General features: G+C 39.1%; 9 protein-coding genes across 14 annotated transcripts in view; 4 read left to right on the top strand and 5 right to left on the bottom strand.

Moving 5' to 3' along the window:
- Window positions 1-10146, bottom strand: part of MMACHC (metabolism of cobalamin associated C) — a 14996-nt gene extending 4850 nt beyond the window's left edge. Inside the window, exons 1-2 of the mRNA XM_063297819.1 lie at window positions 10024-10146; window positions 1529-1723 (exon numbers count right to left, since the gene is read on the bottom strand). Of these exons, the coding sequence (XP_063153889.1) occupies window positions 1529-1723; window positions 10024-10104 (276 nt within the window). The 5' untranslated portion in view covers window positions 10105-10146. The remainder of the gene's footprint in view (window positions 1-1528; window positions 1724-10023) is intronic.
- Window positions 10147-32405: 22259 nt separating this feature from the next.
- On the bottom strand, window positions 32406-52185 carry LOC134493356 (uncharacterized). Of its 3 annotated transcripts, none has more exons than XM_063297827.1 (6): window positions 51760-52185; window positions 38674-39001; window positions 34928-34978; window positions 34532-34834; window positions 33957-34123; window positions 32406-32983 (listed from the first exon to the last, which is right to left on the bottom strand). In XM_063297827.1, the coding sequence occupies exons 1-6, from the start codon at window positions 51913-51915 to the stop codon at window positions 32939-32941; spliced, it is 1050 nt and encodes a 349-aa protein (XP_063153897.1). In that variant the 5' UTR covers window positions 51916-52185; the 3' UTR covers window positions 32406-32938. The 3 variants fall into 3 exon arrangements, with proteins under 3 accessions (XP_063153897.1, XP_063153895.1, XP_063153896.1); XM_063297825.1 differs by having other exon boundaries at window positions 38674-39069; window positions 51720-52183; XM_063297826.1 differs by lacking the exon at window positions 34928-34978 and having other exon boundaries at window positions 38674-39069; window positions 51720-52179.
- Window positions 52186-52209: 24 nt separating this feature from the next.
- TESK2 (testis associated actin remodelling kinase 2) lies at window positions 52210-110940 on the top strand. 2 transcript variants are annotated; one of them, XM_063297824.1, is made up of 11 exons: window positions 52210-52394; window positions 62137-62436; window positions 72457-72578; window positions 82382-82430; window positions 95956-96102; window positions 99430-99512; window positions 101015-101090; window positions 101795-101878; window positions 103058-103144; window positions 103591-103738; window positions 108035-110940. In XM_063297824.1, the coding sequence occupies exons 2-11, from the start codon at window positions 62215-62217 to the stop codon at window positions 109048-109050; spliced, it is 2034 nt and encodes a 677-aa protein (XP_063153894.1). In that variant the 5' UTR covers window positions 52210-52394; window positions 62137-62214; the 3' UTR covers window positions 109051-110940. The 2 variants fall into 2 exon arrangements, with proteins under 2 accessions (XP_063153894.1, XP_063153893.1); XM_063297823.1 differs by lacking the exon at window positions 52210-52394 and adding an exon at window positions 57630-57958.
- Window positions 110941-115306: 4366 nt separating this feature from the next.
- Window positions 115307-122015, bottom strand: TOE1 (target of EGR1, exonuclease). 2 transcript variants are annotated; one of them, XM_063297816.1, is made up of 8 exons: window positions 121865-122015; window positions 120648-120768; window positions 120467-120507; window positions 119563-119659; window positions 118369-118527; window positions 117581-117840; window positions 116527-116701; window positions 115307-116080 (listed from the first exon to the last, which is right to left on the bottom strand). In XM_063297816.1, exons 1-8 carry the CDS (start codon window positions 121879-121881, stop codon window positions 115313-115315), a joined length of 1638 nt encoding a protein of 545 aa, XP_063153886.1. In that variant the 5' UTR covers window positions 121882-122015; the 3' UTR covers window positions 115307-115312. The 2 variants fall into 2 exon arrangements, with proteins under 2 accessions (XP_063153886.1, XP_063153887.1); XM_063297817.1 differs by lacking the exon at window positions 121865-122015 and adding an exon at window positions 121289-121312.
- A 296-nt stretch (window positions 122016-122311) lies between these two features.
- MUTYH (mutY DNA glycosylase) lies at window positions 122312-135051 on the top strand. Its single transcript, XM_063297818.1, is given in 16 exon segments — window positions 122312-122392; window positions 123178-123275; window positions 123539-123660; window positions 123762-123801; window positions 124537-124610; window positions 124744-124785; window positions 124916-124987; window positions 125583-125696; window positions 127276-127373; window positions 128969-129113; window positions 130211-130298; window positions 131657-131848; window positions 132434-132576; window positions 133271-133432; window positions 134139-134186; window positions 134417-135051. Coding segments are annotated over 15 exon segments (1539 nt in total). The 5' UTR covers window positions 122312-122392; window positions 123178-123199; the 3' UTR covers window positions 134540-135051.
- Window positions 135052-136561: 1510 nt separating this feature from the next.
- HPDL (4-hydroxyphenylpyruvate dioxygenase like) lies at window positions 136562-138893 on the bottom strand. Its single transcript, XM_063300115.1, has one exon. The coding sequence runs from the start codon at window positions 138846-138848 to the stop codon at window positions 137649-137651; it is 1200 nt and encodes a 399-aa protein (XP_063156185.1). The 5' UTR covers window positions 138849-138893; the 3' UTR covers window positions 136562-137648.
- Window positions 138894-145171: 6278 nt separating this feature from the next.
- Window positions 145172-152582, top strand: LOC134493348 (selenoprotein Pb-like). Its single transcript, XM_063297815.1, is given in 6 exon segments — window positions 145172-145536; window positions 147236-147476; window positions 148337-148549; window positions 148878-149016; window positions 150187-150244; window positions 150247-152582. Coding segments are annotated over 5 exon segments (789 nt in total). The 5' UTR covers window positions 145172-145536; window positions 147236-147255; the 3' UTR covers window positions 150405-152582.
- Window positions 152583-167708: 15126 nt separating this feature from the next.
- Window positions 167709-174924, bottom strand: PRDX1 (peroxiredoxin 1). The gene is made up of 5 exons (XM_063297833.1): window positions 174772-174924; window positions 172310-172463; window positions 171430-171552; window positions 169191-169321; window positions 167709-168143 (listed from the first exon to the last, which is right to left on the bottom strand). Exons 1-5 carry the CDS (start codon window positions 174917-174919, stop codon window positions 168058-168060), a joined length of 642 nt encoding a protein of 213 aa, XP_063153903.1. The 5' UTR covers window positions 174920-174924; the 3' UTR covers window positions 167709-168057.
- A 12145-nt stretch (window positions 174925-187069) lies between these two features.
- Window positions 187070-217603, top strand: AKR1A1 (aldo-keto reductase family 1 member A1). 2 transcript variants are annotated; one of them, XM_063297830.1, is made up of 9 exons: window positions 187070-187073; window positions 200648-200743; window positions 204634-204753; window positions 205909-206060; window positions 206455-206650; window positions 210315-210514; window positions 211385-211457; window positions 214457-214543; window positions 217341-217603. In XM_063297830.1, the coding sequence occupies exons 1-9, from the start codon at window positions 187071-187073 to the stop codon at window positions 217404-217406; spliced, it is 993 nt and encodes a 330-aa protein (XP_063153900.1). In that variant the 5' UTR covers window position 187070; the 3' UTR covers window positions 217407-217603. The 2 variants fall into 2 exon arrangements, with proteins under 2 accessions (XP_063153900.1, XP_063153902.1); XM_063297832.1 differs by lacking the exon at window positions 187070-187073 and adding an exon at window positions 187271-187343.
- Window positions 217604-220618: the final 3015 nt, after the last annotated feature.

The following is a 220618-nucleotide window of genomic DNA, read 5'->3' as shown; positions in this document are numbered from 1 at the left end:
TCCCTTAATCTCTTGCCAGGTTACCCAGATTGTAGAAGGCTACTGTAAAGAATAGCCAATAGGACTTTCATCACTATAACAAAACAAACATTGTAAAATGCTTCAAGGTCCTTTGCTGACTAATTCTATTCATCCACCTATTTTACTTCCCCAACTCACTTTACAATATGATTGTTTTAAATTAGGACCACATCTAATAGAAGCACAATTAAACAATTAAATAAAGGACAAGAGATGAATAGCATCTAAATAGAAAATTAAAAATAAATAACTGCATTTCACTGGCATGTACATAGTAATACTGTTAACCTTCTATGAAAACAAGCAACTTGGCACTAAAACTGGCCTTCTATAGAATGACTGGAAAGTAGTAAAAGAAATATTTTTGAAAAGAGGCAAAACTTTCAGACCTGTTAACCTAATGTCTATCTTGCCTAGATTTGTGGAAAGCATTACAGTACTAAAACTAGATTATTAAACTAACAAGAAGAAGTTTCCTGAGGAAGAGTCAGGTAATCCCTGCTTTATTAGCTCTTAAAACTATCAACAAATATATATAACAGAATTGGTAAGCTAAGCATAATACTGCATTCCAAAAACTTTGTAATGAAGCAATTGAATTAAAGATTCCATTGCTAAATTTAGCAGTCATGTTATTTGGGTCTCTAGTGGATCAGAAACATTTTTTTCTTCAACATTAGAACCTGAACTCAACTAACCATGACAACATTTTTAGGACAAATATAAACAAGAAAATGTTGGCATGTAAGGACAAGAATTGTATTCATTTATTAGATTTATATTACTCTTCATCCAGGAGTTTTGGTGGCATATATCATGTTCCTCATTTCTAGTTTTTCTCATAGCAGCAACCATATGTGGTAGAGAGGGCTGAGAGAAATGAGTGGCCCAAAGTCACCTAGTGAGATTATGTGGCTAGGAATGGACTTGAACCTTGGTCTTTCTACTCTACACCATCATACCCCACTAGCTCTCAGAAGAGTTGGCAGTAGCTGCTGGCTTACAATAGATATGGATACAACTCATAAATGTGTTCATCTGTTGATATTAGCAATACTGGTTAAATGAAATTTTAATCATATTAGCTGACATACAAAACTATGGTATCCTTGGCCACAGTTTCATGAATAAGCCACAATTGGCCAGACTCATACATAATGTTAAGCCATGCACTAGAGATCAGCAACATAGCTCCTATAGGAGTGGAATAGAATAAAAGTCCGTAAGATTGCTTTTGTTATTTATTGGGGCAGAACATTATGGTTTGGGTCAGAAAAGGTGTTGCCAAACTATGCCAACATTATGTTTATATGCCAAAACCATGAGTTTGCCTTTGAATAAATGCAAATAATAGGCCTTATTTGTGTGCATCCTGGAAGCAAATGGCTATCTACTGTTAGAAATAGGATACTGGATTATGATGGAGTCTTACCATAATCCATCAGGTCTGTTTTTGTATTTGTAACAGAGAAGTGACAAAAGGGAGCAATGTATTAAAATGTCTTACCTCCCTAACCAGCAAGAGGTGATAAGAAATGCATTGATCCACTGGATCATGAATCTTCTTCAGCAGCTGTTTCTTCAGGAAGGGTTTGAATGCCTTGTCAAACATGGCAGGAATGCTAAGTACTACAAACGCCAGAGTATTATCAGAGTACTGCAAATGCAAACCTGGAGGAAGGACCTCATTGTACCATCCTACCTTCAGGAGAGAAAAAAAAGGCTATTAGAATAGGAAAACTGGCCTCTAAGAATAGATGGGACAGCTGAGTCTGAATGCAGGAAATTTCATAGAAAAAAGTAGCAGTAACATTATTATTTTTTTTACAATTGAAAGATTCAGATGTCTTCATTCCATAATCTGGTGCTTTGGGATGTGTTGAAAAAAAAAAGGCCAGACAAGCACACAGAAAGTTAACAACAGCTGCATACTTTTCCCAAGTTTCAGCTTTCTATCTTTCAAGGTCTGAACAGGCAGAAAGGGTAGAAACAGAAATGGGAAGCTGGTTTGTATATCAGATTTATTTGTTAGGCTAGTATTAGGACAAGTTATGCAAAATAAAGTAGGGGGGGAAATCCAAGTAAAACAGTAATCATCTCTCAACTTAATAAGCCAAGATAAGATTTTAGCAGGATCACTGCAACTCCTTCTGATGCATCTGTATGAATGAACCAAACAGCTTACTTTTTTTCAGCCTGGGAAACTATGGTTGTCAGTTTTAGGAAAAGTGAGTTTAAATCAACTTTATATCATGATTTCACAATGCAACTGAAAACACAAATACAAGAAATGAAATTGAAGATGTTTAAACTTTGATTTCTAGTACTAATTGATTTGCTGCAAAACTGGAATTAATTTAGAGTTCACAACCCACCCTCTGATTTGAGTTAATGACATAGCATCTCTGCTCCTTGTGATGTCATAAGGGATGTGAACAGCAGCAAGCAAGAATCTTGGGACCTTCACTAAACCATGTGTTTCACACTGAAAAATGAGGAACTAAAAGGCAGACCAAGCACTTGGGGTCATGAGCAGGGGATCACAAGACGAGTTTTAAGTGCTACTTGGAGGCAGGTAATAGTGTTCTAAATCAGATGGCAACCTGACACTTATTTACTCAAATAGGTCTGACTGCAATTTTGCGTGCATTTTGGCATAAAATGTTTAAAATATGCAGATTTCCTATAATGTCTAATTTGAACACAGTATATTGTAGCTTAGTTGGTGAGAAATGAGTTGGGAAGAGAAACTGGAAATGGTTCTGCTTGCTTCATTCACACGCACCTTTTTTGTTGTGAAAATTCTTATCACCTACAACCTCTTTTTACATGACTGGGTTCATTCACATAGTTCTAACATATCTAATTTGACTCCAAGTCATAGTATATCATTCAAGCACAGAAAAGTGGGCTAATTGGGTAACCCATGAATAGAGAGATCACTAGTCAGTGATGGTATCTTGCTTTTGTTCTCCCTTCTCTAAATCTAAATGAGGATTAACTGATTTAATGGCCTTTGTAACACTGAACGTACAAGCCTATCTTTAAATTGTGCTGTCCTAGAAACTCTAGGATGAGCCACTTATCCTAGTAGCTGTTGAAACTTTGCCAACATAAGCAATTTTATTCAGGCAAAATGTCAGAGGTATGCTGACATAAGATAGGCTGAATTCACACAACACTCTAAATTACAATGTGGTTGGCTAGTTTGTGGTTAAGTGTTTGTGTAAACACCCAGTGGGATTGGCTAGTTTACAGTGTATTAATTAACCATGGGTAAGCATGTTAAGTAAACCAAACTATAAACTAACTACATGGGCTGGGTTCACACAAGACACTAGGCTAGTGTGTGTTCACTGAGTCATGCAAAGCCAGGGGATTGGACTAATTCAGCACAAATTGTGTGAATGTAACTTGAACATTCCCTCCTTCTGTGCCTACACTGTCAGAATAAAACATAGGATTTGGGCTAATTTTAATCAAATCATACGAGGACATAAACTTTTGCTATGAAACTCCTTGCTTAACTGACAGATCATACTGAATAGGGTTTTATCTCTTTTCTCTTGTTCTACACGCTTAAAACAAACAAGTTCAGACTTAGAAAAAAGGTACTTCATATGCTGATTTTGTTTGCACGACTTAGCTGCAAAACAGCTAATGACATTTTAGCTTGACAAGTTTTATGTACCCAAGCTTGAGCTACTACCTTATAGCTGAATGTCATGCAAACCTAGCAATTGGGCAGAGTAAATTATTATTAATTATGGGTAAGCATGTTGTGAAAATACAGCTCAAAGTGGAAGACCCTGTACAACACTCTGACCAAGAGAATAGAGCAGACTGCTAATGCTTCTTTTTCCAGAAACCATACTCTACCACTGATTCCTTGCATCAGGATTCCACAAACAAATGAACAGGATTCTTCAGTTGAAGATACAAGGAGAAAACACGCTACACAAGTAACTTAGACTAGAGAAAACCCATCTTTCAGAATTTGTTTCAGATGTCCCTCTCATTTCCCCCCAGGCCTTGCACTCAATGGAAACTGTAGGTTGAGTAAACCCTCAAGGGCAACTAGCAGTGTTTCCCAGAATGGACGACAGAATGGCATAATTCACATATGCTAAGCCTTAGTTTGCTTGACAATGGTTTATTTACTAAACCTCATTTGCCTAAATTTGTACAGCACACTAAATCATAAACTCTGACTTAGAAGCCATAGCAGCAAGATTCACACAACATGCTAAAGCAAAGTGAAACAAATCTCATTATAGATTAGTGTAATGTGTGAATTCAGCCAATAAATATGCATGTAGTTAGTATGGGGATACCAAGTCATCTTGTATGCCTCCCGAAGAATCTGTATAACAACCAAGTAGCAACAGTAAGAACAGACCACGGAACAACGAACTGGTTTAAGATTGGGAAAGGAGTACGGCGGGGTTGTATACTCTCACCCTACCTATTCAACTTGTACGCAGAACACATCATGCAACATGCTGGGCTTGAGGAATCCAAGGCTGGAGTTAAAATCGCTGGAGGAAACATTAACAATCTCAGATATGCAGATGATACCACTTTGATGGCTGAAAGCAAAGAGGAACTGAGGAGCCTTATGATGAAGGTGCAAGAAGAAAGTGCAAAAGCTGGCTTGCAGCTAAACCTCAAAAAAACCAAGATTATGGCAACCAGCCTGATTGATAACTACAAATAGAGGGAGAAAATGTAGAAGCAGTGAAAGACTTCGTATTTCTAGGTGCAAAGATTACTGCAGATGCTGACTGCAGTCAGGAAATCAGAAGACGCTTAATCCTTGGAAGAAGAGCAATGACAAATCTCGATGAAATAGTTAAGAGCAGAGACATCACACTGACAACAAAGGTCTGCATTGTTAAAGCAATGGTGTTCCCCGTAGTAACATATGGCTGCGAGAGCTGGACCATAAGGAAGGCTGAGAGAAGGAAGATCGATGCTTTGGAACTGTGGTGTTGGAGGAAAATTCTGAGAGTGCCTTGGACTGCAAGAAGATCAAACCAGTCCATCCTCCAGGAAATAAAGCCAGACTGTTCACTTGAGGGAATGATATTAAAGGCAAAACTGAAATACTTTGGCCACATAATGAGAAGACAGGACACCCTGGAGAAGATGCTGATGCTAGGGAGAGTGGAGGGCAAAAGGAAGAGGGGCCGACCAAGGGCAAGGTGGATGGATGATATTCTAGAGGTGACGGACTCGTCCCTGGGGGATCTGGGGGTGTTGACAACCAACAGGAAGCTCTGGCGTGGGCTGGTCCATGAAGTCATGAAGAGTCGGAAGCGACTGAACAAATAAACAACAAAGAGAAGTAGGGCTGCAAATGGTGCTACTGCTAGCCAAACATGCATGCCTTTTTGATTTCCAGGATCACAGATGGATACATGGAACATTACAAATAGCTACTACCCACAGAGATCATCACAAAGCCCTAGAGTGGAGGGGTAAGTACCTTTTTTGTGATTATACTATACACTACTATATATTAATCACTTGTTCATAAACATCTCCTGTGCATCTAGGCCTTGGGAAACAAACTTCCTGTAGTTTGGTGCTGTATTTTTTCTTTTTCTGGCCTATAATGGAAAACAAATTTTTCTGAGTGGGTGGAGGCTCATCCTTCAGAGGTAGTTCAAGAGTACAGTGCTAGGAGACAGAGGCATAATGAAGTCATTTCCCTCCCTATTTTAGCTAAAGCAATGGAGAAAATAATGCTACCCAGAATAGGTATTCTGCTGCTAATTTTCAGTGGCATGATTTGTGGAAACTCTGGGGATCACAACCTGAATGCCAGGGGCAACATGCAGCCCAAGGGCTACCCAGCCCTGATCAAATGCTAGGGTCCATATATTGCTATCGCTGAACTAAATGTTAGTTACTGCTTTGTCTTTCTTGGCTGTCTAATAGGTGCTGAGGTGAGGTTATTCCTCATGCCCTGTGTGCAATACGTATGGACTACAGTTCAAGCTGAAACCCTGACCATTATGATTCCAGCTATTCTTCGATGGGGTTGCCACCCTTCTTGGCCCATCAGGACTCCTGCAATTTTGCAAAGTCCTCCACAAATAATTACATAAACAGGGGAAACTGTATCTAACAAGAGAGTTCAGCAATTGGATTCAGCATCCCATTATTCTGTTGTAATACTTTCAAATGCACAGAAATTGTTTGGGGACATAGAGGTTGGCAAGCCTATTAATGTGTGCTGGTTCCACAAACTGATCTCTGATACTGTTCAATAAAAGCTTGGGTATAGCAATTGATTCATTGTTAATCTGTGTTAGTTGATGGGGTCCTACCTACCATCATATGATTCTGGCTTATTCGAGTCTTGAACTCTAAATGGAATCTCAAAAGACTTCCCATTACAAGGACTCATCATCATGTCACTTGAGCTCCAGTGAGAGTAATGATGCTCATTCCTGTTACCACTTCTGTGATGGACCATGCAATCTGGTGTCAGAAAAACTGCATAAAGGTACTATGGTCTGCTGAGGCAAGAACTGGTAGGCCCAGGAAACCAAGGAGATTGAGCATGCATTTGAGTAAATAAAAGCTCTAAGAGATTATTTAAGTGATGCAAGAGGGCATGGTTGAGTTTATAAATTGCACTAAGCCATAATATAATTTATTTAGTTTTGACTTAGCATGTTGTATTAAGTTTACAAATCACTGATTTAGGATAATGTGAATCCAGCTATTGTGGCTTATTTAACAAACCACAGTATAGTACACTATGTGAACCATAATAGATGAATGTTAAGTATTCTGTGTGGGAGAGATGGGCAGTGATAAAAATATAATAAATAAAAAATTCTCTTGTTTGGTGAGAAATCACCACTTCATACAATCATACTGGGTTTGGCATCTATGGCTGGTATGATGTGCCCATCATGTATTTTCCTTTCTACAGCCTTCCTCCATCATACTGTATGTGCAGGATGGATCTTTATTCTGCCTTTTTTCTTTTGTCTCTAATATAACTATTTCTGTCCAGGTTTGACTTTAGGCAAGTTTGTTGAATTTGACTTTTCTGACAGTTTCCATACTCAAGCTACCATTGCCTATTTCTTTCCTAGTGGACCATCCAATAAAATAATTAGCACTGGTTCCTGGAAGAGTGTTATATATTTTTATGACTAGCTCATGGTTCAATGGGAAGCCAGCTTCTGTAAAAGAATTTAAATGTATGTTTACAGGGATCACTGCAGCCTCTCATTTTGGTGGCCTCTGCCTCATAAAAAACATTGTTACATAGAGACTATGACTATATGCGTACTTGATGTACTGTACATTAGTTGCATAGTGGGGCCTAGTAATATGAAGACAATTCTCCACTGCCATGCACCTATTGGTGTCACTCATGCCTGATTCATGTGGGTATGTCAGGATACTACTCAGGTTTGATGGGAGTCAGCCACAGGCATAAGGGTAGAAGTGGTGGGGTTTCTATACTCTGTGCCCTGGCATTTGCACTGCTATTTATTGTTTCTGTTCAGCTAAGCCAAAATGTCATATAATTACTTCATATTGGCACTGGCTGACAACTGCTGTGGCAAGATAATAGGGTTGCCTTGCTGACTTTGAAACAGTAAAGTTCTACAGAACTAACATCACATTCCTATTGTTTGCAATACTTAAAATACTTGGCACAATTTGCTGTTAGCAGAACTTGTCTGAAACGTTGGATCCCCTAAATAATGAGGGAAAGATTTCTCATATTTGGTAGTTTATAAATTAATTTGGTTGGAAAAATATATATTTGGCATGTTAGAAAATGCAAATGAAATACCTTCCCTTTAAACCAGAAATAGGAAACATCTCTAATTCAGTATATGTCTTTCAGCTCTTCAAACGTTAGAAGACAGCTAGAGACAGCAATCTGTTATACTGAGGTTACTGTGTATGCAATTTTCCTTTGAGTGCCCAGATTAGAATCCTTTCATAATCTCCAGCACTGCTGGTACCTCAGCAGACCATGAGGGGATTGTGTCCTATATCTTTCTCTCACCTCTATACTATTCCTTCTGCAAGAGCTATATTTTAATAGGGTGGCTTGCATAAAGACTTTAAAAAAGCATGGAAATCTAGGCACTAAGATGGGACTTTTTCCTCCTGTAAGTTAATGTTTAAATTATGGGTAGGACCCACCCCACCTATTTGCAAGTGATTTACCTCCTTAGCATCAGTGTTTAACTTTCAAGTCGATGGTACTTGACATTCATTTCCATATAATTTATTGTTGCCCATATTCCCAAGTTTATAACAATTTGTATTTCCTTTTAACACCACAATTTTGATAGTTCTTCAGAAAGCTGCTTCTATCAGCTGTTCATACTATCACTTCACACATCATATTGAGCAATGGTTGGCTTAATCATATTTATGTTAGGTTATTTTGAGTTCACATTCTACACTACACCATAAACCAGAAGTCCACAACCTGGGGCCTCAGAGCAACCTAAGGCCCTGCAAAGACTTTGTTGCAGTCCCCAGTTATCTCCAGAAGTTGTTACTAAATTATCATTGTTAATGTGACAGGAAGGAAAAATGATTAACCACATGACTGGATGCAATATGCCACCCCAAAGCCCTTGGGTTCATCCCTATCATAGATCCTGTATTAAAGCTTATTTGACACAACACACTAGATCAAAACCAGACAAACTACATTGGGGCTTAGTGTCTTTTATGAACCTGATCTATATAATATTCAGAATAAGTGATGTTTTCTTCAGAGCATTATAAAATTTTATGTGCATCCTAAGGAAAAAAAAACTGATTTACAAATCACAGCAGATGGCCTGGACAGCCCTGATCAAGCCACATTGTGGTTCAGCATGATGTGTAAACCAGAATGCTACTGACAAATGCAATCCAAAGAGACAGTAACAACAGTAAGCAATTGAGATTTTTGTGCACAACCTAAGCAACAGGATTCCTTTACATATAAAAAGGATGCTGGATTGCCAAGGAGCACTTGAAATCAACAGTTCACTGGTTTTCACAAGTTACTCTGTATCTTGCTCAGTGGATCTTTCAATGGAACAAAAAATTTGTAAAAAAAACATAGTTGAGCTATTGATTCAGAAGAATAAAGAAGTGACATAAAGTTGGTGATATTACAGGAAAGATCAGAAAAAGTAAGACTGAAAAATGTAAGTAGCAGCAATTAAAATTAATTACATCTTTGTAATGAACTGGAGAAAAATTGACACAGGAATCATTTGTTCACAGATGAAGCAGTAACTTAACAATTCGATCTATTTATCTATTATTTCCACCATTCTCACACAACAGCATTAATTTCTACAATTCCCTAATATCTCACCTAAAAATAACAAAATTATGCTACAGCAAAATGTTTTGGTACAGCATATATTGTTTCTACAAATAATATTAAAAAGCGTGCTTGAGTCTTGCCTATATGACATATGAATGCCAATATGTGTAATTTAAATATATCCAACATGTAGAAAAGTACAAAAAATAAACAGTAATAAATTAGTAATAATTAAAAAATGATTTTATATAGGGAACAGCAGCCCCACCAAAAGCATAGTAATATTGCATTACAGCATAAAGTAAACAAAATGCTCCTATTCAGTGTGGGACCAGCACATGAACTAATCAGATAAAACAGCCCCACCCCCTCTTTATATATATATATATCATACAAGGATAGTTATCCCATAACATTATAATCACTGTATTACATCAGGGAAAGGAAACCCTCTAGATAGTATAGGAGGAGAGCTGCGTTGGGCTATAGTGGCAAAAAAATCAGAACAGAAGTCTGGTAGCACTTTTTCCGACTAATACATGTTCGTGAGCTACAACTTACGCCTTTCTGCGTGAGAATTGCCCACGCTACAACTATAGAGCTGACCAGCTGCGTACAATAAAAAGTATATATTTATATTCCTCCTTAACTAAGCGCTCTACTCCCCGAGATGCATGCGGTACCTTAAATGGATAAATCTCAAAGCCCAGATTTTCCAGGTGATCTCGGATCCTCTTTTCCAGATGGACCACCAGTAACTCCATGATGCTCGAACGCGAAGTACTATGGGAAATGTAGTTTTCGCGGAAAGCCCTCGCCCACATGCCCGGCGTGGCAAGAGGTGTAAAGCGCTCGGGGACAACTGCCGGCGATGCCTTCGTTGGCCTTCCTACGAGTATCCCGCGACTGGCTACAAGAGAATTCTTGGGTGTCCGCCTGGATATCCACGATTGCGGCCCCGCCAGCAACGTTCCCGCTCAGTGTAATCAACAGGACACACAGACTTTCCAGTCCAGAAGCCTCCGCGGCTTAGCGGAAGGCGGAATCGGCCGGCCTCGAGCTCTTAGCGGTCTACGGAGGACGCGCTCGAACTCCCGCCGAGGCCAGGGCTCCGCGGAGGGCGCGGGCGAGGACTTTACGGCTTTCTTTCGCTCTTCGGTTGCGGGCAGTTCTCTAAGCGAATATGAGCAGAACGCCGTGAGCCTTGGCGGGGCGGAGCGGACCGGCCGCTGCCTCTTGCCTGGGTCACTGCCTAAAGTCTCCTAGGACGGTCCCAAGCCTCCCCGGATCGCTCAGGTGACCGCCTACTTTCTTCCGTTGGCTTGGTGAAACGGCCGCCGAGGGTGAGCGCGGCTGCTGGTGAGGGTGCCTTCCCCAAGCGCTTTCGGAAGCGAGGCTGGCCTGGATCACTGACTGGGCCTCAGTCGGCCTAGCTGAGTGGTTTTTAACGGGGAGTCGGTGGGTGCAATCCCCCCAAAGGCGGCCGGCGTTGAAGTAATTGGGGGATGGGGTGGGGAATGTGCCACTCGTCATCCATTAGGTTTAGTTATTGGTACAACGGCTGCCGTTCTCTGCACTCCTTCCTTGCCGCTATTGGCTTAGAGGGGAAAAGCAGGTGGAGTCAGCCCGATGGCGGGAAGGGCAGACAAAGGATGGCTGCTGCTTCTGTGTGTATTCTCAGCTTGCCCTCCCTGTCTGGTACCCCCTCCCCAGGTAAGAGGATTCCTCGGACCAGCAGGAGGGGGAAAGAGAGAAATGACTATTTCCTGCGGTCCTCGTTTCTTTTGGCAATCTTTCCCATCTCGTCTTTTGACGACTGTCTCTTCCACCCCTTCCAATTGACATGGGGAAGATAAGGTTTCTTCTTTTAGGGTTTCACTTATCAGAAAAATACTCATTTGAAAAATCTCTGCATGCAAGCCTGCTGGCAAGGCACCAATGCAGAGCAGTTCCAGAAGTGGCTCTGTGAACCCAACAAACCAGAAGCATTAGTGAAAGTCGGATTCTGCTCTTCCCTGTCATAAGAACATCTTTATTCTATCTTGTAGAGTACTCAAAGATGTAATTGTTCCCCACTAACTAACACCACAATTTTTCCTGCATATAAAAAGAGGTAGCTTCACCCAGTTGCTCTTTGAAAAGGAACCTACTTGGATGGTTTTATCTTCTGAAGCATGCAGTTTAAAATCTGATTCTGTGGTTAAAGAATGCTTATGAGTCCCTTCTCCAACATGGAAGTGTCACCATAGTATTTCAGTCTACTTTATTGAAATGGATCATCCTTACTAACATTTTCTTGATACTTAGTTGTGCTGCTCAGGCTGTGCATCAGTATCAATCAATAAGTTTTCATCCATTGAACATTAAAGAGATACTTGTCTAATACATGTTCTAATACATGTTTGTGAGCTACAGCTTATGCCTTTCTGCGTGAGACGCTACAACTATAGAGCTGACCAGCTGTGTACAATAAAAAGTATATATTTTGCATGGTTCCCATTCTCCACCTAATTTGGGACTTTGAAGAAAGAGGATTCCGGAAAGTATGCATTTGCACTCCTTTAATGGCATTTTCTATACTGAGTGCTTTTAAGCTGCTTTGCAGAAAATTTGCAGCAAATTTTATATGGAATTACATGCAATTTCAAGTCCCTACCTTGTGGTGGTTTTGTTTTTTCTGCTGTAATACATTTTACTGCAGATAACAGAGGAAAATAGACATTTTCTCTGACTGCTTTTGCAGGTATTCTTTTTCTAGCCAAAGATTTCCTCAAGGTTACACACTGGTAACCAGTGGATTCCTAAAAAGCATCTTTTCCTCAACAGCATGGATTGGGACACACGGCTCAGTTCTATACTGATTGAAACAGACAGCAACATGGCCAAAATTAAGGCAAGTTAAGCTGCAGAGCAATATATTGTTTTTCTACTCTTGGTGAAAAGTATTTAGTGCTTTGGTATTCTGTGTGTGTATGCACACACGTATGCTACTAAATATTATATTGATACATAAATACCTCAAGAGATGTATTCTGTTAAGTGAAAAGATGTTGGTAGTTAAAAAAAAATCTTCAATAGCTTTTGCTTACCAAGCTTTTCGGTGTTAAACAGCAGCTACCAGGCAGGTGAACATGTTATAATAAATGATAAAATAAAAAAGGATAAAGTGCCATTTAACTAAAGCTTGACTCTGGTGGCTTTGTGTGGACATGTATATACAGTTTCTTGACAACAGTACGTAAGTGGTTTTTTATTGCTTCTTGGGTGTTTTTTCAACTTCCCAGACTAATCCACAGCATGTATCCCCTGATAGTTTCCCATCCAAGTACTTGGCAGCACTGACCCTGCTTGTTCAGCCAGGTGCTGCCATTTGCATAGAGGTCATATTTAAATATTTCAATATTGACTAAAGGTGCCAGTATTTTAGAGCTCAGTTCAAACAGTAGAGTGACATTATGGCAACATTTTGGACAAAGCACTGAACTCTGCATTGGGAATGGAAAATGTAACAGGTGCTGAATGCCTCTCCCTGACTTGTGGTTCCCATTAGATTTGTATTGAATTAATTATGTAGGCTCCTAGAGATGTATCAAGATTTAACTTAAAATGCAGGCTTTGTTCAATAAAACAGATTGGGAACATACAGCCCTCCAGATGTTGCTGAATTGCATCTGTCGTCAATGGTATGACAAATTGTGGTGGTGCTGATCGTGTAGTTTATCGATATCTGGTCTGGATTATCTCAGAAAGCTTCTCCCCTTATACATGTTTGTATAGTTGGGGATTTTACCAGCCCTACATCAACTTACATCTAATCTCCAGAAAACAATACTCTAGGCAGAATTTTAGAATTATAAAACATCTTGTCCCTGAGGTACAGAGAGAGACTACCTTGTTTTTTTTTTGCAAAGCGGTTATTCTAAAAAACATAAGATGTGGGCAATGGACCTGGGCTGCTATTGTTGTAATGTTTTTTTTTTTTCTTGTATTGGTAGCGTTGCACATTTTGCATTAAACATAGTATAAAGCACCTTGAGTCTTTGGAAGTATGGTGAAGTAAGAAATGATTATATAATAGTGCTGTTTATTGATCTTTTCATTGGTGTGGATAAATGAAACATTGATTTTGTTCAGATTGGCCCTTCTGTGTATTTTCCTACTATTAAAATATTTAGTTCCTAGGCTTGCATTAACTAATTATGTTTAACCTACAATTTGATATATTCTGCATTAATTATTTTATAACTACATTGGGATGGCAGCTATGAAGCAATTTTGAATTCTTTTTGTAAATAAAGAATGTTCCTTTGAACCTGTAAATGAATGAATGTTGTTTTGGCGTATGTTCTGTGGAGTCCTTGCCAGACTTTCATTTGCAAACCCCACTCCCCTTTTTTCACTGAAGATGTTGCCTAGTCTGGCAATGAAACGTCTGCAAGAAAACCACAAGGCTCAGAAAGCACCAAGGACTCCACAGTTCAACCCTGGGCTACAAATATTCTCTTCGATCGGCTTATGTTCTACTGATTGCATTTTCTCTTCCATTTCCATTTGTTTATATTATTGTTGCATGCCAATTAAAGCAATATAAAATGAAATGAAAACTTTCTATCTTACACTTCTTGTTCAAGAGTTTTTACAAAACCTGTTAGTTCAGATTTGATACAGACTTGAAGCTGTATTTGCTTCATAACTGTTTCCTAATTGTGTTTTGAAATATGTGATAACTTTCTATATTATTTTGTTTCTTTTTCTCTTACAGCAACGTCTAAACACAGCCAGCATCTCTTCTGAAGGTAAGAATGGTTGACATGTTTTGTGTATTTTCAGAACACCTCTTAGAAAATAGAGATCTATATAATTCCTTGAATTGCAAAAAGTTTCCAGCGGCGGGGGGGAGCTCTCTTGCTAGAATTCTAGTGGTAGCTCTCTGTGAGTGTACATTCTCAAGCAAACAATAGATGGCTATGGTTTCAGTGCCCTGCTTTAGCAGCTTTACATGGCTGGTGTTGGAAGCTGAATACTTTGCAGGGCAGCCATGCAAGAAAAGTATTGAAGTACAGCATCATCTGGAAAGCTATAGTTTCCCCATTCCTCAGACAGAACTTGGTCTGATTTAGTCAGACAATTCTTAATGTTCACTAAATCTGATCAGTGGCAGTGCCATTTACCGCATTTTGCTTTTCTTCCTTTTTCAATTTGAGGCTTTGCTTCTAAAAACTGAAATTTAATCCAATTTCCAGGTTATTAATTACTAACAATGTTAGAACAAATCCTTTGCCATAGGTTTGCAGTCTTAAAAAAAAAGAGCATAAGACGAAAGGAGCTAGCTAGAAAGGAATTAAAGAAGAATAATCAATTAAGTTACTATAATTAATCTACAAGCAGGAAAGAGTAACTGTAAAATGGATACTGGTGGTAGGGGAAGAATGAGAGAAAATATGAGTTGTTTTTTTAGATGAATCAGAGACCAACTGAAAAGGAAATGTTTCCACATATAAGCAGCCATGAGAGAGAGAGTACAAGCATGGATAAGGAAAAGTACAAATAATGGGCTGAACTGAGAGACTTAAATCCAGGGAGAATGAGTTGAATATATATAACAAAAGGATAACCATCAAGACAGTTGGCAGATAAAGACAGAAGGGCCTGAATAAAGATCTTACTGAACTCAGTAGATAAAAAGGTTTTTTTTTTAATAATAGAGAACTGAGAAACACTTACTAAAACACTACAGGTAGTCCTCGCTTAACAACCACAATTGGGACTGGTATTTTGGTTGCTAAGCAAAGCAGTCATTGAGTGAATCTGAGCTGATTTTATGACCTTTTCTGCGGCAGTCGTTAAGCAAACCATGTGGTTGTTAAGCAAATCACACAGTTCCCTATTGATTTTGCTTGCCAGAAGCTGGTTGGGAAGGTCAAAAATGGCGATCATATGACTATGGAACTCTGTGACGGTCATAAGTGTGAACCAGTTGCCAATCTCCCAAACCATGGTCACCTGACCATAGGGATGCTGCAACAGTCATAAGTGTGAGGACTGGTTGTAAGTTGGGTTTTTTAGCATTTTCATAAGCCTGAACCATCACTAAACAAATGGTTGTTAAGTGAGGACTACCTGTAACATGAATCTTGAGAAAGATAATGAAGAATAAAAAACGATTTCTGTGCCTAAATTGACTGCAGGTTTTGAATGTGTGAAGCTGACTGAAATAGAAAAGTTTAGAAGAAAATATAAACATTCTGACTTCCATGCATTACTTTTTAGATAATGATCAATATCTGAATAGATGTCGTTGTGGAATAGTTGTTAAAACAACTAGGACTATGGAATAGTTGTTAAAACAAAGGAGGGATGGAAGAAACAAAAAGATTTGTCATTAGTGCAACTGGAGTTTATATTCAACAATTAAAACAAATAAAAATATCACTAATGCTAGAATGCTTCCATGCTTGCAAGATTGGTCTAGTTCATTATTTTCCATCCCTGCAGCTGATTTGTTAGTGGACAGAATAAATATTGGGAATACTGTTCTGACTCAGCCACAGACTGGACCACCACCCTTGCATTTCACATGTGGAACTCACCCATGCTGTAGAATGGCCAGTGAGGAGCTTTCAACAATCAGCCAGCAACTACATTCACAAGCCCAGGTAACTTATACTGCATAGACACATAATTCTTTTTGTTAGGGTGGACATAAATAGGTACAGTAGATGCATACACATTCTTTCCTTTTTGTTAAGTTTTTTGTGAAACTTGTCTATGTTTTGGTTGATCTCAAAGTAATCAATTACAGTTAAAAACAACAATTCACCAAAACATGAAGTGTCCCATGCTTTAAAAAAGTTGAGCAATTGTGCTTAAGAAGGTTAAATTCCAAGCTACTGTTTAGCTATTCCTAGCCTGATTCATACATAATGCTAAGTTATAACATGGTTTTTGTTTTGGGCTTGGTGCTGAATGCAAAAAGTATGGTGTATACAATCCATCAACACTACTTTTGTGGCATCTAGAAATCCTTCAGAGTAGGCAGGGTAATAAATCCAAGCCATTTTTGAGAGTGGATGGGGAAATTTTATGATGCAGATGGATGCTTTAAGCTTTGTAGAGATGCACCTATTTGCAGCATAAAAATCTCTACCTCTTCCAGAATTGGTTCTCTTTGAGTTACAGACTGGCCTAGTTTGCAGATGTTGCCATTCATATGCCTCACAAACCTAATGTAGCCTTCAGGCCAGGTAAATTTGCATCCATATTGTTTGGATGCAATGTGTGAGTCCAGCTATCATAGCTTAGGAATCTGTTGGGCCAAAATATTATGACTTATTAATAGACCATGCTTTGGAAAAACTGACTTAATACTATGTGCAAACCAGGCCATTGTTCATAGATTGGTCCAGTTGTTGTCTTAGTTTAGCCCACCAAATAAGGCCCTATTTAGGAGAGGATAGAGGGAAAGCCCATGAATGATAGCCATGGAAGGAAGAATTAAATTCAAAGCGGGAAAGGGATGCCCCAGAGGGAAATTATAAATATCCTAATCCTTTAGTTGATTTTTTAGGCCTTTTTCATTTTGGGAAGTTTTGAGAAGTTGTGATTAGGAGAAGTTTATTTACACTGTGGCTCTGGTTCTCCTTTCTGACCCTCTAGGTTATAGAGTCGCTCACCCAAGCAGTATGTCGGCTCAGACAGGAGAAGGAACTGCAACAGCAGAGTATCAGTCACCTAGAAGGTATGAAAAATTAGCGGTTCTTTTTCCAAATCCATTCCCCTCCCTTTCCTGTCTGGCCTATCTTTGAGACAAAGCTTGCCTTCAGTATATTAAAGGAACATGATTTTTCATTTATTTCCCTCCCTTTTCTACTTAAATGTTCAGGATGATTAAGAATGACAGTTTAAGAAGTTCATAAAATAAAACTAAGAGAGTGGATTAAAAACTTGAATAACAAGTTTTTTAATAGCAATTTAAAATATTGGTGATTTGGCAGGCAAAATATTTACCAGAAGAGAGGTCGTGCAAGCTAGGAGAAAGCCCTTAAGGACAAAGGAAGGCTTCTTGCAAAATGGAATTCCATAGCCTAGGATATGTGGCCTTCTTCAATTGGTCGATTGAGTGGTATACTGGGGACCGAACTCCTCAGGGTGGGCAGGGCCTAGGCTAACCTGGATTTAAATTAAATTTATATTAAATAGGTGAATATACTTCTTCCCAGTATGTTTAAGAATTTCCCATTTGATCACATTAAAAAGCACAGTTCAAGGATTAGAGATTAGAGATTAGAGACTTTGGTCTTGATACATTCCGCCCACACTTATTTCAGCTCTTGGGAAAACACAAAAAAGAAGCTTTGCAGTGGATATTGAAGCAGTTTCTAAAAGGAAGACATCTACACAGCCTGGTCCTAATTCACTTGAGCCTATATTGTAAATAATTAGCAATAATGCAGTGATTTGAAAGTTCTCCAATCCTCAGATGTAAACTTGGCTGATGAGAACAAAGCTGACATGTTTCTTTGAATTTTCCAAATAATTTCTCTATACCAGGCCTAATTCCAGAAAACCTGTGAGGTGATTGTGCCCCCACCACCTGGTAATTTAGTATTTACTGTTTATGGTATCTTTGTTGAAATATCAGGGATCTGCCATAATGGGCAGAATATTTCGATCCATGAAGGGGGGAAAAATGCCTCAGTTTCTACTCCCTGAATTCAGAAACACATGATGGATTTGGTACCATTTCTGTTGGTATTCTGCCCATTATTAGAAGAAATGAAATGCTAGGAGATTCAAAAAAATGAATATTGAGTAGGAGAGTTTTAGCAGAATCAGAATGATCAGTATTTATTCCATTTATGTCCCACACTTCATAAAAAATTCACCTTCAGTTAGTACTAAAAAAAAAAAAGCAAAGTGGCTCTTAGAATAGAATGATTTGAGCAGTACAGCCTTTCTCGGGATTAGTTCTTTCTGCTCATGTGTATAAGCACCGCACTGGCAAGGGATTGATGTTCTTAAAGCCTGACATTTCTGAGAAATCTCTGATGAACTGTAAGTTCAATGAGACCATCGTTTTCTTGAACAGTTTAAAACTACATCCAGGTTACCTAAGCTTAACATTGATATTCCATAAAAGGGTAAATGACTTTTCTTTTGGGTGATTATATCCAATATCCTGAGATTTTTGTGTGGAAATACAGTACAGTATATTCTGATTTCTAGAATTAATAGAATCAGTATATATACTTGTTAAGGCTGCTTATAAATGCAAATGCTCAGGATTTAAGACTCTTTTGTCTTTTTTTAATACAAATTTTATTAAGTTTCAAGCAAAGATAAAAACTACAGAAAAACAAAAACCTACAAAGAAAAAAAACTAAAAGAAGTGTAGAAACACAAGAGAAATTTTTTTTAAATTATAAAAAGAGGTGACTTCTGACTTTTAACAGCAAGGATATAAACAATTTTCCATAATCAATCCCTTACTCTATATTAAACCAAAATCATGTTATTTCTATAAATCATTTCATTGGCACATTATAAAGATCACCAAATACAGTTGCTCCCTCCCCTTATATTAAAAGAATACAGACACACACACACACAAACACAAAGACACAGAGTGTGTGTGTGTGTGTACACACCTCCTAATCAATTCCCCCCCAAAGATAACATTCATTTAATTATTTACTTCCTACTACTATTCTTTACATTCACGTCTATCATAATAAAGATCAAACTAAAAAACATACAAATTGTCTGCCATTGTACTTGATAATACAATAATTTTAATAATCATAATCATATTAAACCCCAAACCAGACATTTTCTATTTTTTATTATATCTTAATCTTAATCCAAGTCATTAAAGATAAATGAAATCAGCCAGACCCTAAAAGCAATGCAGATAAATATTCTTAAACCCTTATCCCACTTCAGAATAAACCAGAGCATTTTCATATCCCCACAATGTGCACAGAGCTTTTTTCTTAAAAAAATGAAACAGCCCAACTGCCCCCTGCAAAAACTCCAACCTCTTCAGAAGACATCCCATACATAATAACCCCTTCTTATCCATGGCGTTCCATCAGAAGATCAGTTTCACTTATGGCTTGCAACTCGATCTCTCCCTTTAATTTCTTCAACTCGAGTATCCGATCTACATCCAGCATTTCAACAAAAGTCCCAGTCTCACTCTTAGAAGACGTTTCTGTCACTGTTAAATTCCTCAGTTTCATGCACAACACCCCCAACCAGATGACACATTTTAGACCTTATATTTTCCACAATGTCCTGAATGCCTTGCATAAAACTTGGTAGGAATCAGAAAGAATGTTTAAAATCTTGTTGGAAGTCAGAGAAAGTCTATTTAAAATCCTCCATGTCTCAAGCAGTAGATTATGGCGCCCCCTAGGAGCTTAACCAGCGAAAGTCGAAGATATGAAAGAATTCCGAAATGTGTTTATATAAGCGAAGGTGAGATATGCAGACAGTTACCCAGGGAAAGTAGAAGCAGAAAACTGAACGTTCAAAATAGCCAATTCAACATGTAGGAAAATGTTAATATCTTCAAATTTAGTACAAAAATAATAACAGGGAGACAATTCTTTACTCTCAATCCTCCTTAATATTTGGAGGGAAAACAACTCAAAACTTAAAAAGAATTTTTTAAAAAATTGATCCCAAAAATAACGATAAGCACCAGGAGAACCCGCTTCTCCTGCTGTAGAAAGCCTCTCTTAGTGTACGTGCACTTAAAAGAAATATAAATTGGGTGATTTAGAAATGGGGTGGCCGGTCTTAGTGTCCTTTTAAAGCTACAGTGCGGCTTGGAAATGGTGACATCCCAGCCTCCTGGCTAGCTCTTACCAGTCGAGTGCGAACACTGTTTGCGATCTTCTGGCTGCAAGCAGCCGTCCGGAGGACAGATGGGGTGATTCCAGGTGTTTTCCTTTTTCCAGAAAAACATTCCTGGGCTTCAGGAAAAAGCTGCCTGAGCCTAAAAAAACTGCTGCATTGTTAGTTCTGCCTGCTGAGCCTGTGGGCACAGCTGTTCAGTCTGCCATGTCTCCACTGGAAGTCAAGACTCTTTTGTCTTAAATACTGCTTTTGTACTGATCGTAATAATTTGTTATGTTTTTTTATACTTGCATTGGTAATTCCTTAGATGTTGATGAGCTATTCATGTATGCAAAATCTTCTGCAACTCAGACAGGAGAGTGATCTAGGAAACAAAGGGATAGGGAATTCGGAAGCAAGGGGTCTCAAGGAAGTGTAGAGAGTACATAATGGACTGAGGAAGGAGAATCTGAAGGTAAAACTAGTGAATAATAAAATATAAGGAAATTACAGAGGAGGCAAGGACCTGAGGCAAAGAGGGGGGTTAAAAAAAGACGCCTTGGGCAGCATGTGAAATTAAATGGGAATAACAGTTGTGGTGAGAGATATGGTGCAATAAAATAAGTGGTCGCCTGGACTTCTGAGAGAATGTGAATGGAAGAGCCACCCAAGGCAAATGTAGAACTGAGGTGAAACTGCATATGAGGCTGCTTCTCCCAGGCAGAAGATTGTGAGCCAAAAACCCTAAGAAGCCAGAGTTTGCTGGGTCTGGAGGCTAGATCTTGTGGAGAAGGTCCTGATGCTGTTCACCATCATTACAGTATCATACATTAACAACTTTAACAGGACAGGTTGTCTTAAAAAAACAGCATGACAAAGGAATGTCAAATTTCCTTCATGGATTGAAGTATATAGGCTTCTGTTTGTGTTATTTTCTTTTGTAAATCCAAATACTTTGTGACGGTGAGACCTGTATAGATATAGATATAGGTATAAATACATACCATCTTCCAAGGTGAAAATCAGTGGCTATGGAGAATGGTACCTAAATCCTGAGCTATGGAATTTCTTTTTGCCTTATAATTTTTACTAGCCTATTTGTTTCTCTTACAAATAGATTCTGGAGATTTCTTCAATTTGTTATTGAAATTGGGATAAATCTGTCTCCAGTGGAGTACTTTACACTAATAATAAATTGACATTAAAGCCAAGTATAGCAGCTAGAATGAGTGGCATGGGCTAATTTTATTTTTCCTGTCCTGGTTATTTATGCAGATGAGATGAATCGCCTACAGCACAATTCCCATGGTGGCTTTGAATCAGTGCTGGGATGCAGGATGGAAGGACTGAAGACTGAGCTCCGCAGCCTTCGGCAACAGGTGCTTCAGCAGTCAGATGGTGATTGTACTCCTGATCTGTTTTCCTGTCCTGGCATCATGCAAGATATGCTGGAGAGGTCAGCCATGTGAATTAACAAGCATAAACAACTTGGCAGGATAATATGGTGGGGAACGAAGAGCTATACTTTTGTAGTGCCATCCAGAAGACATGCTTACTGGGATAAACTTGGGTTTTTATATGTTGTTAAGATTTTAAGAGCAAGAAGCTTGAATATACTATGAAACTGTTGGATTAGAAAGAATACATTTTTCTCCTAACAGTGATTTGCTTATAATAAATAATATTAGTGAGATGGCTTCCTGTAATCAGAAATGAGTGAGCTTGTCTGTCCCAAACATTTCTTGCCCGTGAAAAGCAGCTGGGTAATTTACCATCTCTCAGTGCATTGGAATTGTAGAGAGCCTATTTGCTAGTTTTCAAATTCTGTTAATAATTAAAACATGAGTTCATTTTCTAAGGGAGCTTGTAATTAGTTCAGAGAACTAGTCCTTGTCTTGTTGCTGATGCTCCTGCTTTTTTTCTTATTCCAGTAAGAAAGTCCTGTGGCAAGAATATGAGTGCATCAGAAGAGAGATAGAGCAGCTGAAACATAAACTTGGCAAGTAATGCTTGAGGTTCCTGCCTCTGTATTGCAATAGTATCAGGCAAAGGATCACTTTTTGGTGGCCCTGCTGAAGAAGAGGGAAAGAGGTATGCAGTTTTAAAAAATTGTGTTGCTTGTTGCATCCTTTAGATCGCCAAGAAGAGGATCTATTCAATCAAGTTTCTGCAACCCATGAGATTAAGAGAACCCAAAACCGGTACTGTAAGGTACAACTATAAGAACTCTGTTGCTACTTGATGATTTAGTGCTAGCAGTGCTACCCCAACATAAAAAATAAAAGGATTTCAGTCTTTGTCTAATGGAGCTGATAATCTATATTAGACAAAAGAGTTGAAAGTGACTTGACTACTGAAGATCACAGTGCAGTTCCTAGCTAAAAGTCTAAGAAATAAATGAAAAAATTAGTTACCCATCCACTGCTTCATTTGCGCAAGTATTCTTTCTTCCTTAAAATAGTTTTTATAATTCAGGTAGGAGGGCTGCACAAAGCTGCTGCTAGTTTGGTTTTTTTTTCTTCTTCTTCTAGCGTCATCAGGAATGTCTGTGCGCAGAAATAGGGATAGGATAAGGGGAAAACGCACTACGCCTGCTGGGAATGAACATATACGCAGCCATCAATACATTGTATTTCTCCAACTACATAAGCATAATGTAGTGTCATGGCAGCTGCCCTTTTAGCTTCCTCTTAGGGCTGGAATTTAGTCAAAATGTTGTGCTACAAGAGTGTGAATATAAACAGTGTTGTGCTACAAGGGTGAATATAAACATTTGCCAGTTCATTTTCTGTGCAGCTATATGTTTACTAATTGTCACAGAAAAGTAAATGAATGGGAAACTGTCTTACCTATAAGAAAAAAATACCCTTTTAATTCTTTCTTACTCATCTTGAAAACTAGATAAAACAAAAGCCTATATTTAAAACTACACTTCCATGTTCTTCTTCCCAGATGCTGGAAGATTTAATAAACACTCATAAAGCTCAGGTTCAGGATTTTGACAAAACAAGGAATGAAACTCAGAGCACCCAGCAGGACCTCAGTGATGTTAGGTAAGCCAACCTGTGCTGTGCTTTGTATGCTTCATTGGAGATGTGTTCATGCAGGACTCCATGAAGGATTGGAAGGAACGTGGTTGTTAAATTCTGGTGCTGATTCCTCTCATTCAGAAAACGTGGTGAAGGGGGGAAATGTCAAACTAGGGACTAGTAGGCAATTGTCCACCAGGGGGCTCCCTGTCTACACAATTAGGTTGACAACAGAAGTGCTACTTTTGCTGTGAGCCTAGCCACTCCAGGAATTTGATGCATCCAGAAAAAGATGATTAGTGAGATGAATTGCATTCTGTAGTTCCTTAGAGATAAGTCACTTTAAACTCCACTCTTGTTCACTTTTATCATTCTGTTCCCTATTACAATTTTGAGCCGTTTGCCTTTAACAGCAGCATCTGTCAAATAGGTTATGTTTCTGTCTACAAGCACTATAGAATACTTTTTTTTACTTTTTATACTGCAACTCTTTGAATTCTTTAAAACTGCCCTGAATTTAAATTTGATTGAAGTTCCATGTATTTCTTATTTATTTATTTATATTTCAAATTTCCATCACCGCCCATCTCCCCCGAAAAGGGGACTCTGGGCAGTTTACAATCAAAGTTAAAACACATAAATTACAATAGAAATACTCTATAAAATAAAATAAATATACAGTAGAAAATATAAAATCCAGCAGCGTAGATCTTGTTTGTTGGGGAGAGATCTATAAAATGTATTCCTTTGGAACCATTACTACCATGGATTTTATTTGTTTTAATCAGATCTACAGTGACTGATCTGAAAGAACAGGTGAAATGTCTCAGCTTAGAAGACAAGTATGCTATGCCACTTGAGGATAGCATTGATCTGAGTAAGTGCTGGCTCATACAATATTACATGAAGGTAATATCTGGTTAGAGGAAGAGATGCACATGATCATATGTAAAATGTGTCATAATCTATAATTTTTCTACCGAGGAAAGTGGTCTGGGACAAGGTGGACACACTAGAATACTTGAGATTATATTATATTTACTACCTTAAATATAACCTGAACTTTTACCAGTAAACAATCTGCTTGTCTCCTACAAAGCAGGGGACCAGGAAAGTCAGGTTTCCCTCTCCACCATTAGCTGTTGGTAAAGAATGCATCATACTTGCCACTTGGCTATTAATTTATTTGATGTATAGCTCACTTTTCTATTCTGGGAAGTACTCCTCAAAGCGGCTAACAAATGTTTTGAAAAGTAACAGCATAATATAAAAAGTTTAAAACATAGATTAAAATTAATGCCAAAACCAATTAATAGCCCGATGTAAGAGATGTGCCTGTGCAGATTTTCTAAATAGTGAGAAAGTGGGAGCAAAATGCAACTTCTGAGGACTGCGTTCAGTAGTCTGGAAATAATGCAGGAGGAAGCCTTTTGCATGCCAGAAAGGAGTACCTCTGACAGTGGGGACAAATATTCAAAGGTCCTCTCTATGAAGGTCCTCACCTATTTTATTTAAAAATTAAATTAAACTAAATTACAGATCTTAACAATCAGACACATTTGTAATGGGATAATCAGATCCAAAGCCATTTAAGACTTTAAGAACCCATACTAGCTGCTTAAATTGTGCCTGGTAAGCAGCTGGCAATCAGTGCAAATCTCTTGGTACAGGCATGATATGTTCCTTGTGTCTTAAACCAGTGAGCAACCTAGTTGACTCCTTTTGCTAATGAATACAAGTTCCAAAGAGGCCTATGCTTCTGCCTGGACAGCAGCTCTTTCAACAGCTCTAAGTGTAAGGGTCTTCCTGACAGTAATTGTAAGGCAGATTAGAGTGGATAGTCCTCTTACTTTCATCAGACATAGTACATTCCTTTCTTCTGTTTTTCTGGTGATGGAGAGCTGAGTTGGAATTACTATGACATAGCCCTTTGGTCACTGGAGGTTGGACATGGTAACTCTTTGCTCAGTGGGGGATTAGCAAGGGGTAGGGACACTTTCCTAATATCCCCAGTGAATTGAAGACAGAAAATAACTTAGTTTTGACCCTGCCTTCTAGAATTATCTGCTGACATATCATATTCCTCTTCTAGTAATGAGACAGATACTTCACAATTGGTCCGACTTCTAATTTGCTTTTATACTGAAAAGCAAGCTATAAATCTATTACTTATTTAAAATGGCCTTCAGTCTACAAATGGTAATTCAGTATAATCTTTTAACTAATGTTCTTTAATATAATCTGAAAAATATCATGCCTCTGACTTCCCTTTCCATTCATCTTTGAATATTAATGTTTATATAACATATAGTCAGAAGCATTTCCCATTATTACTCCATGTTGCAAATTACAGTATGCAGCCAACACAAATGGCAGAGACTGAACAAGGTGCACTATTTTATGTCTTTTTAATAGGTTTTTATTTCTTTGCTAAATAACATTATTAAAGTAAATATTTATGCAATATGTAATAATGGATCAGGAATACTCATACAATAACAGGCAGCTTTTCACCTAGTTATTAATTTCCCAAATATTGCTTTGGAAAATTGAGCCTGTAGTTCATGTTGCTGCTGAATCCCTGATCTCCTTCACTGTTTGGCCTGCTAGAAAAGAGTGAAGAGTTACTGCATGAAGAGGACTTGTCCTTCTCCTTTACTAGTGATGATTCCTCTGAGTTCAGTCTCACAGATGTCAGCTCAGATGAACTTTTCAGTGAACCAGAAATTGTACAATTAGCTGGTAAGCACTATACCTCATTTTGAAATACTGAATTATGATGTTGCTGGGTGGAAAAACCAGTACTGAAAAGACATCTCTTTGCTTTTTTCCTCACTTCTTGAAACTTCAGGGCCTGTTTATTTCATCAGACTGAAAGAACATTTTGGGAAAATAAAAGGATGAACATTCTCTTCTAAGAAATTAATACCATTTCATTAAGCTGCTCAATGTTCTCGTGAGCAGGATCTGGAAAAATGGGTTTCTTAAATTTATTTGGATTTTGCTTTGTTCTAATAACTGCTAATTTAGTCTTTTTTTTTAAAGAAGCTGGGCAATTCCCAGCTTCTGTAGATCTGCTCTCACCCCTCCATGCATGAAGCTTTCATCACTTTGCATCGAGCTGTATCTTTTTGCAACTTTACCAGCTCATTTTGCCCTATGATGTCAGCTAAAAACACCCAGTTTTTGGTAAAGAGATATTAATTACTTAACAGGCTCTTCTGCAGCTCTTTTCAAATGGATCTGCTTGCATTACTTGAGAAAAACATTAAATATTGTACACCACCCAGAGCCCATTGAAGTTGGGTGGCTAATAAATTCAAATAAACAAATAAAGTTTATCTTGGAAGCAAATTAACTTATTTAACGGTGCATAGTGATAATGCTAATTACACTGTGTTGTATCTTTTAGATGACAAGGTTTCTTTACCAAGCTTGGAACTGGAGAGCACCCCTGGAGGGGCAATTGGTGGCATGTCGGAGAAGGCAGAAATCAGCAGTGAGCTATCCACCAGTTTGCCTGAGCTCAACTTGAGTGACCTTTAAAGCCTCACCTAAGGACTGCCTCATTCTTTTTAATGAGGAAACAAATTAAAGAGAGGAGAAACATAAGGAATGGTTTTCAACATGCTGAGCTGCTTTTGTACAGATACTGCATGAGGTAGGAGGAAGAGGGATCTTAGCCCATGTCCTGTGTCGTGTCGGAACATCAGGGTTTGGTGGGTAGGCCTGGAACCATTTCAAGGACACCGTGCATCTTGTTGATAGCTTCCAATGTCTCTTTCTGGAAATGAACAATGGTATTACTTACCCCAGTGTGCATGGAATATAGCATCTCTCTCTCTAATACTTAAATAGTCTGTAAACTAACACTGAGACCCAGCTGCAAGGAAAAATGTTCTGGAAATTTATTCATCTTAAACTACAAAGCCTGTTAATTTGGTCAATATCTGTATCCACGCAGGAGCATCTGGCTTTCCTGATTCAGCACCACTAAGGCAAAGCCAGACACGAAAGAAGCAATCTGCTAAAGGACAGAAGAGCCTATACTATATTACATGTATGAAGCCATTAATCTGCCATGTGCACCAGCAGGTGATTAAGGCAAGGCTTGCACTGTCTGGATGCATGTTACAGCTTTGTGGTGGTGGTAGAGAAATGTTCAGGGCAACAGGGCTCATCATGTCCTGTTTGGGAGCAGGTGGAACTATTGGACAATTCTACATGCATCCACCTTGTTCTCTTGGCCACTGAACTGCTGCACTGTAATCTTTGGAGTCATAAGTGAACTAACTTGTCTAAGTGACAGTGTGCCCAAGGTTACTGTGTTTTGGATTAGGTGGGGAAGAAATCATAGTGTAATTTCTTAATTGTCTTGCCTTGAGTCATTTTCAGTGAATAGCAAATGTAGGAATAAAATCTAAGAGTCAGGCTTTAGCTCTTACCTAAGCTAAAACAAAGTCTATACTATTTACAAGCCAAATCAGTGAGGAAATATAATACCAAAGTACATTACAGATTTATCTTGTAATGAAGTCCTCCTTACCTTGCAATGTGTCACTACACTTTTGAATAGAAGAATGTTGAAATAAAGGCTACTTAACTCTTTCCTTGACAGATTTATGGTTAAAATCATGCACACATGTGCACACAGGCACACCTGCAGCTTTTAAAACCAGAGATTTCCAATTGTAGGAATTATTCTCAGAAAACTCATGAACATATGAAAAATAAAACTACAGTATGAGAATGCAGTATATTAGGCATCTATATTATATCTCCTCTCAAATGTGTAATCTTTGCATTTTTTGTTAGTCTGGGTTTAATTTATGCAGAGATGCATACTTTTCATTGACTGGACTAACTGCAGACTTAAAAACACAACATAATGAGAATATAACAAGGTGCATCTTCCTCCCCAGTATTTCAACTTGTTTTTCTCAATATGTGGGATTCTCATTTTACTCCATGACAGTGGAAAAGTACAATGAGCAAATAAACTTTCTGAGAAAGCCATTATTGTCTGAAATGCAACCCCATAATTCTTAATCATAGAAGGTCCCAGACTTGAACATCTTTATACTGATAAATAACTAATTAGAATAGTTTAATGCAAAAGCTGTTTCTGTATTTTTTCTGAAACATCCAGTTTTGAAGATTAAACTGATATTGAATTGCAGCTTTTACAGTTGCATCTTCTCTTTGCAAGGCCTAGATGAAGGATTAGAGGCCTGTTAAAATTGTCATGAAGTCCTCCATCTTATTCTGATTAACAGAACGCCTGGAATTCCTGTGGGTGTGACATATCAGCATACTGGATAATGCTGCATCTCTCACACATCCTAAGAGCCTTTGTTGAAGAAGAGCCTTGAGTAGGAACATCCCCAATCTCAGGGTAAAAATAATTTCAGAAGAGGAAAAGGATTAAAGGCAAGGAAGAGGAGTAGGAGAACAGGTGAGCAGTTAGCTGACGGGATTTAATCAGTGGACATTCCAATAATTCAGAGAGTAATGGCAAGAAACAATGGTTGCTCCCACATTTTTCATTCCATGCTGTACATAACATGCTTGTTTCAGATTTGGGGAAGCATAGGCAGAGAAGTCTAATTCAGTGATATCTGGACAGAACAGTTTGTCACAATGACTATAGCTGACTGTATTAATGCAATAAAGCTTGCATGTATTCATCAAGAAAGTGGACTTTGTGGTACATTGCTTAGTCTTTGATCAGAGGGAGGAACGTTCTTCTTTTTTGAAGTTTAGCTTTTGATCAATGGGAAGGGGCTTGGAAGAGAACAACCAGTCTTCAACACTTTAGGGAACACCAACAGGGTGGGATTCACAGAGATTTCTGGGAGATCTCATTCCAAAGGGCAGGTGCCATGACAGGGTAGGCACACTTCCTAGGTCCCAATATTGTAGATGACACTGCTTAATTAAAGAGACCGAAAGTGTGCCAAATCTACTGGCACATACCAGCCAGGCAGAAACCATGGGAGATAGTAAATTGCCCCTATGCCATGTAGAGCATTATAGGTAATAGCTAGCACCTTGAATTGCACTCAGAAGCAGACTGGCAACCAATGCAGCTGCGAGCAGAGATGTGACATGGCATACCAAAGCATGTCCGTCACTGCCCACACTGCTGCATTCTCGACCAGGTGAAGGTTCTGAGTGGTTTTCAAGGGCAGCCCCATGTAGAGAGCATTGCAGTAGCTGAGCCTTAAGGTGACATGGGCATAGATGGGTGATCATCTGAAGGGGCGCAACTTGTGCACCAAGTTGAACTGAGCAAAGCCCCCCTCCCCCGATCGCACATGACTCAAGTGGAGAAGTGTTACCCATCCCAGAGTATGGATGGAAGGTCCTTGGATCTGGGGGGCCCTAATATCTATAGCCATTCAGTCTTGGTAGGATTGAGTCAGAGTCAGTTACTCCCTATCTAGGCACTCAGCTAGGACCTCAACAGCATCACTTGGCCAGCCTGAAGTTGAAAAATATAATTGGGTATTGATATTATATAAAGACTAGTTCCACTTGCAGTGCTGTAGATGGTTCAGAATAAGATTCTACTTAAGTAGGATTTTCTTCCTCATCCTTGAATATAACTTATGTTTAAGCAAAGCTCTCCAATAAACTTTTAAGGCCATGAATTTTCTGCTTGCAGAACGCAAGCCCTGTTATTCTGTACTGATTCTTTATCATGAATACATGAATGTACACTAGGGCTACTAGAACTAGTATGAAATGACCCCTAAATGGCAGCAAAAAGTTAATATTCTGTATCTCTGCTGTGGCTGTCTATTGTAGCTCAGATCTGATAGCTATAATGCACACTGCCATGGGGAAGTGGATTGGTTGAGCATTTTATTTTGATTAGCGTCCCACCCTTTTTTAGCTTCAAAGGTAACCACTGAGACTGATTTCTGGTTTCTTGCTAAAGAACACAATTATGCCTGACCCTGGAATTAATAAAAATCCAAAGAAGCGAACAAAGCCTTCTGCCGCCTTCAAAAGTATATGTAAGGAGTTGGCACATTGCCTGCTGTAGTGCTGTCAAACCTCTTGTGAAATGAAACCTTGCGTACTGCCTTGTACTAGCTACAATGCTGAAGGAGACAGCTTAGTTTAAAGAACAAGTAGAAAACCCTCCTCTGCATATCTGCCTAGGAATTCCTAGATACATTTGAAGCCCATCCTCGCTGAAGACCTTCTAAGAAATAGCCTAGCCCAGGGACCGGCTTTTTGCTGCTGAGGACTGCTTTTAATTTACTAATTTTTGGTGCTGAAGACCATCAAAAGCATGGTGGTAAAGTAATAAAATTTCTGTTGGACAAAATTGTTGGTCTTGTTTCCAGAGGAGAGCTGTTGGGCTTTTAAAAACCCAAGTTTATTAACATTTGAGAGCTAATACTGCTATTACATTTCTGACATAAGAATATTGCATTGTTATTTGGTGACTTGCTGCTTCATTGAGTGGGGGGCACGACAGGTTCCAGGAGCTTCATGCAGTTTCAAGTTGTCTACCCTTCTCTAGGTTCTTTATTGCCTGCAATTGAATTGACTTCCCATGCTATTGTCACTTGGAGATCAAGGCTGTCATAATTCCTATCAGAGTGAGCCTCACTGGTTTTAGTAGAACCTCAGAATAAATTTACATGAACAAGTTGCAAGATTTTGCTATTAGCATCTTCCAGACTTGTTTGTATCTACTCTGGATTGGTATGATTATTCTCCTGAGCTCAAGAAGTTTATGACTGAACAAGTGAATTCCTAAGGGCTTCACCTGTAGTGCTTGACAGTTTCTGTGGGCATGTAGGTCATGAAGTGGAGAATCTTTTTTCCTATGATGAGCCATGACTCACAGGAATAATGAATGTGGGGTCATTGCTGATGCTGAGTAGAATAAACCATTTTCTTATTATCTGCATTAATAGGTAGGGTATTTTCCTGCTTTAATGCTGTAACTTTGAAAGGCCACATGATGCTGTGGGAAAAAAACATCCCTGCCACCACTCTCCAACCAAGAGCTACTGGGGGAACATTGGCTTCTTTGCTGTCCGTCCTCTCTGTAGCTCTGTTAGGTGGCATCACCACCAGTTTTCGTATTTTTTCTCCCTCCAGCGCTCATTTGATTTTCTTCTATGTTTACTTCTCACACGTGCAGAACTGCATTTCCTTTTTGTATAGAAAGGAGAAGAGGCGATCTTGAAATGAAACAGCAGACCTCTGATAATCAACTGGTTGAAAATTGGCCCAGGGTGGTTTTATCCTTTAGAAAGTTCCACTTGTGAAACCTAGGGATTCTAGTATAGAGATCCTCAAGTATCACTATCAGGCTTCTCCATTTAAGCTACCCCAATCCCAGAGTAAGTTGCTAGGCTCACAAATCACACTGCATCCATTTTTTAAAAACATGATTTCTTGACTAAGCCACAAATAGCAGAGTTCACACCATGCTAAGCCATAAACCTTGGGTTAAAAACCTCAATTGCTGGGTTCACCCATATTGTTAAATCCAAACCAAATAAACAACATAAAGGCTTATTTTAGTGTATGAACCGAGCTTATACAAGAAAACAGCAAGGTGAAAATGATGAATGAAATGAATTGTTTGAACTTTGAAAAAAGGTGAAGAGGAAGAGAAGGAGATAAAGGCTGCATGTGTGAACAGGCAACTTCCAGGTGTTCATACCAAGGACCTTCCAAGTGCCAAGACCATTCAAATGCTGAGCTTGCTAAATAGTAGCACAGAAAGCTAGATATGGCTTCCAAACAGTAGCACCAATTAAAGTTATCATAGTCTTATTGTTCCAGGCGTTTGTCAACAATCCCTGCAGGACTTGGCTAAAATACTTAACAATGACAGAAAAACATCTTGTGTGCCATCCCTTAATATTGAACAAAGGAGTACAATTTCCTTTGTAAACTGAGGTTAAATGGTGTGCTGAAAACTGTGTTATCCAAACCACAGCTGCTTTTATTCCCTGTAAAATCAGTGTAAAGTGGTAAGGGAAAAGGTGTTCCAGGAGTAGTAAGACTATGCAATGTGAATACTGAATACCATTAACCTGAGTAGAAGATGACTGCTTTTTAGCTTTGTCTCAACTTGCTAGAGAGATTTGGATAGCCCCATAAGGAAAATGAAAGCTGGACTTTTTTTTTTTTAATATAATCCAAAAGGGCTTTTCTAAAAAAAGGATAAAATCACTACTTCCTTCTGGAACATTTTTTAATTTTGATAGAAACTTGAAGTGTAATTCAAAGAAAATAAGGGAGCCAACTTGATCTCCCAATCACAGTTTGGTTGCATTTCCATTCACAAGTAACGCGTCATATTCCATAGGCTTAATTAATACTTTTTACTTTTTGTGGGAAAAGAACGCACACACACACCCTGTACAGTATAATTCTTCAATCCAACAAAACTTTCCTTGATATGAAGCCTGCAATTGAAAAGCTGGTTGAAATTTTTCCTCCAGTACTTCATGTATCCAGTCACAGAAAATGCAGATGTACTGAGGAAAAGGTCTTGGTCAGGCTGATTCCAATCTCAAAAATAAGGAAAAAAGAAGGCATATTAAAGTAAGTCATTTGATTTGCAACTTTATAGTTATTTCAAAGTTGTGCAGCAGCTCCAAAATTTTACAGTTGCTTCCCAATTGGGATCCTTTACAGGTTTTGTAACCTTTAACAGGTTCTGTTTTTTAAAAAGTCTTTTGATTGCTTAATAGCTGTAGAGAGAAAGAGGTGTGTCTTCCATCATGTCATCCTGTGACAAAGAGAAAAACTTCTATTAATTTTGTGCTGGCCCAGGCATTAGTGAAAGAAACCTTAAGTTATGTAGTATATATACTCTTAGTGACTTCTGAGCCATCCCTTAATGAACCTGAGCCTTTGCCATCTCAAAGAATCACCCTTTGGAACAGATAGACCAGGTGACTAATATTATGGTACTGTGGCAGTGAGGCTATGTTCCAGACCAGATTCTGATCCTTCCTGATGAGAAAGTACCTCTAGATAGCTCAATAAACTTGAAATGGGAAACTAATTTAGACAGCTGCCATGGTGCCAACTTCTAGATCAGCCTTTCTCAACCTTTTGACTCTGGAGAAACCCCTGAAATATTTTTCAGTCCTCAGGGAACCCCTGCACATTCAGGTTCGAATATAGGCCAGAAGTTACAAAATTATTGTATCTGTTTTATGTGTAGGCCTGTATATATGCATTAACAGTGTTCTTAAACACTTAATGCATATATACTAAAAATAATGAAACTTAACCCTTTAATGTGAAATTGCCCAAATTTGAAATAATTTTTTAAATAAATCATGATCTTCCAGGGAACCTCTAGTGACCTCTCATGGAACCCTAGGGTTCCACAGAACCCTGGTTGAGAAACCCTGTTCTAGACTATTCAAAATAAGGCTACTCTATTGATCTGGAAGAGCTCGGACCTAGCTGCAGCCATTGCAATCTCTTTTCCTTTGTATGTCCATGGATATAACAACACTCACTGAATATGTTTGCTGCTCTCACTGTATAATCCTTCACTAGTTATATCTGAATGCTGCTTAGTTAGGATTGGTTATCAACATTATCCTTTCTACATACATGTTTGGATTGTGACCTTTGGCTGCTGTGATTAAGAAAGTTCCCTTCAAAATTCTAGAGCTCCCCAGCAAGAGGAAAAATAACAGAATGGGTAAAGGCCCAACTAATTATGGTTAAATATAGATGCTCACCATAGGCAAGTCCTGGAGACGTCTAAACTGTAGTCTACTGCTGCGTTGTCGATATCTCAAGAAACCCAGGAGAGTCAGAATCCCTACTGTCACAACAAAAATGGCAATGACAGCAATCACCAGGGGATCCTTTCCTATTGGACTGGCTACTGGTATACTGTGCAGATCTGAAAGCAAGAAATTAGGTAGTAAAATGTAGTTGATCACTCAAAGCTACAAAGGTGCATTCACACAGCCACCTATTTTAACAATCAAACTTGAGTATATTCAGCTGCTTAATACCAAATCAAGCATTGTGTTTAGTATTACAGTATTTATTCAAACTTGCAGTGCCTCCCCTGAAAGATCTTTTCCCCAAAACTATTTTCAGACACAAGTAATTTCCAGCCTAATTTGGAAATGCCAGGGACTAAGTACGTGACCTCTGCCTTCTGCTTGCAGAGCATATGCTTTGTCACTGTGCTATAGCTCTTCCCTAGTTTTATCCCAAAATTGTGTTTAACAACTAACCAGTTCTCGCCAACCCACTCTAAATCTGCTGTTCCCTAGAAGAAACAAGATTGCTAAATGTGTACCTTGGTTGTTTCCCACATCAAATACAGATGTGTTCTGTTCATGGTTAGCTGGTTGCTCTGTCCCTGCTGATAGAATTTTGTGGGGTAAGAGAGTAGAGGAGGCAACTTCAGATGTTATTGATCTAGAAGTATTGGATGTATCTATTGTGATCACTTGTTCACCAACAGCAGTCCTTGGAGCTGATGTGGAGTCAACAGTGTTCTCTTCTGTGAAAGCCTTATGGTCCGTGATTGGGATGGTATTTTTTGCAGGCCCCATGGTAGTGAATGTAGTAGATTTTGGCTGGGGAGCAGCTGATGTTCCTGCAGAGAAACATGTAACTGTCAATTAAAAGGCGGGGGGCGGAATCCTGACTCTTCTTGATTCAGGAATAAACAGAGTCCCTTTGGCCAGACCTTTTCTTAATATTACTACAGTTCTAACATAAATCTTGGTAGTCAACAAGTCTAATAAAAACAAATAAATAAAAAGCACATGAATAAAGCAGGTCCACAGTTAGACTCCAGCCTTGAAGCAGGTAATGTGGAGATGACTGGGGCACTGTCTTGCTCAGTTATCTGGAAGGAGTTTGATCCTGTTGGACCTGAGGAAGCAGACAGGGTCCTCATGACTGTGAGCTCAGCCACCTGTATTTTAGATCCATTTTCATCCTGACTGGCTAAGACTACCCAGGATGTAACATGTGTTTGGTGCTGGCAGTAGTGAATTCTTCCTTGAGTGAGGGGTTTGTTCCACTTCCTCCTAAAGAGTCAACTGTTCTGGACAATTTTTGTTGCTGAGAAAGAAGAGAAGGCCACACAGCAGCTTCAGAGGCTCCTGGATGAAGCAGATTATCTGGAGCCCTTTCAGTATGGATTCAGGCCTAGGTATGAGATCAAAACGGTATTAGTCACACTTTTGGATGATCTCTGGCAGGAGCAGGATGGGGATAGTGTGTTCATCCTTGCTCTTCTTGACCTGTCAATGGCTTTCAATACCATTGACCATGGTATCCTTCTGAATCACCTCTGGGGGTTGGGTGTACATGCCACCGCATTGTGCTGGTTCTCTCTCTGGCCCTGGTTCCAGTTGGTGTTGATCAGGGTGGAGAGGTCCCGCCCTTGGCCTCTGCTTTGCAGGGTGGCACAGGATTCAGTAAATCTACATGAAGCCGCTGGGTGAGGTTATCCAATGGCACTGCTTTATATCTCCACCCCAGGCCAACTAAGTGATGCTGTAGAGGTCCTGTCTCAATACCTGGAGGCTGTGGGGGCTTGTATGGGGAACAACAGGCTTCAGCTCAACCGAAGCAAGACTGAGTGGGCCCCCCTGAGTGGGCCCCCTCATTCTAGGGACTTTCCATCTCTTGTTTTGGATGGGGTTGCATTGCCCCAAACAGGACCTGTGCACAATCTGGGAGTCCTTCCAAAACTCATGACTCCTGTTCAAAGAACAGGTAGCAGCCATGGCCAGGAGAGCCCTTGCACAACTATATGTTGTGTACCAGTTGTGCCCATTCCTGGACCAGGAGGCCCAGCTCACAGCTACTCATGCTCTCATATGGATTAACGCAATGCGCTTTACATGGGGCTGCCCTTAAAGTGTATTTGGAAACTTCAACCTGTTTAAAGATGGCTGCATGGGCAGTTATGTGTGCTCCACTATCTGCGCACATTATAACTCTGCTCCGTGAGCTGCATTGGCTGCCAGTTTGCTCCCAGGTTAAATGCAAGGTGCTGGTAATGACCTATAAAGCCCTACATGGCACGGGACTGGGTTACCTGAGGGACCACCTCTCCCCAATTACATCTATCTGTCCCATCAGATTCAGCAGGAGGGGCATGTTGTGAGTCCCATCAGCCAGGGAGTATCATCTGGTGGGATCCAGAAAGAGCCTTTTCTGCCATGGCACCCACCCTGTGGAACATCATCCCCATGATCATATTGGCCCTGACCCTGCCAGCTTTATGCAAGGCCTTGAAGGCATGGTTTTCCCAATGGGCATAGGAACCCTGGAGTGTAATGGTGCAGTAGCTGTACTGTTTTAATGAATGGGATTACCTCAGCTGTGAGTTTTATGTATTTTCTGATGGTTTTTAATATGCTTTTATATTGTATTTTTTCCTTGCTTTTAAATTGTTGTATTCTTCTTTTTCGTTGTTTTGATATTGGTTTTAATTGTTTGTGAGCCACCCATACATATTTATTCATTTATTCATTCATTCATTCATTCATTCTTCAAACTTCTATTACCGCCCATCTCCCCCAAGAAAGGGGGACTCTGGGCGGTTTACAATAAAATATACATATGAGATTAGTGGCTATATAAATTTGGAAAATAAATAAATAGTATATCTTCAGTAAATACACGAATAGCATTGTCACAGACATATTAATGGGTGTTTGCCAATCGTTGCCATTGTTTGTACTTTGATATGATAGAGCTGTCTTCTCTATAGAGTAGAGCTTAGCTTGTAAAATCTGAGGTTTATGACTTGAGAAATTGGAAAACTTATATTGAAAAGTTCTAAACATTCTTTAGGAATCAGGTATCAGTTTTACTGACTCTTGCTCTGAAACAAAATATCCTGTATAGGCCAAGTAGGTTCATAGGCAAATCCAGCAGCTGGATGCATAGATGTCCCGCTTGGAACACTTCAGCATCAACACATGGTTCCTTGCCCAACCCATCAGAGGTGGGTACCATGAAGAGCAATATGGGTTTTACATTATCAGTCTGATTCATGCCCTTTTCCTCTTCCATTGTCACCAATGGATGTCCTCAGAGCATTCTGAAATGATAGGACAGCAAAAGCAACAACAAAAAGCTCTCAAAGATCAATCACCAGTTCTGCTATTTTGGACAAATGATGTCCTTAATGTAATGTCTGCTGATAACAGGCAATCCTGCAACATGATTTGCTGTGGTATTCTAAATTTTTTATGGTATTTGAACATGACTTCTAGTTTTTCTGAATTCTACATGTTAGAGAATGGCTGTATTATAGTGGAACAGATAACTTCGTTACACATTGATTTAAAAATGGTGAGATATAATCCTACCATTTCCTATGTAGAAGCTGCTGTTGTGGTTTTATCCTCAAATTGTCCTTCTGATCTAATATTTACTGTATATCCTGTAGAAAAAGATTTTGGCTTTTTTATACCAAAGCAGGTTTTGTATGTTCACTCCCATTCATGGATTGGAGGTAGTAACAGCCACAGCAAACATTCTCTTTTGTTGAAATATGCATGCTATTAGTATCTTAATCTCAAGGGCAATTAATGTAAACAGAAAGGTTCCTATATAGCAGTTCTCTTTTTAGATGGAACAATATCAACAACAAAGAAGTCTAATGGTTAAGGCACCAGGCTAGAAACCAGGAGACGGTGAGTTCTAGTCCCGCCTTAGGCATGAAAGCTGGCTGGGTGACCTTGGGCCAGTCACTCTCTCTCAGCCCAACTCACCTCACAGGGTTGTTGTTGTGGGGAAAATAGGAGGAGGAAGGAGTATTAGGTATGCTTCCTGCCTTGAGTTATTTATAAGAATAATAAAGGAGGGATTATAACAATCTAAAAAAGATACTTCTTGAAAATGTCAGGTTCTCCAACTCTCTTTTACCAGCTTTGTCTTGAGCCTCACAAAAAAGTTACATTTTATAAGTGTTTTGAAAGACTGCAGAAGTTTAGAAAAGCAATCTGGCAAGAAAGGTCAGCTAAAAATTTAAGTTTAAAGCTTAGTAAGCAGAATATATAATTAATTATTCAACACTGAACTACAGCAGTATTAAAGTTCCTTCTGGTAGTTGGGCAGCCATATAACTTTGATTGATAAACAAACAGAACAGTGCAAAAGCTGAGGTTCCCAATTTTAAAACCATTTTTGAGGATGTACTACTTCATGACTCGCCATTTCTATGCTGTATGCAGTAACATTTTTTTTAGAATGCTGAACCATAGAAATATTTAACTAATTCTGCAGACTTAGGTTTTTAACTCAGATGGTGTTCTCTTTGTTTTTTGTTTTTTCCATTTTTAGCAAGTATAGAATTAAGTGCTTAATGTTTTTAGGTGTCCGTGAAACAGAATTAGTTGAGGCATCTTGGCCATATTTATTTAAACCATCTGCCATGAGAAATTATGGATAACTGTGCAGTCTTACCTTGTGTCTCCTTTGACTGAGAAATTTCTGTAGCCAGGATCTCAGAGCTGGAAGTAAGCCAGGATGTGGTATTGTCGTATTTTCTATCATCCAGACCAAATGTATTAGTTTCCAATAAGTTTGTAGTTGGGGTAAGAAACAAAGAAGGATCAGTGTTACTACTAGAGGCATTATTTGCCGTCTGTGTTTGTACCCTTGCTGTGGTGTTCAAATAGCCAAGTGTAGTAGTGGTCAGATAATCCGGTTGACCAATGCTGCTGACATTTACTTGTGGGGTACTTGGGATAATGTCATCCATTCTGGTGGTTGTTGCCTGGAAACTTCCAGCCTCAGTGTGAGGAAGCATGAACTGAGAAACCGTGCTGGATGAAGCTGATGACCCATTCTGTCCATCTCCTAGCACAGGAAAAGCAAACAGGAAAACAAAATTTGGCAGCATCCCTACAACACATGTCCTTCCCTAGGTCAGCTGGGAAATAAGTAGGAAAGGGAAGGAGCAGATCCATATAAAAAACCATTTCTGTAAAAGGGACACTGGGTTGGGGAGTGAGTTCTTTCCTAACTAAACTCTTTTCAGAAGATAGTACAGCTAACCTGTTTTCTACCAAATGGAAATTTATTTCCTCCCTCTAATATAGAAAGTTTAATAAATGGAAGTATTAGGGTAAGATTTTGTACTTCAGTAAAGAAGTTCAAACTATGCATGATCATTGACTGTCATTTCTATGCACAGAATCCAGGAGATATCATCAGAATTACCACGTCATGAATCCAAAGGAATGTTATTTCCCCTGAGTTATGCTTGCAGTTTTGCAGATTTAACTACGTTCTGGGCTGTTCTAGTTCCCTTAGCAAAATTCAAAATAAAAGAGGCAGTACATGAGTATGCTAGTAAAAAGTTGAAATTCAAATAAGTGCTGAAAGCTCCAAAGCAGTGGTGTAGGATTTAATGATCTAAAACAGTTTTATCTATTATAGTCAACCTGGTACAATCCAGATGCCTTGGAATGCCTCAGCAGATGACGGGGGTGACAGAATTCAGCATACTTTGGGGTGGGGAGAATCCTAAAGAGATGAAATAGTAACTGTCCAGTCATGCTCAGAAGGGATGGTGGGTGAGGTTGGTGGAAAGAAAGAAACATGGAGCATCTTGAAAGAAGTCTGACTGGTTCATGTATGGTTGCAACATTGTTCTATTTAATACTAAGTATCATACAGAAAAAAATCCAGATATGATGCCAGCCATCCCCCCATATCAACCCACTGATCAATAAGCACCCATATAAGAAGCAAGCAAGCAAAAAAAGAGCACAAGTGGGTGGTGGCACAGTATAGGCCTGTAGAACAAAAAAATAAGGTGTGAATCAGAGGTAGAACAGGGAATTCACAAAAGGGACCTGATACAATGAACTGGAATCAAGCCTGAAGATAAGAGAGCTAAACATGTATAGTGCTATAACATTTATTCCTTTTAGTGAGATGCTTTGTTCTGCATGATAGAGCAAAGCAAACAGCAGCTTGCTAGGCCTCATAGCCACAGTTCCCATTTCATTTCCACCAAAGGTGTACTCCATACAAAGTGTTGATACAGTAGCTGCTTTCTTCACGTTGCCCATGAATTTTATCCTAATACAGAGGTCATTATCATCATTATCACTACAACATAACGTATGTGTCCCAAGTGGAATAGAGATGGTACAACAAAATAAAAGCTAATTCAAAGTGAAAAGTGAAGAATAGACAAATTGAGCCATCTCTCCCCCTTTTGTTCTTTCTAACCCAACAGAATATTGGAAATAAATGATATAAAGGAGCTCAGAACTCTGTCTCTCAGCAGGATAACTCTGAAAACAAAATGGCAAATTTGGCACTGTGGAAGGAGGTGTCAAAATAAGTTGAGAGTTCGAAAATGGGCCAGATCTAGCTTAGGGCTGCAGAAAAAAGCACTCTAGAAAAACGTTCCCCAGTGCACCTTATGGAACGGGGGTGGTTGGACAATGGGTCAGGATGCTTCTGACTCTTCCATTCTTAACTTCTCTTCCTTCTGATCATACGACCAAGAACACAGGATATGCAGCTTGTTCTGTGCATTCCAGTGCACACATACACAGATGCAACATATGGTAAAGCAGATACACACACAGGGATAGAGAAGCTTCCTATGGCATGCTAGTAAAGAGGTTGGAAAGAATTCAAGTCATGCTTTACGTGCTTTCCCCTCTAACTTTTAAAAACTTCCTACAGGGCCCTCTCTGACCATATTTGCTGAAAAATCATCAGTCCAAGTTCACAACTTTTCAAGGCAGAAAACTCAGAAATACTATAAGCCCATAATTTTTAAAAAATACCATGATGAAAATCCCCAACTCAAAAGCAACCAAGAGAGGAAAAGGGAATTCCTGTCCATATACACAACACAATGTAATCCAGGTGATGTCATTACCCCAACCAAAGTGGCCCTCAATCAACCCACCCACCTACTGGACCATCGAAACATCCAGCCCCCCCCCCATTCACTCAGTGAATTGAACACCTGATTGCACTTGCCACCTATGAGCAGATTGCCTATAGACACAGACTTCGTATGGACAAGTATAATGAAATATGGGACTAGTTTATACAAAATACAGAAGATTAAAAACAGTATGATAGTTATGTAAGTGTATGAGAAATAAATATACTTGCATAATATTTGCATTAGATAAGTGTATATATAGAATTGAAACTTTATTGTTATAACAGTATATTATAGTTTCTTTTTTCTTTTTCCTGTTGCTTTTTTCACTTTTTTTAAAGCACTTGTTATGTGTTTTTTTCTTTGACAATGTATGTATTTCTATCATGATTATCTTTGTGTTCTGTTCCTTTTTTTCTTTTTCTGTCATTATTTTAAAAGCAACAAAAATAATTTTAAAAAACATACAGCCTGAGAGAAGGAAACAACAACTTTTGGGCATTATCATGTGGACCAGATTTTTTTCCTAGAGCCAAGGAATACCAGGGTCACAATTTTTAATGCCTTATTTTCCCCAAAGACAGAAAGATAGTTCTACGGTGACTAAGAGGATAGTGAGAATAGAGAATAGTGGCATGTGGCTACTAAGGGTTGATGGTTGTAGTTACTGAGAGACTTCCATAATGTACTCTCACCATAGGATCATCTCTAAGTGGTTAGCAAAGGATACTCAACTTTACAACTTTATTACTTTCCAGTGAGGTTGATATCTCTAAAGTTTCAACATGAACATTTTCAATACTTTCAATTTAGTTATACTGGTTTTATTCTTAGTTATATCCAGTACATTTTTAATAATTCTGCCTAGCTCTTCTTTTTCATTGTTAATTACCCAGAGACCTGTCCTTATTAAGTAGCATATAAAACCAGTTAAAAAAGGAAAAATAAATTCTGCCCATATATCATTTTAGAATGATGATGATGATTGTGCCATCAAGTCATTTTCAACTCCTAGTGACTACATAGATTTTCTCTATGACAATCTATTCCTAACCTGTTCTTTCAGGTCTTCCAACTGCGCACTCATCGCCACTGTAACTGAGTCCATCCACCTTGCTGCTTGTTATCCTCTTCTTTCTCCTTTCACCTTTCCCAGAATTAGATCCTCTTCCAGAGAGCTAGATCTTCACATAATGTGTCCAAAGTAGGATAATTTGAGCCTGGTCATTTGTGCTTTGAGTGAGAAATCTGGGTTATCTGTTCAATAATCCTTTGGTTTATTTTCTTGGCTGTCCATGGTTTTCTCAGGAGTCGTCTCCAACATTGAAGTTCAAAGGCATCAATCTCTTCCTATCCTGCTTCTTCAAAGTCCAACTTTTGCTTCCATAGAGTGCCACAGGGATACCATGGCTTGCACAATTCTGATCTTTGTAGGTATAGACACATCACAGCATTTGAAAAGATATTCAAATGCCCTACCGACTGCTAGTCTGCATTGTATTTCTTGACTGCTTGTTCCTTTACTGTTGATGGTTGATCCTAAAAGGCAGAAGCTATCCACCACTTCAATATCTTCATCGCCAATTCTAAGGCTTATTGATAGGTCTATCTATTGTCATTAGTTTGTTCTTCTTTATATTTAATTTTAGGGTTTTTGACCATGCTTTTTGACTTTTAGTACTAGGGCTTGCAGATCCTTTGCATTTTCAGCTATCAGGGTAGTGTCATCAGCATAGTGCAGGTTATTGATGTATCTTCCTCCAGTTTTAAAACCATGCTCATCTTCCTCCAATCCAGCTTCCCTTAATATATATTCAGTGTATAGGTTGAATAAATAAGGAGAGCATATACAGCTTTGTCGCACTCCTTTGCCAACCTGGAGCCAGTCTGTTTCACCACATTCTGTCCAGACTGTGGCTTCTTGACCTGTATATAAGTTTCTCATGAGGACAATGAGAAGTCCGGGGCGGGGCTTCTTATTTTTCTGAGCACTTTCCACAGCTTGATGTGATCAACACAATCAAAGGCCTTTCTATAATCAATGAAGCACATACTAAGTTCTTTTTAGTATTCTTTGGCTTTTTCAATTATCCAGTGTGCATCAGCAATAATGTCTTGTATTCGGCCTTTTCTAAAGCCAGCTTGAACATCTGACATCTCTTTTTCCATGTAGGACTCTAATCTGCATTGGATGATCCTAAGCATTATTTTGCTAGCATGTGAAATTAAGGATATTGTATGATAGTTTGGACACTCTGTTAAGTCTCCTTTTTTGGTATTGGAATGTAGATAGACCTCTTCCAATTGGTTCGTCACTGTGTCGTTCTCCAGATTTGCTGGAATAGTTTGGTTAGAACCTTGACTGATTCTTCTTCTGCTGCTTGCCATCTTTCAGTGGGTATTCTATCAGTTCCTGTAGCCTTCCGACCTGGTAATGACCAGAGTGCTGATCTAACTTCATCTTCTATTAGAGGTTCTTGTAAATCGGGAAAAATCTTCTAAGGTATCTTGGATGTTGACATCTCTACTATACAGTGTTTCAGTATACACTTTCCATCTTCCTTTGATCTCCTCTGAATCATTTTAGGAACCCAGGCATAAACCTCTGGTTCACTTAGCAAAGTATCACTGAATTAGAACAGATTTCCCCAACATGGTGCCCTACAAACTAAAGCTATAGTCTAACCCATCTTTGGGGCATTAGGTTAGGAAAGATTGAATTTGTCCCTGAAAAAACATATTTTTAATTATATGGCAAGTAATCTAGTTGGCTCATTCTAACTAATAAGATGTATCTAACCTATCCATGTTGAGGGGTTTCAGTTATAGAAAACTATCTGAACAGATTTCATTTTACTGTCATGAAGGATCTTGCATAGGAGTGAGGGGTGGGCATCACTTTCAGACTTTTTGACCATCTGATCCAGATTTCATAAGACAGACTAGCAGTGCTTTCAGAGACATAGACTAGAGTTTGATTTGAGGTTGCGGGGAGTGGGGGGGGAGGAAGGGATTACATGTATCTTATGTTGATAAAGTGGTAGATAGCACCAGGTCAGTTTTGGTTGGGCTTCGAAACTAAGCAGGACTGGACTTAGTACTTATATGAGAAAGCACTAGGAAATGCCAGAATGTTTTGATTAGGCAGCCAGAAAGCAAAACACACACAAAACCCGTGTGTACCTGTTTCATTCCAGATTAGAATGTGCAGGATTTTAGATTAAGAATTCACTCATACTTCCTCTGTGGCTTGAAAATAGTATTTTGTATTGCTGTTTGCCCACCTTAACTTTTCTAGATTGACAAACTTGGGAATCTGAACATCATGGTGATCATGAACATAAAAACTGGGACACAGCAATCTTATATAATATGCTTCAGAGCATAGTCTTTACAAAAAAGTCCTCTCTTCCTGCAAAGTGTAACTAATAATTACAAGATAAAGTAAACCTGGCAGTAGTAATAAACCACTCACAGCAGCAGCACCTTAGGGACCACACACAGTAAACTTGTTTCTTACCATTCCTACATTTACATCTTCAAAAAGTTCTCATTCCAGTGCTCAATATTTCCTTTCCCATTTACTATTCTGGAGTTTGAAATGCTTCTAGTGAGGATATCTAGAGTCAAAAGGTGGGTGGAACTTAACTAATAGTAAAAAAACTACCTCCATGTCAAATCCCAAACTGCTGTAGGTAATATTTATTTAAGAGTTTTTGTACTTCTAATATTAATTTCATCACAGAAAAAACATCCTAGTGCCCATTTAGTATTAATTTATTATCTGAATAAACACTTTTCCCCAAACTTCCTGCAGTATACTTTGGTACTATTCTTAAGCCAGTTCAAGTGATCTTCTGGCCCAATTTGTAAGTCTTTAAATCATCACAAGATGTTGTTTTCTACAGTAAACTAGCACAACTGTTCTCTGGAGCACTGTAAGTTTAAATTCTAATATGCAAATTTAATCTACTAATTGTTATCCTTACTTAAAAGTAATGTTCTGCAGAATTGTGACTTGAATCCCAGGATGATATGAAAGCATTATATTTATTTCAATGTTTTTAGTCCACTTGTTATACAGACCTGCATTAAATATATTTAATACTTACTATGTCTGTTTCAAATTCTTCATATTCTATCCTAGAATCATTTGACCAATCACTAACTGGGTTCATATATCCTGATAAGTGATAATATGTTTTGTTTTGTTTTGTTTTGGCTTAACATAATGGGTGGCTCAAGTCATTATGGGGTCCAAAATTCAGGAGTCTGGTAGCATTTGCAGGTCTGAAAAGGTGTTACCAGACTCCTGATTTTTGGCTATCATGGACTAACATGGTTAATCTCCTACATAATCATTACGATGTGTAAGTGATGGCTTCTGACTTAGCATAGTATGTGAATCCAATCAAATGCAGTGTGTGGTTCATTCTAATCTACTTTACAAGTTTGAGATAAGAAAGAAAGAAGAATTACATATAGTAGTTTGAGGCCTTTGGAAGACAAGTAGGATATAAGTAAGTGCAACACATAGAATAAAATATCAAATGTTTTATAAACTAAATTGATAAAAAATTAAAATAAAATGTTTATAATGTAGTAGATTAATGTCATCATAGCTACAGTATATGGCAGGTGATAGGTCCGAGACAGAAATTGAATATTAAGATTTGACCAATATACTTGTGCCAATATACACTAACATTTCCCTCCCAATGTTAACATGTAGCTCACTTACATGGCACATGATCTACTTCTCAATCTTTTCTTCTGTTGTGATTTCTCCCCAATATTCCATTTTCCAGCAAACAGTGACTACATTTTCCTTGAACCTGAATTGCATTCTCCAGTCTATTGACATTATAACTCTTATTGGTATGAATGGTTTTAAAGCAGTAGAACTACACTGTCCACATTTTCTCTGTCTTTCCTCTCTGACCTCAGAGAGAAAGAAAAGAATTTGCAGGCAGGAAATCTTGATTGTTGTTCAATCTGAAAGGCTATTTTACTGTATAATGTACAACAGTGCTGTTGTGAATAACTACATGATGTTTATTTTTAAACCTGCATCCATATATAGCTGTGGTATTGTAACCAGACTTTTAAAAAATAAAAAGCAATGTAAAGCTGTACCAGAGCCTCTTGCTTCTCTCATAACTGCAGTGTTATGCTACAATTTGCGGCACGTGCCTATGCTATAAACACACATAATCTTTCAAATTCTGTGCACTCTTCCTACAATTACAACATTATGCATTGTATGGCTATGAATTGGTACAATGAATACTACACTGTATTCATCAACACGTACATCAACCTAAATCAACAACTGTATTTTTAAGAAAATCTGGCAGGTAGTGCCTCAGAATAAATACGGGCTCTAGAGGTTGTTTGCTCAATAATAAAGTGACTCTCATATAGTACTTGCATGACACTCTTCTTCAAAAGAGCTCAAAACTGCATAACTATCTTCCCCAACCTGGCATTCTCCAGATGTGTTAGGTCTGCAATTCCTATGTTGACTGGGAATTTTGGGAACTGCAGTCCCATTGAAGTTGAGGTTGAGAAAGGCTGTTGTACATGGTGAGTCCATTCTGACCAGATTAAATTAATATTTTAATGTATACGTTACATTTGTACAGAACATCTAACTCAAAGAATAATGTGTCTAACAACTTTAAGGGGAAAAAAGGCATGTTTGCTTGCCAAAATCTTTCCGGACACTGAATACTCTCTTTCATCCCAGTGCTTATATTAATATAAAAATTCAAAGTGCATACATCCAACACATTTATTGTAAGCCAAGGGTAGAAGATTTGAAGCCCAAGAACTAGTACATTACCTGAACACAAAATATCTAAAAACTGTTAACAGCAACTAAAAGAAATTTATCAGGGTTTGCCTAAAAGCTTTATAAAGAGAATAAGCCATTTCAATAGGACCGTCAGTTAAGGAGGATTCCCTTTCATCATCAGTAGTACACAGATTGCATTCCACAAACCTGTTTCTATGTATAGTATGTTCTCTGCACAAGGCCTCTTGGACTGAACAGGTCCCATTTAATTTTCAAATGTGGCAAACCCACATTGGTTATGTGTTACACACTTTTCCCAGTATATTTATGACTTGAACAACAGAGCAGTGCCTGGAACAATGTGTGACAATCTAGGCTTGATGTCCCCTTCAAATCACAGCTCCATTGCAAGTGTGTATGAATGGAGGACAAGCAAACATCTCACCACTTCTTCAGACAATACCACAGGAATTAAGGAGAGACAGCTAACATTTAGAAACAAACAAACAAACATACTCTGGAGCTAATACTTTTGAAAGCCATCACATCATGTGTGCTTCAGCAGCCAGCTGAGAAAAAGATGTTTTAAATAAGAAAAATACATGTTTAATCAGTGGGCAGGTAGGTTCGCTTTCCTGGCACAGGGGCTTCAAGCAATTCCATAATTATTTTCCTTAGTGGATTTAGAGGTATTTAAAATAAGCATATAAACCATAGTATGGCTGAATACCCTTTCAAAGAGTATCTAGTTAACTGGATCTCCATATGAGCCTTAAAAAGAAATCACTGCTTATCTGGACCATTTCTTGTTTTTACCTCAAAGGAAGCATTATATAAACAGTAGTGAGTTCAGCAAGTTTTTAATAAGCATAGACTTTCTTCTAGCATAATTAGCACAGGAGGAAAAGTTGAAATAATCTGATAATTGATTAATCCATAACAGTGACTACAATTTAGTAAACTGTGGGAGAAGACATAGTGGAAAAAAGGAGGAAGACTGCAGTATACAATGTTTCATACATACTGAACTATTTACTGTTCCAACCTCATTTTACTTTACACGTCTATATTATTTGCAGTACATACAATCTGAAAAAAACCCCGACTTTTTAAATAAAAAGATGATCCTAAATTTAGACCTAATCCCAAAGATTAGATAGAAAAACCTAATCTTCCATCTTTCTCATATTCTCAGGTAATTTAAGATAGTCCTTCCATTTAAAAAAAGTAATCATTTGAAGAAATCTTGAGAGAAAATATGACATTGAACTAAACCTTATTTTGGCATCAGCATAACTTTTGATGCCCAGCACAATTTTGGACAACAATTAATATTTTTAGGAAGATATGAGAGACCTGTCTGAAGAATCCTTATCTGGGACAGTGGATGACAGAACAAAATGTTCCATCTTCTCCTTCCCAAATGAGAACTGGAACTGAGCAAAGTCAAATGAATTTGAAAGCATATACAGTATATACAATGTGAAGATAATCACACTGGACTTTCTTGCATAACGTTATAAAGATTACTGCAATTAAAAACTGAAAGTGCTATAAACATTAACTTGCTAACCGACACTGGAGAATTTCCATAGAACCTTTATACTGAGAGGAAACCCAAAGCACCTCCCCTTGGCTCAGACAGAGTCAGTATTTTCACTTTAAACTGTAAACACAATTGTTCTCCCTCACTGCACCCGACAACCAGCAAAAGGAACTTTAACATCTGAACATTTATTTACATTTTAAAAACTACAATGGGGATTAAATAGAAAGACGTATCACTTGAAATTTAACTAAAAGCATCAGGTTTTGCATGAGTGTGTTTGCAAGGGAAATTACATTCATATATTTAGGGTGCTACTGCCTTTTCACTTTTCCCCTAATCCAAATAAAAATCAAAATGCTGATTTCAAGCTGATTCAAGCTGATTAATTATCCTTTCCTACAATCTTAAATTTGTTCAAAAGAAAATCCCACTATGTTTAATGTAATTTGCTTTTTGGGAGAGTAAACCTAGGGGCATTTGCCTGAGAGTTAGCCTTAGTGATCTTAGTAAAACTTCTATGTAAACAGCATCAGATAGGAAATCATGTTTTATATCAGGAATGTAAAAAGCATGGCTCAGAGATCCCATGCGGCCCACCATGATGACTAGTACACCTTTATCCTCCCTGATGTCGCCAACCAACTCCACTCTACACCATCTAATACTACAACTTCTAATGATTTTAAAACTGATTTAGATCTTGTCATCCCTCAAATAAAGAATTTGGCAAGATAGCAGAAGTGTAGTCATATGTAAATATTTTTAACCTTTATCAACAAACATCTGTGATGGATATACAATTGCAAAAGAAAACAAAGTAGTCTTTCCATTAATGTTTTTATCTATATTAGCTAACAAACAGTCAGCTTCATAACTATGTTATTAACCCTTCTTCACCTCACTATAAGGGGTGGATATAACAAAGCAAATACTGTGCTATACAAATCTAAAATCTCAGCTTATAAATTATGTAAATCAACCAAAGTAATAAAAGTCACACAAAATATCTATACTCTATTGACAAGAATGAAATAAAATTAAGTTAAGCAACTCTATAAATGCACTCATCTATTTGAGAATATAATTTCATGTAAAATGTTTGTATCCTGCTTCTTTATTAGAAAAAGCACTTAAAATGGCTAATTTCCAGCTATTTTTGAGGCCTTATTAGAGAGGGGCATGTCAGAGTCTATGTCATGAGTAAGGATGGCGAGTAGGGGGCTCCCATCCAGGCTGTAAAGCACATGTGTAGCACTGAGGAATTAGGTAGCCATTCCAAGAGACACAGATCGGGCCTGCCTTAACCTTTGGGGTTTATATGTCTGGATTTTTCCCACGCTTCTTCAATTTGTTAGGATTTTCCTGTTATGTAGCAGCAATAAAACACTAGAGACCTGTTCCTTGTCTCAGCGTGGTTCCTGGCTGTTAGGACAGTCTGCTCTTTATGAAATGAGACCTTGAAAGCTTGCATAAAGTTCTAAGCCTTATCAAACATTCTGGAGTTAAATTAGAGACTGAAGTGGCATACAAGTCTGAGTAAATAAATCAATAAAACTAAACTTACAAGACTTTTTTTAACATCCTCTCTATATCTACCTGGGTAGACATGCTGATTTAATTGACACTGTCAAAGTATGCATGAAGTGCAGCACTGTGCTTTTCAGGGCAACCAGTTTGGCTCTAAGAAGATTATTTTGAAGCATTCTAAAAATCTCTAGCTTCTGTAGATTTCTCTCATTTTGTAGACTCAGATATTAAATAAATGTTATATTAGGCTGCTAACTGGTTAATACAGGATATGTAAATACCACTATCAAAATGCTATGGTCTTCTGAATGGCCTGAAAGTATGAGAAAAAACTGCTTTATAACGAACAGAGCCTTGAGCCACAAAACTATGAGGAGATAAGATAGGGAACACAATTCATCTGTCTTCACCCATGCAGTCCTTTTGCTTTTCAAGTCAGTGATAGGCAGCTTGGGGTTAAACAATTTCTGCTGCAGTGGTTGTTACTCTGAACCCCAAGAGAAAGAATCCATGGAACAGAAATGCTTCATGCCTGAATTCACTCAACATGCTTAACTTGTTTACTGGGTTCTCCTTATACATTGAATTATAAGCCAATCAAACCAGTTTGCATAACATGCTAAAACACATACATATGCACAAAACCAAGGTTAAGGATGGTGTGTGAGTACAGCTGCTAGGTCTGTGACTGGCATGTGAGTACAGCTGCCGGATGGTATGTGAGTACAGTTGCTAGATCTATAACTGACCCAGTTAGGTGCATTGTGCAAACACCCCTATCTGAGCAGAAGAAGGCTAGTAACATCTCACCCTCCCCCCACCCGTCTTATTAAGAGGCTCTGAACCCCCAAACCTCAAATTATCTGCAACCAGTAAACACACTGAAGAAAACCTTATGATTCTGCAGCAAACACACTGAAAAAAGAAAAGACTCCCAAGGTAGCAGAAATAAAGAGATCTAGCAGACAAGGAAAGGCAACGAGTTTCTGCTTACTGTTTCTCAACCTTGACAAATTCAAGCTGTGTGGACTTCAACTCCCAGAATTCCCCAGTCAGCCATGCTTGAGAAACATTGTGCTAAGTACTGTAGCTAAACCCTAAGCTGAGTGAAAAAGAAAGCCAGGTTTTGAACCCGGGTTCCGACCCAACCCGTTCTGAATGCCAGCAGCCTATTTGTAAAATATACAAAGATAAGGCAAGAGCATCTCTGAGCGTATTTCAGAGTGCGTTTTCCAAACTACTGTTCTGATCAAGCCTTATTTGAGTTCCCAAATGCCATGGTGGTGGACGTGGCAGCTTCTGCTCTGACGCCACTCATTCGGTAAGACAACATGCCCAACGGGGCCCGCGTCAGACCTTGGAGCTTCAACCCTGGGGAGATGAACTGGGCGCCCACCACGCGGCGAGCTAAGGAAAGCCCCAACGCTCTAGCTGGCCAACGAGCCCCTCCTGGAAGTTTAGGCTGGAAACGAAAGGCGTAAGGCAGGCAGAGCAATGCCTTCTTAGGTGGCAGAAAATCGGGCGCACCCAACCCCCAACGAGGACAGCAGACTCGCCATGAAAGCCAGGGGGAGGGTTGCCAGGGACTTTTGCTTTTGCAATGGCTTCTAGAGGCTCCGGCGCGCCCTGTCTGGAGGAAGGCTCCTCTGAGGTTTGGGATACTGCTTGCACCCGAGGTCCGACCTGTTCTGGAGGGATGGAGCGAGTGGTCCACGTACCTGGCAGAGACAGGAGGCTTCCAGCGAGGACGCAACACACGGCCGTGAGGTTGTATAGGGAGCGACGAATTCCCACCATGGTGGGCCGGCCCTGGTGGCGATCGGTCAGGGAAAGAGGGCGAAAAGAGAACCGGCGTCCCCGGCAGCGCCTGTGAAGAACTGGTCCTGGAGAGTGAGTCAGTGCCACGTGGTTCATTCACAAACACATGGGACTAGTCGGGGCGTGTCGCGGCCTCTTTTCGCTTCTCCAACTCCTACAAAACTGCCAGTGTTCGCCAGTTGTCCCGCATCATTCGCAGGTCTCTCGCGCCCCCTGGAAAAAAATCTACCCCACTGAAGGGGCCGCCCGCCGTCACAGCTGAAACTCAAAGGCTGATGCTTTCTCCGCAATTGGCCCGAGTTTTTCTAGAAGATAAACAAGAGCAGCCAATAAGAAGCGTTTCCCGCGTCGGTAGCGCAAAACTCTGCCCCACTGACACAACCTTAGAAGTGACCGGCGCTGCGAGAGCAGCTCCGCCCCTTCACCGTCGGCGCCGGGGGACCAAAGCAGACCTTCCTCTCCGCGATAGGTGACGCGACGGGCTTTGAGGATTCCCTCTCGCTTGAGAGGGATGCGCGCGTTTGTTCAACGTTTATCCGTGCTGGCCGAACAATCTGGTTGCCCTGAATCGAGAGGTAATACATGAAGGAGAATCAGGAAATACTGCCCGCACATCTGAAAAAGTTTCAGAATGTATGTTACTTTTTAAAGCTGCCACGCCTAGAACAAATACAATGCTTCATTATAAGTAGCATCTGAGAAGTGTGCCCAACTAGGTGGCAGCACCTAGCCCATCTTAGAGGATGTTGGAAAGGTAAGCTGCATGTATCTGATTAGTACTTGAAAGGCAGATCACCACCAGGGTATCCCAGGGTAGTTTGATATTTTGTGAATTTAAAAAAAAAATCCTGGAAGAAAGCAATGGCAAAACATTTCCAAGAAAGTTACACTGACTGTCTATAAAGTTACCAGGCAGGAAAGCTCAAAGGAGTCCAGGCTTTGGGCATTTTTCAGGCACTTAAATGCACAGCAAATATACTTTGGCAGCTACATTGTTAATGTGTGAAGGCAGGCAGTTGGGTAAACCCTGGTTAAATAAATCAGAAGTAAGCATGTTGTGTGATTGCATCTAATGAATTCACACATTAATAATGTAGTTGGCATGTCTGTTTTTGTGAATCCATCAACAATAGACCAGAATTAATTATTTAGTGTGTCTTCATGTAGTCTATGATGGTTTATTCAATAAACTATAGTTAAAGTTTCATAACTTTAGAGCTGTGTTTTTCAAGCTTGGCAAGGCAACTTTAAGATGTGTGGTCTTCAACTCCCAGAATTCCCCAGCCAGCATGGAATTCTGAGAGTTGGTCCACACATCTTAAAGTTGCTAAGGTTGAGAAACACGCTTTAGAGGGAAGCAACAATGTTAATGCCTCACAATAGCCCCAGTATATTTTTATTCTTTATCTACATTCAGGAAGTCCCAATGGCATCCTGAAAACCACACTTCAGGAAGCTTTATTAATTCCTGGGTATCCTGCTTTCCCTTCATCAACCAGTTATGCTGCTCTGACTCTAAATATGCCTTCAAACGGATCATCAGTTCTTTGTTTATATCGCACCATACACAATATGCTACTAAACTGGGATGGAAGGGAAGACATTAGTTTTCTAATATAATTTATCCCTTTATCATTCTGATTTGCATTACCATACATTTAGTTTGTGGAAGATTTTCTTCTCTGGATAAGCCAGTGTTTTGACATTCCATACATGGTGCAAAGTAGATTGTGAATTTCTAATTTTCAAACAGTTACTAATGATAGAAAAAAATGTGGCATTCTATTTTTAAAGCCTTCTATGAAATGTACTTTGTAAAACAGTGTACTTCTGAGTGAAACATACCACAATTGTGTATATTTTTACAGAAATTCTGCTAAATGCAATGGAAGAATGATAAAAAAAATGCACTGCAGAAGAGGCCCACTGTGTGGTAGTGTGCTACTTGATAACAGCTATAATAAATAATAAAGATCCTAGACTACAATATGTATCATTTTAATGGATAAATTTGGTGGCTGAGAGAGGAGGCCTAGTTTTCTAAAACAGTGTTATGTGCACATACTGTGGTGTGCCCATAACTACCTGTGCTGCTCCATTCTGGACCAGTTGCAGTTTCTGAGTGGTCTACAAGGGCAGTTTCATGTACAGCTCATTGCAGTAATCGTACAGGAGGTAACCAAGGTGTGAGTGACTATGAGCAGAGCCTCCCATCATGGAATGGGCTAAGTTGGCGCACAATATGGATTTGTGTAAGAACTCTCTTAGCCATGGCTGCCACCTACTCTTTAAGGAGCCAAGAAACCCCAAATTAGACACCACTTCTGTTTGGGGAAATCCAACCCAATCCACTGGGACAGGCCTTAAAATTATAGCCATTCAGGCTTGGGTGGGGAGAAAGAGGCTTAGGCTCAACCTTAGCAAGGTCCCCAGCTGGCAATCTATGAACTGTAACAGCAGGAAAATAGTTGTGTTTTGCTGCTCTTATCACCACAAGGTAATCCTTATCCCTCCTACCCATGTTTAATTGGATTTGGTCTTCATCTTTCTCCAGTGGCACTCTAGGCACCTCTTCGGTCCTGCCAGTTTATCTCCCAGAGTTCCTTTGAAAACTAGGGGCTTCCCCAGAACCAGAGAGGTGGCACCAGGGAGGTGGCACAGGTGCAATGTGAGTGAAGGCTATTGTCACCCTTCATGCCAAGTATCAGCTAAAGCCTCAGCTGAACTTTGCATTAGAGCTGAAACCCAACAAGGTCCAGCTGAAAGACATTCATGCAGTAAAAGACTGAAAAGTGGTTCCACTGCCAGTGTTCTCCTGCTAACACCACTGCTTTGAAAGGCTGAGATTTTTCAGACCTAGCATGGATTGTGAATCCTTATTTCAGTCATGCTGCACATTTCATTCCTTCCCACCAGCTTTGTGTTTGCCCCCTGCTTGTTTCCACTTAAAATGCTGTTTTGCTTTTTTTCAAATTTCTAAAGAACTGCTACACAAAATGTTAGGGATTTTAATTTCACATGTTTGTAATCCTTGAAACTGTTCACTAATTTGAACACAAGATGTCACTCTTATTTTAACTTTTAATGAACCACAGACTGATATATGTACCTATAATGTTAATCTATAGCTCAATTTCCTGGATAAAAGTTACCAGCCCCCCCCCCCCCACAACATGCTGACATGGAGAAATTTTACAATTTAATTAGAATATATTAGTTTCCCCAAACATCATAAAAAGATTGGGAACCACTGCTCAATACTATTTCTGCCACGTATTTTCCTATACAACAAAGTTTTTGAAGAATGCTTTTGGTTTTTAAGAGTGCCTTAGAGAATTCAGCAGAGCTGTGGATTCCAGGTGACTATGAATAAGCTATGATTTTAGAGCTTCTAGTTCCATTTATTTTCTCTCATCTGTCAAGTATTATTCCAAATAATACCTGTCAGGTATTATTCCAAGAGAAAAATACCATTCTAAAAGTGCATTTGTGCCAAGCATCCACTTGGAAAATTATACTAGAAGACCTAGATAATTGAAAGTAATGTCCATATTTCCAAAATCTTTGACAGTTTGTGCCAAATGCTCATCTGCTGGCTTTTTTCCCTCTTCCATTTTATTTTGTCTAGACAATATTTCTTTCCACATATCAGTTTATCAAATAATTCTGTTTCACTGATTTTGCAGTTACAAAGCAGAAACAGCTCTACCTTAGCAGGTTTAGACCTGATTAGTATTTGGGTAGGAGACCTCCAGGGAATACTAGGGCTGTACTGTAGATGAAAAATACACCCCAGAAGGCAATGGTAAACCACTTTTGTACTATAGCCAGGAAAACCTGATGGGTGTGTGTGTTTCAGTAAGTCACCAGGAGGAGATTGTTCTACCTGTTTACGGTCTATCAAGGCCCATATGAATGTCTGCAGCTCATTGAACAGTACCCTCATCTTTCTTTTTTTATTTAAGCAACTTGGACATATTTCTGGATCTGGCTTTCTCTTTAAGAAAAGCCTTGACCTGCAGCTCCATGAAGCACATGAATCTCTTTTGACCATCTTTTCTTTCAGGTCTCCCTGTTTCATGACGTCTATCACACGGGTATTTTGTTTTCTATACAGTAACCAGTATTGTACTGTTGAACAGCGAACTGATTGTGCAGAATCCAGAGCCAGATTTCACCAAGAGTCATTAGAATATGAGAATAAGATTTGAAAGCTGAAAGGGTTTGTTTGCACTGAGAAGCTGCTAATATTCTAAGTCAACAAAAGCACACAGTTTCTTCCAGTATGTAGTTCTAATGGCATAAATATGGAAGTACTGTACATGTAAACTTTGGTCAGATGGCTCAGTGTCAAGAGGTATTTTCTTAGCAGCAATTGTACTGTATTATGGAAAATATGGGCTGCCTACCCTCTCCATTTAAAGGGTTTTCAAGGATTGCTTCTTTCAGTCTGCAGAAAATGTTGGTTTCTTTCCCCCCAGCTTTTAGTTTACTATCAGAATTAGTAAACTAAATTTCTCATAAAATAGGGAAGCTTTGCACTCCACCCTTAAGGCTGGAGAAACCGACTTAAAAATCAAGTTTTATTCTAAATTACTTTGAATAAATAAATAAATTGAGAAGCAGTATAAAAATGATGCAAATGAAAGCAATTCAAGAAACAAAGCATTAAACTGAGAGGGCAATTATTGGGAGAGAAATGGCTCCCGCAGAGGCTGGGACAGCCAGAGGAATGAACATGCCCACACTTGTCATCATGCCAAAAACATACCTATAGCTTCACCTAGAACAGGTCCCCTGACCTCACCTTCAGACAGAGAAGTCCACTGGGTAGTAAAGGGAGGGATACAAATGGTGAAACAAGCATTATGACATTGCTGCATAAGCTCCATACCTTTTATACACGTGCTGTGATGTACGTATTTATAGAAGGGGTTGAGCTTGCCTTGTGATGGTATGACACAGTTATTTTGACAAAGCATCAGATCCTGTGCTGACCATATAATTCAGTGTTCAAGTCCACCACTATTACAAGAAATCATTTTTCATGAGAGACCGTGCAATCCTATGCGTACTTACTCAGAAGAAAGTCCCATGAATGAAATGAGTTGTGCTCCTCAATAAGCCTAAATGCAAAAGTCACTCACAGTTTAAAGACATTGAGGAAGGTAAAGCATATTGTACCCTATTAACAGCATTTCTCCAGTAACGAAGTGTTCAGTAAAAAGGAAGCTGTCCTGTCGTTAATGTTGCTTTATTGCTGTCCACGGGACGCAGAGGACTTTCATGAACTATTATCATTTCCAAAAATGATTAGTAGTTGTTGGTCGTGTGTGTGTGTAACACTGTAGCCTGTTACAAAATCTGTAGCCTGTAGCTCCGTGCAGCAAATTTAGGAAGTACTGCCCTGTGCAGCAAGCAATTAACTCTGGCTCAGTTGACAGCTGCATTTCTCCCCTCCTTGTGCAAACAATTTGGAATTGGCTCTCATCCTTCGCTTTCACTGGCAAACTTACTCCCATTGGCTTGACATTCTACAGTATTTCTCATCCACCTTCAATCGATATCCAATATCCCCAGCTCTTTCTTCGTCCCGCCCTTTCGTTGCGCTCGCTCGGCATTGTTGTGCTGAAGTCAATCTGATCTGCCACTCAAGCTCCTTTCCTCTCTAACCAAACAGGAGACACAGACCGCGGCTGTGTGTCAATCTTCAATACGATTAGCCACATTCGCTGCCCATCCAACAGGAAGCTCTTTCGATTGGTGGAAACCCCCAGAGCAGGCAGGTTCCGCCCTTCTTCGCCCTGGTGGCCTCCAGCCAGCTCTGGAGATTTACTTTGGGCGGTGGGGTCCGCGGATCTCGGCTGGGTGCGCGCCCGCTCTTTCTTTTCTCTGTGCTGCGGAGAAGGTTGGGGGAAGGGCCCGAGGCCGCTGCGGCCCAGGCTTGCGTAGCTTTTTCTTCTGCAAAGTGACCAGGTTGCTCCCTTCCGTGTCCCATTACCCTGCCTGGGTATCCACCGCGGAGAATTAGACCGTTTCCCCCGGTGTACCGCGCTTCCAGAGTCCTGAGAAGCCTGTGAATATGAGCTGTCCCTTTTCGTGCGGGACGCGCCGCCCCTCTTCCTCCTCTTCGGGGCAGGTAAAGGCAACAGACCGGTGTGGCAAATTAGAGTGCCGACTGTCGAGGCGGAGGGGGAAAAATGGTCTTTCCCAAGGTGTTCAGGGAAAGGAGGGAAGGGAAGCAGGGCAGGGTGGAGTTCTGAGCCGAGCAGGAGTGTGTGTGCGTGCCTCCCTCCATGTTGCATGCCGAGGTTACAGAACGTGAAGATCTGGGTGACTTCCTGGTGCACCAAGAATAAGACACACACCCATCTGATAAGTTTCTAAAGATGTATGTGTGTCATGGTGCTCTGAAGGAAATGTGTATGGAGGTAGTACGTTATAGTTTAGCAGAACTTAGTGTAACTTAATTGTCTTCGGAACCTATGTTGTGCCCTAAAAAGGTGATACCAGGCAACTGCTGGGTCAAAGATGGAGAAGTATCTGACCACCTGGATGAGGCTGTGGGGCAAAGGCAGAAGAATGACTTCATTATCTTTATCTCTTTCCTTCTGTATCTGTTGCACAATAATACTTTGCCTGGCTACCTTCTCATTTAGGAACCACAAAATCTTACTGTGCATTATTAAATAGGGCTTGTTTCCATAGGTGTTTTGAAATTATAGAGTTGAGACTAGTGTCACTGAATCTTTAGGTGGTGTGCTTCTGCTTAGCTTTCTCATTAAAAATAAAAGTCCTGAATGGAAAAGCTGAATGTCCATTGTAAAGAGTTTTCCTTTGTCCCCCTTTATGTTGCATATGGATTTGTTATTTGTGCATCTATTTTGAAGTCCTTTGACATCACTGCAATCTACTGCATCTATGTTTTCCAAGTACAGCAAGATATAGTACTTTTCTTGTATATAATTGGTGGAATTATCTCTTGTATATAAAAAACTGCCCTTCATATGGATACAAACCTGATTTCAGGAGGGAAACAGCTTTCACAGAGAAGCGCTCGTCTATTTGATGCTTTTCAGTACTGTTAGACTACAGATGCCATTATTTCCAGAGAAGGCTACGCAGAAGATTGGTAAATATGAATTTCTGATAGTCTGACTTCAGGCATCTCTGATTTACTTTTTATAGATAACCCTCATGGTCTATTGCTGTCTTTAAATTTATAAAATAAGGGGGAATATTTGGACTACTTTCATAGTTGAAGCTTAACTGATCAGTACTAAAACATTTTTCCAACCTGATGCTTTTCATAATTATTGGTCCAAAAGCTGTTTTCAGGTTAATCATATACAGCTAATCCCAGTTTAGCACCAAGACTGCGATTTCTTTTTCCCATGTTGAAAAGAATACGTAGTGCAGACAAGTGGGGGAAGCATACAGCACATTTTAATAGACTGTGCTAACTATGCTAATGCTCCCAAATTTACAAAAGAAAATGGTATGAACAGTTCTGGAAAAGTATATGGATGGCTAAGACGTTTAGTAAATATTTTATAAATTACAGTAAAGGTATTAAAATGGTGCTGGCATAAGAAAAGGAATATGTCAGGCATTAATGATGCCATGAGCTTTGTACACTACTCTTTATCATGAAAAATATGGTTGTTATAAATTTGCTAAAATAAAAATTAAGAGAGCTAATTTGGTGTAGTGGTTAAGGCATTAGGCTAGAAATGGGGAGACTGTAATTTCTAGTCCTGCCTTAGGCATGAGTCAGCTGGGTGACCTTGAGCCAGTCACTCTCAGCCCTAGGAAGCAGGCAATGGCAAATCACTTCCAAAAAAATCTTGCCAAGAAAACTGCAGGGACTAGTCCAGACAATCACCAGGAGTCAAAAACTAACACACACACACACACACACACATACACTGGACCTTTGGGAAAGCTTTTTAAATATTTTTTATCAAACATTAAAGAAGATAAATATAAAACAAAGAATAAAAAGTAAAATACAAATGAATGAACAAGGGATTTAGAAAGGTCATGAGTATTATAATTTTTCAGAATGTTATAGTTAGTTGTAAATAACTGAAAATATATCCCTCTACCAAACTAAAACATAATTTTCTAGTGTTGCAACACTTTGCTGAGTAAACATTATTTTCTTGTAATGGAAATCGTACATTTTTTATGAAGCTCAAGCTAATAGTGAGAGAAATTAGCTTAACATAGGGGTCAGAAGATCAAATAGGTTTAATTTATCACTTAATCATAGTCAAGAATGTATGAAGTATAGAAAACCACTAACTTGCATTTGCTATCAAGTGGTGCTGTGATACAGCATCAAGGTCACACATGGTGTATCCTCTACAATGCACTCTAGACATTACTTTGTCTTTTATTTAGACCGTATGGTCTAGTGCTTTTCTTCAAGTCTGATACCAACTCTGATGCTAGCCAGGAAGATCATAGTACATGAGATATTATACTAAGTTAACCTCCTGATTATACTCTGCAAGAAATACAGGATGAGTCTGTGATTCATCTGTGGTAAAGGAATTCCCATCTGAATCAATTGGTTATTTCTCTAGGGTTTAGTATTTGTTGCAAGAAGAGGAGAACTTGAGAAGTGCACTAATTATTTGCAGCTGACCTTTGGGTGGAGTTCTTTAAAACTCTTTGTTAAGAGCTGGTAGCTGTTGAAATAGTAATTTCTTCAGTTCTTAGCTTTGAACTCTAGCTCCCCTGGTCTTGCCTTACTTTTAACCTGTTTCAGTCATCTAAATCCCACTACAGACTTTGCTTCCAAATTATATCATCATGCTTTGATCTAACTATCTCTGCAACTGCTTCTTGGGCTAATTAACTCCAATCGGGTACCCTTTTTGCTTTTGATGCCTTGGTAATCTCATTGTATTGAACACATCTAGATGTACTGTTAGCTGGTGTTGTAAGTATGGAGGCATATTTGAATAGGCTGATGGAGCAACAGTATAATTGTTTTGCTTGTTATATTTTGGTATCCTATCCTTCTTCCAGAGAATTTAGGGATCATGTAGGCAGAACAGTGATAGTTCTTCTTTCCAATAACTTTGTGACAAATGAAGGCCTACACCCTGTTCAGCACATTGCTGTCTGAATGGGGAAGTGACTTCACATCTAACAGTTCAAATCCAACTTATCTAATATAGTGACAACTATATCAGTGGAAAACAATTTAAAGTCAATATGAATACAGGCTACTGGTAATTTTGAACAAGACATTGCTGTCAATTCAGTTTGGTGGTATCCTTCAATTTAGATGTATTGAAGCTACAGCTCCCTAAAATCCCAGCCAGCGTATGCAACTCTGAGAATATAATTCAAATGCCATTTCTGTTTTAGTAGTACAAGGGAAAGGACAAACTTTGTTTCTTTAGAGAAACTCACAAACCTCTAAGAAGAAAGAACTAGTGAAAAGCTATAGAGAAATATTGGCAATTTAACTACATTCCTCTGAAATGCTTCTAGATTATAGTAATTGAAACCAGAGAGAAGTCCTTCAAGAATGAATGAATGAATTAGTGTGTATATATGTGTGTATATTATCTCATTTTATTGCACTATTAAACAGGTTCTTATTTAAAACTATTACTCTGGCTGGTGGAAAGCACACATCTGAGCTCCATCTAAAGAGGGAATGCCTGGACAAATTACTAGGTTCTGACTTTCCGTTGGTAACTGAGATGAAATATTTGTATCAGTTTCTTTTATGATGAAAATGAATTTCCACTAAGCTACTATGCAATATAGCTGACAGCCAATTGACAGGACGGTTCAGATGGAAAACACTCTTAGGATGCACTAAAATATTGTGGAGTAAAACCAGTCACTATTTTCAGTTGTTAAATTATCTCTTTGGATTACTAGTGCTTGACAGAGGTCTTACATTTACAAATGTTTAGGAAAGACTGTCTTTAACATATTGTACAAATGCTAGTTCTGGGTGAAAATTATACCTCATTTTACGAAGAAAATGAGGGAGACATACTGTCTCTACTAGCCACAACAGTTTACTAAACCATTTACTGCATACAAGTATATTGTCATCTAAAATAAATTATCTAAAAATATACTGGAAAAATAATTTTGTGGAACCTCCTCCTCTGGTCACCTGGACTGAAATCTTACCATTATCTGGTTAAAAGCCTTGAATGACAAATTTTGCCCTTTTCTCCTCCTAATTTGTCCCATGTAAATTACACAAGTTTATTTTTTATTTTTCTAATAAGAGAAGTTTGGAAAAAAACCATACAATGATGTATCCTTCATTTTTAGTATTCAGCCAGAGAGAAGAAACAGAGATTGACCACTTAAGATGTGAAAGTTCCTCTTCTAAAGGATTGTTTTTGCAAGATGGATCGGAGTAAGAGAAATTCAATAGCAGGATTTCCACCACGTTTGGAGCGCATTGAAGACTTTGATGGGGGTGGCGGAAGTGATGGGACCATGTCCCAGATGGGCAGAGTTTGGACTTCTTCATATAAGGCCTTGATAAGTGCCTTTTCAAGACTTACAAGACTTGATGACTTCTCCTGTGAGAAAATAGGATCTGGTTTCTTCTCTGAAGTGTTCAAGGTGAGTATTAATTATTCCCTTTTCTTGTCTTTGGAGTAAGATATAATGAATGCTCTGTTCTGGATGACATGTAGGGTTACTATATCTGGGCTGCAGAAGTACAAATGACCATTAATGGTGGCAAACTCTTTGCTGTTATCTGGACTTTTACAGCCCAGATATGGTAGGCTTTCCTTGAAAAGTGTTAAATATGCAAAATTCATTGTGTGACAGTCTAAACGTTTTGACATAAAACACTTCGTTGAATAATTTGTTTACATTAAATATTTTCAGAAACATATGCATTTTATTTACATGTTTAGCCTTCCTTTTTCCAAATAGAACCAGTGATCTGAATCACAAAACATAGCAACTATACACACACACACACACAGATACAGAACAGAAAATGAAATGTTAAAATGTAAATGAAGAATACAGTATTCTTTGTATTTTAAAAAAATCCATAAAGGAGTTTTTAGATGAATGTAGCAATCAGGTAAGCTTCCTTCAAGACAGAATTCCACCAAAAAGGAGTTGTCAGAGTGATTGCTCATATGCCCAGGTTTGCTATGTATTGTAACTGCAAATGAGGTTAGGACTTAAAAATACTTATCTCTGGTTTACTACAGAGAACCAAATAATAGACAGTAGTACCGGGTATCTGCATTTATTTCCTTAATGCATGATTTACCAGGAAACTAGAAAAAGTTAAGGTATACAATCAATACACTCGTTTTTAAATGTGTGGATTCATGCTTAATTGCTACATTAGTCTTCAAAGACATTCTACATGGTCAAAATTCAAAGTGTAAATCCAGGTTTAAGAAGTTACCATTGAATTTTGACTTTAAGTCTGGTTTTTTTATGCTCCATAGTGCAGTTTAATAAGATAACCATTGTAGGACAACTCCATGAGGCGGTCAATTAAACTCTGCTTACCTAAGGATAATTTGCAAATGAAAGCCACATTTACTCTTCATTTTCTAGATGATGACTGTGTGTTTGTACAACATGCCTATCCATATTTTGAATTAACTAAGAGTAAGAGACCTACTCATGGAAAGCTCATTCCTTCTCCTTCTGGTATCCTAGGCACCCCAATGGTCACTAGGTAAACTTTTCAGGCTTGATTTAAAAAAAAAAACTCTTCTCCATCCCCAGGGCTGGATTTAGACATGGTGAGGCCCTAAGCTATGGGAAGCTGTATTTGACCAGTACTAACAGAGAATAAGGCTGTGTAACAATTCAACTTAGTAAGAATTCTGCCAAGATGCATAACAAATTTGTGATGGGGTGAAGAAGACCCAGAACAGAAGGTGTGAATGTGAAGAATATCTTAATTAATGAGGGTCATGTGAGCCATACAAGAGGGCTTAATTTAGGAGACTTTCAGATATGAAATTAGAATAAAACTAAAATGTGAAAAAATTCTGAAATTTTGTGAGACCCCTTCAGACTTTGAGGACCTAAGATACATGGACAGACCCTTCTCGCCAGTAATCAACACCCAGATATGCAAAGATTAACACTAGGATTAACACCAGATGAACAATCAAACAGTACATTATACCTTAATCAAGGAACTATTAATTCAGTCAATCAACCAAGCAGCAAACAACAGCCCACTCAAGGAACTCCCAAGGAGAGAACAACACCTCCACCAACACAAGCAGGACAAACCTCTGTTATAAACTGAGAGCAAGGCCCACTCCCTCTTTGCACTGAAGATGTTGCCTAGTCTGGCAATGAAATGTCTGCAAGAAAACAGCAAGGCTCAGAGAGGACTCCACAGTTCAACCCTGAACTACAAATATTCTCTTCAATTGGTACCTAAGATATAGTTTGCTTAATTTATATCTAAATCTGTCCCTGCCCATCCCAAATGGTATGTGGTGGCCATGTCAGGGATGGAACCACCTTGCGCAGAATGGTGGAACACTGCTTTTACTTTTTTTTTTTTTTTTTAAATCTTATTTAAATTCAGTTAAACTAAAAGCAATGGAGACTATTGCAGGAAGAATTAAAATTATAACTACTCTTACTGGTTCAAACTGTGTTTGGAAGCTGGAAAGAGGAGTGGTTATTGCTTAACTCTCCTGTCTGGGTTTGAATAGCATATAAGACACGGCACAGATGAGCTAAACTTACTATAAGCATTATTCCAGCTTCTAATGAAGGCTCCCTTTAGTAACCCCAGCCATGGATCTGGAGTGAGTTTGGGTGACATGCTATGGTTTGAGTTACCATGTGAACAAGCCCATTGAATAAGATGTCATAGGATGAGAAGTAGATGAACATTCTCTAATAATTGGCTAATATTATATTCTTTCCTTTTAGCTGTCTATTTTAGATACTTAAGAGCATGTATTTATTTTCTAAGGGGCCAGATCCTGGATAGGGAGGTTTTGTGGTCTGGAAAATTAGTTTCTTTGTGGCTAATTCACAGAAGCATCCTCTGTGTGGTCTAACTTACAAAGAGAGATCTGCTAGAAGCAAAAAAAAGTAAATTTGTTAGATGTCCTGCTGTCAAAATGTGTTGCAGTTAATTAAAGCTTGCTATATTAGGACTGTACAAGAATATCTGGGGTTTATATTTAAATATTTAGGATAGCTAGGTTTAAGCCTAAATGATTTTTATCACAGCTTGATCTGTATCTAATTCTAGTAATGTCATTAGTCATATTAAATTTCAAGTTGGGCCTTTAATTATTCTATGTATGCTAAGATTGTCAGGACTTGTTGGCCAGTTTTATATCTGTTTTATTTTAAGGATTTTTAATTTTTTAAAGCCATAATATTTTGGGATGCCCATATTAACTTGTTTCAGAGAATGTTGCAGTTTAGAATAATAATTCAATCTTCCTTTCTTAAAAACATATTTTAATAGGTTTTATCATAATCATGTGCCTTCTTTCTGTATTCTGTTGTGCTGATACATCTAATGGAGGAAAAATAATTTTGGAGCAACCTAATTATAAATATGAGACCATAAGTATTTCATCTTCTTATGTTCTGTGGTATTTAGGATGAACCACAGCCTGATCTGTGGAAAGGGAAGAGGAAGAATATATTAGCAGAAGGCTGTGGCAAATAAAGATATGAGAAAGGAAACAAATGAAAAGGAAGGATAAAGTAGCAGCTGCTGAATAATCATATGGTATAGAAAACCTAAGATAAGCAATACATTCCCCAGATCCAAAGAGTTTCATTATATGCGTTAGTGTTTCTTAACCTGACTCCTTAAGGCTGCTTTTTAAAATGTGAGATAAAAGTAAGTAAAATCTTAAGTATTTAGCAAGGCCATAGAAAAGTTGATCTTATCTGAATATAATGCATGACATCTTGAGAAAATGGTATACAATGTTAACTACATAAATAAGTAATTCCTAAAACTGAATCATCTTACAGTAATGGTGAACAATATATGTGTATTACTGAGGGGATATTATGCTGACTTAAATGACTGTGAAAACTATTATCTAATAGTATGTTTGCCAAGAAAAACACCCTCCCTAACCCAACCACTGTTATAAAAACTTGTGAACTTAAATCTCATAAAATAATAATCCAAATTTGATACGGTGATTAATTGTAGACCTATTGTTTAAACTTCAGTTTGTTCACTTTCAATTGATTCTAGGAAACAATTCTAGGAAATAAATGCCTTGCATTTCTTACTGAACTTAATTTTGTATCATAGCTGCTAATGGGGGATGGTGTGAGGAGATTTCATTTTGGCAGTTAGAACATGAGGTTTATTCATGTAAACATTGTGTGGCCACAGTTCCTTGCTGTTTTTGCAAATTCATATGAATTAGCTTTTAAAACTGGAAGTATATACTTCCTCTTACTGTATACTTAACTTGCCAAAAAGGAGACAGATTTTTCAGAATTCTATGTGTTGTATTAGTGTAGACAAATTAATTGAAGTTGGGTTCTGTTGCAATTCAGTATCTCAATATTTTCAGTGAAACTTAAATTACATCAACTTATTCTGGATCTGAACCTAATATGTGCACCATCAGTTATAATTACATGCAGCATTGTACTTAACAGAATGTACAGGATTATTTTAAAAGCTAGTATTTCCATCTCTTCATTGATTGCAATGTATGCTTCTGCTGGCAAGGTTCAATGCTTATTTTTAGTTCTCACTATTAGATAAATATTTATACCTCAGTTTGATTTAGTGTGAAAAAATGTCCCTTTTCCTACCTATAGAACAGATGACTGTTCTATAACATCCAGGATAACTTCTTTTCACAGGCATTGATCTTGGTATTTTCTCTCAAGGGAGTGGCTCAGTAGTTATATGTTTGTATTGTACATCATCATTTAGAATTGTATACAACACTGTGTCCTTAAAAAATGTACTGGAAAATCAAGTGGAAACTTACAGTAGAATTGATTTAATGATAATGTAATCTGTGGTTTCATGGTTAAAAAAAACATTTAAATATAGTGAGATCAATAAAACATCCAAAACAAAAAAAAGTCCCAACAACTAAGAATCAAAAGTTAAAAAAAAAAACCCTAACCCAAATGCAAAAAAATCCCAACCAATGAAACAAAAAAGCCCAATATAAAAAACCTCAAAACACAATCCTCTGTAGTTCAGGAATATTTATTTATTTATTTTCTGTGAGTGAAAGGTCCCCTGTGCAAGCACTGAGTCATGTCTGACCCTTTGTGGGGATGCGGCTTTCACGACATTTTCTTGGCAGACTATAGTGGGGTGGTTTGCCATTGCCTTCCCCAGTTGTCACCTTCCCCAGCAAGCTGGGTACTCATTTTACCGACCTCGGAAGGATGGAAGGTTGAGTCAACCTGAGCCGCCTACCCAAGACTCCAGCTTCTGCTGGGATCAAACTTGGGTCGTGGGGAGAGTTTCAGTTGTAATACTGCCACCTACCACTCTGAACCACACGAGGCTTACTTATTTTCTATCCCGCCTTTATTATTTTTATAAGTAACTCAAGGCGGCAAACATACCTAATAATCCTTCCTCCTCCTATTTTCCCCACAACAACAACCCTGTGAGGTGAGTTGGGCTGAGAGTGAGCAACTGGCAAAGTCACCCAGCCGGCTTTCATGCCTAAGGCAGGACTAGAACTCACAGACTCCTGGTTTCTAGCCTGTTGCCTTAACCACTAGACCAAACTGGCTCTTACTGTATGTACATTTTTTCTTCTATTTCATGAAATGAGTTATGCTGTCTCATGTTTAAATGTCCCATAAAACTCAAAGATTTATACTAGTTGTATTCTAACATACCATACGGTATCATTCTGGACCACCCTGGTGAGTTGGGAATAGGGGAACTATTTTGTAGCAGTTCTCTTTCTCAGGAAACAGTTCCATTTGGTGGGGTGAAGATGTTGAATCTTAAGCCTTCTGTTGCGGAGTGCCACTGAGCTTGCTCCTCTTGCTGCTCCTGTTCAACATCTGAAGCTCTTAAGAGAAGTCATCTACTGATGATACCCAGGTGTACATTTTGACCCCCAGCCAAACTGGAGATGTGATCAAGGTTCTGTCCTGGGGTCTAGATGGGGAAGAACAGTCTTAGGCTCAGTCCTAATGGAGTGAAATTTGGAAGACATCCATGGCCACTGAATTTCCATGGTTAGTTTGTATGGGGTCACACTCCCCCTTGCTGAACTGGTTCGCAACTTAGGGTGAGCTCTGCTACTGCTCAAAGGGGATTTTGCACGGCTAAGCCTTGGCACCAGTTGTGACCATTGCTGGGCCAGGGGCCTTTCTCACAATCTCTCATTCTTTTGATCACTTCTTAATTGAAGCATTTCAATTCACTCTATGTGAGGATATCCTTGAAGACCACTTTGAAGCAATAGTTGGTCTAGAATGCAGCTGTTTAACAAGAGGTATATAGTATGTGTTCTGGCTAGGAAAATCATGTCCTTAATAGCTTTCTATTTGATTTCATTGATAATCTTTATTCAACTGTAACTCTGATGCAGTAATCTTGTTGGTACTGGTAGTGAGTAGCATAACATGAAAATAAATAAAAAGGGGTTATACATTTAGGAGAGTCATTCTCTTCCAGTCTTCTCAACCTGACATCTATAAACCAGAACTATCAAACTACAAGTAGTCCTCACTTAACAATGGTAATTGGGACTGGAATTTCTGTCGCTGAGTGATGTGGTTGTAAAGTGCAACTGTGTTGCTTAGCAACAGCAGTTCCAGCAGTCTCCAGTTACTCTCGTTAAGCAAATCACAGGTTGCTAAGTAAGGACCTCATGTGACTGCGACTTCTGACTTCCTGCCTGCTTCCCCATTGACTTTGCTTGTGGGAAGCCAGCAGGGTAGGTTGCAAATCACGATCGTGTGACCACAGGATGCTGCGACGCTCAGAAATGTGGTCCAGTTGCCAAGCGCCTGGATCATGGTCACATGACTGCAGGGTGCTGTGACAGCGGGAACTTTGAGGACCAGTTGTAAGTACCGCTTGTTCAATACTGTCGTAAGTTCAAACGGTCGCTGAACAAGTGGTAGTTAACCAAGGACCACCTGCGCTTACATGTCATTGTGTACAATATTTATTAAATATTTTGGGATGTTTAGAGAAGAATAGATTTTACTCTTGTGGCATAAATCTAAATTGGAACAAATTCTTCATTAAACGTCTCTATTTAGGGGAGAATTCTTAAATAGTCCCTCCAGTGGGAGGAGATGGGCGGTGACAAATTTGATAAATAAATAAAATAGGTAAGAGTAATTCATAACTTGGTTTGTACTTTGAATCAATCTTCTTTTTAAATTGGAACTTCCAAAATGTATTTATTTATTCTTTCAATGTGTATAGCCACCCATCTCAAACAAGTGACTGACTCTGGGTGGCGAATAATCATATAATCAATTAAACCAATTAAAAACACAATTCAAAAATAAAAAATAACTTACAGCAGCCGAGAAATATTATAATCCATAGGTGTTAGTATTACATTCTGAATTTTTCACACTGTCATGCGCTGCCTGCCTCTGAATAATGCTCAGACACTGGTTCGATGGATCAGGCTCTGGTTTATTCACAGCGCAGTTACAGCGTCGGAAGAAAAAAGCTGAGAGTGACAGGAGCGCGCCGGTGCGGGGTTTAAATACCCCGCGCCGGTCAGCGCCCCCTCACTCGCGGTCACGTCACCCCCCTTTGTCCAATACGTTGCCCTGCCGGTGGGTGAGGGGTTGTGAGGCCCCGCTGGCGTTCCGGGATCGCCCATCATCGGGTTTTCTATTCATCCGGTGATTGCTGTCAGCTGGGCGATCTCCGTTGTATTGGCGCTGATGGCTCGGGTGTGCTCCGTGATCCGTTTAGTTATTGTTTGTTGGCCGTTAGTCGTTGTGAGTTGATGGCTACTTATCTTGAGCCCCTTCTCCTATTTCCTTGCTATTGTCATGTGTGCCATTGCGCTGATGACTTCAGCTCAACGGCACTCATGACACACACTCTAAACTTGCCAGCTGAATTCTTTAGGGCTCTGGCTCTTGTAAGAGTTTGTTCAGCATTAAGTAGCAGCATATTTCATTTTAGTTGTAACATTTTAACCAATGGACAACTTATTTAAAGCAATGTAACATCACGTAACAATATAATACTAGTGGGCAGGGAAATCAATCATTTATTTATTTAAGATACCACTTCCCAGACAGGGACACTAAAGGCACTTTACCATAAAATTACTAAATTGAAATAGTAAAAATCATATAATGAAATATTTATTTAAAAGTTTGGGGAAAAAAGACAAAGCAAAACAATCCAACATTGATACAGGGAGAAGAGCAAGGTCTTCAACCTACGAAATATAGTGGAAGATGCCTCATGAATTTCACGGCGCAGGCTCTGTCTCAGAAATTCTTAGTCCATTCTGACAGGACTTATCAATTAAAGGCAGGATGGTAGTTCAGTAAAAGAATGTACATATACAATTGGACTTTCACACAGTTCCTAAGTCTTGATGTCTTTAGCAGACATTCAGTTACTTGAGAGGTATACCTGAAAATAGTTTTTGATTAATAGATAGTACCAGGCCAACTATATTTTCTCTTAAGTAATATGCAAGATCAAAACAAAAATAATAGACAAATATGATTAAAGCTTTCTCCAGATCAAACTATGCTTAGTATCAAATTAAAATGCCAGTTGTAAATATTGAGTAGTTTTACAAGTTATATGTGGCATCTTGTTCAACAGGTTCTTTCTTGGATCATGGGATACACAGAGACCTACTAATACTTTTCCTCTTCCATCATTTGTGGTTTAATGCAGTTGTGTTGGAGTGTGGAAAGGGTTTAAGTTTTTGTATGCATGAGTTTTATTTAGTAGTCAGTAGTGTACGGTGTTGTATTTTTTTGTGTTTCTCCTGAGTTCTGTGAACTACCCAGAGAAATTTTGTGCAGAATTACTTATGAATAACCAACAAAAATTAATAGTTGGTTTATGAGATCTTATTCCACCCCAATCACAGCCAACCCTAAGTAGTTCATAATCCAATTATATGCATGATAAAATCAGTCATATAAAACAATACAATAATAATATCACAATCTTATTAATTATGATAATACCATAATATCCTTCATCCACATTTATTTGTGGTGCTTCATCACTCTAAACTGGGGGGGCAGGGGGCAGTGACTAAGAGCCTTCCAGAATAGTCACGCCTTGATAAGCTTCTGTAATACTGTGAAGGGAAGGCTGCTGTTCCCTCTGGGGCAAACTGTTCCATATACAGTAACGGAATGCTTGATTCCACACCTCCTCTTATTGGACACCACAGTATATTGGGATCCTCAGCGAGCATTCTCTGTCTGCATGCATTCCGTCCTGTAAAACTGTGTGCAGCTGCATTTTGTACCAGCTGAAGTTTTAGGGTGATCTTTTAAGGGCAGTACCATATAGAGCAAATTACAATAATCTGGCCAAAAGGCAAGAAGGATGGGAGTGACTGTCCTTAGTGCCCCCTGCTCCAGGAAAGACCACAGCTGTCACACCAGCTAAAGTTGGACGAAGGACATCCTGGTCACAGCCTCTACTTGGACCTCAATCAAAAGCCATGAGCCCAGGAGGACCCCCAAGTTGCAAGATTGCTCTTTCAAAGGGAGTACAGCCCAATCCAGAGATAAAGCCTTTCCAATGGTTTTCAGTTAATAACTGCAATAGAAAGAAATGTGCTCAACTGCAAACACTGGACAATCAGAATGCTCATCTGTAGAACATCAGCATTTAAACAGGATGTCAAATGGTTGAAATTCATTACTTTTGTTGGCATTATGATGTACATATAACAGTGGCTGTCTGTTGTGGAAGTATCATAAAAGACTTCATGGCTTGTGAAACAGTACTAATGTGTAGATCAGCCCTTTAAACAGACCTAATTTGCCAGTGAAACTATAAAAAGGAAAATGTACAAACTACTTTATGGCTTCAGATTTTACTAATTGCATAAGTTAATATACATAGATTAATGAGAGAGAATGAGATTACATAAGATCTAAAGTTGTGGGAATTTTTAATTAATTTGTAGAGGGTGATTTAAATAACTTCAGCCAAATTGCATGTTACAGATATGTTGAATCAATGTGTTTGTCATGTTCGCCGTTTCAATGTCTTTGATACATCGTAACGTTTCGCATGTCATTCATGGGATGCGTGTTTCATCTCTCTGGGGAGGATGGGAACAGTTATCTTTTAACTTTGCTTTGGAATGTATTTGTCTTATCTACTGCGCTCAAGGTTACTTTCCCAGGCTAGCAACTCTGACGATTGCTAGCACCTGTGCCGGGCGGGGCTGTTACGAGGGAGGCGGGATACGTTTGCAGCAAGGGTTTAAGTTTGTATTTGGCGCGCTTTTGCTCATTCTCAGCTTTCTTTGTACTTGTCTTTAGTTCTCTAATAAATCAGATTTCATTTAGCAGCCTCTTGTGAGTCTGAGTATTTGGGCTAGGGCAATCATTACAGTGTTTTTCTTCTGTTCCATTGAGCTGATGAACTAATCCCTTTTCCTCTTTGGATTTGTTTAGGTGCGACACAGAGTATCGGATCAAGTAATGGCCCTGAAAATGAATACACTAAGCAGCAATCGTGCAAACATGTTGAAAGAAGTCCAGCTCATGAACAGGCTTTCACACCCAAACATATTAAAGTAAGAAAAGGTGTGTGTGTGTGTGCACATGTATGTGTGATTGTGTGCTCGTGTGTGCATCTATTTGTCTGGATGCAAATAAATTTTAATTTTACTATATACTGCATATGGTCCTTCATGTTTTGAATATTCAGGCAGTGTTCTTTGGAAGCTCAGAAGCTTATGTATATTCTTAGTTCCTTGTCTGTTTCTATTATTCTTAATCCTTTCTATTTGTCTATGCTATATTTCTGGGTCTCCTTTCCACTCCCTTGATGCCTTGATCAAATACATTTAGGAAAATATTAGGACTGCACAAAGCATTCAAAGGATCGTTTCACAAAGCATGTTGGCACAAACAAAGCTCTCGTTTTCAGAGTGTTAAAGCATGGGAGTCATGTTGTGACTGGTTGAAGACCTTACCAGGTAGCCTATATGCATGTAGGCACAGTAATTCCCCTGGGATTGGTAGGAGTGAAGTGGATATATGTCCATGTGTATGCAGAGATGATCTGGGAAAGCTGTTGAATCAGCTACCCTGAGCCTTATGGAGGACATTCAGCACTTTAATGCTTCCTTTGCTTCAGTGACTTTTTCAAAGAGCCCCTTTGAATGGTTTGCACAGTCCTACAGAACATAAAATGTAGACCCTGGATCTAACCTGCACAGAAAGGAGGTTGGATTATGCTCACATCTGTTTAGGCACCTGTTTGAAATATAAGGACCAAAAGTTTTGGAGTAGGATGTATGAATATCCAGTCCTAAATATCCATGTACATATAGGCTCCATTCCTTTGTACACTGAACACATTGAAAATTGGTACATAGAAAAGGGTTTGGAAGTACATTTGGATGAATATGGTCATTATAATTAAGGACCTTTATTACCCATGAGGATTTAAATGTGTTCCGTTGAAGATGTCTAAAAATTATTTTCAGACCTTTGTACTCACTGTACAAAGGCCTAAAGAAGATGTAAATTTGGAGTATGGCTTGCATGAATTGCTTTCCCAATTACTTTTAGCTCTCAGATGCATGTCTAGGCTAATTAGGAAAATATATTAACGCGTGGGGAACCTTGCATTAATGTGGTATGAATGCCATTAACTTCTATAAATGATTACTGATTTGATTTTTAGCTTGCACTGAACCTGTGTGTGGAAATTTCTGGAGTATAACTGGACAGAATTCATAAAACGTTAGGGAACATAAGCGATGGCAACTTGACCAACTTTAAAGAGTAGTAGCAAGAATAAACAAAAACTCAACATTTACAGCTGTAAACATTTATGAAGAATTGGATCCCAATGGGGTATCTATTAAAAAAAATCCTGAAGTGAATTCCATTCACATTTTATGCTTTGTAGAATACATATTCCTATTTCTGAAATCTTTTAAAATAATGAATTAAAGATAGAAAAAATTAAGTACTACAGTGGATAGCGGAGAGATCTCTTCCTCTCTTATGAGACTTGCTGAATCATGGAAATAAAACACTCGATATAACTTCATATTGCCTTAAAATATAAGGCAGAGTAATCTGTATGCAGGCCATATCTGACCACCAACCTGCATTTTTCTCCAGATCACGTAGCTTAAATTCAGTGGTCAAATGGATTATCTTTGGCTGTGCTATGTTCTGCTTTTAGCAAAAATAAGCGTAGAAATTGATACATTAAGCTTCTGCAGGGGAAAATGAATCTTCATTCCTACTCCTTTGAGTTAATATTTTTGACCTTGCTTTTCTGTCCTGATGATATCACCAAGTACTTTCCCTGCAATTTTCAGTGGCCAAAATAGTTTTTAAAAAATTATTGGCTGCTATGCCAAAAATGATTGCCTATTGCTTTGTTACATCCAGATTGTAGCTATATACATTCTTGTTTTGAAAGAGAGGTACAAAGCAGGGAATGTACATCTGTTCTTCAAAACAAGGAATATATATTGTAGCTCTAGATCAGCTTTCTTTAACTGTGGTTCTTTCAGCTGTTTTGGACAAATTCCAACATCTTTGACTGTCGTCCGTATCAACTCCAATATGAGTTGTAATTCAAATCATTTGGAGGCCAGCAGTTTGGGAAAACTGCTCAAAATAAATTATTTCAGCTTTCCCAGAAAGTTTGATACAAGTAGAGACTATGTCGTATGAGGGCAGGATGAAAGAACTTAGGATGTTTCATCTACAGAAAGGAAGATGGAGGGGAGGCATGCTATTGCATTCAGGTTCATAGGAAGATGATCCGGAACGCTTTTCCATTGCCACAAAAACTAAGACCAGAAATAATTGGTGTAAGTTGCAGCTGCCTTGATTTCATTTATGTATAAAGAAAAGCTTCCTTACGGTAAGATCTGTACAACAGTGGAAGAGTCTGCCTATGGAGATTGTGGGTTCTTTACCTCTGGAAGTTTTAAAGAAGAGACTGGACAGCCACCTCCCACGGAAGGTTTAATAGGTTTTCCTGTACATTGCAGAGGATTGATGATCCTTGTGGTCTCTTCCAACTCAATTATTTTATGATTGACATTAATATTAAAAAATGTGAGCACAAAATCTCAAGATAAAAAATATGAAAACAAGAATTCTAGTACATAATAAACCAAGTCATGCATGATTTGTATGCCCTTTTTCTCTAAATGAATCAGCTTAGTTGGAAAAAGATGAAGTTACATAAGCAATCAGAATAAATACTTATGCTTCCAAAACAAGCAAGTTTAATTTTGTATCTAACTTAGAATGTATTGTTAGTCATTCTCTTAACCCTTTATTGTCAGACTTAAATTATTGAAGCTTCTTGATATGACATACATTTATTCAAAGACTTTAAATTATTTTAAATTCAGTTACATTAATTTTTATTGTAGTTTCTTTGATTGTTGTGAGCTGCCCAGAGATATTGAGAGTTGGATGGCATACAAGTTTAAATAATAATAATAATAATAATAATAATAATAGCAGCTTTGCCAAAGTTCTTCTGTACCTACATATTACAGAATGTTCAGAATTAACATTGGTAAAGTTTATGAATTACTATTTTTACTGATATTTGTTTATTTTTTTGTAAGCTTTCTAAATAAATGGTTAAGTTAGTACTTGTGTTATGCCTCCATAGTTGAACATGGCTGGTGTAGTTTTCTCTTAGAAATGAGTTGTTGCTACATGTGTTTTACAGAAATGGCTTTAGCCCATTTCTTTGTGTCCTGGTTTAAAGTATCTGGCTTGTTTTGTTTTGTTTTGTTTTGTTTTGTTTTGTTTTGTTTTGTTTTGTTTTGTTTTGTTTTGTTTTGTTTTGTTTTGTTTTGTTTTGTTTTGTTTTGTTTTGTTTTGTTTTATAGCTGTGCTAAGGAAAATGTTGTAATTTGCTTTGTATTTGAAAGATTTCAGCTTCAATTCCTGGCATTTTTCAGTTAGCAGCAATATTGGTTATCAGTGCTGGGAAAGTTCTCTATTAAAAACTTTGGAAAATTGCTATCAGAATAGATAGCATTGAGCTGAATCAGCGTTTTTCAACCTTGGCAACTTTAAGATGTGTGGACTTCGACTCCCAGAACTCCCCAGCCATGCTGGCTGGTGGGTTCTGGGAGTCAAAGTCCACACATCTTAAAGTTGCCACTGTTGAGAAACACCGAGCTAGAAGGGCCAGTAATCAGACTCTGTATGCAATTTGATATGGCAACATTACAGATATATTTGTTGATATATATATATAGTCATCAATTATTGTCATGGATGAACCATCTGTAAAGGGGCATCACTATGCTTGATATTTTTCAGAATAAAAAATGGTTTTCTGAGGACCAGATATGTGCTGTTTTTCTACTTGTAATGCCTTTAATTCTGCAGTTACTTCATTATTTTTCTTTGTCTTTGTAGAAAATGTGGCTATTACTAAAACTGCTTCAAACATTCAAGTTCACAAAAATAAGAGATGCGTACAAATAGTTTCTTTTCATGGAAGTTAATATTTTATGTATAGTTATAATGAATTGATGCCCAATTTAAATCATATTTATCAGTATACTTTATAGTACCACTTTATTTTGCATGCATTTACACATTGTACTAATTTAACTTGAAAGAAACCACCATAATGAATTTAGAATATTCCTTAGAATTCATCATAGATAGATAGATAGATAATCCTATGTGCAGTATATATTCCATATGCTGTATATATACATATATATATATTCCCTATGTCACTAATTAGTTATCATCTTTACACACAATTGCAAATGAGACTCCTCTTTTTTACTTATATTCTAATTTCAAAATAGTATTTAGTTACTGAGCTTGTCTTAGGTTTTTTATTTCATCTCTCAAACGCAAATATACAGTATTTTGATCTAAAACTTACATCTTGAATATTTAAGGTTTCTGCTTCACAAAAAAAAATAATGTATTGCTCAGGGACTGTTTTTTAGATTGTTTGGGATTAGTATATCTTGAATGTCCTCAGGGAAACACTTGAAAATGTGGCTTTATTTTTATACAAATCTAACAATTCATTTACTAATTAAACCCATCCTGAGAAAATTAAACAAAGCAGAAATGAGTCATTCCAAGTGTTCCTTTTTATATTTCATCTGTTTTTGTTTATTGCAAGAGAATGATCTATATTTCTGAGGAGTATTACTGTATGTTAGTGTTGTGGGGAATAGAAACAATACAATTCTTTCAGCAAGTTCTACTGAAGAACAGTTTGGACTGGAAAAGAACCTGGATCAGATAATGTACTTCTTAATCCATTATGTTAGGATTTTTAAAATTAAGGTGCTGAAGATGAAATGAGGAAGTAAAATTCAGACATATTAAGTAGACCTTGCCAAGCAATATTATCCTGCAATCAGAGGGATCTTGCGAAAGAGCTTTACATGGACATAGAAATCTGATATACTGCCAGCTCTTCTATTTGCTAATTATTCCAACACATTTTAAAGCGCTCCCCCCATTTTTTACACTATTGTTACCATTTACAAATGTAGTATTGTTTCAGCATAGTATTGTTTATATGCTTGTGAGTCTGGAACTCTCAAAAAGCATCTAAAGATAGCTAAATCCAGAGGACGTCAGTCCCTTTGTGCTCGCTTTTTTCTGCTTCAAAGGCCCATTACTGCATTTATTGCCCTTAGAGCTTTCAGTCCGCTATGAATTAATAGCCTTTTCCTTTTCCAACACACAGCAGATAGGTTTCTAGAGTTCCCTTCCAATACATGCCCAGTTCATGCATTCATCACGTGTAGTTTTATATATGTTTCTAGTGAGATGCAAAACTTCTTCATAGATGCTATGGAGGTGATTATAAGGGAAGGTTCATTTTTAAATTAATTAGTGGATCAAGTTTCAAAAGCCTTCTCTTCATCATGTGCCAGATCAGCACTGCAGAGTGAACCCTAGGAAGGCAGCATTAAAAAAAACTGTGAGCTCTTATCCCAGCAAATTCAGAATTTTTCAGTGGTGATTAAGAGTTGGAATTTAGGGAAATTTTATCCCATTGCCTCTGATTTGCAATCAATATATGCAAGGTAGGAAAAGTCATATTTGGAAGTGCGGATAATCTGGTTTCTACAGTTCTTCTCATTCTTTATGTAAACAAATGTGTAACTTGCTTTTTCACCTTAGTAGCCAGCCTTCTCTCTCCCCAAAGATGACTAGCAACAAAAGGCTAAAACAGTTGCAATTAAATTAAAACACTGAGGTAGTATTTTGATTAAGATCTCAGTAAACAGGTTTGCTCATAAGTAATAAGTGGTCCTTTAATACTGCAATCTTAGATGATTTATAATTTTATAGATCAAAACTATCACTGATTTATGTTTGGAAGCCATTTCTTAACAGTGAGATGTTTCATTTGGTAGATTCTGTTAAGAAACTACACTGCTGTCTTGAACCAGCTGCATTTTCTAAAAGTTCTTCAGTGATAGTATAAAAACACACTGCAGTAATCCATTCTGATTGGGTTATTTCACTAAAGAATATAAATAACTAGCGCTACCTGAAAAGTTTACATGTTGTCAAATGTCTAATACCACTAAATAGAATATTTCCTGTGATGGATTAAGTAGCAGGAGATTAAATCTCTTCTTCCCAGAAATACAGAAAGTGAGACCCCTGGTAACATTGCTAAAATTTGCTCATACTTGCTTCTACCATAATGTACACATTGGGTTATGGGAGCTAGTTAAGTCACCATCAAAGGTTTTACAAAGTTGTATAAAACCAGGATACATTGCCGCAGGTCCCAGATGGGATAACATTGGGAAGTATTCTGCAGGCTTCTTTTCTTCTCTTACATGGGCATCTTTGCCTTACTTTCAGTTCAAATGTAGCCCTTGGCTGCTGTAAGATTGCCTACCCCTCTCTTCTGAAATAGATGAATTGCTGTTTGTTCTGTTTGGACATTTATGGGAGGTTGGGAAAACAATGCAGGTGTTGTTTACCAGTATTTTCCCCCTTCTGTACAGGACAAATTGCAGTCTTGGAATAGGTAATTGAAATTTCTAAATGGATTAAAATCCACCTCCCCCGGTATAGTCTTCCTGATCCAAATTGTGAAAGGGGCAATTCTGCAGCTGTTTAGCACTAAGGCAGCCAACCTGTTGTCTTTTCCAAGTGCATCATTCGTAGGTAGCATCATCACAGATCATACTCGTTTTAGTACAATGAATCTGGAGGACATCAGATTGGGAAAAGCTGATCTAAACTGTTGCAAGTGTTGTACACGTATCTCCTGCATTACATCTAAATAAATTCTCACTAAAGTTTCATGTATAATTTGAAATTACAGATCGATATTTCCTGTGTATTCTTATTTCTGTCTCCAAAATTGCTTTCTTAACTATATGAAACTGGTGGAAGTCTTACCTAGTAACTACGGTATGCATGGTCTCTGCTTAAACTAGTAATGTTTTGAGACTTAATTTCTACAATAAAGTTGGTTTTCCAGTGCATGTTATATGTTTGTTTCTGGAAAGCTGACATAGGAAAATAAAAATTTCATAACTTTGATGTTCAGTCAGCACTTTCTATTTTTACAAAGAGGTTGTTAAAGGAAGTTTTGAAAAACAAAAATGGTTTTTAGCTTTATGTTCCATAACTTAATGGCATTTCCTCTGAAACTCAGTATACCAGAATATAATTATATAAACCACAATATAATAGCACAACCACTTGAAAATAAAGTTTTCATCAGAAAATTCATGTGCTACACTGATCCACATGGATTCATTCTCCGTCTCTGTTTCCACTTTAAGGCTTAATTTAACTGCAGGATGAAGAAGCATTATTTCTTTTTTTTCCCCTGTAGATATAAACTGATTTTCAAAACAGTTGACTGCTTATTTCCTTATTTTTCCTGGACTCTAATTTTGATTAATTTGGGATGAGTTTGATCCTATGAATTCTGAGGAAGTGAACAGCAGTACTAGCTCAACCATTTACAGTTTGGACTCCTGCCCTTCCTGGTTGGTGAAATACTACAGGGAGGTGACAGAAGCTAGGCTGAGGCGATGGTGAATGCATCTTTGAGAGGGGAGGTATTACCACCCACTTGGAAACCATCCGCCTCAAGAAACCATCATTCAGCCTGGATATACTGGACAATTTTTGCGGGAAGGTGGTGGAGAAAGTGGATGGACTGCACACTTACAGATGATCTTTGGTGGGACAGAGATAGAGGTAGGGTGATCTTCATGGTCCTGTCTGATCTGTCAGTGGCTTTTGATATTATCTTTCATGGTACCCTTCTGAGCCATCTGTGAGGGTTAGGAGTGGGAGGCACTGTTTTGCAGTAGTTCTCTTCCTTTCTGAAGGGACAGTTTCATTTAGTGTTGGTGGAAAGAGATTGAGCCCTCTGCCCCTCAATTGTGAGATGCCACAAGGCTCACTGTTCTCCTACTCCTATTTAGTATTTACATGAAACCACTGGGCAAGATCATCTGCTGGTACAAGGCTAGGTTTCATTAGTATGTGGATGATACCCAACCTGACCCCTCCTGCTAATAGGCAACTATATGCTGAGAATTAATTGCTATTCAAGACAGATTTTCACTAATATTAACTTTTTAAAAAAACATTGGTATTTGAGAATATAAAATAAAGAGTCGCTTGGTGAGATAGGCGGTGGCAAGATGGGCGGTGAAGAAATGTGAAAAATAAATTAAATAAAAATAAAATAGTTTTTTTGTAAGTTAGTTTTTCAGAATTATTTCCTACTTTTATTATGATCTTTTTATTTTTGAAATGTACTTTCGTTTTCCTTCAATTAAAAGTTCCAGAATTTGCTATTGCCCTGAACTAAATGATAAATGTATACTTCCAGTGATCTAAGATGACATATTTCAAAGGTACTTTTCCAATAGTAATATATAATATTAAGAATTCATTTGCACTTATGAGATAACTTACCAGCAATTCAGACATTCAGGTTTTATGGTGTTGAGTCTGGGTCTCCATTAATTTTCAAATTTAATTTGTAAAATTCTTTGAAAATGGCATAGGCTCTGTTAGAAAATGGCTAGCTAGCATAGGGATTGGCAGTTAATAAAATGGCAAAATACCAAACAAGCATTTGACAGAGGTACTTGTCTGATGTTAAAAGAAAAATAATGCATTTGCCCAAGAACTGAATATATACTGGATGTGATGTCTAAACCATAAAGTACAAAACCAGTTCATGGTTAGTTCTCCTTCAGGATCATACTCCATTCTCTATTCTTCCTCCTGCGCCTGGGATGCACGATTCTGTTTCACTCATCATGGCCTCTCCAGTCCCATCACTTGATCCTCACTGCAGGAACTGTTTCTTCTCCTTCTCCCTCTTTTATGTTTAAAAAAAAGTTTTGGCAAGTGATTAGGAAACAGCTGAGCTCAGGCTTCTTTTCCCTTTGAATAATGCTTTGAGTACATGTGAGACCCAGAGGTGTATTGCGGATGGAGGCCAGAGTTCAGCTGCTTTCTAGCCAGAAAAAAGGTGATTTTAGAAAATAAATAATTAACTCTCCCCTCTCCAATTTTTTCTAAAAGATAGCAGAGGGAGGGTTGGTGAGCAACTAGGAAGGTGTGCTCATATCCAGTAAGGCCTGTACAGTAAATGCCATATTATTAGACCCTAGTATATAAAACCCATACTTTCATTTAATATACGTAAAATTTTACAGTAAGTAGGTTGTGTTTTTTTTCTAATTTTGCTATGATGATTACACTGCATGTAGAATTATGTGTATTGTTTTGGCTGTAAGTCTTTGAAATTGTTTATCACCATTTAACAAATAGTCCTAATCATTTGGTACTCTGCTTAAAATGAGGGGTGGGTGTACTTATCTATATCCATTTATTTCAGTACTAGTGTGTTAAGTTTGTACCATATTTGTAATAATCATGGCCTCATATTTCATACAGGCAGAACAAATTGCACAGGCTTACCAAACTCTCACTTCGTAGATTACTATTTTCAGTATAAAAACAAGAAGACTTCTCTACCTCATGCTTTAAACTTTCTTTTTATGAAAATATGAACAATTATATACATTCTCAAACTCCTTATATGTATCTAAGAATAGGACAATTGGGATTTATTTCCTATTCTCAAATACACTAGTTTATTTATACTTGAGCTAAAGGGAGAGTGTTACTGTCTTTCTTACAAAGCAGGATTATATTTTGCCTGTATATTTGAATGCAAAACAGTTGTGTAATGTTTTGGAACTGGTGTCATCCAAAATTCCAAAATTTCTGTAAAACTGCAGTTGTACTATAATGATTCAAAGGTAATGAACCCCTACTAAATCCACTGTTTCTGACTTAAGATTTTACTCCTGTTTTGTAGGTTTATGGGTGTCTGTGTACATCAAGGACAATTGCATGCCCTTACTGAGGTAAGCTTTGATTACCTCTCCTCCCCTTGGCTTTGCAAATTTTCTTATGGTCCTGCTAAGCAACATGTTTAATGAAGTAGACTAGCATAGCTCTGACATAGGTACCACTGCAAAACAGTACCTTGCCAGTACTCCCAACCCTTGGAGACGGTCTAAAACGATACCATGACCTATGGTATCAAAGGCTGCTAAGCAATCAAAGAATACTAGGAGGGTTGCATGCTCACTTTCCCAGTCTCACCAAGGGTCATCTAAGGGTATGCAGTGTAGTTTTGGTGCTATATTCATTTCTGAAAACAGACTGAATTGGTCCAGATAATATTTCTTCAAGGTCTTTCTGCAACTGCAGTCTCACCACCCTTCTCAGCAGCCATCCCCAGAAAGAGAAAGTTGAAGACTGGTTGATAACTCTTCTGGATTGGGGGTCAAATGACCCTTGAGGAGAGACTGTACCAGCACTACCACCTTCAAGTCAGGCAGCATCACCCCTTTTCCCAAGGATGCATTTACTGCCACCCTGAACCAGCTACCAGCTACCTCCCTAGAGATTTTCATCAACCAGGAAGAGCCAAGATCCAGACCACATGTGGCAGAGTTGTTTTCAGAAAGAACCTGTCCACTTCCTGAGGATTCAAAGGCTCATCCCAGAAAACCTTGCAAGAAGTAGTCTTTGTTATCGCATTAGGACTTGTCTAGCTAATGTCCAGTTCTGAGTAGATCAGAGCAATTTTATCATCTAGATGCATAGAAAATTCCTCACAACAGCTCTGCAAATATTTTTTTAACCCATCCTTCTCCAGTAGGGTCCATGTCTCTCTCTCTCTCACACACACACATACCACATGCATTTGTGTGCGTGTGTTTGTGTGTAAATATCAGTCAGTGATTAGGGCAGATCAAGCTTTATAGCATGATTGCAGCTGCTGTATTTAATCTAGCACAAGCACATTTTTAAGTCTCTTATCAAAACAGAAAATTGCCAACATTGTGGTTGAATCATTTTTACCGCTTCCGATTATGCCATACAGCATTGAACTGAAATATCTCTTAATGGCAACACAATTTCTAGAACATCAGGAGGGATATTAACATTTGATAGCTATATAGCATTTCTATAAATGACTGTATACCATCACTTCCAATAAGTAGTATCAGTAGTCCTCACTTAACGGCTATTTGTTTAACAATGGTTTGGAGATACGATGGGGCTAAAAAGTTACTTATGACCTGTCCTTGAAGTTATGACCATTGCACCACCCCTGCGGTCACATGATCACGATTTGGGTGCTTGGCAACTGACTCGCATTTACGACTGTGCAGGTCCCGCGGTCATGTGATCACAATTTGTGACCTCCCCAGCTGGCTTTCTACCTGAAAAATCAATTGGAAACAATTGATTTGCTTTATGACCATCACAGTTCGCTTTATGGCCCCAGTGACTCGCTTTACAGCCGCCACAAAAATGGTTGTAAAATTGGGTCTGGTCATATGGTGCCTCACTTAACAACTGCATCACTTAATAACTGAAATTCTGGTCCCTATTGTGGTCATTAAGCGAGGACTACCTTTATTAAGATACAATTGCAATGCATTTTGTGTCATCATTCTGTATAGATTCTGTTCTTCTGCTTGGCCATTCCTTTAATGGATATTTTTATTTATGATGCTATGCAAAAATACGAATGGCTTCCTCTGTTCTCCATTCCTTACATTCATGTTCTGTCAGAAGACTGGCAACCCATAGGGTAAAATATTTAATTTAGGCATGTATGCTTGAAACATTAGGAAGATGCTCTCAAAATTTCTGATAAGGATCTTTATGTTCAGAAGAGATCTTGGATTTGTGAATGTTCACATAATCTTAATTGGTTAATGTTTATTCAGCTATTTAATACTCACCTCGTCTTACTGTTGCATACCCTTCTTGTTGTAGAGGTCTTTTCCTGTATTATTTATATGTTCTGCTGCCACCACTAAACCTCCTTTCTAGTTTAGAAACTTCTAAAAATTTATAAGATAACAGTACTGGGTGGAATATGGAAAAAGATATAGGTTGGAACAGGTACTTGGTTAACATAGAAAGTTGACTTGTATTAAGTAATTTAAACAAGGTTTTAAAATGGGCTGACATTTACAAAATATCTCTAGCGTCTCAATACTAGCCTACCCTGATGCTACAATTATTCGGAATCCTGTCTTCCTTAGACAAATCAGTTATTCCACCTCCCAAATCCACCTCCACTTCCAGCCTCCTCATCCTGGAATATAACCTGGGAGGAGGTGTCCTGCATTGCCATCCCTTGATTGGCTGTTCTCCCCCCTTGTCCCTCCAATCATCACACTCACCTACCCACTTTTTTGCACAATGGAAATATCTCTGGACACGCTTTTCCCTTGGCAAACTCATTGTTTCTGAAATACTGTAATGGTAAAGTAAAATGGCTCTTTGATTAAGAAACAGTCCCTTTACTAATCAATTGTAGGTTATTCTTTTGAAATATTTGCACATACTGTTTGTGAGTATAAATTGTAGTTTGGGATTTAGTGAGTGAAAATGAGATGTCAGATTTTTGTTAACCAAATATTTTTCAGTCAGTGTTACGGATTACCATATTTCATGTATCAACAACATTAAGATAATGTTTTTGGGGTCCCAGGTAGCCTTTCATCCAGACAGTGACTGGTTCATTTTAGCAAGATTGCTAAAATATAATGTACCTACAGACATGGAAAATCTTGTTTGATAGGTAACCTGAAGACATTTGAACTTCAATTCTCAGCAGTCCCTACTAACAAAGACAAAATATTGTGGGAGTTGCAAATATCAGGAGTTCACCAGGTTGCTTCACCTGGTCAAAGATCTCTGAGTTCTTTTCATGGTTTTGAGTGTGATTTTTGCTTTTCAATGTAATTTGTTTCTAGCTGCTTATATATTGTGGAACTAGTAGGTTCCTTGTTGACTTCTGCTTTGGTTTCCAATTGCAATGTGTAAAAGTAGTAGCTATGTGCCTATTTTCTTTTTAAAATATGGTTTCCCTGCATGTTAATTATAGTACATTCTCTGTGCATCTGTTCATTAACTGTAAGTAGTCTTACTTGTGATATTGTCTGTAATAGGCATTTCACATCTTATAACTGTAAAATGAAACTTCAGCTTGTGTAAAGTGGGATTCTTGTGTAGAATGTGCTTATATGTGTATTAGTTAATGCTCTAAGTCAAATATGCTGTACTTCACAAATATTAGGGTATTTCTAATAGGACTCTGAATGTCTTCTGCTCTTCTGTGCTCTTCATTAGTTTCATCAGAGTGGATCTATTGGTAAAAGCTTATGTCTCCTTTTCTAATCCTTTATGTAGGACTGCATTTTGAATAAATGAACACAGGATTTTGATTTTAAAATGTTTGAAAGCTTGTGAAAGAAGAGATCAAAACCATCATGGAAGGCTCATCTCACAATTAGAATGTATTTTTACACTCTCTCTCCCCAACTGAAGCAGGTTCCTCACCTCTATTACTGCAATAATTGACTGGCACAGTGTTTCTGCCTATTCCATTTTACTATTTTTATTTTCCTTATTCTTTTAAAGAGTGGCATTTCATTCAGTGGAAAGATTTTTGTTGTGCAGAATTAGTGCTGGAGAACCTATCCTCATTCTTTGACAAAATAAGCACCAGTGAGAAACAAGATTATCTTTCTTTCCTCTATCCAATATTATTCTAATGTTATTGCAACACACTTTTGAACATGTTGAAAGTGCCACTATAGAAGAGGTTATCCTATAAAAATGAATGACAGATACATGTACTAGCTGTAGTTGTTTATGAACTCCAAACAGATGCTACAGAACCTTGTGCTGGGGTAAGATTATTATCCTTAGTTACTTCTGTAGAATTTACCTGAAGAATGCTTCAATTCTTAGCTGATTATTATATAAAAGATCTGAAACCCTTGTAATGTAGGCTTAGTGTTCTGTCTATAACAAGATAAAGTTATTGCAAGTAATTAAAAGTTGCAGCAGTTAATATACTTCATTAAAAATTATTCTATGGGACAGAAACCCAAATAAAAGCTTAGTTCTAGAAATGAACTGGTGGTTTTGGTGGTGGTGTTATTGTTTGTAACACTTCTTTTCTTAGTTACTTGGCTGCTCCTCTGCCATGACCTTTTCCTGATTTTTATTTGCTATGAAGTTCCTAAGAGCTAGATTCAGCCTGAAACTGTAGCAAAAGGATGGCAGTCTATAAATAATCATAATATTGCATATAACCCTCAGCTTATTTTCAGAAGCTCCACAAGGAAATCAGTTTAGACTCCTGGCCAGAGAGAGAAAAGAGGTAGTACTCATTAGTACTTTCTCTCCACCTATGATTGTCATGCAGTTGTGACATGTGGCATTGTGGCCTCTCATTGAGCATGGCCCTTGACAGGGAAGTTTCTGTACTACAGCAAACTGATGTGGGGATAGAGGGAGAATGCTGTCAATTTCATTTTGGGGGGAAAATGTGTAGTACATGTAGTTTTACTATGGCCCAGGTCAGCACATGCTGCTTCCGATAGGGGAGATTAAAGAGGCTTTTCTCTCTTTACCTAAATGTTTTCTCGTATGGCTTAAAGGCAAAAATATTTGATTTTATTATACTTATTTTAATCTTTGTAGCACCACTGCAATGAATATGGGAATTGTGCAGCGAAAGAAGTTGGCAGAGTTTTCCTGAAGTAACGGATATAGAATCAGCAGGAGTAGTGGCAATGAGAGATCCTGTTTAACAGAAACATTCTGAGTGCTGGTGACAGTTGCTTTGATAGAGCTGGGAGGTGTGGATAGGCGCGTGTCTTTAACACAGACATCCCTTCTGAATCAAGTGATTTGGTGGAAGAAACATACTACTTAGTTTGCACTGCACCAGGGTAAAATCTGTATACTTCACCAATACTAAATGGAATATTTGTTGTTGCATGAGAGCACATTTGTTTGATACAGAGAAGTCATGTTGTAGCTCAAAAAAAACCTTCCACATTATTATTTTTGGCTTGGATACTGTCTTCAAATGATTCAGATACTTAGTAGTGAAGCCTCTTGAGATCTTAATGCATATTTCATGAAATTATTTTTAGTAACTGTCATGGCCTTTGAAAAATTTGAACAGAGATTGCCAGTTGTTCTGCACAAGTAGAAAATATTTTATTACTGATGTGTGATGGCCTTTTTCTTATTCAGGATTTATCTGTTGAATGTATATGTGGATGCTTGATTTAAGAAAAAAACTAAATGAAATAATTCTCACAAAATCACTGTTGAAGCATTTGTCATTTTTCTCATAATAAACCGTTAAGCTCTGATCCTCTGATTCCTGGTGAAGGCATCAAGAGCTTTGAATGTCAAAGATCTTCCTATCCTCAGGCATCCAAGTTCTTGGATGAGGGTGAGAGGTTGTGGGGAGGCTGGAAAAGAAAGGGAAGAGAGATTAGACATAAACAATCAAGAAACAGGAGATTATTGGTAGTTTATTTTCTCAATGACAGCTCTGCCAGGGGGCAAGAAGTATTTCAAATTATTCAAAGAGATTCTGCCTTAAAAAAACCTCTGTAAATGGGGGTTGGAAATTTCTCTTGCAGTTTCCAAGATTGTGTATTTACCGCAAGACTACCACTAAAGATACCTCACTGAAGTCTGTATACTTCTGCCTTCCTTTGTCTTGCTCAGCTGCATGGAACTTGATAGTGAGGGCACATCATTTTGCTGCTGTGGTTGCCCCTTTGGAAGTGTTTTATTAGCAATATGGCCAGAAATAGAGTAGACGAGACATGCAAAATGTTTTAAATTTCAGTTGTCTCAAACAGTTGTTTTGAATATGAAACAGTGTATGTCTTGCATTTGAAAGAGGGTGTCTTGATCATTGTGGAAGTGTTTTAATTTTGAAACAGCTCAGAGCACTCAAAATGATAGACACAACTAGTTTGCATGTATATTTGAAACACATTGAAAAGATTCAAATTTGAAATGTTTTGCACAACTCTGGTATAGTCTAGGGATATGTCAGAAGCATGGTGAAAATGCCTGAGACTGTAGTACCTTTGTCCACCTCATATTCTTAACATGTCCAAAGTACAACAGGCCAGCACAGGAACTAATTTAGATGAATCCATAAGCCTGTAGTAGTCAATGGATTTTTTAGATTTGTTTCAAGAATGGACTGCTGTGCTATATTATAAGTTGAAAGTTTGAAATTGTTTCTGTCCAGGAGATATTTGCTATGTTGATGAATGGACCTGCTCAATCAATGAGTCCAGCTGAATAGCTTCTTGGCCTAATTTAATTTTCCAGTATAAAATTATTTGCTTTTAGAGGAATTATTCAGGAACTTGTACGTACACTTGAAACACTGCACTAAAAAACTATATACTGAATGTTTTATTTAATTACTTCACAAAGTTAGCAAGAGGCATATCCTACCTAACCTTTAGAGATGGTTTCATGTTTAGCAAGAGCTTCAAAGTTACCTGTGGTGTACTGTAGTTCCTATAGATTAGTCTAGCAGCAATCATTTCAAAAACAAGAGCCCCCAGTTCATTCCATACATTGCTGCAAAGAGGAATAGCCATGGTGGTGGTCTTTCCTGCTCCCTTTTTAAAAAGCTGGGAAGATGTCAGTCACCAAAGATTGCTTCGCTATAATGAGAATTTTTTAGGGAAATTTAAACTAATGAGAGTCAAGGGACTGTGAATTCTACCATATCTATAAAGTACTCTTATGTAGGTGGACCAGGTATCCCCATTTTTTGCATGATATAAGACTCTAGTCTGTCAGTGGCCTGTCACACACTTGCTAGTCACCCATGCAAAATGTAGTAATTCTTGTTGTTCCTTGCCTCTGTAAAGTAGCAAGTTGCATACAAATGGGTACATTTCGGAGCCATCCATGTAGTTTCTTATTGGATAGAATGCTTACCACACACACCCATCTCCCTGCTCTGTTTTGATCATCCCTAGTCATGGAAAAATCCAGGAATGCTGCTTTGCCAGCATAAAACTCTCAGCTATGTGAAACACACTCCATCAACAAAGCTGATTTGGCAGAAGCAGAGGGGAAGCTTTTCTAGCTTTTTAGTGTTGGTAATTGGTTCACAATGAATTCTTCCCTTGAAAGAGTCCAGTGACCGCCCAATGCCTGCACAACACCTCTACACAATACCTGCCATTGCAGGCTGAGGGGGAGTGTTTAATAAGGCACCATATAGGTATATAAATAGAGGTAGATAAATGCCTGTTAGGGGGAGGGGATGATAACTCCAGAAACGTCTTCTGTATATACAACAGCGTGAGGAAAGGCTGGTTTCACTGTGAAAGGGAATGGGGGCTTTTACACATTGATTGGCTGCCTTGTATTTTTGCATTCCGCTGTTGGCTAATTTAGGCTGAGCAGTGATTGGATGAAAGTATTGCCCATGAGCTGCAGTGCCACAGAAAATAGGGAAGTGTGACCCATAGTTGATGGGGATTGCAAGAGGCAAAATACAGATTGAGTGTACAGTGGTGTTGGAAGTAATAGCAGATCAAATGGGTTGCAGTATGCTAGAGCTCCTTGCAGAGCAAGCTTTTTTGTAGCTTCACCTCTGTTATGACTCATTTCAAGTGCAATATTAAACTATTATTTGTGGAAGAGTATCCCACCAAGCTGCCTCTTCTCCTCCCATCTTTTACATGATGTTTTCCCTCAAATTCCAGTTTTCACTAATCTGTTTCAAGCCACAGTTTGAGAACATGGATTGAAATGGATTTCTGAATCATAATTCAGAAATGAGTACTAAGTATCATATGTAATAACACACCATAGTTAATAAATAGCAAATTGAAGAGGGAAATTGCACGAAAAGCATGCAAGATCATAAGAGTCTCAGTTGCCAACTGCGATTAGTTAATACTTCTTAACTGAGTCATAGACTATTCAGATTCTCCCTTGATTGCACAAAAGATGGATTTATCTTCTTTCAGTAATATGGTGGACAACAATAGTTTCTTCTAAAAATCCAGTCTTTAATCTGCCTACTGCTTTAATTTATGTACTTTTCTTTCAAATAACGTAGCGTCTTTGGACAATTTAGCGACCCAGTCTCATTGGTGAATGGATGGCCTTAGACATTGAAATTATAAATAAACACATAAATACATATGTATGTTCCAACTACAATCTAATTTTCTTCTATGTAAGTAGTTAGGGGTTTTTTTTTAAGGAAAAAGTCTACAAGACTTAGATGGTGCTGCTTTTGAGGACTTGATACTGTTCCCTACCCTGCAACTTTGAACATCCACTGTGTTTTAATACTTATGAGTAACTGAGCCCATACAGTGAATCCACCCATATTGTTTTAGCACTGTTTTTATCTTGAAAGTTTGCATGTTTCTTAGAGTTCTGGTAATATAGGCTGTCACATGATTAGTATCGGGGATACGCTATCATAGGATACTCTCAAAACACTAGTCTTAATAAAGATAAATTTTAACTTTGTAAAACCATTAATGTCAATTTTGATAGGAGTCTGTCCATTTTTTCTAGCATGTATTAGATAGTTGATGCTTGAAGGATTGATACATAACGAAATCTCATAAGAATGTATGAGTGCTCAAAGGCATAACACTTAAAATGTGAACTCATAATTCTATGCATCTTTATTGGTTAAATAAATGATGCCTGAAAGAAGTCTGTATTTCACACAGTTGGACTTTTTGATTCCAGTTACAGAACTGCATATATCATCCTTAATATTAACTAGGTGCCATGCATCCAAATGTTCATGGTTCATGGCAACTGTATGTATAGTTGCAAAAAAGTGTAATTATTCCTTTCTTGACTTCTTTCCTGACATACTGATTTATGAATAATCTGATTCACACAATGTTTCCTTTATATAATGCCATACATAATAGGAATCTTGTGGAGAAAATTAAATGGCCAAGCCATTTAATGTACATAAGAGTCAGTCCATGGTATCTGTTATACCTCATTTTGTTCCTATTCATTCAAGTTGTATGTTGTTGCATATGGAGAGGTGTGAAAGTCTACTAGAACTTCCAACATATCACAAAAAATAGTGGCCTATCTATCAGTTTATATGCTGCCTCAATCTTAGTATGATAATAAAATAGTTACAAGCCTAATGCATTTCAACTAAAAATTGCCTTTTGCACTGTTACTGTTTAAGACCGTGTTTTTTTCCTAAAAAATCATCAAGCCAGGGTACTGCAACTCTTTATGCATAAACAGTAGAACACTAAAATAATTTTAAAAGTAAAATTAAAGAGATGTATCTGGGTACTCTTCTAAAAGAGTAAAGCCTTGTGTGAGTTTGATAGTGATTTTGAATAGGCAATCATTACACAAGGGTTTTGATTAGGGACAATTATGAATGGTAAAATAAATTGTAGACTTTGTGAGTACTAGATCTGATATGAAAAAATTCAAACACCACTCTATGATAGCAAGGAGGTGCAGGATGGAAAGTCTTGCAGCACAGATCTGTAGAAAAGAGATGTAGCTGTAGAAAAGAGAAATGGGCTTACCGTTTCTGTGGAGGATTTTTTTCCTGCCAGTCATGTATTATGTTCTCTGTGCAAGTGTCTTTTTCACATGCTAATTGCACTGATACCAGATTAAGTTGCAGTTATAAGGAACAAAGTTCATGCAACTAAGAGACCAATTATTACGAAATTGGGTATAGTTGCACTATTAAAAGTCTTTGAATTTTCCTACCTACCTCTGAACTGTAATTTAGTTGGGTAACTAAATAGCCGTGAGTTACATATTTTATTTATTTACTTATTATTCACATTTCTATCACCGCGCATCTCCCCTTAAAAGGAGATATTCATGTGCACTCTTTCCTCCCTCCACAACATGGTTTCAGGTCGTCAGCATCTACATTTAAAATAGGAGTCCCTATTATTTTCCAAGTGGAATGGGGAGGTTATTCTGCTTAGATGAACAGTGGTAGTTCAAACTGCAGTTCAGTTAACCAGATTTTCCCTCAGTTTGGACATAATAAAGGAATTGAGGTGGTTTGGAAATTACATCCTGTTCTAAATCTTTATTTCCTGTAACAGTTGAGAATATGATCATGAAAACCACTGTATATATCTTGCATTATGAAATGTTCCAAGATAACCAAAAATTGTATGATCACAGGTGCCATATGAAGGAATAGGCACATTAAACCCCAACACTATAAACAGTCTCTCTCAGAAGTTACGTTTATGTGGAACAAGGAACACCATAGTCATGGTATTAAAAAGGTATCTCATAGTGCAAATAATCTGAAAATGTCCCTCCAAAAAGGACCAGAACCACTGGATAGTGTACCTTCTAGTCCCATTTTAGATAAGTGGTCAAGATATGTGTAAGGCTGAACGTATCGAAAGCTGTAGAGATTCTGCAAAACCAATGGAGTAACATTCCTTAACACCAGTTCAGGGCATATATTGGGCCATCTGAAGCCTGTACCATAACCATATCTAAAGCTAGATTGAAATGGACAATCTATTTTACCCAGAAATATTTGGAGCTGAAATATCACTTCATATAGAACCTTGGAGGCTATTTATTTATTCAAACAATTTATAGGCTGCCCAACTCCCAACAACTCTGGGCAGTTTACAATTAAAAGTTTAAAAAATGTACAAAATACAAAATGAAACAGCCCCAGAAACAACATAAAACCAAACAAAGTCCATCCAGCAGGGGCTCAACCTTTGCTCTGCTCCAGTATCTGGGAGAATAACCAGTTCTTTAATAGGTTCTTAAACATCATCAGGGTGGGAGCCATCCAGATCTCTAAACAGATTCATCTTCCTCGTGCCCTCCAAATATATTGGATTTCAATTTCAATATATTTTATTTGTCCTACAGAGGCTGAGGTAGGTATTTTGAAACTCATTTTGATTAATATAAAACTCTCATGCACTTTTAGGTGTCATGCAATCAAGCTGCATGCTAAAGCCATGTTCACCACTTTCATTCATCATTTGATTGCTCTCCCTGACTTTATAAGGAAGGAAAGGCAAGGGTCAAGTCCATATGAAGTTGGCTATAATTCTCCAAGGAGCCTGATCCCATTTATGGGTTGTATAAACTGAAAAGTTCCCTTATTATTAGATAAATACAGATTGTAGTTACATTAGTTGGCCATTTAATAACTATGGCATCCTGATTGATTGACTGGACTTGTACCCTGCCACAATCAAATAACTCTTAGTGACTTACAGAGCGTACAGTATAACAATTAAAACATCCACAGTGGATTCTAATCAGTACAGCATAAAACACCAATGGAGACAAGAATCAACAACTAAATTTTTAAAAAATAACATGATACAATACATTAATATATTAGCTTACCATAGTTTATATTGTATTCTACATTGTGAAAAGATGCTCAAGAACATTCCTACTCATGTCATTTCTGCATTTTGGGAAATGAAATCAAACAGGAATTTAAAATAATTCCTTGCTAAAATGATAGAAAAATTCATAAGGAGCATTGGGAAGTTATTGAGATACATAGATCTTTTAGAATGGAACACCTTAATTACTCTCTTCCACATCCACAGAGTCTCCAAGTATCAATCATGAAGTTGAAGCATTCTCACAAGATAACCTCAGGATGTCCTTCATCAAAACAAGTTGGGGAAAACTTCAGCATCGGTTGTTTGCCTGGCCCAGATAGCTCAGAACTGGAGAGCCTATTATGTCTAGAATGCCACCTTCAGATACCCACATTCAAAATAAGAACAGGGCACCTGGTGTGTATTATAAAATCATAGTAGACCACTGAAGTTCTGTGTCTTTGCCTGCTGCTATGTAGAGAATCCAGGTAGAGAAACTGGTCTTCCAATCTGGTCTGTGATAAAATAGCTTGGCCAACTGTTTTCCTACTCATTGACTAGGTGTTCAGCAGCAGAACTTTCAATCCGTTGACTGTTATCAAAATCTCACAGGCTTTCTGAACTGAGAAACAGTTTGCGAGCACTCAACTTTATCCTGTTGCGTGTTCTGAAAGCCGTTTTGGAAAGCCGTAAGTAGGCCATCTGGCCAGTAGCAGATGGTAAAACTCACCTGAGCAATAGGATTTGTTTCCATCCCTCTCTTTAGTTTGAACTTGAGAAATACAGTAATTGAAATAATTGCAATTATAGTTATTGTCCTCAGTTGCTCATCTGTTTTGCTTCATTTAACATTAATAAACAAATAACTTCCCATGTTAGTGTAGCTCTTCCATGAGTTGTCCCAGTTCATAAATTCACTTTGCAAATACATAATTACTAGCTACTGGTCTTCTCATAAAATTTGTTTAGTTTCATTGATTTAAAAAGTATCAATTTCTGGTGGAAGATTTTCCAGTTCAAACAACTTAACATTTCCATCACAAACAAAGGTCATCTTGCTGAAAACTTGCTGCACTGAATGTGATGCAGGCCTCACTGAACAATACCTGTATTTATCTGGGGCCCAACAAGCTGTTATCTACAAAGGGTAATCCAGACAGTAAGATGATCTTCATAAGATACAGAATTATTTGCCCCAGCAGAAATATATTACGGGCCTATTAAAAAAAATGGTATGCCATCATACTCTCTGTGACAGTCTAAAATGCTTCTGGCATAAGATGCTGAGGTACTAAGATCTGTGCTAATCTCCATGCAAATAAAATGTTTTGATCTTCTTTAGATTCTTGGGTACTTTAACTAGAAATTAACAGCTCTTTCATTTGTTGCCCAGTAGACAGTACCAGGATACTGTTTTATGTTAATACTAAGCTGTCAGATATAAAATGTATGAAGAATTCATGTTCATTTCTTTGCATATTGTTAATTTTTTTCTTTATAACATATGTGATTTATCATTTGATAATACTACTGTGCAGTCTTGAAATTTGAACTGGCTTGTAGAAGAATTTCGCCACAGTTTGCAAAGTTGTATAATCCTTAATCATAAGATTCATAAGTGAGCTAGAGAAAAACTCATTATTGTAAAAATATAGGGGAGAAGAGAGCTTTAAATATGTGCCACCCTCTGCTGGTAAATAGTAACTATGATTATGAAAATCCAGGATACTGTGTTATAAATATCTACTGCATTTGCCTGTTCTTAAACTTGTGTTACTAACTTTTATGAGCACTTTAAGGAATTGGGCATAGTAAGAATCAAAATTATCAAAATTACTGCATCTTCTTTCAGTGCTTATTCTCATCTTTATAATATGGAATCAAAAAGGAAATTTTTGCTCAGCTAGAGGATCCAGGGAAGAGCTCTAAGAAGTCACCGTGTATTAATTCAGTAACTATATACTGGTTTATAATAGGATATTTAAATATAGTTAGATTAATGTGTTATCCTACTAAGACAAGGAAGAGCTCTTCACTAAATCCAACTCCATGTTTAAATCCACCATCTTTTCTCATTAGTGTTTGTTTTTTTGTTTGCTTTGAACTACATTCTTAACTATAGCTTTGTTTTTTGTTTTTTTTACAGTATATCAACTATGGTAACCTGGAGCAGTTGTTAGATAGTAATCAGCACTTGCCCTGGACTGTGCGAGTAAAGCTGGCATTGGATATTGCTCTTGGACTCAGTTATCTTCACTATAAAGGAATTTTCCACCGAGATTTGACTTCCAAGGTACTGTTCTCCTATTTGATTATATTTTGTGGACAGCAAAATTTTTGGAATTGTTTTGTTCTCTTCAGCCCTTCTCATGTGTTCAGTTGTAAAACAATTGTATAAAAAACCACATTGTCTTACTATCAGAAGAAAGTACTCCACAATGGTAAATGAGTTAGAATTATATTTCTAGGAAAATGGATGTGCAATTAAACTCGTTTAATTTGTTTGGTACAATGCTCCTGTAGCTTTCTAGCTTTCTGTAATACTCTAAGGCTAATCTATTGGAGTAAAACATAATACTTTATTAAAAATGAGTAGTGATGCTGCTTTCAAAATGTGCTTCAAATATGTACCTTTAAAATGTATCTGATTCTTAAAGAAGCTGGTCATTTTGCAAACATGTGAGAACTGTAAGTGGGCATCTGGAATATACCTTAATAATTTGCCAGTGCTGTAGGGATGGGACAGAGTGGAATTGAGGGATATTCTCTGATTTTGGAAAGAAAAGTGTCCAAAGTGCCCGTTCTCACATTTGTATGAATCATTACAGATTTCAGAATACTGATTTGGAGTCATATATTTGTGGTTGAAGAGTGATCTTGGCCAAGATCCTTTTAGATGATTTCTGGAATATTAAAATAAAGCATTATGGCTGAAATGTATTTCAGTGGCAGTGCTATCACAAGAATTTAAACTAATTTTACTGTGTTAATTATTGTTGTGAGCAAAATATAATTATTTTCACTAATGATGTCTTATCATGCCTGTAGCATACTTCACTGCATGAATTTTTCTTATTGATCAGCAGGCATCTTTAGCATTCCTGTAGTAAAATTGCCAACAGTGTCATGTGACCACAACAGGAATATACTGTTGAGCAGCAGCATTTGTGTCTGCTTTGTCCATTTCTACCTGTAAAATCTATCATAAATACAGTAAATTGTTTGGAATTGAAGCTTATAACTTTGATTTATCAACTTCATCATTGTAGGAAAGGTCAGATATTATTGCAGTTGATAATTCCAATTCATTGCTGAATTTTTAGCAAAAATGAATGAAATTGTGGTAATATATCTTAATATTAAGAAGACTCTCTTAGAGGAATTTAGTTACTATAGCTCACTGAAAGTGAATGGAGATTTTTCTCAGCCAGTGTGAGTTACTGCAAGTGGCTTTATTTTTTGTGAGAGGAAAAAATAAATGTTGCACTTCCTTAGCAGGATTACACAGTGCAAAGCAGTTGTTAAATTTACCAAACACACAAAAGAAGTTTTCCACATCTGTTTATGTATAAATATTTGTTAACTATTTAGAGTTCAACTTTAGAGTGTTTTTTTTTTGGCATAGCTTTGATTACTGTATATAAACTTCCAAAAAGAGATATATGTCTTGAGTGGTGAGGTCTATAAGCCATGCAACAATATCTTCTGTAGAATTTGAATCTGCATAAGCAGGAGCCCAAAATTATGTGGCAGGTTGCACAATTTGCATACATGTTCAATCTTCACTTATTTTTGAGATATTCTCATCCTACACTGGGATTTCTTTACAATCTTTTTGTGCTGGTAAGCACATTGTAGTGCACAGCCTTGTGGAATAAAATTACATGAGTGCACTTGTGCATGTTAGAGTAACTTTCCAATGGTACCTAACAAGAGAAAGTAAACACAGTTTCCTGTAACCCCAAGGACTTTGGGCTAAACTAACCAAGAGTTTAAGAAATCAGTATACCATTTATGATAACTAGAAATATTTATTGAATGTAAAAATATTGGCTTTTCACAGCAAAGAGATTTCCTCATACCTTGTACAGGTACTGTGGTAAAGTCATAATAGACAGGTGAAATATCAGCACAAACAGTGCTCTCTCTTAATACTAGCTAGTTGTGGAGCTAAGATTTAATGTTGTTTCCCTTTTCTTCTTGCAGTCTTTTTCACACTCTTAAAATTGTTTGGGGTGGGTGGGTGGTGCTCTTCAGAGTAAACTTTGGAAAGCTTGGAAAATTGTCAAAAGGAAAAGAAAGTGCCATCCACCTGATTTCAGTTTATTGTTGAGATTTGATATACATCTGTTTCAAAGGAAACAGATCTGTCTTGAATACCAGGAAATTAAGGGGGTGCAAAATTGACTTTTTAAAAATGATTCTGAAAAATATCCTGTTCACAAAATCTAAATATGCTTCTTTACTGAACCTTAATAAAAATAGTACTTTAAAGAGTTCCTCTGTGAAATTTACGAAACAAACAATGGTCTTATGTGCTAATAGAGGAAAGGAAACAAATGACTGTCATTGAATCACTACAAGATAGGTAATTTCAAGTGTGGATTTTTACCATATTTTTAACACTGCAGTATGATTAAATTTATTCCTTTAGGACTTCAGTATATTTTGGAGTGAACAAATATTCAGTGACAAGCAAACAATGAATGCATTCTTTGATTAGAAATAACAATAGCTGTAGTTGAAAAGATTCAATATACATTGGGTAAGCACAGTTCAGAGGGTTTTATGTACAGTTAGAAATCCCAAAATGAGCTGTGTATTCTAAAATTCATTTAGGTAAGAACCATTAATATTTAGGACTAAAATCAACCATCTCTGTGCATGAAAAAACACGAAGGTTTGATACTATCATGTTTTTTCCCCAACTTCATTAGCTGTTCTTTATATTGTTCATTATTAATATTGTTGTTGATATCACAAGATGCCTTCAACGTATTCTGATATTCACTCTTGCTTACTCTTAACAGATATGCAGTTATGTGCTGTACTCAATATTCAGAATAGTTGGAGCAGAAATTATTTAACTGAGGAAAAAAGAACAGCACCACAATGTAGAAAGGTCCTCAACCTTTTTGGTCCAGGGAGCACATTTGATATTTTGAGAGCACATTGCAGGCACTTGGTGAAATATTTGCCACATGAAGGTTGCCATCACCAAATGGCTACTGTAGAAGGAATGGTCAAACCATAGGTTTACTTTTTATTGCCCCCTCAAAGACACTTGCTTTCAATCCTTTGCTTACCATTGTTGCATTTACAAACGAAGCACTAGGCTATTCCCACTCACCATTTTTTTTTTTTAAGAATACCCATTGGGCCTATGTGGAATAAAGTTTAGGATAGCACTTAGCTTTGCAGCATGCCAGTTTTTTAAAAAAAATATGTTTAGAATTAAATAATCTTTTAAACATTTAAAAGGCAAAATGGGCTAAGAGGCTGGCAGATACTGGCGTGTCCATGGGTGATGAAATCAAAATTAAATTGTTTATTATAGCCGTAAGGCCATTATGTATTATACTTACATAAGACTCGTTACTGCTTCTTTGCTTTTATTCAGAACTGTTTAATAAAGAATGATGAGAACAGATACTCTGCTATAGTGGGTGATTTTGGCTTGGCAGAGAAAATTCCTGACTATAGGTAAGCATTATTTCCAAATCTAATTGGAGTTTAAGATACTCTATAAGTACTATAATGTTAAGCTAAATAATTGTGAATCATTGAACATTGCCTTCTAAGATTCAGCATTTAACTTAAAAGGCCTTTGGATTATTTACTGAACTGATTACATTTTAGCCTTTGAATATAATCTTTCTGTATTGGCATGAGCAGGAGAAGATTTGTGAACTTTAAAGACTAGCATACTTATTATAACATACGTACGCGGTGGCGCTGCGGGTTAAACCGCTGAGCTGTTGATCGGAAGGTCGGCGGTTCGAAACCGCGCAGCGGGGTGAGCTCCCGTTGTTAATCCCAGCTCCTGCCCACCTAGCAGTTCGAAAACATGCAAATGTGAGTAGATTAATAGGTACCGCTTCGGCGGGAAGGTAACAGCGTTCCGAGTCGTCATGCTGGCCACATGACCCGGAAGTGTCTATGACAACGCCGGCTCCAAGGCTTAGAAACGGAGATGAGCACCGCCCCCTAGAGTCGGACTCGACTGGACTTTACGTCAAGGGAAACCTTTACCTTTACCTTTACCTTATTTGTGTTTAGTAGGTTACTTCATTAGATAAGGAGTTGACATTTTCTGCTTCCTTAAATTTTGTGAACCAACCTTTAAACCTAGCACCTTTGTAGTAGTATATGAACACAAATAGAATCAGACTTTATCATTTGCTCTAAACCAACTATTTCATGCTAGAATCTCCTTTAGAAATCCCTTTGCCATAATAGATGGGTTAATTTTTAAGATGCCATAAGCTTTTTTGTTGAGTTGGCTGCAATATATTTATATAGGTATCTCTGTGATAGTTGTTACCATGAATTAGTAATAGGAATGAAAGGGATCTTTAAAAAAAAAAAGAACTTGCTATCTCTGTACACTATAGCATTACAGCACCTTCCAGCCCATAGTATTTGTCAGTAGCTCAAGTTACACTGAATATAGTCAACTCTTCCTTCATGTGGTCCATAACTGAATTTTAGCACTGAATCCTGGAAATGCTGGTGGATTCCAGGATTTTTTCCTGAAAAGCATTTCTTTCAGAAATCATTCTGTTCCCTCTCTGCACCCTTCTGCAAATCAGTATTGTTACGATGTGCTTTTTATCCATAGTTATTATTTATAATAGGTCACTGATGCATTAAAATGTATTTAAGAACAATTTTGCAGCTTAAAAAAACCTTTAAAACATCTATGTAGATTTAGATTTGATTGCTGTGTATAAATTATTTGCACACATGGATTCAGTTTTGCTTAAAGTTTTCACTGTGGCACATGAAAATTTTCGACTTTCAGGAGGCTTTGTAATATACCTCCTAGGTAGAATATCTTTCAGGATTGTGAAATACGTGAAATAATGACAAAATTGTCCTATATACTTTGCTTGGGATGGAACGGGAGTCATTCCCATAGTGAAACTAAACATAAAGTTTATGAGAGAGCAGTTCTAACATTTGCCTTTCTAAATTTGTGGAAGTGAGAAGTTGCCAGTGGTAGGTTCTCCTTACTGGATGGCACCTGAAGTGCTGCGAGATGAGCCATATAATGAAAAGGTATGCTTGAAATGAATTACTGTTTAAATAAAGTGTTGTCCTGGGGTGTTTAGGCAAGAACTCTCATTGCACTGAGCATATTTTCTTTTACATCAGCTACATTTTCTATTTCTGAGTCTTATGGTTTCACAGCTAGATTATCTCATGAAAATTCTGATGTCTGTGAAAAACATGACATACTGTGGGGCAATATTTGTTTTCTGAATTGAGATAGAAGCATTTTAGGTGCTTATTTTTAGCTAACATTGGGAACGATATTATAGGTCCTTATCCATCTTTCGTGAAATAGTGATTTATAAAGCTGTAAATCAGAAGTACACAACTTACCAAGGGACAATGCCACTTTTCCCTTCATGTTTGATTTTTGTTTTGTTAATAACAATATTCTTTCTCCCAATGAGCTGTAGCTTTTTAAAAACTCAGTGGAAGCTGATAACAATTTTTCAAGTTTTATAGCTCCCTCTAATGATAAAGAAACAGCACTGCAGTCTTTTTTTAGCTGGCTGAATTTTTGGGGCTTGGATACTTTATAAGTGGTGCAGTGGGTATTTTAAGCTTCTACAATGTGTTAGGCACCCATTTTACATGTGTTAGATGATGGGAACAAAGGATGGCTCTTGTAGGATGGGGGGGGGACCTGTGATGGAAGGGAAGAGAAAGAGTATACCTGTATAATAAATCTGGGATCATTTTCTCTTTCTTAGGCAGATGTGTTCTCATATGGGATCATTCTTTGTGAGATTATAGCAAGGATCCAGGCAGACCCAGACTATCTCCCACGAACAGAGGTGAGCAAAGTGCACTGATAAGGACTGTCAGGAAAAAAAATAGCGAGTTTCACAAGTCATTAATTTCCATACAGTTGTTAAATGTGCTATAAAAGTTGCAATAAAACATTAAACCTTTGTTACATTTATATGCCAAGCTTGGCACAGAATGCTGTTATCTCTCTCTCTCTCCCCTCCCCATTTAAAGTACATAATTATCCTTGCAAATGAATGTTGTACTAATTAGCCATTTTTCAAGAGATTAACTGTTGTAGTACCGAACAAATTTCTGTTGCTGCTTCAGTCATGGGAAGAGGACAGTCTGACAAGGAAGTTTTCCTCTTTTGATTAGATCTCACTCACATCACTTTTGCCTTTTCATAGACCATAATGAAAGGGCAGCTATTTTGTTTACACTATATCATTTATTTGCTTTATATCAGTACTATTTTTATAATGATTTTTCTCTTAATTTTTTTTTTACAGGCAGCATATTGATGTGGTGTTAGGTCATGTTTGAGAAATGCATGCATTAAGAATCTTGAAAAACTGTTAAAGTGAAAAGGACTCTAGCTCAGTGACAGAGTACTGCTTTTGTGTATGCAAATTTCAGTCCCAATAAAAAGAATTAGGTAGCAGTTGACATAAAAGGTCTGTCTTAATATTCTTGAGAGCTACTGCCAAAATAAATGGACAAAACTGGTTAATATAAGACAGATTTCTGTGAAATATTATGTAGCTGAAATTTGGAGAGATGTTCGTAAGGATCATCTTTAAGGGAACTGGCAAAGTTATAAGTAGTCTGTACTAGAGTTATTACAAAACTATTTTCATAAGTAGTTTAGGATGAAAGTCAGAAGCTTCCTATTGCATCACAAACTGGCTATGCAGATTGTTTCTACATTCTAATATGATATTGGCCAAGTACTCATACTAGAATAGACTAGTTAACATAACTGGCAAACAGAATTATGTTGGATTCAGAAAGTAATTTTAGGCAAATGAAGGAGGAGAAAATGGCAGATACATCAGTATCGCTTTGTCCAGTCAACAGAAGTACTGACCCAGAGTTCAGGGGGAGAATTCAATTCTCTATCTTTTATGTTTTGTCTTTTAACTCTTAAAATTTCCCCACTGCTTTCTTTAATACATGTTCGTTTTATTCGTGTATTAACAGAGTATTTCCCTTTTTTCATGCAGAATTTTGGACTGGATTATGATGCCTTTCAGCACATGGTGGGAGACTGTCCCCCCAACTTTCTCCAGTTAGCCTTCAACTGCTGCAATGTCAGTATATATTTTTTTAAAAATAACTAAATTAGAGTCTTTATCAAATCTCGGTTTATATTAAATTAAAAAATGCAATGTTCAATGCATTGGGAGCTTTTGTAGCGCAGATAAATTATTCATTGAGTGTTTTGAAGGCAAAATATCTTTATGAATTAGTTTAGATGTGTAGATTTGGCATAAAAGGGACAAAGGATATAAAAGATACAAAGTAAGGATATAAAAAGCTATCACTATTCTTCTTTTCTATATTATGTTAGACAAAGTATTATGAAAATGAAACATCCAGTATATTTTCTTTTATATAGTGTTTCTACAACTCTATATAGAAGTTCTACAACTACACTTACATAGTGTACAAAATGTGAATGGTAAAACATTTTTATATTGTTAGAATAGCATGCAGGCATAGATTTTGTGTTACGTTTTTAATTTATCATTCATAGATGGACCCAAAGTTACGTCCTTCATTTGCTGATATTGTCAAAACACTGGAGGAAATTCTAAGCAATTTGAAAAGAGAAGACGACGAAAGAGAACGGAAACTTCTAAATCTGGACACTACAGATCGAAAACCCATCTCTGTTTCCAAAGGTAGGATCAAAGAATATAGTCATAAAATTGCCCAGCTTGCTAAGCAAACATTAAATATTTTATGTTAATTAAATGTGTCTTTATGTCTAAACAGGAAATATTGTATTTACCAATATTCTAACAAAGTCCAATTAAATATAACTGTATATTGAATAAGAGTCAATTTACTTAAAAGTTTAATTGGAAGTACAGTGCGATGTCACAGCACATCTAATATCTATTTACTTTCTATTTTCCTTGAAGAATCAAATTTAGTCCACAGGCATATTTGCCAGGCATGTAGTTTCTTAAGTCACTCTCATAGGTTGGAATTTGCTGTATTTGAGTTTTTGTTGTTGTTGTTGTTCATGTTAACTTGAGGGAGCTGTATAAACAACATTAGTCTAATCTTACCTGAAAAAGTTGATATATGGAATACTGAGTCACATTGCACAATTGTTTCTAACCTTGCCAGGAAAACTGCAGGAACTTGTCCAGGCAGTCTCTGAGAATCAGACACGATTAAACAGATTTTTTTAAAAAAGGGGGATAAAGCAATCCAATCACATCTGTGTGGCTGTCTGACTGACAGTTATTTCAATATCTTCTGTATATGTCTCTGTGTTGTCTTACATAATTTCTGTTGTACTTCAGTCATGAGATTCTGGGTGGATCACACAACAGTAACCACAAGACAGAAAATCATAAAAACAGTCACTGCAGTAGATAGACATAGACATAGACATAGACATACACATACACATACACATACACATACACATACACATAATAAGTAGGTACAACCAGTAACAAAAATAGCCACCCCCATAAATGCACTAAAAGGCTCAACAAAATATGATTTTTTTCACCTCCCTCCTAAATGTTAACCAAGAGGGTGCCATTGAGATCATGGAGGGCAAGATGGGGCAGCCACAGAAAAAGCTGGGTTTCTAGTTCTTTCTTCTGCAGACCTCATAATGAAGGGCAAGTATCTGTAATGTTCCTTCCAAACTCAGATACTGTATATAGGATGGGCAGATTTGGAGAAGATGGCCCAAATCAGATTTCTGAACTGATAGACTTGGAGTTCACTGGTTTTTTCTCATGAAAGAGAGGCCTTCCACTTCAGAGACAGTCCAATCTCAGGACTTTTCTCTTTGGCCCTGAAAAATTGTCACCTCTCACCAATGGGAAACATGTGAAAGGGACTCAGTTGCCATGCATGATATGAAGCAGTGGGATCTCAAGCTTCCCAGTTTATCACATCCCCAACAGTGGAAGAACAGCCCCTGAACATCTTGAGCAATGGTTGCTATGATCAAAAATGGTGAGAAGAATAGTGACACCACTCCTCCCTGATCTCCTCTCTGCTAGTCTGCTGCCAGTATGACAGTGAATGTCACATAGATTTAACAGATAGAATTGCTCTACCTGTATTATGAAGGAACATCTTGATTGTTGTATTGGAATAACCATGGGCTTGGTGTGTTAATCAGAGGATTAACAGAGGAAGAGAGAAAAAGTCACTTTGTAGTGTTAGTGATTACTGGTTAGTATCTTGCCTGAGGTATCCATGTTTTATTAATGACTTCTGTGACAGAGAATGATGTAAAAGACAACTGTGTTGCTTGGTGTGGTTACCCTGTTTGTCAAAATAACTCATATTTCAGTAGGACTTAAACCTTTGATAATGGTCATTTTTATTTTTTCTTGCAAAACTAGATGCTTTGGCACCCAAATTCTAACTCTATGGCTAAAACAGTTATATAAGTCATTATTAGCTGTAGCTTTTTATGTTCTGTGCATTTCTTACAATGCATAATTTTAGAAAATGTTCAAGGCTTTTGTGTCTTCTGTGTCCTTGGGAAACATATCTTGGAGTTTAGTCCAAATTAAGTTCTTTCTTGATGGCTTGGGATATCTGATTTTGAATCACATATAGGACTTGTCACTTTTTTGTGAGATGGGCGGCCATATAAATTTAATAAATAAATATCAGCTTGAAATGTTGCAACTTTTAAAAAGGAAAAATAAAGACTGAGGCTGATTAATGAATATTAAAATTGGGGCAATCCCAGGAGTATGACATATGCTGGCTTTTGGCGGGGGGGTTGGGTGAGTGCTATCACCACAGTATGGACATTCAATATTGTGTTTTAAAGTACTTTCATTCAGATGGGAAAATTGAATTAGCTAACTACAGAATTCCATAGCTGGGCTAGTTTACACCTTGACTTTGTCACTCATTTCAGTCATAAGGACAGGATATAAAATCATAGTCCACCAGCATATGCTTTTTGTGGTCCCAAAAGATGAGTGGGACAACGATTGGGCCCTGTTTTATTTGGAGGCTTTCTGGGACTTTTAAGGAGCAAAACAGCGCCCTTAAGCTGTGCATAATAGGCAAAATGGATGCTTAAGCATCCATCTCATTCCTTTGAACTCCTAAAATCCCTCCCAAAAGAGGTCCAGCTTTTCAAAGGCAGCCCTCAATATGCCATGGAAAGTCTGGTGTAGCTTTCAGGCCAAAAGATGCATATGCATTTGCTTACAGGAACCCATATAAGGAAGCCCTTAAACACAAGGAAATCCATGAAGACATTGGGTTTTGTACAACAGGTTTCTGAACCAGCACCAGATACTCTATTTTTAACAGTGGTAACATAATAATAGTACAAACAAAACATACAACCATTAAATTAAAATGTCAACATTAAACAAAAACTGACAAGCCATACAGCTGTACATAACAACACATGACTTTTATAAGCAGCTGCATTTGAAAAAAAAATCAGGAAAAATATAAAATTCATTATAATACATCTAGATACACCAGTGTGGAAAATCCAGCAAAACTGATAAAACTTCCAAGTGTTTGGGATTATACTTTCTTCTGAAATGGGACAAGGCAATTTCTAAAGCATCAAGGATTGCAGCTCAGCCTCCTAACCTTTGGACTGCTGATAGAAGCATTCTGGTAATGGGATGTTGCTGGAAGTAGTGTGACTATAAATGTTGGTCTTTTGGGTAGACCTTTAAAGGTGGGAAATAGAGAAGGAGACCTCTAGGGGACAAGCTACTACCATTCCCATCCTTACATTTCCCCTATTCAGGTAGTCCTCATTTAATGACTACAGCTGAGATTGGCAACTTAATTGTTAAACGAAGAGGTCACTAAGTGAAACCGCAACTGTGCTTATGATCTTACTTCAGCTTTCCTTTGCATTACAGACCTGCAAATGTTGTAAACATGAGGATTGATCACAAAGTTACTTTTTCATCACTGTCATAAGTGCAAATGGTCACTGTATGAGGCAGTTGCTAAATGAGGACTATCTGTACCATAAAAACTGCCTGGTTTTAGCTTTCAGAGGGATTAAGGATGGAATAGGAGTATGAGGTTTCCAAGAGGCAAAATGGTACCATTCCCACCCTTAAATTCACCCAAACCTGAAAAATGTCCCAAATTGTACCACCAAAATACTGCCATTTTGATGGCATGATCTTGAGATCCTGGAGGCTGTACAGAGACCATGGGTTGTCCACTCCTGGTTTCAAGTATCACTGTGGCATGTGTTAGGGAAATTTAAATATAAACCCAAGTATCTTAAAGGAAATGTTTTTTTTTTTTTTTTTTGCAATATAGCTAAACTCTTTCCATCTGACCTTAATATTTATAGCTGCTCTGTTTAGTGACTTCTTATTTAAATGTATTTAACAGATTTTTCCCCCAAGCTCAAGTGCTGTGTATCCTAGTTTCTACATTGGACAATGTGCTGTTTCAAGGCTGATGTGGAATATAACCACTTCCACAGGGAAGTATTATTGTTTGCCTGCACTTTTCACAGCATAGGGGTGTCTTTTGCTCCAGGGAAACTTCACTTCTTGAAAATATTGCCTTTAATAGTATGGAATTGTGCTATACTTTATTAAAAGGGGAGTGTCCTCTTCAACCTCCACTCTTGGGAAGATGTCTAGGGTAGACACATGTGAATAATTGGAAGAATATATTACTTGTCATATTAGCTATTTGGAAATATCTCCATGCATTAGAGGGATAGAAGACTTGTAGACGAGTGTAAAGACAGAATATAACGATATGTGGTAGACTGTATTATCTGCCTGTAGAAATGGCTTATACAAAATTAGTTTGAAATGATGAAGAGATTTATGAGAATTTGTAAACTTTCTAAGGGTGTGTGGTTGTGGAGGATATGAGAATATCACATATGTACTGGTGATCTCTCCCTGTGTGTGTATGAGTCCAGATTTATCACTGGGGTAATGTGTGGATTTAAATCTGATTTTATTTTTTAGGATTGCTAGAGAGAGGACAAGGTATCAAAAGACTCAGTTCATTGGATGACAAGATTCCACCGAAATCACCCCGACCACGGCGCAACATCTGGCTATCACGTAGTCAGTCAGACATCTTCTCTCGGAAACCTTCCCGCAAGATAAATGTTCAGGACCCATATTATACGCCAAGCAAAGGGGCAAGTCGAAAAGTCAACCCCTTCAATTCTAGGGAAGACTTGAAAGGGGGAAAGATAAAATTTTTTGACTTGCCTAGCAAATCTGTGATATCACTTGTATTTGACTTGCACTCTCCAGAAGCAAGAGGAAGTCTAAAGATGAGTCAGCCGCTGTTCAAGCAGACCTATGCCTGTGATTGGCAAGACTCCTCTTTCCTTCCTGGGAGGCGAAGCAGATCACTTCCAGTTTCTCCTGAATTTGTCCATAAAGATTATAGTACATTTGGAGATCTCTCTTCAACAGTTAGTAGGTGTGATCCCACCCAGCTAGGGGCTGAGGTGCGACAGAGGCTACTAAGCAGTAGTAAATATGGTGTGTCTGAGATCCCTCCCTTTCAGGTTAAACAACGTAGGCAGGACTCTCATCCTCCACTTCTGCAAGAGGAGGAAATGGATTGTTCTGATGAACTGGAGCTTCAAAACAAAAATGGGTATTCTTCTGTAAAATGTTCAGCTGAAGAGCCAGAACTTGGAAAGCCTGAGGGACAAGTGCTGCAAGATTCTGGCCATGTGGCTGATATCTTGGTACACAATTTAGACTATCCGGAAAATCGATTCTCAGAGATGTTCGTGAGCTGCACCACCTCTGAAGAAATGGAGGTGGAAGATGAAACTCAAAGCAATATGCCTTCCACTAAGTTGGAATCTTCTAAACAGTTGTTCAGTGTTAATCCTTCCTCACCGCCAGGCAGAGAATCCACCTTCCTTGAAGTCGTGGATAGTGACGCTTCAAATGTTTCTCTGCTGCCTTCAGACACACCAGCATCAGTAAGTGGACAGTCAAAATGTGACATTTAAAAGCCAACCATTGGATTATGATGATACACACCTTCCAGCTTACTCTGGTTTTAACTTCCTATGTCAAATGTCTCTAAAACAGTGTAGCAATGTAACCAGTCCATTTGAAAGTTCTAAAAGGTATTTTGAGAGATTGTAGGCATGCAAGAATGTGTGAGAAGAGCTCTTGGCTTACCTCAGAAAGAAGTTAATATAGGAATAAGGGGGTTGTTGTTGAATGCGTGATTCATGCAAGGTCACAGTTATAGAAGTAATGAGATTATGGGCATCTCTCTTTTTCTATTTGTGTTACACATACTGTTTAGGTTCTGTTAAATATTTTTTAAGAACTTAGTATCTCTTTGAACCTAAAATCAGTAAAAATGCTGAGCAGCAATAAATGTTTACTTAAGTGGAATATAATATATTTAAAATTACAAGTACCCTGAGTTAGGGGCAGGCTGTCCTGGACCAGTCTTACTCACCCTGGGAAGCCTTCAGATGTGTGAATTTTAAATCCTGGTGTTCTGAACAATAGCCAATGCTGGAATATTCTGGGAATTGAAGTTTATACTTTTGGAGGTTGCTTAAGGTTAGAGCAGCTGATTTAGACATTACTGGACTACAGCCACAATCATTCTGACCATTAACAAGGGTTAATGGAGCCGGAGTCCAATATCACCACAGGTTACCCACAGACATGTGCAAGACTTTCTATCATGGGAATTCCAGTCTCAAAACCAGCCACTCTGGAAGTGGTGAGCCTGCCCAACCATTTCTATAATGCTTGAAATAGCTTGCCCCATGATTGGAAGAAACCATTTTGGAATTGGTTCACTTCCAGAACACTTGGAACATCCTGTTGTGGATCACAATGTTCCAAAGTAGAATGTTTTGCACGTGCTAGTTCCCCACTCCTGCTGTAAATGAACAGGAAGAATATGGCTCTGAATTCTCTTGAATTTATTAAACAAGATGAGGTTTGGCTACAATAAGTTTCCCTTTTTCCAGTCCAGTCGCAAACAATGGAGGCATTGAATATATTCCTACTTCAGGCATTCCTTGTTAAATTATTATTTGCTTGTTCCGTTTCTATTTGCTGGTAAGGAAATTTTCTATCAACACTTCTACTGAAGGAATAGCAGAGTTCCTTTGTTGAATAAATTGTTCATAAAACAAAAAGAATGAGGTGAATATTTTCAACTCTTCAATATCCTCATTCCCTTTGTTATGGAAGGCATGAAACATATGACCATCAAATGTTTGGCATGGAAGAATTAACTATTCAACATCTTTTAAAAATCCAGCTTTGCATGCATCTCTTCAGTCTGTCCATGTGGCTCACTCACATGGAGACATGGCCTGTATGTACAATTTATATAACTTCTGTAGATAAGTTGCTTGAGATTTCTCAAATGGAAGGTGGGTCTTCAAGTGTAGCTGCAGAAAAGCATATCCACTCTATACTAGCCTCTCTTTGCACATCCAGGCCAGCATTACGTGTTCAGAGCTTAATAGAGGTTAATATAGACTATGTAAAAAGGATTAAACTCCCAAATCTTGCCTCTAGTTAGATTACACTTGAGCTCCCCTGTGTAGGGGAAATTAATTCTGGTGAACATAAATTTCCTCATATTCATTCCTCAAAATTATAGAAAGGGCAAATCCTCACAAAATATGAAGCAATAAAAATAGTGTCACAAATATTGAGCAGATACAAAATGTTATTGGTTGAAATATGACAACAGTCAACATTTTTGCAAGAACAAAACACGATTGTTATCTTCTCGATCACTCATTCAAAAATTTCTAAAGTAGCACCACATTCAAGTTTAGTTGTTTCTTCTTTCAGGATTAGTGATGAAGAATCCCCAAATAGTTATTATCAAGCTGCTTAATTTAAACAGTAAATATATATATATAATCACTTAAAACAGATGCTGCACTTTTGAATTTGGTACTATTTCCCCCTACCCCATCCAAGGCAAAATAATTTAATGTAAACTGTGCTTGGCTAAGGAAAGCACCAAGCATGTGATCTGTTTCAGAAGCCGTTTCAGTTACAGAAAGCATCCCACTTCTTTGCCCACATTAGTTTAAGGCTTGCGCTGCAGATTCCACTCTTGTAGCCTTTGGATGTCTTGCTTTTACTGCTTGTGAAGGCTAGATGTGATAAATTACTTCTGCTTTGGTCACAATCCCCCCTACCCCCTTTGTGTATTTTCCTGTTTTCTTACAGGTTCTAAGTAGTGGTACCTTCTCCTGTTGTTAGGGTGATAGAATTATTCCTGCAGTTGCTTTGCTTTCTTAGCAGAGTGTTAGTGATAACTTAGGTCCCTCATCCTGATGCAAAAGTAAAAGTCTTGCTAGACTATAATTTAATAAAAGGGGTTGGCTTAGGAGCTTGGGAAAGCAAATCGCAGTTATTGGATGGTTAAACGTAATGGTAACCTGTCCTCTTGTACAACATGTAAACACTGTTGGTATATCCTTTGAGTACACCACAGAAAGCCAGCATTGTAGAGCAGCTGTTGGCCATCATCTGTGCTCTATACAGAACGTGGCCAAATAAATGCATAATTTGTACAAACACAATGCTACATAGTTTTGCTTTTCAGTATGTTTGATTTGTTAACAAAGATGCATATTGCTTTTGATAAGCCACCTGTGAAAACACTTCTGAGATCCTCAGTCTATTTTTAATTCATTAATCTTCTCTAAATTACATTTAATAAGCATATTAGAGGATATTCATGTGACCGACTGATGAAAGATTATGTGAATACATATGTGTAAATTGATGCCCAAGTAGAAAAGAGATGTACGATGGATTCTTGGTTACTAAATCTTGTCCAAGAACACTGGTATTTTTTGCCAGTTTAACTAGACACTTGAATAATTCCTCTTTGCACTTAATGCTGCTGTTTATACTGCATGTCACTACATTTCTATGCAAAAATAACCTTTGAGGTAGCCAAATATTTGATTTAAGGTTTATAGATCTTTATAAGATCTATTTTCATATTTATGAAGGAATTTTATGTCTTAATATTTGCAGTCTGTAAATAGCTAAACTTTGTCATTAAAGCTTAGGAAGAAAATTTATAGCACGTGTATAATTTAACACTGCCAATTGAAAAACATTTTTCTAATACTTCAGATATTTATGAATGTTTAAAGAAAACAAATCTTGATTTGTATGTGTTGATTCATATTGTCTGATTTTTCCAGCAGTATGTTTTGCTGGAACTGAAAAAAGTAACCAAAGATAAATGTAGTTTAAAATATCTACAAGTTTTCTTTGTCAGTTTTTGTAAACCATTCCCCAGTTCACCTTCAGAATAAAAGTATGTTTTTGTGGTTGAAAAGAGAAAATTAATGATCCAAAAAAGGAGGAATGTAAAACGGTTTTAAACTATTTCTGGGAAACACCCATTCTAATTTAATATTCACACTTTTCAGTATTTGTTGTTAAAGTGGTAAATTTTATTCTGTTACACAGTGAGATTCCAGAAGTTTGTCTCACTCCACAAGGAATTCTTTATGCTTTCACTTGTTTCAGATTTCTAACTCTGTATTCACTAACAATTAATACTAAGTGGTGGTAGATTATCCTACATTTAAGTGTTAATTGTGGATTCCTTTATGCTACAGACCAGGGCTCTATTAATTTGGTTATTTCCACCTTCAAAGTAATCTATATATCCATCTTGAAATCTTCACGTTAATTGCATGTGAAGGACAGAATTACCAGTCACTTTCACTAAATGATTCAAGGTTCTATTTTGAGGGGAAAATTCTCCCTGCTCTTTTAACCCACCACCCCATTTCTACACCACCTTAAAGAAAAGACAGTAGAAAGATCTGAATGCTTTCATTTTTTTTCTTATACCGAAAGCAGTTCTTGATTGTTTTGGTTGCTTTTTCTTCCCTTCCAGATTACACATTTAAGAGTTATCCTTGGAATATCAAATATATTTGCAGTAGAGTTGAATACAAAATTATAGTTTTATTCAATTCCTTCTAAAGTCATTCCTAGAATAAAATTTATAAGTATTAACATTTATCTAAAATTTATTTCTATGTCATTGTTGTATCACTTTACATTTATTTCAAATGTTCTTTACCATTTTGGTGTCCATTCCCACTTGTTGATACAATCTGGCTAGAGCTATCCAGTTAGCTTGAGCTTTCTTTTTCCTGATTAATTTAGTATTAATGACAAACTTTAACTACTTCATTGCTCTTCCCAACTCAGCATTTTAAAAAGTTGAACATCACTGGCCCTGCTAAAGTTGTTATCAAATAATGCTTTCCAGCAATGTATCTAGAACAGATAGACTAATAAATCAATCATTTTCTAGTTTCCAGGAGATCTCATTACTCTTTGTTTTGTTGTATGTAACTGGAATACATAGCTATGCAATCTATATTGCAAGAAGCCTTGCAACAGTAGATTAACAGGTAAAAAGCCTCTAGTCTGTCAAATAATACTTTGAGATACAAAAAGCTAAACATTATTTGATTAGTGAAACACCAATACTTTATTTCAATAAAGACTGGTGATGGCTGAGTATAATACAGATATTTATATCCCTTTTATATCCCTAGAATAGGGCTGGGAGTCTATGGCCTTCCATATGTTGATTTTTAACTCTCCATCTCCATCCCACATTAATGTTTTTTCTCAACAGGTAATTAGCTTAATTTGCATTTGAAAACTAAGCAATAGAACTGTGAAAAAGATATCAAGCAATTTGGCTTCAGTTCCTTATCTCTTCCTTAACATTTTGTTATCCCAACTTCAGGATATTTTAAAAAATAATTAAAATCAAAACTCTGTAATGTAAACACATGTAAGGACAATCTAGAAAGCATCTTTCCAAAAGGACACCCAGAAAAGAGAGACTATCAGCTGTTTGGTAATGACAATCTGTAATACAAGAAAATACCACTAGATGTATTAGATTAGATTTAGAATTTGTTAACAAAGATGCATATTGCTTTTGATAAGCCACCTGTGAAAGACTAGATTTAGAATTAGATTTCTCAAGCCTTGAGAGATCTGTAGTTGATTTAGATGGCTGCAATCTCCCTTTGGGCTGCTGTAAAAATAGATGAATTAATATTTGGTACACCACATTTGCATTCCCATTCCCCAACACAAAAGGCCTCACAAAATTTCACAAGCTTTGGATAGTGATTTCAGGAATGCATTCCACATCTTTCAGACAAACATGTTGGAAAGAACTCATCCTTGCCAGTGAATATGAGGAAAGAATATGACTCAGATAGGTGTTGGTGGGCTGTTTTCAGTGCAGATTCTCAAACAAGTGTGGATGGTGCTTTAATAGGTCACTTGTTCCACATTCCACTGTTAGTGAAAGACAAGCTTGTCTCCTTTGTTAGTCTAAGGCTAAGTGATTCCTTATAGTGGTAATCTACAAGTCATTTGTAAAACATGAACATGTTTGTGGTAGTGAGCTGGGGCTTAAATCTTCAAGCTGAATGAAGAACAAGTTAAGCAGGAATTGGGAAAATAGTGCACAAGAGCTTAAAAAGGCGGGTGAAGAACAAGACCAGCCATGCAGTTCTTACCTACTCTGGTCAGGCTCTATACAGCTGAGCGGTCTGAAGAGGAGCTATACTTGCATTTGCTGAAACACAAGTACTGCTCTCTGAACAGTCTGAAAGCTTAATAAAGCAGGCATCTAGATTGCATGGAGAGCTGTAATGACTCCTTCACAACCCCTGCTGACTACGTGGAAGTTGGAGAGCAGGGGATGGATCCAGCTACCTGACCTTACAAAGGAACTTTAGGATGGAGGATGTTATGAGGCATCTGAAAAGGCATTTCTACATCACAAACAAAGCATCTCTCTCAATTGGTTAAGGCAGCAGCTGATTCTTTGGGAAAGTTTACACGGCTGCTTTGAAAGCTGGCCCCAGCTGTCTCATGCACGTACAGCACAGCCACTCCACAAGAGGCATTGTGTGCATGCACACACAAACAATGGGGAACAACTTCCAAAGTGGTGCACAAGCCTTGTAAGAGACAGCTTTCTTAAATATTTGAAAAGAGATGCTTCATTTGCAATATAAAGGTTCTATCTTTAATGGGAAAATTCAAAACACAATTTTGCAAACATTTAAAAATAAATCCACATAGCAGCTGCTGCATTTATTCTATCAATTCTTAAAATGTCTGTACAGCAACTCTGGTTTGAGGATTGTGGCTTCCAAGAAAACAACTGCTGGTAATAGCATTATCTGGCATCTGCTTCTAACTACTGTCCCATACCAACTTCATCTTTTGATTGTGGGCTTTGGAGGATTTAGAAAACAAACTTTTCACAATCTGAAGAGGCATAGACTTCCCACTAAGGTACAGTTTGTTGTGGCAGTCTGGCAACCAAGGCCCTTCACTTGAGTTTCTCTGTTTATCATTCTTGAGCATCTGGACATATGCAATAATGTAACCTGTCATGAAGGCATCAAAGCCAGCCCGGTGAATACTTCCTCGTGAACCGTTAGGTGGTGCTACATTATCTGTGGCAGGCAAAGCGGTCACTGCAGAATCACTTTGTAACTGGGCTTTTGGCTCTGCGCCTTCACTTCCAGGTGCCTTTTCCTGCTGGCGGTCTTTGAATGGCGAGGAAACGACGCGGTCATTGTCTGTGGCAACGGCAGCATTCCCATCAACACTGGCATCAGCTGCACTGTTGGAAACTAGTTCTTGTTCCACATCCATTGAATTCTCCTCATTACCAGATACTTTACCTGCATCTGCACTATCTACAATAGGAGCAATGAAATTACTAGGACAAGGCTGTTTGGAAGGGGACCCTTTTTCCTTATTCCAAGCCAACTTTATATCCTTCGTGGGGCTGCTCAATTCAACTTCTCTTGTTGACTCTGCTAAGTTCTTCCGCCGTTTCCATTTCTGCTTTCTTGTCTTCTGCTTCTCTTTCTGATTCTCATCCTCATTAATTATCAGATCAATATTGTGAGACTGTGCACATTTCAGCCCATCTGGGCACCAACCATAAGCCTGCGAAGGAGAGAGGGAACTATTAGCATAGATTAAAAAAATTCCTAAAGCAACTTCAAATTCTGGAAATTTTGCAACGACTGGAATCACACCAACACTTCCCTAGAAAACAGCAGCACTACATAATAATCTTAATTTCTAAACCTCCTTACTTGCATCCCCAAGTTAGCACTTTCCTGAATGAAGCAAGAACTCCGGAAGTTTTGTTTTTCTTTCAAAAAATCTATTTAATCAAGAAAGATCTGCCTTCCCTGCAGTTTATTTTCACAGCCAGAATAAGATCTAGAAGGCTGATCAAACAAAATAGACTTCTTTCATTCTGAATAGCTTGTCCTCGCGGTCTGTATCTCACAACATTTGAGGCACTGTAAGTTTTATTTCCAATTTGGTTTTACAGATGTTTTTAAGATCCTATAATGTAGAAGAAAGAGCCAACAATACTTAACCGAAAATGGCTGGCAGATGACAGTTTTGTTACCAATGTCAGTTTGAGCCTGGCTGACATCAGACAGAGAGCAGAATCGGTATTCAACATAGGCATCTATGCTGGCAGGATAGTTGCAGAATTCTATGCTGAGATACGGTTTCTTGGAGTCTTTCAACCTGAAGTTTTCTCGTTTGCTGAAATTCAAAAGCCATATTATAATGGAAGATGTGTGGGGAAAATCAGCTGTTTTCAGGGCTTTTCTTTTATACATTCATACGAAAGGTTTAGAGAATGTAGATAGAGAGCTATGGCAGGAAAAGGAAAAAATTCAAAACAAACACACAATTGTCAATGAGAGGAAAAACAATACATTAGTGTTGTAAAACTCCAGCAGTAGAAAAACAATGCAGTTACCCAAATGCATTAACTGTCACTAGTATTTTTCCTGATGTCTACCTTGCTGACTCCTGCCTATAGTTAGTCAACCAAAAATAAAAGGTCCTATAATTCCTATTCCATTCTACCGTATTTATCCCTGTCTCTCTCTCTCTCATTTTCTGGGACACATGGAGAACATAGAATGCAGAAGATTGACATGCACTTCGGAAACTTAACTTTGAGAGTCATCAGAGCACATAGTGAAAGAAGACATTCAAATTCACTTCAGAAGTAAGAGTAATAAAGCGAGTGGTAACCATAAATAATGGCTAGTTAGTAAAAATTGGTGTAAGTTATTTTTGATGTTTTCAGTTATTTTTCATGTTTTCAGTTAATTTTCACAAAAGAAGAAAAGCAGTTAAAAAAAGAAGAAAATTTGAAACCACCACTTTGGAGCTACATTCAATTTACATATTATTTGCCCCAACATATATATAAAGGGAATTATCTATAAGGAGATTGAAAATTGCCTCCTGTCCAGTCAGCATAAGGATAATTGTCTTCTTAACCTTCACCCTACTTGGTCATGTGGAAATCAGAATCTCTTTGTATGTAAACAACAAATGGGAGAGGGGCAATACAACCACACTGTCTGTCAGGGTGCTTACAGCATATATTTGTTAAGTGATACCTACCACTTCTTATAGGCGTACTCAAGGTAAGAAGCTACAAAGCGTGCCTCAAATTCTGAGGCGTATTTTGTGTCATAGATGCCAGCTGGGAACATCTCTGAAAGATCAGCAGTGAAAGTGCCCAGATTGTCAGGTAAATGGGCATAGAAGCACTGGTAGAGGAAGACTAAATCAATTAGGCCATTGTGCAGAACGATAGGTTTTCTTGCTCTAATTATTTCCAGGAAAAAGGTACGGATTGTCTGGTTCTGCTTTTCATCTCCCTGTGAGTGAACAAAGTGGAAACAATGTTATTTAGACATCCTACTATGCAAAGTCCTCCTCTGACAGTCCCGTTGATTTGGATAGGCAAATGGGATACCAGGAGAGATCTTCCCCAGACCTATTATCTAAAGTAAATACAATCTAACCTAAAGTATGATAAAGGCAATAAAGTTTTGCTTACCATTTGTTAGCTACCAACTAAACCATTCAATGAACACAGAGCAACTGAATCCTCTAATCACGGCTTATCAGTAAGGTCTCCAATCTCTCAAAAAAATGCTACTGGTAACTGTCCTTTCAATAGCCTGAAATCAAATTTTCATATAAATCATATGGGACCTTTCTGTCAAAAAGGTTGGACCTGAGTTGGTTTCTAAAGCTGATGTTGAGAGTAAACTTTCACCTGCCAAGTTTTGGAACAAAATATTACGGGAAGGTATTTACTAGGTAAGAAGTCCAAACTCATTCCCCAGTTTCCTTCTTATATTTCCATCAAACGTAGTCCTCGAATTAAGGAATCCTTGTACCTTATCATTGCCCCTATGATATGGAATGCCCTGAGAATATTGCTTGTTGAAGTCAAAGCCATGTTGCACCAGGAATTGAACTGACTGTGGTTCAATTATATAATCATCCATACAGAGCAGGGTCAGGTTGTAGATCTGGGAAAGGTATGTGTTCTCCGTCTGCAAAATAAAAACCAACCCAATGAAACTGAGGACCATAATTACTATTTTGCTGGAGTATGATCTGTCTCATACGTACATTCATATACATGTATTCACATGTACACATTTATTGGGTAGAGAAAATCTCCAGCACTCATTTCAGCTACAGTTAGCAACCTTAGTTGAGAAAGAACAGAGCATAGGATACAGGTAGTCCTCAACTTACGACGATTGGTACCAGAATTGCCATCACTAAGCAATGAGATCATAAAGCACGACCACATCGCTTAGCAATGGCAATCCCTGCAGTCCTGGTTGCCATCATTAACTGAATCCCACAGTCATTAGGCAAGGCAACTTCCTGCTGGCTTCCCACAACCAAAGTCAGTGGGGAAGCCACCAGGAAGTTGCAAGTTCCAGGCCAGGAGACAGGTAAGTGGCTGCTGCTGGGTCAGGGAGGGTGCATGAGAGGCACCACACGGGTTGGGGAGGGTGCATGAAAGGTGCCATGGAGATTGGGGAAGGTGCAGGGAGGCGTGCAAGTGGCTGGCGCAGCATGAGCACAGAGGAGCTGGGGAGTGTGTGGGGGTGGGGGAGACTTACCCCAGTGACTTGCAACCTTCCCTGCTGGCTTCCTCATTGACTTTCTGGGGAAGCCAAAAGGGAAGGTTGCAATGGCGACCATGTGATCGTAGGGTGCTTGGCAACTGGTTGTAAGTGCGAACGGGTTGCCAAGCACCCAGATTGCAATTGTGTGACCGTGGGAATGCTGGGATGACCGCAACTCCAAGGACCAGTCATCACCACCATTCATTCAGCGCCATCATAACTTTGAACGAATGAATGGTTGTAGGTCGAGGACTAACTGTATTTGTTAGTGTTTCTAGCAATGTTTCTGTCTACTCTAAACGACTGCTAGTTACACCATGAATCATATTCATAGGTTCAGTTTCTAAGGTTTGCCTTCAACATTACTATTCTCCATCATAAGTAGAACTCTCTTGTCCTCACAAAATTATCAACAGAGACCTGGACACCAGATGAGCATCATACCTTGTCAGGGAGGTGTTTGAAACAAGCAATTCCAAGAGACAAAATAGAGCGTGTTCTAGCAGCACTGCAAACCGCTTTATATCGTTCTTCAATACACCTTGAGAAACATTACGCAATTTAGTAAGAAGCAAAGACAGTTACAGAGAATTTAATCTGCAGAGCGCATGCTTCGCATTCATAAGAACCTAGATTCGTAAGAACCTAGAAACCCAGCATTGAAAAACTCTACCTGAAAGTAGTAGTATTTGTCCTAACAGTCAGAAATCACGCTGAGACGAGGAGTAGGTCTCTAGTGTTTATTACTGCTACATTAAACAGAATCCTAACAAACTGAAGAAGCGTGGGAAAAACCCAGACAGATAAACCCCGAAAGTTAAGGCGGGCCTGATCTGTGTCTCTTTGAATGGCTGCTTAATTCCTCAGTACTACGCATGCGTTTTCCCCCCTGGATAGAGGCCCCCTCCTGCTCGCCATCAGTACTCATGACAGTATTATTGTCCATATTGGGCTAGATGGACTAATAGTCTGACCATAAAGTAGCTGCCAATGTTCATTTCATGATTTCTGATCTGATGACAAGATCTTGTCAGTAACCTGAATGCATTCCCTGGCTTTAAAGATGACAAAGATCCTTCCCAATTCCAAAAGAGTATTAGACACATGTAATGCTGATGCCTAGTTAGCACAGTCCCTGCTTTCAGAAGGGCCAGTTGCTCAAATAATCACATCTTAATCAAGCCATCAGTTCCTTCTAAATGCTTCTATCTAGAAATATGACAGAAGTATGCTCAGTTAGTATTGTGAATAAAATATTTTGCTCAACATAAGGAAACAATCATTCAGAATTTGATGTCACTTTGACCATAGTGCTTCAGAAGGGAAAGAGTGGTAGCACAGTACTTACTGATTCAACAAACTCTTCCTTGTTCCAAGCCCACTAAGTTCCTATGGATAAGGATAACAGAAGATGCAACTATGTAAAATAATTAGGAATAAGCTGTTACCCAAGTCTCAAGAACCTTATTGCACAGTTTCCCTTTTCTCTTGTTCCAAAGTTAAAAACAATAATGAGCAATTCTACCCACCGTGTCAACAGCAATAAAGCTAGAAGTTTTGATAGCCAAGAGCATGGATGGCCAGAGCTCCTTGAAATTCTCATCCTGGACATCAATGACCGGCACCCTTAAAGAGGCCATTCTCACACAGCTGTTGGGAACAAGTCAGATATGATCTGTTATTTTAATAATCCAGTTATTAGCTTTGTTTTGGGGAAACCATAGTGAAAAAGTAAAACAAGCAACAGGTTGCCAACTAGTCAACTTAAAGAACCGCTACATTTTCAGGTACATTAGCTGTACCTACAGCCCTCCCTTCCATCAAAGCTCAAAAAAAGTAGAGCTATCATATTTGAGCTGCAACCATAGTGCTTGGTGGATGACGGCAGAGATACGGAAACTTTCTTTGCTGCCATCTACCGGGCGTCCGGATTTGTGCAGTGCAGATATGGTAGCTATAAAAAAAACCAGACTGCGACAATAAGGAAGCAACGACACTGGCCAATGTCTAAACGGGAGCAGGCTTTGCGCTCGGCAGAGCTATCTTTTCTGCGTCCCTGGGTACCAATCCGCCTGGGCAAAACCACATAGGAGAAAAAGATCAAATAAACAGAACCCCGGAACCTCACATTCGGCTATAGCAATGACTAAGTTTTCAGATTTTCTATTACCTTTAAAAGCTTGTTAGAACTCGTCACCCACTGATACCCTCTTGAACTTCCGGCGCGTTATGAACTCAGGGGTCCTTTCCCTGCTGATCGCGCACAGAATTAGGTGTCTATTTAAGTGCCTTTCGTTGGATGCTAGCGCAGTTATATTTTTAGCAACTGTGTGGTTCTGTACAGATTTTTTAAAATTAAACCCAACTTTCGAGGTCATCAGAAATTTTCGTTTTGCGGCGTATTAAGCTAAATGCTGCACCCACCTGTCTGTAAGGAGATCCCCGCAAGCCGAGCATAAAAGATACAAGTATGCATTTGAAAACAATTTTTAAAATATATTCAGACTTGGTAGCGGGCAGACATTTCAGTTCAGTCTTTCACAGAAAATGTCGAGTGGGAGGAGAGATTTTCCCCTGCAGACTTATCAACAACTCATTTATTTTTAAAAAAATAAGCGTTGTACCTTTGCATTTTGTAATTGGCTGCGGGATAGTAGCTAATAAAGTTTTAAGAAAAAGTTAAAATATATTAAAATAACATCAAAGAGCAGTCACACTGTGAATATGCATAAACAGACATGCTCACATTTGGTTGTTTTTCATCAAAGGAGCGGCGCTAGCGCAATGAGGATTAATTCTTTTCCTAACAGGCTTTTTGCTACTAAGATCTTACAGTTTTTCAGTCAATCGCTGGAGAGAAAAGAAAAGTGACTTCCACGTAAGGCGATGAGATTTACGAAAACGACCTAGAGAAAGGGTTAGTCCCTGCTCCTCCCCAACGCTTCCGCTCAGTTAAAAGTTCGCGCCCCCAAATCGCAAAACCTACAGAACAACAAAGACTAAGTCTCGGGTCCATTTGTAGCTTGAAACACAGTTGATTTAACTACAGTTGACTGACCGCGGGTCGGCTTGCAATGGACACCGTCCCCTCTCGCCATTAGCAACACATCTTTCTGCACACGGAATAAGAATTACGTTAGAAAGTGTATAGACCCCAGTCATTGGAAGAAATACGTGAGTACGCTAAAATCTTTAATTTCTCCTTTATTTTCACTTCCGTCCAAAGAGGGAAATCTAGCGATAAAAGAAAGGAAGTAGCCGATGGAAAGCCTAGGTTTTCGCGCTTTCCACGGTAGCGGTGTGGTTGGTGGGCGTTGTATATCCCGTTTCCTTTTCAATCTGCTGCTGGTGTAGTTCGTGGTTTGTTCCGGCGGTGTGCACGATCAGCCGGTAGCGTTTCTGTGATGGCTCTGGGGCCACAAAGAGTCGTACAGATGAGAGGGAGGGAGAAAAAAGAAACGCTGTGTGCCTTCTTTGAAAGGACGTCTGTTTTCTAATAATTGTTCCATTTTTTGAGCGTGTAAGAACAGAACGGTCCTGCTACACGGATATTATTTGCACGAGGTGAGGAGAGCCGACGGCTTTGTTAGGCTTGGAAAGGAAGAAAGCTAGAACAGTCGGCATTAATTTAGGTTATTGAACGGAAATCACACTTTTCCTACAAGTAGGAGATTGTTACCGTAAGGAAAGATTGCTGTCCCATTCTCCCTGATGTAATTTTTATTTTGTACTCGCATAGAGTTTTTACATAGCACCGGGGGAAAAGTTATTCTTCTTTTGCATTGTGAAGTCACTGTACACGCTTTGGAAATGTTCACCACTCTTATTGGAGTAGGTGAGTCCCTTTCAAGAATAGTAAGAGACTCCTTTTGTAATACCTGATTTCTCCTTTATAGCATATTTCTTCAGATTGCCCACATTTGTAATTAGGGATCATTTGTTTGTTGGTTCGTTTTGCATACAATTCAGGGTATTTATATAGAGAGTTGCACAAACTTATATTTGGATTTGGAAAGAGTTTGATCTCATCAAATGATAACATATTTATGCTCTTCCTAGCTTGGCAATAAGTAAACTCTGAATGGCAACGTGCAGCAATCTGGGAAATACCAAAAATCATCAAAGAAATGTGAAAAAAAGGCGTGTACTTTACAAAGGTACTGGAGTTACACAAAGATTTTGCTCAAAAAACGGAAGAATAACAAGTGTAGTATTGAGTAAAATTAAATATAATTTGGGAGGTTTATTATCATTTTGGGATAATCACTAACTTAATCTCAATCTTTTATTTGATTATACATTCTAGTAATAAACTAGAGAGTGAAATTTTAAAAATTTAAACGATTCCAGATTGATACGACTCCTCAGTGTAGCCCAAAGAAATGCCAACTGTAAAAATGTTAATTCCTCTTTACTACAGAAGTGCCCAGTTCCCAGTCTTCATTTCACACATTCAGTGATGCAGCTGAAATCAAAGACTTCCAGGAGAGACTGCTGTCTTGGTTCAATAAATGTAAACGGGATCTGCCATGGAGGAAACTGGTATGGAAAAACAACAAGAACTTAGGTTGTTCAGCTCTGTTTCCTTTAATATAGAGAGCTAATTGTGTTGGGTCTTCATTCTTGCTGTTCCTCTGTTACAGGCTGCAACTGAAGCCGATGATGACAGACGAGCATATGCTGGTGAGAACAATAACTCATCTGCCTATTTTTGGGTGTCTCAAACTATATTATATGGGAAGCCCTAAAATGGTAAAAAATGTTGTGGCCCATCCTCATCCAGAAAACAAATGATTTGGTTGGAGTTTGGGTTGGCCAAGAATAAATTTATTTGATTATATATTATTTTTACTAATATAATTAAAGGACATACCCCTTTCATCATGCTTCCTTGATTTAGGCTTCCTTTAATCAGCACTACTGGTAGATTGGCCATGTTTTGCTTTTCTCTTTCCACATAGCAAATTTTTTCCATTTTAAAAAGCTAGAAAATAATAGATACAAATACTGACTTAACATGTATACTTCTTCAGACCCTCTATAATCTACAGATACGCTGTTACATATGTACTACACTCAAAGTCATCATCTGGCAGGAAAACTTGGTGGAAACCAACCCCCCAGTTGCTTGTCATCCCTGGAGGGTTATGATCTACAGTTTAAGAAGTGGCAAAACAAGCTATGAATCCTATCTGCCTGATTGGTGGTAGTGCAGCACTCAGAGGGAGCAGGGGAATTGTAAAGCAGAATTAGTTTTCTGCAGTTACATGCTCCTGCTGAAATAGGAGGCTGCTACTTCTTAAAAACTGTATTTTCCCTTGCAGCCACTTCTCCAGCCCAATTTGCCCAAGCTGTACTGGGCAAGCTCTGGGTTGATTGAGACTCTCTAATGCTGCTGTTTTCCCTTTGTGCTTGCAGTGTGGGTATCGGAGATCATGCTCCAGCAAACCCAAGTGGCTTCAGTGATTAGTTACTACAATTGTTGGATGCAGGTGATGCTGAGTTCCTTTCCTCTGTGGCAGATTACCGTTTACATTGACCAGTATTCTGGTTTCTGGATTATTTGTACATCTGTTCTGCTTTGCAGAGCCAGTAAACAAACACCTGTTTTTCTTTGTGATGTAGAAATGGCCAACCTTGCAGGAGTTAGCTAAAGCTTCATTAGAGGTAAAAAGATTTTAAATATGTTTATGAATCTGCACACGTTCACTTAACTGTAAAGGGGAAGGGAAATTTACATGTATGACCTTATCCTTCTTGGGTTAATTTGTTTTTTCTCGTTTCTGTTTGAGAATAGGAGGTGAATGAACTATGGGCAGGTCTTGGCTACTATTCTCGGGGGAAAAGGCTCCACGAAGGTGCACATAAGGTACTCTAGACAGTGTTAATGAGATAGTTACTGGGTGATTGGGTTGGTGGTGCTTAACTTTGGCAAGAAGATAGTTCTGTTTATTTGGTTTATAGCCAGCTCACAAATTGAGACTCTGGACAGCTAACATAGAATTAAATCCAAGAACAAACCAGCCAAAAGCAAAAGGAAAAAACAAAACCCATGAGCTCCACTGGAGTTGGGCGGCCAATAAATTTAAATATATAAGCAAACAACCAGGGCCAAACATCAATCACATTCCAACCATTATAAATGGGTTCACCTAACGCATTGCCCAAGGCCAGGGGGAACAGCCAGGTGTTCAAGACCTTATGTAAGGCCAACATGGATGAGGACATCTTAAAGAACTGTTAGTCTTTAGCAGCATGTCTCAGTCTCTCAGAGATGGTGTTTTGGATCAAAATGTCCTTGTGTTGAGAAATACTATGGATACAGCACAGCACTGTGGTTCAGGGAGCATAGTTAGACATTCAACAACTAGTGCTGTCTGTTTGGCAAGTTTGCTTGCTACAAGATTTCCCAGCTTCTTTCTTTCCCTTTGCTTTGAATTGCTTTATTCACTGGTCTTTTACAGGTGATCTCGCAACTGGGAGGTCATATACCCAGGACAGCTGAAGAGCTGCAGAAGCTGCTGCCAGGAGTAGGGAGGTACACTGCAGGAGCTATTGCATCCATAGCATTTGGCCAGGTAATCAGGCCACATCATTCTGGGTGTTTAACCTTGCTTTAGGATGCATATGGACAGGTAGCATTGGGCATCCATGCCTCCAGTTCTGCAAAAATGATAATCCCCAGCTCTCCAAACATTCTCCTGTCTAATCCTGTGCAGCTTCAGGCTTCTCCTATTTTGATCCTGCTTCAGTGTTTAGAGACAGCAAAAAAGGTGTCTCCCCTTGCTGGAAGGGCTCAGTGAGAAGATACAATGTTTTTCCAGTAGAATGGAGGCTACTCTTCCTGCTTTTACTTTTAGAAAGAATGGCTCTATTCATATATTTTTAATGGTATACATTAAGTATACAATTAGTATGTGTTTTTATTTCTGTGCCATCCAGTAACTGAAGTTCTTTGGACCCGATCATAAAATTACCAAAAAATTAAAAGAATGCAAACAATAAAATGTAATAAATAGCACAGGAAAGGTGTATCATACATGTGCATGCACACACACACAAATAAATCTTGATTCTAGCTTGGCTTTTTATGTCTACATAGACCAGCCTTTCTCAACTTTTTGACCCTGGAGGAACCCTTGCAATATTTTTCAGGCCTTGGGGAATCCCTGCACATTCAGGCTCAAATATAGGCCAGAGGTTACAAAACTATTATATTCATTTCATGTGTAGGCCTGTATATATTAACAGTATTCTTAACTAAAAATAAAGAATGAAACACCTCTTTAATGTGAAGTTGCCTGAATTTGAAATAATTTTTTAAATAAATTGTGATCTCACAGGGAACCCCTAGTGACCTCTCGCAGAACTCTAGGGTTCCATGGAACCCTGGTTGAGAAACCCTGACATAGACTATAAAATGGTAGGAAGAGTAGACAGCCTAGCACTGAAAATACATCAGTTGGGCAATAGGTATATTTCTCTGGGAATGACATTCCATAAACTGGGTGCCCAACTGAAAATGCCCTCTCCCTTGTAACAACCTGCCTCCCTTCATGGCGGTGGGGGACGGGATCTGAAGAGACATCTTTGAAGATGACCAGGCAAATCTATACACAGCCTGTTGTGGTCATGAGTATGACTAGAAGACTCAGTTGACTCTGTCTCAAGCATAAAAGCTCATTGGTTGACTCTGGGCCAGACGTGATCTCTCAGCCCATTCTGCCTCATGGTGGGGAATCATTGAAAGAGGGAGTGTTATATATGTTGAAGAAAGAGTGAGATATCAATTTATCAAATCAAGGAGAGGCATTTCTTTGACATGTTTTTTTTCTAGCTCTAATCCTGTACAGCAACCCTGTAAGGAAAGTCAGTATTATTATCATCCCTTGTTTTGTAAATAGAGGTCCCAAAGCTGAACAATAATAGTTTATTTAGGACTATCTAGTAATTTCATGAGAGAGGGAGGATTTGAACTGCTTTTTAGTCTGACTTTTAGTCACTGCGCTACACTCTCCACAAATTCATAGAGTTGATTCAAACAGGTTGTAGGTGCCTTTTGTTATCATTCAGCATCTGGTTTTCTCTTTCATTCACTCCTGAACACAAGTTTTCTCAAGTATATTAACAGGTAGGTTTTTTGTTCAACATACACAGGTGACAGGAGTGGTAGATGGGAATGTGACTCGAGTTTTGTGTCGCACAAGAGCCATTGGTGCTGACCCTGCCAATTCAGCTGTTGCAGACACGCTCTGGTAAGGAAATACTTTGATTCCTGCAAGGCACTAAGATCTATAAAGCAGTAACTAAGACAAGAAAGAATGCAGTCCTTTACATTAAGAAGTCTCTCTTAAGTTAAGAGGACTTAAAGGTCTCTCAATCCAATCTACCTCACTGGATTGTTGTTGGATGAAATGAAGCTGCCTTGAGCTCCTGCAGAAAAGGCAAGATATAAATCTCACAACAACAAGGATCATTTAAGATTAGACCAAGTTATGCTGAGGAAGGAATATAGGTTATAAAGAATGATGGCAGAGTACTTTAAAAATACTACTTACACTGATAGCTGAATTTCCAGGATACTGTTCGCATGTTTTTAAAATTTGTCCACAATGATGATGTCTCAAAATCCTTATTTAAATAATGAAATGAAAGATCATTAAAAGTATGTATTTATGCCATCAGATTCTATAGAGAAAGAGTGTATTTCACACTGATTTCTAGACAACTTTTTAAATTTGGGGTCAATGCAGATATTCCTTTGTCAGATTTTCCTGTGACTTACAGTGAATAGTACCAGGATTGTTTCTAAAAATAGGTTTTTCTCAATTCTTTACTTAACAGAGGTGCTTATTTGCACATCTTTCCCCATAGCTGTGCTTGTAACCAGAGGTTGCAGTCTCTTTATTTGTTGCCTTGGAAGCATAGTAAATTAAAATTTTTATATTCACAAGATACATATGTGGGGTCATAACTATAATATTTTAGGCAAGCATCAGGACATTAACTTCTTAGTGATAGGTTTTGTCTCTCATGCCATGTTAACATGTTAGACTTTCACAGAATGGAAGGAAAAAGACAAGATACTTGCTAAGCAGTTAGCATTCATGCCAAGTTTTTCTTCTAGTCTACCCTTGAGTTGCCAAAATCAAAAGTGTGAAGTTATATAGAATCAGATTAATAGCTTAGGTTCAGAGTACTCTAAAATAATCTAATGCTGGACTTCAAAGGCAGGATGTGTAGAGGTTTTACATGTGATGGGTAATGTTAATACCTGTAAAGACTTAGTAATACTGTAGTTAATGAATGAAAACACAGGTAGTAATGAATAACAGTGGGAGGTCAGGTCCTAGAAAGCAGGTTACAATGTAGCAATTGTAAGCAATGAAGTAGTCCACTTCATAGATGGTATAAATCTTGGTATACATCCTGGAGAAAGGAGATGTACTTTAGTCTGGTGTTTTTTTGATTTGGAGAAGTTGTGGGGAAATCTTGGTTATAATGGGAAAAGCGTGGGTTTTGGTGTACCTGAGAATATGTATGCATAACAAAACACTGTATATAATGTTCTTAGCTTGAAGAAAAGAAAATTAAACATAATTTTTGTATGTGGTACTCGTTACTCCACATTTCTTACTGGTTTAGCTTCTAGTTCATAAAAAAATATTTTAATTTAATTGTGTCTCACCCATTCCATATTTTGGAGGGTTGTGTTATTTTGGACCAAATTGTATGGAATGCAATTTGTGGAATAGTGGGAGGCTCTTTTGGACAGGTGAATCATACCTTTTTCTAACTTGAATTCCTCTCCTACAGTATAGCATTAACAGATAACTGCTATTGTTCTTAGGACTTTAGCCCACACGCTGGTTGACCAGACCCATCCAGGTGACTTTAACCAAGCAATGATGGAATTGGGTGCAACTGTGTGTACTCCCAAGACCCCACTATGTGTGGAATGTCCAGTGAAACAGCATTGCAGAGCTCTCCATAAAGTAAGGAGATACTGTTCTGTTGATGCTCTACCCCAGACTCTGCAAGAATGGTATGAGGGAGGCTTTGCTGTTTATGGGGTGTGGTGCGCTGACTTTGTATCTTAAACTAAAATACCATCATTTACACATACATGTGTGGAGCAGAGGAAGATTCCAGGAAGACAAAAAAATAGCATCACTTGTGAATCTTGAGGTTGAGGGGGGCTCAGCCTTCCTGTGTTGGCTGAGAATTTCGGGAGTTGTAGTCTCAATATATTTGGACAGCATCAGGTTGCCTTAGTATGATTAGAGTATTAGTCTTATGCATATATACTCGGAAATAAGTCCCACTGCAAGATCTTAGATTTACTTTTGAGTGCACTTGGATAGGCTTGCACTGTTAGCCTAAAAATGTTGCCCTAGTGAGGCTTTATGTCATGAGCACTGATGGTGAGCAGGAAGGGACCCTATCCAGGGGGGAAAACGCATGCGTAGTAGCGAGAATTTGAGCTGTCATTCAAAGAGACACAGAACAGACCCGCCTTGACTTTTGGGGTTTATCTGTCTGGGTTTTCCCACGCTTCTTCAGTTTGTTAGGATTTTCTGTTTACTGTAGCAGTAATAAAACACTAGAGACCTATTCCTGATCTCAGCGTGGTTCCTACTTGTCAGGACACTTTATTATATTTGCATTTGTCAGAATGTAAATTATTTTTCACAGTCTCTTCCACATAGCAATTCCAGTACACCCCCCCTTTTTTTTTTTAAGTGTCGACTGTCTTCCCCAGTTTGGGCACACTCTAGCTGTGTGGAATTCAACTCCCAGAATTCATAGTAATGGCCATGCAAACTGAGAGATTCTGAGAATTGTAGTCTGCACATTTGGAGAGTGCATGGGTTTTATTATTTATTTACTACAGAGATTTGTATGAGAAAGGCTTCTACATAACAGATATTGCAGTTTCATTTCTCACTTGCCTTAATCTCCACTTGGAATCATGATTAGTTGAACCCTAAGTAGGCAGGTCCTGGTATTCTACCAGATGCCTCTCGCCCTGTTGTCACCTGCATCCCCTTCCTATACTTTCACCAGTACTGAAACCCTTTATCTTTTGCAGGTAGAAAAGGGTCTGTTAAATTCCAGCAAGAGACTGTTAGGAAAAACTGCTTCTAAATGCTCCCCTGTGCTAGATATGGAGGAATGTGGTAAGTGCTAATAAGAATTGATACTACCAGGATGACTGTTTACAGTGAGAATGAGAATTAAGGTTTTATAAAGGTGAAGGAAACTCTCAGAACTTCATTTCCAACTAACCTCTTTCCGCAGATGTTGCTTCTTTGTCCTGATAATTGCATTGGAAGGAGGGACAGAATTGTAGTCCTGCTCTCAAGTCAGCCAGTTTAATCACTCAAAAGAAATTGTATTTTTGTCTTTATATTACCTTCAAGTTTTAACAATGTCCTTCTGTAAAAAAGTGGATTGAACATGTGACGAGCATGAGATGTGAAGTTCCGGGGGGGGGGGCGGAATGTTGCATCTTAAATTGGAGTTCAGTATTCTGTGGTTGAGGTTTTGTTTTTGTTTTGTTTTAAATTGGGAAAACTGGTTTTGAATTATTTTGTAATAATTTTCTTTTTAAATGATATATAAAAATTAATATGTGAAAGAAATTATACTATGTTTGGAAAGAAATTATATTATGTTTTGATACATAAATCACAGCTATTTTCCTGGAAATTATTGTAGGTTCCCTCTAAAGTAATTCTGCCTTCGCTGTTCTCCATTCCTGTTGTCCTTTCTCTGCTCTATAGCTTTTTCTAAAATATAATAATTTCTCATTGCCATATCTGTATATCTGATTACATGGACAATTACATGTGGATTACATCCACAAAAGCTTATATGATTAATAACATTAGTCTTGAAGGTTTCACTGCTACTCTTTTGGAAATTTTGCATCTTTAAACTGAGGTGTCTTTGCTGCAGATGACATTCAACTTTCATTCTTTAATAATCCATGGGATCTGGAGGTCATGGCAAATGGATAAAAAAATAACATCCTCATGTAATGTTTATCTTATACTTTTTATTACTGCTCTATATATGTTATACTTTATTGTTTGTCCTTAGTTTTTTGCATTTAATATTTTGAATCAGTTTGAATAGTTTTTAAATTGAGGCTTTAGTTCAGGAGGCAGCATATTTTTTTAAAAAAAATGTCTACACCCCAAATTTATAGGAAGAAGCATGTGGTCTTACTTGAGCAAACATTTTGATCATGAGCTATTATTTATGTTCCAGTGTATAAAGCAGTGAGATTAGATTGCTTCAAAAATTAATTTAGATTTAGTCTTTCAAGGCTTCATTGGGAAGGAAGGGTTGGAGGTTGCTTGAGCTTTGTCACCATGGGATGGGCAGAGTCAGAGAAACTGTGATTCATGTTGCCAAGCCAAGCCGTCCTGTCCTAGATGTCCACAAAGATAGATTGAAATGAAGCACTACTACTGCTATTGTCAGTGCTTCAGAGCATAGCTGATCACCTGCTGTTCCTTCTCATTTTCAGCTGCTGTCCCAGGGAGCTGTTCACTCTGCCTGTCTCCTTCAGTACCATGGGAGCCCAGCCTTGGTGTGGCTAATTTCCCAAGGAAAACTACCAAGAAGCAGCCCAGAATAGAGCACACGGCCACGTGTGTGCTATAGAGGAGACACCGTGATGGGAATCCAGAGTACCTTCTTGTGAGGAGGCCCAGCTCAGGTAACCAGCTCAAGAAGAGATCAGGGAAGGCTAACCATTGTCAATTAATGTTACCTCTCCAGCTCTAGTTCTCTAGCAGTTATAAAATTTGGATCTTGGTCATGAAGTATCTTTTTGTCTTAATCCTTCCTTGTAATTTCTTCTTTTTAAAAAATTATCTCTGTGAAGGTCTTTATGGGCTTTTCTTAGGATAAGGAAGCCAGTTTTATCTTGGTAACTTTGAACAAGAGACTGCAAAAATGTGAGCATCTACTGTTCTGAACTTAGAGCCAATTTATTTGTGGGTCTACTCCAGAGTGGTGTGGGCCCAAGCATCCTTTTGATCAATGCCGTGTTTTTTCCTTTCTCACTGAGAAGACCGTGTACATCTGAAATAACAGTCTATTGAATTGCTTGTCCTGTGTGAGGGAAAGACTGCCTTAAGCAGAAAGTACTCATTCCTTACATAGTTACTGTAGAAATAACGTTTTTAGCTGAAAGTGTCAATAGCTTTTTTTTTTTTTTTTTGAAGCAGAGAGTTCAAGTTCACTCTTGTAACCATTGTGCTACATTAAACTGCACTGATGATTAGACATTTTCTTGTAGGTCTGCTAGCAGGACTGTGGGAATTTCCTAGTATCCTCCTTGAGCAAGGGCAGGAAAAGCAACAGAAAGTGATTCTGGCAGATCATCTCCAAGCCTGGGTTGGCAATGACTTGGCAGTGAGGCAACTACAATATGTTGGAGAGGTAAACTGGATCCTAGATAAGAATTGGTAATGCTTTTACAAACAGCCATTGTTAGCCAGTCTTCTAACAAGTTTCTCCAATGTTTTTGCTGTGCCTTGGATCTTCCAGCCCAGTTCACTCTGGGGTAGCATTAGCATTAGAAGCTCTATTGCTGTTTACCATTATAATAAAAGTTTTAGAGTAGATGCAGGGAGCCAAATTGAATATGCTACATTTGGGAAATGGTTGTTTGGTGTTGAATTGGCCAAGGTTGCAAGTAGATAACTAGCCATGAAATTAGTTCCCCCAGAAATGTGTGCATCAGAAATAACCAGGGATTAAGCCCTTAAAAACTTGCAATGTTACAAAAGTATTGACTGTAATTTCCATTTTAGCCATTATCCAAACTGTTATAAAGCATGGTTCCATGCAGCAGCATATCATTTTTTTTTTCTTTCATATCTTTGCTCCTAAATCCAGGCTGGTCATATCCCTGCAGCTCCTTGTCTCAAAGCAGTAAAGAGTAAAGGTTAGAAAGGAGAACGCCAAAGATCCCTTTCTGTCAAAAGTGGGGCATTTAGCTTCTCTTAGTACTGTTCAGTATCTTCCGGCCCAAGGGACTATTTCTTCCTTCTGCCCAAGGGTCATGATGATATTGAGTTACAGCATCCATCCATCCATCCATCCATCCACATATCCACCACTTCCTCCCCAGGTTCTCCATATCTTCTCCCACATCCGCCAAACATATGTGATCTTTTTTTTGAATCTGGACAAAGATGAGGAACATTGGAATAGGAATGTGGAGCTTCCAGCATCCCAATGGGTGACCAAAACAGAATTCCAGATCTCAGCCATCTCTACTGCTATGAAAAAGGTAATGAAATCTGAGGCTCAAACTCTTTTACAGTGGATTCTTTGCATTTCTCTAAAAAGTTATATTTGAGGAATCAATATGTAGATAAATTTGTTATATTTGTATCTTGCCTTTCCTCTAGGAATACATAACAGCTTACATAGCAATCGGTTGTCCATTTTTTTCCATCCCAACATCCTCCCTTGAGATATTGATTGGCTCAGAGACACCCAATGAGATTCCATGGCAGAGGGTAGATTTGGAAATTGCAACTGTTTCACTTCACATGAATGCCATTTGCTTCATTGTTCAGACAATGTGCTTTCAGGGAATGTTGAGTTACAAACTTCAGTGTACAGAAACAGAAGCCATCCTGTCTGTCTACCCCTCAGTGGAATTAGAACCAGCTCTGTGCAGACACTCAGCCTGTCAGTATAACTGGGCGCCACATAGGCATCTCTTAAGTCCTGCAGTGGATTTGATAACTATTGTGTCAAGGTTTCTAATCATGGATACATTTGCAAACATTTAACTGATTTCTCAACATATTCATGTGTGAGCATCTACAAAATAGACCCAGATGTACAGGATTGCTGGGGACAGAACTTGCTCTTAGCCCCCATCACCTTTTTAGTCCTGCTATATGTAAGCTGAGCATTGCCATACACTATCCACGTTAAAAATGATCCTAGAACTATGTGAGTATATAGTTTGTGTTCTTTTTCAGGTCTTCAAAGCTTATGAAAAATGGAGCTGTAGAATCAGTGATGTCCAGGTGAGTTTATCTTTTGATAGAACCAAGCATCTTTTCCTAATGCCTTTTTAGCTTCATAAATATTCTTAGCCTCAGTAAGTCCCCAAATTGGTCAGAAGTGATTGACTTGCGGTTGGCCAGTTTTATAACCTAATCACGATAGTGTTACAGGGTCAGGTGGGAGAGGATGAAATATGTGACTGTTTGCAGGGTCTTCTCTGTTGTATCTGTACCTGTGTATCATTGTACAGGTTGTGAAGAAGAAGAAACGGGGCTCTCTGGGCACCAGCCATTTAAAGTCTAAAGAACAGAATAGCTCTTCCCAGAAGCTGCTTTCTTTGCATTCATTTCTTAGAGCTGGTCTCAACAACTGACTGCAAGTTCAAACAGAGTATAGAAAAAACATGGGGGAAAGTACACATCTCTGCACTCCCAATAATCTTGTACAGTATGTTGTACAAATATATCATCTTTTGAAGGGCCTGGGAGCCATGCAGTGAGGTGTGTCTGCCCAGTATGGGTAGCATGAGGTACTGGAGCATAATGCTGTGGAACATATCCTGCTGTCACCTGATTTCCTACCCATTTGCTAAATGTCTTATTAAATAGGCACTGCTCTTAACATGGCATGCATGACCACAATCTGAATTGTGGCTACAGTTCTACCAATGAGGCAGATATTAACTAGCAGTTCTTTTGTGATATGGCATGTTGAAAGAAATGTGGCAAAGGCGGGATAAGGGATTTTTTAAAGCCAGTTTCCTTTGGGAACAGGTAACTGAATAATCATTGCTCGCCTACATGTTACTACTGTACTGTGTACCAGTTATCCTGTACGATCAACTATTTTAATGCTTAAAATGTCCAGTTTTAACTGTGGCTTCACTAATAAATGGATGTTTATTTAAAAAGTACTAGTGATAATCCATTTTTAGTTGTTTCCTCAAAACTGACTGAGTTAATGAGAGTGAGGTGTTGAAAAGTGAATTCATCCCCCGATTCTTAAATCACAATACAATGTACTGGCATTAGCACAAAAAAAATCTTAGTGCTTTCTATAATAAAAGTTCCATTAAAATCTGAAGCCATCCAGAAACAATTTTTTTATTCAAAGGTGGAATATTTTGGAGGTCTTCATTCTTTTTTCACTATTGGTAGTATCATTTCATACAAAATGAATTTCTGTTCTCTATCCCACTCCTAGAATGAAAGAGGGTGGCTTATAATGTGTGTCAAACTATTCCATTTAAAGCAGTTTCCAAAGCATGATATAGGAATGCTAGATTTCACATTCTAGTCCTGTTTGTAAATCCATACCATTAAATCCCCAAATAGGACATTCAGAAAGGTCACTTTCATAGCAAAGAGACAAAGTCTTTTCATTGTATGATGCCTAATGCAAGACCTTTATTCCCAACTCAGTTTGAGGGATTTTGGAAAGAGTAACAGCTCTATATGCAATGATTTCCAGTCAACATTTGTAATATATTATAAAGTTCAACTGAAAGAGAGGAAAGTATTTAGCTTGAAAATATGTTCTAGATTCAAGGTTACTATAGTTACAGCAATTGCGAAAGTTCACTGAAACTGTTCTTTTGAACTAACATAGCTAGTGCTAAAAGAGCAGTGTGTCTAAATGTATTGATTATGTTTTGTAAGCACAACTGCAGTTCAACAAGCCCTTGGGGTCCCTAGAAGGTATTTTTGAAGATGAAGAAAAGTTTAACCACCTAAATGCTAACTGTTCACATAAATGTTTGAAAAGGCTGGAGAGCCAGGCATAGTTTTGCCTAAAAATCATGAAAGCCTTTTTTGTTTTCAAATCCAAATTAAGAGTTATAAGCCCTTTTCTGTGTTTTAAGGTGATTTGTCTCACTTGTTCTAGCAAGGAGAAGCATGATTGTGCTACCCAAGGCAATATATTCAAGAAGCATCCAACAAATACTTGGACAAGAAACAGCTATGGTAGATATTTGTGAGCAGGAAAACATGCAGGAAGAGCAGTTGCCACTTCACCATCACTATTCCACCTGTAGCAACAAGTAGATGTGATGCTTCATTAATAGAAATAACTATTAAATAAATTAAAACATGAATACTTTTCAGTAACATCCAAAGCAGGGTTTCTCAACCAGGGATCCGTGGAACCCTAGGGTTCCACAAGAGGTCACTAGGGGTTCCCTGGGAGATCACGATTTATTAAAAAAAATTATTTCATATTTGGGCAACTTCACATTAAAGAGGTAAGTTTTATTATTTTTAGTTTAAGAACACTGTTAATACATATATTGAGTTATTTATAAAAATAATAAAGGCGGGATATTAAAAATAAATAAATGTATACAGGCCCACACATGAGACAAATATAATAATTTTGTGACTTCTGGCCTATATTTAAGCTTGAATGTGTAGGGGTTCCCTGAGGCATGAAAAATATTTCACGGGTTCCTCCAGGGTCAAAAAGTTGAGAAAGGCTTATATAAAGAGATGAACTAAGTGAATATCTTCATATTCAATGGACTCACAAGTAAAGGCCCTTCTACAGGCAACTATTGAGCCAAATTTTGAACATATCTTAAGATATTGATTAGCAATATGTTTTAAGAATCACAACATTTATTTACGCTTCTTCATATTGGATAAAGATCAAGTCAGGTTCTTCCATGTTAGAGGAGTGTAAGCTTTCACATAGCCTAATAGCTGCTTGGATCCATACAACCAAAAGATTCCCTGTGGTTTCTTGTTCTGCTAGTTAAAAAGCTGCCATGATTCAAGTGGAAGTGGCTAACAAATACCCCTGCCTCCTGTTTGTCCAGTTAACATTAAATTTGGTGGAGTGCAAGTAGGTAAAAAGAGGGAGAACCAATTTTTCTCCAATAGTATGGAGCTCAGGGATTTGCTCTTGGATTTTTGGTGTCCTCAGAGCTTGGTTGGTTTCATTCAGATGTTTCATTACCTGGCTTGGTAACTTCCTGCACTTACAGTACTGTAGCTGAGCAACAGGGATCATGTACCTTTTCAGATTTGCACTCCCTAGACCCCAAAGAATGTGGGTGTTCTGCAGATAACAGTCACTCTACTATAGAGAGTATTTCTCTCTCCCTAGGGAAGATATACCAGCCATACCCTCAGGCCTTTGTGTTTCATTAAAGAAAAATCAATTACCAGTTCAGTAGTTCAGCTAGCAAGGCAAAAGCCTGCAGGCTTTCAGGTGTGGTTGCTGTTACAACATTGCTATGCTAGTCAGGTTTCCATGCATGGGTTCTAATTAGATGGCCTCCCCCTCACTTGGATACTTTTTAATACAAGCCAGCATGGACAGTGCAAAGTCAATTTTGAAAGTACATATTTGAACCAGATCAATCACATGCTTTGTTCAGCATGGGCACTAATCTTGTGTTAACAATTTGAAACAGCACCGATATCATTTAGCTATAATGTACATTTTGCCATGCTTCATTCTTCAGTAAGTAGAGTGGGTCTCTACTGCTGATCCATATAATTCTGTACAGACTTCCAAAGAGCACGGACATTTCCCTCACCAAAACCTGTGGCTCCATATCGCTCAATGAGCTCTATGAAGAAGGTCTCTTCTGTAAAAAGAGGTTTAGTGAAGATCTGCATCAGGTATTGCTTCTCAAGCATGCCAGGGCTATTGTTCTGTCCTTTGTCACCTATTTTCGTATCTAGAAGGATGCCATAGGCTTTCAGGAGCTGATGATCTTGCCCAACTTGCTGGATCTCCTCCTGTTTGCATTTCTCACTGTAATATGATGATGGTGGTTTGAAAAAGTTTACTCCTGACTTTGCCATGGCTGCAGCAGTGCCTACAATGTCTGTGGTATAAAGGGCCACATGCTGGATACCAGCTCCATCATGCTTCTCTAGGAAAGTGTCCACCTGGTTCCTCCTTTGCTGCAGCAGTGACTCAGCCAGAACAAATTTACAGTCACGCTCAAACAGTGACGAGCCATCATCACTGTACTGCATGGCAGTAAGACGAAGGCCCACATCTTCCCCCTGAATTTGATAGCCTTCTGCAGCATCATCTTGCTGGTGGATGAAGAAGCGCTGGAAACCAAAACAGTTTTTGTACCAGTCCAGCACAGCTTGTGAACTACCCTGGGGACAGGCATAGGTGATGTGGTCAAAATGTGTGGTCTCCCTCTCCTCCTGGAATCTCTTGGGGGCAACCTCAATTTCACAGAAACCAGGCAAGAATGGCCCACAATAGTGGGATCGGTCAAGAAGAGTATGGCTGACATTGCCCACAATGGATCTCACTACAGAGTAAGTAACAAAGCCATTTTCATCTGCTTCAGTAGTGGGAGGGATAAGGATCTTGCAGCCTTTCTCCAATAGATTTTGGGAGATGCCAAGGACATCCTCTACCTCAAAGCAAATATTGGAAGCTGTACTGACTCTGTACTGCAGGTTCACATCATACAGGATCCCTTTATGCTGGAAGCAGTCTGAAGGCGAAAATTTTCTCCCTGTTAGCTCCCGCCTTTCATTGACAACAAAAACAGCATCTCCTCTTTGGAAAGCCTGCTGCCTCTTCCACTCTGTGTCCCGTGTAGCAAACAGCTCAAAGCCTAATCCTTGCACCAGATGATTGGCCAGCTGTTGACCCTGAAGGACATGGAATCCAATGTAACACAACCGCTTCAGAACAGTAGACATTATGAAATTTGAGGGTGTTTAGTTACAACACATCCTTTTGCTATTAAATCTACAAAACGAGAAGAAAAAGACCAGATCAATATCTTAAGGTGGGGGTGGCAGACCAGAATTGGGTGGAAACTGGGGCCTGTTCTACTGTGCCAATAAAAGGTTCCCAGATTTCATAGGGAGAGGCAGTTTGGTGTAGTGGTTAAGGCATCAGCCTAGAAACCAGGAGATGTGAGTTCCAGTCCCATCTTAGGCACAATGCCAGCTGGGTGACCTTGGGCCAGTCACACACACACAGCCCTAGGAAGGAGGCAGTGGCAAGCCACTTCTGAAAAACCTTTCCAAGAAAACTGCCGTGACTTGTTCAGGCAGTCGTCAGGAGTCAACACTGACTCGAAGGCACCCCCGCCCAAAAAACATTGTCATAGGTCAGGAAGAGAGTAAAGGTATAATCCTGTTCTGCCAAAACCAGCAGACAAACAGACTCAACCATACTTTCAACTGGGAAACTCAGCATCCTAAACCAAGCTAAATCCAAAAACTCCAGAGAATTCCTGGAAGCCTGGCACTCAGACAAAGCAGCCATCAACAGACACGTAGCGGTAAACAACATTTGCATACCATTCAAAAGAGACAATAGAAAAGCCAAAAGACCAGTACACTCACTTGCCAGCAATCAACACCCAGATATGCAAAAATCAACACTAGGATTAACACCAGATGAACAAACCAAACGGCACAATACACCCTAATCAAGGAACTATTAACTCAGTCAGTCAACCAAGCAGCAAACAACAGCCCAATCAAAGAACTCCCAAGGAGAGAACACCCCTACCAACACAAGCAGGGCAAACCATGGTATATAAACAGAGAGCAAGGCCCACTCCCTCTTCGCACTGAAGATGTTGCCTAGTCTGGCAATGAAACATCTGCAAGAAAACAACAACCTGGCTTCCAACCTCTGTGATTTCTCAGTGGCCTCGGAGACATCCGACCCACTCCTCTCCATTATGGCCACACTTGGGGACAGCGAATACCTTGGCTTCACAGGTGCCGGGGGCGTTCCAGACAGGGTTCCCTCTGCCTTCCTGACCACCTTGGACTTTACCGCTTTCGCAGTAGCTGAGCTGGCATCCGAGGTCTCCGACAGTTCCTCCGATTCCGGAGTGAGGGTCCTTTCCCTTCTTTGTCCCATGGAATCCGTTTCCCCCACGCTGGAATCCTCACTCTCTCCCGAGCGGGAAGTAGGTTCAGCCATCACTAACTTTATTTCCTCACAGTAACACTGGTAGGATGTTAGTGGTAAGAGTTTTAAGATTCTCAGCTTTATGTAATGATTGCCTATTCTGACATACACAGCCTCACAAGCAGATTCTTAATGAAAACTGATTTATTGAAAGAATAGTGTGCAAATACAAAGAAAGCTGAGAATGACCAAAAGCGCGCCAAATACAAACTAAAAACCCTTGCTTCACTCCCGATCCCGCCCCTCGCCCCAGCATAGCAACCACCCCCTCCCAGGTGTTGGTAACCGTTACACATCGGCCTGGGAAAGTAACCTTGAACACATGCAATAACCCAAACATACATTCCACAGTAACAGTAAGGAGATTACAGCCCGGCAGGGCTGAAATTCTCCTCCCCGCAAATGACAGACATGGATCAGGAAATTGACATGCGAAACCTTACGATGGACCCAGACCATTGGAACGATGAACATGACACAGAGAGGAAAAGGCCGCAACCTCCATTTTGTTTGTTAGATTTATTTTCTCCGCTACACTTTTTAGCCATCCTACAATCTTACTTCACCTTTGTAAGGCTGAATATATTTACCTCTGTTGGGTCTATTTTACAGATCACAACTGAGGGATTTTCTTTAAGGGGTCTTTGCACACACCCCAGAATCAGTCCAGAGCTATGTGATCTCATGCTAGGGACACCTACCTCAAAGCACATACTGTAAGCTGTGCTGACTCTGTTCTGTACATTCACATCATACAGGACCCCTTTATGCGGCCCAGAGCTATGTGATCTCATGCCATCATCATGTTCTGCAGCTGTGCCAATTGATTTCTTGTTCAGCTGCATATATCTGACATTGCACTAAGGACAATCTTCCTGACTGAAATGCTGAAGCTGTAGAGCTTGAGGGCCAGCAGGCTGGATTGCAAGTTTCTCACCTCCTAACTCTTGGCTCAAGCCAGCCTTGCCCAGAGGCTGTGTGGCAGAACTGACTCACTGAGACACTGGTCTTTCATGGCTTTACACCTCCCCCTGAGACATTCTTTGGATACAAATGAACCCCAGACTTAGATTTTAGTGGGGGCCTGTTGGTCAGCCTTGAGCATTTCAAGGCTGGTGGCAGTGAAGAGGAACACAGCCAGCTTCAAGCAGCTTTTGAGGAACTGGGGATTGACCAGTGGTTCTGTCCTGTCACAGTACAATAAAATTGCCATATTCTGATTTTAAATATTATTTTTATTTGATCTTATTACTTGATTTTGGTCTGCTTTCTTTGGAATCTCTGACTATTTGAGGAAAGCGGGTTCCAGGCTCACAGTAAGAAATACTTACAACCTGCTCCTTTAAAAAAATAAAAAGTTTTCTTGGCAAAGCATGCTGCCTTTTAGGTTGCTTAGGATGATCACTAGAGGAGATGAAAGACTGAACATGTTGCATTTTAAAATCTTTCTGATATCTGCTCCTTTACCTTTAAAAATAAAACACGTATTCTCACGAGAACAAGTTGCAAAAAAAAGGGGGGGGGTCTTTTTTCCCTGCAATAAATCAAGCATGTATTGTCAAACCATTCCACTCCCAGTTCCCCATTCCCACTCGTAAAATAAGTAATAGAAATATGCTTTTCTACTCTCGGGCTACGGCAGCAGAATATTTCCTCCTTTCGCGCCGCTCCTCCCGCCCTCGCCGCCTGCTGGCTCCTGCTGGCCGGCAGAGTCCATCCGTCCGCTTTCTCGCCTCTCACCTGACTTAAACTCCGTATTTTCTCCTGTCGTATTATTTATTCTCTCTCCTTCCTGCCGGGAACGAACTTCGACTGCGGGTGACAGAACACCGACTTCTTCACGGCCATGAGCCTTAAAGCAGCAGCTCCGCAGCATGAACGGAAGCGGAAGATGTTCCAGGACGGGATTGCATGTATGGGCAGTTGCAATGCATCTTACAGGGTTTGGGCAAGCCGGGATCTTTAAACACAGTCCCCCTTTTCAGATGTCAATTGGAAAACAGGCGCTGTGTGAGGCGAGGCATGCGGCTGGTTTCTCTTGGAGATTGGCTTGTGCGTTTTAAACCTGAAAATTAATTTTAAAAGAGATGTACTGTATATATTCCTTCGCAGGTTTAGACCTCGGACAATAAAGGTAGTGACGAACATCCGGGGACTGCCTGATCTCGACTGCAAAAAGCCCCACAGCCGCTAGATGGCAGCAAAGAGAGATTTTGTTACTGTCTGAGTTCAAGTACTGTAATCTCAGAATATTCTTGTGGTAAACTTGGTAGGGCAAAGGAGAGGCAGGGAAAAATGAAAATCTGATATGTAGCTGTGTTTCTGAAATGCAGAGGTGAAGGGAAAGTCAGAAATGCTCTTCGTGTGCACAGGACCCAGATTCTAGTCCTAAAGTATTGTATTTTGAAGCAGGGCCGCAACTAGGGTCTGTGTCACCCAGGGCAAACATGGATTCCGTGTCCATTTTGGTGCCCCCCCCCCAGTTGTGGCCCTGTTTTGAAGTGTGAGCACCACTCCTTTTCAGTGATAAGGAAAATCACTGAATGTGCTTGGGGGCATTAGCGTTATTATTGCACAAGTAAATCTAAGTCTGTTGTTCCTTTAAGATCAGGTGCCACTGCTTTCTTGCATAAGTCACTGGATTCTGAGACTTGGTTGGGGGCAGCATAATTCTGACCCCCAAATCTCCCTTAAGCATTTATTTTTAAATGGACTTTTGAATCTGTTGTTGTGTAATATAATTCACTCATTATTGTTTTTGACTCTTGATCTTTTTTACTCTTGATACAGCAAATACTTTCTAGATGGTGGGATGCAGGCAACAGGTATGTTGGCTTGCAAAGTAGTTTCCAGAGGAGAGATCCTAGCATGCGCTGAATAGAGGGAGCACACTTGGGGAAAAACTTCGATAAAAGTTGTGCCAAAACTGTTCTTTCCTATAGCCAGAAATGCTGCATGTATTACAGGTACAACTAAGGCTTGTAATCTAGTTGACGCCTTTTCTTTCTTACTAAAAAGCATTACAGGTAGTCCTCGTTTAATGTCCACTCATTCAGCGACATTCAAAATTACGATGGCACTGAGTGAGGGGTACTTACAATGCGTCCTCGTAGTTGCAGCCATTGCAGCGTCCCTGAGGTCATGTGATCACAAATCAGGCACTTGACAACCAACTCACAATTATGACATTGCAGCATCCTGCAGTCATATGATTGCCATTCGCGACCTTCACTGCTGGCTTCTGACAAGCAAAGTCACTGGGGAAGCCAGCAAGAGGTCGCAAATGGTAATCCCATGCCCGCAGGACACTGTAACTGCACAGGATTTACCTAAAGACAGCAACAGGGACTGCCGGAACTGCCATCATAAGTTGACATGGTCACGTGACATTTGGCCTTACAACTGTGTCGCTTAGCGATGGAGTTCTTGGTCCAAATGGTAAGTGAGGACTATCTGTATTTGAAAGCTTCAATTTACTGAAGCCATGATGGGTTGCAGAAGTCAGTATCTAAGGGCCCCAGTCAAATGACTATAAACCAAGTACTTCTCAGTGGCTGTTATTTGCATGATAATATTCCTCTAGCATCATAAATTGGTGCTTCAACTGTTAAAATAATCCAAAATGGCATACTTTGGGATTTGAACTCAAGTCTCAAACCTATATTAAAGAGCTATACATGGACCATATAAATGGTGTTGTGCATGCACTAACCAAGTTTGTGGTGGAGCATGTCATGCAAACACAACCAATGTTAGCTTTGTTTAATTTCATTTGTATGTTACTGTTTTTCAGTTGAATAATATCCTAGAAATAAAATAACTGACTTTCAAGGCCAATTCAGCATGTTCTTCTGCACCAACTAGCCACCTTTGGACTGGGATCACATACCACACTAAACCGTAAATCATGGTTTACTGGCTATAGTGTCTGGGTTCACACAGTGTGTTCTGCCAAAGCAAAACAAATCCTAGAGTGTTTCAAAGAATCTAGCTTTAGACTCAGAGCATTAAGAAATGACTTTTCAATGTAGGAATAGTGCCTAGTGAAGAGTCACTTCAATTCACTATGAGAATGGACATCAAATGTGCCAGCATAGATGGCCCAAGCAAGTATTCAGTATCTGTTTCCCACAGTAGCCAGATTGGATGCTTCTGGAAAATTCTGAAGCACGATATGAAGACAATAGGCCCTGCTGCTGTTGGCCTTAGCACATGGGATTTTACTTTTTTGGTTTGTTTATTAGATATACTTGCATACAAATGCAATAAAAATGACTCTCAGTGGCTATCTATCTAAAGATTCTCTCTCTCTCTTTCCCTCTCTCTCTCTCTCTCTATATATATATATCCAGAAACAAAAATAACAACACATCACTACTATAAGAATAGGAAGAAAAAAAGATGGCAACACCTCAAATCAGGAAAAGTCTCTCCAAACAGCTCAGTCTTTAGGAGCTTGTAGCAACCCAACAAAGAGGGAGCCAGCCTGATTTTCACAGGGAGGCTATTAATGGCATATGTGGGACCTGCCCCCCAAGTGTAGCCTGAGATACCCTTCTATATACTCCATTCTATTTTCCAACTCACTTCGTTTTCCATTTCTCCCCCATAAACAGACAGCCAGTATCGAGAGCCATTGAACACAGTCGGTCTAAAGATTTAGTACTTCTGCAAACCTTGGAATTTCCTTTGTACTTAGGTGATGCTGTTTCAGCTCCATAAGGAACTACACTAATTCTTAATCATTAGAAATAGATGGAATTATATCCTGCAGTTGTTTTAGAATTATTCAGTATTCCATCTGCCTCCCAGAATGTTTCAGAGAAGACAAGGACTTGGAATGCAGAGGAATTTTTCCTGTCCTACAGACTTAATTTCTGATATACTTTACTTGCACCCTAGTATTTCATCATGCAGGATTGTTCTTATACTTGAACCTGGAATAAAATGTCAAATTGACAATGTTCTTCCAGAGAAATTGCCTCTTCAGAGACTGCAGTTCGTAACAGCTGCCTCCTTTGCTTCATAGTGAGGCTGGTTAACATGCCTTAGTATATTTCTTCATATATCTGGAAGTTATTAGGAAGTAGTTGCCACTTCCTTGAAGACTATAGTATTTTCCTACTTTCACTGCCTGGCAGTGCATGGTAGTTCTTCAGCTTCTGTATGTGATGAATCTGAGAGAAAAACAAGTACAGCTGGGAGGCTGGCAGTAGTAAGTACAAAGCATGGTGCTCTGAATATCTCCAGGGACATGCGTGTGGCTGGCTCCCCCCTCCCCCAGCTATCTCCTTTCTCCCAACCCTTTCTGGGTGGAGAGATCTGGAATGAAAATTAACCTACACCAGAGGTTAGTGCAGAGTTGGGAGGTTAGACCCAACAGAGTAACATTAGGAGAGTCCCAGGTTTCTCTGTGGACAGAGCAGAACAACAGCACGATTCACCAGGAAAAAGGTAGAGTATGATCTTGTTTGGAATTCTATATGCAGGAGAATTTCAGTTCAGTTTCTGCAGATGATCAAGGGTTTGGGATTGGTTCACTGAGAAAGTTTACCACTAGGAATATGGGCTATAAGGAGGTAAGTGAAGGAGTAAAAAAGCACAATTGTTTCCTAGTCAACATTTTGGCTTGTTCCCGAGAGGCACAACTTTGCTACCACGTCACTTTCCATTAGACTGAATATAATAGAAAAGAGTGTAAAAGGTTTTGAATCCTGCAGTGGGAAGGCATAATAGTGTTTTGCATCCGTATTTTCCGAGCATGGTGCCTTGCCCATCTGCATTATTACCAGGTTGTTTTCCTGAGTGTGGGAAGAGAGAAAAGAGCATGATAGAAGGGAATGGGGGAATGCTAAGCCAATGGTGGGTATTGCACACAGCTTGTATAGTGTCAGGTACGTGGGGTGGGGAAAACCCTATAATCGGCTCCTGGGTATGTCAGCATTGCTGCTGCTAATAGGGCTGCAGATAATGCTCCAGAGCTGTCTGGCTGATAGTGTTACAAGACTTCTGGCAAAGAAAGTCATTTGATTTCTCCAAAGTAAGAGGGTGAACTCTGGTTTAGCTAAAGAACTTTCTCTTCTTATGTTGCCTCTTTTCTGGGATTAAGACAGACATTATTTTTTTTTAATTTACACTGGTTATATTTCTGGGATTTGTGATGTATCCTAATTTAATTTTTCCATGAAATCAGGACTTCTATTAAGCTAAACATGTGGGACTCAAGTTCCACATCTATTGCTTAGAGCCCCAGAGTTATTTCCTGGAGTCCTGAGTATCCATTTCCGTCAATGGAAATGTAACTTCTAAGCTTAACTGATAAAAGGAACAAAGGAGGGAGCTTGATTCTGATTGAAAGGGTCTAGTTGAAATGGATGAAAGAGAAAATGTGAAAATGACCAAAATTTGGGAAGCGCAGTGCTGCTTTTTGCCAGGTAGGGATGTGCAGACCTGATTTGTGATTTTCAGCATGTCACTGGGAAATTTATGAAGAAAGTTTATTGTACATCTGTTGCTTTAGAGAGGTTTTTTGCTGATATTAGCTACAGCCAACCACAATTTTCTTTCCCTTCCCTTCAACCCATGTAATCTTTCATATTTTTTCGGTCCTCATTCTTTCTTTTTATATGACCAAACACCTGAGTGTATTTCTCACCTTTGTGTTCCCATTCTTTTAGCACTCACCTCACCCCTCTCTTTCCCTTTCTTCTATAGGTGTAGCAGGTATAGTGCATAAAGTATAGTGGTATAAACTAGATACAGCTTTATTTCCTTTTCTTTGTGTTATCTCGTGTCTTTAATTTTTTTTGCATACTATTTCTTATTCCTTTTCTGCACTGTGCCCAAAAGGGAATAGCATGATGAGTTTATATGCATGTACTAGGGATTTGCAAAACATTCAGTGCATGAATAGTTTCATGCACAGAACAGCTGGGTTTAGGTGACTGTGAAGTGATAGAAGCTATAGTAGATGATGTAGAAGACTTGTCTGGAATCTTTCTCTGAAACATCTAGGTTGCAACCCTCAATATATTACCAAGGACTTAACTCCACTGGATAATGGGATAACTTTGCTTATTTTCTGTGGTGCAAAATATGATATGGAGAATGATCTTCTGGGAAAGATCCTTAACTCTGCTCTCTTTTCTTGTAGGCTAAAGGGAGGTAGTCAGGATGGGCTACTTGCCCCCGACCACAAAAGCCTTGCTGTTGGGACTGGTGATTTCTATTACAGTGGTGGAAGGAGTTGTGGTTGAGAACAAAACCAGAATATGCCAACTGGCCCCACTCTGGAAAATAAATGGCATAGACCCAATGGCTGGGATGGAAGGCCGGGTGACAGTGGTGGCTCTTCTGAAGGCTAGCTGACAGTTCTGTCTCAAGCAAGCAGCCAGGTGAGTTCAGCCCATAGAGGAGATTGCTTCCTTCAAGTGCTATAAAGAGTCTAAAGAGAAATCACATCTTTGGCATTGAGGTTTCTGCAGAAAAAATTGAATGGAGCACTAATTAAACTGTAGAAAGGACTGATTCTCCATAAATTCCTGTTCAGTAAGATATAAAATGAGCCTTTGGCTGTAATATGTAAGATGTAATATACAAAGAGGAATGGCTATAGTCTAACCCATGAATTACAGTACTGCATAATATGTTTTCAGACATCTCTAAAAACATACAGCTGTAATCACTATAACAGGCGAGAGCCAGTTGGTCTAGTGGTTAAGGCTCTAGGCTAGAAACCAGGAGTCTGTGAGTTCTAGTCCCGCCGAGTTCTAGTCCCGCCTTGGGCATGAAAACTGGCTGGGTGACCTTGGGCCAGTCACTCTCTCTCAGCCCAACTTGGTGCACTGTAGACTAGCCTCCTTGTGGTGCACCCCAGGCAATGTGACTTGTCATGGCTAAATAGTCTACACATCTGGCTGCTGGACCTCACAAGGATTTCCCAGCAAGAAAAAGCAGCATGAACACTGAACTGCTATGCCATACAATTAGGGGGAAAAAAACTGTAACAGGCCATCTAATGAGACAATAAACTAAAGTGGTGTCTCTTGCTCTACAGGATTTTATCCCAAATTATATAAAGCAGTCTTCTAATGCCTCCAGATGTCTTGGCTTTCAACTCTCATAATCCCTAACCAATGATGAGAGTTGCAGTCCAACACATCTGAACTGCCACCATCAGTAATGGGTGGGGGCTGGGAGTTACATCTCTGCATGTCCTTTCCTAAATGTTACTTATTGATCTTTTCACAACCAGCCTTGGCAGCTTGCAAGAGAAATTGTCTGGTGATGGCGTGGCCAATGTCAGTTTCATGATTGTGAATGAAAAGACCCCTTCCTCCTGGGCAATGTATTGGGAACTCAAACGGCATACTCCCAAAGGCATCCCAGTTTACCAGCAACAAATCCTGGAACCTGATGTCTGGCAAATCCTAAAGGGCAACAAGGATGACTTTCTGATATATGACAGGTTGGTACCTGAGACAGGGAAGAATCCATTCAAGTGAACTTGCAAAGATATAAATGATTATAAAAACACTTGGATTCTACAGTTGGGGCTGAAAGGAATGAACTAAACCCAAACTTAAAAACAAAAATCTATCTATAGAGTGCATAGAGGGCAGAAGGCAAGAGGCATGAGGCATGTTCCTTGTCTACAGGGATGATGGCATTTTTATCGCTGATAAAAATGCCAGGCCTGTCAAGTTACATCATTTCTGTTCACACACGGATGGACCCTAGAGTGTTCTGAAATAAACTTCTTGCGCTGTTTCTTCCATGGCATCCGGGCTCTGCAGGTGCAGGAAGCTAGCTTTCCATATCCAGTTGCCATACAGTTTTCTGCACTTACCATATGTTGAGGCAGCTGTGCGCTACACACACCGCAAAGACTACTGTGGCAATTGTTCCTGGTATTATCTGGACAACAGCCAGGAGGTAAGAATTTCAGTCTTCTCTCCTTCTTCAACTATCCCATTTAAGTAGGACATTTCTTATTTGCTCAGCTTAATTTTCTGTTACTTCAGAATTCTCCAAGATTTCTGATTGCATACTTCTTATAGTAGGAATGAGACAGTAAAAAGGGAGGGGTATTTCATATTTTCCTTTGCAGTATACAAGAAGAAGCGAAACTGGAGTGTTTCAAAGCATTTTTAATTGTAATAGGGACAGAGCTGAAGGATATGAAAGAATAACCTCAGAATCAGACACACATGAAGGGTAAAGATTTAATTATTTAAGTCCAGGTCTGCCTCTGTTACATATTGGCTGAATTCACACACTGTGTTAAGCTATACCTTGCTTAACCATGACTGGTGAATAAACATCAGTTGACTTGATTTGCACAACAAGTTATGCCAATACTCATTATGGCTGAGTAGGAGATATGAATCAGGTCAAAGAGTAAGTAAGGATGGTCAAGGCTAAAGGGACATGTCAACCTGCAGTTTATGTCTCTGTACCCCTGATCTTTTTCTGTCTAATATTGGAAGCAAATATAACTAAAACAAAAATATTTTTGGGGGAGAAGGAAGTCTATTAAGTATTTGCTATCAAATGCAAGGATATTTTACACTCATTGTCCATGATAAAAAAAAAAAATCCCCTCCTTCCTGCTTCATATATGGTGGAACCGTACTTGCATCTCCTGCCATAATGGCTGAGTTCAATTGTGCCAAACCAAAATGCGGTCTCTTTGTGTCTTAGCTTGTTATGGAAATCCAGCCAACTAAGGCATGCTTTACGAAGCAGAGATAAAACAGTTGAACAAAATGTTTAAATCTATTATAGTGGAAAACAATCTTCTTGTCACCTAGTGACAACAATCTCACTTTTTAAAAACCATTTTTTTAAAACTTGAAACATTGCCTTGAAAGAGTCAACAGAAGAAGAATTTATATTTGCTCGATGACTAGCAACACATTCTGCAAAGCTAGTTCACTTTAGCAGTTTGCACATTTGTTCAACCAATCAGCTGAATACAAAATTCACAGCAAGTGGGCCACTTCAGATGAATATACATGCATTCTCCTTCACCCTTAAAATGTTCCGTCTGTCTTCATCCTGAGTCCATCTTAAAATATATCAGAACTCATTGCTATTTCACAGGTGAATAACACAGCAAGTACTCCTGTGATGACAACTGAGGCTCCCAGAGACAAAGTGAAGACCTGGAAGTATTGAAAGACCAGCCTGAAAAGAAAAATCAAGAGGCACCTAAGTTCATAGTCCAGAACCATTCCCATCATGGGGGAATTAACAGAGCCCAGCTATCCCTCCATTCATAAAACTATTCAGAGAACCACCAAACAAGGGAATCTCACTAAAAGTTTACAGTATGGAAATAAACTCTCAACTGTTGGGAACCCCAAAATCTTACACTAAAAAACTAAGCAAGCAGTATAAAAAATAGCTAAGAAGTAAACTTACACATCTTAGAAGGGAATGGTACTGTGTTTATGGAGAGTAAGAGAACAGAATATGCCAAATTATTCTCAGAGGGTCAGACATCATGCTAAACTATAATATGTTTTGCTTCATTGTGACTTAGCATGTTGTATAAGCCAACAGTTAACTTGGACTTGAGTGGTGTAATGGCAGGACTGAGCCCATAAGTTGAAAGGCTAGAGTTTCAGACCTTGTCTCTCTGAAGACCACTTCTTGGGAGTGCCGGTTGGTATTTCTCACAGCTACCACCTACCTTCTTGGGCAGTTTCTCTACCTTAGCAACTTTAAGATGTGTGGACTTCAGCTTCCAGAATTTCCCAGCCAGCACAGGCTGTGGAATTCTGGGAGTTGGAAGTCCACATATTTTAAAGTAGTTGAAGTTGAAAAACTCTGTTTTAGGGAATGTCTCATCTCCTGACTTTCCAACTAGCCTCAGTGTGTTTGAGAAAGAATGCTCCCATGCTAGCAAATTAAAGGAAAAATAAAATGATGTTGAGGAAATACATTCAATAACCACCTCCTGGCCCTGTGCTTTTGAGACATGTCACTAGGGTGACCAGCTCCTCTTCCTCTTTCTTTTGGTGAGGAAGTAGATCAGCCACACAGAGTATGAATAGAATCTTTTTTTTTTAATGAGAAGTGTAAAAAATTCTTTTTAACTTTAAATAGGCACATGCAAAACATTCAGTGGTAGAGGAGATAAAAATATAGAGCTGCTAAAATTGCAAACAGAGTCTCATAAGGAAATTCTAACAGAAAAATATACAGGAAATAATAAAGTTCTGACTGACCACAAGTTGATAGATATGCTACTAGTATAGAAGCAACTTTGATGTAAAGGGATGCTAATCTGCATGAAACACAATGACTGAGTTATATAGAAACAATAATAATCAGAAACAATAAATTAGTCTTGAAAATAAAAATAAAAATTTCAAAATATTCCTAGCTCAGGTTCTTACCTAATTCTTTAGGAGATCTTGAATCCTGAAGCTAAAGTCCTCTTTCCTGCTTTCATGGATTTTTTCAACTCCTTGTAGAATTTTTATCTCCTCCCAACCTCCTAGCAGTTCTCCCTTGTTGACCAGTAGGTCCCAAATTGTATACCTAGCAAAGAAGGATGTTGTGGGAGGACAGCCCTGCTAGTCTAGAGTGGCAAAGAATCAGAAGGATGGCATCTGAGGAGATGAGCTGCAGCTCCTGAAAGCTGATGCCTTTTAATACATTTTGTTAGAAAAGGTGCTACCAGACTCCTCCTGATTTTTTTTAGCAAAGAAGGATGGGTTGAGGAAATTTGCTGATTCTCATGTCCATGCCTGAGAGAAGACGCTGCTTTGAATTTCTGTGCTGGTAGCTTGCCTCTGGCCTGAGGGGCTATCAGGCAGGCTGCAAAAGTGAAAATAGGGGGTCAGTGCTTACCTGCCCATATGTTTTAGAGCCATCAGATGTCTCTCTTAACAATTGCTTATTTCCATACACACTTAGTCTTCTGCTGCTGGGAAGTCAGTTTGGATCCCCCGCCTTTACATTTCCTGCTTTTCTGCACTCAATGAAGTATGTAGTGTAAACTAAATATTGCAGTCACTGCAGTCTGAAACTGTTCAGAAAAGTAGTTAATCAAAATGGAAAGATGGGATGAGGATCAGAACTAGTATTTGAGGAAGGGTGACAGACTAAGTGAGGGGAATGGAAATAGAGGGAGCTGATTGGGTCTGGCGCCCTTAATTTGGCACACTAATATCCATGGACCTGAATGGCAAATGGGAGGATTGTCTTTTTTGTGGTACTTCTGGAAGGAAAAGGTTTGCTAGAATGGAGAGAATAAAATGGAATTAACTGGATTTACAGAAATGTTACTTGCTTCTATGTATATCTCACTGTATGTAGTCAGACAAGGTTTGGGGTGAAGCTTGAGTAAGTGGCAGCACATTATGAGATGAGCTGGTGGAGAAAGTTAATTCTTGACATAATAATGGCAAAAGTAATGAAAATGGATGCATCATATACTGAGTACAAATAATACTGTATTCTGGTGGAAATAAATTATCTGATATGCATTTGAAGTCTTCATTTGCAGTTATCTTCATGGATCAGAAGCGTTACAAACTAAAGCAAAGTCTTTTATTTAAAACACGTACACACAAATATGACTCTCGTGCATTAATTTTTGCTTAGGATAGCAAATTTAAAAACTATCCCTGGCCTTGAGCTCCTATCCAACTCTTCTGATATTCTTCCACTCTGGATCTTTTGCACTTTATGTCTTGTTTGCCTTTACAGCAAACTGCACAAACATCCTGAATTATCTGAGTGTGGTTAACGTGGTTGTAAAATATTTGCTCAAGCTGAGTGTGGTTAACGTGGTTGTAAAATATTTGCTCAAGCCAACGTAGCAGTTCGAAAACATGCCAATGTGAGTAGATTAATAGGTACCGCTTCGGCGGGCAGGTAACGGCGTTCTGTTTAGTCATGCCGGCCACATGACCACGGAAGTGTCTACGGACAAACGCTGGCTCTTCGGCTTTGAAACGGATATGAGCACCGCCCCCTAGAGTCAGACACGACTGGACTTCATGTCAAGGGAAACCTTTACCCTATCCTTTAACTATCCTCTTCTTTTCCCTATAACAGCAGTCCACTCAGAAGAACCTGCTGTTTAGTTTTGGCTTTTTTTTTTTACTATATTTTTTTATTTATTTAATTTATCAAATTTGTCACCGCCCATCTCCTCTGAATGGAGGGACTCTGGGCGGTTTACAGCATAAAATAATAACTATACAATAAAATTTCATTATAAAATATAGACTAAAACAATTTAAAAACTACCAAATATAATAAAATCCCGATTTTGGTTTCATTCAGTCCTTGTGTAGGGGGGGCACTTCAAGGCACTAGCCAACCCCAAGTATGATTATTCTCCTCCCTGCCCCAAGCCCGATGGCAGAGCCAGGTCTTCAATTCCCTCTGGAAGCCTAGGAGCGATGGGGCTAATCTCACTGCCAGGGGCAAGATGTTCCAAAGGGCGGGCGCCACTGCAGAGAAGGCCTGTCTCCTGGACCCCGCCAGATGGAATTTTCTTGCAGACGGGGTCCGCAGCATGCCCTCTCTGCATGACCGGGTGGGACAGCCTGATGAAGCGGGGAAGAGGCGGTCCCTCAGGTAACCTGGTCCCATGCCATGTAGGGCTTTAAAGGTGATAATCAACACCTTGAATTGGACCCAGAAGCAAACTGGTATCCAGTGCAGCTCGTGAAGCAAAAGTGTTATATGCGCCCTTCTAGGGGCACCAAAAATAGCCCGCGCGGCTGCATTCTGGACCAGCTGAAGCTTCCAGATACTCTTCAAGGGTAGCCCCATGTAGAGCGCATTGCAATAGTCTGTATGGGAGATAACAAGGGCATGAGTGACTGTCCAAAGGGCCTCCCGATCCAGGAAAGGGTGTAACTGGTGCACAACATGCAGCTGTGCAAAGGCCCTTCTGCCCACAGCTGCCACCTGCTCTTTCAGCAGGAGCCGTGAGTCCACGAGGAGCCCCAAGTTACACACCGGGTCTGTCTGGGGCAGTGTAACCCCATCCAGAACCAAAGATGACAAAGTCCCAGATACAGCAGAGCCCTTAACCCACAGCCACTCCATCTTACCAGGGTTCAGCCGAAGCCTGTTGTTCCCCATCCAGACCCCCACAGCCCCCACTCAGAGAGGGTGGTCACAGCATCACTTACTTCACCCGGGATAGAGATATACAATTGAGTATCATCAGCTACCTCATCCCATGGTGACGGATGATCTCACCCAGCGGTTTCATGTACATGTTAAATAGGAGAGGAGAGAGAACCGAACCCTGCGGCATCCCACAAAGGAGGGGTCAAGGGTCAGATCTCTCACTCCCTATCACCACCGATTGGGACCGGCCCTGGAGGAAGGAGGTGAACCAGCGCAGAACCACATTGCCCACTCCCAACTCCCTGAGCCGACCCAAAAGGATACCATGGTTGATGGTATCGAAAGCTGCTGAAAGGTCAAGAAGAGCAAGGATGGATGCACTACCCCCATCCTGCTCCCGCCAAAGATCATCCATAAGTGCGACCAATGCTGTTTCCATCCCATATCCGGGCCTGAAACCTGACTGAAAGGGGTCTAGATAATCCATTTCCACCAGAACCCTCTGGAGCTGTAATGCCACCACTTTCTCAACCACCTTCCCCAAAAAGGGGAGGTGGGAGACTTGTACAGTAGGGTCCAGCGATGGTTTCTTGAGGAGGGGTTGTACCAGCGCCTCCTTAAAGGCAGATGGGAACACCCCCTCCCTCAAGGATGTATTGACCATCCCCTGGACCCAGCCACATGTCACCTCCTGAGCTGCCTTCACCATCCAAGAGGGACATGGGTCTAGATGACAAGTGGTGGCATTTACTGTCCTGAGGATCCTGTCCACTTCCTCGGGTCCAACAGGACCAAACAGTTCCCAGATAACATGGTAAGTACGCTCCTTTGGTATCTCCACAGACCATGTGTCATGCTTGGAGTCTAACGCAGAGTGGATCCAAGCGATTTTGTCTTGCAGATGCTCCGAAACTCCTCTGCATGGCCCTGTAGGTGGGTCACTGCGCCCACCTTTCCAAAAAGGGATTGAGTAATTTTAAACAGGGCTGTTGGGCAGCATTCTGCAGATGCAATAAGGGTGGAGAAGTATTTATCCTCAGAACAACCAGAAATTGCCAGCTACCTAACACCCAAAGAAGAAGAACCAGTAAGTAGAATTAGTAATAATAGAACAAGCTCTACTTAGATGCCAAACCAATTTTGGAAAGGGATTTCCAAAGGAGATCAGGCAACAATTGCTAGATCTCTCTTCCTCCTTTCTGGAAGAATCAGATTACCAGCATGGCTTTATAACAGTTTGTCCCCTTGAGGCTACACTCCATCCACCCACCACCACCACCACCAAACAACTCCAACTTTTGTAAAGAAGGGACAGGGTGAGAATTTTACAAACAAGAATACCTTTGACTTTATATCTAGGCAATTCTTTTGACATTACAGATAATACTTTCTATATCTGACTACTTAACACAATAAACAATGGTACGGATTCCTTGGAAAAGGCTTTTGAAACATCTACTCAGAAACATCTAGATAAATTAACAATGCTTCAGAAAACACAGAACAGTGACATTAAGAGATAGCAGCCTGCATGCAGCTGGGAGAATCACTCTAATTCTATTCCCAGCTGTAAATTTAACAGGACAGAGGATAAAACACAGAAGGAATCTTTATTCCTGGGTGATGGAGAGAGACAATAAATAATAAAGGCAATAAAGAACAACCAGACCCTTCAAACTAACTGGGTCTCTCTATGTATTGCCCCTACTGGGGTCAGTCACAAGGCATTTGGGGTAAAGAATCATTGTTTTGTCTCTAAGCCAACTCCTCCACCATCAACATCATTTGATTGGCCTACTGGCAGCTGAATGGTTATCTAGTGAAAAAGGATGTAAGAGAGTTTTGTTGACATTTAAGTACCCCACAATACCTGGCATGCTGCTAAAAATGAAACTGTTTTTAGGTTCTTTTCAAATATCACTGCTCCATATGTTTCACAATGACAAAATGTGCTCTCTTTTTCAATTGCCTCCTTGAGCTGAAGGCTTTTCTTCAAGCTATAAGAACAAAATGCCTATTACAAGTAACTTTGAGAACTCAATGTCCACAAAGAGCAATTCGGATAAATCCCCACAGATAATTACACAGAGAAGGAGTACAGAAGCAGCTTTGGAGGCAATTGACAAATTCTGAGCAAGATGAAATAGTGAGAAAATTAGAAAATTTCAGACACTCTTGAAAACAAACACTGCAGCAAAACCTTTGAATGGCAACAACTTCAAAGAGGGGCTGCAATAATCATAATCACCAATATATTATTGCTGGCACATTGCAACCAACGGGCATCACGGAGCAGAAAAGATCCCAATTGTGGATGAGCAGGCAGTTGGAACAAAATTGCAGGCCCCTGTGCTACCTTCTTTCCCTCTCATTTGAGCCTTTCCCCCAGCGTTAGCAGAGCAGAGTTGCCAGTAAAGCTGCAACCTTGACCCAGGTGTGGGAGGAGACAAGTGTTTTGGAGCACTGCAGCCACCAGCAAACAGAGTACAGCAGCCAAGGCATTTTTCCTTCAGAAGAAATGGATGGTCCACAAGAGAGGAGAAGAAGTATAGAGGCCCAGCAAGACAAAGCACAATGTAAAAAAGGTGCAAGAGCTCTACGTGCTGGCCATTAACAGAAAAAGAAGAAATCTCAGAGAGAGGAGACAGAACAGGCTTAAGAAAAAAATACTGATGCATATACCAGTAATAGTATAGAGCATAGTATACATGTAATTGTAATAAAGTAATAGGTAACAGAGAACAGGCAATAGTAATAGAGTATAGTATATTGAATATAATAGTATAGAATATGGTAGTCTTAGTAATAGTCATAACTGTCATAGTAATAGAGTAGAGATACCAATAGAACAGAATATAGGAAGCACTCACAAATCATTTTTATATGTTTGTTTTTACAAAATAAAACATCTCCCCAACCCTTATATGGAGATATAGAGAAACCATTTTTGTGTCTCTCTTGAGTCTGGGTCGATCTAATTGGGTATAGTCTAAAAAAGAACCTGTGACACCAGTGGTCTGGGCCTTTATTTAAAACACCATAACTACTCTCCAGCAAGTTACCCATCTCTACTATTGGACCAGCACCAATCTAAATATGGGAAATGTAATTTTGCAGGTTTTTGCTTGAAAATCCAGTAAATTGGATTTTCATATCTTAAACAGAGCTGCCTCTGGAGATACAATGGGAAGTCACATATTGGTCAAGCACAAAAGCAAGCACAATAGCTAACAAAGCCCTCTCTCGTGGACTTTTAAATTCTCAGAAAGATTTTAGAATGGTTGGTACTCCAGATGGTGATCATTTGCCTCTGTCTTTCATTGGTTCCTTTAGACAGCAAAGTGGAGCTGGTAAATATCCCTTGTCATCTGGACTCAGAGACAGTTCTATGCTTGGACTGCATAAGATGGTCAACTAAGAGCACAGCCTTGAAAGAACTTTTGAACTCCACTCATTTAAACTGAATACAGTCCAGCTAATTACTGCCCAGTGAGTCTGCTTAACATAATAAGTAAAACCTATGCTAGACACCTTTATTGGAACCTGCTAGAACTCCGAGTGGAGGAACAGACAAGGTTTCAACAGGCAGGGTTTCAGGCAGGCTGCTCTATGTTCAATCAAGGATTGATACTGTTCCATTTGGTTAAAAAATATATTTGGTCACCTATGTCAGCCCTTTTGGACTTGGTAGATCTCAAGCAAGCCTTTGACTCTTACCTCTAGAGCAATTCTTTGGAAGAAATTCAGAGCATCTACAATTGACAGATGGTTACTGATCTTACTATATACACTTCATATTTGAGAGTGAGATGTACCATAACTGGGCATCTCTCAAATGTAGTGCCAACTAGCAAAGGGGTTAAACAAGGGTATATTTTGGCCCCCCTATTTTTTAATTACTATATAAATGTGATGGTAGATGCCTTAAGCAAGGAAGAGTTTTACACCCTCAAAACTGGCTAATAGACCTATATCTCTACTGCTTTATGCAGACAGTGCTGACATACTGTCACAGACACCAGTAGGTCTTAGAAGAGCCATAGAATCATTGGTCCATTTCTGTAGAAAACTCTTGTTACATATTAACTATGAGAAAACAAATGTAGTATGTTTTGCAAGGCCTTCAAAAAGTTCCCTCGGATCTTCAAAGGATACATAATTGAACAAGTCCCTTGTTTAAGTACTTGAGAGTCGTGCTTCATTATTCAGGGAAACAACATACTCATATCTCTCAGGTTGCTCTGAATGCTCAGAAGAGCTCAGTAGCGACCCACTCTTCCTTTTGCTCTAGAGGAGCCCAGAATGTCCCGGCTGCTTTGAAGCTTTTTGAGGTCGAGACACAGTCACAGCTGCTCTGCGGAGTGAAGCTAAATCCAGATGTCAACTCTGAGAAACTGGAGAGAGTTGAAGCTTGCTTCCTGAGAAAATTATTTCAGGTAGAAAAATGGGTGCCTAACACTGCTGTACATTTGGATGCAGGGTTTATAACAAGGGTATGGCTATGCTTGTTTAGATATTGGCTGAAAGCCAGGATTGTCACTTACAGCTCAATTGGGGCACAGCAAATTTAATTTTAAACCAGCATTATATCTGGCCCAACTTACAAATAACAAACTTGGGGAGGGTGGCACTTTACACTATTGCAGTTGAATCTCTTACCATCAGCAGTGTCGAAGGGTAAATACCCCAGAATCACCTATGCTGAAAGGCTTTGTCCCTAAAAAGATGGGAGCCCTAAATCACGGGATCATATCCTACTGTACTGCAATTTTTATATAGACACCTATAATATTAACACCTCTTTTAGCCCATTTCCAGGCCATACAGAAGAATTCTATATGCAACTTCTTCGCCAGATAAAGATCCCACAACAAACTGTTGCAAAGTTTACATTTGTAGCTTGTAGAATTCACACACTGTTGACAGCAAAGTACAGTAGGCTATGCATGAAAATAAGCCTTTTTATTATGTGTGCTACAATGCAGTTTGTACTACTGTACATGCTATTTTTTTTCTTTTTTCTAATGAAGTCTGGGTCAGTGACCCACAATAAAGTGTGATTGACTGACTGACTGGCAAAAATCAAGCATTAAAATGCATTTTTAAATAAACATATACATTTATTTATTTATTTATTTGGTTCACTTATGTACTACAAACACTCCTAGCATAGGTAGCCACAGGGTTTAATCATTATGCTAATAAATAATGATCTACATCTGTAAACCTAGGAAACTTGACTGGAAGAGATATATATTAGTGTCATGGTTAAGGCACTGAGCTAGAAACCAGAAGACTGTGAGTTCTATTCCTGCCTTAGGCATGAAGCCACTTGACAAACCACTTCTGAAATCTTGCCAAGAAAACTGCAGGGGCTAGAGTCTAGGAGGTCACCAGGAGTGAACAATGACTCAAAGACTCAAAGCATTTTTTTAAAAGAACTTTATTAATTTTCAAAGTATAGTTAAAATACCAAATATAGAATATAGAATATAGAAAAGATAAGAGTACAGAGCTAAAGAAAAAAGAAAAACTATAAAAGTGCAGAATTAGATAGAAAACAGAAAAAGAAAGTGACTTCCGACCTCCAACACAGATATAAATGTGTATTATACAAATACAATCTCTTACCATTAATTAAACCTTAGTTACATTATTTCTATAAAATCAAACCATTTAATCATCAAAACCCAAAGTCAAAACTCATTCTTTTCAGACACAAGCATATAATCCAAATGTGATTGCCAAGTAGAAACAAATCCAGACATGGTATTTTCTCTTATCAGCTTTGTTAACTTTGCCATTTGAGCCCATTCCATTAATTTAACCATCCATTCTTCCACTGGGGGATTTGTGGGTCTTTCAATCTTTGTGTACATAAAAGTCTGGCTGCTATCATCTATAAAAGCAAAGTCCCATGCTGTTTCTCAAGCTGTTTATCCATCAGTCCCAAGAGAAACAGTCCTGGTTTCTTCTGCAAGAAGAATTTAAGATTTAAGAATCTTTTGAATATTAACATATATTTGATCCCAAAATTTTTTGGCCTTCTCACAAGTCCACCAAAGTTGGTAAAAAGTTCCTTTGCCAAGAGATCATTTCCAACAAACCTTTGTTACCCCGTTATACATTTTTGACAACTTTTTGTTGTTTATTCGTTTAGTCGCTTCCGACTCTTCGTGACTTCATGGACCAGCCCACGCCAGAGCTTCCTGTCGGTCGTCAACACCCCCAGCTCCCCCAGGGACGAATCCGTCACCTCTAGACTATCATCCATCCACCTTGCCCTTGGTCGGCCCCTCTTCCTTTTGCCCTCCACTCTCCCTAGCATCAGCATCTTCTCCAGGGTGTCCTGTCTTCTCATTATGTGGCCAAAGTATTTCAGTTTTGCCTTTAATATCGTTCCCTCAAGTGAGTAGTCTGGCTTTATTTCCTGGAGGATGGACTGGTTTGATCTTCTTGCAGTCCAAGGCACTCTCAGAATTTTCCTCCAACACCACAGTTCAAAAGCATCTATCTTCCTTCTCTCAGCCTTCCTTATGGTCCAGCTCTCGCAGCCATATGTTACTACGGGGAACACCATTGCTTTAACTATGCGGGCCTTTGTTGTCAGTGTGATGTCTCTGCTCTTAATTATTTTATCGAGATTGGTCATTGCTCTTCTCCCAAGGATTACGCGTCTTCTGATTTCCTGACTCCAGTCAGCATCTGCAGTAATCTTTGCACCTAGAAATACAAAGTCTTTCACTGCTTCTACATTTTCTCCCTCTATTTGCCAGTTATCAATCAAGCTGGTTGCCCTAATCTTGGTTTTTTTGAGGTTTAGCTGCAAGCCAGCTTTTGCACTTTCTTCTTTCACCTTCATCATAAGGCTCCTCAGTTCCTCTTCGCTTTCAGCCAACAAAGTGGTATCATCTGCATATCTGAGATTGTAATGTTTCCTCCAGCAATTTTAACTCCAGCCTTGGATTCCTCAAGCCCAGCATGTCACATGATGTGTTCTGCGTACAAGTTGAATAGGTAGGGTGAGAGTATACAGCCCTGCCATACTCCTTTCCCAATCTTAAACCAGTCCGTTGTTCCGTGGTCTGTTCTTACTGTTGCTGCTTGGTCGTTATACAGATTCTTCAGGAGGCATACAAGATGACTTGGTATCCCCATACCCCTAAGAACTTGCCACAATTTGTTATGGTCCACACAGTCAAAGGCTTTAGAATAGTCAATAAAACAGAAATAGATGTTTTTCTGAAACTCCCTGGCTTTTTCCATTATCCAGCGGATATTGGCAATTTGGTCCCGAGTTCCTCTGCCTTTTCTAAACCCAGCTGGGTCATCTGGCAATTCTTGCTCCATGAGTTGCTGAAGTCTACCTTGCAGGATCTTGAGCATTTCCTTACTGGCATGTGAAATGAGTGCCACTGTTCGATAGTTTGAACATTCTTTAGTGTTTCCCTTTTTTGGTATGGGGATATAAGTTGATTTTTTCCAATCTGATGGCCATTCTTGTGTTTTCCAAATTTGCTGGCATATAGCATGCATTACCTTGACAGCATCATCTTGCAAGATTTTGAACAGTTCAGCTGGGATGCCATCATCTCCTGCTGCCTTGTTATTAGCAATGCTTCTTAAGGCCCATTCAACCTCACTCTTCAGGATGTCTGGCTGTAGCTCACTGACCACACTGTCAAAGCTATCCCCGATATTGTTATCCTTCCTATACAGGTCTTCAGTATATTCTTGCCACCTTTTCTTGATCTCTTCTTCTTCTGTTAGGTCCTTGCCATCTTTGTTTTTGATCATACCCATTTTTGCCTGGAATTTACCTCCGATGTTTCTAATTTTATGGAAGAGGTCTCTTGTCCTTCCTATTCTATTGTCTTCTTCCACTTCCACGCATTGCTTGTTTAAAAATAATTCCTTATCTCTTCTGGCTAACCTCTGGAATTTTGCATTTAATTGGGCATATCTCCCCCTATCACTGTTGCCTTTTGCTTTCCTTCTTTCCTGGGCTACTTCTAGTGTCTCAGCAGACAGCCACTTTGCCTTCTTGGTTTTCTCTTTCTTTGGGATGTATTTTGTTGCCGCCTCCTGAACAATGTTGTGGACTTCTGTCCATAGTTCTTCTGGGACCCTGTCTACTAAGTCCAGTCCCTTAAATCTGTTCTTCACCTCCACTGCATATTCCTTAGGAATATCAGTGAGCTCATATCTAGCTGATCTGTGGGTCTTCCCTAATCTCTTTAGTCTGATCCTAAATTGTGCAAGAAGAAGTTCGTGATCTGAACTACAGTCAGCTCCAGGTCTTGTTTTTACCGACTGTATAGATGTCCGCCACCTTTGGCTGCAAAGGATGTAATCAATCTGGTTTCGGTGTTGTCCATCTGGGGAAGTCCATGTATAAAGCCATCTCTTAGGTTGCTGGAAGAGAGTGTTTGTTATGCACATTGAGTTGTCTTGGCAAAATTCTATCAGCCTATGTCCTGCTTCATTTTGTTCTCCCAGGCCATGCTTACCTGTAATTCCAGGTGTCATTTGTCTGCCCACCTTAGCATTCCAGTCTCCCGTGATGAAAATAACATCTCTTTTAGGCGTGTTGTCCAGTAGGTGCTGCAGATCCTCATAGAACTACTCTACTTCAGCTTCTTCAGCATCTGTGGTTGGGGCGTATATTTGGATCATTGTGATGTTAGATGGCTTGCCCTGAATTCAAATTGAGATCATTCTGTCGTTTTTTGGGTTGTATCCAAGCACTGCTTTAGGCACTTTACGATTAATTATGAAGGCTACTCCATTTCTTCTGTGGTCCTCTTGTCCACAGTAGTAGATCTGGTGGTCATTTGATGTGAAGTGGCCCATTCCAGTCCATTTCAGTTCACTGACGCCCAAAATGTCTATTTTTAATCTTGACATCTCACCAATAACCACATCCAATTTGCCCTGGCTCATAGATCTTACATTCCAGGTTCCAATGGTGTGTTGATCCTTAGAACATCGGATTCGCCGTTCACCACCAGCACCGTTGGCCACTAGCCGTCCTTTCAGCTTTAAGCTAGCTGCGTGATCACGTCTGGGGCTAGTTGAACTCATCCTCTGTTCCTCCCCAGTAGCATTTTGACCATCTTCCGACCTGGGAGTCTCATCTTCCGATGGTATACCAACATATCTCTGGTTGTACTGATCCATTTAGTTTTCATGGCAGGAATACTGGGGTGGGTTGCCATTACCTTCCCCAGGGATCGCATTTAGTCTGACCTCTCTGTCATGACCTTCCTGTCTTGGGTGTCCCTTCACGGTTTAGCTCATGGCATTATTGAGGTGCTCAAGCTCCAGCACCACGACAAGGTAACGATCCTTTGCTGAAGTTTGACAACTTATCAGGAGTTAAATAACAACGATACATCATTTTATAAAAATTCTTTTAAATTATAATCAAAGTAAATTTCAGACCTTTATTCCACATATTCTCCCATTGCTCCAACATAATATTGTATCCAAAATTCTTAGCCCATCATACATTCTTTAACCTGTTCATCTTCTAAGTTCATTTGTAACAACATCTTATACATCTTTGTGATAACATGTTAATCATGTGTACAAAATTCCATTTCAAACTGAGTTTATTGGCAAATTTAAAAGTCTTTTTGTCCACTTTAAATCATTGCACATAAGTAAACCGATGACAAGTAAAACCTTCCAATTCTAATTGTTCCTTTGTTTTAAGTTTAGGTTCACCCTCTTCAAAGTTCAAGAAATCTTTGTAATTTAACCAGCTTGTTTTCCCCTTGTTTTCTCTTCTAACAAATGCTTCTTGAGGTGAGAAGACTCAAAACATTTGTAGTACTTATCATCGGCTATGAAAATTAGAGCATTAATCTGTGGTTTTATACAGTGGAATAAAATTACTACATATTCATTTGGTTAAAAACTACCTTTGCCTTTAATAACTGCATAACAGAGTGAAATATAAATGAATGTTGAAACAAAATGTATGAAATGAATGAATGTTGAGGTTATTGTTTTTCTATCTGTTGTGCAATTGTTCAAAATTGTCAGGGGAAAAAGGAACTGTTAATCCATACTGCTCTTCTGCTCAGCAAGGAAGAATTAAGAACTTGGGGTAAAAGGTTGATGAGGGTAACTAGAAACTGACACTCTAACCCAGACACAGGAAGCCTTGAAGTTTCAGCTCATAATTAAAATGTGCCACAGCTATAGAAGGATATTGTCCCCTTGGGGCCAGCAAATTGGTAATATGGCATGTGATTTCCATGTGGATGGTCTGAGATCAGATAGAGCTGGCAAAACCTCCCTGAAAACCAGAAGAATCACTAGTGCACACAATGCTGAGCTTGAAGGACCTGACTTAGGTGTATGGCAATTCCTAAGAGTTGTTCTTCCTATATTACTGCTCTAGATGGGATAGTAGAGGGGTTCTTCCCCCACTTTCCAAATTCTGTTCTTTTTCTTTGAATAAACTTAGCTAGGTTTGCACAGTAAATATGGTGGTTAACAAATAATAATGGCTATCTTGTGCCCATTTGAATACTAGTAGCAAGGAGGAATCTAATACTGTTCTAGACTAACTGCTCTATTTCTTAAAAATTCTTACTATGAATAAATTCTTTCTAATATCCAGCTTGAATCTCTGTTTTAATTTCAAGCTCTTAGACCTTAGTCTGTTCTAAGGAGGCAGTGTGGTGTAGTGATTAAGGTGCTGGACTAGGAATCAGGAGACTGAGATTCTAGACCTTGCTTAGGAATGGAAGCCAAACTGGGTGGCCTTGGCTTCCCAAAAACAGCATCAGGTTCTGTGAAAATCCAGCTGAAGAACCACCCCCGTTGCATTAGTATGCACTAGTAACTTCACTATGGGAACTAGACAAGCACAGTACAAATAAGCAGAATCTGCAACTAAGCAGGCCAAATACTAAGATGACCTTGTTCTGTTCTGTTTCAACAAAAGACAAGTTCACTCCCCTGCACATATTTTTAAATATTTGTAGATCACTCTATCTTCCCTTAGTCTTTTCTTTTGTAAATTAAACACACACAGCCATTTTATCCATCAGTTTTTAAACCCTTTACCACTTTCTTTACAAGGCTTATAAAGCTACTCCAAGTGAAGCCAACTTTGAACAACGTTTAGTTCCCCACCTTCATAAATTCAGCTCAGAACTGGACCCAGTGCTCCAAGTGTGGTTCAAGCAATGCAGAGCTTACCTAGTTTATCTCATGTACTTTCTAGGTCCAAGATCAACGAGCAGCCAAGAAGTGCTTGTGACCTTAGAATCCAGCCTGCTTCAGCAGCATGCAGTCTTGTAGCAGGATTTTAGCTTAGCCATTGGGGTTGTAAGCCAAGGTAATGCTCTAACATGGTGTGCTTACAGTCACAACTCATAAAAGAAATTAACCAGAGAGGTGTAGTCAGTCAGGTTTGTAAGTCAATGAAAACATGCTCTGCGGAACAAATATGAGACATTAACACAGTCCTAGAGGAAATTCTACTTTTATCAGCAGAGTATCTTAGCCCGAGGTTTGGTATCTGGAAAGCTTCTACCTTGGAGGAATTGTTTTCCTAATCTCTGACAGGTCAAAGTTTAGAAACCCTCTTGTCTTAGGGCTGTGGGGAATAGCCTAGCAGCTGCATGGCTGCTGTAACTAAAGGTCATCTATTATCAGAGTAGTTCAGTTCTGTAACTGTCCTTTAGATTCAAGACCACTGGACTAAGTTGATTAGTTGCTCAGCAAAGTTTTTCAAAGCAGTTGCTGCCTGGGACAAAGCGTAAGATTGTTCCAAAGCCACCCCCCTCCTCCACGCAGGGTAACAAGTAACATCCCTTTGTGACAAGAGCTTGGTGTCAGCCAACCAGACCAGGTGAGCATAAGCATACTTTGATCCTACTGAGGCAGGGACTCAGAAAGAATGGTTCAAGGGAGGTAGCTACTGCTTTCATTCTGCTTAAGGTAGCCTTACCTAACCTGCTACTTTTCAGATATGTTAGACCACATGTAGGATTCTGTAGACCGCTGCATTTGGAAAGAAACAAGCTAGAGAAGGCTTATCTGGCATAGGCATTTCTGTTGCCAAAACAGTTATTAAGTCACCTATCAGCCAAGCTGAGGTCACTATGCACTCCATGCATCCAGTGAAGCGAACTGTACATCTTTTAATAAAAGTTCATCTGATATGAATAACTGACTTCAAACTTCACGCTAAATCACTCCGTATTGTTTTTTAATGAGGTATAAGTAGCTGGGTACAAACCGTATTATGGCTTAGTGTGGTGAATCAGGGGCACATAGATTTTTCACCCAGTATTTTTGATTTTTTTTCATTGTTCTGGAGTTGTTGAACAAATGGGATGGTAGGAGACTTGGTTATTTAAATGTAATTACTCAACCATATATTAATGGAACTAGGCACAATGCTGAATTCTCCCTTCAAGTATGGTTCATTTTCCTCTATTCTTCCCTATTGTTCAGATAAGCTCCAATAACAGAAATTAAATTGGCTTGAAAGTGCTAAAAATGTGAAGATTATAAAGTTTTACAGTCTGCAATCGTATCACCATTTTGCTCTAAAAATACAAACACGTACCAATGCTGCATCTATTTTGGCCTTGGAGCAGCAAAGTGTGGATTGCAATTTCAGTTTAAGCAATCTGCTCCACTTCACATGGCCAGTCATAACCTCAATTAAAAATTAGCTGCTGTAACATTTGTGACACTTAACTCTTAAGAAGGTTGGATTTATTTTAAGTTTCAGTTTTGCTCTAATTCAATTAAATCAAGATCTACTATACAGGTAGTCCTCACTTAATAACCACAATTGAGACCAGAATTTTGGTTGCTAAGTGAAGCGGTCATTAAGCAAATCTGACCAGATTTTACAACCTGTATTGCAGCGGCTAAGTGAATCACAGTTCCCCATTGATTTTGCTTGCCAGAAGCCAGGCTGGAAAGTCAAAAATGGCAATCATGTGACCACTGCAGCAGTCATGTGAACCAGTTGCCAAGTGCCCAAATCATAATCACATGACCACGGGGACACTGCAAGTCATGAGAACCAGTTGTCAGTTTTTTCAGCACTGTTGAGTCTGAAAAAGTCTGAACCATCAGTAAACAAATGGTTAAGCGAGGACTACCTGTACTGTAGTAAAAGGTTTATATTAGCCTTTTATCTTTGAAACCGTGCCAAACTACGTTTCAGCTGTGGTTATTAAGTGAAGCACCATGGGTCGTTAAGCACAACGTCCTGTGACCGCAACTTGCAACTTCTTGCCAGCTTCCCCATTGACTTTGTTGGAAGCGGGCTGTGATGGTCACAAAAGGCGGTCACATGATTGTGGGATGTTGCAACTGCGTGCTGGTTGCCAAGCGCCCAAATCATGATCATGTGACTGGGGATGCTGTAACACTCGCAACTTCAAGGACTGGTTGTCTCTATTTTCAGTGCTGTTGTAAGTTCATACCTATATTGTATTAGGACTGTTCATGTTCCTATTTTGAGAATTGATGATACATTTTCCAGTTTTTTTCATAAAAGTTTAATAACAGTACAAAATACAAGAAAAGCCATTTGTTCCACATGTACCAGTCACTAATATGCTAGCCGTTGTCAGCTACCTGCAGGAGCACAAGGAGGAAATTCTCTACTTTGGCTGAGGTTAATAGGCTGGATAATTAGTCAAAATATAAATGTCAATCTATAATCCACATTCAGACCCAGATGATCTATAATAAAAGACTTATGAAATGAAGCAGTAAACCAATTTGTTCACAACATGGCTACTCTTTAAATAAGGAATGGCAAAGATTGCTCTGTCACATGTTATAGAATAAGTTTCTTGTACAAAACATGACATACAACATTTATTTCTGCTTGGAGAAATACTCTTTACTCTGCTTGACATCTGGCTTGATAGTGTCACTTCCAGGTTTCCAACCAGCTGGGCACACTAAAGAGAATACATTTTAGTTATTGGATCATATAAAAATAATTGAGATGTTCATAGCTAGACCAATACCCCCAACCTAGCAGAAAAGAGGAGGAGTTGCAGTTTACAATACTAGAATTGTATTGGTTGAGAGAAAAAAAACCTGTTGCATGGGGTGATTTGGACCAATATACTGTAGTTATTCTGATCATAAACTGCAACTTAAATATTCTCAATTAAAACACAATTCTTAGCAGTACTAGATTATCTATCATTAGTATCATAGCTTACCAGTATTCCACACAACAGAATTTAGGTTTATTTAGTTATATGTTACTGAATAAGCCACAACCACCTGGGTTCATATATTACACGTAGTCAGAAACATGGAACATGTGCAACACCAAAACATGGAACATGTGCAACACCAAACCCATTTTTGAGACTCCAAGAGCCCCTTCCAGAATAGAAAACTTGAGCCTTCTCCAAGTGACATTTTACTTCATTGTGCAAATCACACGTGGCATTGTGCCACAAAACTTTGTTTGCACTGATTTTAGAGAATGTAATCTCCAACATATTTTTACAATGGTGAAAAAATTTGTCCTCAACCTGTAATTATTTTGTTTTCATTGGAATAAACTCTGCCACTCCATCAGCTGCTATGCTGATTAACCTTAAACTTGTAACACAAACCAGTAAATCTTCTGAGAACAAGACTTCTAAGGCCCAATCTGATCGGCCTACATCTTAAACATTAAAATAAAATTCAGGTAATAGCTATAATCTAATTTTTTTATCTATGGAAAAAGGCTAAAGTCTTAAGTAGTCACATCTATGTAGTTTATACAATTCTGAAGGTAATTAATTTTTGCTTTGTAGGCAAGATCTTAGTAGTACATGTTATAGTTAACCAAATCCTTCCATTGTTTGTTATACCAATATAAGCCAGGCAAGTATAAATTTTTGTATAAAGTTTCCCTGGTTTTGTATGCCGCCTAGAGTCCAATGGAGTTGGGTGGCCAATCACTTTAAATTAAATAAGTAAATAAGGTATAACTATCTCACCTTCTCCATGTTTGTCTGTGAACTGAAAAGCCTGAACTAGCCTGAGTGTTTCATCAACTGAGCGACCAACAGGCAGATCATTGATTGTGATCTGGCGCAAGAGCCCCTTATCATCAATAATAAAGAGGCCCCTGAAATAGAAAAGAGTAATAAAAAAAAGTTAGAAGTAGTGCAAACACCAATACAACTTTTTCTAATTTTTAGAATACAAGTCAAAGCAACTATCAAATATAAGGCATTTATTCCTGCGTGTGCTATGCAAAACAATCACTTCTTACAGTCTTCTTTAGCTTGAATAGTATTAGATTAGAACTACAATAGATGAGATAATGAACCTTACCTATTCTGAAAATATTTTATGCCCATTATCTATTTATTAAACAAACTTGTATAGCTGCCCATTCACCAGAAGATACTCTGGGTGGTGAACAAAATAAAAATACAATATAAAGACCCTTTAAAGCAACCCTGAGGCTACCGCATTCCATCAACCACCCTGTGCCAGCTCCATCTACATCCTGGCCCCAGTGCCTGGGGGGAAAAGCCAGGTCTTCCTGGCTTTCCTGAAGGCCAACAGGGTCAGAGCCATCTGTATTTTTGGAGGGGAGGCTAGTGCCATGGCAGAGAAAGCACGTTTCTGAGACCCTACAAGGCAATGTTCTTTCACCAGGGCGACTCAGAACTTGCCCACCCTGCCAGATCTAGTAGGACAGGCAGTTCTGCAAGTAACCTGGCCCCATGCCATGTAGGGTTTTAAAGATGATAACCACCACCTTGAATTGCACCTGAAAACCTACTGGGAGCCAGTGCAGGTTACACAGCAACAGTGTTACAAAGGTGTACTCAGGTGCACCCACTACTGCCTGTGCCACTGTATTCTGGACCAGCTGCAGCTTCCGAATGCTTTTCACAGGCAGCCCCATCTAGAGTACACTGTAATAGTCAATTTGGAGGTGACTTAAGGCATGAGTGACCTTGAGCAGTATACTCCCAATCTAGGAAAAGGTGCAACTGGCACACAAGATCTATTTGAGCAAAGGCCCTCCTGGCCACTGCAACCACCTCCTCTTTGAGCAGGAACCATGAGTCCCAAGAGAATCCCCCAGATTGCAAACCAGCTGTAATTGGGGAAGTGTCACCCCAGCCAGACTTAAAGATGGTAAATCACTAGATATGGGGGACCCTAAAGCCACTTAGTCTTGTTAGGGTTGAGCCAAAGCTGATTCTTCCCCATTCAGGCCCTGGGAAAGCACCTTGAAAGCATCATAGCCATTCCCCTTTGCTCCCCAAAACTGGCAAGGACAATCCCTGCATAGATGACAAAAGTCAACTTCACATCTGAGATAGTATTTACCAGGCATTTGCATGTCTATGTATTTTCCATGTAGTAATAAGCATTGCCACAACTTGCAAGTTAGCAGAATATCACTATTTCTATTACCACCTGTCAGTATATTTTTTTTTAACATACTCATTAGGGTAATTGAGACAATATTCAGGCATCAGGATTAATAGCCATTCATAGCTGTATCCTCCAGGAATTTATCTAATTCCCTTTTAAAGTCATCTAAATTGGTGACTACCACATATTTGAAAGTAGTGAATTCCATAGTTTCACTAGACATGTATACAGAATTTCAAGTAGAGGCAATACTGAACCCAGGAGCTTCACAGCCATGAAATACACTAGAACATGTTTATTAGATTTTTGTCCTGCCTTTTTTTTATTTTGGTCAATTCAAGGTGATGTACATACTTAGTGCTCTTTCCTATTTTTCTCACAACAATCCTGTGAGGTGGGTTGGGCTGAGAGAGTGACTGGCCTTAAGTCACCCAGCTGGCTTTCATGCCCAAGGAAGGACTACAACTCAGTATTTCAGCTTCAATTTCTACTGAAACTAGAACTCTGAGCAAAGTTTCAACATATGACAAGGCAAATTTACACAACTAACACTTCACAAAAAGAGAAAGAAGGATTCCTTTAAATAAGGCCTACCTAGTCTGAGCTTGATAATGTATGCCCAGATTCAAATGTACCAGTTTTGCAACTTGATAGACTAGAAGACTTGAAAAAGATGCTGAATAATGACTGCATTTAAACACAGCATTGATAGCTCAAAACTACAAACTGTTTAGGATCACCAAAGAATTCAACAGGAGTGAATTTAATTTAAAAAATTGACCTGAAGGGGAAAAAAGTGCTTGAAGAGCACAAATCAGATGGAGACTGTAACATTACCTGTAAGAAATGCCTTCATCTTCTTTTAATACACCATAGTCCTTAGCAATTACACGGTTTGTGTCAGAAACCAGGGGAATGTGCATAGGGCCTAGTCCACCTTGTTTTTTGGGAGTGTTGATCCTTTAAGAAGAGGTCAGAAAACAGCCTATTATACAGTTTTTCAAATAAATACTTTCAAAATGACCAATCATACTTCAACAGATCCAACTGAAGCACAGATTGTGCAAAGAGTAAGTATTTTAGCAACCTTTGTAATTGCAAAGAAGCAGAGATCCAAAACTATCCTCCTCAGATTAAGTCTTTTGCAGAATACCAAAGTCAGTTTCCATTATTGGAATAGTGTGGAAGCTTCATAGTGGTGCAGTCCCACTGTCTTTATCATGTGTTTTGGCAACATAAATTGCCACAAAAACACATAGTTCCTTGGCATTACTATAGCTACTATGAGATGGCAGAAAAATGGCTCCATTTAGTCTAAGCTCCATTTAGTCTAAGCCTATACATCAAACAACTACTACAGGCTCTAGAAATCTATACTTAAAGCCCCAAATAGGCAAGTTTGTGACACTTATCCAGAGACTCACTTATTTTTCACCTGTCAATTTTGCAATAGTTGTAAGCAGGAATTAGGTTTCCTCTTTTGTATATAATTGCTTAGTACATGAGATTACATTAGAAATAAGATAAAGCTTGCTGATGAAACCATTTCTGGGCAGTTGCTTATTTCACTTGCACCTTGCACTCCAACCTGTACCTGTTCCTCAGGTGTAAACCTCACTAAACTCAAAGGGTTTTGGTTTGAACAGAAACACACAGCTTCCTACCCTTAGAGAAAGCTCTCTGAGAAGATGAAAGCCTCAAACCCAAAGACACTTACCAGGCTAGATGGCAAAAGTGAGAATCAACAGAAGCACCAATCACTTCACAATTTATCTTCTTAAATTCATCAGAACGGTCACTGAATGAAATAATTTCAGTTGGGCAGACAAAGGTGAAGTCAAGTGGATAGAAGAAGAATACAACGTATTTCCCTAGGAAAAAGTTAAAAAAATAGTCACTGGCATAGAAAAATTCCTTTCATAGACAAATTAGTGACATTTTCACAAGATATAGATACTAAGAATGTGCACAAAATGGAAAGTATGTTTCGAACCCAAAATAAACCATTGCATTCTATAAGTTCTCCTGAACTATTTTGGATTCACCATGGTATGGCTGAAACAAAACTCAGTGGTCACTGACGTCCTTGGTTTTGTCCTTATACTTTCACTACCCCTGAACAATTTCTGCCCCAAATTAATATGCTTTTGTCCATAATCAGAACCAAACAGCTTCATCCCATTCACAATTTGGACCAAAACTTCAAAACACATACATTTTGGGTCAAAGATCCAAAATCATCCATGGGATGCTTTGCACATCCCTAGTAATCCCAAATTCCAGAAACCGAATAATTCTTACAACTGCTTTGTGGCATCTTTATGGAATTATTACCAAACAGCCAAAAGTAACATCTACTATAACTGAGAAGCCATAAAATTATTAAAAGAAATTCTCCATGCTGCTAGCAGCCATAGTTTTGGGTGCTTCACAAACAACTCTATAAAGCACTAGGCTCCTACCATTACAAGGATACAAGTTTCAATATCAAAGTAGTTAATTCTAAATGTATTAGCAGCACATACAACAGTAGCATATTACTCCTTCACTGCACCAATTATGCTACATATCGGTTGCCAGCATAATTCAGCTGTTGGCTAACAGTTTCAGTAACTACTTAAGGCCAGGATACCCTAAAGCAGGTGCTATCAATATGGTGCCCCCACAAACATTGTATTATCCTTCATAGCATCTATGGGACTCCAAACATAATAGTTTTTTCAATGGCAAAAATCTCACAAGATTTTTGGTACCCCACCAACATACAAATTACTGAATGAATAAACAACAACATCAACATACAAATTATTCAGTAACAAGTTGTCCTTAAATCAGAAGTTAGCAATCTTCTGTGATCTGCCCAATCTGCTGAGAGGTTGTCAAGGCAAATGGCAGGAACACAGTAAGGCCTCTCCCAATTGCTGCACCTAACCTCTTGGCATCTCTGCCTTTTTTTAAAGTCATGCAATCTGAAAACCAACTTAATTTACCTGTTTTTTACCTTTCAATCCGCTGTTCTCTCAACAATCTAAAGCCATATTTAATTCTGTAATAATGTGCTGTTGCCACATAATTTGGCTGGATATATCCAGTGGGCCACCACTGTCAATTAGCTTCCTGGGAGCACCAGATTCTGGTTTCTCCATTGCCAGATATCATTTGAGTGAGTGACAATCAACATAGCATTATGACACTGAGCAGCCCTTCCCACCACAATTGATTATCAAAAGAAGAATTAGCTTGTTTTGCTTTTGGGATTGAGCTTTTCCTGCCAAAAGCAGTAGGATATTGGCTGATCAGAGATGCTCTGCTGAAATTCAACACTGAGACTGCCTAAAGCAGGGAGGATGTAAAGTATACTATATTTAATTCCCTATCAGCTAGGAATTTGAGAGCTGACACATCTGGAAAGCAGGAAAGGACAGAATAAATGTGAATATATTTAAGACAAAAGAACCAACTGAGGACTGCTATGATTATCTCATGATTTGACTGGTAAAAGAATATCTTGCACACTTTCTCCTGCATGTTACTTATATGCAAACTGTCTACCTTAGAGCTAGCTAATTTAAGCTTGAAGTAGATACCTCACCATTCCCAAGATACCACCCTATTAGATTTATATCTCATCTTTTGTACAGGAAGTCAGGGCTACATATACACACCTGCAACATTCACTGATTCAAATGTACCATAATCCAGTATAATTTCACACTGGTTAACATGCAACATTGCACAACAATATGGTCTCTGGCAAGCAGACATCGAGTATTCAATCCTGCACCCCAAAAATTGCTCTTTTAGGCCACACATTCTATAAACAGTGAACTACTTATTTATAATACTTTAATATCCTAAATATGTGGACTTATTTATTCTAGTTTTAAGTGATGTTGTTCCATGCCTGTGTATAATGTGTGTTTTGCTATAAGCCACTTGTGAGATGCTCATAAAGCTTTCAAGAGAAACTGTTTTGTAACTTTAACACAGAACATTTCACAAGCAAAGATCCTGCTTCTGGACCAAGATCTTATTTATCTATATAATGTATAATATTATACATTATATAAATATATATAGATAAATAATTTTATAAATAATCATACATTTATATAGATAAATATATAATCTATATGACACCATCACTTCCACAAACCCAGCATGCTTTGTTGGATTTACCTTTGTAGTCAGAGAGTTTAATGTCTTTGAATTGGCCATCTGGCATTACTGCTGTGGCTTTGAAGTCTGGGGCTGGTTTCCCAATGAAAGCTTTTCCTGCCGACATTCTGACTGAAGCTTGAGAGAGAGAGAAATGATTAGCAAACATTTTGCTATTATCTGAAAGAACACTGATAATGCAGCTGCCTAAATTATTCAGAAGTTGAGATTTCAGAAGCTGAAATTATTTAATGGCCTGAAAAGAACCATCATTGTCTTAAAAGCCTTTAAAAATCATTCATGTTAGAATTAACCTACACAAACCTCCCAAACTACAGATGAAACATGCTTTTGTTAATACAAATTTCCTGAATAGCACATGAAGAGGACTTTCTCTACATGTACCAATCATTAACTAGCATAGGAGTGTGACCACCATATCAAGATGCCTCTATTCCTAAAACTGAATTTTAAACCATACATAGCCTAAAGTTCTTTATACATTATACCCTTCTAAGTTTATGAAGCCATACATTTTGCAATCCCTAATTTTATCAAGCACAAGCTTCTGATTTCAGCTAAGATCATAGTATGTTTCTTACCACAGCTTTTGTATTTGCAGATTTTCTTACCAATACCAATTAAATTGCATTTAATGTCTCAATTTGAGCCACCAAAGTAGATCATAAGAACACCCCATTATTTCTACTAAAATAATCTGGGCTAGTAATATGTTTTAAAAAGCTCATTCAATGATAAAATCTTCCATTTTATTAGAGAAAATCCCAAATCTGTACCAACTATAGAGACACCAAAAATAGATGTAAATTAGCCTTCCTCAAAATGATCCCCTTCATAATTCTCAGCTGCTGGCCAGAAAATATATGTAAGTACTCCCAATAATACAAACCCCAGGGGAAGAAGAGCACAATCTGATGTAATTCTACGTCTAAACAGTTGCTTTTTTTGAAGTTCACGGTGCACCGTTCATTTGTGCACCCTAGCCACTATATTCTGAAACAATTCTGAATGTTCTTTTAAAACCAACAAGTTAAAAAAAATCTGCTTAAACAAAGGCAGTCCTGAACATTAAACAATCCAAGTTCAACAGGCTTGCTCTCAGGGAACTATGCAGATTTGGTTTTCCGTTACGTAATTACTGAAAATTGAAACCTTTGAAGAGAAAGCTGGTTTATGAAGTGCTTTCGCAGTTCCACAGCTGTTGCAGTGAAACATCTCTCAAATTCCAATGAGTTCAATGGGATTTTTTCTAGTTCAATTTGGAAAGATTACAGCCTTTATCTTGTCCATCTGCTGCAAGGAAGACCGAAATTTACCGATCGCGCTAAGCTCCGATTTACTAAAATAGATTTATCCAGCAAGTGCAACAGGCTAGATTAAGAACGTAAAACCAACCATGGTAGCTTAACTAGATGTGCAAACAGGTCAAAATGCCTAGCAATCCCCAAAGCACTCTAAGAAGCCCGAGTCCTCCGCTTCGAGCCAGAGCGTCTCTTAGGGGAGCTACAAAGGAAGCTCATCTCAACGCTCTCCATGTTTGATGGTTCATTGTTAACCTCCAGCTGATTCAACCGCAGCACCGCTACAAGGAATGCAAAACCTTTTTAAGTGCAATTTAACAATCTAGGGTACAGCACACTCAGAGTCCCTATACCTTGCAGGGAACACAGGCTTCCGGCTGTTTTAACCGGATTTTTTTCTTCCGCCTCCACCCAAGTTAAGCCACGAGGCACCTGCTGCGAGAAAGCCTTCCAAAGCCGAACTAGTCCTGGTTTCCAAACTACTCAGCAACTGAAATTATACTGTGCACAATCAACCCATCTGCTTTTTTTATGAAGTCCCTGCTCCTCCAGCACGCGACCAAAAATAACCAAAAACTACGTGTTCTCCCTTACTTGGGAAAGGCTGTTCCACAAATCCAACCCCGGCTACAAACGAAATTCCCGGCCCTCGCCCAGCAGAATGTACCGAAAGCAATGCACTCCTCAACCAGAACAAGCTAGAACGCAAAACCGCGATTTACATGCTTTTATACCTTCCGAAATCTCGCGAGAGAGGTGACGCAAAGCCGATAATCCTATCGATTGGCTACTTTTCCCGCTCTCTTCCCTCCCATTTCTTAGAGCTGCAGTGTCAGTATGACTTTGCAAATTGGCCGGTCTTCAGCTCTCGTTACAGGGACTTGGCGAGAGGATCAGATTAGAATTCGGAGCGATGGAAGGATAAATTAATTAATAGAATTCAGGGCAGCCTGGCCGGCGGATTGTGCCTTTCCCTGTGTGGGGAAAAAAAGTGTTTCTTTTGGGGCCCATTTACAGACATTGCTAATATTGCTGATTATAATGTTGCTAAGTAATGAGATATCGCTGCCCATTTATTACCGAAACCTAGTTGTGTAACCGATATACATCAAAAACGCAAAGTCATGAGGAATTGGACTTTTCCTAAGTAAGAATGGAACATTTGCATTCCACTCTACATTCTTATCCACACTGGTTTTCAGTTAACCATCTCAGAGAATTGTGTTTAGGACACAATACAATTTGCCTGGTCAGCTCAGGTGATAATGTTCTTACCTTAATCTTGAAAAATAGCAGAATGTGCTATCTTGTGCTCAGGTGAATAACATGTTACTCAAATAACCAAACAGGTGGCATCATGTGCTAGTGGGCTCATACAACATATACAAACTACCCAGCCATATTTAACCTTGAGTATTCTCAGCATACAGTAGTTTGGTTTAAAATGGTATGCGGAATTGTAAGTTGTTTAACAAACCATGATAGCCAGATTCACATGTAGGAGGTCCTTGGCCTGTGGTGTCCCATAGGTTTCTATTTTATCCCCTATGTGGTGGGAACATGGAACATAAGCATGAACATGGGCAAGCTCAACACAGTGAAAGATGAAATAAATTGACTACACATTGACATCTGAGGCATTGGTGAATTGAACTGGATTGGAATTAGACACATTCAGTCAGACGATCATTCTATTTACTACTCAGTAAAGAAAATCAACAAAAGAATGGCACTGCTTTCATAGCCAGGAAGGATATAGCAAAGACAATATTTGGGTACCATGCGGTCAATGATTGAATAATATCAATTAGACTTCTCAGACAGCCCTTTAATATGACAATTATCCAGGGTTATGCTTCAACCACTGATGCAAAAGAGAAGGTTGATAAGTTTTATGGTCAAGTTCAATCTGAAATTGACAGAACATGCAAATTTGTGCTTGTCTGACAGAGACTGGAATGACAAAGTAGGAAACAGTAAGGAGGAAATTATAATTGGACTGTATAGCCTAGGAAAGAGAAATGAAGCAGGAGAATGACATACCAGTTTCTGTCATTCCAGTGATTTCTTCATTGCTAACACAGACTTCAATCAAAATGATACCTAAATACATAGACATCACTAGGTGGAATACACAGATATCAAATTGACTATATTATTAATACAAGGAGGTAGAAGAGCTGAGTTATAAAAGCAAAGATTTTGAGATTGAAATAGCCAGTTCAGTCTAGTGGTTAAGGTGCTGAGCTAGAAACCAGGAGACTGTGAGTTCTAGTCCCACCTTAGGCATGAAAGTCAGCTGGGTGACCTTGGGCCGGTCACTCTCCCTCAGCCCAACTCACCTCATAGCGTTGTTGTTGTGGGGAAAATAGGAGGAGGAAGGAGTATTAGGTATGTTTGCCGCCTTGAGTTATTTATAAAAATAATAAAGGGATATAAATAAATATATAAAGATGTGGCCAAGGGCTGTTTATGGAACACATCATTAATTGCTCATGTGAAAGTTCCCAGTTAAGCTAAAGTGGAAAAGCAAAGCCAAACAGTTTCCACAATATGATCTTGAGCATATACTCACCATTTTCAAGGAAAACAGGATTTACTTTGAAGTTCTGAACCATACTGATAGAAACCAGAGGAACTGCAGAATGAAATAAAAAGTTTTAAGGATGAACATAAAATAGAATGCCAAAGACCAAGAAGCACAATAAACTAAATTGGATGCCAGAACAGATGAGGGAATTGTCAAAAAGAAAAGAGAAGCCTTGCCAAGAAAGACAAAAATCACAGAAAGGAACTTAAAGAAGAATTCCAGAGAGCTGTTAGAAAAGACAAGAAGCAGCATTGTAAAGTCACTGAAGATGGGAACAGACTGGACAAAAACAGGAAAATCCTCCAAAAGATCTCTAAACCAAGAAGAGGGTTCCAACTTTGAATTGGTATGCTGAAGGACACCATTGGACAGATAGTAACTAATTCACAGAAGATCAAAGATGGAAGGAGCACAGTTAAAATTTGTACAATAGAGATGTCAACATCCAAGAGACTTTAAAAAATATTACCTATTTACAAGAACCTCTACTACTAGAAAATGAAGTTAGATCACACTTAGTCATTATCAAGTTGGCAGGCTACAAGAATTGATGGAATATCTATTGAAATATAGCAAGCAACAGAAGAAGAATCAGTAAAGGTTCTAACCAGACTATGGCAGCAAATTTGGAAAACAACACAGTGGCCCACAGATTGGAAGTGGTCAGTCTATATATCAATCCCAAAGAAAGGAGACTTAAGAGAGTGTGCAAACTATTGTACAATATCCTTAATTTCACATAGGAATAGAATAATGCTTAGGATCATTCAATGCAGATTAGAGCCCTATGTGGAGAGAGAAATGTTAGATATTCAAGATGGTTTTAGAAAATGCCAAGGAACAAGAGACATTATTGCTGATGTTTACTGGATAATTGAGAAAGCCAAAGGAAGTCAAGATGTGCTTCACTTATTATAGAAAGGCCTTCAGTTGTGTTGACCATGTCCCAAGATGTGGAATGTTTTTAGGAAAATGGGAATCCCAGAACATATCACTGTCCTCATAGAAATTCTATACATAGGATAGGAAGCTACAGTCCAGATAAAACATGGCGAAATAGACTGGCTCCAGGTTGGCTAGGGATTAAGACAAGGTTGTATATTGTCTCCTTATTTATTCAACCTATATGCTGAATATTCACATGCTAAAAATAATGCTTAGAATTATCCAATGCAGATTAGAGCCCTACGTGGAGAAGCAAATCCTAGATGTTCAAGATGGTTTTAGAAAAGGCCAAGGAATAAGAGGCATTATTGCTGATGCACACTGGATAATTGAAAAAGCCAAAGAATTACAAAAAAGAAGTCAGTATGTGCTTCATGGATTATAGAAAGGCCTTCGATGGTGTCAACCACAACATTCTGTGGAATGATCTTAGAAAAATGGGAATCCCAGAACATCTTATTGTCCTATATTTAGATCAGGAAGGTACAATATGGACAGAACATGGTGAACAGACTGGCTCCAGGTTGGCATAGGAGTGAGGAAAGGCTGTATACTCTCCCCTTATTTATTCAACCTAAATGCTGAATATATATTAATGAAAGCTGACCTGGAAGAAGATGAGTGTGGTTTTAAAACTGGAGGATGAAACATCAATAAAGATATTAAAGTGGTAGATAGCTTCTGTATTTAGGATCAACCATCAACATTAAAGGAACAAGCAATTAAGAAATATGTGGTGAACTAGCACTTGGTAGGGCAGCCATGAAGGCTTCAGAAAATATTTTCAGATCCATTATGTGTCTATACCTACAAAGGTCAGAATGGTTCAAGCAATAGTATTCCCCCTGACACTTTATGGAAGTGAAAGTTGGACTCTGAAGAAGCAGGATAGAAAGTGTATTGATGCTTTTGAAATTTGGTATTGGAGAAGTTTCCTGAGAATACTGTAGAAAGCCAAGAAAACAAATGGATCATTGAACAAATCAACCCAGAGTTCTCACTCAAGGCACAAATGACCAGGCTCGCATTGTTGTATTTTGGACATATTATGTGAACACCTAGATCTCTTGAGAAAACTATAATGCTGAAAAGATGGAAGGAAAGAGAAGATGACAACCAGCCAATTACATTGGCAATGAGTGCACTGTTGGAAGACCCAAAGGGCAGGGTTGGGGATGGATCATTCTGGAGAAGGTCTTTCTGTGTGGTATCTAAGGGGTGACACTGACTTGATGGCACATAACCAGTGCTATTGAACTTCTATATGAAATTGCTTGGGAGGTATTTCAGAGCTTTAGAGTAGGAGGCCATCAGGATGCTGATGACACCCAGCTTTATACTCCAAGGAAGCAATCAATGTCCTTGAATGTTGCCTAGTAAGTATCTGTGGGATGTGAGAGAATGAGCTAAAATTAAGTCCAGGCAAAGATGATATTGATAATAACAAAACTGAACCAAGGGATGGAGATGAAGCCTGTTTTGTATGAGGTGCACCTACCCCTAAGAACAAGCAGGTTCATAGTTTGGGAATGCTTCTTGACCCCAACTGTCACTGGATTTCTAGGTGGAAGCTACATTGAGGAGTGCATTTGTTACTGCAACCCTTCCTGAGCCAGTCAGAATTAGTGATGGATAGCCACACCTTGGTTATAACTACTCTTCAGTACCGCAGTGCACTTTACTTGGGGCTACACTTGAAAAGTGTATAGCTGAAAACTGCAGTTAGTGTAAAATGCAACAGTTAAGCTGTTGACCAATACAAGGACCATATGATGAATGTACTGGATACAAGTTAAAATCTGAACTACTCAGATCAGCAGGATACATTTTTATAAGGGTACAAGCATAAATTCAGCTGTTGGATATGTAGGAAAGGGCCTTCTCCTATAAGTCTTCCAAACTATGAAAGATTCTCCCCAAGAAGGCACACTGGATCTCCACTCTCCTAGTATTTAAAAAAAAAAATGACAAAATTGTATCTTCTTTTACCAATGTTTCAGTTTTTGTTATAAGTAATTTTAATTGTTAATTGCATTGATCTGGGTTTTTATTTTTTTGTTACTAATTGCCTTGAGTTTTAGTATAAACAGAAAGGTGCACACCAGTATATATATTCAGTAAAAATAAATAAGCTATAAAATATGGTTTACAAACCAAAACGGATAGCACAGTAAAGACTTTTTCCTATTGCCGAGTAGGAAAAATTGCAATCTCCTGATCTTGAGTTAGCAGAAAATTATGCTTACATAAAATTTAATGTTCCCACTGCTAATCCCTATCCCACATTTATTGGCTTTGTGTGGGCGTGCTTCTGAATGATGGCATCCTGATTTTGCATATTTGTATGTTAAGCAAAGCAATTAGTTTGATCCTCTGATTTTTGTCATCCTCCCCTACTTCTGAGCATCACCAGCCAGCACGAAACAGCTACCCATCAGAAGAGGGTAAGTTTTGACAGGTGGCTTCACCCACTCCTGCTTATGGACAACAAAACAAGAGAAATAGGGTCTTCTTGCCAAATTCACAAATGTCCTGAACTGCTGTTTGGCAGGCTTGTGGAGGTGTGCAGCTTTGAAAGATCCAAGGTTTGGGGTTGCATAACAACTCTTCAGCAGGCTTATTTAGGTTAGGTGTTTGAAACCACTGTTTTTTCTGTTTCCAAAGCATGCCAGTCTTTGAAAACCCAGCTCTCCTCAGCTCTTTCTGTGGGAAACGAAAAAAAAAAAAAAGAATGGTGGTAGAAAAGTGTCTGGGGCCCAGATGGAAGAAGATATACCTATGTCAGACTGTAGTGACTAATGGGCCCTGGGCTGATCCAATCCCATATGGTTTACCTGACAGTGCCACCAACAGTCTGAGGAATGAAGCCTGTCAGATTGGACACACCTGGGAACTATTATTGGGTACTATTGGCCTAAGAGGAGAACACTGCTTTGACACCAGTACAGCACAGAATGACTTCAGTCTGTCTCATCCATTTGCTGAGGACAAAATGAAGGTAGCATCACAGGGACATGGCACAGGAAAGGTATTTCAAGGTTATGTTTGCACCTTGATTAAATATATAAACCAGAACCAACCAAACCATATTAGAGTGCAGTATACAGTACTTTATGAGATTTACCGTGCTCTGACTGTGATGAAAATGGGTGTTTCACATAAGATATTTAAGTTTATAATAATAGAAATGTGCTTTGTTTCTAAGTTATCAGCTGGAATTAGAATGCTGGGTACATAAAATTGTTTAAACCAAACATCTGTATCCTAAATGAGAATTGTCAGAATTTAAATTTCCCTGTAAAACTTTTAATCCCAAATTATTTGGAGCTGTTACACAGTGATGAGAAAAATTCAGATGAGTGTTCTGAAGTATATTGCACAATATGCTTACCCATGGTTAATTCAACTGTTATTAATTTACAGTACTTGATTTCCTGGGTTTTCATTATTTACTGAACTATAAACTAACCACACTGATTGGGTCTGTACAACACACTAAATGCTATAGACTATAGTTGGCATATTTGTGGTTCAATGCATTATGTGAATGCAGCCTGAATCAGGGTTCACAAATACTGCTAAATCATAATATGCTTTGTTAGGTTTGATTTTGTGCCACATATAAACTCAGTAATTGAATTCAGATTCAAAGGCACTTTTTCTTACTGTATATACTAGTTATGGTTTAACTCAGCATGATCATGACTGAACACTGACATTAATCACAGGTTAAATCTTGAATTTGGAATTGGGCTGCGGAATTGACAAAATTAGCCTGAAAGTCATTCATTTCCTATCTATGTAATACCTATTAATAGTTTTCTAAATGTCTTTTAAGAGTGACAATTTTAGGAACTGTTTTTTAAACTATCCTAGTATTTTGGATGAAAGATAGTTTTAAGAAATTGTAATGATTGTCATACTTATCTTCCACTTTAACTCAGCTTGTACTTAGTCTTCCCACTCTGTATATGTGCTAGATAAATTTTAATTGTATTTGTTTCATTCATTTATCAGTTATTACAACAAGTACCATGATTAAATAAACAGAAAATAAATTGGTTCTTTGCTGCCAACCATTAAAACATGCACATAAAAAAAAGAACTTTGACATATTTTCTGCTATATGAAAATCTACAGCCTTTTTACTCCCACATTCTAGATAGGTTCATACAACATGCTAAGTTATGATTATTTAATAATCTTTCATTATATAGACCACAATTTGCAGGCTTGACATTTTGTGCTAAATTAAACCCAACCAAACCATACTATACTTTAATATACTGTGCCAATCCAGCCATTAAATATGATTTCAACATGCCATTTCTCCCTTCCCTCTACTTCTTTTTTTTAACCATCCTGTCAAATAATTTTTGGGAACTTAAATGCTTGCACACTATTTTGTGATCTTGAGTAGATCTAAGGAAAGTAGCCTTACTATAGAATTTGAACTTCTTGAGCTAGGTAATGGAATTCAGTTTGATGTTAAATTACCAGCATTATTGACAAGATATCTGGGTTTGCGTGACACACAAGGCCCAACTAGCCAACTACATTTTAGCCTAATGAATTGCGCAGAGCCAGCCCTTGTTGTTAATTTATGGTTCAGTGTGCTGTGCCATCAGAATCCAGTAAATTGAGAAAATCATGCTTAAATATGGCATGGTAAACCTCTAGTGCAAAGGCAGCCTATGTGTTATTTCTATATAAATAGGGCAATTCAACAAATTATTGGTTTAATGATACTCTGAACCAGGTTTTACTCTGGGTCAGTTTAGGGTTCAGTGTGGCATGCAAACTCTGAAGTGCTTATTTTTCCTATAGTACTTTCTCTCCTTGCTTGCTCTTCAACTTATATTCCTTCTCAACTTTTCTTTCCCCTGGGTCATCTCTCCTTTGCTGTAATTGTAACAGGCATATAACACTATTGAGAGGCATAGCCATGTGAAAGGCAAACTGGGATTTGCTTCTCTCCATCTCAGAGATATGGATTAGGGACAAATGCATGGAGCAATTGTGAAGGTAAACTGAGAGTGCAATAATAAATCATTTCAGAAACAAATAACACCTGCCCAAATCCCAGTTGCCTTTATGAGTCTGCCAGTATTTCCATAAACATACACAAATTCAGTCAATAGTGGAAATATTAGGAGGAAAAGTCTTGATTCTAAAATAGCAGTAGAATAAAAACATTTCAGAGTAACATTAAACAAGTTAGGAGGCTGTACAAGATATACAGCGTATTCTTTGAGTGTTTACACAAAAATAAGATATATCGTGTTCAGTGGTTCTTAGTTCCAAATAAGTATGCACAGGAGTTGAAATAACTAATATTGTTGGAAGCAAGTTAAAATACCTTTGCTCTGATTCAGCTGGACCCTTCTTATGGATTGTGTTGCAAGACTAAGTCTTTGGAAATAAATTCTTTTTAAAACATTATACAGGATATGTTCCTTGTTATCTTTGTAGTTAATGCTTAACTTTATTTAATATAAATTTGAAAATCACTACTGTAAAGTGCCAGTCACAGCAAAAATGAAAAAGAGATACATTAATCAATAACAACTTCAAATTAATTTCAAAGTCCACCCAGATTATGCCAAGAAGTATGTGAAATATTGCCACATTCCTAGGTGCATGCATTCACACTAAGCAATGATTCACTTAACTGTGGTTTACTGAATATGCCACAACTGACTGCACAACATGATAAACAAATCACATTACTGTGTGTTAACTATGTTGTGTAAACAAAGCCAAAATATAGGTCTATTAAAGAAATCTGTAACCTGTGATTAGGAATATGCAAAACTGTAGTCCAATCCCAGAAACAAATCTTCCAGAAAAACAGTTAATAGTAGTCTGGATGTGGTTGGCCCCATCTCCTCATTCCACCCCAAAATGCTGAGGTAGGCCAGTTCTAATAGAAAAGTGATGTGTGAGGTAGCACCAGAACATTGTGCAGACAGATCATAAAGGTTTGAACGGAAATAATAATGGCCATCCAGAGTGGTATGTGGTAGTTAGAGTATTGGACTAGGACTGGAGAGATCGAGATTCATTCAGCCCCTTATTATGAAGTTCTCTGGGGTCTGACTCATAACCATAATAATAAGCAATCTACCAGGCTGCTTAGCAACACATGAACCTCATCATCTTCCTTCCCCTCCACCCCCGATGTTCTGTGTGGTTGTCTAATCACCAGCCACTGCTGCAATACTGTATGGAAATAATAGCTGTAAATTACCAGATCTAATGATCCCCAAGGGAGATGATTTCTCTACATTTAATGACTGGTAACTGAACAAGGTTCAAATGAATAGGTTAATTTAAAATCATTTATGGTTTATTATTTAGCACGTTGAAAGAACTGTTTAGAATAGCTGAACTCTACCATGATGTATATTTGATGAAAAGTCACCTCCAATCATGATCCTGAGTCTGTGCATGTGGCACACACCTCTGTGTAAAATTGGCTCATGTTAAAACATCTAAGTAGATATTTTTAAAATAAAAACTGAGCAAATGATTTTTTTATAAAATCAGTGATTATGTTCACACATTATGGTAACTGATGGCTAACTTAACCACCCTTTAATCAATTTAATTGGCTGTGTTCACACAACTGCAAAGTAAGCCCACAGGCTGGGTTTGCATTTCATAGTAGGCTGAAGTGTGATTACAGGTAGCTAATTTGAGGTACCTTTGTTGTGCAAACAAAGTCACACTTTTAAAATTAATCTGCATTCTCAACATTGTTATAAAACAAACGTGCCCATTTTATATATGCCCAAAAGCCGATAAAGTAAAGGAAATTTTTCTTCAATAAATTGCGCAGCCAGGGCCTAATGAAATTGGTTTCTGCTGCCGGTAACTTTGCAGAGTAAGGGAAATACGGCGCTCTGTAAGCCCACGTGGCTTGGAAAATCAGAAAGACCAAGGAATACTCGGTTAAATTTCAAACCCGGAAACGGAAACATTAAAGTCAGAGGCAAGGGGCTTATTACTTTCTTTTGAACTCCAGCGAACGACTAGAGAATTCGTGTGCGGTGAGTGAGCTGATGTACTTTCCCAAGGCTAATCTCCTTTGTCTTGATTTGCGTCAGTCTGGTTTGTGCAGAGTCAGGGGGTGGGGTGAAATGTATGGCTGAACTGGCGGGTATCTCACTCTCCCTCGTTTTCTTTTCCTCTAAAAGATCGGTGCTACGGAGATGGGAGCCTCCAAGCCAGATAACGGGAAAAGAATTAAATGCTGCGGGGAGTATTAAGAGGGTAGTAGGAAATTAATCACGATGCATGACTTTATGTACTTCAAACTGCAAGTTTAGTCAGTAAGCCTTAGTGGGACTTCGTGCCAAGTAATGTGCGTAAGTTGTACTGCTGTCCATATTTTCTTGGACACCATTTAAGTGCTAAGGTTTATTTCTGAGAAAATATGTCTGGCTGCAGCAGGAACAGTTATGGTAGGTTAATGACCTCCTTCCCAGGAATATAAAAAGCCCTGAACATACCTAATACTGATCACAATCAGGATCTATTGTTCTCCCTTCATAGTTTGTCTCTATGCTGATGAATGTTATGTATTACTGACCATTTTTCCCTGTATGAAAATAAAACAGGAACTTTTATAACAGCGTTTAGAATTTCAGCATGTGCCACCTAGGTATTCTCTTTCACTAGGGCTACTATATCTGGCCTGCAAAAAACTGGATGATCACCTGATAGCAACAAAGGTTTGTATTCTTTTGTTGCAATCGGGTGGGGCTTTTTGCAGTCTCAACTTCTACCTGAGGTTTAAGAGTGCTTGGCTGTATCTGCCTAAAATCAGTTAGCTCAAGACATCTGCTGGCCAGGCTGAAGGAAGGGATTCAATTATGTGCCATCAAGTTGGTGTCGACTCTTAGTGACCACATAGATAGACTTTTTCCATGACAATCTGTCCCTAACTTGGTCTTTCAGGTCTTCCAATGGTACACCCATTGTCACTGTAACTGAGCATCTACCTTGCTGTTGGTCATTCTCTTTTCTTTCCTTTTACCTTTCCCAGCGTTAGAGCCTTATCTAGAGAGCTAGATCATTGCATAATGTGTCCAAAGCAGGATAATTTGAGCGTGGTCATTTGTGCCTTGAGTGAGCACTCTGGGTTGATTTGTTTGATGATCTGCTTGTTTCTTGGCTGTCCATGGTATTTTCAGGAATCTTCTCCAACACCAAAGTTCAAAAGTGTGAATATTCCTCCTATCCTGCTTCTTCAAAGTCAAATGTTCACTTCCAAAGGAAAGGATAATGGTCTCTTATCTTAATACCAAGCTAGTTGGACAAGCAGTACAATCTTATTTTAACAGTGGCAAGGAAACAATTGTCTCTTGCTTGAAGGCAGTAGGATACATTACAGAGATTATATGGTAGATATGTGACCCAACATAGTGTGTCACAATGTGCCTTCAGCTTTGGTTTGCTGCATTTCAGTCTCTGCTGATTGAGATTGCTGCTTTTTTTTTGTCAAATAATGAAAAGGATCCTGCCTAAAATGCATGCATCAGTGGCTGTATTTATTTATTTATTGATCAAATTTATATGGCTGCCTATCTCATGAAAGTGACTCTGGACAACAATGCATTAAAACAGTAATTATATAAACAATCGTTCCCTAAAAACCATTATAATAATTAAAAAACATTAACTATAAAAGCAGAACTAAAACAGAAAAGAAAATTATAGGCAAAATTATTTCTTTGAAGAAGACAAACTCTATGCTGAAATAGTTACAGAATTTCATTTTTTAAATATTGAAATATATTATTTTATTGTTATATTTTTATCCTGCCCTTTTTTTTGGTCAACTCAAGGCGGTAAATATATGTAATACTGCCTCCTAGTTTCCCCACAACAACAACCCTGTGTGGTGGGTTGGGCTGAGAGAGAGTGTCTGGCCCAAGGTCACCCAGCCAGCTTTCACGCCTAAGGCAGGACTAGAACTCACAGTCTCCTGTTTTCTAAGCCAGTACCTTAACCTCTACACCAAACTGGCTCACAAATATTATTATTAATATTATTTATATTAGTACTGCAGTTACTGGGATCTTCTACATTATAAAATCAAGATGTAAATTTTCAGTATAACTGGATGGCAGCCACACATTATTCATGTATTGACTGTACTTGTAACAAATCCTGTCTTTGTAGTTAGCATAAATAACTATCCTATAGTCAGATATGTGTGAAGTATTTGCACTTTTAAAAATCAGGTGCTAAGAGGTTCCACAAATATTTTTTTTCTGAGTAAGCTTTACTAGTTGCATTACTGAAATGCTTATATTTTTCAATTAAAAGAATCTTTGAAAATGTCAGGTGGAATATAGTGATTGGTCAACACCAAGGGGAGTGTCCTTGGTGCCTGGACATGATGCACTGGAGACCTATGTTTTAATGTGTTATGCAAACATGGCCATAATGTGATTTGCTTGTTTTAGCTTCGTGTATTATGTCAAGAGAAACATTATGGTTTGTTAATCATGGTTTCTAATTTAACATGTTCTGTGAACACATCCATTAAGTCTATGGTCCAGCTTTCCCGAATCAGTTATTACATCTACTTGAGGACACTCATTCTTCAAACTGATTTAAACTGAAAATAACTTCAACTAGTGTGGCTCCATGATGTGGGATTCATATTGGTTCCTGGACATTTAAATTTAATATCGAACCAAGACTGGCCTGTTTCACCCATAATCCTAAAATATAAGGTGGCTAGTTCGCTTTTGATTTAGCATGATATGCAAACCCAGTAACATCAGTTAGTAGCATGTAGGAACCAGGTCATCATGGCATTTTAGCAAGTTGTGGTTTTACACAATTAAATTATCAAAACATCAACACAACAAAGATTAAAACAATTAATTTACATTTTATATGTAAAAATGTCTCTTGAGGTAAAATTGTTCTTGAAATGAATATGATAGATTTTGGAATAGATAGTATGAAGGATCATTTAAGAAAGTGTAGCCCTACATCAAAGTATATGTAAAATATAGTGTTGCCATAACCTATCAAAACAAAATAAATAACAGCCCTTGCTATTTTAGTATGTTGTCTTTGTTCTATATCCTAAACATTGTAGCTGAACATTACTGTGACAATACTCAGAATCCATTGTAGTAAGAAAATATTTGCACTTCTGTCAGGCAAACAATGGTGAAATGTTGGTCATTTATGTGAGATAATTTACCTTTCAGTGTGAAAGGTTTTAATTTAAGATTAATGTGTATTTTATCTAAATTACACAACTAGATTAAATATACTGAAGTACATACTTCTAAATCATATGGGAGCTAATTACAGCTTTTCAGTCGCAAAACTCTGGCCTGGTTCATGTATAATAATTAGACTTAATGGTCATGTTCACCTGATATGCTTAGAAATAAAGCTCAGGAAGCATGCATGTGGTGCCATTTTCATGTATACAGATACCTATTTCTTTAATGGAAACTTGGAGCTTACTGTGTCCATCAAACCGAACAGGTTGCCATCTTTAATTCTTTTAACCTGAATACTGACCTTAGCTTGGTTGGTAATTAAAAAGCCGGGTTTATGCAATGTGTGTGAGGTGGGGCTGAGATAAAAAGGACACTCCAAGTGAGAAACTCACTTGGTGAGTTTCTTCCTCAGCATGTGTACTATTCCATAAATACTGTAGTTCTATGGAAAAATTCTATAGCTGATCCTAGCAAAAACTGAGGATGTTGTGAAGTCTAGAGCTCTTGAAATGTAACTTCCTCTTATGATTAAGCCTGCAGAACAACTTTTAGATCACACTGCAGGATGTTCCTCTTGCAAACAAATTTTGAAGTCCTTGTCCTATCTACAAAGGGCTAATCTGTACGTTAGTAAATGAGAGTAAAGGGGATGACCTTGACAGATCCAGTACCAAAGAATGAGGATCAAAACATGGCTTGAAGCCAAAACAAGAGGAATGTATGTATAAATGTCTCAGATAGACACACCCCTAATTCACATAAGGGGAGGAGGCACAACACAATCAGACTTGTAAGATTCTGTTATTATAGCCCATCTTAATAAAAGTAGTTTTAGTCCTCCATGGAATTTGTTTCTTGGTCTATATTGTGCGGCTGACATAATCACTACTTATAAAGCCTTCTGTGGTGCAGTACTGGGATATAATGGACTAATAATGTAATTCTGTGTATGTCTTCTAAGAAATAAGCTGAATTGCTTTTAGTGAGGCTTACTGCTTCCATGTAAATATGCATAGGTCTTTAAGTTTTATGCAGAGGCAAAAAGGACTTATAGTCACAGCACATAAGGAATACTAAAATCCAATGCTGAGGGCCATTTATATTGTAGTGTATCTTTTCCAGTCATAGAAATAGTAAGTGCACTAAGACCTGAAGCTAGTAGTTACCTTGCATATAATAATGTTTTTTCATTACTAATATTCTGTCAGTGAGAAAAGGAAAAACCTGATATACTGGTATGAAACTGGAGATCTTAATAGACTTTGGTTTCATTTCTCACCTGGAGAGAAGTTCTTAGCTCACCTAGCAGTTCTGCAAGGCATTATTTAAAGAAAGCCTTTTTTGTTGCTTACTAATTCAAAATCAACATAACTTTACAGCCATGTCAGCATGTACATATCAGAAAAGTTAATCTTATATTTACTTTAAAATGTGGAAGTGGCCAGAATTTGAGAATGAATATCTGGCATTCTATAAGGTTTGCTATAAAATTGGGATTTCACTATTACTCTACACATATGAGATTACTTGGTTGATATATTTCCCTATGCTCAGAATATGACTGATACAATCGGGTAAGTGGCAAACTGCATATGCAGACCTGTCTGCTAGATCCTGCACAGATTTCCTCACCAAGTACATACTGTTGGCCTATATTATCTTCAAATTAGATTTTAACATGTGTGGTGGGGGAGGATAGCTGCTGACTCTGTAGGACAATGAGCTTCTTGGGCCCAACCCTTTCTAAACTAAAGCTTGCTTGCTTGCTTGCAAGTTTTCCTAAATGAAAGGAACTGCTTAAGTTGTCTTCATGATTTAAGCATAGCATGATCATACAGGCCCAGTACTTCCAGTCTTAGACTAGATTTAGGAAAGTTTCATAACTGTTCTTCATTCTGATAATGTATAATGATTGCCAACTAACTAGGAAAATAAGCACTGTGTGCTGTCATTTCTCATAACAGCAATTAGATTAGTAGATAAATATTTTAATAGCAGAAATATAAAGATTAGTAGGTGATAATATCAGACAGTCATTGATAGTTTTGGAGCAGGGGCTGGTAAGAAAAGCTGGAAATCCAAGCGGGCCTTTGTAGGTATGTCAGTCCTTCAAGACCAGGTTTGCAACAAGAAATACTAAAATACTAGGACTATATTGATAGAGGCTATAATAACAATCTTAGAAGCCTGATGGTGTTTTTCCTTCTATGCCTCTTATATCAAAGAGAGTCAAAGTGGGACAATCTTGAGTTTCTTGCAGTGTTCTGTTTTCTCAGACTAAACTTACGTTTTACTAATGGTGACATATATTTTCTTCAAGGACTCCTCCATATTCCTCTACAAGTTAGAATCTGATCTCCAAGATACCTTTTTTTTTATGTTCAATTGCCTGTTTCATTTTAGGAAGCTGAGATTGCTTTTCTTATTATAATGTGGCATGTGCAGGTCTGTGTGTTTCATTAGTAGAAAATCTGAAATGCATAGTTTCTCAGTCATTTGGTCCAGTGGCAAGGAGCCATTAATGCCTTATTTTGGTGGTGTGGCTATTAGTCACGTCCCCCAGTTGGATGGTTTCAAAGAACTTCATTGGGACAGGGAGTTGGATTCTCTCATATTAGTCCCCTGATATGCACTTCAGGAAGGTTGCTTTTATTTTATTTCCTGGGGTCCATGGGGTAGGGTCCTTGATGCCCAAATATCGTACCTTTCACTGGACTGGGATGAGACAGAATGCTTGTAGTTGTGATTACTTCCTCACAGAGAGACTTTTAGCAGTACTAATAGGTGTTCCTCATCTTCATATTTGAATTAGGGAGATACTCTAAAATGTTTTGTTTTGGAGATTGATGAATTACTTCTGTAGTACTTCTGTATTTTTGGCAATTTAGAAAAAAGGTTTCACAGATCTTGTCATGAGTACCGTTGAGCTGAAGGCATCAGCACAACGGCACACATGACAGTACCTAGGAAGCAGGGGAAGGGATTTAAGATAAGCAAAGCACGCACAACAACAGACACAGACCTCGAGGAGAAGGGAATGACCCCGGCCGGATGACCCAGCCATCAGGACACAAAAGAGGAAGAAGGAAAGACAAAGACAGGGCGGATCACGAGGCACACCTGAAGCTGTCAGCAAAGCGCAACGGAGATCGCCCAGCTGACAGCAATCACCGGCCAGAGAAAGAAACCGATTATGGGCGAAGCCCGGGGCACCAGCAGGGGCCCTGCAACCCTTCACCTACCGGCACGGAAGCATGCAGGACTAGGGGGGGATGACGCAACCCAAAGTGGGGGGGGCGCTGACCGGCGCGGGCTATTTAAACTCCGCACCGGCGCGCTCCCTTCACTCTCAGCTTTTTTCTCGTCTAGCACTACGCTGAAATAAACCTGAACCTGCTCTTCCCTGAATCAGTGTCTGTGTTTCACTCAGTGGTAGGCAGCACATGACATAAAGCTGAGAGTCATAAACTCAGCCTCGCCAAGCCCCACCGGACAACAACGAGCCGTGGGAGGAACAGACGGCGAGAAGAACACGAGCGGAGGGCGATGGAGCCGACGCGTCGCGGCCAGGACGGGAGAGCTGCACGGCGAGAAGCGGAGGAGGACCGACCGAGGCCAGAGGCAATGCGGACCCCAGGAGCCACGGACACCCTCCCGGCCCACCCCGAGCCTCAGCTCCAACCCCGGAGGGAGGCGGAGGTGTCCCGGCCACGGGAGGGAGCAACATACCTCCCGAGACCCGCGGAGACCTCCCTGCCCCACATCGCACCCCAGCCACAGGCGTGGAGCTTCAGCCCAACTGCAGCAAGCGCGGTGGAGGACGGAGAGGCAAACCAGCCGATTCACTTCCAAATCGAGGAAGCTGACCAGCGGACGGGAACGCCTGAACCCCACCGGTGGCTCAACCTTACGGAAACGCCGACAGGTCCGACCACAGCTGCGGCGCGGATCTCGGACCGAGAAACGCAAGCCAGACTCGTGGCCATGGAGGCCCAACTAAGGGACCTCGGGACCATGCTGCAGTCGCTGATGTCCTCCATGCCTCACAACTACGTTCCCGTGCAGGTACACACCCCGATCCAAACCCCGAGCGGGTCTTCGCACCCCCATAGGCCAAATGCTAACCAGCACGCGTCCCAGGTGGACGAAGCCATGGGTCGGGAAGCGAGAAGAGGGGACTCACCGAACACCCGGGCCCCAAAGGACTTCCCCATTTTCTTCGACGGGAACCCCGCGAAACTGTCATTTTTCATCACAAACGCCAGGGAGTTCATGGGGCGGCACGGACACTCCTTTAACTCAGAAGCAGACAAGATCGCAGCCGTGGCGATCAAACTACAAGACGGCGGCGGACTGGTACGTCCAAATGTACGAGTCCAACTCCCCCGCCCTCTCTGACTTCCACGCCTTCATCACTGAGATGAAGCACTACTTTGAGGACCTGCTAGCCAAGGAGAGGGTTAAAAGCGTGCTCCAAGGCCTCAAACAGGGCGCACGAACTGTCCCGGACTACACCCTCGAATTTAAAGCCCTCGCAGGGAAGATCAACGACTGGTCCGAGACTACCCTGCTAGAAATGTTCAAAAGGGGCCTCAACCGTGAGGTACTCCAATGGGCACTCTACCGGGACGACCCGGAGACTCTGCAAGGCTGGATCCACCTCGCGGGGAGAGCGGAACACGCGCACCGCACTTTCCTAATGGCGACAACAGAGGACAAAACAAACAGCAGCCCAAAGGTACCCGCACCACACTTGGGGCCGGCCGGTCCCACGTATCAAAATAAGAAGTTTACTCGCGGGCCCTGCGGGAAGTGCGGAAAAATGGGGCACAAAACGGCAGATTGCTTCTCCAACCGAACACTAACTAGCGCTCCCAAACCCGCACTGAAAACGGCGCTCAAACCAACCAACCCACTGCCGCCCCCCCACCGCCGGATGACCGGAGCCACAGCGACACCGGACGAAGGCTGGGACGCTTACTTGGGGGGGGAGGACGCCGAAGGCCCAGACCAGCCGGCGGGAAATGCTCCCCGCCTGCCTTAAAACGCGCCGCGAGGCAGGTGGTGGGACAGGGGCACGAAACACATAGACAGAGCGACGAAAGCCCCATAATAATGGGGGCAATCAGGCTCTCCGTTGGCAACAGAGCCACCACGGCCGCGGCACTAGTGGACTCGGGGTGCTCCAAGAACCTGATCCACCCTGACATAGTCGCCAAGCTCGACCTACCTTGCCTCCCCCTCCCCACGCCGCTGGCATTCCACCAGCTGGACGGCTCAACAGCGGGAGGGAAACCAGCCACGATGCAGACCGAGCCGGTCACCCTCCAAATGGGCACCCACACCGAACGAACATCGTTTGTGGTAACCCACATAGGGCGGCCCATCGTAGTCTTGGGAATACCATGGCTCGCGACTAACAACCCCCGCATTAACTGGAAGACCCGCACCTTCCAATTCGACGACGGCGCGTACCGGGCGCCAGTTCCAGCGGGCAGGATCAACCCCACAGTGGGACGGGCAGAGGCGGCAGCCCAGGACAACATAGCTACCCCAGAAGACCTACCTGAGCAATACGCTGACTTCTCAGAGGTCTTCGGAGAAGCGGAGGCAGATCAACTACCCCCCCACCGCAAGACGGACTGTAGGATTGACCTGCTTCCCGATGTCCCCTTACCCAGGCCGAAGATTTACTCGACTCCGAAGGAGATGACAACCCTCCGGGAGTTCATCGATAAAAACCTGGATAGGGGTTTCATAGAGCCGGCATGCTCACCGGTCGGAGCACCCGTCTTATTCTGGGAGAAAAAAGACGGCACCCTACGGCTCTGCACCGACTACCGGGGCCTCAACGCAGCGTCCCTATCCAATAAATACACCCTACCCCTCGTGAAAGACATGCTCGCCCACCTGTCCATGGGTAGAGTATTCTCCAAGCTGGACCTTCGCGAGGCGTACTACCGAATCCGAATCAGGGAGGGGGACGAATGGAAAACTGCGTTCAACTGCCCCCTAGGCGCCTTTCAGTACAAAGTGCTGCCATTCGGACTAGCAGGGGCCCCGGGAGTGTTCATGCAGCTCATCAATGAGGTACTGCATGAACACCTGTTCAAAGGAGTCCTGGTCTACATAGATGGCGTCCTCATCTACACCCAGACGCATGAGGAACACGTAACCCTAGTCAGACAAGTCCTCGAGAAGCTAAAAAGGGCGAAACTCTATGTCAAACCCTCAAAGTGCGAATTCCATAAAGCACACCTAGACTACCTGGGGTACCGAATCTCCGGGGAAGGCATAGAAATGGACCCCGCAAAAGTCAAGGCGGTGGTGAATTGGGAACGCCCACGTAACAGGCGCCAACTCCAAAGCTTCCTCGGCTTCGCGAATTTCTACAGGTCATTCGCACGGGGGTTCGCGGAGATAGCCCTCCCCCTAACAGACCTCCTCAAAACTAAAGGAGTGGGGGACACACGGCACGCCAAGAACCCAGGGACAGTACTAAATTGGACTCCAGCGTGTCAAACCGCATTCAACAGGCTGAAAGCGCTGTTCACCACGGAGCCAATCCTCGCGCACCCGGACCCAGAACGGCCGTTCGTGGTCCAAGCCGACGCCTCAGACTTCTCCCTGGGGACCATACTACTCCAAAAGGACCCCACAGGAATCCTGAAGCCATGCGCCTACCTGTCGAGGAAATTCTCGGAGACGGAAAGGCACTGGCACGTGTGGGAGAAGGAAGCATTCGCAGTAAAATCGGCGCTAGAAACATGGAGGCATCTACTGGAAGGAGCCACCCAACCATTCGAGGTCTGGACAGACCACCGGAACCTCGAGGCCCTCCGGACGCCCAGACACCTCAGCCCGAAACAGGTCAGATGGGCCCAATTCTTCAGCCGCTTTAACTTTCAACTGAAGTTCATGCCGGGCAAAAAGAACTTCCTGGCTGACGCCCTCTCCCGACTGCCCCAAAATGAAGAACCCGTCCCAGATATGATCGGGACGGTCCTATCCGCCTCCCAGCTGGGGATGGCTGTGACCACCCGGAGCGGCACTCAGAAGCAGCCCAACCCCACGTCGCAACCGACGGCAGGCCAACCAGTGACCAGACGGCACCACCCGCGACTGCCAGGAGGCATACGCGCGGACCTCACCGCCGCCCTCAAAACCGACCCCTGGCTACTAGCAAACCCCGACAAGGTGACGATGGCACAGGACCTAGCATGGGGGGAAGGCAGAATATATGTCCCGGACTTGCAACGCCAGGCGATCTTGCGCAGATCACACGACATCAAGCAAGCGGGACACTTCGGGTTCCTAAAGACCCTGCATCTAACACGACGACAATTCTGGTGGCCCGCGCTGAGACGGGACGTGAAGGCCTATGTAGCGTCCTGCCCGACATGCGCCATGGCCAAACAGGCACCAGGTAAGCCCCCGGGACTTCTACAAATGGTGGCGGAGCCCTCCCGCCCATGGGAGGAAATCTCCATGGATTTTATAGTAGATCTCCCACCCAGCCAGAAGAAAACGACCATTTGGGTGGTGAAAGACTACTTTTCGAAATAGGCCCACTTCATCCCCTGCTCATCGGTCCCGTCCGCCCAGCAACTGGCCAAACTCTTCCTTATACACGTGTACAGGTTACACGGATGTCCCGCACGCGTGGTGACCGACAGGGGCACACAATTCACCTCGAAATTCTGGCGGGCCTTCCTAAAACTGACTGGGACCCAACAAGCCCTATCCACGGCCTGGCATCCCCAGACGGACGGAGCCACAGAGATCCTCAATGCCACCCTGGAACAATTCATACGCTCATACACCAACTACCACCAAGACGACTGGGTCGAACTGCTTCCGTTCGCAGAAGTCGCATACAATAACGCCGTCCACACGAGCACGGGGAAAACCCCGTTCGAAGTAGTCTCTGGGCGCGACTTCGTACCCATACCGGAGCTACCGCAACCCCCGGGACCCCAAGTGGACGCTAGCGACTGGGGACGGAAGATAGCGGAATCGTGGCCAATAATCACGGCAGCGCTGAAGGAAGCACAGGCGGCCTACAAAGAACAGGCCGAGAAGCACCGGCGCCAGCAACCAACGTTCCAGGCAGGGGATATGGTCTACCTATCCACCAAATTCCTGAAATCACCTCAACCCTCGAAGAAACTGGGGCCTAAGTATATCGGGCCGCTTCGAGTGACACAGATAGTGAACCCGGTGGCAGTACGCCTGGACTTGCCGCACAACCTAAGGAGACTCCACCCGGTATTTCACACCAGCCTCCTGAAACCTGCAACCACCTCTCGATGGCACCCAAGCACGCCGCGGCCCTCCCCAGTGATGATCGACGGCCAACAACACTTTGAAGTAAGAGAAATACTCGACTCTCGCCGTCAACGGGGAACACTACACTACCTAGTGAGGTGGAAACACTTCCCCCACCCAGAATGGGTGGCGGCGCAACACGTCAAGGCGCCAGACCTGACCCGGGCATTCCACAGGACGTACCCCGACAAGCCAAAGGGGCGCCAAGCCGAACCGGCCTCTTGAACACCCTTCCCCCCTCGGGCCTCCCCCCCCACCCGCCACGCCCCCAGGGGAAAGGGCCCCCCAAGCCCGTGACTTGAGTAGACCTCCTCCCCCCCGGGACTCACCCTCCCCCCGCCCCGGGCCCACTAGGGAGAGACGATTGGTCACAAGTGCATCGCCACGGGGCAAACGCCCAGGATGCACACATGACAAATACGAACTCACAATACAAAAAGATAAGGTTCCTACCTGGAGCTGATAAGCACCCGACCAGCCACGCCTCTACCCACGATGAACTGAGCACAAACAAGCAAGGTGTGGTCGGGGCATGCGCACTCCCAGGGTGTGGTCGAGGCATGCGCACTCGGAACACACCCAAAAGATGGACACGAGGTAGAGGGCGGAACAGGGGGAGGGGCGAAAACACTCCGGCGGGAAATTTAAAAAAAAAAAAATTTTGACAGCTCTCCCGGGGAAAACCGGAATGCCGGGGGGGGGCACTATTCGAACGGGGGGCAGTATGTCATGAGTACCGTTGAGCTGAAGGCATCAGCACAACGGCACACATGACAATACCTAGGAAGCAGGGGAAGGGATTTAAGATAAGCAAAGCACGCACAACAACAGACACAGACCTCGAGGAGAAGGGAATGACCCCGGCCGGATGACCCAGCCATCAGGACACAAAAGAGGAAGAAGGAAAGACAAAGACAGGGCGGATCACGAGGCACACCTGAAGCTGTCAGCAAAGCGCAACGGAGATCGCCCAGCTGACAGCAATCACCGGCCAGAGAAAGAAACCGATTATGGGCGAAGCCCGGGGCACCAGCAGGGGCCCTGCAACCCTTCACCTACCGGCACGGAAGCATGCAGGACTAGGGGGGGATGACGCAACCCAAAGTGGGGGGGGCGCTGACCGGCGCGGGCTATTTAAACTCCGCACCGGCGCGCTCCCTTCACTCTCAGCTTTTTTCTCGTCTAGCACTACGCTGAAATAAACCTGAACCTGCTCTTCCCTGAATCAGTGTCTGTGTTTCACTCAGTGGTAGGTAGCGCATGACAGATCTTTACCCAAGGAGTTTATATAGCTTGAAGTTAGACATAGGGAAATGCTTTAGAGAAAGGATGAGGGAAGTAAAAGCAGAGGTAAACAAGATCTCTTTGTCCCAAGTTACAATAAAATTGCTTCATTAATAATTTCTAGAGTCAAACCTTATGTTATACCCTCAGAATTTTCAGTTTGTTCCTGGAAGAATAACTGGTTGTGGAGAAGTATTACAGTACTATATTGTTGACCATAATCTTTTTGTGTTGCTGGGAGCAATTCAGAAGGTTGTGTTGGAACTCACATGAAGAATTAACCTACAGAGTGCCTGTCTACATATTACCTTGAATCTAGGAGTGTGCACAAAAAACCCTTTGTTCTTAGCTTGGAACAAAACATGCCTGTTCAAAAACAAATTATATTTGGCAATTTTTCTGCACAGCTCAAGAACCAAACAAAGCAACACAATGTTTGCATTTGGTGATCTAAAAACTCAATAGCATAAATATAGTACACATTCACTTAATAGGCATAGCAATGCTTATTCACCGGTTAGTCAGTGAGCAACAGTGTTTTCTGTTTCCTGCGTTGCTATGAAAATGGCAAGGCAAGGGTGTTGGCCAGCAAATATAAAATTTGCCGTATTCAGGTTGAAAAGATTTTGTCCCTCTTTGTAGGCTTAAAAAGTAATAGAATATGGTTCTGAGCAATAAAAAGTGTGTGCGTGTATATAAACAAAAATACATTCACATTCAAATTAAGTAACACAAACAACCTGTCCCAACATTTCCTGAGCTATACAGTACCAAGATACATTTTCTGCATTTACTACTCTCTTGGCCTTGTTTCTCAGAAGAACGTATCTTTGTTCAGGCAGGCACTGAGCCTGTTGGATTGGTTGTTTTACTAGGCTATCCCCTTGTTTTGTAATATTTCAGTATGTTACTTCTCTCCATTTTATTTAGATATTAATTTTTATGCTTTTTGTGGTTCTTTTAAAATTGTCCTTGAAAGGGTATAAAATGATAAAGCACACTGAATGTTAACTAAAATATTGATGTAATGTAACACTTAATCCAATTATTATTCTCTTAAATTCAATGGCATTATTATCAGCATTAAAAATGCAGTCTAATCTACAGGATTTTCTGTTTTGTGCAATTAAACATATTTGGTATATAAAATATCACTGCATTTTGTTTAGGTAAAGATGCCTTTTGAGTGCAGCTATGTTTTGCTTCACACTGGACAAAGGATGCCTTTGGTTGGATTAGGTACTTGGAAGAGTGATGCTGGACAAGTAAGTAGTTCACTAGTAAATTGGGGAGCTTAAAAAATCTGTACTTAAAGTATTTAAGATCCATATTCAGACATAAACTCTGTGTGTGGATAGAAAGATAAGTTTGCATTACCTATTAGGTAAAAGTCTGGGTGGAAGGAATAGATTTCTTCCACCATCACATTCTTTTCTGCATATTTCTATCCTTCCTAGCCCTTTCCGTCTTCAGCATGAATCATATATGGTGTTATATTTGCTCTAAAATCAAGGCTCGACTAGTGGTTGTGAAAAGAATAAATTCCCAGTGATGCCCCTATAGATCAAAACGTATAGTCATGCTACTTTTACAAGATGAGAAGCTTTATAAATTCTTACAAAATAGTCAGTTTTCACAAAGGAAAATTGAGTCTTCTGATGAAGTTATGAAGAAGATTCTCTGTGTTCTAGTTAGTGTTTTAATTACACCGTGGCTTCTGAAAAGCTGTGCAAATATTTTAAATCAGTAGAGCTCATAATGAAATGCTTATGATGTAATAGGAATTTCAGTGTGTAAGACATGTAAATAGCATTGCCAATTTCATTTACTGTCTATGTTCTCCTACTTTTAAACCAGGGATAAAAAATGGCAGCTTTGGGGGCTTCAAGTGACCTACTAGCATCCATTTTGTAATTCCCAGATCACATTCCCTTCAAGTGGGTGGAGCCAAAAGTTGCCTCCTCCAAAAGTGGCTGGGGCCAGACTCTATCAGGGGAGTTACACAAGAAATGTTGCTCTTTAAGGCACCCAGTTCAAAAATCTGCAAAGAATCTAGATAATAGAAACTAACAACATAAGGATAAAAGGAATGAAATAAAACTAAAAGAACAAAAAACAAAAAACACTTCTGCATACAGTATAAGAAGAATAGCTCCATCTCTATACATATTACTGCATCTCAAATTTTAAAAAGCAAATTAAACCTCCTCCATATGGATTCATATTGCCCAATCTTTTTTTTATTTTTATAAAGTCAATTGAAAGGCTGAGAGTTAACCAATTTCATTTAGCCATCCTTTAGAATATAGTATGCACACGTTCTTACAGGATCACTATTTTTGCAACAGTCCAAGCTTGATATATCTAGAGCTCTTCATAAATGGACATGTTCCAAATGTTGGGATGTAATTTAACAACCATTTGACATCATTAAACTTTAACTTTCTCCCAAGAAGCTGGTTCATCATAATAATGTCTAACCAAACAAACTACCAAGGGGCTATTATATCCATATAATATTGTACACAAGAAATTTAAATATATATACCAAAAAAATTAAATATAATTTATTTATTTATTTAGTTAAAATTTTTAATTGTTTATAATGTTGGCATGCTAGTTTAGCCTTTCTAAAAGCCTTTTTCAAATCTCTCAAAACTACTGGAATATCAGGCTGCTAAGGCATCTACCAAAAGAGAGAGACAAACAGACAACATACTGTCAGCCTTCACACTCATCTTAATGGAGCTCTGTATGTTTGCCTACATCAGTTCTTGATCTTCTATGGCTATCTAGGTTCTACTTAACTGAAATACTATTTTAGCATGCTAGTTTTTATTTCTTTCATATGGTGATCAGAACTTGCAGACCCTAAAATGCGTTGCAAGAAAAAATTCAGTTCAGCACCAGTCACCATCTATTGTGGTAATTGCCTGAGTGGGATCTGTTAAAATGGCAGTGACCATAAATCCTGCTATCATGACCTTATCATTTGCATTACAGTGAGAGAACTAGCATTAATGTATTATTATGATTAAAAAATACTAACATCTTGTTGAGGAGATATCTTAGAATAACAGAGCATTTTGTGATATCCTCTTTATTGCCTAGGCTTCCAAAAAGCAAAAGGAAATTAAAATAAAACATGAAAGCTGGTAGAGATTCTATTTTCTTTGGAATTAAATCTATATAACAGCCTTCATTTTTTATTGTTAATCTTTCAAATAAAACATGCAAGATCTTCATAAGATGGAATATTTGAGTTCACAATTTCTTTTATTATTAGTTGGAGAAAATTTGCAAAATTGTTAGGATTTTTTTCTCATCAGAGACTTGAAAAAGGAATTTAAAAATAAATATTGCTCTTGGGAAGGGAGGAGGAATATACGCATCCTAGTGCTGAGATCAAACAGTAGGATCTGTGATAGTACCTGTTTGGCATTAATTAATGTCAGTGCTAACTGTTATAGTGCAGATGGAGTTTTAATGTAATAACAGGACATTAAAGGGTAGTTTGTTCCTTTCATTATGAAAATACAAATATGTTTTCTTTGATCCAGCCTGGGGTGGGGGTGACAGATGTGCTCCATTTCATTTCAGTCTTCCTTAAAGGAAGCAGCAACATTCTTGATAGTTATTACACAAAAACTTTATAAAATAGAATAACCTGAGTTTCATTCATACATGCCATGCTTTAATTAAGGTTTGTTGAACAAATCAGTGTTGGAGGCAATGCATTTTTGGCTTATTTGTCCGATTCCTGGTTTGTTTTCCCTATTTCCTTTTCAAACTGTTCTTTTCTTTCACCTCTAGATTGGTTGGCAGCACAAACCAGGAATAAGCTAGGCAATCACAAATGAATCTTGGGTCCTTAGTCACACATTTTTCTAAGCCGCAGTAACAGAAGGTTGTTGAAATGGTTCAAAGCCATAAAACAAACATACCAAATTATAATTAAGTGTAAAGTGTGACTGGTCCAAAGTAATTTAGTATGTTTTGTAGCTAGAAGAAATTTGAAGCCTGAGTCAATATTGTATAGTTGTTGGAGAATGCATCATCTCTTTGCATCTTCAAACTATTCTGACCACCAGGCTAAATGGTGAGAAATAGATAAGGGGATAGAGTTTTCACATATCTGGACTTTAGTTAGTTAAATAAGCCTCTGTGTTTAAAAGAGAAAGGGAACTTCCTATTTCTCTTATGCTTCCCTGTGTTCAAGATATAGGTTGGGAAGAAGTAAGAGTTTTCTATCTTCATGTACTTCTTAATAAATCTTCCTTTTCCCTTTGTTATTACTGTTACTTAATTATTCAGTATTCTTTCAGAACTCTTGCTTAGGTTCAGAAGCATATCTGCTAAATTCTAATTTCCAGCAGTAGTGTGGTGAATAAGAATCAAGGCAAAGTACTACTGTTTTGAAGCAGAGAGCACTGCAGTATGATAAGAAACCGAAGTAGGATTCCAAAGGCACAGCTGGAGGCAAGGAAATGTGCAGAATCCAGATGAGAACTTAGTTATTATTTAATTTGTCTACGGCAAGTAGCAAGCAACCTTGGCTGATCTTGAAAAGGCTAAGCAGTGGGACATGGCTGTTTTTGAATAGGAGAGCCCTGGCAAATCACTTCCCCAGTGTTGCCAAGAAAACCTGCATTCATGAAGACACCAGGAGCTGAACTCTACTCAGGGGGAGGGGGGGTCTTTATCTTTTACATGACTGAACAAGTTGCTGATACTTCCTAGAGCCATTTCCTGATTCTTACAATTTATAGCTATTTATTAAGGCAAGAAAGCTGGTAAAATAATCAGAATGTAAGGCAATATTGTAGATAATGTAAGCCTATCAAAATAAATGCCCTCAGTTTTTGTCAAGACAGAAATAATGTGCATTTCTGAGTTAGGGCACTGCCACAGAAATGTCTCCTAAGAATGCACTGATCCTCCTGAGAATGCAGTGAGAGTTACGGGTTTTCCCCTTGTATCATTCTCTTGTCTTTCCTCTGGGTATATGTACATGCCCCGACCATATACAACATCTCTTAAGCAGCTTTTATATTTGTTTTATCATAAATTATCAAATCAGAATAGTCTTTTTTTGGTAAAATGCAATACACTTCCTCTCATTCTAATCCACTATTCTTTTCATTTTCTGTTTTAGGTAAAGAAGGCTGTAAAGTATGCCCTTAGTGTGGGCTATCGCCACATTGACTGTGCTACAGCTTATAGCAACGAAGCAGAAATAGGTGAAGCTCTCCAGGAGACTGTTGGGGCTGACAAGGTAAAAAAAGGAATCTGTCTGGGTTCCTGGTAAAAAGGAATGGCAGGAAGGCCAGCTGTGCAAGGCCACATCTATTTTATGTTAGTTCTACTTACAAAACAATTGTAATTACATCTCTTTATAAACCTGTGAACATCAATAGCAATGTTCTGCTGTAATTCTGTATTGCCAGTTCTGCCCTGGTTCTGTTTATGTAACTTTCTGCCACTTGGAGGTTTTCACAAACATTTTAGGAGAAGTTACAGTTGGTTGTTTCTGGAAATGAAGTTTCATTAGATAATGAGCAGAAAGTGAAATCCAGGATTGTATGCCATAGTACAGATGGCATGAAAATATGTACTAATAAATAAGCAATCCTAGGATTCAGAGCAAATCAGAAATATATCATGAATTGAAGAAATATGCCTTGTTTTCCTGTTTTGGACATGTATCTTACATAATCTGCATACAGGTAGTCCTTGACCTATGACCATTCGGTCAGCAACTGTTCCAAGTTATGACGACACTGAACAAATGGTGGTTATGACTGGTTCTCTGAGTTCCAGCCGTCCCAGCACCCCCGGGGTCACATGATTGCAATCTGGGTGTGAAAATAAATACATGGATTAGGAGGAAGGGGAAAATATGTGAAACACAATTAAGATGGTGAAAGTTTGCTTGTTATATTTAGCATAAAGTGAAACATTACATTAAATGAGGCACTGTGGTATGTGTTAAAACTTTGAAACATAGGAACTTTCCATAGAAATGGGTTTGTTTGGATGTCTTGAGAGATCTAAACACTCTCATAAGAATTTCAGAATGTATTTGTACTTTGGAGTGAAGCTTCTCCCATTCTCTATGGATTTGTCCATTCATTTCCTTCTCCTGAGCCAGAAATAGAAGAACCTGAAATATTAATACTTAAATAGTAATAAATATTAAATATATTTATTTAACAAATAAATATTAATTCAGAGATATTGAATTGAGCACTATGTAAGTTAGATATGCCCAGTTTTGGTGCTGCTCTTTGGTGCTCCTCTTGGGTGAGATGTCTTCACTTGTATTAAGAAATACTTATTTTATTTATTTTATTTTATAAATTTATTCACCGCCCATCTCTCCCCAACTTGAAAGAGAATTATGATTCATTGCTCACTGTTCTTTTTAAAGGCTGTTAAAAGGGAAGAGCTCTTTGTAACATCAAAGCTATGGAACACCAAACACCATCCAGAAGATGTGGAGCCAGCCTTAAGGAAGACCCTGCAAGATCTGAAGCTGGATTACCTAGACCTCTATCTTATGCATTGGCCACATGCCTTCGAGTGAGTTTCAGTAGGAGGGAAATTAAGAGATTAAACCACAGTTCTTTATTTATGTAAACCTGGGCACAGGAAAGGGGGACAGTGAGGGAAAAAGGCTGAAATTTACCCCTTTTTTAAAAAGGGGGGACATTGTGGAGGTCACATATGATCCAACTCCTACACACAATGTTGTTCTGTTACTTGTCAAGCATCATGCTAAAACTCCTACATATGACTCGGAACTATTTTGTTTTATGATGTGTTCATTCTGGAGGGCTGCTGTTAATTTGTATAGTTCATAATGCTATGGAAAAAAATTAAGCTAATAAATACCTGTTAAGTGATTCATTATTAAAAAGTTGCATTAGTTCTTAATGATGTTTCCAATGGATTTGCTATCTATTTTTTATAATAGGCGAGGAGATAATCTCTTCCCCAGGAATCCTGATGGCACAATGCGTTATGACTTCATTGACTACAAAGATACATGGAAGGCCATGGAAAAGTTGGTGGCAAAAGACTTGGTGAAAGCTATTGGGCTTTCAAACTTCAATAGTCGACAGATTGATGATGTTCTTGGCATAGCTTCTGTCAAGCCAGCAGTTCTACAGGTACAATGGAAAAGAGGAGCTGATTGATTCTTAAGATTATGATTAGGGGAAAGGAAGTGCACTGTAAAAGAAATGTTTATTTTGAGAGGCATGCCAACATATCTGGGTCAAAAAATGGCTTCTTGAGGAGGAGGTGCACCACACTTACCTCTTCCAGCACCACCACCCCTCTTAAGGATGCATTCACCACTTGTATATCCAGCCTGTTATCCCCTCTCTGGTCACATGTACTAGCAAGGAGGAGCATGGATGTAAACAACAGGTGGTGGAACTCATCCAAGAGAGGACTCTGTTTATGTGCTCAGCTGTAACAGGCTTGAAAAAGTCCCAGATGACTTTGCAAGATGTTACCTCTGTCCTCTCACAAGACCTGCCCAGCATATAATCTGAACAGATATAAGAGATTTTTTTTCTGCAAAATGCTCAGTAAATTGATCACAGTAGCCTACTGGAGAGTCCTACAATGATTTAGGTCACCTTAAATTAGGTTGCTGGATGGCATTCTGCCAACGGAATAACTGGAGAAATGTTGATGCTTCATAACCTTTATTGCCCCTATATTCAGTCATCTTCCCTTTTTATTTTTCACCAGCACTGCTGCAGGTGTCTCTTCTTGCACCATCTCCTGGAGCTCCTCTTTAAACCAGATAGGATGATCAGGCAATCTGTCAAGTATCTTCATCAGTTCTGTGTTTCAGAATTCAACTAAGAGCCACAATTAAGCACTCCCTGAGAAACTCCCCATGTGCCCCTTGAATCCAAGCAAATCCATAAGTGACCTGGGGTCAACCCCCTTAATGTGTGTCTCCTCCCTACAGGGATGTTAGTGGCCATGGGTATTAAGGATCTCAAAAAATGATCTGGCCATGACAAAGGACTGGTTTTAATGTCTTTGAACTGCTCTGAGGTAAAAGCCAATCTAATGTGTGGCTCCAGTCTAAGTAGGGACTGTGGCAGTCTTGAGCAACCCATGGTTTTCATGGCAGTCATAAACTTCTAAGCTGTCCTAGACCATACGTCCAAAGCACAGAGGTTGAAATTGTCTGGGAGAGTCCACCACTAGCTAGGCAATGAGAGGCAGTTCAGGAAGGCAGCAAGTTGGCCAGCAGGGATGATGCTGCTTTAGCAGTACCCCCGCTTACCCTTGACACCCAATTTCACATACAGGACCTCAGATCTAGGCATTAGTAGAACAGTGCATCTGTTCACATCAACTTCTCACTGAATATTATTGCCTCCCCTCCTTCCCAGCCTTGGTGTTGAAATGGATGTAGCTCTTGAAACCTGGCCAGGTAGATCTTAGATAGAAGCAATCCTTCATTCTCACCTAACCGAGTCTTAAAGATACATGCCCATGAAGGTCGTCTGCCTCCTTCATCCCAAGATCATGTAGGGACATGTTCTTACTACAAATCAACTGGTATTGAAAAGAATCAGCTTGAGGCCAAGTCCTCTAGTAATTCAGAATCCAGGATCTTGGGTTAAGGCTGGGGCACAGAAATGGGCATTGGCATCAAATATCCAATCCACCTTCCCCTGTAACAGCCTGTCTCCACTTTGCCTCATATCCACTCTGCCCATCAGATCCTTTCCCATTCAGCTCTCCCCTGCCCCCCACCCCATACAGGGCATCCCCAATCTTTGTATTTTTGAACCATCATTCTGACATTTAGAATTTAGCTACCTTAGCAGAATGGGCTGTGGGCATCCTCCAGCTGTCCCCCCCTTCCATTCCAATTCCATTCTTACGTTCTTTCACTCCCTCCTTCCTGGCTCATCTAGGGAAAAGAGTGCTCACCCATGTTACAAGCTTCCTTCTTTTCCTCCTCCTAAAGGTGCTCCTCTACTCCACCTGCTCATGCCACTTCCCAGTGCCAATCCAGATTTCCCATAAATACAGCAAAGTTTGCTCCTCTCAGCATGCCATCTCTCAACTATTTAAGTTCCTCCAGAAATAGTCACCAAACCACTTCTTTTTCCATGGAATCTGATGATGCAGGAAGTTGCTGTGTACCACTGGCCCTTCTTTCTTCCTTCAACTGAACCTTGTCCACCTTCTCCACCAACATAAGTCTTTCTGTTAATATCAGTCTTTCTCCACCCACTCTTTTTTGCAACATTCCAGAATCCATCAAAACACTCAGGCCACCATCTCCAATTCTCTCCTCTTATCCATCTCCAGCTCTCCTTTCTTCATTGTTGTCAGCAATAACTTCCCTTTCCACTGTTCTGCACTTCCTCGTGCTATCTTCAACTCACAGTAAAGCTTACAGTCTTCCACCACTTCTTGCCTCAGTACTTTCAGGCTCTCTGGTCCCTGATACTTTCCTTCCTACGCTATGGAGCTCCTATTCCCTTGTATCCCATCAAGAAGATGGATGGACTCCAAAGCCAAATGTACACCATAGGAAATCACCAGGTCATTGAATCTATGCAACCAGTCCTCAGCATTCATTCCACTCCAGGAGAATGGACTGAGAAATTAGCTAAATCAGTGTCATTTCCCACAGTGCATCATTTTCTCCCTATCTCTTCCTGTTGTTGGCAGCAAGCAGGCAAACCCATCATCTTATTACTTCTTTCATTCAAACTGCGTTATGTACGTGCTCTGTGATTCTCATTTGGCCAAGGCCTCCCTCCTGTCCATAGCTTGCGGGATCCAGGCTTACCTCAGACTTTGGGTGACTTGCGGGATTCTTGTCAGAAATGGTCTAAAAGCAAAATCTTCCAGTCATGCTAGAAGGAGTTTTATTTTAAGGAATGCTGTTGGACAGGTTATTTGCAACTGAGAGTCTTGTAATAAAATCTATTTTGTCAGGTGATAAGGATTCTTAAAAAGTCCTAAAAGATGAGGGAATGTTGAAAAATGCATTATTTTACCAAAGAAGTAATTTTCTGGAGGCAGTCTATTATCAAATCTAATCCAGGTTTCATGGTTTGTTTTTATACAGTTAATATACATAGAAAGACTATCATCCACTGTTTTCTACATTAAAATATATTATTAAAATCTCTAAGACAGCTGAAGTAAAAGCAGAGTTAGATAATATACTAACCAAAAAGGAGGCTGGAGTTTTTTCCCAAAAGAAATTATTTTTAAACTAAGGTTGACAGAGGAAATATGAATGCAAATTATTTACTTTCTGCCTAATTTACCTTTTGGGATGGGAATTGTCTTAAATTTAGCAACGTTCACCTTTCAGGTAATTATGGTATTAGAGAAAAAAATGTCATAAGCCTGTGCAAAGAGATAGTGCAGTGGATGAAGTTATTTTGCTTCCTGTTAATATAGCTCTACTTTACAAGCCACACACAATTTCTATCACAGCCATTTCCACACTTTGCCAGGACATTTTGTAACATTAAAATTAGGAGATTTTCCTCCAAATGGAGATATGGTTTGAAAATGTTTTAGTGCTCTTGATTTTGTTTATCCATGAAATGCTCATCTATAAGATAGGCAAGAGTGCCATGTAGACTGTAGCTCAGTACGGTGTACCAGAATGTTAGCTGCACATTTGCCACCAACCCACAGACCATGGTGGACTTAATTTCCCCTAAATTATCAGTGGTGGGAACTTACTGATGAAAGAGTAGATTTTAGAGTAGTGTGATTTTAATTTTTTGGTACCGGCCTGCTCACTATTGCATATTGCTTTAATAGGTGGAATGTCACCCTTACCTAGCTCAAAATAAACTAATAGCTCATTGCCATCAACGAGGGCTGGTGGTAACTGCTTATAGTCCTCTTGGTTCACCTGACCGGATGTGGAAGCACCCAGATGAGCCAGTGTTGCTGGAAGAACCTGGGATAAAGAAGCTGGCAGAAAAATACAGCAAATCTCCTGCTCAGATTCTTCTCAGGTATTAATAAATTTGCATTTGGAGAGACCAACGCTAAAGGCCTGAAAGAGCAAAGAATTAGACCATAAAGCTTTTTATATTGTTCTTTATTAATGCATTTAGCTAAACACTGTACAATATAAATTGATGTTATCTGATGGCAGAAGAAGCATTTCAACTACTTCTGATTTTCTAAGCTCTAGAATTTTGGTTCTGTAAGTGCTGAAATACTGCAGTGATTGTGGTGGTTAGGTGAGTTTAGTGCCCTCTTGAAAGGACATAGAAATATAAGATAATGCCAATACCATGTCAGGCCATTGGCCTGCCTAGGCCATTCTGAAGGGTTGCAGAGGCATTCCAGTTTTCAGACAAGCATCTATAAAGAGATGTCAGGGATTGAATTTGAGACCTTTAAAATGTGAAGTTCTTCAGGATCAAAAATTCCCTAAGTGAGAAATGAAACTGGATGGGAGGAAGAAGGACATTAATCTTTGCTATGTTAAAAAAATATTATATTTTGTTAATAATACAGTATTATTTTATTATACAGTATTAATGTTTTTATTGTTCCATTGGCAACAACTTTGTAATTTAAAATAGAAATTTACAATAGAAGGTGCTTTACAAACATTTTAATTAATTTAGCAAAAGCAATGTAGTGGCTTGGTTTTTTAAAAGAACCACAGATTCCAGGAATACACTTTGAAGTTCATTCAAAAAAGCTTGTTTAGTGTTCTGTGTTATAATGACATTATGTTTAACTTCGAGCCCAAAGGTAATCTGGAAAACCATGAAAGTTTTGTAGCCTTGTAGGAAAAAATACTATTTTCCCTGTCAGGTTAGTCCATTTTGGATTTTGTTTACTCACATTGTGATTTTCTCACATGACAGATGGCAAGTTCAGCGGAAAGTGGTTGTTATTCCGAAGAGTGTTACCCCCGCACGCATTCTCCAGAATCTCCAGGTGAGTGGAACTTGCTGACTGTCTTGCCAGAAGAAGACAGTAGGCAGCTTTGGTCAGTGGTACTGAAGCTTCAGCTGTGTCTTTTCCTTGGTAATATATTGTACAGGTAGTCCTTGCTTATTGACTGCTCATTCAGTGACTGTTTGAAGTTACAGTGGTGCCGAAAAAGGAAATTTATGACTGGTCCTTGAACTTGCAGCCATCGTAGCGTCCCCAGGGTCATGTGATCGCTATTTGGGCTCTTGGCAACTGGCACACATTTATGAGAGTCGCAGCATCCCGCGGTCACATGATCACCATTTGTGACCTTTACAACTGGCTTCCGACAAAGTCAGTGGGTAAGCTGGCAGGAAGTCGCAAGTTGCGGTCACGTGACACTGCGCTTAACGACCATCGGTGATTCACTTAATGACTGCAGCCAGAACCGATGTTGTAAGTTAGGTGTGGTCACGTGATGTTTCACTTTATGATCGCATTGTGTAGTGATGGAATTGCTGGTCCTAATTGCGGTCAGTAAGTGAGGACTACCTGTAAAGGTAAAACATAGTTCTCAACTGATGTGACCTGGCTATCATTTTACTAGAGCCAATGAATGCACACATGTCCATTCTGATTTGTTTGAAGCACTAGCTGATCAACTAATTTACTATTGGATCTTACCAACACAGATTCTAGGCTTCTTTATGAAGCTTTTTTTTTACCTGCTACAGTGTAGTGGTTTAACATACCTGGTGCTTGCAGTTTGTGCATTCAGTCTGTTTAACTGATCCTCAGTTGTAAGCTTCATTACCTTCTGCCTCCCAGACTTTAAAGAGAATCTTTTTCCTTTTGATCTTGATGGGTCCAGTAGAATCAAACACTGCAGTGTGCTATCATATTACTGTATTGCTTTAAATTGCACTTCAAACGTTATTTTAATGTTGCGCTTTCCTTTTGGATTTAAATGAAGTCACTACAACCTCTTTGATATTTCTCAAAGGCTTTAGAAGAATTCAGATAAATATAAACCCCTTGTCCCTCAGCCCTCCTATTTAGAAATCATTGATGCAAAAAAATTTATGTAACTTTTTTTGCATTAGATTACAAGTGTCCAGCTGTCCAGAAAGAGTTACAATGAATGCTGTCTGATTTGCACGCTCCTGGAGTGCTCAGGGAGATTAATTTTTAATGATTGCAATTTTGTTTGTTTGTTTGCTTAGCCTTTTATATTATTTCTACGTATTACTTGGAGAGGGATTACATCTCTGGATGATTGGGAAGTTACTCTTTTCACAATGACAGGAAACAGAATTAATATCAGTGCTTTTCTTCCAAGACAGTTACTTACTTGTTGGGTTTGTTTCTTGCCTCTGAAAAAATAGCCTTTTTGCTTAACCCGCCAAAGGAAATTGCTCCCCCATCTTCTACTCAATTAAGTTTGACATGTTATTGGAAAGATATGCTGAACAGTTAATCCATGGGAATAAACCAGTAATAGTCACTTTGGTATCTTGTCAACCAAGGAAGGTAGCTTTAAGTTGGGCAGCACTAGCCTTACTCAGAAAACTGATTCTGTGGGACTTGGCCTTATCTTATGGTGAGCCTTTCACCTGCTACTTGCTTTGATTTAGGGGGAGTTCATGATGATAAAATCCCTAGTGGAAGTCAGAACAGTTTCTCTGGTCATGAAATGCTCTTTTCATTGTTGTGTTGTGACCCACTCTGCTTGAAGAACAATGGCATATTAGGCATGCTGAGACAGTCTCAAAATCCATGGCACTTAGCTGAACCTTTACAAAAGCTTCTACTGTACAGTAGCATGCCTGAGGATGTTGTAACTCTTTCAGCTATAAGGCCTATGGTTGAGCCACCTTCTCTGTAACTCTTTGGCCTTACTGGAAGAACGTTACTAAAGCCACTACAGCAGGAGTCATGAATCTGATGTTAGCAAACTCCAGTTTCCAGTGGTTTCAGCCACTAGAGACAATCGTGGGGGATGCTGAGATCATAATTCAGCAATATCTGAAAGGTCGCAGACTTCCCAACTCTTTACAGTAGTCACTAGTGCCCACTATCACCACTTTTCACCAAATTCACCAAAAAGCAGTTCTGAAGCTGCTTTTTGTAATGAAAGTTTTGCAGGAATAGACAAACCTTATTAATATGAACTCTTACTGAGGAATTTGCTTCTCTGTGTTCTAATATTCAGAGATTGCTGCTTTTCTTTTGCAACATCAGCTGGCACATGTTTTCCTGCTGTAAATCTCCTTGAGGAGAAAATTATAACCTTCCCTAATCCACACTCCAAATCTATGTGTCACAGGCTACTAGAAATTCTTAGCATGTGAGTTTTTTAAGGGTGTCTCCAGTATCAGTTTCCTTACAAGTTGTTCTGTATTAATAGTTTTGCCAAGTTTCTAAAGTTTGGGTCCATTTCTCGACAGTGCTATAAATAGCTTTTCTACATATTGGAAGGGAAGTCATCATAAAGGAAATAATTTTCCAGTTTAAGAATAATGGAACTTTACAGATAAGGAATTTTTTTTTCGCACCTAGATTTTTACAATGTGTAAGAAATACTGAGAAAAAAAGAATATTTATCATATACCAGACATGCTTGCTGATTTAAAAAAACCTAATGTTTTCTTTACATAGTGAGGACGTGCAGTGCCTCAGATCTGCAACCAAAAATATGCCTCAGAGTGGGTGGGTACACTCATGCCACACCTATTTGCATCACCTTAAAGAAGCTGCATCTTTAAGAAGGTGCAGATAGATGCAGTGTGCACACCTGTGCCCACTTCAGAGCATCTTTTGGCTTTGGCACTGAAGCATTGCACAACACTAGTAGATAGCAATCATTATTTAGATATGTTCTCCACCTGTTTGTCTTGTAAATTTGCATTTGCATGTGTTTTACAAGAGGAATTTTTAGATACTAAGACAGCTCACAATCTCACAAAGAAGCAACAGCGAAAAGCACAGCCCGAATTAATAGTAAATGTATCTATCTGTTTTAGGTGTTTGACTTCAGTCTGACTGTTGAAGAGATGAGATTTATTGAGAGCCTGAATAAGAACTGGCGATATATTGTGCCAATGCTCACGGTAAATGTTGTTTCTGTTCATAAAAATTTTTTTCGACATAACTGAAGTTTGTAGACTGAGTGTGTTCAGTCTTCTATCCCTTCAACCACAACCATGCTTCTTTTTGTAACTGGAATTCAGACATTTGAATCAAAACAGCTGGAGCAAAATGGAAAGTGGCCCACAGTGTAGTTGATAAGCTAAGTATGTAGTATAATTGCCTCTTTGTAAATGCTATTCGAAATGCTATATTTGACTTATGCTTCAACATGGGTATTGGATGGGCATGGTAGATCAGCCTGTTGTGCAGAGACCTTCACGTGTGATGTTTCGGTCACAAACACACATCTGCATGATAGGAGGAAATACTGTGATACTTAAAAGCAGTTTATCATCCCGAGAAGACTGGTTTTATTTTCTACACAGTAAGACTGAGGCAGTGATTAATTGATTTAGGATGTTACAATCCTAATAGGTAGTACCAAAAGTTATTTTTCGAGATAAGCTATTAAGTCTGGAGTAAAATACAAAGATGGAGCAACTGGTATTCTTCATCTGTGCTTTATTCACATAAGAAAGCATAAATAGACATGCTGTTTTAAGAGCCTCCTTGAATGTAACTCTTACTGCTAAAAAGCTTAAATTCAGAAAATGGTCTAAGATGACTGAAAACAGTCTTTTTCTAGATTATGAAGAATGTATATGATAGTACTGTAGAAGATTTAACTTCCACCTCAAAACAGGATCAGATTTTTATTTTGGATAATTAAGCATGAAAACATTGTTACTGGATTTTATGGATTTATTTTGTACTTCAATCCATATCTTAAAGTGCAGCTTTTAATTGAAAACATTAAACAAATGTAAAGTTTAAATGTGTGCTTGTTTTTTGACAGAACAGGATGGATGGTATTGTGTGCCCTCTAGCGGCTTTGAGGTATAGAACAAAACTATACAGTAACCTGTTGCCAATTACAAAGGTTCCCATTTTGAAAACCCTCACAATTTGATAAACCTAAGACCGTATGGGAAAAGTAGGATTAAGGGCATTAAATCATGCTTCAACCTATTAAAATACCTCAAATATTAAAACAATAACATGAGGATAAAGAAACAATAGTAAAAAACTCAGAATATATTTTTGAGAATACTAGAAGTTTAGAGGTAATCCTTACCTTTGTTGCTCTGGTGATACTAATATGGATAATGTTGATGATGACGGCTGTTCACATCTACTAGTGAATGGTTGAGGCTCAGGCTTGGCTGTTGGACTTGCAGCTTATTTTGAAGAAAGCATGACTAGATGGCTGAATATTTCTATTTCTTAAATCTTTTTGCATTTCTTTACATAGTATTATATTGTCATTCAGTGACTTTCTAAATGTCATGCTGTATTCCATAAAAGGATTAATGTTCATCACCTCATCTGTCATCTTGGTTGCATGCTCCAATAGCCTATTTAAATGGATCTTCTTCCTGTTTTTCTTTGTCACTGGTTGATGAAGCAATCTGTTCTTGGAGATTCTTGAGGATCTTAATCAGTTCTTGGATTCTTATCCATGACCTAACCAAGTGATATGTTTCAGTATTTTAATGAATAATGAGTAATTTGTCCTCAGGATAGTAAGGAGCATTATTAAAAATAAGCTACATCTTGAAAGCTATGTTTTTATTCTTCAAATAGTGTTTCATAGGTGAAACAGATTTTGAGTCAGTCCATGAAAAGTGTACTAGTTACCCATGCCTTTCCACACTTTAGAAAATAGGAAGATGGCTTTTGTCTTAACCATAAACACATGAGGATTAAGGGCCTGATGTAAAAACATGGAATCTTGACCATTAAATCTTGATCATTAAATCTCTTGAAGCACTGCCACACATCAATTTTTTTTCTTCTAAGACCATCACAAACCTAAAGCACTAAGCAACTTCACTTCTGATCATATGCTTGGGGGTCATTTTAATTTATTTATTATTTCACAGATGGCTATCATTTTTATTTAGGAAACTATTACTATATTAGTAACATGCCTTTGCCCCATTAGGATATCAGAAGAATGTTTAAGAATGTGAGTACAAGTGTGAATGCTTGCAACAGAGGCTCCCTGAGAAAGAATGAGATCAGGCTGCATTGTTGCTTCCCTCCATCTCTTATGAGAAGAATCATTGCACCAGCACACATCACCTTTCATGGATGTTTCTCTACCTTGCCAATACTCAGATTCTGAGGGTTATGAAAGGCAAATTGATATACAGAAAATCTCCCACGGAGATCAAATTTGTATGGTTGTCTTGGGTATAGCAAAGGATTACAAAAGCTTTTCAAAATCCTAAGTGTTAGTTAAAGTCATCTGAAAAAGTACAATGCCTCCTTCCCATTTTCTTAAGATTTATCACTAGGATAGATATTGTCAAACATGTTTCTTTTAAAGTGTTGTTTTCAACACTACACATTGATAAATCTAATATAGCAAATGCAAATATTTAAAACGTTTATTGCTCTCACCAATTTCTTATTTGTATTCTCTGATTTCTTACTATATATTTTTAAAAACCCCAAGCTGGAAACAGTGCTGCTTCAGAGGCCTAAGCTGTACTTCATTTAGTGTTATATTTACTATCTTTGCATGTCTAATGTAGTATCTTGCTGATATTAAGTTGCAATTGATACAGAAGGTTTATTTCTAGAAGCTACCAGAGGAGTAAAAATGATCTTGTGATTAAATAAAGCCAAACTTCTGAGGATGCTATATTCACTTTGAAATAATAGGAACAATTGTGTTTCCTTTTAACTAACACTTTTCTTTATCTTTCGCAGGTGGGGGACAAAATGGTACCAAGGGATGCTGGACACCCCCTCTATCCCTTCAATGAACCATATTAATTCATAGAGTTTACCAAGATGAGATGTAACTCCACTCAGGACTGCTACTGCCATCAATTACTAGATTTTTAAAAAGCTAAATAAAGTTTTATAACTGTAGGATTTTATTTAATCCTGAAGAGTTAACAAAGGTTTTAGAGAAATAACAATATAACAATATAAATTGTGCAACCTCAAAAATTTCTATAAAATCTTAACACTTTTCTGCATCTTTTTTTAAACATCTGGGTCAAAATATTTGCTCAAAATTTACTTGGGCACAAAGAATAGGAATAAATGCAAGAAGTACCTGCTTTAGATACTTGAATTTTGGATCTCCTGTCATAACTCCTAATAGTTATGCATAGATTGTGACAGCAGGGTTCATGACTTTATCCCAATGTGTGTTTGGTAGCACAGACCAGAAGAGTATGCATGGCATTGCTGCTGCCTTTAGAGCTGAATGAAAATCATTTGCCACCTCAGCTTATATTTAACTAAATTAACTCTATCGCATAGTCGGATCACCTTCCAAACCAGAGATCTCTTACTCTCTGGATTAGTGGGCACATTTGATTTTACATGTCAAAAATGGCTGCCATGGTGGGCATGTCACAGAACACTAGAAAGCAGACTAGTAAGGTTCTAATCTATTAGTCACTCTAGTCTCCCAGGAAGTACTGTTTCGTCTCAATTTCTTTTTTGTTCTAGGTAAGCAGCAGATTTACAAATAAGAACTGTTTGCAGCCCCTATCACTCTTACTTTCTCAGAACAGCTTTGGATATATTACAGGATCTAACAGCATTCTTGGAAATAAAGATCATGCTTGAGGTTGATGCTTCACTTTGCAGCATGCAGGATTTCCCTTTTTAATTAAAAGAATCTATAGATATAATATCAGGTCCCTGGCAGGGGGGCTAAGTCCATGGTTAAGGGGGACTTGAACCAGTCCCAGTATGTGTCCTAACAGTCAGGAACCACGCTGAGATGAGGAATAAGTCTCTAGTGTTTTATTACTGCTACATTAGACAGAAAATCCTAACAACTGAAGAAGCGTGAGAAAACCCATACAGATAAACCCCAAAAGTCAAGGCGGGTCTGTTCTGTGTCTCTTTGAGTGACTGCTCAACTCCTCACTACTACACATGCGTTTTCCCCCCTGGATAGGGGCCCCCTCCTGCTCACCATCAGTGCTCATGACAGTATGGAACTTTTAATTTTTCAAATGAAACTCAAGGGGGCACAAATTAATTTCTTTCTCTGTAACCGTAATAGGAACATTCTGACTTAATCATGTAGCTTAATTACATGTGCTATATCTTTAAGAAATTAGTAAAATCCAAAATATAATCCCAGTTCTGTTTTTAGCACTTGTTCTTAACAAAATCAGTGTCAGATTTCTGTTGGAGACACAGACATTTAAAAATCTATTTTTCTTCCAGAAAATAAGAACACCTTCTTTTATACAAGTAAATTCATTAGCTGCTATGAGTTTCAAACATCATCTATGTCAACCTTCCTCAACTTGTATGCTTTCCAGATGCATGGTTTTCAACTCAACAGTATTTTTAGCAATGGTTACCTGGCTGGAAATCCAGATTACACAAGACTGTGGCGTACGTCACTATTTAAACCTTATTAAGTGGAAGATTCATAGAACTGTAGAGTTGGAAGAGACCACAAGGATCATTTAGTCCAACCCACTACAATGACATCATCCTTGAGATGTAGCTGTCCAGCCTCTTAGAAAACCTCCAGAGAAGGAGAACCCTCAGTCTCTGCAAGTAAACTGTTCCATTATTATTCAGATTTTACCATAAGTTTTTCCTTACGTTTAAATGAAATTTAGGTAGCTGCAAGTTATACTTGTTATTTCTGGTCCATGTTTCTGTGATCATAGAAATTAGCTCTTGCAGATTTTCTCTGTAGCTTCCCTTTATGTACCTGAACATGACTACCATCTCTCTTCAGTCTTCTTTTCTTATCACTGACATCCTGAAGTCCTTCACCCTGTCTTCATAGGGCATGTATTCAAGTTCCTGAATCACCTCCCTCTGAACTGTCAATACCGTTCTGGAACTGTGCTCAGTATCATACATCTGGTGTTGTCTCACCAGAGCAGAGTAAAGGGGAAGAAAAGTTTTGTTTCATTTTATTACTAAAATTTATATGCTGCTCCATTCCATCCAGCTCTGAGTGACTTAAATATTAAAAATAGCAAACAAAAAAGCATAACTTAAACCGTTATAACCCTATTCACCAGGGCAGGCCTTAATACTGTTTCTTGCAGCCACATTTTCGCACTCTAGGAAACCACATCAGGAAGATGGTGGTCTATATATGTAAGGGCAACTTGGAAGGAAACAATCCTTGAGAAGGTCCAATTATAGGATCCCTACAGGTGGAACTACCTTGGAGATACAATTCTCAGCAGGCCTGATCTTACTGGAAGGTCAGATTCATTTCAGAGCAGGCAACCTTGAAGATAACCCAGCCCTGTTTCTACTTGAAAAAAGTTGTGAGTGTATGGAGTAGAAGGGGAAAATATGTGAAACGTAATTAAGACAGGGTGAAAGTTTGCTTGTTATCATTGGCATAAAATTAAACATGATTATGTTGAATGTGGCATTGTATGTGTTAACTCTTTGAAACTTAAGAACTTTCCATAAAAATGGGTTTGTTTGGATGTCTTGAGAGATTTAAATCTCATAAGAATTTCAGAACGTACTTGTACTTTCGAGTGAAGCTTCTCCCATTCTATACAGATTTGTCCATACATTTCCTTCGCCTGAGCCAAAAGTAGAAGAACCTGAAATATTAATTCAAATGCATTGAATTGAGCAGTATGTAAATTAGAAATGCCCAGTTTTCTTGCTCTTCTTTGGTCAGATGCCTTCGATACTTGAAACAGAACAGAAGAAACTTCATTTTCCACCTGTGCCTTCCTGACTTCATTTGTACATTTCTGGGCAAAAACTTCATATATCTCCTTGGCTGTTAGCTCTTCCTTCCATTTCCAGTAAGCATCCTTCTTTCATTTCAGCTCCTTCATTAGTTGCCAATTTAATCACATTTGTTTATTTAAATGTCTTCTAGTTTTATTAATCATCATATTGAGACTACGCTATCCTTAATCTCTTTTTCAGGAAGTCCTAGTAGGTTACAACATTTTTGCCTTTAAGACTTTAGTCCCATAGCACAAGAGAGGAATTGAGTCCTCTGTGTGCACATG

Source organism: Candoia aspera, chromosome 3 (genome assembly GCF_035149785.1).
Source record: "Candoia aspera isolate rCanAsp1 chromosome 3, rCanAsp1.hap2, whole genome shotgun sequence".
Classification (NCBI taxonomy): Eukaryota; Metazoa; Chordata; class Lepidosauria; order Squamata; family Boidae; genus Candoia; species Candoia aspera.
Note: the sequence above shows the minus strand (reverse complement) of the source record. Positions and strands in the feature narration are given on the sequence as shown.

Bases quoted from the DNA above. Each gene is read 5' to 3' on its own strand.
- TESK2 (XM_063297824.1), top strand. From the start codon at position 62,215: ATGGATCGGAGTAAGAGAAATTCAATAGCAGGATTTCCACCACGTTTG. The intron at 72,579-82,381 runs GTAAGAAAAGGT...CCTGTTTTGTAG, and splicing joins TCACACCCAAACATATTAAA to GTTTATGGGTGTCTGTGTAC. The intron at 101,091-101,794 runs GTATGCTTGAAA...TCTCTTTCTTAG, and splicing joins ATGAGCCATATAATGAAAAG to GCAGATGTGTTCTCATATGG.
- HPDL (XM_063300115.1), bottom strand. From the start codon at position 138,848: ATGTCTACTGTTCTGAAGCGGTTGTGTTACATTGGATTCCATGTCCTT.
- AKR1A1 (XM_063297830.1), top strand. The intron at 200,744-204,633 runs GTAAGTAGTTCA...TTTCTGTTTTAG, and splicing joins GGAAGAGTGATGCTGGACAA to GTAAAGAAGGCTGTAAAGTA. The intron at 206,061-206,454 runs GTGAGTTTCAGT...TTTTTATAATAG, and splicing joins CATTGGCCACATGCCTTCGA to GCGAGGAGATAATCTCTTCC.
- PRDX1 (XM_063297833.1), bottom strand. From the start codon at position 174,919: ATGTTTGCTAATCATTTCTCTCTCTCTCAAGCTTCAGTCAGAATGTCG. The intron at 172,464-174,771 runs GTAAATCCAACA...ACTTTTTCCTAG, and splicing joins TAAACTCTCTGACTACAAAG to GGAAATACGTTGTATTCTTC. The intron at 169,322-171,429 runs GTAATGTTACAG...TTTCTATTTCAG, and splicing joins GATGAAGGCATTTCTTACAG to GGGCCTCTTTATTATTGATG.
- LOC134493356 (XM_063297825.1), bottom strand. From the start codon at position 51,915: ATGAACCACGTGGCACTGACTCACTCTCCAGGACCAGTTCTTCACAGG. The intron at 34,979-38,673 runs GTAAGACTGCAC...TGTTTTTATTAG, and splicing joins TCAGTCAAAGGAGACACAAG to ACTTGTTGACTACCAAGATT. The intron at 34,124-34,531 runs GTACACATTTAG...TCTTGCTTTCAG, and splicing joins TGATGTGGGAAACAACCAAG to ATCTGCACAGTATACCAGTA.
- TOE1 (XM_063297816.1), bottom strand. The intron at 116,702-117,580 runs GTAGGTATCACT...TTTGAATTTCAG, and splicing joins GAGTACGCCTATAAGAAGTG to CAAACGAGAAAACTTCAGGT. The intron at 116,081-116,526 runs GTTAAGTATTGT...TCTCCTTCGCAG, and splicing joins TCATCTGCCAGCCATTTTCG to GCTTATGGTTGGTGCCCAGA.